At 35.5% G+C, this 283,206-nt stretch overlaps 30 protein-coding genes, 6 long non-coding RNA genes, 3 other non-coding genes and 7 pseudogenes across 84 annotated transcripts in view; 21 read left to right on the top strand and 25 right to left on the bottom strand.

Moving 5' to 3' along the window:
• LOC140840966 (S-adenosylmethionine decarboxylase proenzyme-like) overlaps positions 1-1,269 on the top strand; it is a 2,766-nt gene extending 1,497 nt beyond the window's left edge. The window contains exons 4-5 of one of the 4 annotated variants that reach the window (XM_073208111.1): positions 1-1,047; positions 1,081-1,269. The exon at positions 1-1,047 is cut by the window's left edge and continues 172 nt beyond it. In XM_073208111.1, coding sequence (XP_073064212.1) covers positions 3-1,047; positions 1,081-1,124 — 1,089 coding nt within the window. In that variant the 5' untranslated portion in view covers positions 1-2 and the 3' untranslated portion in view covers positions 1,125-1,269. The other 3 variants (XM_073208127.1, XM_073208120.1, XM_073208104.1) reach the window with 3 other exon arrangements.
• A 2,569-nt stretch (positions 1,270-3,838) lies between these two features.
• On the bottom strand, positions 3,839-4,800 carry LOC140814009 (uncharacterized). The gene is made up of 3 exons (XR_012114052.1): positions 4,786-4,800; positions 4,253-4,678; positions 3,839-4,120 (listed from the first exon to the last, which is right to left on the bottom strand). It is a non-coding gene; the product is annotated as an uncharacterized lncRNA (long non-coding RNA).
• Positions 4,801-6,422: 1,622 nt separating this feature from the next.
• LOC140814002 (uncharacterized) lies at positions 6,423-7,427 on the bottom strand. The gene is made up of 2 exons (XR_012114051.1): positions 6,886-7,427; positions 6,423-6,754 (listed from the first exon to the last, which is right to left on the bottom strand). It is a non-coding gene; the product is annotated as an uncharacterized lncRNA (long non-coding RNA).
• A 535-nt stretch (positions 7,428-7,962) lies between these two features.
• On the bottom strand, positions 7,963-10,082 carry LOC140840959 (uncharacterized). Its single transcript, XR_012120070.1, has 2 exons — positions 9,408-10,082; positions 7,963-9,311 (listed from the first exon to the last, which is right to left on the bottom strand). It is a non-coding gene; the product is annotated as an uncharacterized lncRNA (long non-coding RNA).
• Positions 8,760-8,840, bottom strand: LOC140815354 (small nucleolar RNA R160). Its single transcript, XR_012114353.1, has one exon. It is a non-coding gene; the product is annotated as a small nucleolar RNA R160 (small nucleolar RNA).
• Positions 9,605-9,687, bottom strand: LOC140815362 (small nucleolar RNA R160). Its single transcript, XR_012114355.1, has one exon. It is a non-coding gene; the product is annotated as a small nucleolar RNA R160 (small nucleolar RNA).
• Positions 10,083-14,460: 4,378 nt separating the features above from the next.
• Positions 14,461-18,862, top strand: LOC140840941 (transcription factor bHLH49-like; annotated as a pseudogene).
• A 154-nt stretch (positions 18,863-19,016) lies between these two features.
• LOC140840952 (uncharacterized) lies at positions 19,017-20,617 on the bottom strand. The gene is made up of 2 exons (XR_012120066.1): positions 19,509-20,617; positions 19,017-19,361 (listed from the first exon to the last, which is right to left on the bottom strand). It is a non-coding gene; the product is annotated as an uncharacterized lncRNA (long non-coding RNA).
• Positions 20,618-20,942: 325 nt separating this feature from the next.
• On the bottom strand, positions 20,943-37,095 carry LOC140840922 (DNA-directed RNA polymerase 1, mitochondrial-like). Its single transcript, XM_073208073.1, is given in 20 exon segments — positions 20,943-21,627; positions 21,764-21,867; positions 22,133-22,247; positions 22,345-22,392; positions 22,526-22,615; positions 22,869-22,943; positions 23,045-23,197; positions 23,306-23,390; positions 23,523-23,593; positions 23,979-24,029; positions 24,476-24,892; positions 24,976-25,107; positions 25,305-25,418; positions 25,604-25,721; positions 26,846-26,904; positions 27,095-27,161; positions 27,240-27,367; positions 27,448-27,657; positions 36,055-36,207; positions 36,209-37,095. Coding segments are annotated over 20 exon segments (2,928 nt in total). The 5' UTR covers positions 36,836-37,095; the 3' UTR covers positions 20,943-21,516.
• Positions 37,096-37,518: 423 nt separating this feature from the next.
• LOC140840931 (heat shock protein 90-5, chloroplastic-like) lies at positions 37,519-42,554 on the bottom strand. Its single transcript, XM_073208077.1, is given in 21 exon segments — positions 37,519-37,975; positions 38,067-38,156; positions 38,333-38,407; positions 38,409-38,439; positions 38,550-38,724; positions 38,876-38,978; positions 39,129-39,383; positions 39,470-39,547; positions 39,636-39,728; positions 39,822-39,913; positions 39,916-39,961; positions 40,040-40,144; positions 40,242-40,322; positions 40,416-40,460; positions 40,562-40,678; positions 40,777-40,920; positions 41,037-41,120; positions 41,232-41,325; positions 41,402-41,527; positions 41,678-41,751; positions 42,044-42,554. Coding segments are annotated over 21 exon segments (2,379 nt in total). The 5' UTR covers positions 42,308-42,554; the 3' UTR covers positions 37,519-37,768.
• Positions 42,555-43,297: 743 nt separating this feature from the next.
• On the bottom strand, positions 43,298-46,348 carry LOC140840896 (GDSL esterase/lipase 7-like). 4 transcript variants are annotated; one of them, XM_073208051.1, is made up of 6 exons: positions 46,207-46,348; positions 44,992-45,242; positions 44,460-44,590; positions 44,108-44,356; positions 43,646-43,898; positions 43,298-43,550 (listed from the first exon to the last, which is right to left on the bottom strand). In XM_073208051.1, exons 1-6 carry the CDS (start codon positions 46,218-46,220, stop codon positions 43,345-43,347), a joined length of 1,104 nt encoding a protein of 367 aa, XP_073064152.1. In that variant the 5' UTR covers positions 46,221-46,348; the 3' UTR covers positions 43,298-43,344. The 4 variants fall into 4 exon arrangements, with proteins under 4 accessions (XP_073064152.1, XP_073064166.1, XP_073064158.1 ...); XM_073208065.1 differs by having other exon boundaries at positions 43,299-43,550; positions 44,992-45,238; positions 46,207-46,328; XM_073208057.1 differs by lacking the exon at positions 46,207-46,348 and adding an exon at positions 45,720-45,857 and having other exon boundaries at positions 43,299-43,550.
• Positions 46,286-50,424, bottom strand: LOC140809585 (uncharacterized; annotated as a pseudogene).
• Positions 50,425-51,537: 1,113 nt separating this feature from the next.
• On the top strand, positions 51,538-51,611 carry LOC140815376 (small nucleolar RNA Z155). Its single transcript, XR_012114365.1, has one exon. It is a non-coding gene; the product is annotated as a small nucleolar RNA Z155 (small nucleolar RNA).
• Positions 51,612-57,316: 5,705 nt separating this feature from the next.
• On the top strand, positions 57,317-63,392 carry LOC140840850 (uncharacterized). Of its 18 annotated transcripts, none has more exons than XR_012120048.1 (6): positions 57,317-57,823; positions 57,955-60,345; positions 60,474-61,087; positions 61,345-61,864; positions 62,085-62,139; positions 62,225-63,392. It is a non-coding gene; the product is annotated as an uncharacterized lncRNA (long non-coding RNA). The 18 variants fall into 18 exon arrangements; XR_012120060.1 differs by lacking the exons at positions 62,085-62,139; positions 62,225-63,392 and having other exon boundaries at positions 57,318-57,823; positions 57,955-59,764; positions 59,848-59,921; positions 59,963-60,345; positions 61,345-61,956; XR_012120046.1 differs by having other exon boundaries at positions 62,085-63,392.
• LOC140840834 (S-adenosyl-L-methionine-dependent tRNA 4-demethylwyosine synthase-like) lies at positions 62,863-67,946 on the bottom strand. 2 transcript variants are annotated; one of them, XM_073208000.1, is made up of 8 exons: positions 67,025-67,946; positions 65,922-66,037; positions 65,613-65,788; positions 65,098-65,288; positions 64,907-64,993; positions 64,390-64,556; positions 64,100-64,310; positions 62,863-64,003 (listed from the first exon to the last, which is right to left on the bottom strand). In XM_073208000.1, the coding sequence occupies exons 1-8, from the start codon at positions 67,889-67,891 to the stop codon at positions 63,851-63,853; spliced, it is 1,968 nt and encodes a 655-aa protein (XP_073064101.1). In that variant the 5' UTR covers positions 67,892-67,946; the 3' UTR covers positions 62,863-63,850. The 2 variants fall into 2 exon arrangements, with proteins under 2 accessions (XP_073064101.1, XP_073064106.1); XM_073208005.1 differs by having other exon boundaries at positions 64,399-64,556; positions 67,025-67,944.
• A 151-nt stretch (positions 67,947-68,097) lies between these two features.
• LOC140840843 (uncharacterized) lies at positions 68,098-78,998 on the top strand. Its single transcript, XM_073208009.1, has 17 exons — positions 68,098-68,617; positions 69,880-70,181; positions 70,435-70,512; positions 70,637-70,851; positions 72,067-72,159; positions 73,608-73,691; positions 74,033-74,149; positions 74,605-74,710; positions 74,805-74,864; positions 75,010-75,063; positions 75,775-75,832; positions 77,088-77,164; positions 77,843-77,913; positions 78,106-78,166; positions 78,360-78,419; positions 78,538-78,600; positions 78,691-78,998. The coding sequence occupies exons 1-17, from the start codon at positions 68,467-68,469 to the stop codon at positions 78,811-78,813; spliced, it is 1,773 nt and encodes a 590-aa protein (XP_073064110.1). The 5' UTR covers positions 68,098-68,466; the 3' UTR covers positions 78,814-78,998.
• Positions 78,999-80,265: 1,267 nt separating this feature from the next.
• Positions 80,266-86,412, top strand: LOC140840823 (uncharacterized). Of its 3 annotated transcripts, none has more exons than XR_012120044.1 (4): positions 80,266-80,459; positions 80,970-82,275; positions 82,905-84,061; positions 86,143-86,412. XR_012120044.1 is itself a non-coding variant. In XM_073207992.1 (3 exons), the coding sequence occupies exons 2-3, from the start codon at positions 81,145-81,147 to the stop codon at positions 83,952-83,954; spliced, it is 2,181 nt and encodes a 726-aa protein (XP_073064093.1). In that variant the 5' UTR covers positions 80,266-80,459; positions 80,970-81,144; the 3' UTR covers positions 83,955-84,069. The 3 variants fall into 3 exon arrangements, 1 of the variants encoding a protein (XP_073064093.1); XR_012120043.1 differs by lacking the exon at positions 86,143-86,412 and adding an exon at positions 84,849-85,069; XM_073207992.1 differs by lacking the exon at positions 86,143-86,412 and having other exon boundaries at positions 82,905-84,069.
• A 3,557-nt stretch (positions 86,413-89,969) lies between these two features.
• LOC140840801 (protein RER1B-like) lies at positions 89,970-93,319 on the bottom strand. Of its 3 annotated transcripts, none has more exons than XM_073207969.1 (4): positions 93,147-93,319; positions 92,074-92,440; positions 91,073-91,253; positions 89,970-90,933 (listed from the first exon to the last, which is right to left on the bottom strand). In XM_073207969.1, the coding sequence occupies exons 2-4, from the start codon at positions 92,421-92,423 to the stop codon at positions 90,889-90,891; spliced, it is 576 nt and encodes a 191-aa protein (XP_073064070.1). In that variant the 5' UTR covers positions 92,424-92,440; positions 93,147-93,319; the 3' UTR covers positions 89,970-90,888. The 3 variants fall into 3 exon arrangements, with proteins under 3 accessions (XP_073064070.1, XP_073064077.1, XP_073064067.1); XM_073207976.1 differs by having other exon boundaries at positions 92,074-92,443; positions 93,147-93,303; XM_073207966.1 differs by having other exon boundaries at positions 92,074-92,554; positions 93,147-93,299.
• A 3,915-nt stretch (positions 93,320-97,234) lies between these two features.
• On the top strand, positions 97,235-104,161 carry LOC140840789 (uncharacterized). The gene is given in 8 exon segments (XM_073207956.1): positions 97,235-97,737; positions 99,240-99,753; positions 99,756-102,479; positions 102,565-102,654; positions 102,744-102,809; positions 102,892-102,981; positions 103,300-103,476; positions 104,001-104,161. Coding segments are annotated over 8 exon segments (4,053 nt in total). The 5' UTR covers positions 97,235-97,381; the 3' UTR covers positions 104,037-104,161.
• A 487-nt stretch (positions 104,162-104,648) lies between these two features.
• LOC140840814 (large ribosomal subunit protein bL31c-like) lies at positions 104,649-105,346 on the top strand. Its single transcript, XM_073207981.1, has 2 exons — positions 104,649-104,798; positions 104,888-105,346. Exons 1-2 carry the CDS (start codon positions 104,727-104,729, stop codon positions 105,215-105,217), a joined length of 402 nt encoding a protein of 133 aa, XP_073064082.1. The 5' UTR covers positions 104,649-104,726; the 3' UTR covers positions 105,218-105,346.
• LOC140840818 (defensin-like protein 1) lies at positions 105,282-107,374 on the bottom strand. Its single transcript, XM_073207986.1, has 3 exons — positions 107,291-107,374; positions 106,724-107,145; positions 105,282-106,585 (listed from the first exon to the last, which is right to left on the bottom strand). Exons 2-3 carry the CDS (start codon positions 106,800-106,802, stop codon positions 106,413-106,415), a joined length of 252 nt encoding a protein of 83 aa, XP_073064087.1. The 5' UTR covers positions 106,803-107,145; positions 107,291-107,374; the 3' UTR covers positions 105,282-106,412.
• Positions 107,375-107,427: 53 nt separating this feature from the next.
• Positions 107,428-112,439, bottom strand: LOC140840796 (polygalacturonate 4-alpha-galacturonosyltransferase-like). Its single transcript, XM_073207961.1, has 9 exons — positions 112,057-112,439; positions 110,832-110,866; positions 110,689-110,748; positions 110,474-110,599; positions 110,319-110,361; positions 110,158-110,204; positions 109,665-109,999; positions 109,233-109,590; positions 107,428-108,569 (listed from the first exon to the last, which is right to left on the bottom strand). Exons 1-9 carry the CDS (start codon positions 112,205-112,207, stop codon positions 107,718-107,720), a joined length of 2,007 nt encoding a protein of 668 aa, XP_073064062.1. The 5' UTR covers positions 112,208-112,439; the 3' UTR covers positions 107,428-107,717.
• Positions 112,440-114,031: 1,592 nt separating this feature from the next.
• On the bottom strand, positions 114,032-120,152 carry LOC140840779 (uncharacterized). Its single transcript, XM_073207946.1, has 13 exons — positions 119,749-120,152; positions 119,361-119,506; positions 119,154-119,270; positions 118,846-118,953; positions 118,618-118,762; positions 117,424-117,519; positions 117,241-117,354; positions 116,741-116,809; positions 116,475-116,545; positions 116,308-116,401; positions 115,058-115,186; positions 114,832-114,921; positions 114,032-114,587 (listed from the first exon to the last, which is right to left on the bottom strand). The coding sequence occupies exons 1-13, from the start codon at positions 120,109-120,111 to the stop codon at positions 114,495-114,497; spliced, it is 1,635 nt and encodes a 544-aa protein (XP_073064047.1). The 5' UTR covers positions 120,112-120,152; the 3' UTR covers positions 114,032-114,494.
• Positions 120,153-120,980: 828 nt separating this feature from the next.
• On the bottom strand, positions 120,981-124,543 carry LOC140840775 (probable ubiquitin-conjugating enzyme E2 18). Its single transcript, XM_073207940.1, has 6 exons — positions 124,423-124,543; positions 124,147-124,250; positions 123,926-124,028; positions 123,565-123,628; positions 121,582-121,670; positions 120,981-121,474 (listed from the first exon to the last, which is right to left on the bottom strand). The coding sequence occupies exons 1-6, from the start codon at positions 124,450-124,452 to the stop codon at positions 121,379-121,381; spliced, it is 486 nt and encodes a 161-aa protein (XP_073064041.1). The 5' UTR covers positions 124,453-124,543; the 3' UTR covers positions 120,981-121,378.
• Positions 124,544-126,175: 1,632 nt separating this feature from the next.
• LOC140813991 (cytokinin dehydrogenase 5-like) lies at positions 126,176-130,476 on the bottom strand. The gene is given in 6 exon segments (XM_073172837.1): positions 126,176-126,688; positions 126,800-127,062; positions 128,239-128,514; positions 128,995-129,051; positions 129,053-129,123; positions 129,601-130,476. Coding segments are annotated over 6 exon segments (1,569 nt in total). The 5' UTR covers positions 130,169-130,476; the 3' UTR covers positions 126,176-126,354.
• A 1,918-nt stretch (positions 130,477-132,394) lies between these two features.
• On the bottom strand, positions 132,395-134,161 carry LOC140840770 (thioredoxin H-type 1-like; annotated as a pseudogene).
• Positions 134,162-135,418: 1,257 nt separating this feature from the next.
• On the bottom strand, positions 135,419-138,064 carry LOC140840764 (cysteine proteinase COT44-like; annotated as a pseudogene).
• Positions 138,065-138,747: 683 nt separating this feature from the next.
• LOC140840755 (coatomer subunit alpha-1-like) lies at positions 138,748-144,160 on the bottom strand. The gene is made up of 3 exons (XM_073207926.1): positions 143,745-144,160; positions 142,418-142,912; positions 138,748-142,033 (listed from the first exon to the last, which is right to left on the bottom strand). Exons 1-3 carry the CDS (start codon positions 143,950-143,952, stop codon positions 139,086-139,088), a joined length of 3,651 nt encoding a protein of 1,216 aa, XP_073064027.1. The 5' UTR covers positions 143,953-144,160; the 3' UTR covers positions 138,748-139,085.
• Positions 144,161-146,204: 2,044 nt separating this feature from the next.
• Positions 146,205-149,040, top strand: LOC140840743 (uncharacterized). Its single transcript, XM_073207914.1, has 4 exons — positions 146,205-146,764; positions 147,226-147,612; positions 148,025-148,600; positions 148,762-149,040. The coding sequence occupies exons 1-4, from the start codon at positions 146,306-146,308 to the stop codon at positions 148,891-148,893; spliced, it is 1,554 nt and encodes a 517-aa protein (XP_073064015.1). The 5' UTR covers positions 146,205-146,305; the 3' UTR covers positions 148,894-149,040.
• Positions 149,041-149,784: 744 nt separating this feature from the next.
• Positions 149,785-151,582, bottom strand: LOC140840750 (V-type proton ATPase 16 kDa proteolipid subunit). The gene is made up of 3 exons (XM_073207921.1): positions 151,428-151,582; positions 151,054-151,339; positions 149,785-150,195 (listed from the first exon to the last, which is right to left on the bottom strand). Exons 1-3 carry the CDS (start codon positions 151,504-151,506, stop codon positions 150,063-150,065), a joined length of 498 nt encoding a protein of 165 aa, XP_073064022.1. The 5' UTR covers positions 151,507-151,582; the 3' UTR covers positions 149,785-150,062.
• Positions 151,583-154,999: 3,417 nt separating this feature from the next.
• On the top strand, positions 155,000-158,439 carry LOC140840739 (bZIP transcription factor 29-like; annotated as a pseudogene).
• A 1,082-nt stretch (positions 158,440-159,521) lies between these two features.
• Positions 159,522-161,100, top strand: LOC140840733 (probable methyltransferase At1g29790). Its single transcript, XM_073207905.1, has one exon. The coding sequence runs from the start codon at positions 159,668-159,670 to the stop codon at positions 160,907-160,909; it is 1,242 nt and encodes a 413-aa protein (XP_073064006.1). The 5' UTR covers positions 159,522-159,667; the 3' UTR covers positions 160,910-161,100.
• Positions 161,101-168,946: 7,846 nt separating this feature from the next.
• Positions 168,947-175,985, top strand: LOC140840718 (filament-like plant protein 4). Of its 3 annotated transcripts, none has more exons than XM_073207901.1 (6): positions 168,947-169,189; positions 171,016-171,147; positions 171,346-171,571; positions 171,653-174,071; positions 174,820-174,865; positions 175,371-175,985. In XM_073207901.1, exons 2-6 carry the CDS (start codon positions 171,022-171,024, stop codon positions 175,806-175,808), a joined length of 3,255 nt encoding a protein of 1,084 aa, XP_073064002.1. In that variant the 5' UTR covers positions 168,947-169,189; positions 171,016-171,021; the 3' UTR covers positions 175,809-175,985. The 3 variants fall into 3 exon arrangements, with proteins under 3 accessions (XP_073064002.1, XP_073063999.1, XP_073063994.1); XM_073207898.1 differs by lacking the exon at positions 168,947-169,189 and adding an exon at positions 169,368-169,560 and having other exon boundaries at positions 174,823-174,865; XM_073207893.1 differs by lacking the exon at positions 168,947-169,189 and adding an exon at positions 169,370-169,560.
• A 2,939-nt stretch (positions 175,986-178,924) lies between these two features.
• On the bottom strand, positions 178,925-183,613 carry LOC140840710 (endoglucanase 10-like; annotated as a pseudogene).
• A 1,995-nt stretch (positions 183,614-185,608) lies between these two features.
• On the bottom strand, positions 185,609-189,219 carry LOC140840702 (RNA-binding protein 2-like). Its single transcript, XM_073207879.1, has 6 exons — positions 188,981-189,219; positions 187,091-187,218; positions 186,733-187,012; positions 186,563-186,624; positions 186,334-186,415; positions 185,609-185,907 (listed from the first exon to the last, which is right to left on the bottom strand). The coding sequence occupies exons 1-6, from the start codon at positions 189,060-189,062 to the stop codon at positions 185,804-185,806; spliced, it is 738 nt and encodes a 245-aa protein (XP_073063980.1). The 5' UTR covers positions 189,063-189,219; the 3' UTR covers positions 185,609-185,803.
• A 404-nt stretch (positions 189,220-189,623) lies between these two features.
• On the top strand, positions 189,624-191,340 carry LOC140840697 (protein MITOFERRINLIKE 1, chloroplastic). Its single transcript, XM_073207872.1, has one exon. The coding sequence runs from the start codon at positions 189,735-189,737 to the stop codon at positions 190,965-190,967; it is 1,233 nt and encodes a 410-aa protein (XP_073063973.1). The 5' UTR covers positions 189,624-189,734; the 3' UTR covers positions 190,968-191,340.
• Positions 191,341-199,329: 7,989 nt separating this feature from the next.
• LOC140840673 (cellulose synthase A catalytic subunit 2 [UDP-forming]-like) lies at positions 199,330-206,305 on the top strand. Of its 2 annotated transcripts, none has more exons than XM_073207846.1 (14): positions 199,330-199,862; positions 200,332-200,527; positions 200,608-200,831; positions 200,988-201,090; positions 201,186-201,366; positions 202,052-202,318; positions 202,410-202,755; positions 202,972-203,109; positions 203,210-203,335; positions 203,433-203,645; positions 203,728-204,001; positions 204,219-204,418; positions 204,496-204,846; positions 205,268-206,305. In XM_073207846.1, exons 1-14 carry the CDS (start codon positions 199,782-199,784, stop codon positions 205,847-205,849), a joined length of 3,282 nt encoding a protein of 1,093 aa, XP_073063947.1. In that variant the 5' UTR covers positions 199,330-199,781; the 3' UTR covers positions 205,850-206,305. The 2 variants fall into 2 exon arrangements, with proteins under 2 accessions (XP_073063947.1, XP_073063953.1); XM_073207852.1 differs by having other exon boundaries at positions 199,332-199,862; positions 204,222-204,418.
• Positions 206,306-206,946: 641 nt separating this feature from the next.
• Positions 206,947-212,458, bottom strand: LOC140840685 (protein S-acyltransferase 8-like). 2 transcript variants are annotated; one of them, XM_073207860.1, is made up of 5 exons: positions 212,091-212,458; positions 210,728-210,913; positions 208,871-209,176; positions 208,501-208,734; positions 206,947-207,754 (listed from the first exon to the last, which is right to left on the bottom strand). In XM_073207860.1, exons 1-5 carry the CDS (start codon positions 212,127-212,129, stop codon positions 207,278-207,280), a joined length of 1,242 nt encoding a protein of 413 aa, XP_073063961.1. In that variant the 5' UTR covers positions 212,130-212,458; the 3' UTR covers positions 206,947-207,277. The 2 variants fall into 2 exon arrangements, with proteins under 2 accessions (XP_073063961.1, XP_073063966.1); XM_073207865.1 differs by lacking the exon at positions 210,728-210,913.
• Positions 212,459-220,099: 7,641 nt separating this feature from the next.
• On the top strand, positions 220,100-227,861 carry LOC140840661 (uncharacterized; annotated as a pseudogene).
• A 1,447-nt stretch (positions 227,862-229,308) lies between these two features.
• On the top strand, positions 229,309-232,322 carry LOC140813982 (lysine histidine transporter-like 8). The gene is made up of 5 exons (XM_073172825.1): positions 229,309-229,761; positions 229,860-229,996; positions 230,846-231,276; positions 231,538-231,669; positions 231,805-232,322. Exons 1-5 carry the CDS (start codon positions 229,400-229,402, stop codon positions 232,291-232,293), a joined length of 1,551 nt encoding a protein of 516 aa, XP_073028926.1. The 5' UTR covers positions 229,309-229,399; the 3' UTR covers positions 232,294-232,322.
• A 1,170-nt stretch (positions 232,323-233,492) lies between these two features.
• Positions 233,493-238,935, top strand: LOC140840565 (pentatricopeptide repeat-containing protein At1g20230). 14 transcript variants are annotated; one of them, XM_073207820.1, is made up of 8 exons: positions 233,493-233,956; positions 234,303-234,446; positions 234,544-234,746; positions 234,859-237,337; positions 237,713-237,773; positions 237,847-237,907; positions 238,038-238,142; positions 238,254-238,935. In XM_073207820.1, exons 1-4 carry the CDS (start codon positions 233,645-233,647, stop codon positions 237,323-237,325), a joined length of 3,126 nt encoding a protein of 1,041 aa, XP_073063921.1. In that variant the 5' UTR covers positions 233,493-233,644; the 3' UTR covers positions 237,326-237,337; positions 237,713-237,773; positions 237,847-237,907; positions 238,038-238,142; positions 238,254-238,935. The 14 variants fall into 14 exon arrangements, with proteins under 14 accessions (XP_073063921.1, XP_073063914.1, XP_073063894.1 ...); XM_073207813.1 differs by having other exon boundaries at positions 237,710-237,773; XM_073207793.1 differs by having other exon boundaries at positions 237,565-237,773.
• A 617-nt stretch (positions 238,936-239,552) lies between these two features.
• Positions 239,553-240,440, top strand: LOC140840654 (uncharacterized). Its single transcript, XR_012120042.1, has 4 exons — positions 239,553-239,572; positions 239,729-239,802; positions 239,876-239,936; positions 240,364-240,440. It is a non-coding gene; the product is annotated as an uncharacterized lncRNA (long non-coding RNA).
• Positions 240,441-241,309: 869 nt separating this feature from the next.
• LOC140840555 (uncharacterized) lies at positions 241,310-243,166 on the top strand. The gene is made up of 2 exons (XM_073207735.1): positions 241,310-242,589; positions 242,683-243,166. The coding sequence occupies exons 1-2, from the start codon at positions 241,400-241,402 to the stop codon at positions 243,008-243,010; spliced, it is 1,518 nt and encodes a 505-aa protein (XP_073063836.1). The 5' UTR covers positions 241,310-241,399; the 3' UTR covers positions 243,011-243,166.
• A 10,024-nt stretch (positions 243,167-253,190) lies between these two features.
• Positions 253,191-255,037, top strand: LOC140840545 (pumilio homolog 9-like). The gene is made up of 5 exons (XM_073207725.1): positions 253,191-253,688; positions 253,784-253,952; positions 254,027-254,192; positions 254,277-254,535; positions 254,627-255,037. The coding sequence occupies exons 1-4, from the start codon at positions 253,555-253,557 to the stop codon at positions 254,297-254,299; spliced, it is 492 nt and encodes a 163-aa protein (XP_073063826.1). The 5' UTR covers positions 253,191-253,554; the 3' UTR covers positions 254,300-254,535; positions 254,627-255,037.
• Positions 255,038-257,790: 2,753 nt separating this feature from the next.
• On the top strand, positions 257,791-259,604 carry LOC140840523 (pumilio homolog 12-like). The gene is made up of 4 exons (XM_073207706.1): positions 257,791-258,271; positions 258,341-258,509; positions 258,586-259,070; positions 259,161-259,604. The coding sequence occupies exons 1-3, from the start codon at positions 257,919-257,921 to the stop codon at positions 258,832-258,834; spliced, it is 771 nt and encodes a 256-aa protein (XP_073063807.1). The 5' UTR covers positions 257,791-257,918; the 3' UTR covers positions 258,835-259,070; positions 259,161-259,604.
• Positions 259,605-259,710: 106 nt separating this feature from the next.
• LOC140840533 (putative pumilio homolog 7, chloroplastic) lies at positions 259,711-260,542 on the bottom strand. The gene is made up of 3 exons (XM_073207717.1): positions 260,351-260,542; positions 260,024-260,282; positions 259,711-259,933 (listed from the first exon to the last, which is right to left on the bottom strand). Exons 1-3 carry the CDS (start codon positions 260,482-260,484, stop codon positions 259,757-259,759), a joined length of 570 nt encoding a protein of 189 aa, XP_073063818.1. The 5' UTR covers positions 260,485-260,542; the 3' UTR covers positions 259,711-259,756.
• Between the last annotated feature and the right edge of the window lie 22,664 nt (positions 260,543-283,206).

The raw sequence follows: 283,206 nt of genomic DNA, 5'->3' as shown, positions 1-283,206 counted from the left end.
AAATGGCTTTGCCAGTATCTGGTATAGGTTTCGAAGGCTTTGAAAAGAGGCTTGAAATCTCCTTTTTCGAGCCATATATCTTTACCGACCCCAGAGGAAAGGGTCTTCGTTGCCTTTCCAAAACACAGTTGGATGAGATTTTAGAACCTGCTGAATGCACCATAGTTGCTTCACTGTCGAATGAATATGTTGACTCATATGTCCTCTCTGAGTCAAGCCTCTTCGTCTATCCTTACAAAATTATCATTAAAACTTGTGGAACAACGAAATTGCTTCTGTCCATTTCACCCATACTGAAGTTAGCCAAGACCCTTTCTCTTAAAGTTCAAACTGTAAGATACACCCGTGGAAGCTTCATTTTCCCTGGGGCTCAGTCATACCCTCATCATAATTTCTCTGAAGAAGTTGTTGTTCTAGATAGCTTTTTTGGAAATCTTGGTCTGGATGGAAGCAAGGCATTTGTTATGGGTGCCTCTGACGAACGTCAGAAATGGCATGTTTATTCTGCAAGTGCAAGCTCTGTGGAATCTTCGAACCCTGTCTACACACTAGAGATGTGTATGACTGGCTTGGACAGGGAAATGGCATCTGTTTTCTACAAAAATGATTCAAGCTTCGGAACCCTGATGACCAAGAAATCTGGCATAAGAAAAATTATTCCAGAATCAGACATATGTGATTTTGAGTTCAACCCGTGTGGATATTCCATGAATTCAATTGAAGGAGGTGCACTATCTACCATCCATGTTACCCCAGAAGATGGGTTTAGTTATGCAAGCTTTGAGACTGCTGGGTACGATTTTAAGGTGGTCAATCTACGCCTAATGATCGAGAGGGTTTTGTCGTGTTTCCAACCATTGGAGTTTTCCATTGCTTTGCATGCTGATTTTGGTTCTAAGCTATCTCATCAAATTTACATACTGGATATGAAAGCTTACTCCAACACCGAGAAAACCCATGAAGAACTAGGAATGGGTGGATCAATTATTTACCAGAAGTTTGTTAGGACTGCATCCTGTGGATCTCCTAGGTCTATTCTGAAAAGTCGTGGAAAAGAGGAAGAAGAAGAAGAAGAAGAAGAAGAAGAAGAAGAAGAAGAAGAAGAAGAAGAAGAAAAGGAGTAACGTTTACTGTTTATTTTTATCTGCTTTAAATAAAAGATTGCTCTGCCTGTATCCGCTTTGGCTTTTGGTGGATCTACCTTTTGTTGACTGAATTCTGGACTTTACATCGGCAGCAATATGATTATGTTGGTTTGTTTGTTTAATTACATTACCCAATCTGATTTATATGTCTTCTATATTGAAAGATGTTTGAAGACAATAAGTTTTAAGTCGATAGAAATCTAGTTCAGAAATTTACTATGCTTCGTCGATAGATGCTAAATACGTAAACCTGAAAAAGGACCAAATTTATACGTTTAAGCATAAGTATATTTTTCACCAATACAAAATGAATAGAATAAAGGATTTATAAACCTGCAAATCTTCCTAACTTCTTCATTTGTGTAAGTTCCACTATTTGTCCCCATTTTCACCATCGATTCAGAGAACTGCTCGAAGAATGCTATCGGGTTTTCAGCATATTTTGCCACAATCTTCTTGGTTTGAATGTCTGAAATACTAGAATATAGTTCTTCCTCTGAATTTAGCAGCCCCTCTCCCCCTACCAAGATTTGAAAGTAAGAATTGTCGAATACATAATGGAGAGTAGCCCTTCATCTGCTGTGGGATATTTGTCTCAGAAAGTATATATCCTGCGGTTTTTGAATCGATCAACCCACAGGAACATCCCAATACGGTCCACCAACCTACAATATGTTCACAAACAAAAATTTAAAACTGTACAAGTAAGATAAATAAACCTATGATCTCCAAATATTTAAATGAAATTCTCTTTTAATTTATGTGTAATACCAAAACAACAGCATCCCTTGCAGCAATTGTGAGAATGTCAGCACAAGAAACGACTCCAGGGCACTCAGATTCAAGCCGGTTCTTGATCCTGTCAATAATTCTGAATCCTTTCAAAGCATGCACATTGTTTGGAGCTCTTTTTTCTCCTTGAAGTGTGATTGTGTCATCCAGCAGAACTGATCCATCGCATCCCTGTAATGTAAAATCTCGCCGAAAAGGACGTCATGTTTTCATAAAATATGAATGGAGTTGATCAAGAATTGTGATTGATCTTGAGATTTAATTACCTGAACGAAGCAATCATGAAAATGTAATCTCAAAATCAAAGCTACATTACGTGGATCAGAGAGCACCGCACATTCCATTTCTTTCCTAACTATTTCGAGCACTGTTGGGAATGTAGTTTTATCTAAATTTAGCGTATAGAGATGTGATTATTTGTTTGCAACTTCTAACATGTTCATAGGATTTTTTTCATTATTTAGGGAGTGTTTCTTTTATTAAAAAAAATGATTTTTTGATTACATGTTTTTCCCCACAAATTACAAAGACTACCTAAATATGTCCAACGATTTGATGTTTTAATCAAGTTAGGCTACGTTTGGTTGGAAGGATAGAGTAACTAATGATTAGTACGTAAATGATAAAGAAAATGATTGTGATAGGATTGTAATATATGGTGTAAAATAATATTATGTTTGGTAAGATTTTTAAGTGTAGGATAATTTTTAATTTTTTGATCAAAAGACGAATTTGCCCTTCCCATTCGCGACGGCGACAGTGGGAAATGGTCTGCCGGAAAAGGTCGGCGGGTGAGATGGCCTGAAACGATTGCCGGAAAATCGGCGACGGTTGATCAACAACCGTCGTTAATAGCGACGGTTTTTGAGAAACCGTCATCGATCTTGTTTAGATCGGCGACAGTTTCTGCAAAACCGTCGCTCTTAGCGACGGTTTTTGAGACAACCGTCGCGATTTGCGACGGATTTTTACAAACCGTCGGTAAACGGTTGGCCGGTGCTCGGCCGCGGTCGACGGTCCTTCGGTGGTCGGCCGGCGGCGGTCGTGGCGGTAAGTGGTGGTGAGTTTGAATTTAGGAGAAGGGTAAAATTAGAAAAGTAGGAGGTATTAAGAGTGGGATAAGTTATCACACCTAAATTATCAGTATTATTTGTCTAACAAATTGTAGCTACAGTGCGGGCTTTTAAATATTATCACGGGCCCATGTACATGATAAAAAACCAACCAAACGTTGGATTAGCCCATGATTGTGAACTTATCATGGGCTAATCCAGCGTACCAAACGTAGCCTTATTGGATGGAGAAATCATCAAATTAATCATCTCTTTTAATTGAAGAGATCATTTCAACTAATAAAATGGATTTTTAATACTTTAATAAGTAATATTGTTATCGTTATTATATTAATCGATTATTAATTATTAAAATTTGTATTAATATGATTCAACAAAGAGTAGGTCTCATGTGAGACCGTCTCACGGATCACAATCTGTGAGACGGGTCAATCCTACCCATATTCACAATAAAAAGTAATACTCTTAGCATAAAAAGTAATACTTTTTCATGGATTATCCAAATAAAGATCCGTCTCACAAAATACGACCCGTGAGACTGTCTCACACAAGTTTTTGCCTTCAACAAATTACATGTTATTTTATCTTAAAAAATTGTCATTAAAAATATATATTCTTAAATCGTCATTAACAAATTAATTACTACCCAATCCATAACTATATGCAATTCAGGACTGATAAATCTTTCAATTAAGTCCTTCAAGGCTTGAGATAGTAAATACTTGGAATCGTTATTCTTAGAAGAAAACAAAAAACATGAAATTCAAATATTAATGACTTTAAATAAGAAAAATTACTTTAACCTCAAATTATTTATTTAACATGGTATATATAGTATGCCAATAGTCACTGACACACTACTTTAAAACCACCCAAGATATATAAAACATTGAAATTTAGACTTGCTAGCAACTCCTTGTGCCATGCCATGGCTTCAGCCGGCGGGCTTCTGGCCAACTGGGATGACTCCTTTCCCACCGCAACCGCGGACGCATATCCCAGATATGCACTCGCAAAATTGACAATGGTACTTTTGACAAATCGGTAAGCAATCTTCAGTCACTGAACAATGTGGAAGCTGCACTGACCCGCCGACTTTCAGCATAGGACCTGCCAATATTGTATGTTTGAATAAATTATATCTTGAAAAGAAACAGAGACTTTAATTTTTTTTTTTTAAAAAAAAGCAAAAGACAAAAATTTGAAGGCAAAATGTTTAAACTTTTTAAAAAACTAATATACCTGATATCATAGCCATGGAAGCTAACGCCAATATGAAAAGAACTTTGTTGATAGCCATTGAAGCAGAGTTAGTGCTGGTGGAATGGAGATGTCGAGTTTAATATATATATAATGATAGAATGATCAAGTACAGAGTTTTATTTAAATGCTTGTCATTTATGGAAGAGTGGTTTAAGGTTACCAAACTTGCTGGTTTATTTCCAAATATGTTAAGATACTTATGGATTCATAGACCATTTTTGCAAAATTCACTACTTTCAACAAATAATCAAATCAGATTAGTGCAAACTTTTAAACTGGAAGAGTAGTTAACGTACCATTCATACTAGCCAGTCAATCCATCCGGATGTTTGTCTCAGTAAGTGCATATCCTGCGGTTTTTGAGTCGTATCTACCCACAGGAACATCCCAATATGGTCCACCAACCTACAATATGTTCGCAAACAAAAATTTAAAACTGTACCAAGTAAGATAAATAAACCTATGATCTTCAAATATTTAAATGAAATTCTCTTTTAATTTATGTGTAATACCAAAACAACAGCATCCCTTGCAGCAATTGTGAGAATGTCAGCACAAAAAACGACTCCAGGCACTCAGATTCAAGCCGGTTCTTGATCCTGTCAATAATTCTGAATCCTTTCAAAGCATGCATATTGTTTGGAGCTCTTTTTTCTCCTTGAAGTGTGATTGTGTCATCCAGCAAAACTGATCCATCACATCCCTGTAATGTAAAATCTCACCGAATAGGACGTCATGTTTTCATAAAATATGAATGGAGTTGATCAAGAATTGTAATTGATCTTGATATTTAATTACCTGAACGAGGCAACCATGAAAATGTAATCTCAAAATCAAGGCTGCATTACGTGGATCATGTCGGCAAAGTAGGTGGACCAATAAAAGAAAGGAAAATAAAAACGTGGGAAGAAAAGTATGATGCGTGGTTGGCTCTGCAATTTCATTGCAATTTCGTGAAAAGTTTGAATACAGGTCTTTAACGCGTATTCACACAGTCAAGAGGCTCTATAAATAGAGCTCCCCTCTTCATTCTGAAATCATCTCTTCTTCGAGTTTTCTCTCATCTTATAAGAATTTGAGTGCTTAGTTCTATAATATTTGTGAGGTGTTTTGTTTTCATATATTAAGAGATTGTGTGTTCTCTTTAGAAACACAGTGAGTGAGTTGTACACCACAATATATTATAGTGGAATTCTTTTCATCTTGCATGTGGGTTTTACCCTAATAATTTTTAAGGGTTTTCCACGTAAATCTCGATGTCCAATTTATTTTTTATTTTCGGGTTTTATTATCTCAAATTCCGCACGTGTGATCAACAGATCAGAGAGCACCGCACATTCCGTTTCTTTCCTAACTATTTCGAGCACTGTTGGGAATGTAGTTTTGTAGAAATCTAATGTTAAAGTGGGCTCCCTAGCTAGCAAACCTGAAGACGAAATTCCAAGAATTAATGCTAAAAGAAGAAGCCCTTTTGAGTTAAGTAAAAGTTCCATGTTTTTGGTGGGTTTTTTAGTAGTTCCAAAAGGGGGATTAATTGTGAGAAATGGTGAAAGTGTGGTTTAAATAAGTGAACTTTGTAGGTTGTTTTATCTAAATTTAGCTCTAAATTTAGCGTATAGAGATGTGATTATTTGTTTGCAACTTCTAAACATGTTCATAGGATTTTTTTTCATTATTTAGGGAGTGTTTCTTTTATTTAAAAAAGATTTTTGATTTTTTTTCCCCACAAATTACAAAGACTACCTAAAAGCATATACTTTTAATCCAACAATTTCAACTAATAAAATGGTTTTTTACTACTTTAACAAGTATTATTGTTATCGTTATTATAATTAATTGATTATTAATTATTAAAATTTGTAATAAGATGATTCAACAAATTACATGTTTTTTATCTTAAAAATTGTCAAATTATTCATATACGGGAAGCTTTTATGCATCGTTGTCCTTTATTAAAAAAAAAATTATTCTTAAATCGTCATTAACAAATTAATTACTACCCGATCCATAACTATATGCAATTCAGGACTGATAAATCTTCCAATTAAGTCCTTCAAGGCTTGAGATAAAAAATATTTGGAAACCATTATTCTTAGAAGAAAACAAAAAAAACATGAAATTCAAATATTAATGACTTTAAATAAGAAAAATTACTTTAACCTCAAATTATATATTTAATATTAAAATTTAACATGGTATATATAGTAAGCCAATAGTTACTGACACACTATTTTAAAACCAGCCAAGATATATAAAAACATTCAAATTTAGACTTGCTAGCATCTCCTTGTGCCATGCCATGGCTTCAGCCGGCGGGCTTCTGGCCAACTGGGATGACTCCTTTCCCACCGCAACCTCGGAAGCATATCCCAGATAAGCACGCGCAAAATTGACAATGATACTTTTGACAAATCGGTAAGCAATCTTCATTCACTAAACAATGTGGAAGCTGCACTGACCCGCCTACTTTCAGCATAGGACCTGCCAATATTGTATGTTTGAATAAATTATATCTTGAAAAGAAACAGATACTTTAAATTTAAAAAAAAAAAAAAACCAAATGACAAAAATTTGAAGGCAAAATGTTTAAACTTTTTAAAAAAATAATATACCTGATATCATAGCTATGGAAGCTAACGCCAATATGAAAAGAACTTTGTTGATAGCCATTGAAGCAGAGTTGGTGCTGGTGGAATGGAGATGTCGAGTTTAATATATAAAGATAGAATGATCAAATAAAAGAGAATTTTATTAAATGCTTGTCATTTATGGAATAGTGGTTTAAGGTTACCAAACTTGCTGGTTTATTTCCAAATATATTGAGATACTCAATGACCATTTTTGCAAATAAAATTCATTACTTTCAACAAATAATCAAATTAGAATAGTGCAAACTTTTAAACTGGAAGAGTAGTTAACGTACCCATTCATACTAGCCAGTCAATAATCCATCCGGATATTTGGCCATTTATTTTTCTTTAACTAAATTATCAACTTCTAAAAATAAATTTAGACTGTATTTTGTTCACCCAAACAGATTTTTAGACTTTCTTAATTATTTATCATGACTAAATGTCATAAGTACTATATACCCTAAGTATTTTATAAATTTAAAATTTTAGATAATGATAAAAAAAATATGTTTCGTTAATTTTAAAAATTGGTAATGTGAAACATATAGTGATAGACCTGTTGTAGATTATTACAATATGCTATTGTGGCCTTTTTTTATAAAATGAAATATGAAAACTTTCATTCTTTTAATTAAACATAAAAATTTTTGTGAAACAATCTTACAAATCAATTTTGTGCTACAGATATTTTATTTTAATCATCTATATGAAAAAATATTATTTTTAGAATATATCTCTTGTAATAATGAAAAAATATGACCAAATCACATCTCCCCACGGAAGAATTCAATATACTATGTTGTTAGACTCGAAACTCGCTGAAAATTTTGATGGAACAATCCATCCTTTATTTAATATCAAACTTATCCTTATTTTATTTAACATTCACTAATTAAAAAGATATATTTGAATCTTGTTATATAAATCTTATAAAAATTTAAATGACAATATCATCTCATTCAAAATATTTAAAATTATTAAAAAGGGAAAATAATATGAAATTAATCTATATGACTTTTTACACAATAATTTTTTTTTTTGCATGCATCCTCGTACTAGTATATCCATAATCAATCTTTTGCAATACAAAATGAAAGGTACGAAAAATAAATGGACGAGGTAAGATGCACTCTCTATTCTCAAAAACCAGCAGGGCTTAACCGTCCTCCATTAGGACTTCCTGCACAGCTTCTCAGCCCAACGCCATACTTCAAATTGAATCCAAAAACAATCCCGCGGTAAACAATACATCCTAAAGACACATGATCTAAAGCACGTGAATCAAGATTTGGTTCAAACAAATGTTCAAGAAACAAATTAAGATGATGTAATCTACATAATTCCAAGATTCTAGGCCACTCGGTCAAAATATCACAACTGGCAGTCGCTGAAGAATATGTCAATACCACACCATGGCCGTATAATCTAGGCCGAAGGTTATGCCAGACTCTGTATCATGGCGTTCAAACTTTCTAAGCAAACTTCATATTGATGTTTTAGTGTGAAGAACTCAACCAAATTACTTAAGAAGCATATCGGCATGCCAACTAGCAAGATATGAAGAAATGGGGGAGGTAGAAGGCGATCAACTAATCTGATGCACACTAACTGACAGACATACCAAACAAAATACAAAGAAAAAAATACACTACACTGTGAGTGTTGAAGAAGATGAAACACAACTGAATTGAAGTCAGCTGTGTGGCAGTTTTGAAATAAGTATCAGTTTCAAATGAATATGAGTTGTGTATTAGCATAAAAATAGCATATACTAGAGAACACAATTTTCCGAGGGTTCAGTTTCGTGTCTACTATTCCAAAGAGCCCCCACAACTGATGAGACCAGCGTGCAAAGCAATCAGAGAACTTTGAAGACCATTTATGAATCTAATTCAACAGATCAAATTCAGATTGAAATAGATCGTCATTTTGCTTTGCTCTTTGGCCAGTTTCCCTCAAGTAAAAATATAGTAAGGATTCACAAGTCATAACCAGAAAAAAAAATGCATCTTGCAGGCTACCAGACAAAACATTCCAGCATTAGCATATGCATAAGAAATCATATATCTTATTTAAAAAAGATGGAGCCTGATTGAATTTGCAGGCTACTAGCCTGATTTCACTTTTGGTTATCCATGTCATGTCCAAATAGAATTCAATGCAATTCAAAAATGGACAAAGGCATGAATGCTTCAAATGCAAGCAAGGATCGTACCTATCACTGCCACAAATTCAATCAAGGATCACAATTTAACACGCATCTGGAAATAGCTAAAAATTGCATCTAATTAGGAACACTTACCAGAAATTAACATCAGATCTTTGACAATAGTAAAAATATATAAACTTGATCCCATTTGCAACTTAGTTTCCAAGCAGATCACAGCTTCGGCAGATCGCTTAGCCTCGTTTAGCTCGTTGGAAACAAAACCCTTTTCCTTAGGAGCCAATGTTCGAGCACCAGGCGCTACGGCGCTTCAAGAATTGTGACAAGGTTTAACCGGTCACCATATTTCGGTGAGAAGCCCACATTTTTTTAAAAGATACATATATGTATTTCCGTGAGAAGCCCACATTTTAAAAAATACATATATGTAATTCCAATTTTTTGAAACAAAAATGGATACCATAAAATACATCAAACCGAACAATGAGTCTGTCAGAAAACAATTCGGATATACGACGAATTAAGAGCCAGATCAATCAGAGAACTTTGAAGACCAGTATCAGATTTACAAATTCCACATTGGAATTCAGATAACTGATTCTCATCATTTTGATCTGCCCTTCAACAACCCATAATTCCAATGAAGCTTCGTTTTACGGATCTCTTTTGACAAAACAAAGCTGAATTAACATTCAAATAAGAACCCAACCCTATATTTTCCCAAAAGATCGAGTCTTTAGCACCGTATATACCTTTATCTCCAATTTTCTTCGCAACCAATAACTCATAATTGCGCAGGGCTAATTGGTGCAGAAAAAGTTTAACAAATGGAACAATAACACCAAATATTTCGCGAGGAATCTATACGATTGAGACGAAAAATAAATCATTACAACTAATTTGAAAAATGATGAATCTTGAGGTTCTGCTAGGGTTTCTGGGGGAGGCAGGTGATGCTTTATACTACGGGTGGGTACGAGCGAGGTTCAGATTCAGCGGCGAGCCCTAAAAAGCGTTTTGGGCCTCGCGATCCACGTTTCTCATAGATCGGGCTGATACTTTTTTAGCCCAACTCTAATTATGTGTTACGTGCAAAGGCCTATTCTATAATTTTTATATACTTTATGAAATTAAATTCCGATAAACATAAATAATTGAAAAATTATTACTTTAGTGGTTCAAATTGTCTTTAAGGCCCAAAAACCATTGAGTCCAAATTTTCGGCCACCCATTCTTCCACTATGCGCTGCCACCACTTGCTGGAATTACAAAACTCAGGCGAATTAATCTCGACCTAATTTTCGTATAGATTTCTATACAATCTACATGATGAACAAAGAATCTGATCGTGAACCTAATTCAAGATATTGAAGAATGTGGTTGATTTCAGTAGATCGTACGTACGGATTTACAAAAAGACCAACTTTGTCCATCCTGTAATGATTTGGTGTCCATCGTTTTTAAACACAAAGAGAAATTAAATCTAAATATCATATGAATAGTATAAATCATACGACGACCAATGGAGTTTTGATTGTCAGAACAAATAAATTTTAAACTTTCGTCGCACATTCGATACAAGAAAACAGTACATCAACATAAATAAATATAAAGGAGAATCAATCATACATTAGGTAGCCAAATCACAAGAGTGATTAACCATTTATATTCATATTGGGATAATTTGGCAGATCCTTCCATCTCGATTTTCTTACCGAATAAGCTAAAACACGAGCTTCCATCTCAAGTTTATTACCGAATAAGCTAAACAATGACAGTCCTTTTCCAACATTTAATGACTTCATTTTATAGCTGTAAAAAACAAATCATCAAATATATACTATAAGATGTATAAATTGTCATAAATAATTGTTCCATCCCAAATGAGTATTTTTATTGAATTTTACAAAATTAAAAAATTTTGCAGTTTTAAATATTTTTTTCTAGTAAATTAGGCTAAAAATTTTAAAATATTGTTTTGATTAAAAAAAAATTATTTTATTATGAGTTGTTATTGTTATTCCAATAAAAAAAATTGGTCAATAGATTTTGGTCCATTTGACCACCAAACTTATATTCGCATGCGATAAAAAAATAGTTAAACTTTTTAGTCATTGTATGGATTTAACTTAAAGGGAAGTTGGTGAAAAATTCTCAATCAAAATATTTTTTTGGGTTTACTTTCTATCTACAAAATTGTGGTACTATGTCATGTGGAAATGTGGTACACTTTATGTGGAAATGTGATATTAAAAAAGTACTCAGAAACTGAACAAAAAAAAAATCGACGATTGAAGACTGAAAACCAATTTGCAGTTTAATTTATAAAGCAAATCAGAGAAGATTCTATGACTTAATTAGTTGGGATTTCAAGTTCCGAGGTTAACAAATTATGACACAGAGGAAAAATGGAAAGAGAAACGGACAGTCCATTAACAGCTTGACAAGCTTTAATTTAATTAATTAATTTAGATAATTAATACGTAACGATAAACTTTGAGAGAAATAATTTACTCTTTATTTAACTATTTATTAGTACTATACCCGCGTAAAAGAAAAGGAATTTGTATTGTTTGAAGCCCGGAATCAACCAGAAAGCTAGGAATAGAGAACACAGATTATTGCATTATTTCGAAAGTTTACTCGGAGTTCATTTGAATTAAAAAGCTAGAGGATAAAAAAGTTTATTTTCTTTTGTTGAAAAAAATGTACGTTTTTGGATGCTTTAATTAGTGCTTTAAAAATTACATAATTAAGTTAAATAAGTGTTTTCTAAAATCCCAAATGTATAGCTTTTCAAGTGCTTATCTGTTAATTAAAACCTAAAAACACCAAAAAAAAAAAACAAAATTAAGAAAATACTTTAATATGTTTATCCAAACACAAAAATTATCAAAACTTTTACTTAAAAAACAGTTTTGAAACTCCAATTCGAAAAAACACTTTTTGAAGCAAAATAGTTTTTATTTCAAGTGGACTCTCAATACATATTGGAGGATAGTATGACAAGACAAAAACTTGTGTAAGATGATCTCACGAGTCGTATTTTGTGAGACGGATCTCTTATTTATGTCATTCATGAAAAAATATTACTTTTAATGTTAAGAGTATTTCTTTTTATTATGAATATCGATAGGATTGACCCGTCTCACAGATAAATATTCGTGAGATCGTCTCACAAGAGACCTATTCTTATTTGGAAGAATAAAAACCATAAATCCAACTAATTAATTGAAGAATTTATATGGAAAGCCATAAATGTGACATCGGTCCCATTTTTCTTTCAATGTTTCCCACATAATAATTGCACCTTAATTATGAGTCGATTTTTGTAATTGAATTTTCTACAATCTCTACTATTTTTAAAAAAGTTGTACAAATAATTTATTTAATTTTAATAATAATAAAAAAAAAACACATAAAAACTCAACCACCTAATTCCTTCGATAAGTCCACATCTTATGAAGCAAAATTACCTAATTGAAGTCTGCCTATAAATTGGGAGGTTTCATTTAATTTGGAATAAGGTAAATGCAGTACCAAAATAGGGTAAATTTAGTACAATTGGACATTTCTATTTTCCTCAACAAGTTGGAACATTTCACTCTTTCTTTTTATTATTTATAAATGGTTAATAATTGCCAATCATGGGAGAACCCCCAAATCGAATCATGGACTATTTTTAATTCGATACAAATGAATCAGAGGGAATATATTAAATTTTAAATGTAGTCGATCATATGGAAATTAATATTTTTAAAATGTATGAATAATCACAATATATATATATAATTAATTAGGCAAAAAACTTGTGTGAGACGATCTCACGGGTCGTATTTGTGAGACGAATGTCTTATTTGGGTTATCTATGAAAAAATATTATTTTTTATGCTTAGAATATTACTTTTTATTGTGAATATGAATAGGAATAATCCGTCTCACAGATTAAGATTCGTAAGATCTCATATGAGACTCACTCAGTCTTAATTTATGAATCAACCATATGAAAGCAACAAGCTAGCTCTGTTTTCAAGGGCAAAGGGAAGAGATAATAATATTGTAAAGTGAATGTTAAATAAGAAAAAGAGAGAGGGGTTGTCAGAGTGAGATTATCATATTATTATCTCTAAAATTTAAAAACTTATCCAAAGTAAACCAACAAAAGTAAAGTTAATCACAGTAGGTTAGTTAAAACATGAAAGATTACACTGTTTTACAACATGTACCGCAATAATACCTTCTACTAGTTAGAATAAGACAAAAACTTGTGTGAGACGGTCTCACAGGTCGTATTTGTGAGACAGATCTATTATTTGGGTAACCCATGAAAAAGTATTACTTTTTATGCTAAGTGTATTACTTTTTATTGTGAATATGAGTAGGGTTGACCCGTCTCACAGATTATGATCCGTGAGACGGTCTCACATGAGACTCACTCTTAGAATAATCAAGGCTATTAAATATGTATATATATATATAATATTAAATATTATTACTTGTTATGGTAAATATTAGCATAATTACTATAAGATCGTCTTACAAATGATATACAATTAATTATAAATTTGAGAAGTGAATAGTTTATATATTTTTATTTATAAGCGGAAAAAAAATTGAGGGAATATATATATATATATATATATATATATATATATATATATATATATATATATATATATAGATAAATTAAATCTTAAGAGGACCGACATCAGCCAAACTGACCGGCCGACCTTGCTCCCCATTGCTTCTGACTCTCATAACTTGCTCAGAACTTGGTTTGTTGGACTTACTCGGAAATCCAATTTCAAGGGACTTTTGGAAAAAGTTATATTATTTGTATTTCGAGAATCAAATCTGAACGTTTTAAAAAGTTTTAAACAAATTTTTGTGTTATTCATTTTTTATATTTTTTTTTCCAGATAATGTGTAGTGTGGACCAGATAAATTTTCGACTCAGTGCAGGAATCTGTAAACCATGAGTGAACAGTACTAAGTGAGCCACAAACTTGATCCAAAAAATATTATTTAGAAAAATTAAACTCGTGATCATTTGTTAATGTAATCTGAACATAGTTTTTTGGCCGGAGAGAAGAACATAGATGTTATACTCACATAATGGAATCATATCAACTTGGACATTAATTCGAATTCGAATTTCGAATCAGTTCAATCTTAACACTCTCGTTACAAGATTTGATCTTCCTTTCAAGACGAAAACAAAATATGTGATGTAACACATTTTTTTTAAAAAAATTAAGAATTAAAATATTTAAATTCATTTTCACTGTTCACCGGAAGATAATTCAATTTCTTTTTGAAATGGGGGTGATTACTGGTTAATCATCAAGAACTCTCTTTTTTATGCAAAGGCGTGGGTAATGGGTATAAATGCAGCATCTTTCTTTTTAAGCTTTCCTTTTCACATTCTTTAAATACCCATTTTTCTCTTTCATCTTCATTTACTGGCTACGATTCTTGATCTTGTTCCCCAGCCCCCTCCACTCTTTCTCGCTCTTTATTTATTGTTTTGTTGAATGAATGCTCGCTGTCACTCTGTATTATTACATAACAGCCTGAGCCTTAAACAGTGATACGGTCAAAAATTCAACAGAAAGAAAAGGTCTTTCTTTCTTGGTGGAAAAGAAGGGTCTTCAAATAATTATAGAAGTGTTAAAAAGGACGACATGCAATCTTAAAATGGTATCTTGCATCCTATTTTTTTTTACCTTTTACCACTTTTAGTTCTGTGCTTCGTGGTACTCGCTTACTGGGTTGCCTTTTTCTGCATGAATGAATGAGTGTGGTGCTGGTATTTATGATGCTGAAACCAATGCGTCCGCTGCTTCAATTGACTGGTTTCTGAACACTTTCTTGATCTCTTTATTGAACTGAGTTGTTTTTCAGCTAGTCACGAGTCACAAAATTGTGGAGGCGGCATTAATTTTTCCCTCTTTTTAGATGTTTTCTGAAGACTAGTTTGAGTGTTGAATTGAACACTTGAAACATATTCAGGAAAAATAATCGAGCAATGCTCTCTCAATCTTACTCTCTGCTTATCTTTATATTCCTTTCTTTAACCATTTTGATTCTAATTAGAGCTGTACATTCTAATCCAGGAAGCTGATTATTATTATTGATTTTTCTGGGAACTTTCTTCTTAGTGTTCTAGCCTATTTTTCGCTTTTTTCCAGGTAATATTTTGAGTCAGTAGGTCTAAGAAGAGGTGTAATTGGTACTATCTCGGAGTATTTTGAATTTTTGTGCGGAGGAAATGGATTCGGTTACCAACATTGAGTCGGAGGAGACTGAAAATCCTGGAAACTATCTTGCATGGCAAGTGAACGGAAACAATCTAACAAATACATCTGTTGAAATAATTCCAATGAACAATTCCATGGTTGATTCTTTTTGTCCGCGGAATTGGGATCAGCAAGCGAATAGTGGAACTTTGAGTAATCTTGATTCCGTAAGAGCTAATCTTGGTTGGAACACAAATCAAATCCTTAGAAGGGGTGTCTTTCTACCTGCAGTTCCGGGGATGATTCATCAGAGTTTGCCTCACTTTCCAGCCGATTCAGCTTTTATCGAACGAGCAGTGAGGTGTTCGAGCTTCAATGGAGGGAATTTTGGCGAAATGACAAATTCCTTTTACCATTCTCGATCCTCTGAATCCGTATTCTCGTACTTTTGCTTCAATGCAAGGGCCGCATGAGAATTTTCGAGGTAATGGATATGAAATGAACATGGCTGAAGCTTCTAAAGAGACTTCATTTCCTATCGAGCGTGGCACGGAAGAGAACCCACTCCAGAATGAGAAAATTTGTGGAAATTATCTTCGGTCTCAAGACGAAGTGAAAAATGCAGTTGATGCATCACATAATGAGTTTGATGTGTCTGAATTTAATAACGGTGATCCGCTAGAGAAGTTTGAAGGTGCAGCCGTGGAGTCTTCTGGTCAGGGGCTTGGCTCCAAGAAAAGGAAGAGAATTGCTCAGGTAGAATTAACATGTTTATTCTGCCATTTATTGGATAGAAATACATAGCTTTCATTATGTTAGTACTTCCACACAGATTAAATTCATCCCTTTCTTAATTTGTTGACTTAATTTGTCTTTGTGTTCCAGAATGAAAAAAAGGAAGCCCCACACCCATGTATTGAAACAGAAAAGGAGCATGCTAAAAGTAAACCAAAGGGCGATCAATACCCAGCTTCGAGCAGTAAACCTGCTGGCAAACATGGTAAGCAGGGATCCCAAGGATCTGATATGCCTAAAGAAGAATATATACACGTTAGAGCAAGAAGAGGTCAGGCCACAAACAGCCACAGTCTTGCTGAAAGGGTAACGGCTTTACAAAGTTCATCTGTCGTACTGTGTTACAAATGAACTGAATCGAGGGAAATGCTACAAATAGTTTTGTATTAAGTTGGAGATGAAAGTTTTTTAGCCACCTTAAATCTTAGTTAGATGTTTGAAAACCGAACCTTTTAGGGTATTGACTTTTGAGTTTGATTTTGAGCTCGATTCATTTGGTTCAAATATAACTACGAATCTTTTTATTCAGCAGTCGTTCAAATTATGGGGCTCGAGTTCCACAAGTTCGAGTTTGACCCAAGTTCAATAATTTCAACTTCAAATCAAATACCTCTAGTTGTAATGAATGGCGTTTGTTTTTCTGAGAACTATGCTGATTTAGTGAGCGAAATATCATTTGGTTTTGACATTAGATATACTGTTTTCCGATGTAGGTGAGGAGGGAAAAGATCAGTGAAAGGATGAAGTACCTTCAGGATCTCGTTCCTGGTTGCAGCAAGGTTAGTAGTGTTGATTAAGTCTTCTTGCCATTTTGATATTTTGTGTATTCAATACCTATATGTCTTCCCTGGCAGGTTACAGGAAAAGCTGTTATGCTGGATGAGATCATCAATTATGTGCAATCGCTGCAGCGACAGGTTGAGGTATGTGATGATTACTCTCAAATTCTTCTTCTTACGTAATTATTGTATAATTCCATTCATGAGTTGCATTATCGTGGAGAGTTTCAATGATAGAGCTTTAGCAAAATGACACTCTTAGACACATTTTTTTGACTATCAAGAAAATATAAGCGAACTTTTCCCTAAAAAACGATTTGGTTCTCATTGTGGAATCAGTATGTTCAATATTCACTGAAAATGCTAAGATTAATGACTGTAGTTACACCTCTTTCAACCCGAAAACTCGAGTTCGTGGAGACCCTGACAATAATTGTAAAATTTTGTGCACATCCCCACACTTGTAAAGCCACAGATCACGAAATATATGTCCAGAATTAATGGCAGATGTACACATGTACCATGACCAGTTTATCAACAATGACCTGGAAATAAGCACTCAATACCAACTTAGTGGAATGTAATAGTGATCACACCTCGGGATTATATACTTGTCATCTCCTGGCACCAATACCATTTCAGTTGCCACTTATCAAGAAGTCCAGGAGGTGGTTCACCAATAGTTCTATACTTTTTTTTGAGAACTGATAGTTCGACACTTTTGACAGTAAATTCTTGTTGCATATCAATTTGAAAGTTTAAAGATCATTAATGGTAGTGTGTTCATGTTTCTTTTCAGTTCCTGTCCATGAAGCTTGCAACAGTTAATCCACGGCTCAACTTCAACATTGAAGCATTCCTAGCTAAAGATGTAAGCACATGCCTCTCGTATCCCACCCCACTTTGAAATTGAACTTCCAATTTCCTTTGAATCTAATACAAGTAATAATCAATAACAGATACTTCGACCTAGACTGCAATCTTCATTGGCTTTTCCTCCAGATATGAACGTGGCTTTTCCTCCTCTACATCCATCACAACCCCCACTAATTCAATCAGGCATTCCTGGTTTAGGAAACTCTTCAGATGCCTTTCGAAGAGTAATTAATCTCCGATCGACTGCCATTGGTGAAGAATTCAAAGAACCTTCATCACAAGTAAAGCTCTAATTGATTATTATCTCAAGTAGTGTAATACAGGCGGAAGAATTAGCATATTGCCTTCCAAAATAAGCTTTTTTTGAGGGAATATAGAAGGGATTTATTTTTTGATATTCTGGTGTCATCATCGGCAGGTTCCCAATGCCTGGGCAGATGAGCTTCACAATGTTGTTCAAATGGGCTTCACCTCAAGTCCAACTAATGATGAACAAGATTTAAGTGGTATTTTGCGCATCCTCAAATCTGGCTTCATTTATAGATTAAGATGTTAATCTCACTTCAGTTTCTTTGTTGCACCATCAGATTCTCCACCACTCAGTGCACATGAAAGCTGAAACCTGATTGATTTTCAGTATTTTGGTTGCGTGCCTCCATTACCCCTTGTCGAATGTGAATAGCTGAGCAAATTCTTGTATTCCTTCTATTAGATTTGGGATCACCCATTCCCTATCCCCGACCTATACCTTCGGCACTAAATGAAGTATTCTTTCTTTTTTAAATCAAACATTGTACTCCATGTAGAAAGCAGTGGAAGGCTGAGAGTTCTTCTCCAAGTCCCCTGTTGTTCTTCTATGCCTGATGCTGCTACTTACAGGAGTTGACTTTTCTCTGTCATCATGTAGTTATTTTGGTTATTGATTGTAGTGATGATGTTTTTATTTGATACTCTGTGGGGGTCCTGAGGAGTTCAAATTCTTGTAATTTCCTTACAGGGGAAAGGCTGAGTTACCTGTACTTTCGAATTTCTAGGGTGCAACTAGGTATTTTGTTTCAGCCTTGAAATGCATTGGAGAATACAATACGCTTTGCCAGCAATTATTTTGCATTTGTCATGCTTTGTGAAAATGATCACTTCCAGATGTTTGAGAATCCCACTGTATTTGTTTTCAGAACATTTTCAAAAATTTCTATGAATCAAAGTAAAATTCTACTATAAAAATGTGCAATCGGTAATTGGCTTTTTATCGGATAAATAACAGCAACACAATGTGATTACATATCTGTTTTCTGTGACTCAAGTTCTTGAACAATATGAATCGGGAGCACCCATGAAAAAATTCATGAACGACATGAAAACAAGTTTCAGTGTCAACCCATTAAAAATTCATTAACAACAAAACTTTCATCCATCACAAGAATGCATTAAAACAAGTTTCAGAAACTGGTGGTTACCTATAAAGTTCTTGAAGGTGAAATTCAAACCATGGATTGACACTTAAGCTCAATCCAAACTTTCTCTTTTTTGACAATTGAGGATTCATTCTTCTACACCTTTTATTGATTGTGATGCCACAGGCCGGCTAACCAGTGGGTTCTGCGTAGAAATGAAGCCAGTTATTCGGGTCAAAGACTAGTGCTAAAAGCCTGAAACATCAAGGCAGAAATCCTTGTAGAAGCTTGTTTGATTTAATGGTCGTGTCATGTTGTTTGTTTATATCTCTTACTCATAAACACCTCCTACCTGGATACGAGTGCAGATCTCTATAACTCCAGCCACTGGCGCCAAGTCGCCAAAGTCTCTCTCAATGAACTGATGAGCAATGCCATGCTTTTCTCTCTCAAATATGAAGAGTCCGCCCTTGATCTCCCCTTCACCTTTAAAGTTTTGACCTATTCCAATAGTTTTTGCTCGCTTGAATTAGCAATGGCTCTCGGATTGAGCAAGGAATCAGAGATGAACTTGTCTTTGAGAAGCTTCCCTCCACCTACAGCCTTGAAAAACTCGTCCCCTATCAATGAGCACAAGGCCACCCCAGTATCTAGGCCAGAAATCTTTTACCTGAATCATTTATCTCTATAATTTAGAACACCCATAAATCATCAGTGAAAGGTGGTTAATTATGTCAGGCAATCGAAAAATGTACTCAGTTTCCATGTGCTCACGAAGAACAGCATACAGTTGGACCACAAGAGCATCAAATACTGGTTTCTTGGAATACAGCTGATGGGCTTCAGCTCTACACATAATGCACCTGGTTTTCAAAACATGTGTCAAGACCATGCTCAGGAATATGTGTATTCTAGTGATCTTCGACCCTGTGAATGCTATTAATTACGAAGAATGGAGCTGTCAATGCAGTACATCTATCAAAACATTAAACATACCCAGGCTGCCGGATACAGAGAAGAATAGCTGGTTTCTCACGCCACATTTCAGAAGCCTTCATTGGAGGTGTCTTCGTTTTGATCAAACGCTCCAATCCATTAGTATATTCGAGAGTAAACCTCTGAACTGAGACATTCTCAAAACTCGAATAGGGAGCCACATTTCAACAATCGGGGGAGGTGACACACAACCGCAAGCTCTAGGTTCTTCAGGCACTGCTGCTACAATTCCCTTGAACATCTATCCATCGTCATTCTTGAAACTTGCCATAGATTGTTCTAATGCAGAATCATTGACTTCATCGCTATTTTTTCTCATATTCGATATTTTTCCAGAGCCGACTGTAGAAATCGTGTTTCTTCTTCTTGGTGGAAGGTTATATGATGGTGGCAAAGGATCCGCAGCACACGCACTGGTTCGGTCTGTGAAACGAGCCTCATTGGGTTGCCCTAGACCTAGTCTGATCCAGGAGCGAATGTGGAGTTGCATATGAACTAAATTAGAAATGATTTTCGACAGGCTTTTGCTTGTTTAAAGTTTGTGAACATGTCCAAAATACTCTTTTTTAGCATGAAATTTTATTATGTAAAAATATTTTAATAAAACTTCTAAAAATCAAGTTAAATTTTTTTTTTAACGCAAGTGTTTATACAAATAAATTGATCATACGAACGCGCAAACCAGTATCAATCACACTGACCGGGAAAGCCGAAAAACTTCCATGCTACAGAAAGACGAATAATCCACAAAAGAACAAAAAGTAAAAACATTGAATGTAGCAGACAATCGGAAACCAATCTTTTTTCCCCTCACTTGAAGCGGTTCCTCGGAATCTATCTTTTATTAATACAATGCCTTGAAAAAAAAATAGCGGCAAAAGAAAAAATGAAGAACCAAGTATATTCTACATTGAATCATACAACAAACATCAGACCACAGCTACTGGTTCGAAATAGTATTGAAATACAAAAATAAAAAATTGCACCTTCCCATTGACTCCAAAATTCAAACAATCACAGGTATATTTGTCCAACTTTGGTCGACAATTCTCGCATATAGAACAGTGCTTCCATTTCACCATCTTTTAGCCACCGTATATTTGTATGAGAAACCTTTTGATTGGTGCTAACACATTAATCCAGGTAGCTTGAACAATCATGTGTTCTTGGAACCTTTGTGACATGAGATTTGGCTATCCTACAAGTCTTTGGAGGAAAATGAGGTGGCTCGATTTCCAGTTCTTTTCGAGCTAAATATGTACAAAAGCAGGAGAGCCAGTCCTGGCCGCAGTTCTACCCAGATGATGATCGATTGAGGCTCTTCATATGGTGAGGCGGTAGTCTAAGCAGCAACTTATTAATTCCTAGTTGAAAAAATAGGTCGACTCCAGGACTTCCCTGAGGTCAAAATCTCCCCGTTCGGGTAAAGGAGGGAAGTTTAAATTTGGAAAAGAACGTTGAAAATCCTGCAACAACTGAAAAGAAAGAACGGACTTCATATAAGCTAGGGGTGGTCTCAAAATAAATCTTTGAACAATAACGTGAAGGCCACTGACAAGAGACAACTGATGATACGAATTACATAGATAGGACAATGGAAAAAAGGCTTACATTTTCCAAAATTGGTGCCTCGTAGAGTTCAACGAACTTCTCCCTGAGAATCTCGCTAATTTTATCCACATCACATGCATGCGTCCAGTATGAATCATGCACTCCTGGGATCAAATCAGGGTCAAAGTTATTGACATTCTTGTAATCAGAGACAGAGCCAAAGGGCCACCCTCGATTTTTTAATTTTATAGAGTAGGGTGCTACATCTAATTATTTTGCTTCACTTTCCTCCTCATAAAATTTTCACTTGCCCCCCTAAAATTTTTGATACATTTTTTGCCCCCAACTCCGTCCCTGCTTGTTATTGCACAGAGAAACAAACACCGCCAGAAATTAGATAATACGGTAATGGGAAATATTTTCAAGAACCTGCGAAGTTTAAGCCCGCTTCTGAACAGGCAATGGCAGTCATCATCATATGGGAACCGTCAAGAGAGTGCACGAAATTTGGAGGGAAAGCTGTTCTCTGTCGCTTAGTCAACACCTTTGATAATCATGAAAAATATAGCATGCAAATCAGAACGCTTTTACACTAGCACATGTTTCTCGATTGGAAACAACAGGGAACATGTGGAACCTACCGAGTCGGTTTCACGTTGCAATGTAAGAACCTGAAGAGAAGTCTTAATCTGCACAATATAAGAAGAAATTTTTGATGACGAATATGAGAAAAACATGTGTTTTCGGCATGATCACGTTACATTTAGTTGCTGATGGTGTTGAAATAAGAGCTGCAACAAATAAAAATGTATGTGAACCTACCAGGTGCTTTCCTAATTTGCGGTAAGGCTGCACAACAGGGAGCCCAAGTGGTGTTGTCCAACGCACTGGTTCATTCTCCATCGCTATAATCTGAAAAATCAGATGAGGCAAGACATGAAACACAATTTTTTTAATCAGTAATAAAGATGAGTCTTTATTATGTAGGAAAAAGTAATCAATAGTAGTTGAGACTATTGTCTAGTGCTTTACTAAGCCTTTTTTCCGAGTACACATGTCAAAATAATCATATCATTTCTTGAATATAAAATATCTCAGGGTGTAGCTTAATGTGAAAATGTTTTTACTAAATAAAATGAATGCTTTAAAAAAACATCAAATGAACCTTGGCACAGTCTCCCAGCCAACTCATTATGCTTCGTGCCGCCTCAAACATTTCTCCTAAGGCGGTCAAAGTTGTCTGAAAATTCAAAGGATGTCAGAACATAGCTGGCTGTGCCATATTGAAGACCAGTGTCATAATCGCTATTTTATTTGTAAATCTTAGCAGTATTGACTGACTTTTGCAGCATAGCAAGCTGCCGCAAATAATTCTGTATCATCCTCAATAGCACCTCGCTCCTTTAACCTCCTCTTGATTTGTTCACGTGCACCAATATAAGTGACGCCATATACTGATGTCATTACTGTTTGCTTGACTAACTTTCTATCCACCTGTAACGTATATATTTTATTTAAAAGCATATGATAACAGATATATCATGACTAAAAGACTACAGGAACAAAAGCATAGAACAAGAACTTGATAAAGCAACATGGAACCTGGTTGATTAACAGACTTGCACGCTTAACGTTTGGATCAGTTGCAGGGTCTTTTGCTGCATCCCTCTTCATAATATCAAGTACTCTACAATTTTTTTTATTAGAAAGAAATTCATCAATATCCTTTTCAATGGTGCATTGCCGGGTAAGATAGATAGGTGACATGGGGTTATATTATCATAGAGAGAAAATGAATAATATTGATACTACTCCTCACCTGGCAGCAATTCCAGAGTAAACGTCGGCAGGCTTACCTCCGGCAACAAGATTGACAGCTGCTGCTCCCAACTGAACATAGATAATATTGTGCAACATAATTATGAAACAACTGTTATTGTTATCCTTTCAAATGTAATCCACTAATCCTAACAGCACCTATCAAACTTAGGATAAAAAATGATGGTTCCAATTTCCAAATCCAAGGGATAGAATCATAATCCCTAAAATAAAATCAAGTTCAATGAATCCAGAGGCCTAAAACAAATTTGTTGAAAGCAAGCTGTCCTGCTATTTAGATCTGTCAGCTTCATACCATCTATTTATATGTTGGCGATCGCCCATAAATATAGGGGTGATGGGGAATAGGCAAGGAGTGCCACCAATTATATATAAGATCAGCAGCCGCAATATACACTGAAACAATGAAGGATAAATATGTGATGAGGTACATCACCTTGTCTCTTCCAAGGGCAGCATAATGTTGCAAACCATTACATGAACCATCCTTGAGAAAAATTAGAAACAAAGTATCAACAATCAGTTCAATTATTAATTAACATTTATAACACAAACAAGCATACTAAAATAAATATCTTGATAATAATGATGCTCAAATTTTCCAATAAATGGCCTAAAATAAAATTTCCGAGCAGAATTGTGGTACAACACCAAGCTATTAAGAATAAAGTGAACTAAATTCTTCAGCGAGATAGTAGATATAGTTGAAATTAAATAAACTGCTCAAAGCACATGAGGAATATGTATCATATTGCTTGCATTTCCACTCATAAAGTTTGACTTCGCTCCTCACAACCAAAACCTCACATGAGTAAAGGAACATAAATAATGGGTAGAAAAAAAAAATTAAACAAGCCAGGCTATAGGATACACCCTTGCTCAACACATTTATGGCACGGGTAAGATGATCAAATCTTTAATTCAAATCGTTACCTGGTGGACAGGCATATGAGATACAGTAGTCTCAGGGTATGGACTTCTTAATGCTTCAGATATGTTCATGCATGTAGCTAAACATTGAAAAGGATCCTCCGCGCCTAACCACCAGCGCTTCCCTTCAAGAGGCCGGTCTGCAGAATCAAAAATATCCTCCATATGGTTTTCGGCAAAAGATATTCGGCCATCATAAGATAATTTGTCGACTCCACCTCCATATAAATTAGCTAAATGTACTTTTAACCAGCGTATCCCCGACTTTCCAAGTGGGCGTCCTTCTGCAAATTCTAAAATTCCTCGGCATAAATCAGAGCCGAGATGATTCAGGTATGGATGCATGGGATATGCACGCCCTCGGAAATCTAAATTGTGAGGATAGTAAAATCCATCTTCGTCCTTCATTTTTCTAGCCACCTGTTCTATCAAATGACAAAATTAGTTTATACTCCATTAAAACATTTCAAAAGCCAATGGAAATGTAAAAGGAAGCTTCTTACAGCAAGTTTAAGTTCTATGTCACATCTCTGTGAATGCTTTTCTCTGTTCTCTTTTTTCACAGCTTTAACTTTCCACTTCCACTTCTTCATCGCTGCCTCATTTTCTGCATCTGGTTCCTCTGGCAAAGGAACCTGAATGGACGTTAATTTGTAGTGAAATAAAAGAAATTAAGCATGAGAAATTTATTGTTGTTGACCTTGTGATATGTTTAAAGATGATACTAGAACAAGTGATATGTTTAAAGACGATAACATGAACAAAATGAAAGAAGATCCAAAAAAGACATGAAAGATTGGAGTCAATGAGAGTTATATTTAAGGTTACTCACATCTTCACGGTCAACCAAGTCAGCAAGCCGGCCTCCATTAGCCCAGATTCTGTCAATAACACTTAGTATTCTTTTATTCACCTTCCATTTGGTAGAGCCAAGTGTATTAAGCGCCTATGTAAGCAACAAAAAATTAGTAAAAACAACATGGTGGCAGAAGACAGCAACACATAAATATAAATTCAATATAATCGAAAATTATGTAGCAAAACAGGTAAGCTGATCTTCCAAACAGATTTTTTTAAAAAAAAATCATAGTAGTAGCAAAATATTGAATTGGGAAGCCAAGTGTACCAAACCTGGAAAATAGGCTCTAACTGCTGTTTTGGAGTTCGTTTAATAACATCACGTTGTTGTTTTGCTCCATGGGTGCGCATGATATATGACGGCAGAAACAAATAAGCTCCTCTCTCATACCTATCAATATTTTACCGACTTAATCAACCTAGATGTAGTAAGGTCCAAACAAAGACAATTATGCTAATATTAGAAGCAGATGGTTTCTGGCTTTCTGCAATACAGAGCCCTACAGCAGATTAATAAAAAAAACATGCAAGTAGCATCTTTAATGAAAACCATCCAGGATTCACAGCACATATTACTCCTAAATGAAAATTGTGACATGAAAATGCAGTTAAAATGTTATAACGAGATTATTAAAGAGATGTTCTAGGTAAATGAAGTTATAGCTCAAGTCACAACATAAAATTTAGACCGGTTATGGCCCCAAAGAGTGGAAGGCAGAAAGAATCTAGATAAATACATTCATGTACAATGAGCTATAACACATTCATATTTTTATTCTACAAGAATATAGCTAGGTATTGCCACAAAGCAAACATCCGCTGATGTTAAATTTGCAATTTTATACTTATAAAGAGTGGAAGGCGGAAAGAATCTAGATAAATAGTATCTATATTCATGTACATTGGGTTATAACAAGTTCATATTTTTATTCTACAAGAATATAGCTAGGTATTGCCACAAGCAAACTCTGCTGATGTTAAATCGGTAATTTATATTATATTTGCAAAGAAGTGCATATTTTTTCTTGCCTGGTTTTTGTTTATCATCCTTGATACAAGGGGACAAAAGATCATACCCCAGAACACAAAAGTCGGTACATAAGAGCTGCATTCCCGCGAGTTTAACGACATATACAAAAAAAAGAAAAGAAAAGAAAAGGGCATAAACAAGTTTATAAAGTCGTTTAATTTTTTTAAAAAAAATCAAGTAGCATGCAAAATACTATTGAAGGTATTGAGAATATATATTTAAAGCTAAAATAAAAGATGAGCTAAACCAAGATAACGACTTATTGATTATATTGTCTATCATCTCCATTAGAGGGCCTACTCAATGCTCTAGTCTACTTGCTTTAATTTATAAACTCCGACTCTCGGAGTCGGTCTTTTTCTGTGATCTTGACATCCCCAATCTTTCATGGAAAAAACAAACACAAAAAAAAGGGAGAAACACTTTTATGTATAATTCTAAATAAAAAAATAAAAACTAATGAAAAAAATGAAAGAATATCACACCCCGTCCAATTCAATGGAGGAACCAGCATCGGCATATATGGAATCACCATGTGCCTCGCCTGCATAAAATAAATGAAAACTAGATAATTATGTGGCTATCAAAATTATAAGTGTGTGATCTATAAATTCATAAAAAGAGAACGAGAGAAATATGGGTTCCTCTGGAAAAAGTTCCGAGTTGTAACAAATTCAAAGCAGATTATATTGGAAGAAATATAAAATATGGAAGGAGTCAATAGTTGTAATTACAGTTTTCTCCAGGCCTTTGCGAACTAGCGGGTCACACTCAATCACCCCATATCTCCTAAGTCCTTTCCTATAAAGCATAACCAGTTAGTGTCATTCAAAGTGGGCAATTTGTACCTCCTGAGCGAGAACAAATTCTTTTACTCACAGTGTTTCTACAGATCTGAGAGTGTGCACAAATGCAGGTCGAATGTCAGGAGGTCCATCTCCAAATTGATCAACCGGAGGTTGAACGTAGGCTGTGTCCATCAATATCTGAATCAAACGGCAGCCAACCTGTAAAATAAATCATTACTGCATGACCAATTCAACTTCCAAGCAACATGTAGAAGTCGACCTGTTGGTATCTCAGCTACCTTTACATGATTATCCTGGCCCCAGGGCTTAAAATCATCTTGTTGCTTCACAATTTTTCTAACTTGCTGCAGTCTCTGTTTCTTCATCAACATTGTAACCTTTTTTCTAAGTTTCACTTGTTCATTTACCGCATTATCAGGCTCTTCACCAGAAATTCTATTTAGTGCATTTTTTCTCTTGGAACTCTCTAAAAACCTTTGTATCCTGGCCTGATCAACAAAAAATAGTGATTATTGAACACTTAAACATAAGCATAGAGGATAAAAAAAATATTCTTCCATTTTCATATATAAAGTAGAATTTGATGATAGATAATCCGGCTTAAGCATAATCAGGGCTAAATGATTTTTTTTAAAAAAACTAACACATATGATAACGTATACTTGATATTTTTTTTTGATAAAAAACTATTGTATTAGAATAATATGACTGAGTTACAATAAAATGAGGATAAGAAATCCTCAATGAGCTAACTGCTCTACAGACTTAACCTAATACAAATGAGCTTGACACTAATGATATTGCAATACAAACTTCCAATCTCGAACCAAATCACTTATACATAGATGACTAAATTCTCTCAATCTGGTTGTCCATATTGCCATCCTGAATTTTACTTTATCCCAAACCTGGTCTGTCGTTTCGTGATGATCTTCAAAAATTCTCCTGTTCCTCTCGAGCCATAATGACCAAAATACGCAGTGAACAATCATAGCCCAGAAATCATTAAGTGAAGATGGTAATGGACAATCATAATCATCCTGTAACAGGTCTCTAGCAAAGTTAGGAAATGCCCATTGAATTCCCATTTCCCTCTGAACTTTTATCCAAATGCAGCGAGCAAATGGGCAGTGCAGCAGTAAATGGTCCTGGTTTTCTTCATCTTGCCGACATAAACAGCACCATTGAGGCAGTAGAGTGCAACTCCCCCATCTTTTCTGCACGTTGTCACAAGAAGGCAACTTCCCCAGAGCAACGATCCACGAGAAAATCTTGATCTTTTGTGGGACATTAACTTTCCAAATGGTTTTGAAGCAATCGAATGTTTGAAAAGCAGAATCTGGGAAGAAAGAGTTATAGAAAGATTTGACAGAGAACAACCCCGAGGAATCCCCCAACCATACCCTACGATCCCCCAGACCCAACCGCAACGTGACTCCATCTAAGACACCTAACAAACTTGTGAACTCTTGTAACTCTTCATCATTAAAATCTCTCCTAAACCTCACATCCCAAGTATAAGAAGACACAACCCCAGTATTTGCGATTTGAATATAATGGCTGATAGGCTTATTAATTGAGGTACAAATACGAAACAATGATGGAAATCTCAGTTTGAATGACTCCCCTCCCTCCCAAACATCCTCCCAAAATCTAATGATATTACCCTGATTAGGCAATACTCTAATAAGTTGATGAAAAGCCCGGTAAGACCTAGAAATGAATTTCCAAGGACTCTTGAACGTTGTTCTCTCCGCCAATCCCAGGTCCCACCCGTTATCCTGTAATCCGTATTTGCTTCTGATCACATTTTTCCACAACGACTCCTCCTCTAGCGAACTTCTCCACCACCATTTTCCAAGAAGAGCCTTATTTCTAAGATCGATATTCCCCAAACCCAATCCTCCCTTTTCTTTTGGTTTGCACACTTGCTTCCAACCTATCACATGACAATGTGAATCTCCTTCATCACCATCCCACAGGAAGTTCCTCATCAACCTTTCCATATGTGCCGCAACTTGTTTCGGGACTTTAAAGAGGGACATAAAATAAAATGGCATGGCGCAAAGAACCGAGTGTATCAAAATAAGGCGACCACCTCTGGATAGAAAAGCTTTTTTCCAGCTTACTAATTTCTTAGCCATCTTCGAAGTCACGGGCTCCCAAAATTCCAACTTGTTCGGATTTCCCCCCAACGGCAGACCTAAATACTTAATGGGCCATGAACCCTGCATCCCTCCGAATGATGCAGCCACTTCCGCCACCTCTTCATCCACAAAATTCAGACCAAGCACGACACTCTTACCCATGTTTATTTTCAGCCCTGATTTCATAGAAAAAGTTTTGAGTATGTTTATTATCTTCGTCACATCATTATCCGAATCCAAAAAGAACAGAGTATTGTCTGCCAACTGTAAATGAGTAATTTCCAGCTTATCCTTTCCAATATGGAAGCCTTTAACCTCTTTATCCTCCCTAGCCTTATCCACCATCCTTCCCAACACATCGGCCACAATATTGAATAGAAAAGGTGATAATGGATCGCCTTGTCTAAGCCCTTTTTCCCCTCTGATTTTCCCACACGTTCTCCTATTCACAAATATTGAGAAGGAGACATTAGAGATACATCCTCTAATCCACCTCCTCCACCTCACACCAAATCCCTTTTGTAGTAGAGCATAGTCCAAGAATTGCCAATCTACATTATCATACGCTTTTTCTAAATCAACTTTTAGCACCCAACCCCTCTTTTTCTTTTTACGGTATTCATCCACCATTTCGTTCGCAATGAGACAACAATCGAGTATCTGCCTTCCTTTGATAAAAGCACACTAATTTTCCGCAATGGTGTTAGCCACAACCTTTTTCAATCTGTGAACCAAAACCTTTGCCAAAATTTTGTACAAACTTGTAACCAAGCTTATAGGTCGGAAGTCCTTAATCTTCGTAGCATCATTTTTCTTAGGAATGAGACATATATAAGTCTCATTTGTGATTCCATTCACCACCCCCGTTTCAAAGAACTCCGCAAACACCTTTAACACATCCAATCTCACCGTGTCCCAATTTTTCTGGAAAAATTCCAAAGTGAATCCATCTGGCCCTGGTGCTTTTGATCCATCGCAACTGAACAATGCCTCTTTAATCTCATTCTCCTCAAAACTAATTTCCAACTCATCAGCTTCTACTCTCGTAATCGGTTTCCAATCCAGACCCTCAATACCCAACTCCAAGTCACTTGCCAACCCCCCTTCCCCTTCATCCTTCTTGAACAATTTCTTATAAAAGCTTACAATTTCATTCACAATCTGTTTTTCATCTGTAAGAATGCTGCCATCTTCCACTTCCACTCTCTCAATCAGTGCTCTGCTCCTTCTGTTATTCAACACTGCATGGAAGAACTTCGTATTTTGGTCTCCTTGTTGTAACCATTTAGTTCTTGCTTTTTGGTTATTAATCTGAAAACTTGTAAATGATGCCTTTTCCAGCTCACATTTAACCAGCCTCCTCTCATCATTCAACTCCTCTGACCAATTTCCAGCTGCCTCAAGCCCATCCAGTTGATCAATCTTGTAGGTCAACTCTTTGCTTTTTACCCGGGCATCTCCAAACACTGTCATATTCCATTCGGAGACTTCTTTTTTCAACAATTTCAGCTTTTGCATGAATTTATATCCTTCCCACCCCTGAACGCCCTCTTTGTTCCACCACAGCTTAACTAATTGTGTGAATTGTCGATGCGACAGCCATGCATTTTCGAATCTGAAAGGTGCTGGACCCCATCGACGATTAGATGTGTCTAGCAAGATCGGGCAATGATCCGAGGTGAGTCTTGGGAGCACCGTGTGTCTGAGATTAGGAAATATTTGCCTCCAACCTTTGGAAAATAGAAATCTGTCCAACCTACTACAAATTGGTGTAGATCTGAAGTTGGACCATGTGAATTTGGCATTGAGCAGCGGTGGGTCAACAAGCTCCAACTCCTCTAACAAAGAATCGAAACATGACATGCTTGTGGTCACTGAATTGCTATTCAATTTTTCTCCCAAATTCCGCACCACATTGAAGTCACCTCCGAGACACCAAAGATCTCCACAAATTACTCTCAACCCCGCTAATTCATCCCAAAACATTTCTCGTAACCTCGGCTTTACAGGCCCATATATGGCGGAAAACCACCATCTTATTTCATCAGCCTTCGAAATCTCAATTGAAACCGAGAATTCCCCAATCAGGTTGTTGTGGACCGACACTAATCTAGGATCCCACATAACAAGAATACCTCCCGACCTACCTGCCGAAGGCAAGCAAACCCAGTCAACAAATCTTGATCTCCAAACACTGCCCACGAATTTATTGTCTATTTTTTCACGTTTTGTCTCCACAAGAATCACAATATCCGGCCTTTCCTTTTGAATTACTGATCGAACAAGTTGTCTTCTCCTCAACGCCCCCCCTCCTCTAATATTCCAAGAGAAAATCTTCATCTAAAACCTTTCGGACCCCTCGAAGTGGTTCCTCTTTCATAACTTATTCCGCATTGAAGTCTGATCAACTCTCTCTTCAATCGACTTTTCTGTGGTTTTTCTGTATCACCACCTTTTTCAGTTAAACCCACCCCTTCATTTTGTGCTACTGAACCTTCAATGTCCTCCCCCACTTTCGGCGCTGATAATTCTTTGATGTTACAGGGCTTTTCAACAACTTTTCCTACCCCACTCCCTACAAAACCTCTATCCTCACCCAAGACACTGAAAGGGGATGACAAAATGGAATTTAACGAAACATAATGATATGGAAGTGATGAATGCTTACCATGCAGTACCTGTCCCACAAAAGATCTTTCAATGTCTCGTAAACCATCGTCTGCGTTGTTATTTGAACCATCTGGATTTTTGTGCAACGCGTCCAGTCCTGCAACGAAATCTTCCACCTATACTTCATTAGGAATGCACCTCGTAGACTTTGGAGTTGAGAACAAGTCATCCAAATCTGCCGCAGCGTCTTCGAAAGAATCATTTTTGTCAGAACTGGTATACCCAACACTTTTTGCGTCGCTGGAGTCATGCTCCTCTTCTAACAAGTCGTCTTGAGAGTCTTCAAATTCCATGTCCTCAAATTCACCCCTGTACTCTCCGTCGTCTTTGTTGCACAAATCCGTACTATGAATTTTCTGAGTCAGGCTGTCCGGAACAACCTGTGATACAATACCGTCAAATTCAATTGAAGTTCTTTTACGGCGGTATGTCTTCCAGAACTGATCCGGTGTGGTGTTAAGCAATTGAGCTCCGGGCCGTTTGTCCACATCCACAGAATGTTATTTGTTTGTGGATCCAATAGAGGATGTTATAAACTTTGTTACATCTTTAGGATCAACATTCCTTAGTATTTTCTACACCTTTCCTTCGCACTTCCGATCAGCTGTAACGGATTCTGTTACTTGCTTACTTCCTGTGCCTTTCGAGAACAATTGCCCCTGAGTTTCATGTAAGCTGCCTTTCCCACTCTTTGGACCGAAAATTTGACTTGATTCCGCACCGTTCATGACTTGCAACTGTGGTTCCCTCATAATTGATTTTCCTTTGTATTGATTCGTTTCTCCATCTTCATTCCTTGCAAGAGTGTTGTAGATGTTATTATTACCCCAACCCGCCAATATCTTTTTTCCATTCACCACTACTTGAGCATATGTCTGCTTTTCATACTCTTCATAACCCTTTGAGTCAAAAGTTTCGACCCTAATTCTGATCTCTGTAGGTCCACCTACCAAAGGAATGACCATCCTAGTCGGAATAAAACCACCTTCATTTCCCTTCACCTTGATCATCGCTGCTCCGATCATTCGGAAATGTAATGTATCCGGGCTAATGGCCAACAGTCCCCCACAACGCTCCCCAATAATTTTAAACGTATTTGGCGACCATAGGTCCCAAGGTAAACCTCTTATCCAAATCCAGCTATTGCAACAATTCTCCACCGAGTCCAATGTATTAATATCTTTGGACCACTGATTAAATTCCAACTGCACTCTTGATTCGAAGTACCCTCTCTTCAAATTGATAAAGTACATGTACTCTTCCGCATTAAATGGCCACCATAACGCTTTATTGGCTTGAAAAAGGATATAGCTTAATGTTTCTGGTCGTAGCCTTCCGGAGAACCTCTTCAACAAGACTCCACTTAGATGTTACTTTGTCTCTGGTAATGATGATGGCTTCGTTCCAATTCTTGTGACCTCGCTGCTCTCTACTTTCGTCCACATCTGCCCTAAGATCTACCTTGCAATCCCTGTCCCCCAAACCCATCTTTTGATAATTATTGCAGGTGTTGTTTTGATATTTATCTGGAACGGGTAATTGCCGAGTAAACACCCTCTGAAAGTCTCCCATAAGCAGCTTATCCATGGCCTTCGACACTCTAATCCACCCACTTGCATTAACGCCACTTGGTACAATAGTGGTGAGCTTTTTCCCTTGCTTGTTGAACTTAGACAGTTCAATGAATCTCCCGCGCTTGTTTTCAAAACGCTGGATTATGAAAACCGCATTCCTTCCTCTGAGGCGGCGAAAGGACGAACCTGCTTGCTTGGAGTAAATATACTCACCGAAAACAGAGTTAATCCACCGTGCCTCTTCGCGCTGAAAATCCAGCATATAGCAAGCATTCCTTGTTTTTTCTGACCACCAAATGGATCTACCGTCCGAGCTCAATCTCAAGGTAAATAATTTAAAATCGATCCTAATCGTCTCGTCCCCGATATGAGACCGTAATGTGACAAGTCCATCCCTGAAATTTCTGCCGATGTTAAACATAATCGCGACCCGAGGTTGACGGGTCGATTTTTAAAATGAAAACGCCTGTCTGACGATAGATCGGCGGACGGCCGGAGAAGACTACCGGAAATTATGGCAATACATCGGAAAAAGAAGGGCGACGAGCGGAGATCGGTGAAGGACCTGGAACGAGATTGCAACAGCTAAAGGGGGAAGAGAGCATTTTCAAATTTTTCTGTGTGTTTCTGATAACGTATACTTGATATACGAAGCATAGTTATAAAGACGAGCGCCAGGCGCAGCCAAGCGCACCGTTGAACCCAGGCGCAACACTTTAAACAGGAGGCGTGCGCCTGTGCGCTTGAGGCATATATACATATACGATAAAAAATAAATCAAGCCCAATAACAAACTCAATCCCTATTTAATGTTTAAAAAAGCCCTGCAAGCTCCACACATACGTTCATCTCCCTTGCGGGATCGCTGAAATTTTTTATGCGCGTCTCTCTCTCAAATTCTTTCTGGCTCTGCGTGTCTCTCTCCTGTCTCAAACTTTTTCTGGTCTGCGAGGCCTCGCTCAAATTCTGTCTGCGGCTTGCAACGGCTCTCCGCATCTCTCTTTGTCTCGAATTCTGGTATGTGCATCTCTGTCTCTCTACGTCTGCAATATTCATCTCCCTCTCTGCTATCGAAAATTAAGGTAAATTTCTAGCCTCATGACGTGATTAACATATTGAGAAAGTGTATGTCATCAAAAATCATAACTTCAGCCACCAATATCAACTTTCATTGTTTCCTGGATGATTGGATTCTTTAATATAATGTAATTCAGCAATATATTTTTATATTTTATACTTCGTGTTTAGCAATTTATAGCAAAATTATAGAATATAGCATATATTTGGCGATTAAAATGTCAAATTCTGAATCACAAGCCCTTCAAAAAGATCCAACATGGAATGCAACATTAGAAGACCCAGAAAATATCAATAAAGTGAAGTACAATTTTTGTGAGAAAACAATTAATGGTGGGATTTATCAACATAAGTAATATCTTCTTGAAGGCAATAGGAACACGAAAAATTGCTCAAAATGTCCAGAGCATGTGAAATAAGTAATCAGCTCTTATATGGCAAGAAAGTAAGAACTGAAAAATCAAATGGATGTGATCTCTCACTTTGATGAAGTTGGAGAACAACAAGAATATTTGGAAGTTGAAGATGTACCGACAAAAAGGAACCGACCTAAATCAGCTTCATTTGGTCAGCGTTCTAATCTTGCACCTGATTTTCTTGGGAGAAACTAAAACAAGCTGATCCAATAGATTTATACCTCCGACAAGATGTTGATGAGACTGTAACGCAAGGAAAGAAAAAAGATGCAAAGGCAATGAAGTTGTATGATGAAAATAAGAAGAAACTGAGGGAGAAAGCGGTGCAAAGATTCGCTAGATGGATGTATGATGAAGGTATTCCATTTAATGTCGTAAATTATGATAGTTTTCGACCATTTATTGAAACTGTTGACAATTTGGTTGTGGAATGAAGCTTTTTACTTATCATGAAGTTAGAATTATATGCTTAAAAAATGAGTTAGAACATTCAAAATTGATATTGAAATAATACATGGATGACCATGTTAAATATGGATGCGCTTTTATAGCAGAGGAATGGACCAATAAGAAAATAGGACATTGATTATTTTTTTGGTAAATGATCCAAGAGTGACTGTGTTTATAGAATCTGTAGATGGGTCTAGCTATTATCACACAAGTGCGAAACTGTTTGATTTGTTCGACAAATATCTGCAACAAATTGAGGCAAAGAATGTGGTTCAAATTGTTACTGATGGTGCAAACGCAAATGTTTTTGCTAGATCCCTGCCATACTTTTTAAGGCACACGACCGACTATTTTTTGTATGCTTCAGTTTCGATGAACAAAGCCAAAATCCATACACAAGTTAAAACAATTAAAACAGAAAACAAGTATTATCAGTGCTTGATAATCAACAAATAAGAAGCAGTTGTTAAAAAATTGAATCATTCAAATTTCATGAGAACAAAAGTAAAGTTAAATATTAAACCATTTTCTGCGTGACTTCGCCAACCAACCTCATGTTCAATGGCTTCGCCAATATGACATGCAGCTTGCACTACTCTGGCACTGCCATTCCCTCCTCCAGTCATCAACAATGCCATCAACTTATGCATTGTAATAACTGCCATCATTCCTGCCGGCAAGTGATCAAAATAAGGCGCATACGCACCATCGACTCTTCCCATTCTTGCACAAATCCTGCTCAGCAGCAATGGCATCCCTCAATGGCTCAAACCACCCTAAAAACAATGACTTGATGTAGGGCAAATTAGGCGCCAATTTTTGCTCACACATGTCCACTAAAAGCTCTTGGTATTCTTTAGCCGCCTCTTTCCATGCTTCAGTCTCCATCTTTATTTGCCTCCGCCTAAGAGCATTATACCTACCTACTCCCATTCCGCCCACCATTTTTGGATGTTTTTGATGTGATCGCTTCACGTCGATTTCTATGTTCATCTCTTCTATTAATTCTTGGACTTCGTCAACATCTTCTTCAGAAGTGGATGCTAAAGCCTCGGCAGCACTGCCATAACCCCTAGCGTTTCTACAAAATCTAAACATTTCGCTCGAGATAGCAAGTTTTGGGAAGCCTGATTCAGGCTTTCGCCAGAAAATCAATTCTTGAGAGACGCCCAATTCACGGTTCCAAATATTTGACACAAGGGGTATTGGATTTGCAAGAAAAAAACAATCTTGGGGAGATATCACACCACAAACAGTTTTTAAAGAAGAATGGGATTCAGATAAAATCGAAAACTTTCTTAAGTAAGATCGTTTCGATAAATTTCTCCACATGTTGAGTGAAAATTGAATAAACTAACAAACATTGACGAGGAAATTCAAATAATTAATGGGTAAAAGAAATACTGAAACATGAAAAGGAAGATGAATTTGGCTATCTATCAATGGCATTAAAGAAGAAGAACAAAAAAAATGGTACTGAGAGAGAGGAGAGGAACACGAATCAGACAGGGGAGGTGGCCGCCATAAACCCTGCTAAAAACCTATGTTGGGTCTTCTTATTTTTATTTTCTTTTTTTGATTTTATTTGGTTTGATTTGAGTCTCTCCTTCCTTTTTTTTCCCTTTGTTTTTTAACCAATTTTTCTTTTTTAAAAAAAAAAATGTGGAAGCACAAACGTGCTTGTTTGGTCCTGACTTGGGGACTGGTCTACCCCGATGGCAACCCTAATTCCTAGCCTACGTCCCTACCTACGAGCCCGAGCAATAATAAATCATTACATGATACTTTCTCCCAAATACATAGTTTTGTTGGTTTTCATACCAATTAAAAAATTATTGAATTTTCCGCTGTGGGGAGAAGGATAAAATAGCCAAAAAGAACAAGAAATTGCTAAAACAAGTAACTAATTTACTAACTGGAATTGGGAAACCTGGTAGACAAATGCTTTATTTTCTTAAACTAACAGTATTTTCATATAAAATACATTCAAAATTTAAATTGTTAGCAAACAAAACTAAATTCAAAAACCTCAAAACTCCTCTGATATTGCAAAATCCCTAATTTGGTCATAAGTTTGGAATAATACATCAACTATAGTCATACTTTTCATTAAAAAAATGTATCACCAATTCACCATTGGTCCATTACAAATTTCCTTTTCCCTTGACATATTATGCTTCCAATCTCCTGCTCAAAACTCTATTCATCTATAGCACTCGTAAGAGAGAAAAATGTACGACAGGCATGAATTAAAAGCTAATTTAATCAATCATTCCAAGGATCATTCTCAGTCCTAACTTCAGACGGCTCGACCACTTCTGTCTCAACAGCACCAGACGAGCCCGCATCAGCCCCTAAGATGTCATCTTCAATGCCCTCAGCACTATCATCCTCCTGTCGACCCCACCTTCCTCCGAGTGCCATGGCCATCATCTCGTAAATCTTGTTTCCAAGCTCAGCCGGACTATCAGGCTGCCATATCGACAAAAGTACTTTTTAAAAAACCCATGTCTCTGAATCGCCACCAGAAGATAAAGAGTGCCAAAAGATCTCAAGTACTTACTGTGAATCCACTGGAAATAAGTGCCGTATCATATAGGAGCTCTATGGCCCTTTTTGCATCGCTGCTGTCAGGTGCATTCTTGCACGCAGCCTGAAGATCAAGGAAATAATAAATTGGGTATAATAGTAATCTAGAGCTACATGTAGAAAGACTAACATCAATATAGTCAACTTCTATGCTCTTCTAATTTTTACTTCAACTGAAAGGGATTAACACATGAATGCCAAAAGGATTAAACGATGGTGAATAAAAGCCAGTAATCATACGTTGAGATCTTTGATGATAGGGTGATCAGGATTGATTTCCAATATTCTTCTTCCCCTCATGAATTCCAGGCTCGAAGGTGTCTCCAAGTGTCTGAGCTCGCATCAATCTATTTCAAGAACATTAAATTAAACAAAGAATGAAATTTAATATTACAGAAACAAGAAAAAAGGTCCAATTTTTTGATAGAACAATCGTTTTTGTTGCTATATCACATGCCTTTCCATATTTGCTGACCACCCAAACTTGCCGGAGACAAGCACACATGGTGATGAGCTTAAGCGCTTTGAGACTTGCACTTTAGCCACTGTTTCGCCTAGCTGTTGTTTTATCCAGTCACACAGAAGATTATACTCCTGCTTGGTTTCTCTTTGTTCCACCTCATTTTCATCACCTGTCATTAATAAAACTACACAGCTCAAAAGCACAAAACATGGTCCTTCCAGCATGTACCAAATAAACAAGAAAGACAATTTCCAAGACCACACAACTGTCTTTTATTTATTCTTAATTTTTTTTTTTTATGATTTAAAACTCATTCTAACCGAGCTCTAGATCTTCCTTGCTAATGTCAACAAATTTCTTTTCCTTGAATGTCTGTAGATTCTGGATCGCAACCTCGTCAATCGGCTCAATTAGATAAAGCACCTGCCAATCAAGTGCCACATAATATACCATCAAACATGAAATACTCATTAGGAAAAAGTAAATGAATATACACGTCATCAAAATATAAAGACTCACTGCCATTATCAAGAACTAGACTATGATAGCTGTTGCCCAAGTTGAAGTGCATACCTCAATGCCTTTCTGGACCAATTTTTCAACAAAAGGTGCAGTCTTGGCACTTTTTAAACTGTCTGTTGCCAAGTAATAGATGGCTTTCTGGTTTTCACTCATGTTCTCCACATAATCATCCAAGCTTATTAGCTCTTCCTCACTCTTGGAAGAGAAAAATCTCAATAATGGTGTCAAACGTTTGTGATTACCCGAGTCTTCAATGCATCCCAACTTCATAAACTTACCAAAATTCTCCCAGAATTTCTTATAATCCTAAGATCAGCGAACCAACCACAATGTCAAAAATGTTATCAACATGATGAGGAAAAGTATTTATAACCAGAAAGTCAGAAACCAACCTCTTTGTTATCACTTTCAGAAAGATCCTGAATCATGTCAAACGTTTTCCTCACCAGCCTCTTTCTCATTATTCTTACCTAAATAATTGAATAACAAGAATCAACATTAAAAAACATTTTGCAAACTTGATATGGAGAGGATGAGTAAAAGAAATTAATCACTTACGATTCTGCTCTCCTGAAGGATCTCTCTTGAAACATTGAGAGGAAGGTCATCAGAGTCCACCACACCCTTCACGAAACTCAGGTATCTTGGAAACTGCAATTTGTCAAATCAACCATTAAAAAAATTAAGTAAGAACACACTAGTAACATGAAAATATGTAATTATTTCAAGGCCGAAATCTCTTACCAGTTCACCATCAAAATCATCTGAAATGAATACACGTTTAACATACAGACGGATATTTTTGGTCTTGGGATTGATAACATCTTCGTTATTAGAGGTGCCATTCCAGGAATATATAGAACACTCCTAAATTCCACCTCACCCTGCAGAGATTGTGGAGTCTAAAGAAAAGAAAATTGCAAAAGAACTTTACCATCCCATTCAATAAAATATAGGGGTACCTCTGTAGTGAAATGGGTATGAACAAGCGGATCCAAAAATTCATTAAATGTCTTCTTGTAAAATTCTTGATACTGATCCTTTTCAACCTCTTTTGGGTTGCGCATCTACGTTGTAAACAAATTGAGTTACATAAAGCATAGGTTTTATAGCTGCTAAGTGTGAGCCATATCATGCATCATTAGAAATAACAGCTCAACTCACCCATATAGGTTTTGTTTCATTTGCTAATTCCCAGTCCCAATATTTTTCAGTTATAGTCTTTTTGGTCCGCTTTTTTTCTCCCTGAGTGAAGTAAAAGAGAAGGAAAATGTGAAAAATTCATTTACTCAAAATAGAGAAGTTACATGTTAAAAGTTGCTTCTAAAAGGTCATTACCTCTGTTTTTTCATCTCCTTCTTTAGGCTCTTCCTCCTCATCCACCTGCAAAATATAAAACCCTTGATCAGTGTACAATTCTTGAGCTTAAAATCCACAACCATGCCAATGCAACAAACAGAGAATACCAGACGCCAAAATCCTACCTCAACAGTCCTTGACTTTTCTTGCCATGTATAGATAGGGAATGAAACGAATTGTGAGTAATTCTTCACCAAATTCTGGATCTTGGTTGCCTCTGAATATTCATACTTATCATCTTCCTGAGAGGAAAGAATAGCTACTGTTGGTTATTATAAAAAGGAGTACAGTGTGATAATATGCTTGAAGAAAAGTTTGGCATAAAATACAAGGATCATACCCTCAAGTAAAGTGTGATTTGGGTCCCTCGGGACAGGGATTTCGTGGGATCAGTTTCCTCTCTAATTACATAGGAGCTGCTATCAGCCACAGCTTCCCAAATATATTGCTTATCAGATCTGGGGCTTTTTGTTGTCACAACGACCTGGAAAAAAGGAAAGAAAAAGGCAATTAATGACACAGAATGTCATGGACATATGAATGAAGAGTAACATATAGTATATAAGTGTTGATTATTATTAGATGATATAGACAGAACACCTTTTCAGCAACCAAAAATGCAGAATAGAATCCAACTCCAAACTGGCCAATCAAGCTCGTATCTGCACCGACTTCCTTATTTTCCTATGCGGGATAAATTCAAATATTAAATTTCAAGCAAATGACCATGATACTAAGTAGTTTGTGTAGGTAAAGTAAAAGATAGATAGAGATGTATCTAATGAGATTAATTACCTTTAAAGCCTTCAAGAATCTAGACGTGCCACTCTGAGCAATAGTTCCAAGACACTCTATGAGCTCCTCTTTGGTCATTCCAATACCGGTATCCCTACAAGAAGGAAACAACTCACTAAGAAACTTATTCCATTTAAATGACTGACCATGTAGCAACAAACAGCACATACGTTATGGTAATAGTTCCATTATCTGGATCAGTTTTGATACGAATCTCAAGCTCGCCAGCATCACCAAGCAAAGAAGGCTCTGTGACGCTTAAAAACCTCAACTTATCAAGTGCATCACTTGCATTACTGTGGACACAATTGAAGTTGGTCAAACAAGGCCCTGGTACAAACCCTCTCTTACACAAATAAAAAACCTCCTCGATGTAGGACAAGAATAATGGTGTGCAAAAAAACAGCGAGCAAAAAGACATTGGCATGGCATCGACATATTCTCACCTTACAAGCTCTCGAAGAAACACTTCCTTGTGGCTGTACAGACTGTGAACAATCAAATCCAGCAGTCTACTCACCTAGGGTAATTCCAATAGCAAGAAAATGGTAAATCTCAATAAAATACAACTTTAAGCCTACTGAAAAACCACACCTAATTATCCAGTTAAATATAAATAAATAATTATCTACAAATCAATAAAAAGATTCGTTCTTTACCTCTCCTCCACTAACTCTAAAGTATTCAAAAATTACCATTAATTATTGTTCCTACTCTGGAAATATTTTGAATTAAAGGTAAATCTTAAAATACTCATATCCCCAGAGGACGTCATGAAACTCAAAGAAAACAAACGAAAAGCACAAACCGACCTCAGCCTGGTATTCATGGGTCTCTCCAGTGCTCTCCGGTGCCTCCTTTTCAGCCACAGCAGCCTCACATCTCACCACCACTCCACTATGTTTCCTCACCGGTTTCCATTCTAACCCACGTCTTGAAAAGCTGGGCCTTAATCCACTCTGGGGGAAAAAAGCACTTCTCAATCCACAATTGCTTTTACGACTACCCTTCAAAGAAAAAGACGGCAGTGCAGCCACCGGAGGAGATGTCACACTCCTGCTCAACACAGGCGCCATAGTTTCAGTTTATATAATATATAATAACAAATAACTAAAGCCCAGGAAAGAAAACTGGTATCTGTATGTAAATGAAGCCTTTTTGCTGCGCTTTCCAAATGAATGAATCAATAGGTTGCGACCGTGATATAAAAACCCATGCGAGCTAGGGTTTAAGGCTAAGGCAGGAAGGTTCTGGAATTGGAAAACCAAAACCAAGATCTATGAGTGTAGGTTTGGAGTTTGGACGCTTGTGTATTGAGAAATGTAAGGCATAAATCCTGCCATTTCAGCATCAACGTATCCGATTATATTAGTACGCAAATGTTTTTTTTTTTTTTTGTAACGGTCGCAAAAGTCGTGAAAGTGTAAATTCTAGTTGAATTGAATTATAATCTCATAAAAAAAAAAGTTGAATTGTAATTTGAAATCATATTTTATGAATTAATTTTTAAAATTCTCTTACGTAAATATTTCCGTACACATTGCATTCCTCTTTTTATATAATATATATAATATAATTATTTATAAATATTTCCAAACACAATACATTTCTTATATATATATATAGGTATATATTTTGAGAATATATTATCATACCATACTCACAAATTTTTTTTATTTTTGAATAATAATATCACACTCACTATTATTATATTTTAATCTCATGTATGCTTATGCATCACGTATATCTAATAATTCGAAAGCTTAAATATAATATTTTGACCTGCATAATGATCAATACAAGACGAACATTGTCACGTGGATGAAATTCAGAAAACATAGCATTTCAAAGTTCTTATATTCCAGAAAGCCACAACCGAAGTTCTTCAAATTTTTCATACCATAAACAAATAAATTGGAGTAAGCACACGATCAATTCTTCAATATTGAGATAATAAATAAATCCACGATCAATTCTTCAATATTGAGAAATAAATAAATCCAATATCATTAATTTTAATATATAATCTATTTGCTTATTGATTCCCTCATATTCTTGAACAAGAAAAATATAACATATATTGCTCAAATATAAAGTCCGTTTCAATATGCGATCATATCTGGAGGAGTTTATATACATTCATAGGATAGCAAACTTTAAAATTATTAAAACATTCATTTGTGATAATCTTGTTTACTGCCTGACTTGGGTGAAACCTATCCCAGAAATAGTGTGAATCCCTATTCTTGCAAGGAATTGTGCGTCTCAAACAGTTGAATCTCTCGTCCTGACAGCAGCCCCTTCTTGTTTCAGTTAATCCTGTATTTTCATCAGATAGTTAAGCATCATAAAAATTTAAAAAATCCCATCAAATTACAAGAGTATACAACAAAAAAGTAATGAAATGGCATTACCATAACGATATGGATCATCGAGGATGTCCCGAGTTAAGTTATATACATTCGCAGTCATGAAATATGATCTCCTGAGAATAAAAGTCAAATGGCCCAGCTGATATTCCATCTGCTTATTGAAAAGTGTAACCATGTTGTTTACGTTCTCTGCACATTTGGCTTTTGACTTGAACTTTTCTACAAGCTCAGGGTAGCAGCCGATCCGGGATATTTGGAACACCACAAATTTTCTGGCACCAAGATTGTACAGATCCTACAAGATTTTTTATTTACAATTTATCATCAAACAATGGAGCATGCACCTGTTTTTTCACGGTGCACCAAACAACAAAATTACCGCTGACTGACTATTCCAAATTCATCTAGGCCTAAAAGGGAGACTGAGGAGCTCAAGATATAAACGAAGTACAGTACATAAAAATATACTTTTGAATCTCAATGAAGTTGGATGATTGACATTACCTTCAGATTTTTTCCAAGTTTTTTCGCAAGAAAATCTGCATATTCATCAGGTTTGTATAATAGACTGGTGTTGTAGCGATCAGGCTGCAAATAATTACCAAGGTAGTCATTGGTGCCAATATGAACGAGAAATACAGATTTCGCCAGGTAGTCATGCAGTGCTGCAGTATTTCTGAACTGGGCTCGCGTGTATTTGTCGGTGCTTTCCTGGAATAGTTTCACCTGTGAACTCATGTCCAAATTCTTACCCTGCATTATTAATTAATTTTAAAAATGAATTTTAAACAAATATAATTTGGGCAAGAACATATACTATATAATCATTGAATTAAGTGTGCACGCTATCTCTTACAAGATAGCTGCCTGTTTCAGGGAGAATTCCTGCGGAACTAGATGCATAATTGTAGCCACTAGTGGATTTGAGTCTGTCAATATGTTTAGTGCTGACGTATGGAAGTGCCAAGGGCAAATTAAGCATCTTATCTGTCAACGGAAACAATCAATTTATACATGCATTATTTTAAACAAGTAATCTCGAAGCAATGAGATGGGTGAGACATTGTCACATCACATGGGTCAGAAATTTGGAATGTAAAGTAACAATGTTAACAAAAATTCTATCTAGGACATTTTTAAAAAGGGGCGATTTGAAAAGGATGCACAGGCTTTGTGTGTTATCAATAAAGGAGGTCATGAGAGGACATTCTCTTCAAATGTAAGCCCCTGTCCCGGATTGTTTCTGGAATATTTTGGTGATCTGCAGGTAATTTGCTCACATTTTCTTGAAGCTAGATTTCAACATTAGTTTCTTTTTTTACTAGAATGGTAATTAGCAAATGATGAATAAGAAAACTTTCTGTTATTTCAAAACTTTGGCAACTCACCAAATAAATCCGCAATTGTATATCCATTTGTGAACCTTCCAGTGGCTGCTTGTCCCGGAAAATCTATTCCATTAGGTGGATAATTAGCAACAGCCCTGGTCTTTAAATTGTTGTTATTACCACCATCAACAATTGAATCTCCAAATATAAAGAGGGCCGGCGTCAATGGTTTTTGAGCTGCTCTCGTGGAAACAAACAGACATGGAAATGTACAGAGAACAATAAAATGTACAAGTCTCCTATCCATCTGTCTAGAAGACAAACAAAAAAGGAAAGAGAATCAGTTATTGTACTGACATTGGAATCAAAAGAACAGAAGACATATTCGTTATTTACTTGTACCGCTGAAATCAACAGGTATGGATGGATATTGACCGAAATATCTTTACCACCCAGACAATTAAGAGTAAATTCAAGCTTTTATGTCACATTAATGATGGCATTAAGTTACATAAATTGTTTAACGTTAGTTATTGTGAACGCTCCGCTCCATCACCCAAGACTTTGCTTTGCTCAACCAACGAAATTGGAAGGCATAAAAAGTCATTAACTTCGAGATTTAAAAGAAAAAGAAATAGCATATCAAAATAAAAGAAAATATTTGAGAAAATAATTGGTTAACTGATATAAGAAAATAAAAAAAAAATTAAAAAGAATCCCAGATTGAATTGCATAAAGGTGGAATGAATCATTCATACTCAACACCAATCCATGGGCCTGATTCATACTTTTTGTATCAAACGGTAGCGCAGGCAAGTCCAGGACCAGAGTAGCAAAGTGCCTATAAATGAATCCGCAAATTTTTAAACTTCTTCAAAACACTCCACCATCTTAATGGTATCAACATCAACGCATCCCAACTTTTTGGAGTTCTCCTCATCTGTTTTGTAAACTTGACATTAACCTAAATTAAATTGGCATGCCTTTCATCAGTTCTGTTTTCTACATGAAAAGAAGTAACCCGACCTTATTGTTATAACTTCATTGTGCAGACTGCAGAATACAAAACGACTTATTTAAATCATATATGATAAGTTAACTACGACAAAACATGCATATGAATGGCTAGATCAAACATCAGAAATGTGGAAAGCAAGTGGACTAAAAATTCACTGGTGTTCAGAAACAAATTTGAATGCAGAGAAAATGTTGCCATTCTATATCCTATTTCCTCCGTGGTTGAGCACAAGTGATACAAACCTAAATGATCCATACCTAATTATCTGCATTTTTCATCGGGAAGGGTGATTGATGATGATGATGACAACCACAGTAGGACGATATTTCAAATGATTCAACTCAGATAGAAGCCACATTTGATTGTCACAGCATAAAACTGAAACACAGATGCAAAATCACCAATTTGGTCAAAAGAATGGATCATGACCGCACAAATTTGTTGATCAAGACCAAGACCACCAGCTAACATCATTCGAACAAATTCCATAGCGTTCTTTACTAAATATCTTTTGCACAATCTATTGATCACAGCACTATAATCTCGGACCGAAATTTCAAACCCAGTTTTCAACCATTTGGTGGAATAGTAGCATAGCCTTTCGAGCATCTCCTTTGGCGCAATTTGCTTTTATAAGAGTGGTGTACGCAACTTTTGATAATCTGAAATTTTGGTCTTGGAGAGAAGAAAAGACTCTTTCAGCATCACACAAATTTCCATAGACACACAAACCGTTGATAATAATGTTATATGTGATATGATTTGGCTGAATGCCATTCTTAATCATATCATCATGTAAATGAAAAGCTCTTTCAAACTCTCGAGCTTTAAATAAATATTGAATCAAAGCATTATAAGAAGCTTGATCTGGAGAAAGGCCCTTGGCAAACATACCCTTGAAAACCTTGACAGCATCTTCCACCTTCCCTTGCCTACACAGCCCTTTCATAACTACAGGTGTAAGTTACTTGATTTGGCTCCACAGCATTTGCAGCCATTTCCTCAAGTAGTTTGAATGCAGCTTCTATATTACCCACATCACAAAAAGCGTTCATGATGGTAGTATATGTAATAACATTTGGCACCAAATCATGCCACTTTATGCTATTTAAGAATTGTCTGGCATCAACTAATTTTCCAGTCTTGCAGAATCCATTTATTAGGGAATTGAATGTGACTATGGATGGTTCAATCCCTCTCTCCAACAATTTTTGGTACAATAGTACAGCTTCTCCTACATTACCAAGATTTGCATATGTATCAACCATGATATTGTACAAGACAATATCCTGCATCAATTCTCTATCCTGTCAATGTATCAAAATAACTTCGTGCTTCAAATATTAATCCCTTCTTGCACAGTCCCAACAAAATAGATCGGTGCAGAAAACCATTTGAAGCGATTTCCTCAGTGCACATGTTATTAAAAAGTTGAACAGCTTGCTTAACTTCTCCCAGTTTACAAAGTCCATGAATAATCGCAGAATACATGAAAATATCTGGTTTCACACCAAAACTTGCCATCTCATAAAGCAATGCCAGAGCTTCAGCTATTCGTACCACTTTTACACAAACAGCTAAGTAGCACACGGTATGAGATACGATTTAACTGAAAACCCTTAGATATCATCGCCTCTCGAAGTCTGATTCCGGCTTCAACATTCCCTGTCTGGCAATGCCAACATAATAGTATTGTATCGGTCAGAAAATCAGGGTTTTGACCCTAAACGCAGCATTCTCTTTGTAATCTTCCAATCCCCATCCATCATACCAAGTAGATGAAACCCTTTGGCTATAATGTTATAAGTCACTTGATCAGGTTCCAATCCATGGTTCTCCATGTCATTTGTAAAGTCTAATGCTTCCTCCACTGAACCCGCAACACAGAGTCCATGAATGAGAATATTATAACTATATGCATCAGGAAGCAGTCCATTCTTGCACATTTTGCAGAATAATGATTTTGCAATATCCACGAACCCCAATCTACAGAAGCCTGACATAAGAGTATTATACGAAGCAAGACAAGGCTCCCCCTCTTTCCCTTCAAGATTGCATAGAAATGCAATTGCTTCATGAATCAAGCATTGCCTGCATAGCCCATCAAGGAAAATAGAATTTGTATACTCAGTTGGACCGCTCCCACTGGCCTTGATTTCATCATAAACATCCCAGATGATATCTGTGTGCCTCAAGTTGTGCAATAAACTATGGTATGTCATAATTGATGGTTGAATATCTAGGTCCTTCATCTTCCTGACGACGACAAGGGAATCAATGACCATATCAGATCTGGAATATGCAAGGGCCAACATATCCCAGACCAGATTGTTTGAATCCCAACACCTGAAACTTTTAAAAAGCAGCTCACAAAGTGGGGTTGCAGATTCAGAACCTGAAGAAAGCATAATGAATCAGGCAACAGAAAACATTAGCAATGAGTATGTTCTCCGATTCGTGTTGAACCAAATTTGATACCCAACAGCAAAAAATAATATATCATATAGGAGAAGACGATACATAGATACAACTGTTCTTTGATCTAATAATATAAAATTTCACTGAAAACAAAAACAATAATGTAATTTACTCATTCACTTCATCTCGATTGAATAAATCCAAACAAATGTCTAACAGGCAAAATTGGATGCGACAGGATGAAATTGCTTACCCCCATCCAAGCATTGAAATGATATGCACTCGAAAACTTGTTTCCAGGCTCCAGCCATTTTTATTCATTTAAGAAACAAAGTATACAGCCACAAAACTGTATACAAACCAAATTTTCTGATCCAGATTTATTTAAAATTCACGTTCAAAGATTTTCTTGTATTCTCACTCTAACAACCTCTTAACTGTAAGCATACGGAAGGGAAAATACTTGAACATCTTTCTAAAACCAAAATATTCCAAGCTTCATGCTTCTTGTTGTTACATCTCTAATTTTTAAACCATCGGTCCATCATATCAATCAAACCCATGACACAGACTCTATACAGGAACCCCGAGCCAGAACTAACAGAATGAGAGCAAATTTAAATCCAATCAAACACTCGATTTTTCCAGTAAATATCACAACCTTTGACATACACAAAAGATAATCACATTGAAAATAAGAAAATCCAAAATTCTTCTAGACAAAAGTCTCCAATTAACCATGATAATAATGTTTCCCAAACATCAGATAAATCACATTAAAACTTTAAGATGATTTGATGAAAAATGTTTCCTGGATTCAGAAATCATAGTTGTCAAAGAAAACGGAGTCCGAAAGTTAAAATATTGAGTTTCATATACTTACCGAAATATTACGTTTCGAACTGAATTTTAAATTTTAATTAAAAATAATCTAAACTCATGAGAACTCTAACTCAAATCAAACGCCAACCGGAAGTTCATAATCAATAATCACACGGAATACCACACATGTATCAAAAACTCTCGAGGTGCGTCAAGTACATAAAACTCTAAAGCATCTTTTCAGCAAAGAAAATGACCCGGTGCGCATTACCTTCATCTTGAACCACCCGCAGTAAATGGCAGCGAAGTCCACGCAGCCGCTTTTTTTCCGCCAAAAGGTGCGCGACAACAAAACGCGAGCTTCGTGAGTGCTTAACCCCGAGCTCATTTTGGAGGAAAAAGAAAAACCCAATCGCATTTTCTGAGTTCTGGAAACTAGCATTTCTGCACAATGGTGTCTATTTCAGAAGGCTCAGCTTAAGAACTTCGTTCTTGAAGAAAATGTTGTGCCTGAAGGAGTTGAGAAAGAATTTACCACGGTATTGAGAGTGAGATTGAAATTGAGTGAGGACTCGCCATATGACGTCGTTCTCCGGGAACTCCGCCAAGTCAGCAACGGCGGAGATAGTTGAAGAGGGGATATGGGAGAAGATACTCCGGGGAAGTAGACGATGTCGAATGGCGGGTGATCGGAACATCGAACATCGTGGTACTCAACGGGTGTGAGGGGTTTGGGACGTAGGGTTTAAGCTTCGTGACCATTTTCCTCTTCTTTGACCCCTTGTCCAAGGTCGTAACTTGGATATAATAGTAATTTAATTCACTTATTTTTCACCTACAATGTTTTTAAAAAATGGAAAATATATGTCTACGTGCACAAGGATATGGAGAATGGATGTAATCCTATCAAATAAATTATTATTATTTTGTTTGAATGATTTAGCAATCAATCGTGCTTTATATTTATCTGTATATTCATATTTTTTATATTTTCGTTGAATTCACTTGTATCTTAAAATTTTATATCCCGAAAACAGATCAACCAACTATCAACTATCGAGTTTAATTATACGTACTGGAATTTATCTCATTGTTGATAGCTTATTTCAGAGAATGAACTTCTGGACTGATTACAACTTCTTGAAAAAATTTTGATTCATTATCTAAAATGTATGTTAGAAAATCAAGATAAAAAGACTTCACTCTTACCTTTTTACAATGCCTTGGTTCTTCATTGCCTTAAGGGGGACCAATTGTAGCTTTATATGTATGTTTGAATTACTTGTTTTCTTTATTTACAAAAAAACAAAAACAAAAAAATTAAATAATACATTATTCTTCGATTATATTCTCATTCATATATTTATTTCAATAATTTCTGACTTGCGCACTAGAAAGCGATATTCACTACTATGATATGCTGATCAAATGAAAATTTAGTCATTTGTTTTAAGTCTGATTTCGATTTCTTTTGGTTTAAATACTTTTACTTCAGTCAAATACCCCAAACTATGAGGTATTTGTAAGATAGTTTACGAAATTTCCATAGTTCATATGCAACTTCATCTTTTCTTTTGTGTAGTGTCTTATTAAGAATGCGGTTTGGAGAAACTTCATCTTTCCATTATTTCCATTTTTACTTTTTACTTAATTTTTTCATGTTTTTAAAAATTATATTATAATTATTTCCTTTTTTGTTTTCGATACGAGCTGATGAGCTGTATTTTTTGAATTCCAAATACACGATTTTTTACATATTCTTTCATTACTTCCTCACAATCTGGTCCAGATTAGCCTTGGAGGTTGAATTAAGGAAAAAAGGTTTCAATTTCTTTTATGTTGAAGGAGTCTAATATAATATATCTGAAGATACACGATTCAACTCAATCTGAGTTGAATTTTAGTGCATTTCAGTTTCTTAGATCACTGTGTAAATTCGAGCAATATTCAGTTTCTTTTATTCTGCAGTGATGAACTTTTCCAATTATGTCTGGACATATGAAACTTGTTCATGATTGTTTATCCGAGTTCTGAGCAAGCATCCAGTTCTACGTGATTCGAAACACCAAGATTTTCTGAGGAAATATTTTCCTATTCATGTTTTTTTTATGGTTTTGTCTGATTTTCTTGATATCTTTCATTTGGGCATTCCACCTATGACGTTTAAAAACTACCTACTTTCTGGGGTGATTTTCCCTCTCACTATAGAAACCAACGGATCCTTCTGAGCCTGTTTTTTCACTCAGACTTAATCGATGCACTAATGTAATTTTTCCATGATGGTTTGCTTTGTTAAATCTTTGAAGTTTTCTATCTTCAATTTTGTTTATTTGTCGAACTTCCTGAGTCATTGATGTGAGGATAGCCGATTCGGATGTAACGTGACGAGCTAGAAAAACAGACTACAATTATCTGATCAATGATTCTGGTTTTATGAACAACAAAATTCATTTTCAGTCTTTTGGTTTTGTTTCCTTTCTTCTACCGCGAAGCTCCCCATGATGGTACTATATAAATTTTGTTTCAGCCTTATCTGAACAGTCAACTGTTGAATTTTTTTTCGATTTTGAGGGAGTTTAGCGTAAATGACTCTCTCACGTACATTGTTATAAGAATTATTTCACATTTATAGATTATGCTTTTGAATTATATAATATATATATATATATATATATATATATATATATATATATATATATATATACAGTTTTGTTATCCTGCACACCCACCGTGCACACCTCCGTGAGCACCTATGAGGTGTCACTCACCCATTGGATGCGCAATTTTTCTATATTCCATCACATCCAATAGGTGAGTGACACCTCATAGGTGCTCACGGAGGTGTGCACGGTGGGTGTGCAGGATAACAAAACTGTATATCAGTTTTGTTATCCTGCACACCCACCGTGCACACCTCCGTGAGCACCTATGAGGTGTCACTCACCCATTGGATGCGCAATTTTTCTATATTCCATCACATCCAATAGGTGAGTGACACCTCATAGGTGCTCACGGAGGTGTGCACGGTGGGTGTGCAGGATAACAAAACTGTATATCAGTTTTGTTATCCTGCACACCCACCGTGCACACCTCCGTGAGCACCTATGAGGTGTCACTCACCCATTGGATGCGCAATTTTTCTATATTCCATCACATCCAATGGGTGAGTGACACCTCATAGGTGCTCACGGAGGTGTGCACGGTGGGTGTGCAGGATAACAAAACTGTATAATTGCGCATCCAATGGGTGAGTGACACCTCATAGGTGCTCACGGAGGTGTGCACGGTGGGTGTGCAGGATAACAAAACTGTATATCAGTTTTGTTATCCTGCACACCCACCGTGCACACCTCCGTGAGCACCTATGAGGTGTCACTCACCCATTGGATGCGCAATTTTTCTATATTCCATCACATCCAATAGGTGAGTGACACCTCATAGGTGCTCACGGAGGTGTGCACGGTGGGTGTGCAGGATAACAAAACTGTATATCAGTTTTGTTATCCTGCACACCCACCGTGCACACCTCCGTGAGCACCTATGAGGTGTCACTCACCCATTGGATGCGCAATTTTTCTATATTCCATCACATCCAATAGGTGAGTGACACCTCATAGGTGCTCACGGAGGTGTGCACGGTGGGTGTGCAAGATAACAAAACTGTATATCAGTTTTGTTATCCTGCACACCCACCGTGCACACCTCCGTGAGCACCTATGAGGTGTCACTCACCCATTGGATGCGCAATTTTTCTATATTCCATCACATCCAATAGGTGAGTGACACCTCATAGGTGCTCACGGAGGTGTGCACGGTGGGTGTGCAGGATAACAAAACTGTATATCAGTTTTGTTATCCTGCACACTCACCGTGCACACCTCCGTGAGCACCTATGAGGTGTTATTTCACGTACAATTGATATCCAACTTTATCCGAGTTTATTAGATTTCTTTTTTGATGATATGAATTCGAACATTAAGTTGTGTATTTTAGGTGGGCAAAAACTTGTGTGAGACGATCTCACGGGTCAAATTCTGTGAGACGGATCTTTATTTGGGTAATACATGAAATAATATTGCTTTTTATGCTAAGAGTACTACTTTTTGTGGTGAATATGGGTAGGGTTGACCCGTCTCACAGATTGATATCCATGAGACGGTCTCACATAAGACCTACTCTTTTAGGTGATCCTGAAATATGGCAAATATCAATTTTTTTCAATATGCAGTTTTAATCTATATGAAGTGAATGGAATTTAAATACTATCTTTATGTCATTGTAACCGTGTTTTTAATCACTAGACCATTTATATGCGTTGCAAAAAATATTGTAAAGTAATTAAATATTTTATGTAAATATCATATATATAAATTTAAATTTTATGGCAAACACTTACATAAATGTTTTGCAAGAGTTTTGATATCGTCAATATCCAATACGGGTGGTGCTACATGAATAATATTAAATTTAAGAGTAGAAAAAAAATTATTTTATAATTTATCTTCATATGAAGCAAACCAACAAGTATTTTTGAGATATTAAAATTTTATTTGTTTACAAAAAAATGATTGGATTTGGTTTTTTTAGAGGGAAATCGAAATTTTATAATATTATTAAAGTAATTGTTACGGATAATCTTCTCTAAAAGAAAATTAAATAGGTACAGGTAAATATTATTAATTTATTTTTAGTGTAAATAACAATCTAAATATTTGATTATCTTCTAAATTCATAGATAAAAATAAACTTTTTCTTGCAAATGTATTGTGAGTCTCGAATCCTAATTTTTTTTTGGAATTATATCGGGTTTTTAATATTTTACATCTGATTAATACTATATCTATGTATTTTATTATATATTAGCGATTTTTGGTGCGATGCATGCATTTTTATTAATTTTTTTTTTTGTAAAATTTAATAATATTGTAATTTTTTTTATTAAGTAGAAATGAGTAAAAAAAAGGCTAATAGAAATGAGTAGAAATATTTGTGTCATAAGGCATAGACAATTATTTATGTTATAACATTCATTATCTCATCAAAAAACGAGTGTATCATGTACATATTATATTAACACTTCTAATTTCAACATTTATTTTAACAATAACACATTATTTGTGAGTCTTATTGTAATGCCCGGGAATTTAATCCTGTTAATATGTAATTATTGATTTATAATTTGATATGATTACGAAAGGATTAATCGGGACATGAAATACAAGTACGTGTGAAAAGTGTGTGTTTATGTGCGAAGGATTCACGCACATGCGCGAGTCAATGCGCGCACATGCGCGCAGCGTCCAGAGGAGTTGGCGCACATGCGCCGAGTAAGTCGCGCACATGCGCGCAGCGGCCAGAGGAGTTGGCGCACATGCGCCGAGGAATTCGCGCACATGCGCGAGCCTGCCGAGGAGTGATGGGCGATGACCAGTAGGTCTCGCGCATATGCGCCGGTAGTGTCGCGCATATGCGCGAGACATGCAGAAGGGCAAATCGCCACTTGGCTTTGCGCATGTTCGTGTATATATATATATATATATATATATATATATATATATAGAGCAATGAAAAAGGGGAGCAAAAATCGAAAAGTTCAGAGGAAATATTGCTTCGTGATTTTAGAAATTGATTTGCGATCAATTTGTCCGTTAGATTTTAAATCCGAGTACAGCACCGTGTTCCTATCAACACAGGCTACAACTTGACGTAAGTTTCGCTATGTTTTGACATGTTTTGAAATTAAACTATTGTCAGAATTGAATAGGATTCATATATGATATTCTTGTCATGTTAGACATCATAGAATCGAAGTCAGATTAAAGAACTGACTGGTTATGTAATTGTTATGATTTTCGGAGTCGATGTGACTGAGAATTCATATAAGATATGTATTGTTATTGAGATTATGACTGGTATCGATATTGATTATGAGTTCTGATATTATATCTGTGATGTTCGGACTGACGGGGTTATTGAGACAGTGTTGTTATGCCGTCGAAACATCAGTTGATTGAAATTGATCAGAGTCGGTATTGATTTAGATTGTATTGATATACCGTATGTCGATTGACATTGATCAGATTGTATTGTGATTTGATATTGATCAGAACAGGTATTGAATTGAATTGTGTATTGATATTATACCTATTCAACTGTTATTACCAGATTGGGAATGGACCGAGATAGAGTCGGGACTTCTTCTTCTTCTTCTTCGTCAGACCGAGAAGATAAAGGTATAAATTAATGTTGAGTTGGGATTGCACAACTCGAGGGAGGTTTGACTCGAGTTTCCCTAAATCACATACTTTACCTTATTGCATTGATATTTGCATTAAGTTGATTGATGTACTTGTTCTCTTGATATTAGATGACAGGTATTAGACGAGTTATCTTGTGACAGAAATGCCGGATAGTGGTGGTATCGCCACGACACATTGCACGATGTCTCAAGATAGGATATTGGCGATAGAGCTACAGTCCTTGACGGTTAGGTCAGGACACTGGATGTTTGGTTATATCGAGTAATGGAATCTATTACGGAATTCGATATAGGAACACCATATTTGGTTATATCGAGTAAAGGGTATTGGAATTCTTCTATTACGGAATTCGATATAGGAATACCAGGGCACTGGTTATATCGAGTAATAGAGATTATGGTTCCATCCTTTACGGAATTCGATATAGGAATACCGCATCTGGAAACCGGGATCCCTAGACTAGGATTGAGTCTAGTCTAAAACGTAGAGTCACTAGCCTGAGTGACAGCTAGATTGAATGGTATTGAGTAATACTGATTTATGTGCCTGATATTGGTATATGCTTAGAATAGGAATTATTCTTGATATTGAATTATGTTCCTGATATTGGTACATGTTTAGAATAGGAATTATTCTTGATATTGATTTATGTTCCTGATATTGGTACATGCTTAGAATAGGATTTATTCTAGATATTGAATTATGTTCCTGATTAGGGTACATGTTTAGAATATGATTTATGCTTGTTATTGATTTATATCATGATGTTGATATAGGATATGAATTTGGTTATATGCTCTTATATGATTACATGATTGCATGTATACATGATTTATATTGGGATATTTATATCTCACCGGAGTTATCCGGCTGTTGTCTTGTTTGTATGTGTGCATGGCAACAGGTGGGTTAGAAGCGGGGTCAGGACAAGAATGAGGCTGGACTAGATAGCGTGGAGATTCGGACTCAGAAGCAACTTAGGATTCAGCACTGACATGTAGTTGAACCTAGTTGGATTATTGTAGATCATACAATAATTGTATGTTATGTTTAATATGTAATTTGAATTTAATTACATTATGTTTCCGCTTTGCATTATAAAAGAAAAATTTTTAGACCCTGTTTATACTAATTGATAATTAGTCCCAATAACGATTGAGGAATGAATTAGCGTCCGGGTCCCCACACTTATCGTCCAATCATTCAATTTCTCATATTTTTGGATAATTCATGAAATTTCTTTTGAAATTTTTGAATAATTCACTACATTTCTAAAAATAAACACAATTATTTTCTCCATTTCGAAAAAAAAAGATTTAAAAAATTAATATTAAAAATTAAATTGAGATGATGAAATATGAGAGAGAAGATTATTGGAGTTATTTATGACATATAATGATATGTCTGAATAATTGAAATAATTTGTGAAAACCAGTGAATATATGCATATGAAAAACTGTTTTTTAAAATTAAAATAGCTGTTAAGTCGTCGTCGTCTATTTTTTTTTTAAATAATTTCAAACTTTCAAAATTTTTAGAATAAAATATGATAATTTTAGATTTAAACAGTCGGATAATTTTTTTATAAAAATGGAAAACATTTTTTTTTAAATAAAAAAGGGACATGTTAGCTTTAGCTTTAGCGTTCAAACATATTAACGCCAAGTTTTTGATGTCTCTTTGTGGGTGGATTAATATTAATAATATTATTAATATTATTAATAATAGTTGCGTAATATTAGAAACTTCGAGAACCACGGGGGCAGATTATTATTATTATTATTTTTAAAATAGTTGCGTAGTATACGCGTCGCGTATTTTCCCCGCGATCCTGTAACCGTCATATAAACCTTATCTATCATCGAGAGCCGTCCGATCATTTCTCCCAGTCAAACTCTACCTCCTTCGGCCATATCCTACCGTTAAACATACTTATTATAAGCCGTTGTGTTACTTCCCCCCCTCAATAAATAAATAATCTCGGGTCTCCTCCATTTGGCAAACCTCGGGGTATTCGTCTTGTTTGTTCTCTCTTCTTAGATCGATCTACTCTTTTTTTTTTTATTCCGCATTCAAATTCACCATCTACGTTTTGGTTTGGATTGTGAAAGGTTTGTGTGCTGCTGATATTCGACGGTTTAATTTAATGGTCCGTTTGGTTTTTCGCTTTTACAAGCGGTAGAATATTTTCCGCGGCGTTGCGACGATGAGTTTGGTTGGATTTTTTGCTTTTATCTATAAGTTTTGATTCCAAGTATTCGATATTTGATATCACGTGTTTTATTTGTTCAGTTATCGATGGCGGATGGGTTTATATACTACTCGATCGGATAGATGTAGTCGTTCATTCGTATCCGTCGACCGCATTACTTCGGTTAACTTCTTTTCTCAATTAAATTTCTTGTTTGGATGTTTCATTTTCTCGCCGTTTCTTTAATTCGTTTTCTTCTTTACTTTATTTTCTCTCTTGATACAAACGTGTATGTTGTTATTGTATTCTTGCAGATCGAGAAGCTGTGTTTCTACGATGGATGATGTTGAATGTCGATGACGATAATTCTTTAGATTCTGCTGCAAGAAACTACAGAACGGAGGGCACGACATTACAATGGTTAAGAGTGTGTTCTTAACCAAGAGAGTGCATGTTTGTTTATGTTATTGCATCATTTGCGTCTTGGTGAGGATAGATGGCTTGTGAGGAATAGTTTTTTCTTTATTTTTTTAAATGTAAATTATGTAATAGAGGGTCTGTAGCTGTCCTTTGACCTTGTCATGATGGGTGCGCTCGCATGGCAGGTCGCCACTCAATAAAATCACTCATTTTTGTTTTGAGGGAAGATGGTACGGGGATTGGCCCGGCTCTTCCCTCAGGTGCTCTCGCTCTCGCTCTCTCCTCTTTGGTGTATGGTATTGCGATTTGTCATCATGTTCACGGTCGGTATAATCTGCTCGGTTGTCAATAGGTGGGTGGTGGTTTTTTAATTATCAAGCCATTTGAAAACAAGGAAAAATATTGGGAAGTCGTGGGCACGAACTTGAAAGGATCAATCGTTTATCATGCATCAATGGGCACGAACGTGAAAGGATCAATCGTGTATCATGCATCAATGCATCAACGGCTCATAAGGTACATGTTAAAACTCCCAGTTGATTGAATTTATTGATCGTCCATGTGTGTTCTTTTTTTTATTTGCAAAAGAAATCTTAGTACATAGATCTATTCGGGTATTTTGAGAAGAAAGGATCGATTGATTACCTTCTGGAGGATGACTTATACACGAGGTACATTGTCATTATTTATTTCAATTACATTAATTTCCAAAGCTGCAACTTACAGCCGCATTGCAGTAACGATTTGTGAAAGACATAATTAAACTTCAATACAGCCACCTAGATTTGTGAAGGAAATGATCAGCAACACTCGCTGTTACTATAACTTGTTTTTATTTGCTTCCAAATAATCGTGGGCAAAAGGCAAGGAGAGCTAGGCCAAGCAATTGCACTTTGGGGATGTGGAGGTTTAAATTTTTCATTCACAGTAGATTGTAGAATGTATTTTACGGTAAAGATTTGGATAATCTTCCTAATAGCCTTGTCCAGGAAACAAGTATGAGTGGTGAATTTAATGGAACGTGGCAATGGTATGCACCCAAATATTATTGTGATTTCCTTCACATTGCTTACCATCTTAAAAGTGTGGAATTTTTCGGTGCAGTTTGTCGAGATTGTCTCTATTAGCTGCAAATGGACCAAAATGAATGCGGAGAACGTAATTTGGACTGCTAATTTGTGACACTGGTACTTCAGTGGTGAATATTCAATTCCAGAACCCTGAAGCACATTTAAATTTCATCAAGAAGTCTTTTCCAATCATTGGTGGAGTTCTTTAAAATCCGTTTCGCTCTTCTGATAATTTTTCTTGAATCAATGCTATTCTTATTCATGTATGATGTGCTTGGATTTTATTATCTTCAGTGGTATATATTCAATTCCAGAACCCTGAAGCACATTTATATTTCTTAAAGAAGTCTTTTCCAATCATTGGTGGAGTTTTTTAAAATCCTTTTCGCTCTTCTGATAATTTTTCTTGAATCAATGTTATTCTTATTATTAAATGAGGGCCAGAATTTTAAAATATTGAAATGATCAATCATTTATCGGCTCATGAGGTATTAAAAATTCCAGTTCTTTGAATGTATTGATCGTCCATGTGTATAATTTATTTAATTTGCACATGAAATCTGAGTAACAGGGATATATATTCAGATATTATGAAAAGGATCGATTACCTTAAAGAGCATGGTTTGCTCACGAGGTACATTATTATTAATTATTTTAATTTGATTAATTTCCAAAACAAGCTTAACATCATCTCAATTACAATGTGTCAAATATCAGATTAAATTTCAAGACCGTCAGTTACGATTTGGGAAGGAAATGATCAGATGTATACTTACTGTGATTATCCATGTGTCTTTATTGCTGGTTCACTACCAAATAATTGTGGGAGAAGCCAGGAGGAGAGCAAGGTTTGAAGCAGTTGCATTTCGGGATGGCGAAGTTTGCCTTTACGTTTGACTGCAGTGTGAATTTATTTCCGTCATGCTAACTTTACTCTCTTGAGGCGCAATTTCTGAACACATCAGATTTCTTGCACTCATTTTGCAATTGAAAACGATGAATACATAACAAGTGAAAAGTTGTGTTTACTGTCAAGTTAGTACTTGGCCTACCGGAAGTCAGATTTCTAGGATTGTAAATAAATAAATTATTGCATCCCTGGCCTCAAATATTCTCAAGGAAGTGTGGTATGTGTCCCTGCCAGTGTTGTTGTAATTGTTGAATGTGATGTGAACGGGATCCGTCGTCGTTGCTGAAGAATGAACAGTTGGTACGGTATGTCTTTGCTGTTCTTATTGGAATAAAATTTTTGTTTGTGCTTTGTGGTGTTTTACTCTGTGACATTAATATATTTGATTTGTTTTGTGATTTGATTAGGTTGATAGTTTTTTTTTACGATGCAGGCATCTGCAATGGTGAAAGTTTGTGTATTGGACAACTTGATTTGGTCGAATGTTTTTATGTTGGACTTGCATTAGCAGTAGATGGACAACGTGAATGCAGAGAAGTGAATTTTGGACTTCCAGCACCCTGAAGCACATTGATATTTTATCATGAAGTCTTTTCCAACCATTGGTGAAGGTTTTTTGAAACTGCAGATGGACCAAAATGAATGCGGAGAAGGCAATTTCAGACAACTAATGTTTTGAGTGCTACGCTCTCGAGCTTGGTTATTCTTGCATGATGTACTTGGATTTTTTTTTATCTTCTTCAGTGGTAAATATTCAATTCCAGAACCCTTGAGCACATTTATGTTTCATCAAGAAGTCTTTTCCCATCATTGGTGGAGTTTTTTAAAAAAAATTTCGCTCTTGAGATAATTTTTCTTGAATCAATGCTATTTTTGTTATTAAACGAGGGTAAGGATTTTAAAAGTCTTGAAAAGATCAATTGTTTATCAAGCATCAACTGCTCATGAGGTGTTAAAAATTCCATTTCTTTTAATGTTTTGATCGTCCATGGGTAGTATTTATTTAATTTGCAGATGTTATAGTACGGAGCATGGTTTACTTACGAGGTACATTATTATTAATTATTTCGATTTGATTAATTTCTAAAACAAACTGGAATATAATTGCTTGATAGCTGAACGTGTATTATTACAGTGATTTTTCGTCGTACTAACTTTATTGTCTTGAGGTGCAATTTCTGAACACTCCTATTGGAAGACAGATTCCTAGGATTGTAATAAATAAATGAATTATTGCATCCTTGACCTCAAATAACTTCAAGGCTGTGTCTTTTGATGGTCGAGCTTTTCTGTTTCGTTGTCAGAGCTGTGGTGGTGATCTCAAGTGCTCGAGCTGTCAATCTGCTGTTGTCAAGGATGTGTGGTATGTGTCCCTGCTAATGTTGCTGCAATTTCTGAATGTGATGCGAGTTTCTTCAGAAAAACGGAAGCTTCCAATCCGTTGTTGTCGCGGTAGAATGAAGAGTTTGTACAGTATATCTTTGCTGTTCTTAGCGGCAAATTTTTGTTTTTGCTTTCCAGACGCTCGAGTTTCTGTGGTATTTTACTATGTGACATTAATATATATGATTTGTTTTTGTGATTTGATTAGTTCGATAGTTTTTTTTACAATGTAGGCATCTGCAATGGCCAAAGTTTGTATATTGAAGTTATGAGTCATGCAGCCTATGGCCGGCAAACTTGATTTGGTCGAATGTTTATTTGTTGAGCCTGTGTGCAGTAGATGGACAACATGAAGAGAGAAGTAAATTTTGGACAACTATTTTTCGAGTTCTATGCTATTCTGTTGCATGATCTGCTTGGATTTTATTTTCATCTTCAGTGGTAAATATTAAATTCCAGCTCCCTGAAGCAAATTTATCTTTTATCATGAACTCATTTTATTATTATTATTATTATTATTATTATTATTATTATTTCATTCATGGAAGAGCGCTCAACTGCTTGCTGGCATTTGACACCTGGATTCTTTTCATTATTACGAATTTCTGTTAAAAATATTTTTTTAGAGGCAACGACTTTGTTGTATTTCTTGTAATGATAGGAATCGTTAACGGGAAACTTCGTTTTGTGAGGGGAAAAAAAGTGCTAGTGCTAAGGTAATACTGATTAATGGAATTATATAAACCGGACGAAGTCTTAATTGTTGATGAATGATTTTGCTCCTTTTCCGTTTTTGTGCAGCTTTGTGTCCTCTCCAGAAGAGTTTGTTAATGTCTGTAGTCTATATGCTCGTGAATGCTAAATTGGAACTGGAGTCGAGGCTGTGTGCATGGCTTGTGATGTTTGTTATAGGACTTTTTATTTTTGTCTTAAAAAAATTGAAAGGGTAAAGAATCATTCAAACTTAAAATTCAAATTCTCTGTCAAACTATTAATTTACTTTTTGAGGTAAGATAGAAAAATTCGAACACGAGGTTAAACTATAATATTAGAAAGCCTCCCATAATTCCATCTATGTACTTTCTGAATTCTACGGGTGAATTGTATTATCCGAAGTCAGCCAGACAGCCTTAGCCACCCACTACTTTTGTGTCGCTCATATTTTCATCACTATTATCGCTCCCTCCCCCACCCCCCTAATTTTTTATATCTACTGTCAAGAAGTTCGTAGCATTGCTCATGGTCTCCCCACGCTTCTCTTTCCCTTTTATGCTTAGTGATTATGCATATATATTAAACTGAATTTTGGATAAGCCTCAGTTATATCATATATATAAACTCACTTGAGATTGCGATTTACACCCTTGATCAACAGAGAGCTTGGATTTGCTCGACCATAATTTCGTTATTGGAGTGGGGAAGAATTTGTTTCTTGTTTGTGTTTGTTTGTTTAAAGTTTTTAATTAATTTATACTGTGAAGAATGATTTTGTGATTTATGGGAAAGAAGAAGGCTGTGAAGAAGATAAAAGAGGCAGCGATGTCAATAACAGAAGCGGAACCACAGACTACTCCAAGAAAAAGAGGGAGGCCCCGTAAAATTCCAGAAAAAAACGAGGGGATTAAACATGAAGAAAAACCAATACAAATTCAAGAGGTTGGAGGCTGTATTGATTCCAAGAATCCCAAAAACGTCGTAGAAAAAGTGGAAGAAGATGAAGGGTCATCATCAAAATTGAAGAGCGAGCTGCAGCAGGAAGAGGAGCCGCCATTGAAGAAGAGCAGAGCCAAGAAAAAAAGTAAGCCTAAAAGAGCAGCTGAATACTCTTTTTGCAGCTGATCTGCTTTTAATTTTTTTGGTGGTAAATTAAAATTATTGCATAACCTTGGCGATAACAATCACTGACAGTTCAACTCGAGTTTGTTTAATGTTCTCTGCTCAAGTATTCAAGTGGTTGCTTGTTCTTGTCCATCTTATCCTCGGAACGTCTCCATTTTTTTTAAGATGGAGCTTTCAATATATTTTTTGAAGCCAGTATTTTTTTAATTTTTTGAATTGGAATCCAGCATTGCTATTCACTTGGCATTTAAAGTTTCCTTTGACGAACATTTTATGTCCCCGACAATACATGACATGAGTATGCGCGTGGGTGATCTTTTCTGTGATGCGGGGTATGTGTTTATGACATCTCAAAAAAAATGTGATATATCATATGAAATCATGAGTATGATTGGTACAATCATGGGACTCTTGACTCGCACGTGGACTAAACATAAATTACCGTCCCTCGCTTACTTTTCGTTCCAAGAATTTTCACCCCACGACGACAAAACTAATATAGCCGATGTTGGGGATGGGGGGCTGTTACAGAATACAAAATTGTTGGCCATTTGAGCCTTTCAATATGCAAAGTCAAGACCCTCGTATCTACGCTAACTTCTCAGCAGCGGATCTGTGACGCCGCTCTTTCTTAAATCGCGATTGGTCTGGATCGAAACCACCTTCTTCAGCTCCATAGACTGCCCACCTTGGTGTACGGGACATGTAATCTTCACTGGTAAAAGGTTCTCCAGAAGCCACCTTCAGTTAAAGATGACAAATCTCACTAAATCAATGAACAAATACCAACGATAGAAGCCCTTTTCAAGCATACAGAAAAACAAGCCCATTACAAACCAGGTTGTGGAACTTGTCATAATCGATCCATGTGAACCATTCGCCGTCAACCTTGAATTTGCTCACTTTGCCCAAAAGAACACAACATGAATTCTCGTGCTCACAAGAAACTTCGTATGCACCATTGCTTTTTTGGGCCAATGCTTCCGAAAACTTTTTCACATCAGAATGCCAAGGAACATTCGCCATTGTTAATTTTGAAGTTGCGGACCTGTGATAAGAGTTACCAAAATCTTGCAAACAAAAAATCTTTAATTAAGTTTTGGACGAGACACAAGAATAGAAAGAACGCAATATACGATCCACAATATGTCACGCCTTTGATCTCAATGAAATCAGGATTTCCAAGATCAAAAAGGCTAGAATAGGCATCTACATCCTCAGTGTTCCATCCTTTGACGAGTTTCAGGCGGTAGACAGTTCGCTGTTTCTTCTCTCTGAGAGCTTTCAGGGAATGCTGACATTAATTTACCACATCTTATTCAGATTCGTCTAGATGGAAAGAAAGACTAAAGAGGGAAGCCGCTCATTCACTAATTTCACAGAATAAGGGATCCCATTAGTTCGTTGGGCACATCTAGACAAAATGCTTGAAGAAACTCCATTAGTTCATTTTTAATTGGTTTCAACCCATGCTATTTAGGGCCACCTTATGACTTGTTTGGGTTAAGAATTGGTAGTCAAATAAGGTGTCGATTTTACGTTTTTGAAAGATTGGTTGCAGAGGTGTCTTGTCCTTCGGTAGTACATTTAATTTCAATTACCGAATTTGTTTCTTAAAAAAAACACAAGAAAAAAGATACTCACTATAAATCGCTCCCAGAAGTCACCAAAAAGTGGTCTATCAATGGCCTTCAAGCTATCCTTCGTTGCAGCATCTACACTAACATACAACTGCAATAGTAACTCATTAAACATGGCATTCCAAAATCTAGTGCTCCTCAAAAAAAAAAAAGCTAGCTACGTACTGATCACCAACACAAATACATCTTGCTTACCTGTGTGATAGATTTTAACATCTCAATCCTTTCAGGAAACTGTGCATTTGTTACCAGAAAAGTTGATATTCGCCGACGGTGAAGCTCGTCAACAAGTGCATTAATCTCAGGATACATGATTGGTTCACCAACAAGTGATAATGCACAGTGTCTTGGTGAAAGACCTTCAGACAAACGATCTGATTTAACCCCTATGGACATAGATGACTGTGGTCAATTTTCAGTAGACAGCTAGCTAAAAGCCTCACACCCTCTATGAAATCTTGATAACATAACTCGGTGTCTAGCAAGACAAAGAAAGTACTCGATGCAACAGGATCTAGTGAACAACTGAAACCTTTAAATTGGCGAACAACATGATGGGCATAAATATACTTATCTAATATGAAATTCTACAGCCATATGTATATATAACTCAATGTCTAGTAAGACAGAAAGTATTAGATGCAAAAGTTCATAACACAATATTGTTTTTACGAGAAAGAGATAGAATACAAGGTCTCATGATAACCTACCTGGAACCCCTTCCATTTGTCGTATCATTTTTGTATGAAGATCAATAGCAGTGTCAACAATTACCAATGGATCATCCATCTTCCATCGCCAGCTTTTCCCTACAGGATTCGTGTGATGTCTCCAACAAAAAACGCATTTGTTTGCACAAGCCAAACTTGGTGTTGCTTCCATGCACCTAGAAAGATGCAAATATCACTGTTACTATCTCGATACATATTAATCAGTTGTAAAGCTTAACTCAGCATGAATAACCATGGCTAAAAAACAAACAAGTAGAATATACCATAGACGGTTACAATTTTCCACACCTGTGACTCTCGATTCCATAAAGTGAATGCTTATAGCAACCTCCACGCCCTCTAAGTTGAGACTTGGTCCATCTACAAAGTTTAACTCCACTATGAGAGCCAATTATTTTATAACCCTGCATGCAGTGTCTCTCACTTGGTAAAAATAAACATGAAAAATTATTTAATAAAAACTGAAAAATAATAAAAAACAATGGATAATGATTAAACAGTCAAGTGAAAATACTAGAACAATATTAGCAAACTAGGCTGCCTTAGTTCTAAGATAACATGTAGTCCACTCTGGAGAAAGCCCCAGGAGTCCTTCAGGCTCAATTGATTATTGCAGGAGCCATTGCGTGCACATTCAAGTTATTGGTATAGGTTGGAATATAACTGTTTAATTCTCAAAGCATACGAGACATACTTTCAGCGTTTGCGTTAACTTGAATATCAGTCTAAAACTAACTTTAGGCTTGCAAAAATTACATGATATGAACAGATTCTAAGCAACATCAAATACTTTTATGAACTTCACCTATAAATTTTAAAGTAATCTATGGTGATTATATGTGCGTGATAATTGAGATGCAGCTCTAGTTTTATAACAAAGAAAATCAGGTTCTCCAAGCAATGTATAAATTCAACATAGCATGTCAATTCTATACTATAAAACACTAAGCAATACAAAATTTGTGGTTTTGATGATAATACTTAATTATTGACTATCAAAACTTGAACCCTCCAGGTAAAGTCTTAGCCTGTAGTTAAGCATAACAATAACTGAATAAGTAAATACTTCATCAAGATAATTATAGGCAACATGTAAGGCATTATTGTCACTGCATCTAACAGATCAACAGAACGTGCTTCAATGAAATTCACAACGGATATTGGCAGATTTGTTTAATATTTATAATGAGCCTCATAATACCAAAAACACAAACTATTTGATCCAACAAAGAGGAAAATTCCAGGGTATATATTTATCTATCTATCTATCAATTTTGCCTCGATAGTAGAGTTGGAGCATAATTCAACACAAAAATACCAATATTTTTCAATTATGTTACACCAAACTAAAGATTTCAATTATTGACATCATTATTTTTTGAAAGGACTACCTGCTTCTGCAAACTCGCCCTTATCACCGGAGTCACCATTTCTTTCTCCCCATTCACAACTTCTCCGTTCACTTTTCCATTAGCAGTTGTTCCCATCATTGACTTCCTTGGAGGCCCTTTACCAGCAATATCCTCTAGATCAACAACACCTGATTCAGGATCGTCTTCTTGTTCACTATCACTAAACTCGACTTCACCTTCAATCTGGCTGCCAACTTCGCCATTTTCAAAATGCCCTCGATTCTCCCCTATTAAACCCTTCAAAACGCCAACACCCCTACCACTCCAACCATCAAACATCTCGTCCAAATCGTCCCCGTCCCTATCTCCCTCCCGTAACTCAGCAATTTCAGTCGCCCCAAGCTTCCTTAGTTTTTCTGAAACTCCCCTTGCCACATCATTATATGTCGCCGCATAACTCCTACTCCCCACCCCAAAAACCGCATACTTGCAGTCCTTCAGCGCAAGGGCTCCAACCCGAAAATCATCAGCACTCTCGGTCAACCAATTTACCAAAAAGCTCCCATTTTGAGGAGGCCCACCATTTTCCCAAGTCGAAGCAACGATTACAACCAAGGATTCTTTACACAAATCTTCAGGCTCGTAGTCTTTAGGATCAACAAAATCAAAAGGAATATCGTTGAGGGTCAAAAGCACGTGGAGGCGCCGCGCAAGTGTTTTTGACGTGTTGGTTTGTGAGAGGAAAAAGAGTTTACCTCTTTTGGAGGAACTGGAGCTAGAGCTTTGGATGAAGGGTTCTTTGAGTAGGCGCGTGAGAAGTCGGCGGTGGCGGGATTTGTAGATGAAATAGAGGGTGGCGGAGGTGGAGAGAAGCGTCAGCAGAGCAAGGCGTGTTGGAGGGGACATGGTGGGAATTAGCCGCAAAGATGTTGGGGCCCCAATATATAATAATAATAAAAATATCAATAATTTGTATATTAATTATATAATTTCTTGTGCTTTAATAGAGTAAATAATTGGTAAAAATAGAATCTTTTTAGGAGGATAATATAAAATTCTTTTTTTTTTTTGCGGGCAGGAATTTATCCAGCATGCTAAAATACGCACTGCGTCTTCCTCACTCTTTTCTTTTGCCCCCTTGCAGTATTCCGTTACCCATCTTATTATAATAACCAACTAATTCTCCGGAAAAAGGAAAACCATTTGCTCACATTCTTTGAAATTGGAAGGTATCCGATTCATTCGCCTTGTTTGGACGCACAAATTCGAAAATTGGAGGATGATGATATTGACAAGTAAAAATAATGTATTCGAAGGAATAAATTAAACGCACTCACGCTCGAGTGGTTGCTGACTTGCTGCTGGAATCTGTTGTGTCGGAACCTCCATCGAGCATTGGATTCCGGTTTCGATTTACATCAGCAGCTGCAGCCGGAAACCGCTCCTTTTTTGTCTTTTGAAAATGGCTATTTAATGTGGAGATGCGTGTTCTGAATGGTCTCTCGCTTTCATTTTGCTTCTCTATCTGTTCCTCGCCATCCTTTCCATTTTTCGAGCCCATTTCGTTGCCTTGTTTCTCTTCTTCGATTTCTGATCGCTTCCGGGGTGGAAGGAAGGTTAATTGCTGTACAGGTTTGTTATTGTTACCTTTGTTCATCGTCAACATTCATGCTTTTCTATTTCGCCTTTTCTGTTCTTTTTTGTCTTTCTTTCGTTTCACTTTTCCGGTCTCTTTTCCATTTTTGGTTCTCTTTTTGTTTAAATTTTTCCATGGCTGATAGTAGGAGGGTTCTCTAATCTCAAATGGACCGAGTAAAGTTGCTTTCTTTTTGGAGGGTGGGGGAATTTAACTTTGCATGTCAGCTGTGATGGAGCCAAAATTGTACTTTTATGGTAGATAGCTTTCGGTGAAGAATTTTTTTCTTGATATGGTAGCAGAATTAGAGTAGTAGGACCAAACACGAATTTTCAAATAAATATGTATTGAAATACCTCTGGATGCACTTGCTTGTCAGCTTCCTTGAGCTTCTACATGCATGTGATTCTCAAGGCAATTCTTTGGCCCTATAACTTCTTGCCCGCCCCCACTTCCCCTGGATATTGTGAACTTTCAAGTATTCCTTAGTCCTGGTCATAAATCCATACTTCCGACAAGCTCAACTTCAACATGCATATTGTGAACTTTCCATATCTGATTCTCCTGGATATATTACATATGGTGTTGGGAAACATTGCATGACGTGGACCTTAGTAATTTTGTGGAAGTTGCCTCTGACTCAAACTCAGCAGAAGTTGGCTTTGACTGAGCTGCCGATTATTTGCTTTATTGCATCCCTGATTGAAACTATCAATATTGATATGTTGTATCTGTATGGGACTTTTCATATCATTCTGAGTTGTGCTTCTTTATTAATAAATAAATGTTTTATTGTTGTGATATGACTAGTTGATATATCCGTAAAAAATTGTGCTTTTATAGATGTCATCATGCGAATTGGAATTTCTTCTTTGTTGTATTTACACTTCTAGACTGATTTTCCATTACCAAGGTATTTTTGTTGTATATTACGTGATAGATACGTAGATAATGATGAAAAGTATGTTGTTTAAAATTTTAGAGGAGTCCCTTGCACATGATATCGGATGTGATGATTCCAGAACCAGTTAAAATGGAATTAATTTGTGATTAGTCTTTGCCAATGAAATAAATTAGAGAATAGATCTGTCTTCAAGAATTGCAGTACAAAGTTGCAGTAGTAAAGGGAAATTATCACAGAAATTGAAATGTTCCACTTTTTTTTGGATACCGAAGGAGATTTTGGGAACATAAATGGATTACAGAGACGCAGCATTATTTAGACTGTATAATTATTCATTGTCGATTTTTTTAACAGAAACAAGTGATAAACAACTTCGTAGCAGTCAAAAAATGGACGGCAAAACGTTGCATTTTGAGAAGAGTGGTTGCTGTGTGGGTGATAAATATCCCTGTGTGTGGTCATCTCCTGAAGGAGGAAAAAATATCGATATAGGAAAGCAGATCTTTTGCAGCAGATCTTTAAATATGAGAAATATAGTCGCTGTTGGGTTTGACATGGATTACACTCTGGCGCAGTACAAATCAGAGACGTTTGAATCACTTGCATATGAAGGCACGGTCAAGAAACTGGTTAATGATCTAGGGTACCCAATAGAGGTTTGTCAGTTTTTTCTATTGTTCATATACCATATCCAGTGGAGTGTATTGAAAAACGAAAGCATTTCAGTTGTGCATTAGTGAATAGTCTCGTATATGAACTTGAGGTGGAAGCAACTTTATGAGTACCAACAAAAGTAAAATGACTTAGCATCATGGTTTATGATAATGATGTTACTAGCTGCTACTTGTGCTATATTTCAATCGCCTTTTGTTTCCAAATCTAGATCTTAACTTGAATAGGCTTATGTAGTTGCTGGAATGGTCGTTTGACTGGACATACATGGTCAGAGGATTGGTTCTAGATAAAAAGAGAGGCAACATATTAAAGGTTTGTGTTGCATAATGTGACCAATACATTTTCAGAAATTAAATTAAATAACATTTTTAGCGTTTTGTTTTCCTGACCAGAATTTTGGTTTTTGCAAGTTTCATCTTGGTTCATGTTTCTGCAGATGGATCGACACAAGTATGTGAAAGTAGCTTATCATGGATTCAAAGAGTTGTCAAAAGAAGATAAAGTTTCCACGTATGGAAGTACATTGATACGTGATGCATTCGATGAGCCAGAATATGCTCTTATCGATACCCTTTTTTCTCTGGCTGAGGCTTACTTATTCGCGCAGCTAGTTGACTTCAAGGATGCTAACCCAGGAAAAATTTCAGCAGAGTAAGAGACTCACCACAAGTTGTATGGCTGCAGTAGCTAGTTCTTTTGCTTTCTCGATCAAACGTCTGAACTATAGTACATTATATTGCCACTTAGATCAGTATTTTCTTGGATTCATGATGTTGAAACTTCTTATGTTACAGTCAGACTCTAATTCAAAACTTCATTTATGTGTTTCAAAGAGAATGCTCATATTTCTTTTCTAGGAAAGTCATTAACTATGATAATCTATCTTAAAATGGAATTTGCTTTTCCAGAAATATGATATTTAAAAGGATAACTGAAAAGTAATGTTGCAACACCCACTTACTCAACCACATCATTTTCAAAATTAATATGTAAACACAAAGTTTTCACCTTCTAAACTATCTAACAAGAGTCTCTTAGTGCGACTTTCTTCGAATAACTTTCAATAAAAGGCCTGCATTTATATGAAAAAATGTAGTTTGTTTAGGCTCATAAGTAATATGCTTGAGAACACTCCTCTATGAACCTCACAATGTTATTTGATGTGATGTGTATTTATAGTATATGTCACAGTGCTTATGCACGATGCTTCTCTTTGAGATTGAATGTGTTATTCACACAGAACAAAATATATAAATAGTTGGTTGTAACAACGTTAGATGGGTTTATGCAATGCTAATGAATTATGTGTGCCTTCACTACTCTATATCTTAATGGTGATTATTATGAGTGACTAAATTTACTCGGTTAGAGTCTGTCAATATTTTCTCAGAAATTCGAGCTAATACAACTACATTTAAGATGCACAGTTATAAGTGGTAAAAAAATGTGCTTGATTTAATAATTAGGTAATGCCACGTGAAAGACACTGCTGCACATTTTGCCACTGAAGTGATATAAGTACTGTCTGTTGAAGGAAAAGAACGGAAAATAATTGGAGTTATATACATTTTCAAACAGCTTCATTCGTAGTGATTGGAAACATGATAAGACCATTTCTTTATTTCTTGAAGCTCACCTTTGATGAACTATATAACCAAGAGAAATCATGACATAATATAGAAGAGCTTGGCCCACCCAGAAGTAAAAAATGTTTATCCCATGCTAGGTGTTTGCACTATGAAAGGCGGTATTACTTTGAAAGAAAAACTGTAATCGTTTTTTATTTATGCTTAATATGAAGTTACATATAATTTTATGTGTTCCTTATTTACGCCAATTCATGTTTTTCATTTTTTGTTATTGCAGTTACTCTCGTATGTATAAAGATGTTCGAGCTGCAGTTGATTTGTGTCATCGTGATGGAACATTGAAGAAAATGGTTGCAATTGATCCTAAAAGGTATTTGAAAGTATTTGTGTAATCTTCTTGTGACAACATTGTGAGAACTGGGAAAATGACAGGCAAGTACCAGAGTGTTTGGTCCCCTTTGCCAGCAATATGTGTTTCTCTCAAGTCACAGGGTTTGCTTATTTCATAAGTGGATTATTTTATTTCTCGCGATAAGCTACCATTTCATTGATTCATCAACTCTGTTGCTCCACCAATAGCCAACAAGTTTTGTACGCATGGCATTACTCCTATTACAGAATTGTTGCTGAACAATTCTTATTTCTGCTCAGAACAATGGTTGAACTCAAACTAGTAACATTGCTTTATATGATGTATCAAGAGGAAGCATCATTGGGTTTAAATACATGTTGACTTCTTGACTGGCTATATTACTAATCAAGAAAATATACCTTTTTATTTTAGGGATTTTACTCTTTTGTAAATTAAAGCTTTTTAACATGTTTTAAACTTATTTTCTTTTACGGATAGCCATATACAATTAACAAATACTCTTAACAGCTGTCACATTAGATGGAGCATATTGAAATACATATCGCTCGTACTGGTTTTCCTAATAAAACAATGGGAATGTTAGCTCCTCACTTGGACTTTTAAATGTTCAGATAACCAAAATAGATAGATGCACAATTCAGCAATAAATTGAGGATAGACATTTCTTGAGGAAGCTCATGTTTCGGTTCTGTATAGAACCATCTTTTTTACTATCGTTAATGTTTCATTGCTCACCTAAGACATGTTTCAGTGCTCACCTAAGACTATTAATGCGGCACTATCTCACTGCCAAGGATGGTTAAATTACAACCTTGATATAAATACGCTGCACTGCCACTACCTTTAATATCCTTTAATATTCTTATTTCGGTGATTTCCTTGGTTATTTCATGTGAAGCGTTGAAAAGGCAACTAAATTTGGATGAATATTAAGTGAGTAAATGTCAATTATTGTTGAACTGAGTTCATACGAAATGCCATTCTAACAGTGTAAGACTTAGGTATAAGAGTCAAACCTTGTTTGTTAAATAATCTATTTACCATTTTTCTAATATTTTACTTGATAGGTTATAATTGATAGTGTCTTCTAGTTTATATGCTTGATATTGTTTTTTTCATTTGCATTCGTTTGGTGTCAAACTTCGTTCAGCCTACTATTTAATAAGTAATATTAGCTATACAACTGCATTTGGCAACGACATCTTTGTTTATTTCAATGCCAAAATGCTTTTCAATCTCCCCATTAATACTCGTACAAATTCGTCAGAAGTGTGCGACTCATTATTTATCTTTTGAATATTTTAAGTAATGAATATTGGATGATATGTTGAACTAGGCTAGACTGACATATTTAGTCCAGAGTAAGTGATCCTACCACTCTTTGCCAATTACAGTGCAAACCCTATATTTTTTACCCTGATTTTCCCATTGGGCTATTTTATCAGATACATCAATGAAGACAGCTCTATACTTCCCATGCTGAAGATGCTTCGAGAATCTGGTCGTGCTACGTTTCTGGTTACCAACAGGTATTTGTACCTGTGATCTTGCAGTATACGAAGTGATGTATTGAGATTTTGGGTTGGAGACAATTCAATGTATAGTTATACCGAAAACCGATATATTATATTTGCAATATGTGACACCAAAGTTTTAGGACAGTATTTTGTTTTCAATTTATTTTCAGTAGATGGTCTTTCTTAACTCTTTTTGCTGGTAAGTTGCTAGAGATTACATCAGATATAACATAAGCACATGTAATATTTAGCAACTTACTGACAAAATAAAATACCTACAGCAAAAAATGGAAATAAAGTTGCCTTATGTCTTTTATCTCAAATTTTATTTACTACTATTATTTTTGGTGCAGCCTTTGGGATTACACTAATATTGTAATGAACTTTCTTTGTGGCCCTGGAGCATTGGATGATGGCTCTGCTTCCAGCTTTGATTGGCTTCAGTATTTTGATGTTGTTATTACTGGAAGGTGCTTAGCATATCATTTTACATGAAAGTTTTATACTGCAATGGTTGTACTGCCTTTTCCCGCTAGTATTAACTACTATTACAATATCAGAAGAATGAAGTAGATGGGTGGGAAATCAGCTAATATTCTGTCTAGTGTGTTTCTGGCATGGTTGACTTTACTTGCCAACATAAGCAATCATTTTTCTTCAGATGGATTTCCATCATCCTTGTTCAGAAAAATTGACATGGTTATTTGAGCGGGGTTCGAAGATTGGGTGGCATTTTGGCGAAGAAAAGTAGCGATTCAGTGGTTTAATTGCATAATTTCTTTGATTTCTTGTGATTTTCTGCCTTAACAACCCCTTGGTTTTTGGATGGAACTCCATGATTGATAAATGTATAAGATTCCTCTTGATTATTAGCTGGACAGTTATTCTTATTATTATTATCACTATAATGACTCCCTTGGTACAGTGCAAAACCAAGTTTTTTCCATGATGAAAATCGTGCTAATCTTTTTGAGGTTGATCCGGAGTCAGGGATGCTTCTCAATACTGATAACGGTACACCTATGCCTCAGGTTATTTGACATCTTTGCAGCCTTGTCCAATGTTGGATGTCTCATGTTGCTCTTTTTGCCATATCATTTGACTTGCGTCTTACTGATTGATCAGGTAGATGGTTCTCTAAGGCTGCCATTGAAGAGCCTGGATAAAAGTTGTCGAGTTTTTCAGGTATGGATATGATCTACAGAAGAACAAATTGACACCATTTGGTGAAAGAGTTATATTGGTTCTGGATAGTGTTTTTTATGTTATTTGTTATATTCATTCGATTACTATTGTTATTTTGATGAATATTTCCAAATTATATTTTCAGGGAGGAAATGTAGGTCATCTGCATAAACTACTATCCATTGAGTCCAGCTCCCAGGTAACTGTTGTTCTTAATATCTCTTTCTTTCTGAGTCTTTCATGATTTTTTTTTGGTATTCGTCAAAATTTATCAGTTACTGTGGATTGGCCCAATCACCAGTTCAGTTTTACGAAAGCATACAAATGAATCAATGATGACCAAACAATCTTTTTCTAGTTCATGGGCTAAATATTACATTACTACTTAAATATGGACGCTGGTTTCTTGAGGACTTGAGGTACACTTGCCTTAGGTGAAAGGTTAAAAGATTCAACATCGCGATCCTTGTAGATTGTGCCTTTTCTGTATGATTTACGCTCATTATCTCTTAAAAATAAGGTCATACTGAGTAGAGAAGTTGTTAATACTCCCCACATTCCCTATTTTTTAAGCCACACTTCAAGAATTAAGATAGAAGATATTTTTTAAACTTTGATAGATTTGTTCCCAACTTTCCAATCATTTCCTGATTGAGAACAACTCAAGATAATAATGCTACAAAGTCACTCTTCTGATATGCTTCTTCAATAGTAAACTTGTGAAGCTTGGAAACTCTATCAAGGAATTATCTTTAAGAGAATCGTTTGCTTCCTGAATGTGATACATGTGCAGAGGGAATGATATTTTTGAATTGTGGCATGGGATTGATGTTGTTTTTTGTTATATTCACCAGCTTGCTCGATTACTGCTTTTAAAAATTTTCTACTTAAAAGGACATCTGGTTTGTAGGTACTTTACGTTGGAGATCACATCTATGGAGATATCTTGCGCAGTAAAAAAGTTTTAGGTACGCACGACACCTCTTTCAAGTTCATTACAACATATTAGTCTTTTTTTTACATTTGCTCATTCGATATGCTAGTTATGTTATTAAAAAAAATCTGCTGTGGTGGCAACTATATGTAATCTTCAAGTATAATTGTTTAAGCATATTAAATAGTGATGAGAATCTAAATAATATATGAAGAGAACCTATAACAGTAATCTACGCACTTTTTTCAAGATGTTTCTATCGAATGCTGACACAACAATAACAAAGTCAGTCTGCGGAAGTAAGATCAGCTTAACTAGGAAAATCGATCTAACAATTACACGACAATCTTGAAAAATTTCCTCAGGATTTTGGATTTGTTTGGGCGAAACTTCTTTGATGGATCGAAGATGATAAGTCTGGTTTGATAGCCAACAAAAAGTAATCTTGATAAGTTTGCATAGCTTTCAAACATTTTAGGATTCTCACAAAAGATGTTGTAGTATGCTAAAAATATGTTTAGTAATTATGATAGAACTCATTTCTATGCATGGGTAAAACTTAAATCTGAATCATTCAATCTAGACCTAAAATAATGTTTATACCGCCCATAAATTATCTAACAATAAATTATGAGAATAACAGATAAATAAATTAAGGTCCATTAACATCAATAAGGCCTTACAATAAATAATAATGTGAAACAAGCTTATAGTTAACTCTTCTAGGGCTTCAATCAAGTAGATACACCGTACATGTCAAATCTCGTTCTTAGCCCTCTAACTTTTTTAAAATTAGACCATTGAGAGCCTTTAAGATCTCATAATTGAGATTTCCACTGGGAACTAATGGTTCTCAACAATGCTCCTTAGCTTCTTGAACTTGGTCTAACAAGCCACGATTTTTTTTTGAAGTAACAAGCCACCATTTGAATGTAATTTAACGAGCTTTCAAATGGTCGAAGTTAAAGTCGGATGGTCCACTATCAAAGAGGATTTTGGATCAGGAATTCTTTGGAACCATCATTGTTGCAGTTTTTTAGACTTTATATTTTGTTGAAATTGCTGGCTACCTGTATAACTAGCTCCAAACTATGAAGAATTTCCCTACTGTTTTGTGCTCTATCAAATTAAAACTGTAGTTTTAGTACAGGGAGTTTTCCTCTCTTTTTTTAGCTAGATTAAGCTAAGAATTCGTATCTCTATCACCTTAATAAACATCTAGTGATTTTATCTGTAATCTCATTGTGTATTTATGATGTCTGATTCAAGACTCTCTCACTTTTTGATAGGTTGGAGGACGATGCTCGTTGTTCCGGAGCTTGAGAAAGAAGTTGAACTTCTCTGGACACTCAGGGATACTCGCAAGGTATAGATATTACTTCCATTTAGCTGAAGTAAATTGTAGAATGAGCTGACTGACTATACTACGAGTGAAGTGTCTTGGCATAGAAGCTTTGACTATCTCCTTAAGTTTTGAATAGCGTATTGTTCAATTACCAAGAGCTGACGCCTGACAACATCCTGTAAAATTGAGCCATTTAAATTGTAAAGAATTTTTGAATCTTGAAGGAGGACCTTCTTATGGTTTGCTGATATAGTGGCCTCCCGGAGAGTAAAGTGCCACATAGGGGAGGGAAAAGCTCAACACATTAAAATTTTCATTTTCACTTTCTTTTTGGAAGGGAAATGCTCGACACATAAAAATGTTGGATTTTCATTTTAGGCTGTTTAATGATGTAGTAGATTGGATGTTAACAATGTTATGTTCTTTACCAAGTAGATTTCTTAGGTCATGGGAATATGATTTACATATGCTCAACTCTTTTCTCTTGAGATTAATTATTAAGCCTTCCGAGGATTTTTTTTGAAGGTTTTTTCCCCCAGGTTTCAGATATGTTAATGGAAACTGCTGTGATTGATATAGCATTATTTAAGTGATGCTTAATTTTTTTATCTATCATATCTGTATGCTTCGTTTACCCCGTTTATCCGATCAAGATTATGTCCTCTGTCTATTTTTGACAATAATGATTAATTTTTGTAGCAACTTCAATTATTGAGAAATGAACGTGATCACATTGAAGACAAGATACATCATCTGAAGTGGACACTCAAGTAAATTTCGGTCCTTTGTTTATGTTTTCACTGCAAATCTGTGGCAGCCAGAACGTACATTGAGTTTTCATATGGACATTCTGGTCTTAAATACTGTCGAGGATCGCTGTCCTTTGCCAATCCCAGATAAAGAATAACTGCCAATCCTATAAACTATGTTGAAATATTTCTGATTACACTCTCAATATTAAGGTTCGATGGTGGGAATGATGTGGATGAGGAAAAGAAAATTGCCGAGCTTTACATACTGCAGGTTGGTATTCTGTCACAAGCACCTTCGCTTCAGATTTGATTTTTTTAGTCATGTATGCTATCGTCTGCTGTAAATCATGCGATCGATGAATGAACACACGTATGCATATAGTTTACTCTGGTTGGTCGATTTGTCAGCATGAGTTTCTGTATTATGTTTCCCGAGTAACTTTCAAATATTGTTTTCATGTCAGACTCAGCAAGAGCACATGCGACTTAGTCATCAACAAGCCCAACGAGAATGCCATCAAAAGGTGAGACCATTCTAGTAGGGCATGCAAACTATTCTCTTACGGATATTTATTAATTTTCTCGATTTAATATCCACAAACAAACGCAAGAAAACTAAGTATTAATTACAAATATTTCCAGTTCCATAAAGTGTGGGGACAACTGATGAAAACTGGATACCAAAACTCCCGGTTTGCACATCAGGTATGCGATTCATCGATGAGAGGATTCTAATTGATTGATGATTTCCTTCCATCGTCGGTTTTGAATAACAATAATTTTCTTTGTTTTCAGGTGGAGAGATTTGCTTGCCTTTACACTAGCCAAGTGACCAATTTGAGTCTTTACTCACCTGATAAATATTACAGACCAAATGAAGATTTCATGCCCCATGAATTTGACGTTTTGGCTTTGTGATCATTTTTAGATGTACCTACCTCTTTCTGCATTTTCACTTTTTTATAGCATTTTCATTGAAGCTGAGAGTCTGTTATTCAACTCGAAACAGCATCGGAGTTGTCTGAGGCAGGAGAATGAGAGTCTGATATTCATTCGTCGTTGATTTTGATCCGGCGACTGAATACCAAATTGAAGTTAGCTTAGGAGATTGCATTAGCAAATAAACTAAAAATCCCATTAATATAGGATCAAGACCGAAAACTATTTCATGGAAGCTAAATAAATGTTTAAATATTAATCAGTTATTTATTGTATAATTAATTATCAAAAAAAGTGCCTACTAGTGAAATGTAAAATATCAGGAAGGTTGTGCTGATGAACAGAATCGATATTAAATGACGAGAATTTGAAGGCTGAATTCGGATTAGAGTTCAAGCTCGATTCGAAAATTATAAAAAAATTGGTTTGAATTCGGCTCGGAAGATTCAAACATGTTCACGAATTCATCAAGTTATTGCTAAAAAAAATACTCATAATTTATTTTTTAAATATATAATTATATTATTAAGGTTCACGAGTACAAAATAATTTAGGCTGGAATTTAGCTAAAAAAAGTTCGAACATGTTTGAGTTCGATAAACTCGAACACAAATCAAATATTTTTCGAGCGGACTCGAAAAACTCACGAACCAACTTGATTTATTTACATGAATGATTAAAACACATCATTATAGCCTCCACAGTTACAAAATAGTGGTACATCTCTCATTTTCCGTTCAAAATCTTAATACAGTTGCAATACGTAAAAATGATCTCAAAGATGAAGGTCAAAAATTTACTTCACTGCCAAATAAATTGCCGCAGCTTACTTAAAAAGATGTGATTTTGCTCTCTAGCATCATATATTAAATCTACCCTAAAAAATAGTAATAACAATATCTTATGTAAAATGTGTCACATAAAGTATGGTAGGGGATCCGGGGAAAAAAGTGAATCTATGCAAATCGAGAATATAATTTTGATCATCATATTGTAAAATAAAGAAATATTGATAAAATTCATATTTTTTATTTTCACACGACATGACCATCTATTTTGTTCAAACAAAAATCGAGACACCCATATAAAAGAAGGGAAAAGCTTGTCTTGCATGCACAGAAACAGATGTCACAGATAATCAACATATACCTACTGATTTTTTTTTTAAACAGATAATCAAACTTGATCGAAAAATTTAAGAGAGTTTTTTTTTTTTTTTTTATCAGTTTAAAAAATATCAAGTTATGGAAATTATTGTCAACACAAAGCATGTGGTGGGGATGTGGGTGAGCCGAATTATATAGGAAATTCGGGAAATTAACTTTTAATCTTATAAAAAATAACCGATTTAATTTTTAACTACTTTTATATTGGGCCATTTTATAGGATTGGGCTTCAATAAAACATTTCCCCTCGTAAGCCCGTTGTCAACTAAAATCTTCTCGCCCTTTCAAGAGCCACAACCTTTCGTCTATTTCGGTCGAAGCGTTAATCGATTGGCTTCGGCACCTATCGCCGCGGCGTCTCCAGAATCCTACATCGAACTTGTCGCTTAAACTCTTTTTCTGGAGGTGGATGCTCGAGGATGAAAACTCCATAGATTGGTGGCTCTATATTATCTCCATGTATTTCATTAGCCTCTAGTCTTTTTTCCTAGAAAATTCGATGCTCTTTTTTTGCGTTATCATGGTATTGTTTTTTTTTTTTAATAAATACAATTCCTTCTCTTGAAATGGATGAATCATTTAGGCAGCTCCAGTGTGTGCATTGTGAGATAGCTGGGTTTAAGCTACTGGGGTTGCGGTGGGGGTTTCATAATTTTTAATTCCTTCTCACAGCGTTTCGTGAATCTATCTTAAATGAGGCTCGATATCTCCCGTAAAAGTTTCTTCTTGTTTTTATTTTTAAAAGATGAAACTAATACATAGTTTATATGCATAATTTTTTGCGTTTTTAGCATTTCGTTTTCTAGTGTTGATCTTATATTTTTAGAATCTTTCTTGCTTAGCTTACGAATGCTAACTATTTTGTGAAATTCACTGTGAAAGTATTCAAATTTCGAAGTCTAATTTTGGAATCTTGTACTCCATAAGTTAGTCTTTCTCATTTCATGTTTTGGTCTCTCTTAAATGCAGGAAATTTGACATCTTGGCCTCTCCATTTGATTTCCAAGTGGTGACAACTATTTAAGATAGGTTTTGGTGTTGTCTATTGTGGGATTTTCTATTTATTGTAATCTTCTGTTGTGGCTTGGATTGGCGCCATATACCCACATTAGTGCTTCTTTTTAAGGCAGTGATAAATATAGACATGAATTTTAGGCACTTCTTGTCTAAGCGAACAATAACTAGCATATCAAGACTCAATGGTAGAGTTTTGTCTTCGTACTATGGTGGATACAGGTCTATAGTTACTTCTGTTGTGTCCATGCCAACATTGCTCAATTCACCTGGAGTATTTGGTGTCTCATCTTCCATTCATGGCGCTCAATACCTGAAATATGATTTAAATTATGGTAGACACATTCACACGGTCCAACAAGATAATTTAAATTCATCATTTAGTTATCTGGATAGTGAGTCTGAAAATGATGCATCCATGAACGAGTTCTTGTCTAGATTTGCTTGGTCGATGCGGCAAAAGGTTAATGAAGTTTATCCTGACTGTGACAAGGAGACAATTGACGGGATGATGTTGATTATTGTTGAGAAGGTTGTATCAGAGATGGAGAAGGGTGGTCTTGAGCAAATGATTGGGGTTGCTGCATCCACACCCTCACCGGACCTTAGTGAGGATTTGTGGAGAACTGTGTGGGAGGTTAGCAATGCGGTTCTGCAAGACATGGTGAAAGAAAAGAAAAAGGAGAAGATGAAGGTTTTTCTTCAGTCAGAGGAAGTTAAGGAGATGTATAGGTTTGCTGGTGAAGTGGGTGTTCGGGGAGATATGCTGAGAGAGCTTAGGTTTAAATGGGCTCGTGAAAAGATGGAAGAAAGTGAGTTTTATCAGAGTTTGGAGCGCCTTCGGGAAGAGCATTCTCAAATAGAATCCCATGAAGAAAATCATTTGGGTAAAGAAAATATTGATAGAGAGGAAGGGATCGGATATGCTGATGATGTGGCTGAAGATAAAACAAAAACCGTCACTCTTCCCAAAAGGCATGGAAAGATAAAGTACATGATTTATGGACTTGATTTATCTGACCAAAAGTGGGTTGAGGTGGCTGATAAAGTTCATGAGAGTGGCAAAGTTATGTGGCCGCAGGATCCTAAACAGATATCTGGAAAGTGCAAATTACTTACTGATAGGATTCTTTCGCTACAAGAGGAGGAGGATCCTTCTCCTCTTTTAAGTGAATGGGTTGGCCTTCTCCAGCCTTCGAGGATTGACTGGATTAATTTTCTTGATAGATTGAAACAACAGAACCCTCGTCTGCACCTTACGGTATGCCACTTCAGTCTGGACTGGAAACATTATATTGCAGTGCTGCATGGATATGCAATTCGGCAAATATTTCTTCATATTTGAATATCTGTCTTTCAGATTCTATTTATGTTCTTTGTTCCTTTTTTTTTTGTGTACATTGATGTGATTTCAAATATCTCCGGGTCCTGTGTAGTCTAATCAGGATTCTGATTTTTCTGTTATAGTTTATTATTCACCTTCTGTTAGCGAGTTCAGTTTACTTCACTTGTAGTTGAAAATAAAATGAAGTTCTTTCTTGTGGCGTAGATGATATTTTATTTCTTCAACCTCTAATTCTATTGGAGACCGTTAATAACATACAACTTTGTAGCATGATCATTATATTTGATACAGCATGAATTAATTGAACTCAGAGAATATGTATTAGATGGCCTATCATGTCAACCCTTTAAAATATATCATTCTAGCTATTAGATCGTGCAACTTGGAATAAGATGATGTTTTTTTTTTATTGCAGTACACTGGATAAGCATGTTTTCATTCTATATATATTTTTTTCACTTATCGTCGATATTAACATGGTTAATGGTCGAATGCATTGTCTTTCTACTTTCTGATCCTTGATTAAATTTTACGGGTGTGCTTAGATTGCAGAAATTGTACTTGACGAGGAGTCCTTTCAAACTAGTATACATGATTATTCAAAGCTGGTCGATGATCTTGCTAGAGAAAATCGCTGGGAAGATGCTGAGAGAATTCTAAAGAAGATGGATAAAAATGGCATTCTTCCTGATGTTTTGACTTCAACCATTATGGTTCACATGTACAGCAAATCAGGGAATCTTGAGAGAGCCAAAGAAGCATATGAGAGCTTCAGGGCTCGTGGATTCCAACCAGATGCAAACGTCTACCATTCTATTATCATGGCCCATGTAAATGCTGGTGATCCTAAATCTGGTGATTTATTGATGAAAAAAATGGAAGCTAGTGGCATAAAATCCACAAAAGAAATATATATGGCCTTGCTTCGGTCCTTCGCCCACCAAGGTAACGTTAATGGAGCACAACATGTTGCCACCTCCATGCAGTTTGCTGGTTTCCAGCCAAGTTTGGAATCCTATACACTACTAGTTGAGGCATTTGGGCGAGCCGGTGATCCGGAGCAGGCTAGAAATAGTTTTGATCACATGATGAAACTTGGGCACAGGCCGGATGACAGATGCACGGCTAGTATGATAGCAGCCTATGCAAAGAATAATCTATTGGATAAAGCCTTGAATCTTCTATTGGAACTTGAGAATGGTGGCTTTGAGCCTGGGGTTTCTACTTATACAGTTCTGATTGATTGGTTGGGCAAAATGCAGCTTATTGATGAAGCTGAACAGATACTGGATAAAATTATTGAGTTGGGAGAGGCTCCACCATTTGAAGTCCATATAAGCCTTTGTGACATGTACTCCAGAGCTGGGTCCCAGAAGAAGGCTCTTCAAACCTTGGGAGTTGTGGAGTCAAAGAAGGATCAATTGGGGCACGAGGAATTTGAGAGGATTATTAGTTCATTGTGTGCTGGTGGTTTTATCCAAGATGCTCAAAGGATGCGTGGATTTATGGAAGCTCGGGGATTTATTCCATCAGAAAAGCTAAAGATGAATTTGGTGAGAAAGGAAACTTTCGGCAGGAGACAAACGATCAGATAGGTCACTACCATTTTAAAAACCAAGTTGCAGAAGAAAAGCATAATGATGATTATGGATGCTGATGCTGATGCTTCTCCAGTTTTGTTGCGCTCGATCTAGTCCCTCTTGTAAGTTTTACCATCTCCTTGTCTGTTCGAAATCACACTCTCTCTCGCTTTTTTCTTTTTCTGTTTTGTGGAAAGCTCTTTAAATTTGCTACCTATATTCAAGTTGGCAAGTCTCATATTTGTTGTTATAGAATTACGAGTGCCGACTTTATCCATTATCTAAGTTACACATAAGATGTTTTGGCATGCTTTTTTTTTTGCAGTCTATTTCTCGAGCTTGATGTCGAAGGCACACTTGCCTTCTAATGTAAATTTTAAAAATGACGCACATTGTTTACTTTCATCCTGTCATACTCTTTATGTTGTCATTTTTGGACACTCTACGTTCATTTGCATTTGCTTAAGCTTAATCCATGGTGTTCCTTGAGAATATTCAACATCCTTTGTGTAATTTAATCATAGCAACATGATATTAAAAAATATATAAAAATGATGGAAGTTCAGGTGGTATAGCGCAATACTCACCTCTTGATCTTCCGGGTCATAGTGCTGCACACTTTATGGCTTTGATGATGCATATCGAGCTCGATATTTGACCCATAATTTGATTCTACTGATTTTTTTTGGATCCGTTCCCTTCAATTACATTCATTTTATTTAAAGTCTATCTCATTTGTCATCCATCCATATGTTACATTTGAACCATGTGGATGTGGTTACTCTCACATCATGCTTTATGGTGACATTTGACTTGCCATGTGTACAATTAGTGCTGTAGTAGTTAATATTCGGTTACTATTTCACATGCTGATCTCCATAGCTCGCTATGCGCTTGTTTATCTTTCAGGGGAATGTGAGGGATCAAGTTTTGGGGATAACGAAGGTGGGTAGTATGGGGCAGTATTTTTTGAGGAGATGTGGTTGGTTAAACAGTACAATACATGTTAAATGCTTTGGAAGTAGTAGGTTTCAGGTAGTGTATTCATGCTTTTTACCTCCAGGTTTGATTTTGTTTATTTGAATTCATAGGTGTTCAATGATTAACATGTTCTTAACTTATTATGAACTTGTGCGAATGTGGAATCTCTTATTTTTCTAACACTAAATTTGGCACGAAAAATATTTCTGTTAATTAAATCATAAGTTTCTTTTCAAGGACCTTCAAACAGGTCAATCTTACATATGCTTTCCTTGAACAAGTCGACTAGGCATATCATGGTTTGCCCAAATTCTGGTTACCCTTTTACTTTTTCGTTGGGTTATGTCTATCATTCGCCTTTCACATGTTTCTCATGGTGTTCCAGTCTACAGTTCAAAGATTAAAAAAAATCACAACAATAAATTATAAAGTTCATATGTAAGTAACTATGAAAAATTTACAAATATAGAGTCATACTCTATAAATCTATGAGATTTTGTAAAAGTGGAAATATATAAGATTTGCAAAAGTAAGTAGAAATCTATCTACTTTTAGGCAAAAACTTGTGTGAGACGGTCTCACGGGTATTATTTGTGAGACGGATCTATTATTTGGGTCACCCATGAAAAAGTATCACTTTTTATGCAAAGAGTATTACTTTTTATTGTGAATATGGGTAGGGTTGATCCGTCTCACAGATTATAATCCGTGAGACGGTCTTACATGAGACTCACTCCTAATTTTATACAAGTTTGTTATTTTAAAAAAATTAACAAATTTTTAAAACGAATATATCCCTCTATATTATAAGTTTTTTTTTTAAAAAAAAAAAACTTATCGTGTAGAGTATACCCCCAATATATATATATATATATATATATATATATATATATATATATATATATATATATATATATATATATATAAACCCAAAAACTGTATAAATTTGTAAATTAAAACTTATAGGATTCACCGTTCGACTTGGATATTAATTTTTGTTCCCTAAACTCTCCTAGTTTACATGATAAATAAATTATTCCTCGTATTTTACTTTTGATTTTGATTTGTTTCACATTTATGATAATCTTTAATTTTTATTTAGTTATATCGAATCTACACGTTCATTATGGATAAGAATATAATTGATTTTTAAGTCAAGTTGATAAATGAAATTTTTAGAAAAAAGCGGGCATTTGATATTTAGGGACTTTTATTGAAAGAGTCGTGAAGAATCTTTTGGGATCATGCAAGTAGATAATTAAACATGAAATGAAGCACAATTTCAACCCAAAATATTCAGACTGACGCTGTCCATTTGGAGAGGTAGCCTTGGACGAGAAATTCCTCGGAGAAGCCCAAATACTTGGACAAGCAAGGCTGGTTCCTCGGATTGGCTAAGAAGCAGGAAAAGGAACAAAAGGAATGCATGTCGTACAATATCATTTGTTGGAATATAAGGTATCTCATTTCCTTCGTCACATTTCGATCCATTTCCAAAACATACATTCAAAACCACCCATCTTCTCTCTTTATCTGGTCATTGAACATTTATGGCTGCTCGAAGATCATTTCCATTCCGGTTTTGGACATCAAAACAACGACGTATAACACCACGCCCAGCAGCATCACCACCACAATCCGTTCCTACTCGTATCCCTTCACCTAAAATTGAAGCTCCAACCGACAGCCAACCAGCCACGGTCGCCACCAGCACAACCGCTGCCTCCTTCAAGACTCCACCTGCATCTGAACCTGAGAACCAAGAGCCGGGTCCATCAACCATCACCAACGAACCTGTGACACCACCTTCGAGAGAAGTGCAAACGGCTATACAATCCACGAACGATTCAACCCCCACTAACCTTGTTGACGAACCTCAAACATCATCTATATCTCGTTCAACTTCTCAATCCCGAGCCTTGTCTCAACCAGCATCACCCTCTCGTCGGACATCTCAATCAAGATCACCTCCCCAACCTTTGTTTCCGTCTCGTATATCCCCTAAAACACGTTCATCTCCACCCCCTAAAGCCTCTCAAACTTCCCCGACTCCCAAAAAGAAATCGATACCTCGTTCCCCGTCACACTTGACCTCTCGCTCTCCAAAGCTGGCATCCTCTCCATCCATCAAGAGAGTTCAGCCTAATTCCCAATCAAAAAGATCCAGTCCAATTCTAACGTCTCTTCCTTCGTTCCAAACGAGGAAGAACTGAAACCTGCAGCGTCTCAACACGAGCCCATAGAACTACAGCCGGCAGATATTAAAAATGACAACGTACATAACTCCAGTGGTCTAAGCACGAACGAAACAAATATCACACACAACGAGATGGAAGTCGTGCCTCCTATTTTATCGGATGTAGATATTACGACAACCCCTGCACAGCACCGGAAGCCATCTCAGCCATCCCAAAAGCTGGATACTCCTAATCTAAATGATGAACGCGAGCCCATCTCAGAATCGAGTGTCAATCCAGAAGAATCTAAAGAAGTGAAGGTAGTAGTACTAGAGCAAGTAAAGAAAACGGAAAATATGGAAGAGACAGAGAAGGAAATTAATGGTTTTCTGACTCCAAAATCTGGCTCGGAATCCCACACAACAAAGAATCTCGATACCGGGGGTGATTCCGATCCAATGCATGTGGAAAAACAAGAGATGAGACAAGGCACGACTCTCGGAAACGATAAACAATCTGATCAACCAAGAGGAGAAAATGTGCCACTGTACCAAGAAATAAGAGAGGACCTTTCAACCTTTGTCAGTAAAAGGGCCATTGGAGATCCGAAAAGCGGCTTTCATGACAAACCAGTAAGTGTAATTACCCTTGCTGGAGAAAACCGTGGTGCATCAATGCATTTGGGGTCAGATTCTTCAAGGACAGAAGGACCAATCCACATTCACAGAAGCTACAAGATCGAGCCTAACGAAAGTCCTGATACAACCACCGATTTGGAGAGCCATTCCAAGCATGCTAACAAAATGGAGAATCCAAGTAACACTAGAAGATCAGCCAGCTGAAACTTATGTGAACAACAATGCACAGAGCATCAATAACTCTCTGGTGTTCAACTGTTCCATTAGTGAACGAAATCCCGGAGTTCATATGGTGTTAGCCAATGTACCAAATGAATACATCGAGTCAAGAGACAAAACAAAGGTCCGCAACATACAAAAGGCAGAATTCAGCAAAACAACTGCAGATAAAGTTATGCACAAGCCCAGGATCAGAAGGAGATGTCTCCAAGGTCTTTTCTTAGAACCGAGCGACTCAGAAACAGAAGATATGGAGCAGCCTAGGCGTCATGGTTGCCGGGTTGGATGCAAAACAAGGGGCAAAGATGATGAGATCGATGTTCGATGAACAAGAAATGTGTTACCAAATGTGAGTCCACTTCTTTAGTCTTTGGAAAAATGGTGATAAGGACGTGATGATCCTTATTATGATTGTGCATGCAACCAAAAAAACATGTATATTGTGTATATAACATCCATTTTACAATGATCGGATAAAGCATCTGCTGCATCTTTACCTAATAAAATGCATTTTATGGAGAAAATGAACGAATATATTAGTCATTTGACACCTTAAACAACTAGCTACTTCTACAATATTATAATGATTTTTAGAATGAATTTTATGTATTTGTTTCAATAATACTATGTGGGATTTCCGTTAATCAACAGTAGCTTATAATCCTAATTCTCCAAAATCCTAGAATAAGAACGATAATGAGGTCCACATATATATTCAGACATGAACCTCACAACCTCAAATATATCAAGACCGTTGAATCTAACATATGCGTGTGTCTCTTTATTCCGGGTCGAAATTTTCCCCTCTATCCTCGTTAATTAACCTTTGAGTCAACTGATCTTGCGGTAAAACTTTTAAATTGAGAATCAAAATTGGAGGTTGCAACCGGGAGACATTTTTGTTTTTACCATATCATGAACCGGGCTGAGTAATATGGCTCGATCTTATATAAAGCGAAATACATTTATTTATTCAAAAAACTAAGAAAGTGAGAAAAAATTTGAAAATCAAACCCTCTGAATCCCTACATTTAACATATTTAATGAATTTGATATTTGACTATAATTTTGATGGATTAATCAGCATTAATTTTAAAAATATCAAGTGTTAGCAAATTACAAAATTAAAGAAGTGCGTAGAATGTCAAATGTTTTAAATTTATCGTTATTTCTCAATTAATTGACCAAAACAGTAATCTTATCGCAGTTAATACGAAGCTATAGAAAGAAGGTCATTTGAAAGGCTGAAATTTCTCAAGATAACTTCGCTTATTTTCCTTCTGTATGTATATAGATAGAGACCCACTTTAGCCGCCTTCCTTAAGGTAGTAATTTTCATTGAAATAAAAGATTTTCAATATAAAAATAACTCTTGCTATGTCAAAACAAGGAAACAGATAGTCCTCCTATAAACCACATATGATTTCTCTCAGTTTCATATTCACAATCATAGCTGTTTCCAATTTCTATTCTGAGAAGAATATGAATTTCATCGAAATGACACTTGATACTCGGGTATAGCTAGCCCTTTTATGGATCTTTCTCCAACGACGATATGATCATGACGAAGTAAAATTTCCAGGATCACCAAGAGCCACTTTCCACAGCAGGTGCTGCCATGCTGGTGCTGGTGCTGGTGCTGGTGCTGGTGATACTCTGATTTTCCCAAGTGCCCTTCTAGGCAGTAAAGTCTTCATCGCTTGCCTTCTTTCACCTGCAGGATTCAACTTCTTGTAAACATGTAGATTGATGAATGAAAGAGCATATAAATATAGAACCAACAACATAAATCAATAAAGCCCATACAAACTGAATTCCATACCATCAAATCCGGCGCTGAGTTCAGCAGAAGTCGAGAGGCGTATAAGCATAGGAGTGACAATGGTGAGAAATGCCCAGAATGATAAGATCAAGACATAGGTTCTTCCATTCATTTGTCAACTGAAATATTTGGCGAAATTGAAGTACCAAATAGAGGATTTTATTATACAATAAATGGAAGTTAGAGAGACATTATCTTGCGTAGCTGGACGAGATTGAGAACCAATTATCATATTGCGTCAAACATTTCTAAATCACAATCATCAATTGATTAGCAGTATAATATGTGTATCGTCCATTCTCAAGCAAGTCAAGTAATATTTTACAATGCAAATTTGAAATGAGGGAGGTCGGTACTTGGAAGTTGTTACACCAATACCGTGTGAAGTATGATACATGAACTCATAAGATATATAATCTTGGTTTAATGAGCTGGTAAATTGTACAAAAGAAAACTTGAACAGCACGGTGAGCATGATACAAGAACTCATAAGATATATAATCTTGGTCCACGGTTTAAAAGTTCACCCATGGAGAATTGATGAGAAGATAAGTAACAGTAAGGAGCAATGTTCTTAAAAACTTAATTAAACTTTGCTTAATCGCATTTAAATTTGAAGCTTCCCTCAAACTCATTTCGGAAATTGGGAATAGTTTAACAAAAGAGCAATATTACAAACCCGCCAACTCATAACCAACTACTTTCAAGGGCATTATTGTAAAAAAAATCACAAATTCAAACATCATATAAAACTCGATACAAAATCAGAATACACACTATTAATGGACAATCTTCGCAAGGCAGGAACATTACAAATGCTTGCATTCTCTACGGCTTAGGCTTTAGAAAACGTGATATACGACGATAATAAATCTGGTTTGAACAATATCTAAAGACAGAGCATTGTAGGGACAAGAACTTATTGTTTCACTTTTAAAGACTAAATGCACAAAACAAAGTATTGTAGTGAAAAAACTTGTCATTTTACTTTTGACTATCATAAATAAAACAACATCTTCAAGATGCAGTACATCGTATATTTCTTCTGTGAGCTACATAGTTTACAAGATTCATTTCCAACAGGAAGGAATTAGCTTTCGACCTCAGCCTTTTCATGAGCTACTGGTACTTCCATCAAACTTCGTGCTAGCATACCTCTGCCAAATGTGTGCATGAAGAAAAGGAGGTCGTTATTTTCTGTTTTCAAGAGAACGAAGTAAAAGAGCAAAAAAGATACAAAAGAAAACAACAGGAAATTTTCAAGAATTTTTCAGGTGAAACAACAGTCGTCATCACCTGCTTCCCAATATTGAAAGGAAGATATCTGTGCTTGATCATGTGTGTAATTAGCCGCTTCGTGGTCAGGAAAAATAAGAAAACCCAGTAAAGAAACAAAATGGGCCAGAAAACAGGTACGTCGAATGCAGAGAAGAAGGTCATGAAAAAGGCCACACAAAACGCTTTTGTAATTGCGTACCTGAAATATGTAGATATAATAAAATGAAAGAGTAAATAATAGCTTCATAAGCCAAAAAAACAAAACAGTGGCACACGCGAAATTAGCACAAAGCTGAAATAAAATTAACCCACAAGTGACTATACAACTACGACAAGATATAGTTTTTCGCTATCTTCCTTGACACTGCTGGTGTAGATATTCTATAACTAAGAAAATCAAAGGTGCATCAAAGACAGTTTTCCTTTTCCTCATATTCTTTAGAGCCGCATTTTGTTCATTCTATGTGACCAAAAAGCTATTCATTCAACAAACATATAGTTTAAAATTTCAGCCGTTAACTAAGGCACCAAAATAAAAGTACAAGTCCAGTCAAGCCAAACATTAAGTATATGATGAAGCACTGTTATCGAACTTCTTGACTTGGCAGTATGCAATTTGCATGCAATGAAATATCAAAACCTCCTCCCCAGCACACAAATTTCAGTTTTACACAAATAAACTTTCTCAGTTAGATAAATCACAGCTTGCTATAATAAATCCAGTAGAATCGTACTCTAGATACTGAAAGATGGTACCAATTAAGAAAACTGCAAGGGAAAAAATAACTTGCTCATTAAATTCTCCTCAGAAATTGATAAGTGATCTGCATACTTGTATTTAGACTGTCAACTGAGCCATAAAGAATATGCAACACTTGAAACAAATAAAAAAATATTATCCTGAAGGGATTAACCCTATGCGTGTTTCTTTTTTTTTTTTTTGATAGAAAACTAATAGTTCAAACCCTATGCGTGTTTCTAAACATGCAACTACGAGAAATGGTCCATAATTATCTCACCAAAATTTGAATTCAGACAGTCGGCGGATGAAAGGCCTGAATTCAATAGAGTCCTTAGTTGGCGACGACGCTCCATCTAAAGCTTCTATTTCCGGATCAACTTTAGGAGACAGAAACCCGATCAATAAATTTAAGATGTAGATTCCTATACCATATGAGATGATATAAAAGCCCCGCACATAATAAACACGTAAGACATAGATTGCTGCAGCAGCAAGTGTTCCCAGCCACCTATAACCCATATGAGGAGCTGATCTATCCAAGTAATACTGAAATGCCTTTGAAAAATCATTCTTCCATTTTGCTAGTGGTGACATTTGAGACTCACCATCACCTCCAGTTGCCTCCATAATAATCAGGTCGTAGCCTGCTAGTAAATCCACAATAACATTTATTGTTGACATCTACTGCCCCGGGATCGTTAAACTGATGTAACAATTGGAACTTGAAATGCTGTCTCCACAAACATATCATCTTTGCACTAATAAATAAGTAAAAAATTATGTTCATTAAACATTTCGGGGTTCACAAGATGAGAAAATTCTTCGATTTGTACAGGACCGAAATCTAAATTAACATACATACAAAGAAACACTAAAGCACCATTCTTATGCGATAGTGGAGTGGGATAAGCAAAGCATTCATTCCTAAAAAACAAAGTCCAATAATTTTAGCAAAATTTAACAAACTATCTGTCTAGATTCCCGACCAGAATAAACTTAATCCCAATTGATTAAATCACTTCAAAGACTCCAATACCTAGCTATGCCCCTAAAACTAACTTGATCAACTTTAACACGCGGCTTACTGACAAATAAATTTTTTATCTCACTTTCCACCAGGCAATCGACTCCCTAAATTCCCATCATCAATTTGAATATCCAAACCAGTACCAAGAGGAAAGATAAACCCTAACCTACAGTCTTCCAAATTAACTAATTGGCACTAAAAATCATAAGTTAGTTTCAGTATGAAAAACAATATGCAATTAGCTAGTGAGGTGACAACATGTGACACATCAGGCAAAAATAAACAACAAGATACAGAGAAAATAATTCGAAACAACAACGGACCTTAAAACTTGGAGTTTCCAAATGAACAACCAAGAAACATGAGACGATCGTTGATTTTCTGCGACTTTAAGGTACATTCCTTTCTTGTTTGTAAATTGTAATACGGGAACCACTTTCCCAACCTCATTCCGGATTTGCCTCAAAACAATTTCACTTTAACCCTCGAAATTCTCTTTTTTCTCCAAATACGCCCCCACAATAGGTAAAACTACCTGTCAAATTTATCGATATACACAATAAAAAATAAGATATCATTTATCTGTCATAAAAAGTAAGAGTAGGTCTCATGTGAGACCGTCTCACGAATACTAATCTGTGAAACGGGTCAACCCACAATAAAAAGTAATACTATTAGCATAAAAAATTATATTTTTTCATGGATGACCCAAATAATAGATCCGTCTCACACATTCGACCCGTGAAACCGTCTCACACAAGTTTTTGCCAAAAAATAATACTCTTAGCATAAAAAATACTACCGTGAGATCGTCTCACACAAGTCTTTGACTTATAAATAAATTAGCTCGAAAAAATTATTAATAATGAGATATTTAAATTTTGTTAGAATGCTGAATAAGATTTTTTTTGAATTACATCTCTATAAAGACTCTACATTTCAAATGTTAAATATTTTTTAACCTTTTAGTATACAAAAATGTTCTCCTTATCGAACCGAACGAATGATGTATCAGCTCATTTCACTGCCATTTGATTCGATTCATATGACGATGATTGAATAAATATACATTTCATTTATTATTCAAATAGTTTATTAAGTATTATTGATTCGATTTATAAGACATGATTAAATAAATATATATTTCATTTATTATATTATAATAATTTATTAATCATTTTATTTTATTTGTTATTGTGTAGATGCAAATGATTTATAAATAATCATTTATCCTCTGGGGACATGGAAGTTTAATCAACGACCCTTTATCACAATTCTAGGTACAAAAATTGTGGTTGTATTATGGGCTCCAAATGGAATTTGTAAGCCCAAATTATTTTTGGGCCCAATCTGGTTCAGATTCGCTGACATTTAGTTAATTGTTTTCATGGGTAAGAGCATTGAATTGAACCAACTTCTTTTTTTTAAGGTATTTTCTTTTTTTAAAAAAAAATCAGAGACTTCGTATTATATAATAATTCTTTTTTAAATCTAAAATACTCTTTCACCGTAATATATATATATATATATATATATATATATATATATATATATATATATATATATATATATATATATTATATTTATTGAGTATAAATATAAAACTGTAGTATACATAATAAAATCATGTTTCATATTAAACTATTAACATGTATACACCCCACCGCAAGCAGACAATCGACAATTAATGAGAGGGTTGGTGTACTGAATTATTTGACCATAAATTATATAAAACATGATACGATTGTAATTCATATTTCACGTGTCGAAATAAATAAATTAAAAGTTTCATACAAGTTCGAGGAAATATTAGAATTAAAACACATTCATTGCACGAGTTGTTGTTTACTTAGATGAGATATCTCTACGTATGTTAATGAGGTTTAAAACACAATACTCCAAAACCGCGTACACAATTATCTATATTCAATCTCATATATGGGTTGGATTCGCGGAAAAAATAACAGACCTCGTATATAAGAATAAATGTCGATTATTTGATACACAACGAGTGTAGTATTTCCACGTTAGTGATCATATTAATATTAGTTAGTTCCAAGAAGTGAATTGTACATTACGAGATGGAATAAATTGGTGGACATTATAATTTATAAGCCAACTAGGCTAGCTGTACATTAATCAACTGAACCTGGTATGGTATGGGACATTGATGTGCCAATAATGCCATGAATAAAGACACTTTCTTTATTAAAGAAAAGGCTGGATGTCACTTCTTTTTTTTCTCTTTTTTTTTCCTTTTTTTTTTTAAAAAAAAATTATGTCCTTGTGTTTCAATATATCCATATCACAAACCTTTTTTGTAACTGTTTAGAATTACCTTTATATATGTTGGTTTTATTTTTTTCTCAACATAACATTCTATGCATAGACACTTTTGGGTTCATGTTTAAACAAATATTCATTTATTAACTTGATAAATACTTAAAAATTAATGTTTTTCCAATAAAAAACATTCATACGTGGCAGAAAAAAAAAACCCGCTCTGATACCTCTTGAAATGAAACAGACATAGAGAGCTATGAGGCCAGGACCGCTAGGTGAAATCTATGGAGCAGTTTTCTCTTCAGAAAATGCAAGATTATGATATAATAAGTTGACATGTAATATTCACTTTCTGATTGAGGGTTGATACCCATAATCACTACTTCACTAGTTAGATTGAGAGTAACTTGCCTTAGTTTTTTTATCCCGCTTATATCAATGAAAACATTAACTACTGTTTGGATAAATGAGACGCATAAATCACACTTTTTTCCCGATTTGTGATGTGATTGGTCATACTAAATCTAATTACAATTCATAATATTATGTTTGCTTCTTACTTCATTCTATTTTTGGGGATACGATGTAGTTTTGAGTCTTTTTTAAATTCGAATCGAATTGTCATATCTGATCAGTTTGTGGGAGGTTTTTTTTTTTGAATGATCAGGTATAATGCAAAATATTATGACATATATTTAAATTTATTGAAGAACAATAACAATAAATTTTTTTCAAATATAAAATATAATTCAAATTGTATAGAAATAAAACTCGATAAAACAATAATTAAAAACAAAATATTTATAGTAGAAACATAAATACTCTAACAAAATACAAGATTAATTTCAAAAGAGTGAGTCTCATGTGAGACCGTCTCACGGATCATAATCTGTGAGACGGGTCAAAATACCCATATTCACAATAAAAAATAGTACTCTTAGCATAAAAAGTAATACTCTTTTATGGGTGACCCAAATAAGAGATCCGTCTCACAAATAATACCCGTGAGACCGTCTCATATAAGTTTTTGCCTTTCAAAAATGTGTAAGAAGAAGATGGTTTTTTTTTTTTTTAGTACGAGGAAGAATTTGTGTCTAGATTTGAGATAAATTGGATGACATTTTCTTTGATTGATTTAGTTGTTTATATATTATCACGACTCTAAGTCAAATACTATGATAAACTGTTTAAGCAGGACGATTTGATTTGATTTGATTCTTAGAAGAAGAAAAATAAAAACTTTGTTATCTGTAACCAATAAATTTTTTCCGTCTTCTCTGACTTTGATGCTCTATTTAAAACAATAACAATAAATAATCACATATATACAAAACTAATTAATATTATACCACAAATGCAAGATTGAACATCATTTAATGTAATGGTATTTTTAGGTGAAACAAATTTGAATTTCAAGTTGTCTGTCCTACTCGTACTGATTTGGGACCCATAAAAATTATTATTATTATTATTATTATTATTATTATTATTATTATTATTCCATTTTAAAGCAATATGCCCTATCTATGTGGACCGTGGTCCCTTTCAAATTACAACACAACTTGTTATTTTCCTGTTTTTATTTTATTTTTAAGAAAAAAGTAAAAAGATATAATAATATATTGTTTTTTCGGGATATGTGAATAGTTATATTAAAATATTAATTTTAATTATTTCAAAATATGTGAAACTAGATTCGGAAAATAAAATAGTAGTGATTTTTCTTTCTAAAGAAGATAAAGTAATTTTTGAAAACGTAAAAAAAAGATGCATATCTTTCTTACAAGATTGCTGTGATTTAGGAAAATATTATATTTATATATTATTATTTTTATAATATACAACTTTTGATACACTACATATTCATAATATATATTTATATAAGCATCGATAAAATAACACTCACAAATCGACTATGATATTGAATATATGAATTTCATCGTAAATATACATAATAATTATACATCATATAAAAACTATATATCATACTAACTAAAAATTTGAAAAAAATAAATAAATAGTAAATCAAGTTATTAATGTCACAAAGTAGTGGTTTTCACGTGGCAGTCTATGATTGGGTAAAGATACCTACACTTTGCTACACTGAATTGGACCCACACACAGTTCATGAATGTTTTTCCTTTGCAGCAAACAAAAAGCTCGCAGAAGCGAGAACGAAGAAGAAAGTGAAGAACAGTGGGCATTTGAAGGATAAACGAAAAACCCCATCCTCGCCGACGGGAAATCGGAGCTTTTTCAACACCTCTTCGTTCCAATGGAGTCCCTCTCCAGGCCTCCTCACAGAAGAAAGCACAGCTCCTCCAACACGGCCGCCTTTGCGTCTTTCTCCATGAAAAACCCATACGACGACGTAGTGTTCTCCGGGGGTGGTACCAAGGCGAGGCTTCTTGGAGCTCAAGAGTACTCTGAGATTTTCACCGGTTCGTCTTCGTCGATTCCCATACTTGATCTTCCGGGTCTGGATGAAAGGGTCGTGTCGGGAGAATCTCGCAGTTCGAAGCTGGATTACTCCAACATTTTCGGAGGTTTGAGGGACGATGACGTGGCTCTTCCATATGAGGAGTTGTTTAATGGCGTGAAAAATCCCAAGCGCCCTGATGATGAACCAGGGTAAAATTTCCATTTTTCTAATTGTTCGATTTTGTACGAAGTTTTGGAACTGAAATTTTGTCTGAAATAAGGTTAGCATTTCACTTTTATTGTTCTAATACTAATATATTTTTGATCGTTTTGTTCAAAGGATACGATAGGTGATACATATCTCTAATTTTATCCGTGTTCAGGTTCTACTTTCCATGCTGTTGTTTGGTTTAGGAACTATCACATACTTTGAGAATCTCTCTCAAGCTTATTCCCTGTTTGACTAGAAACTATTAGTCTGTTAACACTAATGTTATTAAGGAAATTTCTTTGTGCTTGACTTTTTACCAGTCTATGCTGGCTTGTTGATGTTGGCTTCTGTTTGTGCGGATGCAAATTTAAATCTTTTTCAAAGCATTATTCATTTTTGTCTTTTTCTAAGCATGATTATCATGAAGGAACCACAATTTGAAGTTTATACATGCCTGTGGTTATTTGTCGTATGCGAGTTATGTTGAACGAGGCACTTTAATTCCTATCGGTGGGAAAAACTTAGTTCAAATTTCTCAAAAAGTTGTTCTGTTTCCTGAAGTGAAGTTTTTTAGTTGATAGATTCCAAATCTAGTAAAAGCATATATATAGTTGATAATGCTCGTTCAATAACATGTGGAGGCTATTCATTGAGTGCATTTCCTTCTCTTTAGGCAGTCGTTATATTGATGCCGTCATTTAACTGTTGGCTATGGTAAGGAAGGTAGGCAAAATGACTATTTATAGCATAGATTATATACATTCATTACATTTGGAGTTTTCTTATATATGAAGTGCCACAGGATAGCCTTTGTTAAATGGTTATTCAATGCAGCTAGTCTTGATTTTGATGTAATAACCTCTTTTGTCCATTCTCATTATGGAAAACTCGTAATAATGAAAAATAATACCGAACACTTGAGTCCTGCACGTGGCTTGTGTCCTGAAAGTTACATGTTAATAGTTCTTGCTTTGCATTCCCAATTATTTTGTGTATAAACTATGAAGTGGATTAAGTTCTTGGAGTTGTCTTTGTCTTATAAGAATCCGCTTCATTTAGCACCAATCTTATCCTTGGTGCGTGTCGAAGTTACTTGAATGCTGGCAAATTTGGCCTCAATTGATTTTAAGATAAATAAAAACAACATTTCCGGTTTTCTCGAGGATTTTTTTCAATTTGAGTTTATTTCAATTACTAAAATTCTCTAGTGTTTGTGCTCATTTGTAATTTTGGCAACTATATTACTTAAAAAAATCGCTAGGGTGAGAAGCAAGAGTCCGGATGAAGGAAAGGAGTCAGTTTTGGACTGATTCTTTCATAAATCTAAATCATGCTCATGTTGTGTCTTTCATACACAAAACACATGCGCATTTTGTTATTGTTTATGTTTTTTGTTTTATTAATTTTTCTTCTTCTATTATGTATACATGCTATTGACCTGATGATTGGTGTAATTTGTTTGGGGGGCCATTCCTATGTCCTTTACTGTATTTGGCTACAGTATTCTAGCAAATGCGAGGTTGCCTGTGCAAGAACCAGAGTCTCTACATTCTTCAGGAAAGGCCAAAAGGTCCTCTGGGGAGTCAGCTGATCAATCTGTTGATGGAGTGAAGCAGCAGTTTAACTTGTCTTTCAATAAGACAAATAAAATAAGTAACGATGTATCAAAGGGAAAAACTCACAGACCCCAACTCCACACTGTTCCTGGATTTGCATATTTTATCGATGGAATCCAACAGACGCAAAGGAAGGAAAATGATAGGCGTGTCCCTTTGCTGAAACGTGAAGTTAGTCGCACCTGGAGTTTCAGTTCTGATGTTAAAGCAATTAAAGGTAGAGGTGGATCTAGTTCAGATAACTCCCACACACTAGATAAGTCATGTATTGTACCTCCACCTTCAAGCCAGCCATGTAATATGAGAGAACTAAATGATTCAGAGGGATCAAGGATATCTAGTTTTCGAACCAAAGAAGATGCTTCTGGAAAGATAGGGACTGACTCTTTACCACTTTGATTGAGGAGGAAATAGATGAGAGTTCAGTTGCTGGTGTATCTGCAGCTGCCTTGAAGAAAGCCATTGAGCAGGCTCAAGAAAGTATTAGAATTGCCAAAATGATAATGGAAAGGAAAAAGGAAAGTATTCCAGATGGTTCTAAACCAAGTCCTAAGGTTCACTCGAAAGTTGAGGATAACGAAGAAAATAGGAAGGACATTGAGACGAAGAATTCTAAAGAGAAGAATGCTGCGAAAACTCATGAAAGATTAGATCCCATATTCCATGCATTCAAAGACCTAAATGGGAAAATTGATGCATTCCTTGGCCAGAGTGAGAAAATAAATGATCCTAGGAAGGCCGAGATGGAAAAGGTTAGAGTTAATATTGAAGCCGCTAAAGAGGGCAGTGGAGCATTCAATGGGGTGAGTAATATATTTGCTACGTCCTTCAGTCAAAATGAGGCACTTTGTGATGCGGAAAAGGATGTAATGGAAGAGCTTGGGTACAATGTTGACGCAGTTGAAGCACATGAAGGGGCGAGAAATTCTCCTGGATTAGAGGCTGAAGCTGACAGTAGGACCACAAACTCGGAATATGGTCAGGTGGTAGAAAATATTAACGTAGTTATGTTTAGGCATGACCTTACATCTTATCTTGAGGAGATGGGAACTGGCAAGGAAATATTGGAACAAAAAGATATGTCTGTTCATTACACTGAGGGACCTGAAAAGGCTGCCGAACTAGCAAAAAGTGTCATTAGTACTTCCCAAAGGACACAAAAGCTGGATAATATTGACGAGGCTTCAGAACAGGCAGAGCTAGATGTTGATCTGTCAAAAGAATCTGAAATTATTTCTGAAATGGTGGAAAGGTCTCTGGATAATAAGATTCAATGGAACAAGAAGATAATTGAAGAACGCGAGGAGATGGTTAATGCAGAGCACTTGAAGTTACCTGATTTGAAGTTTGATAATTTGATAAATGATCTGCCAAATATGGATGAGAAAGAAGCAATGGAACAAGAAGAGATAAAGAAGAAATCTTTTGAAAGTAAAGAGCATCTGAATGATGAAGCCTTGGCGGAACCAATCAACAAGAGGGAGCCTGAAGCCTTCCCTGAAATAGAAGAGGTTGTAGAGAAGCTAAATACAGTTCGTGAATCAGAAATAATTGAAGAGACACAAACCAATTTACATGGTGAAGGGGGGAAAAGGTTACGAGGTGCACTTGAACAAAATGAAATCGACGAGAGCCAGATGGAGACTTTTGAAGATGAAGTGGCTGAGGCCAAGCAATTGGAGGGAATTAATTATGCTGGATTTCAGAAGATTGAATCTTCTTGGGGAACCAAAGAAACAAATATTCTCGGAGGAGCAGAGACAGGTGAAGAAAATCAGGATAAACCTGTGTTTCAGGAGGCTGCTTGTGAAATAGATATTGAAGCAGTTGATTCAAAAAGTACTGAATCTAGCACCAGCTTTAGTGAGATTCACAATATTAATCCTTGCACCATCTCCAGCGAAACTCCGGAACCATGTGATATCGACCTCGATAACATAGTTGAAGAGAACAGTAGCGTAGCTGGAGTTGCTGAAATATCAATTGAGACAAAAAAGAAGGCGAAACAACCATTATACCTGGAGGACAATGATATCCTCCAGATGGACAGCTTACATCGAAGTGCCTCTGAAGACAATTTTACCAGTAGCAATCTGCACTATGCCTTTGAAGATCTTTCTTTAGATTGCAAAAATGAAAGTTTTGTTACAAGGAACACCGATAATGAAGAAAAACTGTCTATGGACAAGGATATATCCGAAACTACTGATGGTATTCACAATACTGCTCAAGAAGCTGTTGATAAATTCAACGTGCAAAATTCACCTGAGGTCAATTATTCTGATTGTAGAACAGCAGAATGTGACCTCACTGATGTGAGAATGGTTTCAGAACAAACTTCAGAGAGTGTCGGACGATCTGAATCAACATCCAGTCTTGAAAATATGGATGGCCTTTCTGTTGACGAATCTGAAATATGTGCAGAAAACACAAAGAGTGAAACCTCAGATGAGGAAGAAGTTAAGGATGATCTTAAAATTGCTTCTGAGAAAATAACTCATGTTCAAAGTGAAGGGGTATACTCGGAGGAACAATGCGAAGCGGAAAACTTTAATTTACATGTTGAAACTGAAGAGACAGAGAAATCTACGGAAGATGAAAAAACAATAGAAACAGATGAAATTCTGGAGAAGATTAATGAGAACAGTGAAACCTCTGACGTGGAACATAATTGTGCCAAAGAAAATGTGATGAATTTCGATAAAGAAGATCAGCAACAAAGAATTGAAGCCATCAAGAAGGGAAGAGCTCGGGAAAAAGATAGAATAGCTGCAGAAAGAGCCATGCGCGAAGCTCGTGAGAGGGCATTTGCTGAAGCACAAGTAAGGGCAGAAAGGGCTGCTGTGGAGAGAGCAGCAGCTGAAGCTCGACAAAGGTTCATGGCAGAGGCGCAGGAGAAGCTGGAGAAGGCATCCACAGCGACAAAACTACCATCTGATAAGGCCTCCACAGAAGCCAAACTTCGGTCAGAACGCGCTGCAGTAGAAAGAGCCACTGCAGAGGCCCGTGAACGTGCTCTAGAGAAAGCAATGTCCTTGAAAACTTCCACAGAAGGAAGAGAGCATACTGACAAATCTACCGAGAAATCAAGAAATAATGGACTGAAGCATAGCTTTTCCTCCTCAGTGAGTATCTTTATCTTTGTATTGGTTGCCAAATAAAACCTTTAGCTAGTGTACCAGAAGAATAATTGTTTCAATTTTCCTACAGGACCTGGAGAAAGTTGATGGAACTAGTAATGAATCAGCAAAGAGAAGCAAAGCAAGATTAGAGAGGCATCAGAGGATAATGGAGAGAGCGGTATGAATCTTACTAGTTATGTTGGATTTGGGAATATTATCACAAGAACTAAACATGTTTTATTATATTTTATGCCGAAATTTTTCTAGGCCAAAGCCCTTGCCGAGAAGAACATGCGTGATCTTCTTGCCCAGAAAGAACAGGCAGAGAGAAATGTAACATATCTTCTTATATATTTGTTGTGGTGATGCAGAATAGATTTCTAGTTGTCCTGTTAATATCTTTATTTTACTGCAGAGATTAGCAGAATCTCTTGATGCGGATATTAAGAGATGGGTCTCAGGAAAGGAGGGAAACCTGCGTGCACTGCTTTCCACCCTGCAATACGTATGTGCAAACCACCTGTGCACCCCTGCCCTTTTTATCCCAAATGATTGTTAGTGATATAGTGGAATTTTAGACTTCAAGAAGTATGTAACATGCTCAAATGCAATGCCATAGAGTCTGCGTAATCGTTTTCATTCATTTGCTACTATCCAAATTGTTCGCTATTTAAAGGACTGAAGATGAAAGTTATACAGCATGGAAACATCCTGAGAAGGATGATTCCTGAACCACGTTATTCTTTTGTGATTTATCGTTGCTCTTTACAAAGCACAGATCTTGTTTCCAACCTAATTAGCTATTTTATGTATTCATCTGCAGATCCTTGGGGCAAACAGTGGTTGGCAACCTATCTCCCTGACGGAGATCATAACAACTCCTGCTGTAAAGAAAGCTTACAGGAAGGCAACTCTGTATGTACATCCTGACAAACTGCAGCAACGAGGAGCTAGCATTCAGCAAAAGTACATATGTGAAAAGGTTTTTGATCTTCTCAAGGTACATTGATTGTTACCCTTGAAATTATTAGGCTTGCAACTGTTGTAGGCTTCTGCCATCATCAATACTGGTGTGCAGTTCTTGCTAACATTACTGGGGTTTTATTGGCATGATAGTGACGAGAACATCATGTATATAGTCATAACTTAATGGCATGGTGCTAGGTTGTGGAGTACGAAGTAAATAAGATTTAGCGACAGCTGCTCTTGGCTGTTGGCACAAAGTATATATTGATTTGATCAAGGAACGATTCTTTTTTAAATGGAAGTTGGTCTGGTTCAGTGATTGAGCTACGTCGTATGTACAATTTGGTATCACGTTCTGTAGGCTTTCATTAGAAGTTCAAGTATCGGAAATGGGAAAAAAAGCCATTAGCAACGCAAGCGAAATCTAAATGACTGGTCATTGATGGCATGAAGTTATCAGTCTCCTTTTCCTGTATCTATTATTTGTTGCATTTCATGTTTCTTGTTTCGTGACACACTTAACTCACATATGCCTTGTTTGTTGTGTATCAACCTCAGGCTGCGTGGAGCAGGTTCAACTCAGAGGAGAGGTGAATGAAGACGCAGTAGCGATCCTCGGAACTTGTAGCCTTGTATTAATTTTACATTTATTCATTTGATTTGATTGATCTCTGTAGCACGAAACAGAAGAAAATAGTGATGGTTTCTTTTGGTGAATAGCCTGGTGTTCTTGTTCGTGCATGGATTTTATAATAGGGTCGCTCATACTTGGTCAGTTGAGCATGTTGATTTTTCACAACCCAATAAGCGAATAAGATGAGCTACATACTACAGTAGATGAGTGGTTGTCTGTCAAAAACATTTATGAAATGAAAATAATTTGGAAGGCGATTCTAGAAATAAAATGAAAATTTTTTACTACATAGAAATTGATTTTTTACTTGGTGTAAAACCTTTAGTGTAGGGTCGAATTAACCGTATCACATGTGTTTAACAAAAGCTTATAAGCTCTACAATTTACACTGCCTCTAGTTTCTACTTTTGTTTTGTATTTTTTTTACCAAAGACTCTACTTTCTACTTTCTACTTCTACTTTCTACATGCATAAGTGAAGCGTAAAGTCCAAGTGGTTAAAGATGAGCCCTTGGTTACATAAACTGATCCATTTGGAACTGGATTCAGCCTGGAGATTTTAAGACCACTAGAATATAATATAATAATGGCCATGGATTAATCTTTTCTTTTTAATGACCGTCTCTCTATAGCCATCGAAGAGACGAGAACATGGCTCTTTACCTGTCCAACACTTTCCTCAGTAAAAACCTCTCCCCTTCTCTACTTTCCCTCAACGACAAAGTAGAATCCGAAAAACCCATCTTGTAAATAATCTTCCCTTTTTCTGTATTTTTCGGAAGTTTCTTAATTTTTTTGGCTGATTTGTGCAGGTAAAACGAGTTGTGGGCAGAGATGACATGCGGTGTAGCTGCAGGAAGAAGGATATACACCCGCAATTCCATGAAGATTCGAAGGTGTACTGTAATGGTGAACTCGTGATGACTACCGGTGGAACCAAGAAAGAATACGTGGTTGATGTGTGGTCTGGGAACCACCCCTTTTATCTAGGAAGCCGAGCGCAGCTTCTTGTTGATGCTGATCAGGTTGAAAAATTCCGCAAGAAATTTAGTGGGCTGTCGCAGATTATGGAGATTCCTGTGCTCAAGGGAGAGATTATTCTTCCTCCTAAGAAGAAGTCTGGAAAAGGAAAAAAGAAGTAGCCCCCATAGTTTAGTTTGCTTTTGCGGTTGAATTTATCAAGTTTTTGTTTTGGATATGAAATGCGATAATCTGGCGAATTGTTACAATGAATTGTTTGATTTTAATGAAATGTGAAAGGGTTTGGGTTTTTTGAATGTGTCATTGGTCTTTGCTTGATTCTTGATTCGGTGGAATGGGTCTAAAAATAGAAATTTTGCTTCTTGGAGTGAGCTTATGGATGTGGACTGATCTAGGCTAAAGTTTATTGGATGTAGAGTTTCTTTCTGGTTCGTTCTTAAGCTGATTTATGGCCATTGGAGTTATTCGGCTGTAGTATAAAATCTAACGAGTTGCTTCGACTATTTGTCGTGCAGTGATATTGTGAAGAAGTTGAAATGTGCAGGATTTGGATGCTGTGATCTCTCAATTCTTGAAAATCGATAACATCATCTACTCTTAACTTTTGTAAATTTTTTTTTTCTCACTTTTTCCAGATGCATCAAGTTTATCCAACAAATGTCAAATCATGTTTCCATTGTCCTAAGTTATATTTTCTTAAGCGAACTGATGTCGTTCTTCAGTTGGTAAGTGTGAGATTTTCCAAACACAAGATGTTATTCGTAAATCTTGGCAACATGGAGACAGAAGGAACCGTTGCTTGCGGTGAGGCTTCAAGAAGAGGACTTCCCGTTGCACGGCCAGCCAGCTTGTCTTGAAACTCTTGCTGGCAGTCAAGATAATTTTTTGCAATTGAATTTGATCTTATAGGACCATTCTCAATCTTGTGAAGATCTCCATCGATACTTCTTATGAAGAATTGTGGTGTTCTGCAACTCTTTCTGAAATTATCGTGGGAACCATTTGGAAAAACTAGTACGATGGGTACAAACCTACCACCCTTCAAAGGATGTGGGAGTTTTCTCACAAATTATTATTTCACAGTAATGGGATTCAATCATTTCATATCAACATGAAGCTACCGATTAAAAGAGACCATCCCTTTTGTCGAATGGAACTTTAAATAGGGATGTCTTAGAACTCCTGGTAATCATGGTGTGAAATCTTTCATGTCGAATCTCGATTCTAAAAGAAAATAACTCCAGGATTATACATGTAAGTACAGAGGATGAAGCACCCTTCTTTGTCTGTAGACATTTATTTCATCATAGCATACAAGTACATACATGTCGCTCGTTGTTAAGTCAGTAGCATGGCTTAACAGTTAAAATAGCAGAAGCATGCAAATCCTGGGAACTGTGCGTGACAAGCGCCATGAAGTGCATGCTCCCAATTCCTGCACTGCCTATTACAGTTGTTGGAGCTCCCGCAGAATCCCGACCATGTTTTGCTACGCCTTTCGCAAGTTCTTGAATCCACCACTGCCGATTCTGCATCAAAAGAGAAACAAGGTAACTGGTAGAGAAGAGAGGTAAGATTTGTAGTTCGCTGAAAATAGCCACAAATATATAATTAAATTCAGCAAATATAGGTCTCTCCTCTATGCTTCTGAAAAACACAGTGCTTACCATTCAGGAGTATGACGAATAAGAGAAGGAAAAAGACGACTGCGACAGTGGAACGTCGACGGAGAAGTGATGCAGCCATTTCTTGTTTCTTTTGAAGCTCAAGAAAGAGCAGGGCTTGTGGTGCATGAAGAAGTGGTTTAGAACCTCAAATATAGAGTGAATTTATGCGACCAAAGAAACATGAAAATTGTTTCCTTATCACAAATATTGATGATAAACGCCAATTCCCATCGCGAATTTCGATGTGTTTGGGATGGATAAATTCAAACCACGTTCGTCATAAAATTTTGGCACTATGTACTCTAGTTCAACAATTTCCAGCAATTTTGTTTTAGATGTGTGCCGGATTACGTCGAGCCCAACAATTCGTGTATGTATATTTGATTAGCTCTTCACATTGTGGATTACGGAAACATACTCTTCTCTTTCAACGTACTAATTTGGTATATCTAATATTTATTGTCCAATTTAATAAAGTATTTCTTGTAAAATCTCATAATATATACGGTTTATGCCATAATAATAATAATAAGATCCATTTTGATTGTATCAATTATCATATACAACGTACGTATCATATATCCATACGAGCTATTCATATTAATGCAACAATAACACGATAATATATACTGGCATGTGTTACCAAAGTATTCACCTAAATATTCCTAGTAACATTAATTGTTGCAGAAGATTTGAAACTGGAATATAAGTAAAGGGATGCTGCTGTAGAAGAAAAAATCAAACTATTTATATCTACTATTTGAATAGATTTCTGTTCAAATATAACAAGTAGTTGACTCCAACAAACAAAACTTTCAGACATTAGAAAGAAGTCATCACAGGTGAACCATAGTGGAGCATTATAGCCCATCTTCTTCGAGGAATCATCTCAGACCAATGAAACGGCAACGAGAATTCGCATTTTAGATCATATATCGTCCTTCGCTCAGCTAGTATAATTGCACAACCACAATTTAGAAAACATTTTTCCATATCATTCACTTAGTTTGCAACCGCGTATGTAAGGATGGTCGAGTTTTATATACCTTGTCCAATATGATTTATATCTAGTCATCGCCAATTCTAGCCACGGTTTCATGTTCCCGTTATAATGTACAACAGCTGCATTCTCGATATCTGACCGGTCAATGCTTGGATTGTAACCTAAACCGAGCACATGCCAAGACTTTTCAAGTGGATGTGTAAGCCCATAAAAAGTAATCAGACCGGGAGGCAGCGTCCCAAGCTTCCATAGTAACCTATCTTCGTTCAAGTTCTGCCATTTGTGGTATATACCCGTTATATCCTTCCTCTTCCACTCTTTGAGATCGAAAACGTTCATTCCATAAGCCCACCCACAAGAGTTTGGATCGAAGTGTTTAGAGATGAGAGGGTTTGAAAAGTTCAGATATTTATCGAACCGGTGAAAGCTCTCACCACAGGTTTCCACTGCACCATTCACTTTGCCCTGGAGATCTACATCCCATAATCTAGTCAAGTCTTTCCGAACAACAATATCATCATCGAGAAAAAGGATTTTATCCAACTTGGGGTAAATCTGTGGGAGATAAAACCTGAGGTGGTTAAGCATAGAAAGATACTTTGGGTTTCTGTACTTTAGGTTAGAACCTCCAGCAGAGTGAGCTGCCTTGAAGTAGAATTCTTTCATACCAGCAGATTCCAATTGACGTAGAACAGGACAATAGGATGAGTTGAGCCACTTGAATTCATCGACATTTTCAACGTGTATGGTAGCTTTACTAGGAGGGTTCAGAAGAAACCACATACTCATTGCTCCAAAGTTCAGCTTATCAGAAACAACATGAAAAACATGTTTTGCAGGATCCTGAAACTCATACAAGCACCAGGAGGCAGCGTTCAGCAATCGAAATCATGGTTATGAATGCGCATAAGCAGACACATATATAAAGGTACGAGTGTGTATGCCTCTATGAATATATGATGGTAGTACAAATATCTCAGCAGTAGGGAAAGAAGTTTAACGTCATCGGGAGGAGGGATAAAACTATAATTTTATTTATGTGTATAATATAATAATATATAAAAGAATATATAAGTTCATAAGGGACAAGCAAGCCCCTTTTCCTCTGCTACCAACTGATACAAATTGATATTTGTAGGTATATGTCCGTATAATAAGTCATATTCCAGGGATAAAAAGTATGAACTATGACATGGACACCTTGTGTCCATGGTGAATATATCACATCACAGCATCATAAAGAGAGTAAATTTGACATAGAAAAATATATAAAATCATAAATCTGGCAAATGAACAACAGAAGTTGGAGATATATCCGAGAAGAGATACGTCGGAGTAGAAAAATGGTAGTATCATAGAATCAATGAAGTAAATGATTACATATTTAGAACTTATCCACATCAATTATTCAGTTGAGAAAGAAGGTATGAAACAAGAAAGTGTAACATTGAATCGTGTTACCATGATTGAATTAAAGGAAAACAGCAGGAGAAAGAAGGTCCACACCTTAGCATTCATAATGGTGGAGTTCACAACTACTGAAGCAGCAAGAACATTATCCGAAAAGAGGGCATAGTGGTAGAGATTTGGATCTTCCAGATTTTCACTTCGGGGGAACTTCCTTTTCTCTGGTGGAAGGAGGTGGTAATCTATTGTCAGGCGCAACGATAAACAGTGAAGTCCATTTGGAATTGTCTTAGCAGCAAGCTGGCTAAGGAAGTCGCTTTGCCTCTTAAGACTGTGGACTTGCTCATCTGCAGAATGGAGCATGGCTCTTAGCTTCCCAGTTACTAACTTGCAGTCATACAATTGCTCCCTAGCTTTGGACAACACTTGGCCCATTGCTTTCATTTTTTCAAGTGCACTGTAAAATGAATTGTACAAGCGCAAAAGATTAAACTAAGGATACACATAGATTAACGACACACCATCCTTTACCTTTGCTGCAGATCAGTATCAGTAGTTGCCTCTCCTAAGGAACGTTGGCTTTCCTTAAGTCGGGCCTGTAGCTCATGTGCCAAGTCAAGCTTGTCTTTCATCCTTGCAAGACTTACATAAACTGTTGCCATTATCATTTGATCCCGCATCAAGCGTACAACTGAATCAGAATTTTCATTTTCATATTCTTTCCTCCATACACTATATTTTCCTAACACTGCCGAATCAACCGACTTAGATCGTTCAATTGCTGCATTTTCAAGCTTTACAGTCACTTCATAATCTTGATTCAACAAATCAGCAGCTCGTTTTTCACGCCTTTTTTCTCTCAATTGCTGCAGTGTGAAGATATGGAAAATAAAACAAAATAACACAAGCAAAGTCACAGAATATTGTAGAAGGACACAGATTAATTCGTAACCAGAAAAAGATTTTCATTAGAACAAGCAGAAGTAAAAGTAATATTGTTATATTATATAATCTTGCTGCTTACTCTTCTGGCCAGTATAGCAGCAGTCTCGAAAACCCTAGAATTATTAGCTGCACAAAACAAATTAACTTTCTAACTATTTCATACAGCATATCAATAAAACAACTAATGCATCAATAGAATTTCTGGAAAGATATTACTATTTGCAGAAAATTCCTGCTTACCTCCAGACTTTTGCTGTTGTATTTCTGAAGCTACTTCAATGGACTTAAAATCACACAAATTAACCCAAAAGAAAGAGTGACTTAGCATTTTCATAAAATACAAGATGTGTACAGCAACAGAAGGTAAAGCAATTAGAGCCATATAATCATCCTACCTCTACAGAAGTGGAATAATTCTGTCTCGTAATTTCTTGCCATGATGTAGACAAATTGTTCTTTCTAAAGAAATCCACACTTAAAGGCCCCAAATCATCTGTGCTAGCTTTAATGACATCAATTACCTACATGTTCAAATTATTGTAGGTTACAGATAACAATACCTGAAAAAGCACATTTCTTAACATTTCAGAAGGTGTAGTTAAAAACTTGCCTCTTTTGACAATAATGACTTAAGATGTTGCAATGCCAGTCTCACTCTCCAGTTTAGTTCCTGTAGCAAGAAGCACTTTCCATTAATCTAGAGAATACATTTAACACTACAATTCAATTGAAGCATAAGCCAAAGAGGGACACCTGTCCATGAGAACCGATAGAAAAATCATTTTGATCTGCAAAACATAGACAAATCAGTTTCATCCAACTGTAAAACAGGAAGAATAAATTCAAATCAATTAGCCTGCCATAAAGGGCGTAGAAGCATCAACAGACACAAAGCGGTCGGATACATCAAAATAAATTCAACTGACTCATAGCACCTAAACTGGGGTGGAGATCAAATCAATTAGCCCGCAAGTGTTGTTTAAAAGGCCTTTTCTACCAGGACAATGAAATCACATAAGACTTTGCCAATACCATATATTCAGTAAACTGAACGTTTAGCAGCCCATAAGGTGAAGCCAGGTCTTACTTTTTAGATGTGGAGAAAAATAAGAATTAAAAACCCTAGGGTGTAAATTAAAACCCTGATTTTGTTTCTTTTCTGAAAATTTTTATCTTCACAAGCTTTTTGTTAAATAATTATATTTTATTAGATTATTATCTCAGAGTCTTGATATTATTTTTTTAATGATTAAAATTTAAAAGAAAATTTAAATTCAACACGGTAATCTTAACCAGGATCATAGGGAAGCGGAGTTTTGTTCCAGCTCAACCTTCTATTAGACTACAAGCGACAGCTTTACAAAGTGTACCATCCTAGATTGGTCTAATCAGTCACATGAACAGTAAACTGAACAAAGCTAATCAGTCACATGAACAGTAAACTGAACAAAGCAATGTCGCCTCTCAACCCTGTCTTTTCCAGACGCTAACAAACAGAATCTACCCCAGCAACTTTTTAAAATTTTCCTCCCCAAATTCAACTCACAAAAGAGCAAGATGGCCCAACTTTTCACTCCGAGGTTAGCTAGAATATCGATAAGACTGTTCACCAGGAATTTTTCTAAATAGCACATCTAAGGGGGATTCATTCCGTACTTATTTATCACTCGTTCCTGAACCAAAGTCCGGTTTCTTGAATGCATTTACGCAGTAAAACTTATTGTAAAAAGATCAAGAAAAGCTTGATCACTGATTCACTATCCGTATTTTTCTCTACCCATTTTCAGTAACTAATTCACGTAGAAGTTCAATTCTTGAGGAAGAAACAAGACTAACAAACAAAATTTCACGTGACTTTCATCAAATTACATAATCTTAGACTAATTATTGCTGATCCCCACCCAAACCCGCACACCTTAAAACCCATTTAAAATAAAACCACAATAGCGAAAGAATGGTTCTTCAAACGAAAACTGACCAGTCGAGGAGGCGGTAAAGAGGCCACGGCCTACGACAAGAACAGAGAAAACGAGGAGTAAGATGAAAATAACGAAAGCAACGGGGCAGCGAGATCCAGTACTCCTACTCCTTTGGATTCCCTCACCAAATAACCCCCTCTTAGTAGCCATGCCCTGTCATAAACCTTCAAGATTCAACCATAGCGCACATTCAGAAACTTGGAAGCAATGCACTAGGAAAATGGTAATGCCAACAAAAATTTGTGTGCTACAGAGAAAATTCGGATGATTGATCAGGCTTGTTGAAGGATTTGTTAATTATTGCGTGTGAATAGATTGACAAGGATCGATAAAGTTTTAACAACTCGAAAATTTCCAAGCGGCCCTCCGATTGTTGTATATTTCGTTTCTTAGTAATGACTAATGTGATGACTTGTAAATTGATTTTTATTTTTTTCCATTTCCATATACAAATATAATTGTTACAATTCTCAAATTTAAAAATTATTTATGTTTTATTATCAATACTTCTATACTATATTATTAAGTTTGAGACACTTATAATAACTAATTTTTAGTGTCATTGTCTGTTTTAATAATTATATATATATATATATATATATTAAGTATTTAAATTTTAATACAAGTTACATGTAGTTCAGCAGATAGAGTCTTTATTTTCTAATCATCAAATTGTAGATTCAAGTCCTACTTAGATCTTTTTTTTTCTATTTATTTTTTTAGTTTATATATCAAACTTGGAACACTATTTCTTATAATTACACTTTAATCATCATTTAAATATAAACCAAATAAATTATAAAAATATTGTATAAATACACAACGTGTGCATCGGTACACTTAGTGGTCACTAAAAGTGATAGCTTTTTTTGTTTAAATGTTGTTAAATCAGAAATTATGATCGAAGTTAATTAACTTGTAATAACTATATTTTATAGTAGGCAAAAACTTGTGTGAGACGGTCTCACGGGTCATATTTGTGAGACGGATCTCTTATTTGGGTCACTCATGAAAAAGTATTACTTTTTATGCTAAGAGTATTACTTTTTATTGTGAATATGGGTAGGGTGACCCGTCTCACGGATTATGACCCGTGAGACGGTCTCACATGAGACTCACTCTTTATAGTATCGTCGGTTTTAAGCTAAATGTTTTTCAAATAATAATGATCATATAGAAGAACGTGAAAATAAAAAGAGTGAGTCTCCTCATGTGAGACCGTCTCACAGATCCTAAGTTGTGAGACGGGTCAACCTTACCAATATTCACAATAAAAAGTAATACTCTTAGCATAAAAAGTAATATTTTTTCATGGATGACCCAAATAAAGATCCGTCTCACAAAATACGACCCGTGAGACCGTCTCACACAAGTTTTTGCCAAATAAAAAATAAAAAAATTGCTTCTATATTGTAGATAAACTCGATTTTTTTTAAAATATTAATTATTTGGTTTTTTAACTCTCGGGATAAAGGAAAAGAAAGCGAATTGATAGCTGTTTTAAAAAGTTGTGGATAGTAATGCCGCATATCCATCATCAAATCCAAACGGGGCTCTTGAAATATTTTCTATACGTAAGATTTCATTTTCCATGCAAATTATAAAATTGTTCTTTAATAAAGGTGGGCCAATATTTAGGAGCAAAAATCTTGTGTGAGACGATCTCACGAGTCGTATTTTGTGAGACGGATCTCTTATTTAGGTCCTCCATAGAAAATATTACTTTTTATGCTAAGAATATTAATTTTTATTGTAAATATCGGTAGAGTTGACGCGTCTCACAAATAAAGATTCGTGAAACCGTCTCACAAAAAGACCTACTCATATTTAAGTATATCAAGAGAACAATATGATGACAGCCCCACCATCGTTCCCAACTTTAACGATTAATAAATCGTATGCTACTTATATTAATTTATAATTATTTATAACTTTATTCATTTATTTACACTACAAATGCTTTGTTCAACAGGATTAACCTATTTCTAGTCGTTTTAGTTCACATAACATACATTTAAAATTATCAGTTTACAAGAAGCAAATAGAGGAAGAACACAGTTGTTGGATTTCATGTCGATTTTGAAAGGCACGAGCTTGAACGTAAGATGTACAAGCAAACTTGAGATATATTAGCCCAACCCCAATTGGTTTCAAAGTAATCTTCCAGAAGATTTCAAAACCATATTTACTTTTATAATCAGTGCTGCTACATACAGAGACATTGGTCAAATCTCAAAGAGGAAAGATGGAACTGTGACATTCATTTAAGCTCCAACGTCTAGACCTGGCTTAGAAATCAGGTCGACAAAAGATAATTTTCAGGCTATAATTGCCCTACTTGTTACTGTAGCCTATAAGCATCAACGTTAACAAGAGCAGCAGCAATTGTGTTGATTTCCTGAGAAACTAGAACCTTTCTGAGTAACTGCTGAGACAACTATGAAACACAAGTTTGTCTCATTGGTGTGAGAAGCCTTGCAAACCGGAGTGGAACACGAGCTCTAACTAAAGCTCCATTCTCGACATATTCCTGTCAAATGATAGCACCAAAGATATACGGTCAGAAAATATTCATGAAATGCTTACAAGATCTTCATTGCAGTAGCAGAATTTTTAATCAGATTGAAAATTACAAGATAGTGTTATTCTCTTATAATGGTGTCTTACGATTCAGTTGTTGCATTAATAAGACAGAATTTCGTTATACAAAAAGTTGACCCTCTATCCTAAATACAGCAATAGATGGTGCATGAAAAAAGAGAGAGAACACTTACAGTTTTCTCAACCATTCCAACTTGGTGTATGGTGCTTAATAGTTCTCCTTTGTCAAAAGGAATTAGAGCTTCCACCCACACCATCATATCCTATCGCATAAAAGTTAGCTGAGTTAAGTACATTGAATTTACATCTACAAACCTGCATTGTCAAAATGAAGATGTGGGAAAAAGTAATATTAGTGGTGTGGTGCGTTGTAACTCGTAAGTTATAGACATCAAGAACCTTTAATTTTTCTTGAACTGCATTACAGAAGTCATCCAACCCTTCACCGGTTAAAGCAGACATGCATACAACATCTACATTTATCTTGGCGTCAGACTTGATTTTGTCAGGGTCCTTTGCGTTATCAACCTGAAAAATAAGAATTAAATAGAGATGAAAGGGATATCATCCATTTCGTTTTAGTCCATGGACCTAGTATAAAAAATCTAGCACCTCAATCACCGTCAACAAACTTGTCTAGCATTGTATTATCATACCTTGTATAAGCCTGCTAAATTGTGAAAAAACCCAATTACTAGCCACATGACACTCACATGTGGCTCATCTGAGCTAGCTAACACAGACAGATTGTGCGACACATATTTGAGTAAGCTATCACTCCAAGATGATATATAGTACAGTGAAGTCAGTAGAGAATTTGGGAAGAGGATGTACTTGTAAATGTGGAAAATATACTAGATTGGGAAATTTGAATTGAAGTTGTCAAGCCATCTATAAGTGCTTAGTCAAAGCAAGAATTCAGTGTGAAACGGTCTAGCTTCCTCCACTTGTTGGAAAGGTACATCTCATTTAGAGATTCATTAATGAAATTGATTGAGATCCTATTTCTAGTCTACTTAAATTTTATTTATCACGATTTTCTGGATTAATTTTTATATTTTAACAATAATGATACTTCTTACTATATAGGCTAAGATATCAGCTGACCAACAACCAATTAAAAAATGGAAACCTATAAGATAAAGAATACACCAAATGACCCCCGGGTAGTTTTAAGCAAGAGGTATCAACTCGCTCTAGCACCATGTTAATAATAAAGAAAAAACTATATAATCATCCCGCATCCACAAACAAACTCATCACAGGGCTATAACACATTTAATATTTTCTCTTGATTTTAAAAACATAATCACCCCAGTATTATAGGCGAGAAAAAATCTTAAGAGATAAAGGACCAAATCTATTCACTAAATCATTAATAAAACTGAAATAAATTATTTACACGATATATGATTATTTTAACCATCATTTTGATGAATCAAAATAGATTTTATAACAGTCTTCACTGCTTATCTTGAGTCACTTTCAGATGATCACATGATGCGATTATGAGCGATTTGCCATTTTTCAGGTATTGAGTTTGCCAAGAGGATTTCGTAGGTAGACGAAAGAAAAACTAGAAATAGACCACGAGGGATTATGTGAACAACGAATTATCATTCTTAAGGATATAAAATGGCTTCAAGTACCTTGTTCCAAACGATTAACTTTGGTATAGACGATGCTTCAAGCTCTGAGAGAACTTTGTCCACAGCCTCGATCTGAAGCTCTGCCAGTGGATGGCTGATCCAAAGAGGGTGACATGATTAAAAGCTGAACATTGCAATATCACAGCCCCCTCTTAAATTGATCGTACCTAATATCTACTACATGCACCAGAAGTGATGACTCGGATATTTCTTCCAATGTTGCCCTAAACGCAGCTACCTGGGAGAAGAAAGACCAATATAATGAGAAAGGAACAGATTCTAAATTCATCAGATAAAACAATTGAATTGTTTCAATAAAAGTGCCAACCACACAGGAACAGCTATTATTCACAATTCAGAAAACATAATAGCACACATATCCTCTGACTACTGAAAAACAACCATGATATATCTAGAGTGCGAAAAGTCATACCAGTGTTGTTGGTAATTTTTGAATGAAGCCCACTGTATCAGTTAGAAGAAACTCCGTCCCGTTCTTCATCTAGACAAAAGATTATAAACACCCACGTTTAGGTATGCGGAAAAAGAAAGTGATAAAACAAAACTGCATTGACAAGAGAATTTTGTTACTAATTTAGACCACTAATAACATTCTTGGTGGACCTTGAAAATTTTAATTCTAACCTTGAAGCTACATTCTAAAAGAATGTTACTCTGCTTAGAATACTAACTGTGGAATCCATAAAAGAACATTTCTAATCATTAATGCCCAAAAGAAGCATTTGAGTTGATGAAAATATGTGCAATATGAAGGAATTTTTTTATCAGTTTATCACTAGTAATGTCAACCGCTTAGACCTTCCAAAACCCTTGAAATATTGATCAATTTTCGATAAAAGAAAACTGGCATGTTGTGAGGTGAAACTATCATCAGACAGTTGAAGAAAGTTTTTTCAGGAGCAATTTACTCACATGTACCCTTCTTGTAGTAGGATCAAGAGTTGCAAATAACTTGTCCTCAGCAAGAACATTTGCTCCAGTCAATTGATTTAAAAGTGTACTCTTTCCAGCATTTGTATACCCAACCTAATTATGGACAGATATCAGGTCTTGATATTATCCCCAAGCGAATACAAGTAAATGGTAATTTCCTACCAAAGAAACAACTGGAACAGGTACAGCAACACGTCTGTCCCTGTACTGCTTGCGGTGTTTACGGACAGATTCTATCTCTTTCTTGAGAGCACCTATCTGAAACAAGAAGAAGAATTGCACATTACACTTATACAGGACACACATTCAAGAAAGTTGAATACAGGAAATTTAAAGAAAAGGCAACAAGCAAATCAAAGTGCCTCACGGAGACAGACCAGCAGGGGATAAGTCATCAATTACAATTATTACAGGTTAGAACAATATGATTATAGACGGATATCCATGAAAAAATCAACAGCATGTAATAGTGGTTTTTGAGATCCAGAGTTTCAGACCGCTCAGAAACCTGTAATATTGACTGGGATGCAGGCAACTGTCTGCACATCCAGATTACATTTGACCATGTAACTCTAAAGCTCATTCACAAACTCCAGTCCAGTCCCATTTCCTTGCTTTTAACAACATAAAAGAGAATGTAAAATTATACTTTACTTTCCAGAATCTCTAATACCGCGCTTCACCCTTTTTTCCATATCTCATTTCTTTCTTCCATTTTTCTACAATTTTAACATCATCTTCTTTTATTTTCTCTATCTCAGTTTAATTACTTTATTTTCTCTCTTTCCTTTTTAATTATTAACAAATAAAGTGGATTCTTACCGCCACTTTCATACATGATACAACCAAAATCATAACACCACCACTGTGGTGCCACCTCATCCATAAGGCGACCAGTTATTTCTTCTTTTTTCTTTGAGTATCTTTGCTTTTACGAAAAAAATGGGTTGTCAAACGTTCGAGCCTTTTGGACTCAGCTTAGCCCAGAAATTATCATGAGCAACAATCGGGGAAGTTGAATTGTCCAATCCAGGACAGCATTTAAGCACTTGATAACTTCTCATAAATACAAAGGTAACAAAATTAAACAATTCCACGACAAGATGCAAAAATATCATAGTTTAGAAAACATAATCCTTGAATATAAATTACATTATAACATAAGGATTTGATGTCCTTGGATGACAGTACACAATAATGTAATAATATTGATTTGATTTATGCCTCACATCAATAAATTTAGAACAAAGTCTTTCTGCGATTAGTAAACAAAAAGCTGACAAAAAAATGTAACATAAATTTCGCCCTTGGATGAAATGTGAAATTTAGCAATAGTAGGAAAAGCAAACAGCACACCTGGTCACGTAAGATACGTTTATCAACTTCAATTTGTTTTTCACCCATACCCTTCACTTGGCCACCAGATTGACGCTCAAGGTGGGTCCACATTCTCGTCAGCCGGGGTAATTGATATTCCATCTGAGCCAATGAAACCTGCAAGCAAAAAAATTTATAGTCCGCATGAAGAAAAGATATACTTCAATACTATGTGCCTGAAGGCTGAAGCAAAGCGTACTTGCAAATGAAGCTTCACGTGTAGCCGCCCGCTGATTGAAAATATCGAGGATGAGAGCAGTGCGATCACACACTCTGACATCTCCCCCAAAGGCCTTTTCAAGATTTCGCAATTGCCTGTGTTCAAAATTTAAAAATATTATAAATGGGAGGGAGGAGAAAAAAATAAGCAATTTAACTTGAAACCCCCTGCATACAGATAAGGAGAAGCGAGGCAAAAACACACGGGCATTGACTGATAAAACACAATAAACAGGCACTTATATGGTCAGGAATTACATAGAATAACATATCCGGAAGTCTGGCAGAAAACTAACCCTGGCGAAAGTTCATCATCAAAAATCACAGTCTCCACATCAATTGCATGAATCGCACTCTTGATTTCTGCCACCTTTCCTGATCCTATGTATGTCCTCGAATTTGGCGTAGCTAGTCTGCATCAAAGTAAAACAATTGCGCCTCAGATAAGGGCATATCTTGATAATTTATCGTAAAATAACAAAACTTGCAAAACTACTACGTACTTTTGATAAGTAGAACCAACAACAGTTAATCCAGCTGTGTCAGCTAGCTGCTCTAATTCACTAATTGAGTCCTCAATGCCAAATGAGCCACCGGTGTCTTCACCTTTCCTTGCCACACCGACAATATAAGTCCTCTCTTCAAACACCTATGTTCGAACCCACCTATTAGTTTACAGAATGACGGGAAGAATATCCATGTTTGTTGTTTGAAATTCTGATTCTTTCCAGCCTTTTGGATGGACAAACTGAATCGTAATTATTGACACAGAATGAATAACTCAAAAGCATATAACCTCGTAAAAAAGAATGAATCAAAAACAAAAAGCAAAAATAGCTTCTTAAAAATAATAAATAAATAAGTAAGCTCAAGAATAGTTAGAAGACGAACCTCTCGTCCGTTTCGTAACTTGAACCTGCTATTGACATCTAAGTCTGCACTTTTCTTCAACCGAATTTCATGAGTAGCCTCATGAGCATCTTCCGCGTGAGTTCCAGGAACCCCATTGACAACTTCATGTACCTCATCCTCTGTTTGAACCTCGAACGAAACGTTCCGGTCCGAAACGCTGTCGTCTGGGTAGACAACTCCGACTCCATCCGCATGAAGAGCCTTAACGAGAAAACGTGAGCTGAGATTTCCGCAGGAAGCTTCGAATCTTAAACACTGGAGGGGTTTGATCTTGGGGTTTGGAGGCCATGGATGGTGATTTGGAAAGGAATGTTTGGAGATGGAGTAGCTGGATAAGCTCATGGTAAATCAATTATCACAAATTTGCGGAAACGAAAGAAACACACATAACTTTAATAAAAGGAATCATTCACCCTGACGGCACGGTCTGAAACCCGATAATCCGCCCGGTTCGATTAAAATTTTTCTTACACCAAAAATAATAATATAAATTTTCTGAAACCAATATTTATTTATTGAGTAGGTGAGACGATCTCACGAATCTTTAAATATAAGACGGGTCAATCTCACCGATATTCATAAAAAAAATAATACTAATAACATAAAAAATAATATTTTTTCATGGATTGCACAAATAAAATATCTGTCAAACAAAATACGACCCGTGAGATCGTCTCGTACAAATTTTTGTCTTTTTTTATCATAAAATATGAATGGAATTAATCCATTTAACATAATCAATCTCATCTCAAGAGAAAAAACTACAGAGCGAGTCTCTTGTGAGACCGTCTCATGGATATTAACCTGTGAGACAGATCAATCCTACCCATATCACAATAAAAAGTAATACTCTTAACATAAAAAGTAATACATTTTTCATGGATAACCCAAATAAGATATATGTCTCACAAATACGACCCACGAGACCGTCTTACACAAATTTTTACCAAAACTACACATTTTGTTATCATTAAAAACTGGAATTGAAAGTGTTGAAGAGATATTTTCAGTTGATTCGACGTAAGATCTGGCAGGGGTACCATCTTTAGTTTTATTACAAAAAGGCCACGTATTTTCTAATTCAATCTAATTAGTCTTATCTTGTTGGAGTTGGACTGAGTCCACATACTAGATTTGATTCCAATAAAATGAAATTAAAAATCTTCTTTTGCCAAAGAAGGAAATTTATGTAAAAAATAAATGCTTCAGGCTTGAACAAGTACAGTGATACATTAAAAAAACTCTAATTACACAAAAGTGCCAACGACTAAATTTCAGATGACTGAAGGAAATATCACACAGATGTGACGGAAGTTAGAGATCGTATGAATCGAGCTAACCTTGCCTAATCTTGGTTATTGGCTTCATACATTCTCCAAAAAGCTATTGACACTACATAAATACACAACATTCGGCCAATAACATCTAAATGTTATTTATGCCTCCATAGAGTTGAGTGTTCAGAACAAATATTCAATTTTTTTTTCTTTTCCAATGGATATATTTTTTTCTTTTCCCTTGGTATTCTCGGAAAGGGAAGAAACACAATAACTTCCAGCAATAACACGAGGGGAAGGGGGTGTTACAGGTTTTCCCAATTTCGTTTATATTAGACTTTGTCGTCGTGGAACCACCATCTCGTCTCCTTGGGAGATCTTCCATTCTTACAGTTCTTCACGTAGCGATCATTATCAGCTGGATGTTGCTGCAGCATAAAAACCGAACTCAAGTGATCAATTATCTGGGTTGACATAGAAGAAGCCACGGAAGTTCGTGGGAGTAAAACACTCTAACAAGCAAAATTGGATATACCTTCACCGTAGAGCTTGATAGCATAGAGAGAATGCTGATGCAAATTGAACTAACAGTCATTGCCGGGGACCACGAATCATATAAAATATCTGTGTGGATAAATAACACAAAAAAGAAAGAAAGTTCAAATTTCCAAACTGAACAAACAAACAAGCGCTTCTGCGGTTTCCATGAGAATTGAGTTTTGCAAAGAGATCCAAAACATAGATGATATGGCTACAATACTTAAAAAGTTACTCACAGTAGTCATTGCTTTGATTTCAAGAAACAGACTAGATAAAATAACAACATACTCAATCTAGAGAACAAGAGAAATAAGATAAACAACGTAATACTAATCTATCCGTAACTCATTTCTCATTTATCCACAACTTCCTGGTAACATTAGGCAGTCTGCATATCTCGAGTATCAGACTGGTAGCTACAATACGCATGTTGTATTGTAGACAATGGATGGGAATTCCAAATACTAACTCAAATCCCCTAGATACTGGAATTCAGCATGCACAAATGTTCAGCCTCAGTTAGATGCAATATATCATGTCTCAGTCGACCATCTCTCCCAAGATGCGAAAACGCCGAAAAGGCAAGAAGCTTCGATAAAGTTCAAAAGATCGAAGGAAAGAACGAAAAATCCAGGTACTTAATAGCTCAAATTTCGACGCAACACTCACAGAGAGTAAAATCTAGTAATCAAGGATAACTTGGTAAAGTAGGTCGTCAATCATACCCAAGAAGTCTTTTTCTTCGTGCCATCTCCTAATGACTACTGAGTGAATATTCCAAATTAGTACAAAAGGATTGTCATTGACCAGCATTGTATCAAGTAGAAAGGTCTTAATCCATTCTGGATTTAGCAACATTAGTTTGAATGACAAGTACAGAAGAAAATGGGAAGCATATTGACTCACCCTCCACATAACATCATGACGGTGATCAAGTAACACGTGCCGGAGCACAATTCAAATGATCCATCGAGAATATATGGAGGTCCGATGATCATTTAAAGATAAGAGCAAGTGAAGTGTGAGACACTAAAAGGCTCAATGGACGATGATTAAGCCAACAATTGCAGCGGCCCATGGGTTGTGATAAATCATAAACAAGCTGAAGTATCAGTTGAAATAAAGCCTGGACTCAGTTCTATATTAGCATATAGGCCAAGTTGCCCAAAAATGGGCCTAAATATTACATTTAGTATTTGAAATGTTTTTCTTTCCTTTATTTCATTTAGGCTCAAAAGCTTTTTGTTTCAAACCCATTTTTATCAGTTTGTTCGGCTTCATATAAAGAAAAAGTTAAAACACGTGGCTGATGAAGCAGATATCATATAATGTTCAAGCTTGATATTTATTGAGAAATTTCTTTCGATCCCGGTCTTTGGAGAACTTTGCGAGCTTATCAAAGTTATTCTTCCAGCTCACAAAGTTATTGTCACAGTTTCCAAATCAACTTATAACTCTCTTAATTTCCATAAGCATTGTACTAATGCTTCTTCTTGACCTTCCATGTGTGTTTCTTGTTGAGAGTCGGTTCAAGGTTTTGTTCTTGTTGAATCTAACCCAGGTTTAGCTTTATTGTGGTTTGATACAACACATAGATCATCGTTGCAAACTTGCAATAGTCTCTTTGGATTCGAATGCCCTTTCCACTTGTTCCTTGAATTTTCAAGGGCACATTATTATTGAGCCACTGAAAACGAGAGTATAGCAAAAAAACAAGCTTTACTATCACTACCAAACTTTTTTCACCTCTTTTCTCTTTACAAGCTTTATTAAAGGCATTATAATGACTTCAAAACTAAACTGAGTAATGTTTCGCCATCATCATTCAAAATGAATAGCTGATTACGAAGTCCAGAAAACCAAAACAAATTGGCAGGTATACTAGGTACAAAACAAATATGCAAAAATATTTGTTAAGTAAAAAGGCAAAGAAACAAACAAATGACATCTAGGATTCTAGGAGTGCGCGGAAACAAACCTAAGCATATGTGACCATTGCTGTAAATGTGGGGATGAAGAGGAGCAGGGGGGACAAAAATAACCTGCCCAAAAATGAAGATAATTACAAAAAAATCAACCAAACTAAACGACCCATAAACAATAATCAAACAAATGAATTCAACAGTACCGTATGAAAATAGTTAACAAGTCATATTATCCAAGCCATGCATTTAGTCGAGAAGATATAAATCAACCAAACTTATACTTTCGAAAAAATACAAAAATGGTAACTGCCCTGCTTCCAATAAGTCGGTCCCATGACTTCACGTGGTTAAATCCTTAAAATTATGTTCAAGCAGTCAGAAATGAAAGAACGATCAAATCTTTAAACAAAATACCTGCGGAGCCTCCATCGGATAATGCTCCGGAAAATCAACCTGAAGCTGGTAGGTTTCTCCAGAGTACAACGTTCCCGGAGCACCGTTGACTTCAATCACCCAGCTAATCACACCAAGAACCACTGAATCGTTACCGCTAATTCCTAACTTCCAAATCAATTCCCAAAAAAACGTAAAGGAAAAACAGAAAACAATTCAATCAGCTCAGAAAAGGGGTAAACCTTTGAAGATTATCAGTAACTTTGTGCTCGAAACCCGCAGGCGGATTCACCTGCCACTCCACCAACTCTTTCTGCAACCGATTACATGCGATCTTGCTCAACGCCTTCATTACCCATAATATTCCGACAAAACAAAAATCAAAGAAACCGATCAAATTTCTCCCAAAACAAACAAGATTCCACAAGGGCTACACGTGCACAAATACGAAAAAAAACACAGACGCACACACACACATCAACAAATCAATATATACTATCCAGAATTAAAAAGGGGACCTTGCGTGAAGAAGCGGATGAAGAGTTCATGGCGTATTGGGAATTGTTTAGAGAGAGAATTTCCTTTCTGAGCCGAAACGATGCGTAGCGGTAGCGCTTAATTTCCAAGGATTCTTGTGTGTTAAGTTTATGAGAATAAAATTAAATAAATAAAGAAGTTTTTTTTATATATTTTATTTAAATAAGTTTCTAATTAAGTAGCAGTACTCCCAAAAAAGGATAATTGTGTTTGGTCAAAAGAAAGAAACAGATCCTACGGCGGTGGTTGATTAGGTCCACACGTGTTGCGGTAATGATTGACGCCACGTGGCTCGTTTATTCACGTGACTGGACTCATTGGTGTGTTCATTTTTTTTATTTTTTATTTTTGTAAAATCAGATTTTAAATCATAAAATAAGATTTGAATTTTCTAAAATTTGTCGAAAATTGTAAACTATGAATAGTTTAATGTATTGATTTTTTTAAAAAAAATATTATTCGAGATTATTAGTATATACACCTTAAAAGTTGGTACAACTACAAGTAGAGTATTTTATCCTTGATTTTAAAAAATACACTCGGATGCACTTAATTTAAATTGAAAATAGATTTTTCGCTTCTCGGTGTAAGATCGGTTCATCCATGTTCTCTCCGCCTAAAAGCCCGCTCATTATCCATGCAACATCATAACACCGACGATCACCCCCCACTTTCTTCGACCTCGAGTCTCACAAGATGCTCTCTTATAAAGCATGAAATCACAATTAAAATGAGAGGGCGCTAATTCTCTCCAAATTAGTGGTCCTTTGGTGAACATATGAACAATAAAGCCCAACAAAAAAGTTTTCAAATGGGTCACTTGCCTGCTTCATTTACAGGCCTGCAATCTGTGGTATATATAGTACCGTTAAAATCCAGTTTTAGCTTATATTGCAGTACGTCTCGAGCATTTCGACGGCGAAGTATTTTTGGTTGGAAGGACAAAGAATAAATAATGTTTAATATAACGATGATAAATTATTGAAACGAATCTAATTATAATTTGTCTTATAAAACAAGATTGTGTTAATTTTGGATGAATTTGATATTAATTTGAACAACTCATTTTAAAAAAAAACTAAAATATCATATAGTTTTAAAATCTAGTCTGAGTTACTGTGGCTATACCCAATCATAGTTTTCAGCTGTAAACATTGTATTATGTGCTTTCTCTGTTGGAATGCCGGTCTAATACTTAGTTGATTAGTAGAAGATCATAAAACATATATGTTGAATTATCATTAAAAAAAACATCTTTTTTCCGGTTATGTCATTATAAAGAGTGTTGGATTGAAAAATACGTTAAGCTTTTGGGATTTATACCTCATGGACATTAGGTCTAAACCACATTTGGGACCCTTGACCCATCTCCAACCAAAGTGGAAGACTCAACACGTGCTCATGTATTCTCCTTATAAATACCAGGTTCAGATGTCTAACTCGAGGATTCAATATATTGTTTTTTTAGCAGCACCCTTAACTGATCATCGTCTATATCCTCAGTCTCTGACTTGCATCGGGAGACTACGCCGAGACACTTTTCTGGCCCCCTTTAACGGTCTTATTCGTAAATTCACGCTCAGGACAATTTCGAAATGTGTCTGAACTAATGACGTTTGCTGGAATCAGATCCCAAATTCTCCTTTATTATTATTGAAGATTTGGATTTAAAGACATAGTTGATACTTGGTATTTTAACTATCAGAATCTGTAGGCATGGTATTTTCCATAGCTTTAAAAGTGGCTTATCTATTTCCAAAACAATCATACATTACTTCACAAAATCCCGAGAAAAGGAACAAAAAAATTGCAATACCCCTTATCGAATAAAATACTTGCCTTTTTCACCTTTACATACAACAAAATTTGTGATCTATTTCTCATACGATCACGTATACCCACCCCTTCCATGATTACAATGAAGCTATGTCGAGATCAAAGGAAGGCTTAAATATCCCTTGTCCATTGGCTAATATATTCCTTGGATCAAATTTCATTTTTCTTTCGCTAAATAATTCCCATTTATCTCCAAAATGATGCATCCACTCTTGTTGCGTGGTGTAATGAGGAAGATATTGTTTCACTTCGATACCTTTGTCTTTGCAGAATCTTAGGATTTGCTTATTCTGATTTTCCAAGAATTTCAGAGTTTGTGTTTCATCACCATTATCTAATGCTGATCTGAGAAATGCCACGAGATAAAACACATTTTCATTTGGTGTTACCGCAGAATTCTTCTCGTCCCATCTGCAAATGTCAAGATTATGATTTGAGAATCCATTCAAGCATTCAAAATGCATGAATATATACAGAGAGAGAGAGAGAGAGAGAGGGTGGGGGGTGGGGGTGCGTGCTTACTTGTTCTTATTCATGGGGTATATTAGGATTGGCCCACTAGTCTTATTCCCCAAAATGCCTTTGAACACGCCTTTATCGAAGTCTGTAATTCTTGATTTAGGGACAAACAGATTAAGCCATGGGTGTGGCACATCCCATAGATTCTTGGCTCGGAGTTTCAACTCGGCCTTGTGAACCCGGTCCAAGAAATCAACGTAAGGAAGATCGGTCGTAAACTCCGTGGCTGGTATATAATTTAGTTTCTTTAGCAATGCCTCCACTTCCTGAAATGACATGAACAACCTCGAGCTATTCAGTCGAATCATCTTAAGGAATCCGACCGGGAAGTTTTGACAAGAACGACTAAGTTTATACTTGGATGTATGGTTTCAACTTTCTTGTTCATTCGGATCGACGAGATCTTAAATATTTTCTCAAATCAAATCTATCGAAAAAGTGTAATTTACTATAAATTGAACTTATTTACTACCAGAATTGAAGGAACAACAAGTATGCCGATGTAAACTAAAAAGTAGAGTTAAAAGTGTATGTTTCCTATTAAGATGCAAGTATATATTCTTTGATAACATAAAATCATGGTCGCAATAAACTAATGAATCCAACATGTCATGCATGTTCATTTCGTCTTTTAATGGCTTTTGCTTTCAGAAAGTAATCAATAATAAAACTTTAAAAATTATAAAAGAGATTACACAATCTAATGAACATATATCTTATAGGCCGTAGACTATATGTAATACTAGTGCTACATTTATAAAATATTCGAGTTCCCTATTGTTATAGTTAAATACAGATTAACATAAAGAGGATATAATCTTTGTAGGATCCCCCTTTTGCTATCAATATCTCAAATGGGCTTCTGCTAATCGACACGATATTGCTTATTTTATGACAACTTTCCCCGCTTTTCCGGATAATTCAGACAATTTTACGTCGTGGGTGCATCCTGAATGATTCTCACAATTATATGTGACAAAGATATACTAAAATAATTTAAATATCAATCATTAAGGAAAATTTATGCCTTTTAACTTTTAGATATGGGTATCTCACTCGATACTACTACACAGGGTGAGGCTATCAACTCCAGGTGCAGCACAGTAGTTGAATCAGTGAGCTCCACATGTACTCCACCGAGTGCGTTACGTTACATCCGCTGGAGCATAGACTCATCCCAGTGTACATACTTTTAATTATTTATCTATTCCAGGATAATTAAAGGTTTCTTGCCATGGCCTAACTGGTCAACAATTGATGTAATTAAAAATATTAGCATAAACTGGTCCACGACACGTAAACGGTTAAGATAGTTGTTTTTTTAAGGCAAAAATAAAATCTTATAATCACTTTCGGAACCAAAAAAAAAAAAGATAAAAAAATCTCGACTCGGACATATAAGTTATCTGCTTGCTAAGTAAATTAGGTGTTAGTTAATTTACCTTGTCTATAGCTTGAGCATTGGATTGATGGTAATTCTTGGCTATTTCCAGGCAGTACAAGACACCAGCATCGGCGTGGAGAGATGAAATCTTAACAGGGTTGCGTGGGGAGAAGAACGAAGACCGCCAGTTGTTTATTAGCCCTTCGTCGACTATAACGAAACCTTCTACGTAGTCAAATTTCAGTGTCGCGGGTTGTGTATGCAAGGATATAAGGGACTCCTGGTCTTCCGCGAAGGCCGAAAAATTGGAGTACAGTACTCTGATCCACCTCACCTGATCATTGAACGAACACAAATATCTTTATTGATACATAGGATGCTAGAATCGTTAATAGATGGTTCATGGCGATTTTGCCTGCCTTAATTAGTGGTGAAAAAAGACACAGTCCAGCTCGTTGTTTATTCTTGCCAGACCGAATTATGAATTCCGTACTAGATCGGGAGAAGTGTGTCGCCATTGATCCACATTCATATATATAATTGGACGTCAAATTTGGAATAATTATAAACTTTACATGTAACAATTCCATGCAGACAAAAGAGGACACGTAAACAACAGTGACAACCAATTTGAATTAAATTAAAGGAGGAAGGCGTCCAAAAGTTGGTTTCAAAATGGACCCAATTTCTCGCCCCTAATGTCATGAAATTTGTTGGGTCACTGTCATTACATAGTACAAGGTAAATTAAACAGAAAGATTTTTTATTTTTATTTTTGGGTAAGAAAAAAGACTGAAGAAAGAGACATGCATACCTTTTGAGGGGCCCTTTCAAGTGCAATTCTAGCCCTGGTAATGATCCCAAATTGCCCCTAGCCCACCAAGAACAGCATGGTACAGTTCCCAGTTTTGATCCTCTGAACATGTCACCACTTCACCCTTGCCTGTTTGACATATTCAAACTCATTTTAAATTTGTTTGAGTTACCATTTTCAAAACGCAAGTTTTGTCTTCCAAAATCTATTAGTAGTTTATGAATAAGTCAAACAGACATTACACGTGAATTAATTTATTTTCAGGCAAAAATTAACAATCTCAAGTGGTGCCAAAACACAAGTTGTTATTAATAAATTGTAAAATATCACACATATATCCAGTTTTTGCAATCTCGTATAGTGATTCATCCCAATATCTTAATCACTAAAAGTCAGAATTTTCCTATATAAATTGTTTCTATATATTATTGAAGACCTAGCGAGAAAGTCACAAAAAATAGTTCTTTATATTTCCCTCATGCATAGTCTTTATAATTAGTTCAAACGCTTTACAAACAAACTCACATGGAAAAGATTTAGGGAATAATTAAGATAATTAATATGCATAAATATAATATAGGATTTAAGTATTTATCCGTTCAAAACCTGTGACGACTTCAAGCTCATGCACATTACTAATCTGAGGTCCATGATTGAAAGCTTGTCCACTGATACCCGCATTAGAGATAGTACCTCCGACTGAAAGGTACAAGTAATCCGTCCACGATTTCGGAGCCAGGCCATGCTCCAAGGTGGATTGCAGAACATCTATCCATAACTCCCCACCCCACACGTCCACGTACATCAATTTTTCCGAAACCCTGACCGGCCTGCCAGAGCCACTCATCTGTATGACGACGCCGTTCCTGGTCATGGCCTGCCCATTTATGGAGTGCCCGTGCCCTCTAGCAGAGACGCTGAACCCGAGAGCCGATTCGTATGATGACCTTACGAGCCGAGCAACGTCCCGAGCGGAAGCCGGGTGCAGAACAGCCATTGGCTCTGTGCCGCGCAAGCCACCGAAGTCACGGGAAGCTGAGACGACGTCGGACGGGTCCACGCTGAGGTGGCCTTCCAGATCACCGAAACGGAGTATCTCCGTGGGGTAGACGGCCAAGCCGACGGTGACAATCAAGCGGCAGATTGCAAACGTTAGAAGAAACTTGGTAACCATTTGCGGAGCTAGGGAGGATAAGAATTAAATGGTGGAGACAGCGGGCCGGGGATATGGAGAAGAAGAAGTAGTAGTAGCTGGATGTTGTTATGGGGACAAAAGATGTTGTTGGGAAATCGTGGAGCTAACGTAATTCGGGATTGCACTTTAAAGATTTTGTGCACAACATGAACAGATTTTATCGTTTCCTTTCTCTGCTTTTTTCGCTGCTCACGTTATGGGACAAGTCTGTGCGTGTGATTTTGTGTGTAGCAGTGCGTGTTCTTTCAGGTTAGATGAGGTTTGTGTGTGTGTCAGTGTGTGATTTTGTGTGTGTGTTTATAATGAAGCATCCATGTGAAGTTTAAGAGTTTAAATAAATAACCCACATAATATAATAATAATTTTTTATTTATTTAAATAATCAGATCGAGGAATTAGGTGCTGACGGTTGAGTGAGTTAGATATCGTCCAACAAACAATATTTATTCTTAAATGTAATGACCCATGATGTTTGTTGTTCTATGTATTGGATGTAATTTTAATATATCCTAACTAATTAAGACATAAATACTTGCTGAGATCAGAGCTAAGATCACCGGTTGCGATTGCGGGTTCCAAAATTATATATATATATATATATAAAATAGTAGCATTTTCTCGATCGATCGAATATAATGGTAAGTAAAATAAAATTTGAGAGCGGATTGTGTCTGGAAAACGAGATACAAAGAAATGAGAAATCACGTGTGAGGGAATGAGGCTGACACGTGTGGGAGGAGAAGGGTCCACAGTGGGATACGAAGATCTCCCAGCAATGGAGAATTCACGTGGGATGGCGCAGAGACAAGACGACGACGTAACAATGGATTTTCTGGATTCACCCCTCTCGCTTTGGAACTAATTAATACACAGATTCATCGTCTCTCAACAGATTCTGCAATAATTTGTCGTCCTGATCGTGGAACGATATTGATACATCATATCTTCAATTCAAATATGTATCTTGATTTTATCACTACTAGCTAGTCATCCACCACGATGATTAATTCAACGTTAAATTAATATTTCAAAAAAGGAATAGTTTTAGTCAAAAACTTATGTGAGACGATCTCACAGATCGTATTTTGTGATACGAATCTTTTATTTTGGGTCTTCCATGAAAAAATATTACATTTTATTGTGAATGGAAGACTAGTTCTATTTCCATGTATTTGTTAATATTCGACTTGTGTAGAAGAGAATATAATATAGCAAAACTTCCAAAATCTGAAGTCATCATTGAGAAAAATCCGTGGCTTGGAAAATAGAGACGTCGAGATTTCCTAGTTCGACACTGAACTAACGTCGTTTTGCTGATTTTAATTTGGATTCCAAGTCAAAACCGGACCCAAATTTAATTATATTAATCCGTGATTTCTTACCTTGAATAATATATAATCTTTGGCCCGAAGACAAGCAATTAATTGCTATACATTTGTGGAACCTACGTCGGTCCATGGATTAAACAAAGCAATAGCAATGTGGTCTGAAATTGAATAAATGATGGCTTTAAAATAGTATATCGATTTTGTATCCAATTGCTCATATTTAAGACACATGAATAATTATTGATGTCGATAACGTTAATATGACAAAACATGAGTTACTTTAAGGTCAATCGACAGAGAAACTTGTGAAATATAATGTCAAACAAGGGTGACGTACAACTTGCAAAGAATAATGTTAAATGGGTTGGACAAGAAAAGGATAGACTCGATATTTAGCTTTTGACCCCATCAAAATAAGATAATTACACCCAGAGTCTCGTTTGGGAAACAGCTCACACAAACATTCCCAACTCTAAATCGAACCTTACAACTATCAGAGCCTTGCAGGTAAATAATCGAGTCATTTAGAATTTAAATAAATTATAAATTTCAAGCTATCCCATTTTGTTTGGAAAGTTCCGGTACGGAAGATTTCATTCTCAAGCAAAAACGTGTGAGACGATCTCACCATTTTCGTGGACGATTCTCTTGATCACCTATGAAAAATTACTTTTTATGCTAATGAATATGACTTTTTGCTAATATGGGTAGAACACTGTCTCACAAAATCATGATCCATGGACGTCTCACATGAGACCTTTTTCTCATACGTTTGCATGCAGAATAAAAAACGTTAAGGCTATTTATCCAAGAATACATACACGGAATTACTGGTATCAGAAAACCTTGAGATTATTCCCACAATAACAAGAACATCCACAAGTGAAAAAAAAACATGCATCCATAGTACAAGTTTTGAGAGTTTATCAGAAACATCATGATAATTGCAAGCCCCGATCTTAGCGTTCATCGGAAACAGCATGATTATTGTAAGTGCGAATATAACAATAATAATTTAACATCAAAACGGCGCGACGGTACCATGGAAGCTAACTTTTGCTTCCAATTCTTCCTTACGTGCACCGACAACCCTGTCCACTTCCTGTCCGTCTTTAAGGACACAAAAGAAGGCATCGCCTCAACTTTGAATTCCTTAGCAACAGCCTGCAATGTGATGTCAACGTTATTTCAAGCATGCCAGAATCTTTAATGGATCGTTAATTTGAAATCTGGGGATAATGTCAGAATGAACAAAAATACGGCAAATTGTGTATACCTCAAGTTCATCGACATCAACCTTCAAGAAAATGACATTGGTAAGTTTCTTGGCAATCTCAGCAAAAAGAGGGGAAATGAATCGACATGGCCCACACCAAGCAGCTGTGAAGTCTATCACCACCTGTCCCATTACATTTTAACTTGCAAGGTTAACATTCAAATATGTATAGTCAAACTTTCGCCACCATAGTTTGAAGGAAAATTTTAATTATTTCTATATGAGAACCATAAGGTCTCTCCAACAAAAAAGACAGACTAAAGCAGCAATTTCTGAACCCACAAGATAGAACGACAAGAATATGTTGGGTTTCATCAAATTTCGTAGAATTCATTTCATGTTGAAGAGAAGTTCATCAAGATTTTTTTAGGTGTGTTTCATGGAGCATTAATAAGCTACATAAACATTTATCATGTACACATGAGTAGCAAGAATACATTTTTTGCAATTTTGACATATTGAATCAAACATTGGACTATCCACTCAAAGGGTAAAGTATATTGGGTCAACCAGGCAACCAATTCTTCATTTAGTCCAAATAGAGACACTTTACTTTCATTGGATGATTTTCAAATGCAAGAATTACAGTCCTACAGCCAACAACTTAAGTGATTTTCAGTCAAAGTCCATGTTCAAGGTTGGAATCAGCGGGGCCAGGGAGTATATGCTAGCATTCAGAATGAAATTTCTTTTTTGTAAATATTCCAAAAAGAAAAAAACTTTAACCCGCCCCAAATTTATTATGTCAACATCACTCGCCCGAATTTCTGGATCTGCAACGGTCCATGCTGATTAAGGATTAGAAACCATTTCAAAAACAAAGATATCGTTTTCATTTATTGAACCAGTTCCAGAAAAGAGAGAAACAACTAAGGATCCACCACAACAATCAACATAAAGATTCCAACCAATTACGCAAAACATAAGTTTAATCAAACCCTAGAAATCTACTAACAAAAGAAAAAAGCATAACACCACCGACAAACACAAGAGTAAAAAAGGCAAACAAAATAAAAGAATAATACTATGTTGAAACAAAAACCCGTGAACAACAAACCCCACATAATTTAATCGTACCCAAAACAACAAAAAAGGAAAAAACCACAGATTTCCCAATAGAATACCAATTTCTTGGACTCAACACCCTTCTGAAAATGGCCCTTCCACTCATCGACGGTGTGACAGCCGAAAACCTGCCCCTCTTCCGCAGCCATCTCTTATATTTCTCGTTGCGAAATGAAGATCACTATTGTCGGTGTTTTACAAGAAACTGACTCGGAACATGCGTTTTGTTTGAAGCTGGGGCCTGGGAATAATATAGAGGTGTTAATTAGGGTCGGCTTTGTCAACTCGAATCTACCCGAATTCGAACCCATTTAATATATATATATATATAAACGAAATGACTATTTAGAAAATATAAATGTTTTACAAAATATATATTATACGATAAAAATTATAATAAAAAATTTGCAACAGGTCATAATAACTTTAATAAATTTTTCCAAAAATATATATTCGACCAAATATCTTCATTTATGAATAAATTCATAAATTTAAGTCAACTTGTAGAAAATTTAAAGCAAAGTTAATACAAAAAATAAATAATTGTTAAAAATATCAATATTTTATAAAATAAATATAATATAATGAATTTATGATATCAACATGCAATGAAAAAATCGAACATACAATATAAAAAATACCAATATTTCTTAATTCTATATAAAAAAAAATTAAAAATCGGGTTACGGCCAACTGGAACTATCCAACCCAACTAATTTTTCGGATTTGATTTCTAGTCCAACCCAATTTGAGTTAAACCCAAAGACCTTCGACCTTAATCTCATTTTTTACGGGTTGACTTGAGTCAGATTTTGAGTTTTTTTTTTTTTTTTTTTTACAATTTTGGAATAATCTACATCTTTATGAATATAAAAAGACAAAATATAGCCAAAATTAATATGATTTTAAAAAATATTTATTGATGTTAATATATTCACCTATTATATTAAACATTTAAAACAAATAAAAATAAATATATGATTAAATGTGTAGTCTTTTCAATTTATTTTTTAAAAAATGAAATTTGAATATGATATTCCTTGAAAATATAAATTGTATTTAAATATATGCATTTGCTATATCATTTCATTTAATTTCAGTTATGATTTTGAGTTTTACATTATTTTTTATATATTTAGTTCTCACTACTCTCTGTCATATTACATAAAATATATATTATTTTTAAATAGTACGGCTTTCAACTTTATAAAAGAGTGGTGTCATGAATTTTTAACATATTAATTTTTTGTAAATTGTTATTATTATATATCTTAATAGAAATTTAATGTAAATATTTTTTTAACATATCTTAAAATAATTTTAAAAAATTTAATCAAAAGTTATTCATCTAATATATGCAAAAATTTTGAATTTTTGAAAAAAAAATTATTTATTGTTTAAACTTTTGATGAATAAAATAATATATCTGTTCGTTTCATCAATTTTTGTAATTAATTCGTTGAATAAAGATAATTGCATGATTTAACCATAAAAATTTATAAGGATAATATGATAATGTAGCCGTTGATCATGATGCTAATTTCCATCGAACACTGAAACCTTTAATAAGCAGAAAAGAATAAAATTTTATCCAAATGAAACCAAGGTTATCGTATTCAACCATATATAAGAATTATTCAGTACAACTCCTATGTTCCAATGCTCAAGAAAGAACACAAACGCCCAACTTTAAGAAGAGCTTTTGGCCTTTGCAATTTGCTTGATTGATGTGGAATTGGCAGTCCTCTGCAACCATGAAAATGCATTCAAGGGTCGATCAATACGTCGAGTCGAGTAACATTAAAATACTGCCACAAAATTTGATTCTAGTAGCTATAGCAATACTCGAATTTGTTCAAGTACTCGATTGTCAGGGTTAAGCCAAGAAGTAATGGATGAAGTAGAACAAAAATCTAACCTTCAGACAAAGGTTCCGTTCCGTGTCACAAACTGGATACTCTTGGGGACAACAGTGAAGATTGTCCTTGCAGCAGACAGCAGATTCTGCTCCACAGCATTTCCAGTACAAGCATATTCCAAAAAACCTCTGTGAACAACAACACGTTTCACCTCTCGAACAGGAAGTGAAAATACTACATTTGTTAGGACCGGGGGAAGGGCTAGGAGGAGGATTTGGGATCGTTTTTACAGGATAGGACGCGAGCGTGTTGATTCCACACACGCCTTGTGAATTCCCACTGTTTCTTAGCATATGCATGTAGCCATCTATTCCCCAGTATTTTCCCCAAGAATTCTTTATTATCCAGTAATCTTTTCCATCTTTAGAATCATATCCCACTATTAGCACAGCATGATCTAACGAAGTCGAGCTAGGGGCCTGTAAATATTCCCTGCAGGTACAATAGTTAACATTCTAACAGAGATCGATACTATACAAAATATAAGATTTGTCGAAAATGGCTCTCTGTACGAACGCTCGAGTACAACTGGAATCCCGTCTCACTGCCACATATACCGACACTGACAGGTTGAGTGGCAACAGCCTGTAGTAGCTGCTTCTCATCTTCAGAGGGTACATCAACATAACTATCTATGGTAACAGCACGTTGTTTCAGCTGCAATGTACATTGGTAAGAAATTTTATAGAAAGCAGTCAGAACAAAGTCGGTTGGAACAAGAAAACAGATAATAACAAGGCACTTTGAGAGGCCTGCAACTCCAAGAAAAATACGGACGAAAAGAGAAAAACTGAATAATACCTTTTCCTAGGGCTAATACCAGTGTTTATGATTTTCCGGTTATTGAAATCCATAAGGTTGTGCTTGAATCAAATCAAACATATTTCAAATTCCTTTCTTTGTTGTGAAAGACAAAATCCACCATATATCGAGTTAAACAATTTGAACGGTAATTGCAGTGGATTCCAAAGCAAGTCCATCAATCCAAGTGCAATTTAAAAGACAGAAATACAAGTTAAAACAGCATATTAGCAGGGTTACCTTATTGTTGTTACACGTTTTGTCACGACCTTGAAAAGGGTAATCCTCTTTGGTATCATATCCCTTTGTTTTTAATGACGAATTCATATGCATAGTCCATGAGTCCTCCTCCACAGCCGGTATTATAAGATTTATCACAGTCAATAAGCTCTTGTTCGGACAGACTGACTAAAGATCCTGCCACAATCTTATTAATGCCTTCAATGGCACCAGTGGCTGAGAATGACCAGCAAGCACCTTCAAAAAATGAAGGCAGTGAGTGATACTTCGGTCGAAATCAAATGTGATACTTCAAGAAAAAAAGTTACTTAAATGAATCAGGCCTATCGCTAAGGAAAAATTTAACTAATTCATCGGCATGAAATTGATCAAATCGACACTCCTCAGCATCCCCATAGTGCCAAAATATTATCACATCGCAAATAACATCACATCAACGCGGTATACCCAAATTCAACGAAAATGTTGCACTCCCAGCTAATATATTGAATCTGTCCTTTAAACTAGGATCCTAATTCCTAACCAAGAGTTAAAAAGACAAAATCATGTGAACAAATTTGTTATTTTACTGAAAGAAAACTTAACAGATGGAAAAAAGAATGAATAACCCCTCTCCAAATCAAACCACTCAACCATATCATCCTCTATGCATATGAAACAGAGACCCATAGCTTCCAAGAATCAGTTAAGTAAATTGACGTAGACAAAAAAAATGGCAATAAACTTACCACAACTTCCCTGATCCTTTACCCCAGTGACAGCCCCTTTGCTCCTCCAATCTAAGGAAGAAGGAATCTCAGATTCTTTCAAAAGATTATCCCCATCAAGTCGAGGATTACCGAATCACTCGCAGAACGTGAGAGCCCCATATACTTGGCCTTAAATTCATGGTTAGTGAGATCAGCAAAGGCATTGAGAGCTAGTGTGTAGGAGGCATTAGCCATTGTATTGTGACGAGTAACATATTCATGGTTTTATTCAAACACTTGGAGCCTGTGCTGCTTTTCTTGATCCGAAGTGTAATTCTTTCCATACTGTTGGCACCAGGAAGTAAAAAGATCGGGAATTGATGAAGATTTGCACATGAGCAATTGAGAAATCAGGAAGAGAAGATGGATTAACGGCCATAACCATCTCGCATCGGACATAGATACCTAGTTGGGGGAGCTTTGATCCTCCTCTCCAATAAAATACGAAACATGGGCTTTGTCTATTGGGCAAATCGCTCGTGGCGTTTCCACGTTAACGGTTGGAGCAGCCAGTTAAACTACTTCATGCTAATATAATATATTATATTATTAAAGGAAAAAATTAAAAAAATTCATAAAAATAAATAAAAAATTCCTTCTGAAATATGTTAGAATTCATATGAAATTTCAATTGATTTATAGAACCCCGAGATATATAAGTGGTTTTAAATTTTTATATATAATTAAAATAATCATTTTTGTAAAATTACACGAATACGAAATAATTGATATAAAATCCATGGTTCAATTGTATAAACCCGGATCTGGGCAGACCGATTGAATGAGATGTTTAGTACTATGCTCCTGGAATGAACATTTTTATCTATAAAATTTAGTTATAAATAATGATGCGATGCGCCAAGACACTCTAGGGGCCGACCGATTGAATGAGATGTTTGGTTTTATATTTAAGGTAAAACTCTTATCTTCGTTGTACAAAAATAATAATGACGTGATGCCATCGTCAATTAATGGACACAGATAGTTAATGGGACCTCAATCTATTTAGAAATCTGATAACTAATGCTACAACTACATCAATTGGAAATCTAATCTAGGTTGAATTTGACCACAATGAACTGTGATACCCAAGAACATCAGTGCATATGGAAGAAAAGTGAGTTGATAGTTTTATCTAATAAATTTGACTCACGAGTATCAAGCATATTCAGAAGGATGATTGAGTAAACAAAATGTCTATTATATCTGCAAAAATAACATTAATGCACACCGCAAAAGAACTGGTGTGTGCCTTGCATAGCCATAACACAGCATAACAATGTTCAAAATAAAAAATTATTGCGTAACTTTATTACAATGAAAACTGTAACCAAGAAAAGGAGCGAAAGGGTGGGATATTGATCAACATGATTACAAATGAAAAAAATATAGAACCGATATATAATGGAATCCAAAATTACTACCTCTTTGCGTGTCCTGATGGCACCTGCGAATTGACATACCAGTTTTGTTTCTCCAATGGTTAACATAAAAAAACAAGAAAGACATAATATGAAATCATCTGGTCTGTGATGGAGAACAGCGCAAGCCAGATGCATCAGATCCAACCACAGAAATGTCACAAACAGTACAAAGCTGCCCTTGCTGAGATGGAACAAAGTGTGCACTGCAGTAAGGACATGTTACATCTCTCTGCCCTCTGTATATCGGGACGTGAGTGGCCCCACACACTACAAAAGGATTTCTAAAATCGTAGTTCAATTGTGCAGCATCTTTCATATTCTTCTCAGCAGCCTGTAAAACCTGTCGAGCTGTTCTGGCTTGGTTTTCGTTGCTTGGGTTGGTTTCTAGGAGTCGCCTAGCAAAGTTAGCGGCAGTGCTCAGATTTTGCGCTTTGTAGCAAACTGTCATGGCATTCATTAGTGCAAGTCGAGTGTGTGGAGGTTGGAGGTTGCAATGGGTGAAATAGGCTGCAAGCTCTTGCTGACGAATTGGATTGTCCTTCAATTCCCTTCTCTTAAGCTCCATCTTCAAACCCAAAACATACTCTTTTACAATGATAATCAACTCTTTGACTTCATCAACCTCTCTCCGGGTTTCGACCACAATCAGTGGAATTGTGTGAAGAATAGCTAGGAAATGTCGAAGGGCTTCTGAAAACTTTCCAGCAGTCGTGGCCTTATAACCGGCCTTGAGTTGTTCATCTAACTGAGAAAAATTAAACACGAGAGCGGGGGGACCCCGCACATTGGGACTTGTTGACTCACTCCAACCCCTTTCCACTGCAACTGAGACCACTGGGGCTGATGTGAACGCACGCAAGTACGTATGGCTGCCCATGTAAAGATCAATGAATAGCGACTTCAAAGGTGAGAAATTTCGTAATCCTAACTGACGGCTCAATAGCCGCATTGCTGTGTCGAAATCCCCACAAGCAGCATGTTCAGCAGCAAGTGATGATCTTTGGACCCAAATCTGACTCACGGGCATGCCAGGGGCAGGGGCAACAAATACCGAGGAACGTGAATTTGAAGTTGTCTTTGGTGTGTCAGCATCAGGAGGCAGATCCAAGTCCTCGAGATCCCATCCTCCCTCTTCATTCTCCCCATGTTCATCCTCATCCTCCAACACACTAATGTCTCCATTCTGTATCTTGTCCACCTCATCAATATCCAAACCCTCACCCCAATCAGCATCTGCAGCATCTTCATAATCATCGTTACCACCTCTGACTGTATCATCAAGACCACCCTCGAAAATTCCTCTACTAACCATTAACAAAGGCCAATCTCCTGCGCATAACACCGGATTCGGAGGTATCAATAGAGCAGGTTTCCTCACCTTGGGCAAATGAGGAATATTAACCCCATGTTCTACAGCTATTCGCTCTGCAATATCATCAAGCCCATGCACAGTGGCTGTAATATACGCAAGAGGCAGATGGCCTGTATTCTCCAGAATCTTAACACGCTCCCTAATATCTCCAAGATACAGCGCATCATGAAATTGACCCATCACATCATTCTTGACCTCGGCAATTCTCATCATTTTGGATAATTTTTCCAGATTACCGGTTATCAGATAATGAAAAGATAGTCTCTCAAAATTTTTCGTCTTCTGGTATGCATATTCAACAATCCCAGTATTTCCCTGACGAAGTGCCTCCACTCCTAGTCGGTACCAGTGATCTTTTTCATCAATCTTTTTTGCAGATTCAAGGGCTTTCTCAATATTACCGCATTCAAGGGCTAAGTTGAAGCGAGTCCTTTCATCCTTCACAAAATAAAGAGCTACCTGTGGGAAGCCCTTTTGCTGCAGATAAGCAATCATTGCCTGTCCACATAGTTCTGAGTTTTTTATCATGCTCATCACTTGGTCAAATTTCTTTCCTAGCAAGGATAGTTTGAAGACATACTCTGTTGAATCAATAATGATGGGACGGTTTTTCCCCTCTCGATCCAAGCAAAATATAGAGTTCCCATAAATTTTCGTAATATATACTGGGACATCCATTGTCTTAATAATTCCACTGTCCCCATTTGGAAGGCAATACTTAATATGCGTCAATGTTGTATAGATGAAGACTCCATTATCATCCCATGCTCCACTCTTGACACGAATGGTCTCGTGAAGAGTGCAGCAGTGTACAAGTTTTTTATCAGCAATAACAATAGAGTGTTTGCTCAATAAAGCAACAGAAGCCATATCCGGAGACCAAACCACATACCTAACGAAAGGAGTTTGAAGATCCCCAAGAACATTCCTTTGTTGGAGATCAAATAGGACAACCCTGTCCTCTGCCCTGCAGAGTAGATTTCCAGTGCCAGCATAGAATATAGCATCAGTTGCAATTGGAAGAATACTCTTTTTCACTATTTCATTTTCCAGGTTCTTAACCAAGACTTGATTGCTGCTCTTGTCAAGCACAGCGAACCTATTTCGAGCCACAAATACCGCTGACCCCCCAGCACCTTTCTTTGCCTCCTGAACTGTGTCTCCTCTACCGTAGCTGTCTTTTGGAATAACATAGAGCTCATATGATCCCCCATCCACATCTGAGCAAATCAAAACAGCATTCTCAGTAGGACTGTAAGAAAGAGCTCGATGCCCTTGATTTAAACCATGAGAACCAGGTCGGCGAATTGTTATCAGTTGAGCATCTGTCTGGGTTGAATACTCAAATACACGGAGAAATCGGTCCTTGACAAAGAAGACTGAATCACCACTAACAGAAAAGGCAGGACGCTCTCTATCCAACTTAAAAACAATCATGCCGCTATCATGACCAGCAGCCAAGAGATTTATCTCAGGATGGACTGATAGGATCCAGAATCGGTCAAGCTCCCTACGAAATGTATGCAATCCAGTTCTTTTTGTTGCATCCCAAACTCTGATACTCCTGTCTTCAGAATTTGAAACAATGATGTCCTGTCTTGCATGAAACAAAGCACAGGATACATTATTCACATGGCCTCTTAATGTGTCCACCTCCCAAGCCTTCGTATCTGAGACCAAATAAATAACATATCAGACACTCAGTTCTGAAACTAAAACATTTACGAAACTAGAAAAGTAAACTATGATCATGAGAGGTTTAAAGAGTAAAAAGAATCTGACAGAAGGAAATTCACGAGAGGCCTGTTAAAGAAATATCTAGTGAAAGCTAGCTACAATATCCTGGTTCATTTGACAAGGAAAAAGAATCTTGTGCTCCTTATTTAGAGAAACGGCATTAACACATAGCATCACCTAGTCCCGACAAATATCTCAAACTGTTCGATACACATAATGTCAAGCACAAAAAGAATATTTACACTAACATAAGGCATCGGCATGAATCGTTCTAACGGGTAACTCTAGAATACTTATCAAAGATCAGTGGGCCTTACCGTTCATGCGCCAGATTTTAACTTGTCGGTCATCTGCTCCAGAAACAATAAGAGGAAGAGTGGGATGAAATGAAGCCCAGTTAACCCCTCGATCGTGGCCTTCCAAGACATACTTCACAACAGCATCAACCCCACCAAAGAAGTCTGCATTCATTTGAGACAATCGCAATATATCATCGGCAGGAGATACTGTTTTCTTCCTCAAGGCACCAATATCCCAAACACGAACAGTCTGGTCCAATGATGCTGAAACAACCAAGTCTTCTTTTGGGTGGAAAGATGCACACATCACATAATGATTGTGCCCAGTCAACACAGAAATGCAAGCCCGGGACTGCCAATTCCATATTCTAATTGTCTGATCATCGCTTGCACTGACAATCCAAGGACACTCGTGATGAAACTGAACCGTCCGGATATAATCAAGATGACCGAGAAGAGTAAATAGGCACCTATGCAATTTGTAATTCCACACCTTGATTTTGTAATCGTCACCTACAAAAAACAGACGATGATGGATTTTCGACCATTAAACTCTCCACCAACTTATACACTGTATAATTTATTCCAAGGTAATTAAATTTTTTCCTAGCATCGATTACAGCATTAAGGTGATACTTTTATCTAGAATCTCCTGCTCCATATGCACCAACATCCTTTGCCATAGAATTAACTAAGCTCCATCAACATTTCCCAGCAATCAGAAAACAGAAAAAAAATAACCTGGTATCAAATTCCAGATCTCATTTTACAGATCACTGGCAAATAATTTACAGCCAATTACAGTCCCATGAAGCTGTTGATAGAGTCCCTGACTAATCAAACATTACCAGAGAAGTTATAGGCTTCGATAATTACAAAAGCCAACACCATAAACTGAGATATGTAAAGCACAAATCGCAATTGTTCCACAATACAATTGTCTATGTCTAGATCAATTTTCAATCACAAAGTTAATGTGAGGAAATTGCAGTTCGTACAGAAAGCGTTAAATAAATAAAACTCAAGTTATAACATGATGAGTATCTCAGATATGAGAGGAAAAAAAATTACAGAACAAGCGACTTGTAATCACCAAATTCAACAAAAAAAATGCCAAAATCAAACATCCACCACACCCCACAAATCCAAATTGGAAAAACTAGTTATCTAGCCAACCGCCCAAGTATCACAATCTCAGTACCAAAAGTCTAACATAAAACATCAGATCCAGCCGCTAGCAAAGCGTCAGCACTCCAAAATAAACAATTGATCGCATGAAATCTATGATAAATCGTAATGTAAACAGAAATTGAACAGAAAATTAATAAAATATAAAGAAATAGACCTCCGGATACAAAAAGAGGCTGTGACTTATGAAAATGAACACCACGAACGGGTCCTTCATGCTCGTCAAACCTGTCAATGAGAGTGCCCATGCGATGATCCCAGAGCTGGATCACGCCGCTGTGGAGACTCGCCAAGATCCATGGCCTCTTGCTGTGGAAACTCAAGCCTTTCACTCTATTACTCTTCGTCTCGAACTTCGTCAACATTTTACTATCTACTCCACGAAATAGCTGACAGGGAATAAACAATGAGATCCGAACACAATCAGGAGACGAAAACCCCTAATTCAGGCTCACGATCCGAACATGATTGGATCCGTGAAAAATTAGATTCTCAAATCAAAGTGCCGGTGGGTGTGGGATAAGAAAGGTGCTGTAGGTTAGGGAAGACCGTGCGTGAGTGTGATTGGGTGTAGATACGCACAATCAAGTCCCCTTATTTTCGAAAATCTCAAACTTGGCACCAAGATTTTGAATATATAGCAAATAACGAGATGGAAGATATGTTCTTGCAATTTTCGCTCCAGAGTGCTCCCAAATTTTCAAGCAAATAAAAAATTGATAATCATATCAGTAAATTATGAAAAACAGATAAATTACAATATTTACTATTATTTATGTCACGACGATAAATTTATGAAGTACGATGGTGTCTTATGATATGTTATGTCAAGATTTCAAATATGTATTTATATTTGTTATATATCGAACGACTCTACTTGCCGAGTATTTCACAAAATACTCATTATTTTCATTCATCCCGAGATAAGGACGAACAACAAGTTGAAGAGATGAACAACAATACTTTTGGGAATGACGACGAATCTCTATTCAATGAATAACGGTATTTTATTTTCGTTTGTGTGGCCTTCGACCGATAATATTATATTTTAAATTATAATATCTTGACCAATGTGTTAATAATATTGTAATTCATAAAAAAAACTAATTATTAATATAACGATGATTTCATTGATAATATATTTTATACATGATCATTCTCCCGATATTGCACGGGATGGGAAAAATCCATAAAATTCAAGTCGAGGTATTTTCGGGCATGGAAATGAGACGATATCGAGGATGAATCGTGATTTTGGGAGATTTTGTGCAAGAAGCGTGGTTTCAATAATTCGTTTGGATCGAGATAGTTGAGAAAATCAATCCAATTTAATTGTTTTTGATACCATGATATTAAGCATTACTCATTTGTGACAGGGTCTTTTGGCCTAGTAGTATCATCTTATATATAATCAAAAGATTCAGATTCACGCCTTCCCATACATGCAATAATTGCAAAATAAGTTCTTGTTTTTGATTTGTCATGTTATTTGTTTATCTACTGGAGATATCCAATGTAGTGTAACGCAAACTTTTTACCTTTTTTTGAACGAAAGTAATTTTTATTTTAAAAAAAGAAGATAAAATAACGAAGTTGGAGACCAACGATAAAACTCTTTTTGAGATATTAAAAAACAAAATACATGAAAAATTTATACCAATATATTTGATATAATTTTTTTTATTTTACACGAAACATAGTTTTATTTTATTTAATAGTAGATGTTAAAAAACCTTACTTTAGATTTATGGCAAAAATTTGTGTGAAACGGTCGGTCGTATTTGTGAGATGGATCTCTTATTTGGGTTATCCATGAAAAAATATTATTTTTTATGCTAAGAGTATTACTTTTTATTGTGAATATGAGTAGGATTGACCCGTCTCACATATTAAGATCCGTGAGACGGTCTCACATGAGACCCACTCTAGATTTATATATAAATATTTTTATATTAGGAGTAATAGATTATCTAAAAATTTTAAAATATAGATAAATATATTATAAATTTTAAAAAATATAGATAAAAATAAAATTGATTTTTGTTAAAAAATAATTGGTATTATTGTAGTTTATTATTGACTTAATCAAATTAATTAAAAATCAGTTATTAAGTAGGGTAGATTGTTAATTAAATAATAATAATGATAAAAACTCGTATGAGACAGTGTCATTGACCAATTCTTTCGTCAAAATATCATAATGTTTTATGCTCCTATATATTTTTTGCCATGTCATTGAGACACATCAACATATTTCACCTTTCGATAATAATTTTATCCAAGTAGTTTCTTATATTGTATGATATTAATAATAAAAATAACTAGTTTTTTTTTAAATACATAGTTATCTAATATAATTTCAAAAATATATCGTTAGAAAATAAACATGCAAGACATCAAAAAAACGAAACCAAATCGGGCATATTGCAAAGAGACCGGACTTTATACCATCTTATAAAACATGGACTCTTGTCCAACAAATCTTCTGCTGTACGTACTACTAGCTTAATGGGCTGGGCTGGACAATTTAATTGGACTCGGATCCAATTATAGAGAGAATTTTAAACACGAAGGCCCAAGCTCCAGCTCCAGCTCCAGCTCCAGGGTTTAAGCGTTATCTAGTTCTTCCCCATCTTCCTTTCTCCGCACACAAAACGCTAATTTCGTTCTGTGTTCTTCCATTTCGAGCGCAAGGAAGTTGAGTAAGCTAAGCAATAGATGGGCAATAAAAAGAAATTCATCGACAAGAAGAAGTCCGCGACATTCCAGCTCTTGTCCAGAGATACATCTGACCCGAATTACACTTCAGATCCCTCCGGTGACCGGGTCTTCGTGCGGGTAGACAATAATGGCTACGCACTCGACTCTTTCACTGGTGACGGAGAGCCGAAGGACGATATATCTCTCAGGAATCCTAATTTGATTTTTGCCGATGCACCGGAAGATAGTGGTGGCGATTACGAGGATGGGAATTATGATTCATGGGGATCTAGTAATCACAAGGATCAAAATGCGGCGTTACCTGATCACGTGCGAAAGGAGATTATGGAGCTGGGGTTTCCGGATGATGGGTACGATTATCTGCTTCACTTGCGGGAGATCAAGAATAAGGGCGGTGGTTCGATGTATTATGATAATCCCAAGGCTAGCTTCACGCAGCTCCCGCGAGATGTAAAGGTAAATGGACTAAATATTTTTTTGATTTTATTTACTATCGACCTTCAGATTGTTGAACTCTTTCTTTCTGTCTTTTTTAGCAATGTGTTGTGTTCAGTTTGATCTTATTTTTATTTTTATGATCCTATGAATTGTGAATATATATCGTCCCATTTTTTTGGTAAAGAGTATACCCTATCTATATTTCTTCCAACCGGAAAACGATTATCTCGAAAGCGGCTGGTTGTTTATAATGTGAGTTTCACAAGTACTACGTGTAGAACTTGGTGAAAAGATGAGATGAAAAAACTTTCGGTAATTCCATATGGAGTTGTATCTGTTCAGTGTTAAAAAATCTTATCGTAATTATAATCAGTTGATTATTGTTTCTGTATGACTTCAAAAATTACAAGATTTTTATTTTTCTTGATTACAGCATGTACACAATATTTATTTCTTCATTTACTTGTATCACTTGATAGGCATACGACTCTTCGCGGGTTGAAGTCCACAAGATAAATGATGTTTCCATAGAGAAATCAATCATCTATAGTGTTGCGGCTAAGACAGTCGGTGTGAGGTTACAGAAAGTCTTAGATGCTGACGTGGCAGCCATGCTTGATGACAGTGATTCGTCCAAGTTCGAATCTGATGTGGAGGACCTGGAAGAGGATTTCGTTGTCAGAGCGAATCTCTTAGAAGGAGCATTTGATGACGATATTGATGCGAAGTTGAACCCCGCGGGGGAATCAATGGCTGGTCACACTCAAAGTGGTAATTTTGTTGGGCCAGAAAATGTGGATGCTAATTCAGGATTAGTCGATGAGAAGCCAAGAGTTCGACGTCCTTTAGACGAGCAGTTTGACTTGGTGAGTGTTGTTTATCATTTCCTTAAAGTATGTGTATCACTTTTGTGAAATTCAATAAAATGGAACTTGGGATTTTATTCTCAATTAGCTTAGGAACTATTTTCAAGTGAATACGTTGAACCAAGAGACAAAAAACTAGTTAGGTTACTATATTTTATCCATAGTCAGAAAAAGATATATCAAAGTGACTATTTTTAATGCATTTAAGGCGCTAAGGCACATACCTCATGTCAAGGCACGCCTTCCCACCTGAAGTCGTTGTGACATGCCTTGCGCATTGGCAAAAGGTTAAGGGGCCACACATCTCTGCATTCTATAGATTCTAGAAAGCAACTGAAGTTGACTCCTTTACTGATAGTAAACTTCTGTTGTCTTACTTTTTAAAACTATCATGCTGACGGTATTCATACAGCTTGAACTTCAGGAATATGCCTCTGATAATGAAAAACATAGCGATTACTTGGATGAGGAAGAAGAGTGTCAGGAATCCCTAGCGGAAAAACTCAATCTTGCTTTCAAGGACCATCCTTCTGACCTCTTGCATAATGGCAAGGGAACAGATGATGTTGAATCACCAGAATTAACTGCAGATGTGATTCGCAGGTGCAAGGAATATGCTGTTGAGTATGAAGGAGAAAATGCATATGATGAGGAAACATTTGTTGAAAGTAGCGAGTCAGAAGTGTGGGATTGTGAAAGTATCGTGTCTACTTATTCAACTCTTGACAATCATCCTGGTAAAATTGGAGCTCCAGAGGCAAGGAGGAAGAAGAAGCTAGCTGAGACCATATTTGGTGTCTCTGCCGCACCCACCCAAGTCATTGCTTTGAAAGGAAAAGAAAAGATTCCTATGGATTTTTTACCTCATAGTAGGAAAAATGTCGAACATAAATCAAATGATGAGAAAGATGCTAATTCTAGGAGAGCTGCACTTCAGAAGAGCAAACCGCTCAGTCAAGAATCAAAGGAGGAAAAGAAAGAAAGGAAGGTAGTATAAAATTGTGAAGTTTACATTAATTTTGTAAATTTTCCTGCGTTTTCTGTGACTTGACTAATCTATCTATTCTTGATGATTTCACCCGTTTTCACGATTTCTGCATAGGCTTTCTTAGTTTAGTTGGTTGTCAAATCTTATCAGTTCTTTTGCAGGATGCTGTGAAATTAGAACGACGCGAGGCACGGCAGAGGAAAAAAGAAATGAAAGTCCTTTACAAATCGGAAGCCCAGAATGCTCAAAAAGTCGCAGCTTTCACTGGTCCCTCATCTATTCATCTAATGTGAACACAGCACGCTTGTTCCTGTTTTCTTGTTTTGTTTCCCTCTTGGGTCTTTGTTAGCTGTTTCGAACCTCTACTTCTTGGAGTGTTTGAGCTGCATAACGGATAGGGTTGATGGAGAGACAGAAGAGAGGGTTTAGCAAGCAAACTGGTAACCCTTTAATTAGTGGAAGAAAGACCAAACGCATCGCATCACAATTTTCCATTGTCGGAGGAACTCGAATATTTATGTATTTTGTCATTGTCATGTATGCATTAATTTCAAGTATATATTAAATTATAATATAATTTAACAGTATGTGTCATGCTTTAAATAAGTTATCATTGTCATGTATGTATTTTACAGTATTGTGTCATGCTTTAAATAAGTTCGACCACGGATTACTACTGCATTTTGGACTGTGTAAGGTCTTCGTGATGAAACGAATTGTACTCAAGCCAACAATCAATATATTTCTCAGCTTTCGCAACTCGTTCCTAGGAGAGGAGCGCTTCCTTTTCAGGTATGCCCGTCGATTTTTGTTTTTTTAACCTATGCACTCGATGGGCTCCAACCCCAATTTGAGTGAATTTCGGTAGGTCATGGATCGAAATATTGCCTTGCGACTGGTATGAACACCATGCTGCATGCTAAGGGGTTACTACTAATCAGCTTTTAAAATAACTAATGCGTTACGCTTATCCAAAAATGAGATGCCGTGAAGTCGCAGTCTAAAATACTACGATCCAGTATTCCAAAATGTTAAAATTGCCTGTCCAGCTTTATCCACGAGTAAATTAATTTTTTATAAAGTGGAAATTCATATTATATGTAAAAACTATAACCGAGGACAGAGTGACCGAGTCATATATATTATAACAGAGACAATTTAGCAAAAAAAAAAAATGACACGCGTTTTGTAGCATGAAATCGAAAACAATATCACAGACAATGGTTTTACACAAATCAAATCTGGTTGTTCCAAGTAAATATACCATAAAATACAAAGGGGATTTATTCAGGGAAAATTATGTCTCATCTGCAACCTATCGACACACATCAACAGATTGTTCAGACAAAGAAATTCTCATCTCCCAAGCACATCACAAAAGATTGAGCCACGAAAAGATCCACAACTAAACTACCACGACAGGAGGGCAAACAGATTTATGATTCATACATGGTGCGGAGGCTTATTCTGCTCTCGACTGACCAGCACGGGAAGAGAGGATGATGCCCACAATGAGGCCATAAAGAGCCAAGGCTTCAGCAAAAATGAGTATCAGAATCATTCCAACAAAGAGCTTTGGTTGTTGGGCATTGGCTCTGTCACATATAATAGGGTGATAATGATTATTATCGCATTCTATGAATAGTTAAACAAGCAATCCAAAATAATGAAACCAATAATATAGAAAGATGTTTGATGAAAAGCAGATAAAAGGATAAATCAATATGGATAGAATCTCTCATCATGACAGAAACCGAACTGTGAGATCAAAATTATTACAGAGCCAAGATCCACCGGCTCGCATCACCATAAACCTTAAGATTCAAGAAAAATAAGTGAAACTCAGGAATTATCCAAAACATTCACTCAAAATTGTCGACATCAAGATTCATTTCTTTCACACCCATCATTTTTCTGTCCCTCACACATCCTACTGCTGCTCCTTGCGTTAGAATAAATTCACTCATGATACATGATCTAGTACCTTATTCGGTACACTGGAGGAAGTCCTTGAAAGTACTCAAGGTTTATAATGAAAAACAATTTATGCATAATTAGATACAGAAAAAACACATTAACGATTTTAAGGAAGAGTGGAAGGGAATATTCTATCAAACATAGATCAAATAACAGATGGAAATCAATAACAAATCCACCATCTTTTGTCAATGTTAATAAGTAACAAAGCCGTTGATTCCAGAGAGTCAATATTTCAATTTACCATTAAAAAGTCATTACTAAACAATTGTCAAAGCCAATTACTAAACCCCAACTCTGCATCCAAGGTCTTTTCAAATGTCAAAATTTCAATAACAAAATCAAGCTAACTCACAACTACACGTTTACACCGGATCATCATCAATAAATTAGTCCAACTCTAATGAACTAAACATGGCACAGATCTTTAATTACATTAGAAAAAACTGATATTTTAATTGGGGAAAAAAGTTCACCTAACACCAGCATCTCCGACGATTCCGATGGCCATACCGGCAGCAAGCCCAGCGAGACCACAAGAGAGACCAGAAGAAAGGTGCGCATATCCATCAAACAAGTAGTAAGACTTGGCCTTAGGGTTAATTCCAGTGCTAATGATCACCGCAATAATCAATCCATAAATACCCAAAACACCAGCCATAACCACCGGAACGATAGACTTCATCACCAGCTCCGGCCTCATGACACCCATCGACGCCACGCCGACGCCGCTCTTCGCCGTACCATACGCAGCTCCCATACCTAAAAATAATTAGGAAAAAAAGGATTTATTAAAGTTGGGTGATATTATCCTTAGATCTGGAGAGAGTGGAGGATCAATAAAGCTTACAGGAGAATACGAGTGCAGCGGCGGCGCCGAGGAAGCCAAAAAATGGCGCCGTTTCATCTCCGCTAAAGGTGGAAGACATTTTCGCGAAGTGTTATCCTTGTTTGCGCGACAGAGACTTCAGACTAGAAGTAGACTCGTCGGGTAAGAGAGAGTTGGGCTTGGGCCAACCAAGTCCAGAGTACCGTTTTTCGATGGGTTTGGATGACTTATACGTTTGGGCTTTGTTTTACGAGTAATGTTTCGTCTGCAACCCAATCTGAACAACAATTCTTAGAACAGAAAAAATTCAAGACAAAAAATTTCATTTATCAATATTTCATAATAAATTCAATGAAAAATCTCACGATATAATAACAAAAGCTCACGATTTAATTGTTGTAAATATCATTGTGAGATATTTTGGTTGTACCTTTAGCATTATTTTTGTTTTATCGACCCAATTTTCAATTCCAACTAAAACACGTATTAATTATTTTTTAACAACTAAACCTAGAATGCTAGAACCACCAATCTCTTCTACAAGCATATCATTTTGGAAAAATAAATTCTCACACTATCTCATCTGTTTATCCAAACAGAAAATTATCACAATTTTACTTAAAAAAGAAAAACTCCATAATTTTCTATCCAAACTCACTCAGATGTTAATCGATTATTGCAAAAACATTGTATTTTCAAGCTTGAGTTTAAATTTATCAGAATTTAAATAGTGTAATCAAAATATTGGATTTGAATTCAGGTTTAATTCTCAAGTCACATCGTTTAGACTTCAAGTTTATGTACACTCAAAATTTATTTAAGTTTGTTTCAAGCTCCAAATTTTAAAAAGAATTGATTGCAGAAATATTCAACTATTTCTAATTTATAATTTTATCATAGAACTGACACCTCATCAGTGCTCACATAGGTGTGCACGGTAGGTATGGATCATATCAAAACTTGACATATATATATATATATATATACACACACGTACCAGAGTGCATTTAAAACAGTGCATTTGATCATAAAGCAATACAACAGAATCATCCATCCCACAAATGGCGAAGTCTCTCAGTGCTATCATTATTGTTTGCTCAATATTTGGGATGTTTTTTCTACAAAAAGTACTCCGTTTGCATGGAAAAGTAATGAAACTGATTTTCTTGCGATGCTAGCCTTCAAAGCTGCGGTTTTTGATCCACTCGGTGCTCTGAACTCGTGCAACGACATGCGAGATTACTGCCGATGGAAGGCTTTCAAATCTTCAATTCCTCATTGCTTCAGATAACCTAATTCAAGATGATATCAGTTTCATTCCATCATTCACAAATTGCACAAACCTAAGAGGTTTTGGAGTTGGAGAAAACATGTTGCGTGGTTCCTTGCCGGATTCGATGGCTAATCTTTCTAGTCAAATTGAGGAACTAGAGATTTTCCGGGGGTGTGGGGCTTTCAAATCTGCAAGGGTTTACTTAGCTTGGAAGGAAACGGATTTACGAGTGAGAAACTGTATCCATGATATTGGGAAACTTGGCTTTGTTATAAAATCACTTGCGCTTGGAAGGTAACAACTTGTCCGGAAGCACACCACATAGTTTGGGTAATTGCACGAGATTGCTAGCCGTAAGTGTGGTTCACAAGGCCTGAGTCAATTTTTTGTGTTTTATTTTTTGAAATGAGTCCAACTACATAAATTCGAAAAAGATGTCAAATAATCGACAAATAAAGTATAAAAGTTTAACACATGAATTGACACAAGATAAAATATAAATACATTGGATAAACATTTTCATTTTACGCCTACAAAATTTTTAAAAATTTAATTAATGAGTTTTGTAGCTTTATTGTTTGGACTCTGCATAATTTTAGTAAGTCCACAAAGAACACAATCATCATAGTTAATCATGTTTTTAATTGATCAATGTCCAATTTTTTTTAAAATGTCAATTACACATACTATTTAAGTACAGACCTCAACAACATGAGACTTCTAATTTTTTTTGGGCCCCTATGAGGACCGGGCCCTGAAGCGATGGCCTCTCTCGCCTCACAAGAGGTACGGCCCTATTGCTATCCTTAGATCTTGTAAATAACCATCTCGATGGCTCCATACCTCTATAGATTATGAGTCAAAATGCTTACTCTTTTTGTTGAAGGTTCGAGTAATTGTTTTATAGCAGGATGCAATGCATTAAAAGGAATTAATAAGACAGAAAAACCTTTTGAAACTAGTAAGCATTTGTGATAGGATCGACTTTCAGAGGAATGAATTTAAAGCCTTGATTTATGAGTTCATGGCCGGTGGGAGTCTGGAAACATTGTTGCATTGTAACAGAGAGCAGACACGATGCAGAATTCAGGAGCTTTAACTTGGTCAACAAGTTTGTTGGCAGTGCATTGTCAAATCACATAGCAGGAAATTGTATTGGCGAAGAATTTCAGATGAAGGAGGACGAGTGCGCGGCCTCTTTGTTGCACATCATCATCGGCTGATTCACCCTACCGTTGTTGTTCCTGCGATGAGTGATATTACTGTAAAGAAGGAATTTTCAAGACATAAAATTCATAGTTTGGTGGAGTCATTCAATTGTTAACGCCAGGGTCTGTTTCACTCGTAGACAAGCAAACAAGATTGCCCACAGTCTTGCTAGGGAATCTTGCTTTTATGCTCGTCCTTCTGTCTGGAACTCCCCTCCAGATTTTATTTTAGAAGCCTTGAATGAAGATTGTAATTTGACTTATTCCTAATAATATATTTTCTCTTCAAAAAAAAAAAATACCATATATTTTTTAAAAATATAGAATCCAATTATTTTCCATTTGATCTTATGTAAAATTTGAGAAATTATGATTTTCCTGAGTAATAAATTTTCTTTCTTTCTTTGTTTGTCAATTAAGGAAAATAATTATTCATTTGTACCGATAATCCTATAAGATTATAGTGCTAAATATTTTGACCAAATGTTGGATATATTGAATCTCATCCCGAATCTGATAAAAGATTGATGAAATATTTGATATTCTGCCTGCTATTTTTATGTTTCAATTTATGTTATTATTTTATTACAATCCGTTGATTCGATAGATTTTTTTCATTACAATACAAAATCTTGTTATTATTTTATTCACAATCCTTATTCGTGTATTTTTAAATATATTGCATGTTATTAATTTATTGATAATTTATCTTATCTTTTTATTTGTTTATGTTATTTATCAATCTACTAATTATTTGTCTTATATCAATCAAATTATCAAATTTAAATTACAATATTATCTTTAGTAAATAAAATTATTAATATTTTATTAATAATAATAAAACAAAACATAATTTATCATCTTATCTCAAATTTAACTAACCAAATTAAATAAAATATTTATTTATTATATAAGATTATTTAACTCCACCTTATTGGTATGTCTGAACTGCAAATATACACATGTTTTTGAATTTATGAATTTGTAATAAAGTGGGCCCATGACTAATGCGGCAAAATCGAATTGGCATTTATTGTCCCAAATGCAAATGAAATTGAAATGCAATTGCGGTCAGGATTGAATAGATTGGTTTTATTTTTTTTGGGGGATTAAAATGGATTGGGGTTTTTTGGTATCGAAAGAATTTCATAGCCTGCAATTGACTGAGATAGCGATAAAGGAAAAAACTTTTCACATTCCATTCTTCCACATTCGTCTATTTAACAATTATATATATATATATATATTCCGTCAATTTTTATGCAATACAAAGTTTTTGTCTTCTTTCGCACAATCCCGTTTGCAGTAGTTTTCAACGATATCACCGCCATTCTCAGCGGGAAATTCGCTCAAAAGTCCATATATATTTTAATAAATATAAATATATATTTTTATCAATTAAGGGTTTTCGTGATTGAAGGAGCTACCTGAAAGGGGTGTTGCCACTTGTTTTGTTAACAGGTGCAACCATTTTGTCAATGCGTGTTTGATTTTATGTTATTTCTTGATTTTTGAATGCTGGTACCTGTTTGTCATTGTGTTTTTTCGTTTTAGGGTTTTTTTGTTCACGATGTTCAAGTACGAAATGAACTGAATTTGGTGTCTGGAGATTTGAATTGGACTCACTGCGAAGTTCGCATTTGGGGTTCTTGGATGAAAGGATTCGTCATAGCTGAAGGAATTCGGTGATTGCGATTTTGAGGGTCGTTTGTTGTATTGTATGGTTTTCTTGAGGTGACTTAGCTAGGGAAGTTGTGCTATTTACGTATTTGACTCTCCGATCTGTTTGTTGGCGTAAAGTTCGAACCTTTGATATAAAGGGTCCAAGTTTTGATTTTGTGAATCCTCTGAGTTTGGATTTTGATGGCTCAGCCCACTTTGAAACAATTCGTGAATCAGGCTTTCAATGTAGGGGGCTCTCATTCGAGGTCTCAATCTCAACCTTTATTTTTTGCAAACAATTCTTTGCCTCCTTTGAGTCCCTTCCCTCCTAGCGAGTCTTCCCTGGCGTCATCGAACTCAAACACGAAAGATGTGTCCATGGAGGAAACGGACGTTAGTTCTAGGGGGCCATCTATGGCTCCGTCCTTTCGTAGGGAAAATTTGTTTCGAGGCACTGATAGCCTTCCTCCTCGTAGAGGGCATCGCCGTTCAAATAGTGATGTTCCATTGGAATTCTCAGCTATGATTCAGTCTTCTCCTCAGTTGCTTCCGATAAGTGGCCAAGGAATGTTTGGAAGGACGGCAAGTATGAGAGAGAATTTCGGAAATGACAAGCCCATTGGGCTGAAGAGACAAGATATGGATGTCCTAGGTCATGGAAAGATCAGTGTCGATGGAATAGGTGACAGAAGATCAGAGGGAGAGGTTGTGGACGACTTGTTTAATTCTTTGATGAATTTGGATTCACGTGAATGCTATGAATGCCTCTGGTGTCGAGTATAAAGATAAGGAATGCATCGAAAGTGGGACAAAGTCAAGTGGTGGTTACAGCAGCAATACTGAGTTAGAAATTGTCTCAAAGCATGGAACAAATTTGAGGGAGGGGGTCAAAAGGAGTGCTGCTGGATATATTGCACCACCAGCTCGTCACCACAGAAGTCTTTCAATGGATAGTACCATTGTAAATTTTCAATTTGGCGACGAATCACCTAAGTTACAGTCTTCCTTGTCCAATCGGGTGGATCATATCTCACCCAGATATTCGGTGAGCGACAAGTCAGTTAAGCTAAACATTGAATTTGGACATGGTGAATTTAATGAAGTTGAGCTGAAAAAGATTGTGGCGGATGAGAGGCTTTCAGAAATTGCAATATTAGATCCTAAACGGGCAAAGAGGTTTGGTTTAAACAATTTTACTTAGCTGCTGCTGATGTCAAGATTTTTTACGTTGTTTTTTTTCAGGATATTGGCTAATCGGCACTCAGCTGCTCGTTCCAAGGAGCGTAAGCTGCGCTACATATCTGAATTGGAACACAAGGTGCAAACTCTGCAATCAGAAGCCACCACACTGTCAGCTCAATTTACTATTCTACAGGTGTGTAGTCAGCGATTGGCCAGTTATCCTGCAGTTTTTGCCATGAACTCAAATGATGTGGTAACACAAGTCATGTTTCATCTGCAGAAAGACTATGGGGAGCTAACCAATCAGAACAATGAATTGAAGTTTCGTCTTAAAGCTATGGAGCAACAGGCACAACTCAGAGATGGTATTCATATTTAATCCATTACTATAAATTTGTATTTAAATTTATTGATTTCGCTTGGTAATGCACTGATTCTCATTTCTCACTCAGATAGTATGCACTCGAACCATATAAAGATGATGAGAAACATATCCCTGTAGATTTTAGACTGTATTGTCTGATGATAAATTGTAGTGCACGACATTGGCACAGTATTTTGTCAGGGTCTTTATATTTAAAAAACTTCTTGAAGGAATTTCCCAAAGTAATACTGACTTGAGTTTTGATATTTTGCCATTGTTACTATCTACAGTTTTTTGACAGATTACTGATTTGTTTCTCCTTGCATATTTCCTCTACTTGTACTCACAGATCACAATTTAATTGTGTTTCTGAAGCCTGTTCAGCAAAGCCGCCGCAGTAGTAATTTCCAATTATTTACATGCAAACCTTTAGGATCCAACATGCCTTTTCCATTCATATGCTTTGTTTGTAGACGCTGAAATTTTGATCTTGTCAACTTGAATTTTACCATGGTGACATTCTTGCATTTGTAAAGGTATCTTGAACGGCATTAGGAATATGAAACAACTACTGTGCTAAATGGTGGTGGTGCATTATATGGATTCTGCAGCTTGTAATTATTTGATATGGTTCTCACCTTACAACCAGCGAGGATTGGATTGTGCAAAAAATTTCAAGAAATCAAACCACTATGCTTGCTGCTTTTGTGTATTTAGCTACGGCAACAAAGTTGGATTTTTGTTCAGAATAATTTTCTGTATAGAATATCAATTACATTGTTATTTTTTATGACGTGTGTTTTTTTGCTGTAGTTGGATAAAAGAATTATCGTGCTAATTTTTTATGTGTCAGCTTTACATGAAGCATTGACCGCCGAAGTTCAACGACTAAAGCTTGCAAAGATGGAGCTTAGAGAAGATGGAAGAACATATAATGGCATCGGACAGCAAGCCCCTGTAAAGCACCAGATGTGGCAACTCCAACAACCTCCACCAAATCAGCAGCCTAATCAAATCCAACGATTATCAGTCCCGGCATCAACGACCTCTACAACTACTTCAACTGCTCCTGCCTCCGCATAAGGGTACAAACGGCGAGATTCGAATCTATCAACTTTTCCTGTTTTTGTGGCTTGGTTTAGAGCTGTGTTTAGGCCAATATGTCCGCAATGTCCGTCATATGTAGTCAATATTTATTTTTGTTGTAGCTGTCCAATAGATTATAATTGTTTGTCCATTTGATTGTATGTTGATGTATAAAGGAGGTATACTACAGTTTGACATGACTTTGGAGCTAAGATATCTATATGTTCTTTAGAAATTCATGGATGGTTACTCTTTGGACACGGGTCTTTTGCCTCCCTGTAACAATTGGTGATATCCTAAATTATTGTCTCTGGATTATTTATCTTCTGGCTTAATTTCATCTAAATCCTTTAACCAGACCTCATGTCCACATAGTACTACAAGTCCGTTCAAAATATAGTGCTCTATAACTTTTCAATCATACAAATCTGTAGCATAATTTGAAAAGTACAATGATAATCTTATTCTTTCAAAACAAAATCCATTGTATAGTTTCTTTTTTCAAAAGTATTTTCCAATTTCTTTTTTCAAAACTTTCAAAATTAAATAATATATCCCTTGGACACCATGAAATTGTGGTTACTTCCTAAAAAACGTGAAGCGCTAGATTATCCAATTTTAAATCGTTTGGGAAATTTTCCATTGTCTCACAACAATAACAATAGATTGTATGCTTTGTAGTAGAGTTTCAACAATTCATCCTACAACATCACTAGAATGATAAATTTATGTTTAAAAAAACGAAAAAATTATTATTTTTTATGTTAAGAATATTATTTTTTATTGTGAATATTGATAGAGTTGAACCGTTTTACAAATAAAAATTTATGAAATCATCTTACAAAAGACTTGTTCGGAAAGAATTTCTGCCCATATATTATTACCAACAATTGGATCGTGCCTCGTGGACTTATGGTGGGCCCCATCTGCCTATTAATTCTATCTTTTAAGAAAAGAACACGTTGGGGGAAAAATGCACTTTTTACAAATGTATAGATAAATAAATAAAATTCGAACCGGTCGGGCTGATTTATTCCGAGTTTCTTCTGCTGTTTTTAATCTATTCGTAGCTCATCGTTTTCGGGGGAGAACAAAATTATATAATTTAAAAGTACTTTGACTTTTGGCCGAATCTTAGCCGTCGATTTTTACATCTTCTTGGATTGAAGTTCACGAGATCGAAACTATTTCTCGGATTATTTCACCCCAATTTGAAGCTGATCCCACAACCCAACTAGATCTCCATACACGTGTACGGTTCAAAAATCCCTAATCCAACCGACAAAAACACCATGTTTAGAGTTTTCATTTCACTAAACGTACCTTATTAATGTCCTAATCAAAATAAGTTTTCTTCAGCTTGCTCGGCTCGCTGCTAGCTCTCTGATGTGGAATCTTGAATATATCACTGTTTATGCTTTCACTTCCACACTTCTTCCTGCCATCTTTTACTATCTGAAGATTAGGACTGATTAGGCTACAAAAAATGGGTTCTGTTTCTCTGAAAATCGGAGATGGAACAGCGAGATTCAAGAGGGCATCTGTATGTTCCTCAGCAGTGAATTTGATGATGTTTTTTTCAGTAATAACCACAAATCTTTTTGCTTTTTATGCTTTCACGTACCATCCTACTACAGTGAACCAGAATCCAAAGAACATGGCTGTGATCTCAGAAAAAGTGAGTTTAATTCTGAGAGAGATTGAATCTTCGCAGAAGAAGCTTGCCCAGATGGAGAAAGAAATACTTGGGTATGAAAGCCTCGACCTTTCGAGACCCAATATTGCAAATGAGCTCAAGGAGTTCTTAAACCCCCATCAACTGCCTTTAGGGAAAGATTCCAGAACTGGAATCACTGAGATGGTGGCATCTGTGGGGCATTCTTGTGAGAAATCTGTGGATTTGCTGTCCCAATTTATGAGTTACAAAATTAACGGGCTCTGTCCTGATGATTGGAGCCTTGGTCAGAAGTTGATTCTTCAAGGATGTGAGCCTTTGCCGAGGAGGAGGTGCTTTGCGAAGACAATTCCTAAGGTTGGTTTACAGCCCTCTCCTGTGTCACTTTGGAAAAATGTTAGTGAAAAGGCATTGAGTTGGAGTGGTCTAGGATGTAAGAATTTTGCTTGTTTGAACAGTAAGAAATTGAATCGGGATTGTGCTGGTTGTTTTGATATTCTTAATGGCTATGAGAATCAAAGATATGTTAAGGCACGAAGCAAGTATGATTTCCTTATTGATGATGTGTTGGCTATGGGAAATGGTGGGATTAGGATTGGATTTGATATTGGTGGCGGCTCGGGGACTTTTGGTGCTAGAATGGCCGAGAGAAATGTGACTATAGTGACTGCCACCCTGAATATAGATGCTCCGTTTAATGAATTCATTGCCTTTCGGGGACTTTTCCCTTTGTATTTGAGCTTGGATAGCAGGTTTCCATTTTATGACAATGTGTTTGATTTGGTTCACGCGGCTAATGGATTGGATATCGGGGGTAAACCTGAGAAATTAGAGTTCTTGATGTTTGACACTGATCGTGTACTGAGGGCTGGTGGATTGTTTTGGTTGGATAATTTCTACTGTTCCATCAATGACAAGAAACAGGATCTAACTCGGTTGATTGAAAGATTCGGGTACAAGAAGTTAAAGTGGATTGTGGGAGAGAAAGTTAATGGTCAAGGGAAATCAGAAGTATACTTGTCTGCTGTTCTACAGAAACCAGTAAGAATATAGATGCTGTTCTACAGAGACCAGTAAGAATATGGCTAAAAGCTTCTCCTGGAAAATTCTTCATGTTTCATACTAAAAAGATTCATTGAATTATATTACTTTACACGCAGATTCCTTTTTAGTGCAAAATAAGTGGTATTGTCTGTTATTTCTTCTATGTAATGGTAATTGCAACCAAAGTTCTTTCTTTCTTTCTTTCTTTCTTTCTTTCTTTCTTTCTTTCCTATATGCATTGAGGTTTATATATTTTCCTTTTATAAATTTTTTATCAGTCTTCTTCTTCTTCTTTCTTTCTTTCTTTCTTTCTTATATGCATTGAGGTTTATATATTTTCCTTGTATAAATTTTTTATCAGTTATTAGTCAATAGACAGTTAAATATCAGGGCCATCATTTTGTAATTCAACACTCAACAGTTACCTAATTGAATCGTATCTTGAGTGAGTTCATATCCAGATAAGAATTTTAACAGTATATTTAAGTTCGAGTTCGAATGATACTCTTTGGCTATTCCCAGTTATGAGGACAAACTGAACTTGATCTCTGCTATCTCGAGTGAATTCAATAGTTATTAGCAGTAGCACCAAGACAGCTGCATCACAAGTTGTCTATGTTTTATTTCATTAGTCTATTCAGTTGTTCCCCCCTGCATATCCGCATTGGATCCATCCCCGAATGTGCCATGTGGGCATTTCTCCAGTTTCTTTTTTATTCCAGAATTTGTTTCTACTGCATTTGGGCAAGTGTCTTCAGATTTGTTTGATCATGTGTATGTAGATGCTTCTTCTAGTAGACCTGAGATGTGCTTTCAAGATTTTCTACGCTTTCTGTGTCATTATATATACGTTTCTTCGATTGGATGGACTGACCTTGAATTCATCAGACATGAACTCCCCATCGAATACAATAGGTGAATAGTACTGGATTTTGTTTCGTTTAGTTTTTGGCAAATTCGTGGCGTTTCCGTTCTCCGTCACTTCCTTTCAAGATCCTCGTTGCGTCTGGATAGAATGATTGTCGATTTATCGCAATGCGAACGCAACATCGAGGAATCCACTCAAGAAGATGCAGGTGATTTTGTTACTCAATTGCTGTTTGGATTAAAAAGCAAGTGTTTTTATATTTTTGCGAGTGTTTGGATGACTTTATAGTGTTTTAAAAGCTTGAACAAGTTATTTTTTTGAAAGCCTAAATTTATAGTATTTGAAGTGCTTTTTCATTACAATAAAAACCTAGAAACATATAAAATAAAATTAAGAAAGTGTTTTTTATTTTTTATCCGAACATAAATTTATCATCTTAGTTCGATCTTGGGTAATGTTTTAAGAAATAACTTAATTAAATGAAATCTGACTCGGGTCGAACCGTTTATATGTATAGTGTAGATTCAAATTTAAGGCCCAATTTGGTTTCTCAAAATAGTTGTTTGACAATTTAAGCTTAGTCCAAAATAAAGCCTTTTTCTATTATTTAAGTTTTAACCGAAATATAAAAAGATTGGAGTAGGTCTCACGAGTCTTTATCTGTGAGCCGGGTCAATCTTACCGATATTCACAATTAAAAATAATACTCTTAGTAAAAAGTAATAATTTTTCATGGATGACTCAAATAAAGATCTTTCTCACAAAATACGATATGTGATACGGTCTATCACAAGTTTTTGTCAAAAGATCGAGCGTCCCTTTTTTTTTTTAGTTTACTTTTGACAAAGGCTTCACATGGGAAGCCTAAGCATGTGATTGATTTAAAGCGGAGCACATGCCATTTTTCTGATCTTTTAGAAAATGAAAGTCAGCTCGACAAAGGAAAAATCCACTATTTTAGAATTCATGAGTTCGCTTAAAATTTTCACCTACCACAGAATTTATTTTTTCTTTTTTTATATATAAAAAAATAGAGGAGTTGTTATATATAGTAGGTGTTTGCTATAAACTTCATATTAAAAAAAAATTGTATGAATTAGTGTTGTATTTAATAATGTTCTAATTTCAAATATCATCAATTAATTTATTATTAAAAAATCAGAATAATAATTTTTCATTGTTTTTCAAGATTTTAAAAATTCATTTGAGGACATATTAGGTGTTTTAGAGTAAAGAAATAAATAAGAATTGTATTTTAAAAAATATGGAGTATAAATAACACTTTCTTAAATATTTGCATTAATCGTATTATTTCACTAATTTTGGTTACGATCATGGGTTTTGTGTTACTTTTATATATTTAGTTCTTCATATTCTCTAAAATATTGATAAATTATAAAATTTTATATAATAATACGTTTTTTCAATTTTTTAGTGAAGAATATCATAATGAATTTTTGAAATATTGAATGTCAATTTATCGATATCATTATTATTTATTTATAACTCTAGTAAAAGAATTAAAAATTTTAATCGAAATAATCATCTAATAAATTATTTGTTTATTTTTTGAAAAAAATTATTTATTCTTTAAAGTTTTTATAAACAAATGACGTATAATTTTTAAATGTCTTTTTATATTTTTTATTGGTAACAATTTCACTCAATCAATATATGGAATGCAACCGTAAATAATTCAATTTGATAGTATAATTATTATCCTCATTTGAATATTTTATCAAATGATATAAAAAATATATTCATTATATCAATAATTTTAAGTAATTATTTAAATGCTCATATTTAGTAATTTTAAAAGATTTGTGCATGGTATGTGTGATATATTAGTTAGCCTAATGACTGAGTTTGAGCTTAAACTCTTAAACTCGAGGGGAGCCAAGCATCGTTTTTTTTCCCTTTTAATATATAGGCAAAATTATTATTATTATTATTATTATTATTATTATTATTATTTTTATTTTATGTTTGTTTCTTTGCGAATTTGATCTTAAATGTTATTACATTTCAGCACTATTCATATATCTTTCAATTTTTGATAATTTTAGTTATTTTGCATCACAAGTGTTGGTATGGAACAACACGTCAGCATTGTATTCTATGCATATAACCTCCACGTCCAAAAATTGACCAATGTATCAAATAGATGGACGTCACCTCAGTCAGTCCTCACGTAAAAACCAATAATGAGTGTTTAACGTATCAAAACTTTTTATATATATCACAAGCAACATCATCCAACGCAATATATTCAGCATTAAAGTAGAGCTAATCTACAAAAAGGAAAATATGACAAAACGGCATTCAGAATGCCTACAGTCAACATATTTTATGTAAAACACTGAAGTTGATTGATGCACCAATTCAACATGTAATCTGTATTATTTTATAAAACTAAGTATAATATATATCTTCAGTCTTCTCAATAATGATATAATTAACTTTAGATTAGTTGTCTAACTAACAATTAACTTAGGGGTGGTTTAATTTTTAGATGTGAATGCCTTTAGCCGGTGACTGATCTCCTTATTTAAATTTATCGTCGTTAAATTAATTAGATGCTAATTAATAAATAAAGTTAACAAATGGTAATGAGAATTACATATTTCGTCCAAACTTCAAACCTATAATTTTGAGTTTTCCTTGTATTCATTGCGATCATTGAGCCTACAATTTCCAACATTTTTTTGTTATTTTTCAAATTATAGTTTTTTTTTAAAAAAAATATATAAAGATTGAATCGGACCTAATGGTTAACCGGGTCCGAACCTGAACCGTAACCGTCTATGATTTCATTCCCCTACCCTAACCCGATTGACTCGATTCGGATCTGGACCTGACCCGGCCATGACTAGGTCTACAACCGACAAACCTGCCTAATTAGCGATCAGATCCATAGTACAATTCAATTTAACACGTGTAGATTTAGCTGGTCCCGTTGCAATAACTGCGCCTGATTTCATCGAGAAATGCACTTCGAATTCAAAACCTTGTCTCCAACCTAAGATTATCATCACATACGATTTTTGATTCATTCCCATGTTTTAAAGATAGAATGAAGATTACAAACACCAACAGTGTATGTACAAACAAAAGAATCGAACTGCCCATTTTTTTAAAACTTTTAAATTGTTGACCATCGAAAAAAGTGGAGAATCGTTTTTAAAAATAATAATTTATGTAGCGTAAAAGCGAGAATATATAATCAATAGGCATGGCTCCACTAATTAAATTTGGGTCTTATATTGGTCTGAAACCCACCGAACCACATTAGCTCCTACAACAAACTGCACCACACAAATGCTGTCGCTCGCATTTGGTGAATGGGACCGACTAACAAATGTTGAAATCGTGACTGCAAATGTAAATAAAAATGTTCCAATGCCTTTTTACGTACCAAAAAAAAAATTGAAATTTAACCTTTACTATAAAATTTACTTATTTTCGTAATTCAGTTGATCGGACAGCCTTCGCTGCTATCCTAGGAATCCTATGATTTATATGAACAGTACCTATGCGTACCGTCGACTCTTTAGCTCATTTTTCAAACTTTGTCACGGGGACTATTGCATGCATTGGGATTGATGACAGATATGATTTGAAATAATAATTTCGAGGAATTATATATATATATATATATATGTATGTATGCAACGTGTGTATTGGAACGGCTGGATATAGTAAAAAATACGATACTGATAGTATCCACGTACAATAGATGTTCAATTACTTCTATAAAATAACGCATAAAAGGAAGGCATCGAAACAGATATCATATTTTACAAAGATACAAATGCCTGCCTACATTTCATTCTAAAGGAATTCATGTGAGTCTAGCTAAGGCTATATGGGGATGGAGATTTGGTAGATTTTGGAGAAAGGTGGATCTATATATACCTCCATATTGTAATTGACACTGATATTTGGTTGTAATTGTTTTCTATATTTTAATATTTGATAACCAACACATGATCTTACACATATACTTAGTTAACATATTGATTATGTCATAAATTACATTAAAAATGTTTAAATCAGATTATCATATATTTCGATTATTCGTACATAATGTCAGTCTTTATTAATTAAAATATAAAAAATACCTATAATATGATGGAATATATATCAACTCGTTGATACATACATACATGTGTGTGTGTGTGTGTGTATATTAAAAGAGAACTGGTTGGAAAGCAGTAAGTAAGAACCTAATTCCAGGGTAGATGCCAACTCAAATGTTGTGCAAGTATAGTTGATATTGTTTGGCCCAACGCACATGTCTGTTGCTTGTCCCACCATTCTAGGGATACCATGTTGTAAGAAAATATGTTGTAAACCTCCCATCTGTTTATTGTCGTAGGGACAAACACCCACCCTCCCCCCCCTCTTTATTCCCCGCTTTCACATATATATATATATATACATATTTATATATATATATATATATATGTATATATATTGTATTTGAGTAAGTTTGTTCTTGTAATCGGTATATTTATATAAGATGATTATTTCATTGTAAAATAAAACAAATATTGATGAATTTATATTTTTTGTTTTTAAATAAGATGATGAGCCGATTATCTTGTACAAAACAAAAACCTGAGGTAGATATCTCGATATAACATAAACTGTTTTTAATAATAAAGTTTATTATTTAATGTATTTTCCCTCTCAAACTTAACTATTTTTTAATTCTCACACTCGGTATTATTGGAGCAATAAACTTTTCACCCTTTCAAGTGCATAAAGAAAATGTACGATTATAATATTTTGGTATGAAATTACGTAACTGTATAATTTGTCTAAAATAAGTTTTCTTATTATATTTTTTTGACTATTAAATTGTAGTCAAATATTTCTTTTGCCAAAAATTCAGGATCGATACTAAATCTCATCCACTCGAACTCGTTGTAATAAATTTAAAACTCTAGCTAAAGCTTGTTATATTTCCTTAATAAATTGATTGATTAGGTATGACTTTGTTATTAGGTATTTAATAAGTATATAGCCAGCTACTTGAAACCAGAAAACCAGCAAAAATAATATTTTTAATAATATAATAAATTGTCAAACAATTCGCCTTAAAAAAGGAAAGATAAATAAATTCAAATTTCAGATTTTGGAATTTCTGTCAACTAATAATTAAAAGCTCTCAAACTAGCATATCATAACCCTACTTGTTCTATCATTTTTAGCATTTCATAATTCCAATAATTTATTAATTGTTATTATTATATTAAAAGGAAGATCATGTGATCTAATGGCGGGCCTAAATCAGTACTTATGAAAGGCAATATTCTTGGCTTTTATTGTAATAATGCACAAGTCTACAAATATTATAATCTATAATTCGAGCTTACCATTGAATTCAAACTTAATATAAAACCATAAAAATAAATATTTAACTATAAATTTTAAAGAAAAAAATAAACTTTACTTAAAAATACAAAAATATTCAATTAAATTAAACAAGAAAAAAAAGTGTTTTTAAAAATATATTTGTCTTATTTATATATGTTTCATTATTCAGTTCAAAATTTTGGCATATTCATGATTTAAAAATTATATTTTACTGTTTTTTTTTGTATATATATATATAAATATATATTAAAGTGGAAACAATTATGAGACCAACTGTTTATTGTAAAACTTTTTAGAAAATCGAATTTAGACAAAAAGTTGGGATATTATTCAAAATTAGGAGAATTAGGGATCAGATAGAGCGGCGGCACATGGCAGCAAAAGTGCAGCAGACGCGCCACCATCAAATCATGAGCTGGACTGACGGTGGTCCAAACAACCACCATCAATATCTAAGAAATACAGCTCACATCATCTTTTCACTCTTTTTATTTATCTTTCTCCAAGGGCGTTTTCGTACTTTCGTGCCACCACAGTATATTTTGAATTTTTATAAATAAAAACACATTTAAAAATATTATTTTATTGTATATTTATAAACGAAAATTATCTGACAATTAATCTGGAATGAAGAAGTCCATTTCTATTTGATGAGGTTCAATTTCTATTTGAAGTGGTACTTCGTGGATAATTTTATGTCTCTATATTTGTAAAATTTGTTGATCAGATTTATATTTAAGGTGAAAAATAATATTTTTATCACATAAATTAATTTTTTTTATAAGTTACATCGAATAAAAGATATATCTCACAAAACTGACTCGTGAGATGAGCTCATATTATTTTATGTTCATATTCTATGCTGAAAAAAAACAATCGTCTTTGAAATAATACACTTTAGGCATAGCTTGGTATACATGATAGGATAAACATGTGATATATAATATAAGGATAAGTTAAGGATAAATAAGATGTAGGATATTATATTTAATGTTTGGTATAATTTTAATAAGAGTGATTAAATTTATATATTAGATTGTAATGACAAAATTAACCTTATTATAATAAATTTTATAATTTTAAATTTGTTGTTTGAGTTCATATTTCTTATATGTTAATGCGCCGACAGTGTTTGCATGATTTATTTATTTTTACCTAATTTTATATATTATATAATATGATAATTGATGTCATAATTTTGTGAGTCAAGTCAAATATAAATATTTAAGGTTAATCGAATGATACTAATAATTTTATTGAGATTTATACAAATCATTTATATAATTATCTCGAGTTCATTAATATATTTATCATATGTTATAATATATAAAAATAAATAAAAATATTTATATAATTTTAATTTCTACCTACAAGTAAAATGAGAGAACAATTATTGATTAAGATTTTTATATATTGAGGACAATTAAGTCATTTGTGGTGTTTCTATCATCAGATTAAAATTATCACATATCATAAAAGTGATATTTTATCCCTATATAAAATTATTTATCACGAGCTTTCTAAAAAGATACCAAAAGATAAAAGAAGATTATTTATCAATCTCTCTTGTCTCATGTACCAAACTATACTTTAATAATAGAGATTTCTAATTAAAATTTCTTTAATCACTTGCCTTTTATTTTATATTTAATTAAAAATAAATATCACCAAAATCACTTTCTTTTATATAATTAAGTTAATAGAATTTTTCCAAAATATTTATTTTAATAGTTTGAATTAAAGTTTGAAATTTTAATCAATTAATTAATTTCCTAGAAGTGATGCTCATTTAGAAAGTTGATTACATTGGAGCCTTTCAACTTCTTTGCCTTTTTAAACGACAGCTAACACTGTGGAGCGTTCCACACTTCCACCACCTCCTCCTCCCCACCACCACCGCTCTGCCGGCCTCACCGCCACCGCCACCTTCTCCGTCATTTATATTTCTGAAGCACTCGAACCACGCGGAGAACGAGCTACATTCCTGAACAAAAGATCTTAACTTTTTATAAATAAATCCCCGTTTTACTGCATTGCTGGTAAGTGTGATATCAGTATGCGAGCAGAGTTTGATTGATCTTCGATTAAATTCGATTTTACTCCTTTAGCCCTTCTGTTATTGCATTGCGTCGTCGATGGCTGTGATCGAAATCTTTAACTGACCATTTGTTTCTGTTTTGGTGTGTGTTTTTTAAATTGTTCAATTTGCTTTGTTTTCCGTGTTTTGGAAAGCCGTTCTTTTGTTCATTTTGAAATCTATATCGCTTTCTTGCTTCACAAACTTTAGAGCATTTCTCCTTTTTTCCGAATTCTCTGTCGGTGTCGCTTTTTCACTCTTTAACTGGCACTTTGCTTCCGGGTGTGTTGCATGAGCATATCTACTTTTTTCCTTGCTGTTTTCGGAGCTGCGGTAATGTTTCAGAGGACTTGTGAGCACTTGTTGATTTGTCGTAGAATGACGTGGTCTCTTTCGATAACTATCAACGGTTCTTATCGCGAGTGTTCGATTATTTGGTGTAAATTTTAGCTTATTTCATACTCCACTTTTTTCCCGACCTTAATAGTTCTATCAGAGACTAGAAGTGGATTCAGAATTTTTTGAAGGGATCCAATAGTTACACACAAAATTTGTTTTTCCCCCCTTTTCAGGAGTGCTACTGCTCGCTCCGCACACATTGTTCTAGGGTGCTCATTTTTTTGTTTGTTCGTCTCAATCATTCTTTTAGTTTTTCCCATGAAATTTATAATCATTACATATAATTAAGGTTTGGATCATCAAAAAATTGAAGCCTTACTTCTTATGCTCTCATCAAAGCATGTTGAAGATACCTTGATGACGTACAATGTCTGAATTTATTTTTCAATTTCATTGATAGGATTGATATTGTAATGGTTTGTTTGCTTGATGAGGAATGCAATACGAGAATGAATTTTGGTATTAAGAGAGGGAAACTTTCTGGTGCATATTTCCCATTCATATTTGTTAAATTATGCAAATGTCTTAGTCAAGGTGTATTTTGTTTTTCTTTCATTTTCTTGATCCTCGTGGGCATAAATTTAAATTATGCAAGTTGATCGCATGATTTAAAATTTTTGAACATCTGATTGGAACTTGTATTTGTTTATCTGGCCCCCAATTATGCTCGTGCTATGATAATAATGACCTGGATTTTTTTATGACTTTTGAGTCCTGGATTCTCAATTGCTGTGATCCATTGTATTATAAAGTTATTTCTGGATCTTTTCTCCATTGATCTGGATGTTTGAAGAGCTGAAAATTTGTTAAATTTATTTGCATCGTGCACCTAATCCTTACTCGTTCTAACTGGAATGTACTTCATTATCATGTGAGCTTAGGCGCTTACAGATTTTCCTTCTACATATAGTAGTAGTTCTCGGAAGTTCTGGTATGTATAATGACTTAGCCCACTATATCTTGCTGGTTATTAGGTATATGTTGAATAATTTGCATCTTCTACCCCCGTTACTTGTTAGTCAACTACATAGGTAAACAATTCAAGTCTATGAAAGTGTCCCAATTTTAATTTTCCAGTTGCCTATTGAGTGAATACTTCTGTTAACGGATATATTGACTTGGAAAATCAAAACATTTTGCACAAATTCTATTTCCATGGCCACTGTATGGTCGAGAAGGCATACTTGAATAAATTATAATTGCACCAAGTTACTTGAAGATATTTTCATGCTTTGATTTTGAAATTAAAATTGCTGATTGGCTTTCTAGATATCTGACTCTGGCAGTGTGTTTGTGATGTTACATATAATGCATGGCATATCTGGTCTTTTTGCTTAAATATTTTCACTTTATAAGCCTACAAATTTATTTATGGCCCTGTGTCCACAGCTTGCAATGGATAAAAGGAGTTGGCTATGGAAGAAAAAGTCATCTGATAAGCAGGGTGTTGAGAAAGTAGCTGCTACTGCATTAGACGCTTCTAATGCTGCTTCAGAGACCAGCGAAACTCAAGTTGGCAAGGTATGACGTGATATGCGATCTATGCATTAGACACCTTTAGCTTCCTTTTTCATTTTATTTTTAACGTTTGTCACATTTTTCCCGCCCAGTTCGATGAGCACGGGATCACTTTACATTTCCGCACAAATTTTTGCTCTGTCTGTCATCAAGAATGAATATTTAGCTGATTTCTTTTATCTTGTTTCCTATTTTTTACAGTCTAAGCAGGAAAACAAGAAACCGAAGTATGTTCAAATATCAATGGAATCATATACACATATAACTGGATTGGAGAATCAATTGAAGTCCTATGAGGATCAAGTCAAGACTTTAGAAGATGAAGTAACTGAACTGAATGAAAAGTTATCCGAAGCCAATTCAGAAATTACCAATAAAGAGATCCTGGTGAAACAACATGCAAAAGTCGCTGAAGAAGCTGTTTCAGGTTTTTAATTTATAATTTTCTTGTCATTTCTTCATGAACATAGAATGTGGTTAAACTTAAGTTTATTTAATATTTTGACAGGTTGGGAAAAGGCGGAGGCTGAAGCTGCAGCATTAAAAACTCATCTCGAATCTGTCACACTGCTAAAGCTTACTGCCGAAGATCGGGCATCTCATTTAGATGGTGCTCTGAAGGAATGCATGAGGCAAATGCGAAATTTGAAGGAGGAACATGATCAAAAGCTGCATGAAGTTGTCATTAACAAAACAAAGCTATTCGATAAGATGAAGCTCGAGTTTGAAACAAAAATATCCAATTTAGACCAAGAAATACTCAGGTCTGCTGCTGAAAATGCTGCGCTCTCTAGATCTTTGCAAGAACGCTCGAACATGCTGATCGAGGTGAACGAGGAGAAGTTACAAGCTGAGGCAGAGATACAACTTTTGAAGAGCAAAATTGAGGCCTGGGAAAAAGAAGTGAATTCACATAAGTATGAGCTTCACATTGCTAGGAAAGAGGTGGAAATCCGCAATGAGGAAAAGAATATGAGTGTGCGGTCTGCTGAAGTAGCAAACAAGCAGCATCTTGAGGGAGTTAAGAAAATTGCCAAGCTTGAAGCAGAGTGTCAACGATTACGCGGTCTTGTTCGGAAGAGATTGCCGGGTCCAGCTGCGCTAGCACAAATGAAACTAGAAGTTGAGAACATGGGCCAGGATTGTGGAGAGTCTCGTCTGAAGAGGTATCCTGTGAGATCTCCAACTCCACTCTTGTCCCAAATGCCTGACTTTGGACTCGGCAACACACAAAGGTATCAAAAAGACAATGAGTTACTGACAGAACGATTATTAGCAATGGAGGAAGAAATGAAAATGTTGACAGAAGCGCTGGCAAAGCGCAACAGTGAATTGCAAGCTTCTAGGAGTTTATTTGCTCAGACCGCTAGCAAGCTTCAAAGTTTAGAAACACAACTACAAGTTGATGGTGAACAGAGAATTTCTACGAGATCAGATGCTTTGGTTCCAATAGAAGGTTTCTGTAGTCAAAGCATTGGTAATCCACCAAGTTTTACCTCTATTTCAGAAGATGGAAATGATGATGGCGCAAGTTGTGCAGGTTCGTGGGCTACTGGAGTTATGTCTGAGCTCTCTAATTTGAAGAAGTCTGAAAACACAAATCCGTTGGATCTCATGGATGACTTTCTGGAGATGGAGAAATTAGCATATCTATCCAATGGAACAGTTCCAAGTAAGGGTATATCAGGTAATATAGGCAATGAGAGATCTGCAATTGTAAAGCAGGAAGAATCACTTGAAATCACCATGATGACTGACCCCCTGGAGTCTGAGGAGGTTTGTGGTTCGGAAGCTGGAGTGTCTTCTAAAGATGATGTAACTGTTGCAAGTCCACAGCTGCAGGCAGATACACTTATCTTCAAGAAGCTCCAATCAAAAATATCTTCGATTCTTGAGTCAATGTCTGCAGAAAAAGACATTGGCAAAGTTATGGAGGACATTAGACACGCTATGCAGGATATGCATGATTCTCTACAATATCTGTTGACGAATTCTGCCGTGGAGATTGATCAATCTGACCCAGTGAGTGAGGATGCCAAGATAACAGCAACCAAGGCTATTCCTACGTCTGGAGATGTTACCCCGTTCACAGAAACTGAAGAAATCATTAACCAAGAACTGGAAATTGCCATTTCTCAGATTCAGGACTTTTTCATGATTCTTGGTAGAGAGGCCAAGGCAATCCTGGGAACAATTTCTCTTGATGGAGATGGACTGAATAAAAAAGTTGACTCGTTCTCTGCCAAATATAATGAATCTATTAAAAGCGGGATTAATCTGAATGATTTTGTTCTTGACATCTCTTATGTATTAAGCAAAGCAAGTGAGCTGCAATTCAATGTTATGGGATTGAAAAGTTCTGAAATGGAAACCTGCTCATTTGATTGTATAGACAAGATTGCACTTCCTGAGAACAAAAATTTCGTTGATTTATCAGGAGACAGCTATCCGAACGGCTGTGCCCACTTTTCTGATTCCGCATCTGATCCTGATGTCCCTCATGATGGGAATCTTGTTCCGACCTCTGACTCAACAAATCCGTCGTGGAAATGCTCACTGGAGGAGTTTGAACGGTTGAAATTGGACAAGGAGAATCTTGCAAATGATCTGGCTAGATGTACCGAAAACTTCGAAGTCAACAAGTCTCAGTTACTGGAAACACAGCAGCATCTTTCTGAGGTTCATTCACAACTAACAATTGCTCAAAAGACCAACAGCTTACTCGAGACACAGCTCAAATGCATGGCAGAGTCGTACAAATCACTTGAAACACGGGCAGAGGGATTAGAGATTAAGGTAAATCACCTTCGGCGGGATATAGAAAGTTTAGAAAATGAGCTACAAGAGGAGAGAAAAAGTCATCACGATGCACTTGCCAGATGCACTGATCTACAAGAGCAGCTGCATACGTTTCAAAGATTGCAAAGGTACTAATATATTTCCCGCTCTTGCACTTCTGCATTGATTTGGTTTCGAAACTGATTGAAGCAGATGGTTGTGTCCTCAATTTAAAGGGATTCATTAATTGTGTTAATATGAATTTGTTTTACCTGTCCTATTGAGTGAAAAGATCATTTTAAGCTGTCCATATCCTACTTTTAATCGTATAAAAGCTACCACTTACATATAAAAATGGTCTTTATTTGCCTATAAGCTCTAGAGAATATGCCTGCGACTTCCAGTGCAAGCCTCTTTATTTTCCTTGGTTAGCCTTCATTTATATATGTAATAAATCTATAGATTATAGATCAATTGCTTTTTGATATTTTAGTTCCATAATTTTTGTTGTTGTCCAATTCTAAATTAATTCCTTCGGGCTTTCATAAAGAACAATCGACTTAAGATTCTATAAAAAGAGAAATAGGAAATAATAAAGTAAATTAAAGAGTATAAAGAAACAAGAAAAATTGCCGAACCTTAAATTTTGACTTTCATGTTTAGGTCAGTGATAACATGCTTTGGCCCATTGGCTTTTTCATTGCAGCTTCTTAAGCGATTTGTGAAATCTACACATGCTCTTTCTGAGTTATCTGATACAACTTTAAGGATACAAACCATTGTACCGATGTATTTTCCAGTATTGGCTGGCTGATTTTGCTATTTAGTATGAGTTAAAATTGTGATGATTTTTATCTCACATACTTGACTGTGCTTACCTTGATATTTCCTTGCCAGTAGTGATTGCGGTGCAGCAGCTGATACTGATGACAAGATTAGCCAGGTGAGCGTGCAAAACCATCTTGCTTTCTATATATATCTGAGTGGACACTTGGTCATTTGTAGATTTTGAAATGCATGCCTTTCAAGTTTGTTTAAACCAAGTGCTTCCGTAGCATATGTCTATCGTGGGCCAAAGTTTATGCCCTGCTATGCCTTTTTGTCACCATTTAACACCTATGACCTCAATTATTATGGGTTTGAATCCTCGGAAGTGAGTTTGTAGAGAAAAATTCTCTTTGGGTACATGTCATAGTTTCAAAAGATAATATTCAGGAGCCACAACAAAAAATTGGCAGGGGACAATTTTTTTCACACGCAATATTTGAATAAAGTATTACAACTTTGCAAATAAACCATATGACTATGCATAGTTGTTTTAGTTTTTCTCGGTTGATGGAATGCCTGGCCTGCTTGTCCCGCTTTGAAGTCTGTTCCAATTATTAGGCGTGTATCATCCATGTGGTTAAGCTTTGGAGAAAACTAAAAACACTTTTCTTCTATATCAGGAGAAGGGGTTGGCAGCTGCAGCCGAAAAGCTGGCTGAGTGTCAAGAAACCATATTTCTTCTCGGCAAGCAATTAAAAGCTATGCGTCCCCAAACGGAGTTTCTCAGTTTCCCAAACAACGAAAGGACTGAGAAAGCCGACCACCCCATTGAAAATGAACCAACTGTAAGTAGCATGAATATTCAAGATGTGGATTCATCCTTAATGGACACCATCCCTTGTCTCAATTTTCATGGAGCAGGATCCGAATCCCCCTTGGACATGTTCAACACTCCATTTAGTCCATCAGATTCTGAAGCACACAATCCACCGCAGTCACCAGTTTCTAAATATTCAAAACACCATCCCACAAGTTCAGGCTCGTCTACTCCCACTCCCGAGAAACAAGCTCGCGGGTTTAGCCGATTCTTTTCAGCGAAAGGGAAGAATGGTCAGTAGTGACCGACTGTTCGCCAGCATAATAAACAGTTTACCTTTCTGTAAATATTGAAGAACCTTCCGAACTTTTCTTTCTTTTGTGTAATTTGGCGTTAGAATTTTAAATTCTCTATATAGTTTGTGTGGATAGTATACTTAGTTGGTGTATTTATTTCAAGTTGACAGGATCGTCCGTCACTTGTCTGCTGCAGTCTTCATTTGACAAATTTTCAATAATTGCTTGTTTATGCTAATCGAAAACTGTGTATACACCTCCCATCATCAAACTTCAAAGAACAAATAGTGGAATTCATGTTATATGGAATGAGTTATATTCCATGTGATGTCGATATTTGGATCACATAATTGATCCCACGTTAAATCTCTCCCTGATACATTAAATTCTTGGTTTGAAAATTTTGGTAGCTGAATAGAAAATGCATTTGATCCATCGACACATTATTTGGAATGCAAAAATAGTTGGTGTATCGTTTTCTAAAGAGCTTTGCTTGGCATTAAAAATGCTACGTAGATGAAAAGCAAAGAACGTGAATTGTTCAATCATTTACAATGGACATGGCGACATGAAAAGACGTAGCTAAACTAGAATTTGAAACTTTTGATTAGAAACGTTTGATTACAAAAATTGAAACCCAGCACCAAAAAAAGTTCACATGATATTTTATAAATATGAACTATATAATATAATATTCGATGGAAAAAAATACGTATGATCGAGCTGATCAGAGAGTAAGCCGGTTAATTAGCTAAAGTATAGAGATACTAATTACAAAATTTTGATTTGTAAAATGATTATTTAAAAGTTATATATTTTTCTGAAGCACACTGATCTGAATTAAAATTGTTTGGTTGGTCGGGACCAATTTATGACAACTTATTAGACCTTGTAGACAAAGCGTTGCAATACACCAACAAAATATCTTTTTATTCTAACATGATTAATCCCACTTGATGGAGACAAATTACTATATGTTGTATATGTGTATGTGAGATAAAAGAGAGAAAATCGTTTTAAAATGAAAATATATATTTTCAAATTTAAAAAAAAATGTAAAAAGAAAGGAATTTGAATATATATATTTTTAATTTGGAAAAAAACCATTTGGTTATTGTTTGTTGGTTTAATAATAATTGAATATCATTAATTAACCCCCCCCCCCCCCCCCCCCACACACATTATATATATATATATATATATATATATATATATATATATATATATATATATATATATATATATATATATATATATATATATATATATATATAATGTGTGTGTGGGGGACTTTCATAAAATTCCACACAACATATATGATAAATTATAATCTTTGTAGAGCTAGGCCTTGGAACTCGTCTAGCTAATAAAAGTTCCACCTCCGAGTTTGAGTTGCATGGTGGCCGGCTGCTTCTACCTGAGGATTGATATTTGACTATTTGAGCTTCAAAAAGCTCTGCCGCACAAGGAATAGTGAGCCCCATTTGATGATATTCGAACCCGAACTCTTCCTCGGCACGCTGCAGAAGGCTCTGGAACTGAGGCTTATCCAAGAAAGATATTGGGATTATGTATCTGCTCCTGTTCTCTCCTACGTACACAGCAAAATGCCCCTTGGGCACATCCGATGGGAACCCTTCATGGTCTCGTTTCTTTCCCAAACTCGAGCACGGCTTCATAATCTGCCTGATTATCACTGCCTTTTGGGACTGCATATTGTTCGATTTTTTTATTGGCATTTTGCATGTATATGGGATGATGATCAAGATCACTATTTTGGGCTTTTTTTCATCAAAAAACAAAAAAAGAGTTGGAAATAATGATGCTGTGTGATTTGTGCATGAGTGCCAGTATTTATGTTATATGCTACACTCACTACATACATACATATATATATATATATATGTATTAAAAATGACTATTTTTGAAAACAAAACACGGACGAAGGGCAAAACAAGTGCGAAATAATTTTCTTCAATCCGGGAATATTATCATTCTTACATCCGTGATAAATTCATCTCGAAATTTTATAAATTTTGAATATATATATTTTAAAAAATATCGAGTCTGAAATCTGAAGTTATTTTACTAGAGTGAGGTAGGAAGATTTTTTATTTTTGAGTAAATTAGGAAGATTTAACATCAAGGTAAAACTAAGTTTTCTCCGGGGAAAAATGGCATGTGCCCGTGGGGTGAGATATATGAGTTGTAGGGAACTAAAGCCATTGAAATTACCTAATATTGTTGGGCTTCATCGAGGCACTAGGGTCCCTCTATTTCCGTTAAGTTTATTCCACCCTCTCTATTATTATTATTTTATTATCATTAATTTTATACAAATTTTGTGTTTTGTCGATTAAAATACATTTGAATGTTTAATTTAGCAACACTTAATTGGCAAAAATTTGTGTGAGACGGTCTCACGGGTCGTATTTATGAGACGTATATCTTATTTGGGTTATCCATGAAAAAATATTACTTTTTATGCTAAAAGTATTACTTTTTATTGTGAATATGAGTAGGGTTGACCCGTCTCACAGATTAAGATCCGTGAGACGGTCTCACGTGAGACCCACTCCACTTAATTAATGGTAATCTTCGTGGTACGAACACGCCCATTAGCTACACAAAACACCAAGATATGTGAAATACATATTAAGACATACAAGTGATTAACATCTCCTTCTCCAATTATTTTCCGTGCATTATCCCAAGAATTTACCTAATGCATGTTAAAACTACGGTTTAATGGATTGAAATTGGACCGGAAAGATTTGAAATTAATGGGAATTAATTCGAACAAGACGAAAAGAATTCGTAGCTACTTGTTTTTAGTTGAATTTTAGTTTTTCCTTTTTTAAAAAATTAACTTTTATATGAAACGAAATCCAACGGCCAAACAAACCTTAGTGGGCCTTATGGCAAATGAATCAATCCGTTGTACATATAAATTTCTATTAATGATAGTTTTTACTAATAATCAAGGAGTGTTTGCAACCGTTAAAAAATTGTGAATCCAAATTATTTTTAGATCCCAAAAATATAAATTTTTTATTGATAAATAAGTTGATCAAAAACGATGATCTTAAAAAGAAAATATGGTTTCTGAAATTCAAACAAATGATCAAACTCTGTTTCCACTAACAACAAACAATGTCCACATAGAACAAAATCTTAGATATTTTACATCAAATACAACTCAAGAAATATAAAATGTTCACACCATTCTTTTGCAGCATAGCTACACATCCATCAACACAATTACACAGCACCTCTAGTACATACAATTCAGCACGCTGCTGCTACTATGTCGTTTGTGTTTCATCGTGTAGCTCAAATGATAATGGTAAATGTAGGACGAGACGGCTTTATCAGGATCTTTTTCTCAGGTAAAAGATTGTACCACAGATGACGTAGTTACTAAGCTGGAAAGGAGACCAACAATGACTGCGCTGTTATAAGTGCTTGGTTCGGTTTGCATTGAGTTGTTTCTTGAATCGATGAACGACTCATTAAAGAAAGGACCACCAACAAGCCCTCCCATTGCAATATTGGGATTTGGTTCATCTGATTCAAGCCACTTGAAACCATCTTTGCAACCAGTTGTTGCATCAGTTGGAATGGAGGCACCTCTATGATGGACATATTGTGGATACTTATCCCCATAGCCCACAAGATAACTCATCTTCATAGGATTGCTACCCAATATATAATCAGCCTAAGAAGAAGGCATAAGATTCATTACAACACAAAATCTAGATGTGGAACAAGATGATGAATCTGATCAAACCAAACAAATTGACCAAACTGAATAAGTTTGGTACGTTGGTTATTTCTATGTGTCGTTTATTAAAATTTAAAGAGATTGATTAGTTGTTTGCCAATTATTTTTTTTCAGAATTCAAACACACTTACGTAAAAGGAAAATATAGTTTTACATAAGTTTCGATCTGATTATTTTAGTTATTTAAATTGAGTTAGTTTTACTTTTTGCCAAAATTCAGTCTGATTAGTATGAATTTAATAATTTTTTGGTCAGGTCGTTTCATCCTTGAATAAGTTCGGCTTTTGAAAAATTAATGGAGAAACATTTGATCCTTAGTAGAACATTGTATGACAGAATTTATACCTGTGAGATTGCAAACTTTCGGAGGTCCGAGGGTCTAAAATAATGTCCATCACAAGAAATCTTTGCCGTTTGAGATGTAAGCATGTAATCACTATAAATAACGGCCAAAAATGCCGACGCCACTGGATGCTGCAAAGCATTCCATGGGCTTATCCAAACTAAACCGCCTGCACTTCATCCCGTTGACATAAGCACAAGTTTTACAGTAGTTGCACTAGATGATCTAATTGACGTTAATGTGAGAGATATTCAAAGTATTGGAAAGACCCCATGCAGATTATGGCTCAAATCCCAAATGAACTATTCTGTTCACTTCTTGAAATCGGGTAAGAAAAACTGAAACCCAAAACTTGTGTGTGCTCAAGACCAGCAACATGAAAATATACCACCAACAGATGATGATGAAGATAAACTATGGGTCAAAGAAGGATAAAATGATGATCAGTTAAAGAATCCAAGTCAACAAAAGCATCAGACAGAAAATTACTCTGAGTTCTGCTGGATGTGGCTGTTGGAGATTTTGGCAAAAGACCACAAATGACTGCCTCTGCTGATTGCCTATACTTCTGAAGAACGTTGGAATTTGAGACGTCTTTTGAACGAAAGAAGTTAACCCTTGATAACAAAACCTGTGACAATAGCACTCAGTTACATTTGCATTTATGAACTATACCCTCGGTAAAATACAAGCTGTATTTCTTCTTAATTCTTGAAAAATAGAAACTTATGAGTTGCAAACATCTTAGTTTGGAAGCTTATGACATCATAGTTTGTAAAGTTTGCCAGACATTTTAATGCGCAGTATGATCTGTGTAACATCTAACAAAACATTTTGGGATGATGAAAAGCTTAGCCATACACCATTGAGGCTCAATCTAAATGGAACACAATGAGCGATATTATATTTCCATTGCCTCTGATTCCTAAGCACTATAATTCCAAGCCTTTGCGAGAGCCAAATACAATGGATCGATTTGATGCTGGTATAGGCTTTTTCTGAAAAATATTTTTTGCAAAATGTGATGTATGTTTGATTCAGTTTTCGGAAAAATATTGTTACTTAAAATATTATCTAATATAGAAATTTATTGAGTTCCTGATAGAACATAATAAGATTTATAATTTTTAGTAATATGCATATTATTTTAAAAAATTTAAAGTGTAGCATATTCTGTCAAAATTAAAGCATAACGTAACATTAGAATATTTTGGTTGAGAGTGGAGAAGAGTTGATTTAAAATTATTGATTATGCAGAGGGATTTGAAATGAGTGAAAACATGTGTTTGGGTAAAGAAATAAAATAAGAATAATATGTTTGGTTTTATTTTTGGCAATGGGAAATGCAGTACAGAAAATGAAACCTACCCAACGTGTCTCAGAGGTGAAAGAACAGATTTACCAGAATGGAGACTTCGATTACCTGAGTTCCAGCCAGTTTATTATCCCAGCTAAACCATGTTGGACTTCCCCAATTTGCATAGTCGTCACCATTTTTCCCAGTCACATACTCGAAATATGATTTATCACCAGTTGCGTGATATAGCCAACTAGCTGCCCATAATAGCTCATCTCCATAGCCAGTAGAATTATAGTAGATTTGAGTTTCGGGAATGCTGATGGAATATGACCCTCTATATTTGTCAGCAAATGTAAACAATTGTTCAGCATGTTTCAGAAGCACGCTTGAGTACACCGAATCTGTGGTCTTAAATACCAGAGATGCTGATGCAAGAGCTGCAGCAGTTTCAGCAGCAACCTCGGTTCCTGGGGCAGAAATATTCACCTGAGCAAGCGGCCTTTCCTCTGTCATGTCTTCAGGTTTAACCCAACAACCATGGTCTACTTTAGGACTACCCACCTGCCGAAATTTCAATATTATTCTATATTCTTGTCCGACACCAAGACGGTCAAAATATCATACTTCGGAGACAGTTTAAGACACTTGTAAGTCGAAAAAAATTGGACACCCCATGCATGAGAAAATAGACGGGGAAACACCAAACAGTAAGATGGGAATTCCATGTTTGTTATCATTCTGGTGAAACGAATTTTTTTTCAATCTTCATGTTAGTTATTCCAAACACATAAATTGCATTTCAACCTCACAATACAGTCTCTTAGTTTTCTTGGCTAAAGAATGTAAATTTTTTTGCTATTAAACGTACTCCTCAAACCTCCAAAACAAATGAAAACAACGGATGCTTTTTAAAAATGCACTGGCACCTCCAAAAGTAGCACACGAGGAATTGACCAGAAGCTCATTTCACGAAAGTAACACCTCCAAATCATCCGGCATGTGCATAATTTGGTCTAAATGATCATCTAGGAAGGTCAGCTCTCAAAAAGCAAAAAGATTAGACCAACCTGAACATATAAGACGTTATCCGTAGGATGACAATTAATGAGGTAATCTGTAACCCACTTGAGTGAATCTTGAGCTGATTCCAATTGATTCACCACCTTCATTTGGTCACCATACTCAAGGATAGTCCATGATATTACCGTGGCAGTGAAAGCCATTGGAAATCCGAACTTCATATGATCCCCTGCATCAAACATCCCTTTTGAAAGATCCAATTTTGCTTCACTCCCATCTTTCAAAGCCGAATCTCCCCTCCAAGATATCTGATTATTCACCAATTTCCCAGCTGCAGCATTAATTGGGGAGTGTTCCGGCGTCAATAAAACGTTATCTTGCATAATTGGGGAAAGAAAAACAGATTAGTGAGTGTGATCTCGGTCCAATTCATCTACCAAGTAAAAAATAATACCATCATAGACACATTGAGTCAGTTACACACGAGGTTAAGCTTTCTGTAGAATTTTACAGTTTAACCAAAGCCAATAACTCAGACATCGATATTTTCTCCACCTTTCAACGTAGAAGTTGTAAATCCAACAAGTCATAAACAGACTCGCAAATTCAGCATGAGCATCAAATTGATCTGAATCGCTAAAAAGTTTTAAAAAAAACAAGAATCAAATGATAATTAACTAAATAATGAGGAGTTTTAACGTTCCCATTATAAAACTTTAAAAAGGAAAAAGGAACTCTATAAACAGATCAAATTCTATATTTCATTTACAGCAAAGGAGCAGAGAGATAGATCAAAGAAAGGGTACAATGTACACTTTTGTATGTCAAAAACTGCATAGCAACTTTGAGAGCATCAGCGTATTTCTGTGTAATGGCGCCTGGAGGCCCCGGAACTGGTTCAGCCTCCGGCTCCTTCGACTTGTGCACTTTGTGCTTCAAAGTCAAGAAAAGTGCAAATGCAATCGCTGCCAAAACTATTAACACCAGAAACCAACCGCACCACCCTCTTGATTGCCTTTTCTCCTCCATTTATTTCCAGAATGGAGACGGAAAAAAACTCAACTTTCTGCTCGAAAAACCAACAACTTGAATCCTTTCTAATGCCCGGATCTAAACCTGCAGGGATAGTATGTTCTCAAGGGCCGAATCGACAATGTGGGTAGAACTTGAAGATGACGGCAGGAAGATGAAGAACTTTGGAAGGTTTTGGGGAAGTGTGCTGGTGAAATGTAGCGAAAGATTCGGACTTGCAACGGGATATTGCGCTGAAAACAGAGCACCGACAAGATTCTTGCTTCTTCGCCCTCCAAATCTTTCTTGACAAAGGTGCGGCCTTGAAGAACGTGAAATGACGATAGTACCTTGTAAGTTGGATTTGATGACTTCACTTCGGTTGATTAGACGTCTTTTTCCCAATTATTAAATGTTAATTACGCCATAAACTATTTTCCTTACATAAAAAATAATAATAATAATAATAATAATAATAATTGAATGAAAGGAGAGATTAATTATCGACTTGATCAAATAAATCTATGGGTGTGTGTATACACACATATAAAAAGGCATGTATTATATATTTATATGTACATCAATCAATATATTATATGAAAGACATGTTCTATCTTATCAAAATAAAGAGTAAGTCTCATGTGAGATCGTCTCTCGGATCTTAATCTGTGAGATAAGTCAATCCTACCCATATTTACAATAAAAAGTAATACTCTTAGCATAAAAAATAATATTTTTTTCATAAATTACCCAAATAAGAGATCAGTCTCACAAATACGACCCGTGAGTATTTCACACAAGTTTTTGCCCCAAAATAAAATCATACATAAATGAATATTAAAATATCTAAATCAACAGTTTTAGGTTCCAATTCCAATAAATTTAAAGGAATGCCTAATATAAATATGTTTTGCTGTCAAAAGACGACAAATTCGTATGAGAAAATATTAACTGTGATAATATAATATAATCTAACTAAATAGATTCAATATTTTAAGTCTTCTTTGAGTGAAGTGGACTCCAATTTTTTGTGATATAATTGTCTCTTAAATTGAATGAACCAAATGAAGAATGACCAGAAATACTCAAAATAGAAACTAAAAGACTGAACAAGGAAAGAAGAAGGAGATATGAATTCTTATATGTATCCCTTCCATCTTCAAAAGTTACAACACATATATGTATATTACCTCTAAACAGTAATTAACAAATTTTAAAAGTATATGATTTATTAACTTGCTACTTGGGAACGTAAACCTCTATTCAACGTGGGGCTTCACCAATCCTCGTAATTCGATAGTTTTCATTTCTCGAACGTTTGACTTGCTCTGTTTCTTTTTCATGTGCTTCTGAAGATTTCTCAATTTTTTCAGAGTTTCACTCCACTTTTTTAAAACTTCTTGGAACAGAGTATTGTTAATCGATTTATTCAATAATTCGATCACGCCATAAAGAGTCATTTGATCATTCATTAGTAAACTTGATAAAGTCCAAAAAAAAACTTAATTTGTGATGTAATCTTACTCTTTTGATTGATGCATTAAAGATGGTAGGGACGAATTGATTGGATTTTATGAATTAATCTTAAATCTGAATAAATTCTTATCATTTCCATTTTATGTATTTCTGGGAAATTATTTTGGTAAGTACATTCTCTGTGTAAATATCTGTATTTTGTTTTGCTATTTATTGATTTCTTTGCCCGAACATGCCTATCGCAACTTGTATCATATCTTTATTTGAACTTAAAATGCATCTGGAGGAAAGCTTCTGGCAATTGTCTGATCCTCTATTTGTTATTTGCCTGGTGGCTCTGATTGACAACTGGTTGAAGAGTTTGAAGGTTACCTTGTATTATCAGTTGAAGGTGGTTAAAACATGCCTGTCGGTTAATTAAGGTGGAACTGCATTCATCTTTCCACCACTTTAGCTAAATTTAGTTTCAAATTTTGGAAGACAAATATATATGTAAACAGGTTTCATTCTGTACCCTGAAACAGATTTGCATGATATCAATAAATGAAAATGGTGCCGAGCGGATGTTTAAACGAAGATAATATGTTTTGAAGTTATATTATAATTTATATTTTTTTAAAAAAAATAGAGACGTGAAAATTTCTCTTCAAATAGTTACCAACTGTTATGCCTAGAAGTTGTGACAAGATTGTCATTTCCTCGTAAATTTTGCAGATTCACCATTCTTATCCCTCGTAAATTTACCAATTTAAATTAATTTAAATGTAATGTTATATTTAGCAACATACCTTTTTAACATACCAACACAATTATTCTAGGGACTCCTATTCAAGTAGATGACAATACGTGTTTATGATAATTATCAGCTTAAAATAAGGGTGGATTTTCACTATATCAGAAATCATACAACATGATATAATGCCACCAGCTAATGAAAAATACTCAGCCACATGCCATTTCTAAATTGCAAGATTCAAAGTTATAGAATTGTATCGAGTCTATCTTCCATCTGAATAATTTTCATGTCTTTACAGAACATGCTGTAGAAGGAGAAGTTATTAGTTGCTCATCGCCTACCGCGAGATCCAGGGGCAGACCTCCGACCTGGAGACTTTGAGAACTGCAGACGCAAGTAAGGAGAATCTGGATCTTCTTCATCCATCTTATAACCTGCATAAACAATCAAAGACACCAATATTTACCTAGAGCGTGAAAACTATAACGTGTACCTATGATTAAAAGAATGGCACACCTTTCCAGCGTATACACTTGTAGTAAATATAATAGTTGTAAACAATTTAAATTTGCGATAGCTGCTCCATTTTCACTAACTATCCAATTTTCATCAAACGATGAGCATCTTCATTTGGACACGTCAGGGGGACACAAGTACATTTCAAATAACTTTCAACTTGGCAAATATTCACTTTCAATCTTTTCAAACAGTCACAAATACTCGCTTTCCATTTTTTCAACCCAAAACAAACAAAGAGGTCAGAAGCTGTTGGAAAAAAGATTTAAAGAACACCTGAAAATCGTGCACAATTGATATTTTAAAAAATAAAAGGCATTTTACTTAAAATAAAAGGCAATCACCTTGCAACGCACTCAAAGCAGTTGCTGCACAAGCCGCGTCTACGAAATCAACAAAGCAAAGAATAAGAGGATCTCCACCTCGCTGCATAAATAAATCTTTAATCAAAACCTCATTCATTTGTCTGCCAACGTCAACCTGACGTTTATGTGAAAGAATAAAGATGGCCTAGAAGAAATTTTAAGTTTTAATGAGCGAAAAGAGATCTTGGAAAATTTGGTGCCTACTTACGTGTTTTGATTCCTTTCTTACTAGCCTTACTTCTTTGTACCCTACAAAAGGGCGAAAAATATCTAGGGAAGTTAAAGAATGAAGAACGGGTAGGAGAATGTACAATAATCAAAGCATGCATACGTAGAAAAAAAAAAGACAAGATAATTAAGACCACATTAAAAGGATACGAGCCACTTCCCGCCGTGTACTGTTAGGAGGTAGCCCCTCAGTGTACAATGTACCAGAAGCATCTGGAGGTAGTGGTATAATTTCCCGGGGTACGGTAATTCTATTTATTGGAGGTGGACCAAAACCAGTGCCTCTATCATTTGGTGCTAGTTCAGGACCCACGTCTTCCAGATGCTTTATTGCGAGATGATCTTGTAGATGGAAAGCAGGCAAAACTCTACCAGCAGCATTTCCTAGCCCCATTTGGCTATACTGACTTCCTTCCTCAGAATGTAATTGCTGGAAAACCAATCATTTAAACTCGCTAGCGTGCGCATACACACAAAAAAAAATAAAAAAATTAGAAGGTAATATTACCGAACTACGAAGATAATTGTCATATGCCGATCCTATTGATTGTGTGTCCTTTATTGGTCTAGATCCATCTAGATCATGATTCTGGCAAAGAACTTCAGAAGCAAAGTTCACCCCAATTGGTGGAAGATCTGCATTCGTAAGAAAAACAATATTTAACTTCGACGACAGAACTACATGCAGTCATTAGTTTTCTATTTAAAACATTATAGAATCATCTTCATATGTGTCTTCACATAAGCCAATGTCGTTTGCCATGGTTCCTGTATGTTGTCGCACACTTTTTCTCATAATTACAAATTTTTAAAATCTGGATAGAGTTCTGTGCTTGTGATTTCTCTAAACCAGATAAAAAGCAGAAACAGAATTGGCAAATTGATCAAATGAACTATTTGGTCCAACGGTCAAGAGCAAAACTCTTGATCCAAAGGTCAGTGTCAAAGTCTGGTCAAACTTCCAAATCATAAATCTTAATTCAAGACAAACATTTAAGCTGTGATTTAGAGAAAATAGAGAGAAAACTAGGTTTCAGAAGTCCCTGAGGAGTCAATAATAATGATGTTAAATTAATCATGTTGAAAAGAACACAACTAGGATCCATATGGTTTGGATCAAAAGCCACAAGGGCATGACAGATTAAATATCCAGCCTTATCAATGGATTTTGTAGAGTTTTTGTAATCCTAAAGCAGATCCTACAGTTCGTTGATTTAAAATCTCACCCACGAGGCGTGTGATTATATCAGGAAGGGAACAGTACATTTTGCTAATTAGTAAAATTGCTATTCACACCCATCAATTTATACTCATCTTCCACAATGATAAACTCCAGTGCCCAGGCACACAAGTGGCTCTTAGGATTTAACTCACCAACACTCTTAACACCGGGATAAAAAAATTAGAAAAAAAAATACGAGTAGCACTTTCTAATGTCACTTTAGTTTATATACATATGAAAAGGATCAGATTTTACAAAAAAATTACCACAAAAATTTATGAACTGATAATTTGCTATACTTTAGGCAAACTAGATACAACGTAAAGGGCGTCCACACTCAAAGAGGTAAAAAACTGGGATGTTACACTTATATTATACCCAGCCAGAAGTTGCCTAACTACATATTCTTCTCATCGATACAAAAATTGGCATTCATAAATCAAAGCAATATCATAAGGACAAAGATTAGATTCCTCAAAAACTAGTCACAGATGAAATTTTGTCATTGTCAATGCTTCTGTCCTGCTAAATGAAACTTGTTTCGATGCCCATGGTGTAGAAAAAAATATGCGCAAACTGAATAAAGGCACAATGCAACACCAGATCCCTAGAAGCCATACTAAATGAGTTCCAAGGGCACTGATTACAATTCTTTTACATATATTCTATCTGTTCCTTCTTGAAAAGGCTGCCCATGCTCTCAGGTATTCTAATACTTGGGGAAATAAAGAGCAGCAGAAAAATTACTCACAAATATCATGCATTGTATAGTAAAAGAGTGCAACCGCCTTTAATCGCACACATAAACCAAATAAACGTCGAAATCAAGTACCAATGTAATTTTAAGAAGTCTGACTTCAAAACCCACGTTTGATTCAAAAGAAAACATGCGCCTAAGTTTAATTTTTAGTTCATATAAACCATTAAACAAATGTTTAGTGACAACAAGCTAAATTTTCAATCTTTATAAGTTAATAGCACCGAAGAATTCAGGTTAACAAGATAAAATCAATCAAAATATAATGCAGTAAGGCAATTGCCTTTAACCAATTCGCGTGAACCTAAAACATTCACATCAATTAAAAGCTACGGCCCGTTCTCATCTGTAAATAGAATCAAATCCCTCAAAATAGAAAAAGCGACAAAAAAAATTAGGGCAAATTAGTGGTTAATTACCAAAATCAGTGCGATTTCGCTTCAGCGAGGTGGCCGATTGATACGGCGGCGGTTGCTGATTGCTCCAATAGTCATCACCCATAAGTACAGCAAAACTGCAAAAATAATCTCGCAAGAGCACTGTAGGGGTCGGATTGACGGTGGCTTTTGATCTTATTCTTGCTTTGTTTTGGGGGGAGGTATGTGACACATTCACATCCTAAAGCTGATGGGAACTGCCTATTTTATACTCGCATTTTTAGAAACTAAACAAAATTAAAAATTATTTAATCAATAATATATTTTACTTTTTGATATTTAAGAGTAGGTTTCTTGTACGGATATTTACAATAAAAAGTAATATTCTTAGCATAAAAAGTAATACTTTTTCATAGATGACCTAAATAAAAGATTCGTCTCACAAAATACGACCCGTGAAACTGTCTAACATAAATTTTTACCATATTTTCTTATCATTTTTATCACAGTAAATGTACTCATTCGATAAATAAAAATAAAATATGTGACATTAATTCTCATATTTGAGAGGATTTTATCACTGAAAATGCACTCATCCAATAGAAAAAAAGATTTTTTTTTATATTCTTTAACAATATATAAATTTTAAAATAATTATATCCAGCAATCTGATAGCGTAGGTATGGTACGCGTTTCCAGAATTACTAAGAGATATTCGGGCTTCGGATATTTGCAGAACCCACCGAACCTGATTTAAAACTGAATATCCTAACCTGCGCTGCCCAACCCTCAATCGATGGAAGCTCCGACCAGCAAGTCTCTGGCCCTCCTCTCTGCAAACTCGCTCACTCCCACTTCCATCCATGAATTCAATTCCTTCTTTAACCATCTCAACACCCTCATTTCCTCCCCAAACCCTCGTCCTAAAACCAGGCGAAACCCTGAATTTTCAACAATTCCCGATGTAAGTTTGAAGTTTTCATCCACCACCGTTTCGATTCAGAGCAATATCAAGAATCCAGAAAAACCCATGTCTGGGAATTGGTTGAAGCCCGCCTTGAGAGGCTCTCCCGCGGTCCATGCTTTGTTCAAGAATCTCTCTGTTCTCGAGAGGGCAGTCATTGGTGCTGCAGCTGGTGGAATTGCCGGTGCTTTTACGTATGTGTGTCTTCATCCACTTGATACGATTAAAACTAAGTTGCAGACGAAAGGGGCGTCCGAGATTTACAAGGGGGCGTTTGATGTCATAGTCAAGACTTTTCAGAATAGAGGGATTCTTGGGTTTTATAGCGGCGTGTCTGCTGTGATTGTGGGGTCTACCTTTTCTTCTGCGGTTTATTTTGGGACGTGCGAGTTTGGTAAGTCCTTTCTTTCGAGGATCGGGGAATATCCGGCGGTGTTGATTCCTCCAACTGCTGGTGCGATGGGGAACATCATGTCTTCAGCAATAATGGTGCCGAAGGAATTGATCACTCAAAGGATGCAGGCTGGCGCAAAGGGTAGGTCTTGGGAGGTTTTGTTACGTATTTTGGAGAAAGATGGGATCTTGGGCTTATATGCGGGGTATAGTGCTACATTGCTTAGGAATTTACCTGCTGGCGTTTTGAGTTATTCTTCGTTCGAGTATTTGAAAGCTGCGGTGTTGAGGGAGACAGGAAAAGCTTTTTTGGAGCCTTTTCAGAGTGTGATCTGCGGAGCATTGGCAGGGGCGATTTCTGCATCTTTGACAACCCCATTGGATGTGGTGAAAACTAGGCTGATGACTCAAGGTCATGGAGAGTCTATGAATAGGATTGCTGCCGCAAGTTACAGTGGGGTCACAGCTATGGTTAAGCGGATATTGAAGGAAGAAGGGTGGGTTGGCTTTACACGTGGGATGGGACCTCGAGTGTTTTACAGTGCATGCTTTTCGGCTATAGGGTACTTTGCATTTGAGACGGCCCGTCTTACAATCATGGACAAGTATTTGAAGCGAAAGGAAGTTGAAGCAGTGGAGACTCTTGCTTCCCCCATGAACCAAAGTGGATGAAAATGGTGGAGAAATTTTCTTCGTATGATCACTTGTTTGCAGGTTCGACTCTTTTGTTGTTGACTCGATAGAGGGATGAAAACTAAGTTGCAAAACTGAAGGATCAGTGTGGTTAATATCCTTTTCATCGTCCATTTGCTCGACATTCCCTTAATGCCAGCCAATGGGTGGCTGATGCTCCATTTTTGTAGCTGAGAATCACTTGAATACATATTTGCCTTCCATAGTTGGTGCTGTTTTATTGAAAAATATGATATGGCTTCATTTTGTACTGTTCGGAGTTGGTTTTTAGGTTCATGTGTTAAAATGGAAGTCAAAAAACTCTTTTTCCATAGTTTAATGAAGAGAATGGGTGTCAGCTTTTTTGTATCCATTAGCTGTGTTTATGATAGTAACTTGGTTATGGATTAAATATCAAAAGTGGGTATCAAATGTTTATCAAAATATCTGTCTCTTTCGAAAAATCAAAATGAGCAGGGATCGGCTTCTTGATGTGAATCTTAGCACAAGCATAATCAAATTTCAGGTTAAGAAACGTAAAATATTGCTTTTTAAACTGAAAAGAAAGAACCACTTTTTTAAAACACACCCTAGAGTCTGAATGCTGGAACTTATATTTCTTTTGTGAATATTTAATTTTATGCCTCGAACCAGCGCCGGGAAACCCAATTTGGGTTAGCAGTTGCTGGATCAAGAAATATGGTGAAATTGGGTCGACCCAACTGAGAAACGATCCAATTTTTGAACATTGTTGGGTCGATGTTTTGTTTGGCCTTTTCTTGGATGCACGATATATTTTGGCATAAGGCTTCATGTCTTCTTTGTGCTAGAGAAATATCATTTGTTAATATATTTTTTTTTAAGAAAAAAGAGAGAGAGAGAGAGAGAGAGAAACACCGCCAAATTATAAGGTAGATCTCTATTTATTTAACACGATAATTAAAATGTCAATTGGGCATGTATGTTATTTAAATTAATGAAATTCAATCTTAAAGCAATAAAAAAATTAGATCGATGATGATTTTGATTAGACGTTTTATTGGGCCTGTGGAGAGGCCCATTTGTCTTTGTAGTGATGCACGATGACAAGATTACAACTATTCAGAGAGGAGGAAAACGTCAAATATACAACTGATCATGCAATTATCATTGTATCTTTTTTCAGAAAAATAAAATTAATATTTTTTTATTGTGCCTTAAAATAAATTATTGAGGATTGAAATTCGATTTTAATATAACTTTCTAGGTGGTTCTGGTTCCGATTTCGGTTTCGATTTCGGTTCTTTACTGATCTGTTGAGATTCGGTTCTAAGGTGAACCGTAGGTAAGAAAGCCTATATTATCTATATCTCACTTTTGGAAAATCCAAATTTCATGTAATAATTCAAATTCTAATACCTCTAAAACTAGGCCCGCACAATGTAGGATTTTCTTCGTTGTTCGATGATCCGAGTACTGGTGACAGCTAAATCAACGACATTGTCAAACGTAACTAAACTTGAATATTTTTGTCTGAACCCAAATTGCATTTAAAAGAATTCTTGTGAATTTTTATGAAATTTTTAAAAATAAAAGACTTTCATATTCTGACAATTTAATTACATTATTGACTGCTCTTACCTTCCTACCGTAAAATTTAGGAATCAAGTTGTTACAATTATTTATCTAATTTATTATTATTAAATGAAACAAGTGGCAACCCTGAAAATAACCAAACAAATTAAATTTTGGGTACAAATTGTCTGGAAATTCTCTCATTATATATAGAAATTGGTATTATAAATACTCATCGTGAACACTTATGTGATTACAACTGAGACCACGTTCGATAAAATTATACATTCAATACGAGACATTATCTCATCGATCGTCTCATATGTGTTCATAAGATCTGGTTTAAACCTAGTAATGCTTTTGTCGGTGGGAAAATTAAATAATTTAAATAAAATAAGGATAATAAAGAAGAACGTGGTGGTCATGATTTTTGGTCATTATTTTTTTAAAATCTGTCGGCAGGATCCTATTTTCGACCCGACTCTATAAAATTAAACGGCCGGGTCACACATTTCGAGCGGCTCATTTAATTAATTTTTAAGCTGAATTTGAGATAATTATGTGTTTAATTTTGTTTTTTCGGTAATATTTCTTTTATTGAGATTTGTACTAATTGTGTTTAATTAATAAAATATATTATAAAGTTATTTCGGGTAACACATTACTAATTATTTTTATTATGTTTTATGTTCATCACTTTATTTATTAATTACTATACTGGTAATGACTTTATTTGTAATTAAATCTGACTTTACTTTTTTTTAAAAAAAATAAACCGCATGTAAGAACGATCGAGGTTATTATCTGTCCAGATTTATTTATAATTTTGCAATTGAATTAATTTAATTCTGTCAGTAAATTAATCTCATATTTCCCCTAAATGTAGAAAAATAAGCCTTTTCATTTATTTTTTTCTTTTTTTAGGAACTCATTTTTTTACTAGCCCTTAAATACTTCTGTTTTTTAGGTTTCTTGAACATAAAACTTTCTATTTTTAAGATTGATACTTAATTTATAAACATTATCCAGGATAAAAAGGACATTCAATTGTATTTTATGTTTTTAGAATCCTTTTTAAAATTTCTTGAAAAATAAATAGTTTTTTTGTATTTATTTCGTATATACTTAATATTGGACACTTATGTTCATGCTATATTATATTATCCGGATTTGTGAAGCGAGATAAGTTTCAAATACAATTAAGTTCGTTCTACTATCAATGGTAAACTAATGTAAAATACAAAGATTCTAAAAAGATTTGAAAATGCGAAGCACATAAAAATATATAGAGTTTACGTAGTAAAAACTTTCAGACAAAAAATTGTGTGAAACGGTCTCACGAGTCACGTTTTGTGATACGATCTTTTATTTGAGTTATCCATGAAAAATATTACTTTTTATACTAAGAATATTACTTTTTAATGTGAATATCGGTAAGATTGATCTGTCTCACATATAAAGATTCGTGAGACTGTCTCACAAAAAACCTACTCAAACTCTTATATGTAATACAAAAAATATTATTTTTATACTAACATCTCATCCGACAATCGAATACAAAACACCCATGAAAAATTTATTGTGAAATATAGATACTAAATAATTTTCTTGCGAAAATAATGATTCGACGAAAAAAAATAATGGAACCAGCTTCTTCACAATTTTGGGTGACAGCTAATGAAACAGACGGGACCAACTTCGCTCAGTCAGTGTTTTCACTTAGCTGTAATGAGGTCCACGCTGTTCGACACGTGGCTTATCTTCCGCCGTCGATGGAGGAGTGTGTTTGCTGTCGGCGGAGATGACGCACTGCGCAAAGCGCGTACAAAATATACCTTTTTTTTTAATCGTTGGGCCTAATGGGCCCGCCTGGACTTTACTTCTTTTTTGGAGGATGGTGTCTCCTTCCACCGACGAAAACAGGGGAAGAGCGCGTGACCTTCAACCGCCCTCGTCATTCTTCCCATGTATGTTTCATTCTTTGTTCGATTTAGGATTTTTTGAGTACTAATTTTGAGCCTTTTTTAGTTCTTGAAAATAAGATAAAATGGGATTAAAGAAAGAAGGATATGAAATGATAATTATATGATATCACACAAATTCTTATAAAACTGTTATAAGAGTCAATTTTGTGAGATTAATTTTCAACTCGACCCAATTCATGAAAAAATATTTTTTCATACCAAATATATTATTTTCTTGATAAATAAGGACCAAATCAACTAATTTCACAAATATAAATAAACATGACCGTCTGAAACTTAGTCATATGAGATATAATTATAAATTTTTTTGTCTTTAGAAGTATTATTGGTAATATATTATTGGCAAAAACTTGTGTGAGACGGTCTCACTGGTCGTATTTTGTGAGACGGATCTTTATTTGGATAATCCATAAAAAGTATTACTTTTTATGCTAAGAGTATTACTTTTTATTGTGAATATGGGCAGGGTTGACCCGTCTCACAACGGTCTCACATGAGACCTACTCTATATTATTTTATAACACGATAATATATACATATATATCAGCAACCGGTGAAAAGTGGTACATGATTGAATTTACGTATGAGACAAATTTTTTTTTAAAAAAAATTGAAATATTCCGAAAAAACATAAACAAAAAGTTATACGTGTAAGTTTGTTTCGAGTATATATAAAATCTTTAATGTTTGACTCACTGATTGTAAACAAATGATATTCGAAAAGCAATAGCAACTCCACGAGAAAGATGAAGGAGTGAGTACAAGTGTACAACATCAGAGTACAACGCAATTACAAGAGTAGTTAAATAGAAAAACTATACTTTAACTACCCACGTTCGGCATTAATTACTACCATCTTATGGATTAATGTTGTTGAATACTTATTTTAATCAACTCTTCCTTGCTTCGAGATCAAACTCTCCTAACGTCATAATTACACTATCATTATAAATAAATTGTACCAAACATTATATATATTTATATATATTTCATGTAACATCACATCGATTGTTTCCTCGCACATCATTTCAGATCTTGAAAAACATGTATTTAATGTTTTTGAAATGTCCACACGAATATTTTAAAACGCTCATGAAATGTTCATCAACATGTAACAACATATCAAAATTATATCAAATATGTTCTAATTTACATTAAACAGACTATATCAAATAAGTGCATATGATTTTTTATTATTATCATTATTAATATTTTTATTATTTCCGTGTATATATAATAATATAAATATGAAAAGTGGTTACGACATGTTTTCGATGTCGTCTTCTACCAACCATTTCGAGAATCATCATTTACCAACTTTGATATATATATATATATATATATATATATATAATTCTGGGTGGATTTAAAATGAAAAGATAATTAAAAAAAACATGATCGAACTAATTGTTTATTTTAAAAATAGACTAAGACTATTAAACTTTTCTTTCCATTTTTTGAACAGAACAAATTTATTTCTATTATTTCCATTATCGAAGCTCGACCATGCAATGACCAAATTATTTTCTGGAAGAACTGGTAATTTTAATTATTTGATTTGATTATATTTATATTCTATTCTATTTTTAATTACAATCAACGTAGTAACAGCCCGATACATTTGGTAACAATAAATTAACAGAGCGGCAGAGGAAGAAACATCGAAAAGGGACCACTCGCTTTGTTTAGTTAGAGAATTGTCGCACTTTCTACACGAATAAATAAAGAGAATAGAAAAATAAAAAAAAAAGTGTTTTATATTAATTAAAGAATAAATAAACAGAAGCAGAAAATTAAATTATTATTATTATTATTATTATTATTATTATTATTATTACGTGTATTGAGTTGGTGAGTTAGTTACTTATATATAAAAAATTGGATGTTAAATTCAAAGTCTCATCCCAAACTTTAAAACATTAATGTCAGGACAACTAATTAAATCATGGCATTATATAATGACATTAAAAAGTCTGGACATGTGTCCGAGCATTCCTGGACACATGCGCGACCTTTAAATGCGTGTATTAATTATTTTAATGGAAATATTTTCCTCGTAATTTCGCAGCTTCGAATTCTGAAAATATAACAAGTTTACATATAATTCAACTCAAATATATAAAGTTCGAAACATTTTTTCAATAAATATTAATAAATATAGATTTTTTCATTTAGAAATCATGTTCCACTCACTTATTGGTTATACGATTTGGATACGCTTCATCTCATCCAATACGTGGATGTCATAATATTGATAGATACGATGGATGAACAAAATATCAAAAATATATATAATATATTAAATCGAAACTTATTTATAGTATATAATGAAATAATGATATCGACAGGGGGTTTGTAATCATGCATGAACAAGTGAGTCATTGAACCCATGCCAAAATATATATTTATTTAAGAAAATATTTAATTATTCAAATAATTCACAAAAATTATTTGAAATATATATATATATCCAATAAAACTTAATAAATTAAAATGCAAATCAATGTCAGTTTAGATTAAATAACAATTATTTCATTTTAGTGCAATTTATTTTGAAATAATTAAAATTTGAATTGGTTTTCTTGTTTCTGATTAATGGCAATATTTGCATGCATGCATGCTACTTACTGATAATATTATATTTCTCAGCAAATATTTAACTTATTAAAATCAGGGGTTTGTGATATAAATACTAATTAAGCCTCACATCATCATTTTATGATTGTCGAAAATTTATAATTTCATCCATCGGATGTCGCTATAATCCGAAGAGCCCGAATTGTATTTATTAAAAAATATTATACATCAAATAGACACAAATATGTACATGAAAGCGCCAAAAAAGAGATTAAAAGACACAAATATGTACACGAATATTTATCTGTGAGACGAATTAACCCTATCGATATTCACAATAAAAAAATAATACTCTTAGCATAAAAAGTAATAATTTTTCACGGATGACCCAAATAAGAGACCCGTCTCATAAAATAAGACCTATGAGACCGTCTCACACAAATTTTTACCATATGATATATGTAGAAGGTTGGAATTTCCATAAAGTTTATGTGTGAGAACCGTAGAATTGCATGCAGTTAGAGAAAGGTCGAAAAAAGTTATCAGCATGGTGTGATAAAAAGTTATAATTGAAACTGATGCTATACAAATGATCAGTCATAGAAGAATGAGCTACTTTCTCTCCCGATAAACCAATAGCTAATCAAATACAAATCCTTTGTTACAAAATCTAGGATGTGAAGATCCAACATTGCAAAAATAATGATAACTAAGTGACGAATGAGTTAACTCGACATAGTTCTCGGAACCGTAGACATTTTGTTTATTCGTGTGATTATGTTGTTTATCGACAAAGTTGTTGTTCATTATTTATTGAATATATAATAAAAATGATTTTAATAAATAAAAAAAACAGGTGAACATAAATGTGAAACCAAGACAGATTTTTCCATAAATGTTTCGGCTGTTTAAAGTTTACATTAAACCACCTCAATTGAAAGGCAAAAGCAACGGAAAATAATCTGATTCTTCTCGCCAAAATACCAATTTATTTGGTTCCACGAAGTCGAGTGACCGATAAATTTTACACCCAAAGGCGAATTAAAATTACAGTATGTTTTATTTATTTAAAAAATATGAATTTCGTGTATTACATATTCCGACTATATATATATATATATTAAAAATATTCCTACTCTATATTTGTGTATACACCATGTGGTACATTTTAAAAAAATTATATATTAACAACTGTCTGTACTCTACGTTTGGGTCCACTGCCAAATACCGCAGTTGAGATAAATATGTAAAATAAATGCAAACGAGAATCGTTTACTTGATTTATTATTTTATAAATTTATTCATCTTAGGTCAATAATTTTTTTATTCATAATGATTTTGAAAAATATTAATAAATTACTGATCTTTTCCGCTTACTGATCTTTTCCGCTTACATGTGAATAGAGATGATACTGGTTGATTATTAGTGATTGTTTTTTTTTGTTTTTATTATCGGTAACTATGGTATTTAATTCAGTATCAAATGACTGATATTAAAATTTAAGTGGGTTTTTTGTGAGACGGTCTCACGAATTTTTATCTATGAGACGAGTCAACCCTACTGATATTCACAATAAAAAATAATACTCTTAGCATAAAAATAATATTTTTCCATGAATGACCCAAATAAGATATTCGTCTCACAAAATACGACATATAAGATAGTTTCACACAAGTTTTTGTCTTAACAATCAATCCCATGTTATTTGTTGGTTCATATTTTTTTATATTGATTAGTCAATTTAGTGATGTATTTTTTCATTTCTTCTTGTTATATATACACGTGTTCACATAATTTAATTCGAATAAAGTAATATTTTTAAAAAAATTAAGAGGAAAAAAAACATATGAGTTTTGAGATAAAATCGAAAAAAGTTGAAGAAAAATAAGAGAAAAATGAAAGAAATATGATTATTAATTATTGACAAGTTCACATTATCAAAATTAATTAAAAATCTCATTTATAATATATATTTTGAATAAACCCCATTTATAAATTTTTGTAAATTGTAATAAAAGTTGAATAATTTTTGAAACTCCATTTATAAACACCCCTCTTTCCCCTTGTAAATTGTAATAAAAGTTTTTACATTGTACCTATGTTTCATAAAACCCAGTTCCTTGAATATTACCGTGTTGAATCTTCAACGCCTTTTTTTTCCCTGAAATTACATGTTGAAACAAACAAATTTACGTACAATTTTTGTCTTCGTCAATCGGGTCTTCAAACCCCGTGGTAACTGATTTTGTGATCTACGCACCACAGCTTCCCCAGCTCACCACTGCACAAAAGTTAGAGAGAGTAGGAAAGAGAGAGGGTATTTAGAGGGACCCTTTTCATAAACAGGGGGTTACCCTCAAGAAAAGAATCGAAAGGAAGACTACACAACTACTCCCAAAAACTAAAGAAGTCATTGTGATTAAAAAAACCAGTTTTCATCTCCAAATGTGATATTATTTTGTTTTCTTTAATGTCTGTTAGCGTATCATTTTCAGTTGATTGTTTAATGTGAAGGGGCTGTGTGTTTAAGAGGAGAGGAAAAATCAGAGGCCCTTTGCATTTATTTCTTTCTTTCTTCGAAGAGGTGCAAATGGGGTTGTTTGATTTTCATTTTTACTTGTAATCTTTCGTGTTTGTGTTTGAGTGGAGAGGGAGAGAGAGGAGGCTCAGGTTTTTTAGGCGTTCTTTCCTTTCGGGATGGATACTAAAGGCAGGCTTGTTGCTGGTTCACACAACAGGAATGAATTTGTGGTCATCAATGCCGATGATGTTGGAAGAGTGAGTGTTTGAAAAGATTTCTTTATCATGTTGTTTCGTGGGTTCATCTCTCAAATGGATTGTACTCGGTGCCACTGTTTTTATGATAAATGTGGTTAATTTTTAAGGTTCTATGCGATTTGGTATTTTTAAATTTTTTTTTTTTATAGCGTCCGTTGCATTCTGTTCTGGATGCTCAGATTTACCATCTTCTTAATACAATCCTGTTTGTACAATTTGCCCTTCTGCGTCAAACCACGATTTCTGCGTCATGTGAATGACTTTTCCTGAATTAGCTTCTTTTGCCTCCTTTTTAACTTTTCTAGATTTCAGAGCCGGTCAAAATTCTAGCTCAGTTGCATTCTTTAATAATTTTACATTTTCCTGCATTTGCACTATTCTTTTCTTCAAAATCAGTCTCACTGATTGTAGAAATCTCGTGTTCTCTTGATTTGATAGCTCGTTCACACTTCAAAGATTCAATTTTCAGGTGACTTCTGTAAAAGAGTTGAGCGGTCAAAATTGCCAGATTTGTGGGGATGAGATTGAATTCACCGTAGATGGGGAGCCCTTCGTTGCCTGCAATGAATGTGCATTCCCTGTTTGTAGATCTTGCTATGAATACGAAAGAAGGGAGGGCAATCAAGCTTGTCCTCAGTGCAAAATCAGATACAAACGCATTAAAGGTAACTAGTGCCTGGAATTTTCTCAACTTTTTGTCTGCTTTTGGTAATGCTTTAAATTACCGGCCTACCTAACTTTTCAGGGAGTCCTAGAGTTGATGGAGACGAAGACGAAGATGAATTTGATGATTTGGAGAACGAGTTTGACTATATCAGCGATGAAAGGAGAGCCCCTTTGCACTTTTCTGAAGCTGGCCACTTTGCTCGCCATAATATTGGCCGGAGTGCTTCTGGGATCACCATTCCGTCGGAAGTGGACCATTCAAATCTTAACTCAGATATCCCTCTTCTCACGTATGGTCAAGAGGTTGGTTGGGTGTCCATTTTTCCTTCATCTGTTTGTTTCTCGAGTATAAATTTGGGTTTGATTCGAAAATTTCTCAAACCCGGAATCTTGATGTTTCTTGTAAATGTACAAGTGTTTTGATTTGAAAGTTCACTGAATTCTCGTGTCTTTTTGAAGGATGATACGATTTCTGCCGACAAGCATGCTCTTATTATCCCACCATTTATGAGCCGTGGAAAGCGAATACATCCGGATCCGTTCACTGATTCCTCCATGACTTGTAAGTTACCCTAGAATTTGGTTTAAAATATTTAATATTTTTCTTTAACAATCTTTTTTCTGGGTTACAATGTTATTTGCCTACTGACATTTCAGTGCCACCACGGCCGATGGATCCGAAGAAAGACTTAGCCGTATACGGATATGGTACCATTGCCTGGAAAGATAGAATGGAGGAATGGAAGAGAAAGCAAAATGGAAAGCTTCAAGTGGTTAAGCATCAAGGAGATGAAGGTGGTGTTGATGGAGATGAGCTGGATGATCCTGATTTACCCAAGTAGGTCCACTCGCTTCGGTTTTCATTTATGTTCGGTATAGAAGCGTCGGTGGTTTGGCTTGTATTGTGATTTTTCAATTGATTCAAGTTTTTAATAAAACATTAACGAGTGGTTGGCTTGTTGCTGTAGTAACTACTCTTTTTTTCGTGGTTGGAATTTAATAACAAGGTTTAATTCAAGAAACTATCGTTGGTGTGCACAGTTTCAAATTTTTTCCCCTCTTTCCTGCCTTGGCAACCTATGAATAACAAGGCCAATATTTTGAACTCAAAGTTCTATTACATCCTCCATTGACAGAAAATGGATAAAGTCTTAGGTTGCATTTGGATCGATGAATTTGAAATTCACGAATTTCGATTACAGTGTTATTGGAAAAATGAAATAATGGATGAAATCTTAAATTTACATCTTACTTATTTACATATTAGTTACACAAAATACAATGAATTTCAAATGCTTCCTTTTTTGAGTGAACTTGAAATTGGAATCTATGAATTTGAAATCCATCGTTCCAGCAATATTAATGGATGAAAGTTTTGAAGTTATAATAATGTTGGAAACAAACTCTTTAGAAGGTTGGAACTCGGGATAACGGTTGAAGTGCTTACCTGGAAGAGGATTTTGAATGTGTTTGTCATCCTTGATATCTCTCTTTTTAAAACATCATTATGATATGATTTTCAGGATGGATGAAGGCAGGCAGCCACTTTCCAGGAAGTTACCGATTTCTTCAAGCAAGATTAGCCCTTACCGAATAATCATTGTAATACGGTTGGCGATTCTTGGGTTGTTCTTCCATTATAGAATTCTTCACCCTGTGAATGATGCCTATGGATTATGGTTAACATCCATTATTTGTGAGATATGGTTCGCTGTATCGTGGATATTTGACCAGCTTCCAAAATGGTACCCCATTGAGCGAGAAACCTACCTGGATAGGCTCTCGTTGAGGTATATATCTATCTTTTTCCTCCATCCACTATCTGGTCCATTTCAGTTTGTTTTTATTTATAAATTCACGTGGATTGAAAACTTTGATTAGGTACGAGAAAGAAGGAAAGCCCTCAGAGCTAGCTCCTGTGGACATATACGTGAGTACGGTCGATCCAATGAAAGAGCCGCCACTTATTACGGCAAACACAGTTCTTTCTATACTTGCTGTGGATTATCCAATTGACAAGGTTGCATGCTATGTCTCGGACGATGGTGCTGCAATGCTTACTTTTGAAGCTCTTTCTGAAACATCTGAGTTTGCCCGAAAATGGGTTCCATTCTGCAAGAAATATAGCATAGAGCCTCGGGCTCCTGAATGGTATTTTGTTCAAAAGGTCGACTATTTGAAAGACAAGGTCGAGCCAACATTTGTGAGAGAACGCCGTGCAATGAAGGTGTCCTACTTTTTCACTGTAGCTGTTTGAGAATTTTCTGTTTTTTCTTTTAATATGCATATTTTCTTTGTGAAATGTAGAAGAAGATGCTTGTATTCCATTCAGTAAAAATACCCAGTTTTGGTTTTATTACTCGAGTACCAAGAAATTGAGTAAGTTCTGTTTTGGTGCAACTTTAATGGCTGCAACTTGTCTGCTGTGACTGCTTTGATACAGAGAGAATATGAAGAGTTCAAAGTTCGAATAAATGGATTGGTTGCCACAGCGCAGAAGGTTCCTGAGGATGGTTGGACCATGCAGGACGGAACTCCATGGCCGGGAAATAATGTTCGAGACCATCCAGGAATGATACAGGTATGATTAAAAATTCATGCTCGATGTTGTCCTACATATTTGATGAAGAGACACCAACATACTATTTACTGATAAATGCTGTTTTTTTTTTTCATTTTAGGTATTCCTTGGTCAAAATGGTGTGCGAGATATTGAAGGGAATGAGTTGCCTCGTCTTATATATGTTTCTCGTGAAAAGAGGCCGGGTTTTGAGCATCACAAAAAAGCCGGTGCTATGAATTCTTTGGTAATTCAATCTTGTTATTTCTCTCTTGAGATTAGTTTTTAACATATTGAGCTCTCTTATTCATTCTCTTTGTTTTTCCCTTTTATTGTGATTCCAGATAAGGGTGTCGGCTGTCATCTCCAATGCACCTTACCTACTCAATGTTGACTGTGATCACTATATAAATAACAGCAAAGCTCTTAGGGAAGCTATGTGTTTCATGATGGATCCTCAGTCTGGAAAGAAAATATGTTACGTGCAATTTCCTCAAAGATTTGATGGAATTGATAAGCATGATCGATATTCAAATCGTAATGTTGTCTTCTTCGATGTATGTTGACTCCTTTTGTGAATATTGGATCAATCCTTTCATAAGTTTTATCTTCAGGAAGCTAATGTTCTCATGATTTCAGATAAATATGAAAGGACTTGATGGGATACAAGGTCCAATATATGTTGGAACTGGATGTGTCTTCAGGAGGCAAGCACTTTATGGATACGATGCCCCCAAGAAGGCTAAGCCCCCTGGTAAGACATGCAATTGTTGGCCAAAATGGTTTTGCTGTTGTTTTGGATCAAGAAAGATGAACAAGAAAAAGACGTCAAAAGATAAGAAGAAAAATACCAAGGTTAGGGAAGCTTCGACACAGATTCATGCTCTAGAAAATATCGAGGAAGGAATCGAAGGTGAGTGGATATATCAGGTTGCGATAATTGCTCTCGTTGTTCTATGTGTCTGCATTGATCAAAACTTGGTGTTGGGGTTGCCGTATAATTTAATTAATTTGAGTTGCACTATTAACTTTAGTTACAGGACAGAGCTCGATCCTATAAAAATGTCAAAAGAGTCATCAATACCCTTTTTCAAGAATCTGATGAATGATTTTATTTCCCCTTTCTTTAGCAGGAGTTGACAGCGAAAAATCAGCCCTCATGCCCCAAATAAAGTTCGAAAAAAAATTTGGACAGTCGCCGGTGTTCATTGCTTCAACACTTCTAGAAGATGGTGGCGTTCCTGCCGGAGCAAGTTCTGCATCGCTCTTAAAGGAAGCTATTCATGTCATTAGTTGTGGTTATGAAGATAAAACTGAATGGGGAAGAGATGTATGTTTTCTCTGCAAATACAATTTTCTTCACGACATTTTCTTGATTTATATGTTCTCACACCTCTATTCTTCCAGATTGGATGGATTTATGGTTCTGTTACTGAAGATATCTTAACCGGTTTTAAGATGCATTGTCATGGCTGGAGATCTGTTTATTGCATACCCAAAAGGCCAGCGTTTAAAGGGTCGGCCCCGATCAATCTTTCTGATCGTTTGCACCAAGTTCTTCGATGGGCCTTGGGATCAGTTGAAATTTTCTTGAGCAGGCATTGCCCGATTTGGTATGGGTATGGGTGTGGTCTGAAGCCACTAGAGAGATTTTCGTACATAAACTCGATCATCTATCCATTGACTTCTATTCCCTTGATTGCTTATTGTACCTTGCCAGCAGTCTGTCTCCTTACAGGAAAATTCATTGTCCCTGAGGTAAGCTTTGTTCCAGAATTGAGCTAGTCCCTAAACTTTGCATGCTATTTTAAATTTTTTTCCTGCTCATTATGGATGCAATGCGGGATTAATACTAAAAATGAAGGCAAGCATGCAACACAAACATAATTTACGTGGTTCGGTCTTAACTACCTTGTATCCACAGCACAATGCCTAGAGGGCTAGAATTCTATTAGATCTTTTTTAGTAGTTTGCGATAATCATCTCCTTATATGAGTGAAAGTATTGGATATATGTGGTAAAAAGTGGATAAATCATATTAAAGATGAATCATAATCTTAATATTATCAATTAAATTTGGTAATATGTTCTTTGATTTCTAAAAATAGTACACCCAAGCAGTAACTTCCTTATTACCTTTAATGGCACTGTTGCTGATATGTTTCTTGTTAATCTACAGATAAGCAATTATGCCAGTATACTTTTCATGGCTCTCTTTATATCAATCGCTGCAACGAGTATCTTAGAAATTCAGTGGGGACGTGTTGGGATAGATGACATGTGGAGAAACGAGCAATTTTGGGTAATTGGAGGCGTCTCAGCTCACTTCTTTGCTCTGATCCAAGGTCTCCTTAAGGTCTTGGCTGGTGTGAACACAAATTTCACTGTTACTTCCAAAGCTGCAGATGATGGAGAATTTTCTGATCTTTATCTTTTCAAATGGACCTCATTGTTGATCCCTCCGTTGACGCTAATGATCATCAACATCATTGGAGTTATAGTTGGCATATCGGATGCCATAAGCAATGGGTATGAATCATGGGGTCCTTTATTTGGCCGTTTGTTTTTCGCAATTTGGGTCATTCTCCATTTATACCCTTTCCTCAAAGGTTTCATGGGAAGACAAAACAGGATTCCCACCATTATTGTGGTGTGGTCTATTCTTCTTGCTTCTATATTCTCATTGTTGTGGGTACGAATCAACCCGTTTTTGTCAAGAGACGGTATAATACTTGAAGTCTGCGGGTTGAATTGTGATTAAAGATGTCAAACATACCAGCCTTTATGAGTTTATATGCAGAAAGTTTTCATGGTAACCGCAGAAATCCGAAGAATTTCGAGGGAAAGATCCCAATCTTTGATGGACATGGAGTGGCAAGATTTTATTGGAAGAAGGTATGGGGCAATCTGTGTGTAGATAAAAAAGATTGGGATGCACACATTTATATTTGTTTTCATCAATTCTTTGGATAAATTATGTTCTGTGATTCTAAAAGAAAATAAAGTTAAGTTTTTTTTTTTCATAAATTATATTTGCCTTCTTGCGAACGGTACTCATACAATAGCTTTTTTCTTCTTGTTTTAGACTCGAGGGCTTGTTTTGTATCTCTCTGTAAACTTGGATCTTTGATTCTGGCCTTTATTTTGTGCAGTAATACCAATTGTAGATGTACCCACTGTTTTTTGTAATAAAAAAAGGCTTGTACAATTTTCTCTTTGAATTTGAATCCTAGAGATTAGTATATTACTTAATATTAACCTTGTACTCAGAAAATTAGACAGAAGTTTAATGTTGTGCTTGGACAGATGGACTTGAGATGAATTTCAAATTTGTTGGCTTGTTTAGATGAACAAAATTGAAGTGAATTTCAAATCAATATTTATGCAATTTGAATAGAAGATCCCCAATTTAACCATCAATTTTTCAATATTTTATTTGTTAAAGGAGATTCCATAAATGTCTCTAGAGGATTTGGACAATATTTGCTAGAGAAAACTGTAAAATGTCCCTCCTAGTCCTAGGTCCAACGCTGCCGGGCGCCGGCATATCGTGCGAAAATATCACCACACCAATCATAGTTGGAACATTCAAGTAATTAATTATTATTTGTATTGTCTTTAAAAGTTTAGAGACTGTAACACAAAAAATCGTATTATAATAATCTTCAAATCAAAATAGAAATGAAAAGTTAAGTGGATAGCCTTTTTTGCATCTGTATTAATTTCTCTCTTTTGCAAACCGTGATATTTTTTATGCTCTCGAGAACACACACTGATTATTGGTTATGAGTCCTCGCAAAAATCATACATAATGGAGGGTTTTAAATAAGAAAATATAGCATACAACAAGAAACAAAATAAATTAAAAAATCATCAATAATTGACCTCCGAGGTTAATTACACAAAGAATACCAATTCAAGAGAACACGATCACACAATAAATCAATAATAAGCATGTTACGAGATACAGGAAAAGATAGAAAAAAGCTATTTCCCCTCAAGCTACATAAATAATAAAAATATTTGATTGAGATCAGAGGACCAAAAGTATCCTCAATATGCTTGCCTAAGATTGAATAGCTAACACAAGGCACATTTAATCCAAAGTCCAAAAGCGACACCAGAATCAAGCATCTAGGAATGTTACCTGTTCCGAAATGTGAATCTCATTAACTGTCTTTATATATGCTCATTGATATGCTTCTTTTGGAGTAGCATATGTCCCTTCCGATCCAATCTCCCAGCTTCCACTTCGTCTTCCCCAACTTGAGTGTCTCACATCTGATTGCATGATGGGGACTTGCCTATCAGATCCAAAAACAGAATCGCGTTCAGAGGAATTATGATGGGGAACATCACTTCCTCTGCTACGAATATCTGCTTCAATATCTTCAATGTTGTGACGCTGCGAGATCTTCAAAAGATCTCCACCGATATCTAGATCATCTTCCACTTTCATGCGTCGGTCCTCACCAGCATCAACAGGTTCAGCATCCCGGGTGGTAGGCAGAGGAGGCCTTTGTGGTTCCTCTTGTACAAATGCTAGGAAGTTGTTTTTTGAAGGTTTTACCTTCGTACAAAATACTTCCAAAAAGTTATTCAAACAACCGCGATCATAAACATTGATTCTGTTATCAGCTCTATAGCGGAAATTTTCGTAGGTTGTCTGCAGAAACATATCAACAAAGAGAATTTGAATTAAGTGCAATCGGGTGAAAGAACTATATCATGGAAATATCACAGATGATACAATAATGATTCACAACAGTCAAGACCACCAGAGAGTTACAGTAATTTAATAGGGAAAAAGTCAGATAAGGAAGAAAGTTTCATTTTACATCAATTTAATTCCATTGCTCTATCTCAATGCAGTGTTATCCTTAACAAACTTTTGACTGAACTTTGGAATGTGACTACTATATCAAGGGCGTTAATAGCCTCCTTCGGCTTTACTCTCCCCAAGCAATCCAAATCACCACCCTCATGCTTCCCTTCTTTTTCCCTAAAAACAGATTACCACATATACATTTTATCTTCCTTTAAAATAAACGCAAACATATTCCCTTCTTCCCAACCCACTCAATCATTTATTTTTTCAAGTATAGTGAAGGATTCCAGAACAAGGGAACAACCATGCACCGATGTTCTAGTAGTATGTGCCTAAAAGGCCAGAAAATGAAAAGATATCCACTTATCTTATTACCATGGTTTCCATGATTGGCTGTCTACTGTCCAGGTATCAAATTCTGATAAGCAAATAGCACAAATTTTTCAGAGCACAAACTACATTAGCTCTTTCTACAGTTGCTTGAATAATCAAAACCAAAATCTAACCACCAACCAAACAACAGGCAACAAGAAAAAAAAAAGAGTTAAATAAAAAGGACAAATAGATAAAACTATATATCCAACCTGATTCGTGCCTATTAGATAAAGGTGAAACCCGGTAAGTCCACCAACAAACCACAAGGAAATAAAACAATATGACATCAGAACTACAGACGCTGGAGATTCTTTCATTGCTTTCCAAACAGTCCCATGATAATCATCCATCAGAACCTTGATGTACAAAGCAGACATCGCAAACACGTAGATACAAAGAAGGGCAGCAGAAGAGACAAAACAAAAGAAAAACCGGTAGTTCCGCTGCACATTGAAGAATTGAAGAACCAGTTAGGGCAATAAAGTAAAAATACAGTAAAAAAAATAAAGACGTAACACATCTATAAAGGAAAAGCAGGGAGAATCCAAATGTTAACAGTCTCAAGATGAATTCTCATACCAATCCTATGCACTGGCCCACCCAAGGGCAGTGGTGATCAAAACGCTCCACACAATTGTTGCAAATGGAGCAATGTGAGCAACGAGGAGGACGATAGAGCATGCAAGTATCACAATATTTAACTCTGACAGGAAGTCCATTAACCATCACTTCTTTAGTTCGAGGAAACTGGAGGCTTGGTGTCTGCCGCCCACCAATCTCCACTGATGCTGAATTGTCATAACAAAATTCTTCTTCAGGTGGATGTGAGTTACGCGGCACGATACCTGGATCCCGAGCTGAAGTGAGGAGAAGAAGCACCAACACCTGTCAAAATTAGTTAAAATCTCATTATAAACCAATAAAAACTTGGATTAACATAAACCTTGCATCAAGAAAAATGCCATCATATCTTGATGCCATTATACAGAGAAGGGTGAAAAGATCAGTGAATAAAGGTAAGAGGAGCGCATAATGGAATAAAGAGGATGGATAACACGAATATAAAAAATCTAAGGGTACTGAAATCAATGCATAAAATATAGCTGGAGCCAATTTGCAATTCACACGCAATTACAACATAACAACAAGCATTTTGTCCAGTAAATCGCTCAATAATCACGGTTGAGCAAGCTTAGTTGGCATTTAATTTAAGCTAGTAATAGATGCACATGATTTGCGTATGTGAAATAGTGGATATATATTATAATCTTGTAAAAATTAAAAAGACAGATGAATTTTATTAAAAAATTGGACTATAAAGTAATAAAAGAATTGTTAAATAACAAATAAAATATTGGGACAAAAAAAATTACAATGCAAATTAAAGCAGGAAATTGCAAAGGAGTTTTTTTGTGTATATATATTCAGACGATCAAATGAAGAGAAGAGAGTGTAGATTGATTTTATAACAAGCTTCACCACGAGATCAAAAAGGGTCCCTTTCTTTTGTATGTGTGTGTGTGTGTTATGACAGCAAATTAAATGTAATTTCAAATAAGGAGAATTTTTCATGCCAATGAGTAATGGAGTAAGTACTTGGGAAAAATGGTATGACGTACATGAGAAGATGCAGCCGCAATATCTTTGGTGAGAAAGTAAATTAGCATGTCTCTATTGGGATATTGGGAATTCAAATAATTTCACACATTGACATACCATAGGGGCCCAAAAAGTTACTGTGATGGTCATTGCTTACTATATCGCACCGCTAGCCTGGTGGGACATGACGAGATGGTGAAAGGATATGGATGTGTAACATAAGCAATGTTCTAAATTGCGGCCTAGGTAGCGGCCGACCGCACCGAAAAAGTGCTAGTCGACCAGCCTAGGCAATCTTAGGTTGATAGTCTGGGTAAGAACGATTTGTATCTGTTAGAAGGAATTTCCAAGATTTCGACATGCTTCAAGAGAATAGCAAAGATTCTAGGAATGATGAGACTGGAGGAGATCCGAATGATTGGAGCCCTAGTAACTAATTTTTTTAAAATTTCCCTTTTTTTTTCTCACACCTAGCAACGCCTATGCTTTGAACCTTGAACATGAGATATGAAAAATAGATGATGTGTGTGGGTTGATTGTTGATTGAATGATACATGCTGATGTTATGTCCACTACAAACAGTACTTATAGCATACATGACCCTCACCACCAGCCTTCTTTGGCATCAACCATGCATGCACTATAGGAAGTTTAGGAAATATGGCCAGAAGAAAAATACGAGGATCGCCCAGTCAAATGTCCACACATCCTTGCCGCTTAGAACAACTTTGATTGCAATCATACAAAAGGCAGGGAAAAGCGCACACCAGCCAAAAATTCAAAGCATGCCATGTTAGTTCAAAAAGCATCTAAGAGTAAAAGAGTTTTCGCACTAACATGAATTGTGAAGACAATAGTGACAATCATAATAGCATATCCTGCATTATACGAGGAAAACTCGTGGCGAAGATGCCTTGCAACAAAAACACAAAAGACAGCGACTGGGCCGATTATTAACAATAGGGTGACGAGCAATGACCTCGCATCAGGGCCAAATATCAATCTCCCACCAAGGAAAAAGATCTGAAAGAGGTGGATGGGGAAGATGTTATTCAATTTATAAAATCCAAAGCAGTAACAAATTATTTATGAGAAGTTATTACATTTATGGTATTTAGTTTCCACAATTTAACCCATTTGACTGTTTAATAAAGAAAAAATATCTAACCACAGTGGATACAAGTTCTCACTTCATACCCTTAGTTTTAATGTTCTGTAACTCCATAGATGCACAAGTGCAGGCATACACCAGACACACACATGGCCAATTTTTAGCTCTTATTCCCTGTGCAAAGGACACTTCACTTTATTTTATCATGTTGGTGGCAAACTTAAGTCTGTACCATACAACGAGTGTAAGGATGTGTAGTACTTCATGATTCGAAATGCATGTGAGCCCCACATGTAGGCTATAACTACATTATTGGCTGCAGTAAGGAAACCATATGCATACCAACTTACCCTAAACCATTCTAAGATCACAGTCTCCAATATCAATATAAAATGAAATATCCCTCGAAGAAATTGCTTCTAGCCCAAAGATGATAGTAGTTGAGAACATAGGATCATTCATTGTAGAATCCAATTTCAGATAGCCTTCAGTCCAAGACATGTTTATCCATTGCTCTGTTGAATCATTTCTTGTATATTTGATAATGAAGAAACTTATAATTCAAGCCCTCACGCTATTTTAAGAAGTTAAGAAGATAGGGTTTTTGTTAAATGTAACAGATGCATTAATCTCTGTTGCCTCACAAGTTCCACTTGATTCTTTTTCTGGATACAAATTTAGACGACAATGTGAAAGAGACAGCATCCATCATCATGATACATATTAATCATCTATGATACCTCAATAAAGCAAGAGTTAGCTGTAAAAGCCCGAGCATCAGAGATAAAGTTCACACCCTTTAATTTCAACTAAAGTTATCCGAATTATCATGATAAGCACTCTATAAAGTTCACTACTTCCTAACAGTACTGGACAAGATCAATTTCCCCTTGAACAAAAAAAAGGCACAAAAATGAACTTGAAATATTTATTTTTGATGATAATAACACTGATAAAAGGGAAAAACAGTGACAGTATAAGCCAGAGTAAAAGCATAACTCAAATCCCAGAAAAGAAGAACCCAGAAATTTTGAAGTATCAACAAACAGTAAAGTACACAAAAAACAAACGCAGAAACAAAAATCTCACATTATTCCCCTTCCAAACTTCGTAAATGCGCTTAGCCATTCAGTATAAACAGCAGCGATGAAGAGAGAATAAAAAGAGCTAAAGCTACGCCGCCCTGATCTGTCCTAAGCTGGAAAGGAGTCAAAGATTTGGAACTTGCAGTGATTGTCCATCTCCTTTTTCGAGACGTTCAACCACGACCAAAAGCAATTGCGCAAGTGAGCAATTTTCAGTTATAGAATTGAGCTGAATTTCGAAAAAACGTGACTTTCGGCAGATTTATGAAATAAAAGTGGGGGCTTGATAATCTTCTTGGCTTTCTGTGATCTGATGATGAGAGTGGGAGAGCGGGTTTGGAATTTTGGAAATCAGGGTTTATTTTTGAAGGGTGGGAATGTTTGGAGAAAAAGTGTTTTTTTTTTAAAAAAAAAAATTTGTTACATATTTGTGTAATTTTTTATAATTAATTTGATTTATATTTAAATAAAAAATCTTTTTAATTTTTTATTATTTATATTATTTATTTAAAAACTGGGAAAAGCGATCACAAACATTAATTTATCTTAAAATTAGGTCATCCATGAAAAAATATTATTTTTATAGTAAAAATATTACTTTTTATTGTGAATATCGGTAGGTTTGACCTGTCTCCCAAATAAAAGTTAATGAGACCGTCTCTTAAAAGACTTACTCAATGATAATAACAATTTCATCTTCTGCCTGCTTGTCTTCATATATTATCATAGAATACGTTAAGCCATAATCTGGATCCATTTTATGAATTTATATTTCTTATATCTTCATTTTTTAGGCTAATAATGTCATTTTGGTATATATCGGTATAAAAAAATGATAAATAATAATAAAAATTTAAAATAATAGTGTTTCGATTCTTAGTAAAAAGCCATTATACGCATGGTTAAATAGAATAACTAGTACTACTTGATTATTGAACTTAATTTAACAAAATATTTGTTATCAGTCTTATATTATTACTATTAATTAATAATAAAAAACATCATATATTACATTTAGAGTATTTCTCAATATATAATTTGATCAAATGTTATATTTTGAAACATTAACATATATGTCAACTTTCATAAAAATATGAGTGATTAATATCCGGAAAAACATTTTTGATATAATATAGACTGATCCTGATAAACAATGTCATTTCTTAACGTAAGATGCATATTGCCGAGACAGTCGAATTCCTCCATTGTTCTTCCAAACTTATTTTAAACTCATAATCTTCTTATCACAACGACCTATTTTCCCTTCGCTAGGGGGTCTATTTTAAGGTTTAAAAAGTAAAATGTGCTATATCACACACACCACGGGCGTAAATTACTCATATCGGTACAATGGCAAAATATAACTGGTGCCTGGTTGTCTCTGGTGATGCACAACTTCACCATCATTACATTTTTCTAAACTAACAATTAAATAATATTTTAGCGTGACGTTGTAAAACAATATTAAAAACTAACCTCCACTCTCGAATTTTAAGATATGGTTACATTATTTCATATTGTTTTTTTAAAAGCACAGGCTTCAAAAGCTGAAGATTAAGACAGGCTTGCTGTAATGATTCGAACAATAAAAGGAGAAGGAAATTTAACGTGCAAATCAATTCTTTGAAATTAAAAGTTGAACCAAAATATACAAAGAGGTTAAAGGAGTACACTGTTTGATACAAAAAAGATTGTAGCACAAGAAACAAAAGAAAAAGCAACCCAAAAGTAAAAAACAATGTATGATCTTTACATTAAGTGACACTCACGGGTCACGATGATCGAGAAATAGAAAGGATTTTAACTTGATCCACAATGTCTGAGCCTTGTAGCGTACACTGTTAACATTCCAACAGCACAGGTGATCCTTGGTACAGCCACCAACACCTGTGGCAGCAAGTGAATGATCTATTGGTTTCTTCAAACTACTCTTAGGACAAATAATCTTTCTAACGCTGCAATCACCACCATCACCATCATCAGAGCATTGCAGATCTTTGCTCTCACAAAAAACAGCAGGCCCCGGCAAGACTTCTTGGTTTTGCACAGGTCCAACTTTCAGATACTTGAAGAAGAAGAAAAACGTGAATTTGATGAATTGTATTCTTCTTCATTTACACTGTAGATAGTTTAGATTTATACAAAAAACCACTTATCAATGGTTGCCATGTGTCCTTTTCTATCGTAACAAACCTAACAGAATTTAACACTAGAAACTTCTATGCGTAACCCTACGTAGCTAATGGACTGAGTACTCCTTCACTTGACATGGGCCAATCATTCTTTGATCTTTGGGCTTGTTGACATGGGCTTTATTATTTGGTTGCTTAACTTCCTCCCTCAAGCTCAACAGGGGGTTGGTACCAACTTTGAGCTTGGACCGTAATCTGAGAAACGAAACAGCGGATAATGGTTTTGTAAGGATGTCTGCCACTTGATCGAAGGCTGGAACATGACGAACACACAGAGATTTGGACAACACTTTTTCCCGAACAAAATGTATATCAAGTTCAATATGTTTGGTGCGCGCATGAAGAACTGGGTTGGCGCTTAAGGCAATGGTGCTGAGATTATCACACCAGAGGACAGGAGTAGCAGGCGATAAAACATGAAGTTCAGACAGCAATGACTGAATCCAAAGAAGTTCAGAAGTGGCATTAGCAAGGCTGCGATATTCCGCCTCAGTGCTTGACCGAGAAACCACTGCTTGCTTTTTTGAACTCCAGGAGATAGGAGTGCTTCCAAGAAACCAACAAAATCCAGAAGTTGATCTCCGATCATCAATATCACTTCCCCAATCAGCGTTACAGTAGCCAACGAGATTCAGACTGAACGAAGGTTTGATATGAATACCTAAGTCAAGAGTGCCTATGAGATATCTCAGAATGCGTTTGACAGCTCTCCAATGGGTGTATAAAGGCCGTTGCATAAATTGACACACTTTGTTGACACTAAAGGCAATGTCCGGTCTTGTGATGGTGAGATACTGCAAAGCTCCAACTATGCTTCAATATAAGGTTACATCCTCAAAAGGATCACCTTCATTGACAGACAACTTCAGACTCGAAACCATGGGAGTGGGTAAAGATTTGGCTTTGTCCATTTTGGTTCTGGCAAGAAGATCTCGTGCATACTTTGTTTGGTTGAGAAATATAGAGCAATCGGCAGTAGCATTCTTGAGAACTTCAATTCCTAGAAAGAAGGACAAGTCCCCAAAATCTTCGAGAGAGAATTGATTATGTAACTGTGTGATCAAGCTCTGGATTTGAGAATTGCAACTCCCTGTAATTAACATGTCATCAACATAAACAAGGACATATGTAACAGAGCTTGAGCTAAATTGAACAAAAAGAGAGGCATCAGCCCTAGATTCAGAAAACCCCAGTAGTTTAAGAGCATTCTTCAATTTTTCGAACCAAGCGCGAGGAGCCTGTTTGAGGCCATAAATCGCTTTGTTCAGCCTGCAGACGAGCTTTGAATTAGCATTGGGAGACTGAAATCCAGGGGGTTGATGCATATATACCACTTCATGAAGTTGTCCATGCAAAAAAGCATTATTAACATCAATTTGTCTAACACTCCAGCCCTTAGATATAGCAATTGTAAGTACAACTCTAATTGTTGTGGGCTTAACAACCGGGCTAAACGTCTCATTATAGTCCAATCCCGGAGTTTGTGAATATCCTTTTGCTACAAGACGAGCTTTGTGTCGAGCAATGGTGCCATCGGGATTAGTTTTGAGTTTAAAAACCCATTTGCATCCAATGATAGGTGCATTGGCCGGAGGAACAACTAGGGACCATGTATTATTAAGCTGCAATGCTTGAAACTCACTGTCCATAGCTTGACACCATTCTTTAGAACCCTGAGCCTCCTGAAAATTCAAGGGTTCCCGAGGTAATGAGAAATCTGCTAGCATTGCTTTTGGTTTGAAAATCCCAGCCTTGGAGCGAGTAGTCATCGGATGCAGATTCATGGAAGCAGGAACAGGAAATGTGTGATCCTCAGGAGAAGAACAAGGTGAGGTATGACTTGGAATAGAGGTGGGAATGGGAGGGGGTGCAGGAGGATTTGATGGTTGTGGTTCAGGAAAAGTAGCAGATTGTGGTAAGTAAAGGGAGACATATTCAGAAGCTGATTCTGTAACCTCGTGACATTTAGACTTGTCACTGTAGGGGAATATGTGCTCATTAAATGTAACATTGCGCGAGATATAAACACGACCCTCTTGACTTAGACAAACATACCCTTTATGAGTGTTAGTGTAACCAAGAAATGTACAGGGTGTAGACCTGAACTGAAGTTTATGGTTGTTATAAGGTCTTAGACACGGGAAACAAAGGCACCCAAAGACCCTAAGAGAGGCAAAGTCAGGGGTTTGATTATATAGGAGTGTAAGAGGGATACGACCTTGAGTACCTGTAGTGGGAAGTCGATTTATGAGATGTACAGCAGTGAGAAAAGCATCTTCCCAGAATTTGAGAGGCATGGAAGCATGATCAAGTAAAGAAAGTCCTATTTCAACGATGTGACGATGTTTGCGTTCGACCACACCATTTTGTTGAGAGGTATGTGGGCAAGAGAACCGATGAACCACCCCTTGATCATGCAGAAAATGGGTGAGCGATCGAAACTCGCTGCCAGAATCTGTTTGAAGAACTTTAATATTTTTCTTAAACTGAACCTCAACATATTTCTTAAACTGAATGAAACATTGATAAACCTCGGATTTTAATTTGAGAAGATAAATCTAAGTGTATCTGCTGTATGCATCAACAAAGCTTAGGTAATATTTAAAGCCATTACGAGATGTGGTGTGGGCTGGACCCCAGACATCAGCATATATAAGTTCAAAAGGTTCAGAGTATTGAGTTAAAGAGGAAGTAAATGGTAGTTGATGACTTTCCCCAAGTGCACAGGCAGAGCAAAAACTCATATATTCATTTCTTGGAATCAGAATATTACAAGAGGACAAAATATGCTTAATAGTAGGTAAACTTGGATGACCTAGTCTAAAATGCCATTGATCTAATAGATGAGAAGATCCTTTGGCAGATGTCTGGTGTGGATCATTGTTGGTAGAGGATAAAGTAGAGTTGAGACACTGTGCTGGAAGTACTGGAGGGAGAAGCTTTCCCAGACTGAATTTGTACAAACCATCATGCAAATTCCCTTTGAGAAGAACTTCCTGCGACACTAGATCCTTCACAAGACAAAAATGTGGGTGAAATTCAAAGAACACTTGATTATCTTGCGCGAATTTGCTGACACTAAGGAGATTTCAGGTGATTTGTGGTACACGAAGGAGATTGGATAATAGGAATGAACGAGGGGGAGAGGATGAAAGAAGCTTAGAGTGTCCAAGATGAGAGATGCACAAACCTGTTCCATTTCCCATTTGAACCTTACCACTTCCTGAATATTATGAGCCAAGGGAGAGATTGCCAAGTTCATTGGTAACATGGTGAGAAGCCCCTGAGTCCGGAAACCACCAATCTTCAGTGGGATGTTCAGGAGCTATACCTGTGGTGGTAAAAGCTGCTGCTGGAAACCGTGAGGTAGAGCCATTATCTCTTTGCTGATATGGTGGACTAGGAGCTACTCTTCTTGGAACATAATCTTTATCGAAACGATAATAGCATATTTCTGCTACATGACCAGTTGTCCCACAGATTTGGCACACTGGTTTCCCATGATTGGGTTGCCAATATCTTCTTCCACCTCTTGTATTCCTGCCACGTGCTCTCCCTCGTTGATATGCACCTCGAAAGGGCTGAGGCTGGTACTGAGAGTTCTCTGTTTTCCTTTGAGGTGCAAGCGTCGAGACATTAACAGCAGGGGCTGTGTTGTTGCTGTAGAGATTATAAGCCTCAATGCGCACTTCATGTGCAAGTAACAATGCACTGACATCAGACAGATTAAGATTATCAGATCTAGAGGTGATGTGTACTACCACTGAGTCATATTCTATGCCCACTCCTCCAAGAACATAGAGAATTTGATCTTCTTCCTGAACCGGATGACCACATGCAGCAAGTATATCCATGTAATTTTTCATTTTGCTAAGATAGTCTTTCATGCTCATACCTCCTTTCTTGAGAGTTTGTAGTTGGAGTTTATAATGCATTACTTTTGCTTTGGATCTTGAAGCAAAGAGACGTGTGACTCGCATCCATAGCTGAGAAGAGGTTTCACATCCAATCATTTGGCCCTGAACACCTTCTGCCATGGAAGCTAACAGAAAGGAGAAGAGAAGTTGGTCTTGGCGACACCATGTAATATATATAGGATTGATTGTTTCTTCTCCTATGGCTGAAGGCGTAAGACGTGAAGGAACCGGAGGATCCTCAAGGAGAAATATTTCAAGTCCCATGCCCCTGATGCTAGCAAGAATTTGCAGATTCCATAGTAAATAATTATCATCATTTAGCTTAACGGAGGTTATTTGATTAGCTGGATTTATGAGGAGAAGGTTAGGATTGGTGGGAACACCATTAATGGCTGTGGAGGACTCTGAATTGGCTTCCGCCATTTCAGGCTCTGATACCAACTTGAAGAAGAAGAAAAACGTGAATTTGATGAATTGTATTCTTCTTCATTTACATTGTAGATAGTTTAGATTTATACAAAAAACCACTTATCAATGGTTGCCATGTGTCCTTTTCTATCGTAACAAACCTAACAGAATTTAACACTAGAAACTTCTATGCGTAACCCTACGTAGCTAATGGACTGAGTACTCCTTCACTTGACATGGGCCAATCATTCTTTGATCTTTGGGCTTGTTGACATGAGCTTTATTATTTGGTTGCTTAACTCAGATGACATGGGCTCTCAAGTCTGGAAGATGGGCGACCAAAGCACACAAAGAATGTGCACCCACAGACAAGCCCGTTCTTTCCCGAAGCCAGCTGGATATCAGGATCAACCTCTTTATCCACCAACTGGAACTGATTCCACGGTGACACTCTCATGGGTCTTTCTAATATTCTTCGAACCTTAAGCAGTATGATCAAAATCGTACTGTACCTAGAAGCTAAAGAGGAGAAATTTTTTTCCTACTACTACAGTCAATAGCAACACCTATTCTCGTTTGATAACCACCCAACTGCTTGCATTATTTCAGTCTAATTTGCATCTAAAAATGCATAATTCTCCTGCTACATCCAATCGAATAATCAAATTACACATGAGTTAAGATATATACAAAATATGAACTCTAATTCCGAAAAATTGTTCAATAAAAAGATCAACATTCTGTTTAAGTTGGTTCCTCTGGGAAGTAATTAATGGGGGTGATCCTCTCTTAATTTCCGGCATAGTTCTTGAAGAAGTGTTTGTCAAGGAAACTGACGAAAACTTGTGTGAGACGATTTCACAAATTAAGATCCGTGAGATGGTCTCATGTGACATTCACTCTAGAAAACAAGTAACAATGCATTGAATAAAACAATTAGTTAAATATATATTCTGGTACATCTTTTTTTTCTGGATAAAACAAGTTTTTTTATTACTAGTTAACTGATAATATTATCAGTCTTATGTACATAATTGAACCATGATATTCAATGAAAATGGCGTCCGAACTAAGGAAATATGTACGAATAGTAAATGTTGCTTCGAATAAAATTATATATATTTATTTATAATTACTATTTAAAATTTAATTTGTTAAAATAATTTTACAGAATTTATTGATTAAATTACGTTGCAAATATTTTAATCCAATCATAATCAATTAAACAATAAAAAATAATATTGTATATAAGATATTCAATAGATACAGATATGCATAAAAAATGTCGTCTTTTTTTATTAGAAAAAGCTATATTTATTGGTGTAAACGACATTTTCCCAATTTTTTGTTATGCTTTCAGTTTTTTTCTTGGGGCCTCCACCTCCGGGTAATGGTACCTAGCCCAGTAATATTTGGGGCTAGACCATATGGAAGAATTTTGGGCTGAGGCCCATGATACGATATACATACCGATTTTCCCACGGTTGTAGGAAATCTAAATCACAGTCATGTGAAGAAAGACGACGGAGACGCCAAACTGTAATTCGTCTGGCGACATGGGAGGCTCTAGGGTTCAATTGAACAAACATCATAAAACCCGATTTGCTTCCAAGTCTTCCCGCAATGTTCACAAAGTTTCTGCAAAAGGTGAAGTTCTTGATTTTCGAATTGTTTTACCTATCTCTTCTCGGAACAGATAGGCTCAATTTCAATGTATTTTTTCGCTGTCAGATAAAATCAAGAAGCCAAAACCCGAACTCAATGTTTTCACAGGAGCGAAAGCTGTACGACTTCAGCGCCACAAGATGGTATCGTTAAATTTTATGCAGATTATTTTCTCCTATTCACTTGATTTTCTACGTCTATAGGTGTAAGTGCACTGGGTTTATATCTCGAATAACTGGTACATCGAGTCGGGTAGCATTCATTTTTGAAATTTACTGCATCGTTCAACTGAATTCTAGTTAACAAACATGACTGCAGGTAAGGGAACAGAAGAGGGTGGCGGTATTGAAAGAGAAGAGGGCATTGTCAGGACAAATGTGTCCTCCTCGTGTTGTTGTATGCACTTTTTTCCCTTGCTCCTTTAAGCAACTAACATAAAGACTTAATAATAATTAAAAAAACTAACATAAAGACGCCAATAAAGTTTCTGCTTAGCTTTTTTTCTCAAATTACATTGTGACAACATGTATGTGTCTTAGGTGCTATTTGGCCTTTTAGCCTCAGCGAACTTGAACTCACTTGAAGAAGACATCCTAGCTCTGTTGTCTGGGGAGAGAAATGGAGTAAATTTTCCTGCTGTTGCATCATCTGATTACAAGATGAGAGCCACGGTATGTTCACAATATGGTCTATATCCGCAAACATTTTGTGTGTAACTGTGTATCTCAATGATGGATTTTATAGACTGCTCACTTTCTTCTATAATGTTAATGTGTATGGTAGCTTAGAATTTTACCTTTTCATGGTTTTTTTTTGTGCCAGAAATATGTAATTTTGTGGGCATGTTTCAGTTTTCGAATATGAGTTTGGTCTTTAACTGAAAGTCGTGAGCTTCAGTGAGGTTAAGGCCGAAACTTGGAATATTTACGCACATCAAATTCACTAAGGATAGAATATTTGTTAACGCAGTTCCAATTTAAGTTTAGGAGCTTGTTGTTTGCTGATAGTTATTACCACTGCCTGTTCGCTCATAGTAAATACGTGAATCATGATGGCATATGAGAATAACAAACAATTTCCTTGGTAATGTTTTTTGAAAATCTATAATGTTAATGTGTAAGTTGACGGGTATTAACTTCATGTGTCTGCGTTAGGTTTTGAAAGCACCCCATGGTGATTTATTAGCATGCATGGAAATGGCCAAGGTTATTTCTGGTTCATTTTTAAATTTGCAGATCTAATACTTGTTACTATTGAATTATCCTTACTTTTTAGGCTGACACATTTTTTTGAGATTGCTGATTTGATTGTGTTTGTAGCATCCCCAAATGGATTTTCTGAAGAGAGTGACTCCAATTGTTTTGTTGATTCATTTGGATCTCAGTGTCTCTCGGTATTCAGAACACTTGGTCTCCCAAGCACCGTGGTGCTAATTCGGGTATATGATTTTTTCTATTGCCATCTCTGTATGCCCCTCCCCTTGTTCTGTTAGTTATAGAATATTGGAAGGAAATCATGGGTTAAAATCTCAGAGGTGTCTGTAGGATCTTCCTGATGACTTGAAAGGAAAAAATGAGATGAAGAAGATGTGCATGTCAGAGATTGCTTCTGAGTTTCCAGAAGATTGCAAGTTTTATCCCGCAGATAAAAAGGATGAGTTGCATTAGGTAAATTGTTAATTGATTACCCTTCTGCGTCATAATGTCATTATCAAACTGGCAACTAAAGCTGTCCTACAATCCTCACTTTTTATTGGCTCCTGAGACTTGTTCTCTTTACTTCTTTTGTGGTTATAGGTCCTTTCACTTTTCAAGGAACAAAGGCTTAAGGTGCCTCATTGGCGAAACCAAAGGCCTTACCTTATGGCTCAAAAGGTACAATATGACAGATTTTTAGGCAGTCTGTAAAAATTGCATTTGCTCTTAGTTGATTGAATTGCTTGTATCATAGTTTTCCCCTTTGAGTTGCTAATCTTCCTTCATTTAATTTATTTTGCACTCGAATAGATTTTGACTAAATCCCCCCGAGCCCCCTGCTACTGACGCTACAAATGAGTTTGAGATGCATGGACGTGGTGAAGCCGACTTTACTTTTCTCTGTTAACATCGATATTACTGTTTTTAACTTTTATATTTAATTTAGATCAGATTAAATAAATGAATTTACTTTTACTTTTTAATTGTGTCGGGTGAACATCATTTCCTGTCACGAGTAATTCTAGACAAAATGTAAGGTAGTGTTCATGTCAAATGGTTAAACTAAATGTGATGCGCTATGTGGAGCTTTTTTTTTTTTTGTAGCAATTTGCGAGAATTCTATTTAAAAGTGATAGACTTCTACAAGGGAAGGGTACTAGGCCAATCTCCTCCCCGAGTAATCAAATTACATAAAGCAAAGGCAACAATAAAATTAAACTTTAACTTAGAACCTGAGGATGAGCTTCCTTGTTTTTTAGCTTGACTTCAAGTGACCATATTAGAATTGTCACAACCACCTCGACTATTCACATATCTTGGAAGATTATCTGTAAAGCCTGCTTTACTCATCTTTGAAGTGGATATTAAATAATTTAAATCTTCCAAATCTTCATGACTCAGTCTCAAAATTCTGTGACTCTACAATTAAGGACGGGAACATCATTGGTGGCATATCACGATATAGGGTGATGGCCATTTGCATGCACTGGAGAGGAGTTATGCACAAGATTGCCAAGTTATAAGGACACCCATACTTTGTCTTTGACTAAATTGATATATTGCATGTGAATTGGCTTCTAACTTGTAGGAAGAAACTATATGCTACTTAACTCAGAGTCAAGGAATCTCGATTTTCTTGTATTCAAATCTTCAATATTGTCTCAGGTTGACTTTGTGGCTGACGGTTGCAGTTCAGAACATTGTACCCTTGTCCTTACGGGCTATCTTCGTGCTTGTCGTCTCTCAGTAAATCAGCTGGTGACATCCTCAGCCTCTGTAGTTGATTTACTTCTATTATATCTGTTAGTGTCTGAGTTTTTCTGGATCAGGTACACGTAACTGGTGCAGGGGATTTTCAGTTGCACAAAATTGAACTTCTCAAGGATCCGTGTACTCTGAATGTACAAAAAGTAGGGGACTTCATGGACTCAGAGGGTATAAATGATGCACAAGTATGTCATTAGTTGTTTAAACTTTAATGCAGACACATGCTTTGGATGAAGTATTGATTATCGAATGTCGAATCATCTATATGATGTTACTACTTGCAGTTGATGTAACTGACCTTCTATGGACCAATGGATGTATTATGTCCAATCAATGGCCATAGTTACACAACACATGATTTAATGATTATGGAATATGTTTATCTTTCGGCTCCATTTCTCTTATGACCACCACTTATCAGAACCTTATTTTTTCTACGCTACCCAGTGAAAAATGAAAGCTAACGACATATGACCAATCTTTTGGACCGACGAATTAATATGTGACTGTCAACATGTCTGGTGGTTATTTATGTGATTTATTTATCTATTTTATCTTATGGAGGATTTGGATGGTCCTTGAAGGAGTAATCCTGGCTAATATACTCTATTTACTTGAGTTTCAGACCCGCTCCTTTTGAATTTAGCATAGTAAAGAAAAATATAGGATATACCTACTCTTATGGATTTTCAACGTGAACTGGCTGCCTAGAAACTTAGCGAACAATTTTGTAGGGTAACATGCTACTGTTATGGGATCTTTAGTCGCGCTTTAAGATAAAATGTCTTGATTAGAACTTGAGTCTTTTCAGAGGTGGAGAGTGTTTTATCTTCATTCTTCATCTGATGTTGAGCTCTTGTCCTCTCTTCAGTTGTATTCATTTTGTTATTTTTCTCGCATATGGCAGGTTGTAAGGTGCCTTAACCCTGATCCTATGAAGCAATATTCTTTGGTCATTGAAAATATCCCAGACGTATTGACAGGAGAACAGGTTGACATATTGTGATTGGTGCTCCATATATTTTCAGCTTCTGGATAATTGATTCTGTTCTTGTATATCTATTACTTCTATTTGGGCATCAGAAACCTTGGCTTTTATTTCATGGAATGCTGTCCTCAATCAAATTATATGTTGATTTCTTACTTGTGCATCTTGTGTTACAGCTGTTTGCTATGTCGGCAGTTATCTTGTGCACTTGGAAAACGTGTTCATTAAATTTTCTTCTGATACATATCTCTTTCCTTCATCTTTATATCATCTCTACTGAGTATCTGTTGATATTTTCTAAATTCAGACGTGGCCAACAGAGGCAGAAATGGCTGAAGCTGACAAGTATGAAGAGGAGATGAGGGTGAAAAAGAAAAGGCTTCCTAAGGGCACGTCTGAGTATCAGGTGTGGCCATGTTTGTTCCCTTGTTTAAAATTTGTAAGCTTTTCTTATATGTTAAATTTCGTTGATGGAGATTGGCAGCACACCACCTATGCAATGTAATTAAAGGCTTCTACTGTTGTAAAAAAAATTGCAGGCTGCATGGATTATAGATGATTCTGACAATGATTATCCGGACAGTGATGAAGATGGAGGTAATGGTATGGTGGTGGAAGGTGGAGAGGCCTGCTCTTCTGATCAGAAAGTAGAGAATGGTTTTGAGTTAGACGAGGATCAGGCTTCACTGAATTTGAGAGATTCTGATGAAGAAACTGACTTAGATTCTTCAATGATGGTAAATATGTGATCTTATCTGCCGTGCCGTCAATCAATGTCAATAACCTGTACAAGTACTCTAAGCAGGAGGCATATACCAAATGCATTACAATGAAGTTTGGCATGAATTCCATGTCTTCTTTAACTGTAATAACAAGTTCCTATGAGAGCACTCTTTGGAATAGGCTGCCGATCGGTGATTTTTGTGTCTTTTTTTATTCATGTCAAATAGTCCACTTTGTCTATTGATGAATAGTTCAATAGTCTCAATTGATAATTTTAAATGGAAAACTTTAGTTTTCTCACTTGAGTAAGGCCGTATTCTTCAACAAAAGCAATTTGAAGCTCATTCTTTTAATGCCTGCTATACAACGGTTTGCCTTTTTTTCCCTCTGAATGTGTAAATGAGGTTATTTCGTTCTTCGGGATGGTGAGAATTTAACAAAAGAGCATATTGAGGCTGAAATTCGAAAAATCAAAGAAGCACATGCTGAAGATGAAGGTACCTTTCAGTATTTTATTTGTTTTCCGACTGCCGACATGTAGCTAATTTTTTACTTTTTAGTCAGTATTCAGCTACATGAATTTACAAGCTATGATAATATATAATCTAAGGTTGTTTGGCTGAATTTATTGAATTTTCCCAGAAGATACCTTGCGCAGTTTGATGATTGAATAATACGTCTTGATATACCAAAAATCTTTGAGCATGACTTTCATTTAGTTTGTTGCAATTGTATTTGAATTTTGTTTTTCTTCTCTAGTTCCTGTTTACTGAAACCCAAAACCCATCTAATTCTCATTTGGTTGCTAATTGGATCTATATTGTTACAATACAGAGTTTCCTGATGAAGTGGATACTCCATTAGATGTCCCAGCTCGAAAAAGATTTTCCAAGTACAGAGGTGTCAAATCTTTCAGAACCTCTTCGTGGGACCCCAAAGTATGTTCAGTTAAGTTAATCGCACTGTCCTGGATCTTTGTTGGTAATATCTCTTGGGACTTTTATAACTTTGTAGGAATCTCTGCCACCTGAGTATTCCAGAATTTTTGCATTTGATAACTTTTCAAGAACGCAAAAGCACGCACTTGCAAAAAGTCTTGGTATGGAGCAAGACACAACTGACTCTGTACCAGTTGGCTCGTATATAAGAGTTTATATCAAGGAAGTTTCAGTAAATGTTGGATCTACGTTATGCAAATTGGTGAAGACCATGCCAATAATATGTTCTGGTCTTCTGCAGCATGAATCTAAAATCTCTGTGCTCCATTTCAGGTGCTCCTTTTCTTTAATTTGATTATTGTTGCAACAATTATTTTATAAATGCCATTTTTTTGACAATATTTTATTATATTGGATTCTAGCATTCGGAAGCATGACACATATACTGCTCCTATTAAAGCAAAAGAAGAACTCATGTTTCATGTCGGCTTCCGCAAGTTTATATCACGGTAATATATGTTGGTTAAGTTGCTTTAGAAGAAACAAATATATGTATCTATTGTCTCATCTACAAATCATTAACTCGTTCTTACTTTGGTATTGCAGACCTATTTTTTCCACGGACAGTATCAATGCTAACAAGCACAAAATGGAGAGGTTTCTTCATGCAGGGCGGTTTTCCATCGCTTCAATTTATGCTCCGATTTCTTTTTCATCTCTTCCCTTGATAGCCTTCAAGAGCCAGGGAGAAGATGCCATTCCAACCGTTGCTGCTGTTGGTTCATTGAGAGGTGTAGACCCTGACAGGATTGTTCTGAAGAAATTATTTTAACTGGGTATGTATGATAAATATCGGCCTTGTAGTGTTTGCTTTAAACAAATGTGAAAATTCTTAGCTTGATATTTTGATACTTAGGAAACTTGTTCATAATGCACCTCGTAATCAGTTTGCGTTGATTTGAAATTGATAATGTGGTTTTGCATTTCAATTTATTCTTCAAAATTGGATAAATAATACAGAAGGATGCATCTTATGCAGTTATCCACAACGAGTATCGAAATCAAAAGCAACTGTGAGATATATGTTTCATAACCCTGAGGATGTGAGATGGTTCAAGGTTAGGAAATCTGTAAAATTTAATTTACCAGTGAAGTTTAAAGTTATTTGGAATTTATTTGTGTAGTGGTTTCTTTTCTCAATGCAGCCTGCTGAAGTTTGGACAAAATGTGGTCGTCGTGGGCGCATCAAGGAACCTGTAGGCACACATGGTATTTTCCTCACCTTGATGAAATTTGTGAGGTGCATGCAAATTTTTTTAACCGTTGAATGAATTTTCTGATTGATTGCAGAGGCCTGCTTTTTCAATCATACGATGGAATTTTCTTGCTTTTTTTCTTGTACAAAATGAAGGTGTGCCTTTGTGGCGCACACTTTCCTTTTTTTTTTCCCCTCTCTCTCTCTCTCTACTCTAGACGTTTTCACATCCCAAATTAGTGTTGCCAAATAACCTCAATGTTTTTTTTTAATCCTTTCTCACCTGCGCATAACGAAGATACATACAATCCAAATTTGATCAGTTCTCTTTTCTTTGTTAATTCGACCTCTGCAAAGATTGAGAGCGGCGAAACATGTTCCAGTTGGTTGGACTGATGATATGACCTTTTCCACCTTTTGTTTTCTCCTTCAGGTGCGATGAAATGCATATTAAATGGGGTTCTTCAACAGCATGACACCGTGTGCATGAGCTTGTTTAAGCGAACGTATCCAAAGTGGCCCCAACAATGGTTCCCGCTACAAGGTGCTTGAAACCGGCAAATTATTGTCAACTGGGAATGAAGCTCTGGTTCCGATTCGATCACATTATGTGTGCTCACTACCTTTTGACAGATCTCACAAGGGAAGCAAAATTTTTGGTTGTACACTAAGAATCGATACGCTTGATTTTTTCATTTATTAGAGGTGTCCGCTTTCAATATTTTATACTTCGTTTACAGTATCTACCAATTATTGTTGGAAAATGAAAAATCCTCGTGGGCCCAACTTATATTCATAATCTAATTGTAATTACCACGTAGGGTAGTTACGCTGCTAAATTTGTTTGAAACTTCTTTGGTAGATAACTAAAACGCAAGAAGTAGAGGGACTAAATTTAGTCAATCATCCTAATCATGTACGTACTTTTGGCGAGTAGCTACTTAAGATCAAATATCCCTTCTCCAAATAAACCAAGAATATGTTTCCGTGAGATTGTCGATCATCGTAATCATTTACCAACTGGTTAGTTAAGATCAGAGTATGATTTTTTATTTTTTTAAATAAACTAAGAGTTCATTTTTTGTGAGAGGGATTCACAGATTTATATTAATGAGATGGATCATGGATGGACCCGATCTATGTATAGTGTACAAAAATACATTTAACATAAAAATAATATATTTTTGTATGGGTCGGAGCAAGTAAAAAATACGTCTAAAAATTTGATCAGTGAAACGGTCTTATAAGAAATTTTGTGATAAACTAATTATTAATTTTTAATACATTATAATAGCCAATTAATTTTTTATGATTTACTTTTATTTACTTACTGATTATATCATTTCTACTCAACACCCCTAAATTATCTAATTAGTTTTGGATGCTATGGCATGCTTGTTTGATAGAAATAATGTTTTATTCCTTCTTTATGGAGAACCATTTGTATATCATTATTAATTTCAAAAGTGGTGCCGGTCGGAATTATTCGTCCACCAAATCTATTTTTTGGTCAACACTTCATACATAAATAGTCAAAACAAACAACATTTTGGAGCATCAAAAGTCAAATAAAATTAAGTTTCCTGTGCCCCAATTTTTCTAACCATCCACAATACGAGGTTAGTCAACACTATATTAAGAGTATTTTTTTTTTATTTTAATATCATTCATTACATGAATCCATCATATTTTTATGAAAATTAATATATATTAATTAATATTTGGATACATCATAAAAAAATACTCGAAATGTAACATAAAATAATTCCACCAAACATCGCCTATTGGCTAATAACATGGCATGGCAAGTGGCGACATCAAAGTTAGCATATAGAATACCATGCCGAATGTAATATACATTATTCGTATATTTTGTCAATTCAAATATTAATTTAGTCCCTCTATAATTTGTCAAATTTCATTTTAGTCCATCGATAATGATAAAAAAGATTGTACACACACGCATCGCGTGTGCAGAGTAACTAGTATATGTGATATGAATGAGTAACAAAGAGACAAAGAACTATACTTGAAATTTTCTCAACAACAAAAAAAATCAAGAATTTCTCACTTTCTCACTATAGGTAATATGGATTGACGTTTTGTGCATCTAATTTCCAACGTATCCAACGCCTAAGGCTCGAGGCGATCGAATGATCGTTTTCAGCAGAAAATCCCTTGCTTCAACCTCAGCCTTCATACCTCTTATAAAATCATCCATTTATCAGTCATCTTCACATACACAAAATACAGAGAGAGAATCGATGGCGGAGTTGATCGAAGAAGGCTCGACGACAGCTCCGCCAACGGGTAGCACCGAAATATCTGCCCCTTCCATGCAAACACAGTACAACTCACCTTCACTATCTCGGAAGCCGCTGCTCTCGCTAATCGTACACCCGAATTCGGCCCCTCAACCCCGTTTTCGAACTCCCAATTTCATTTCTCCGCTGGGAAGCCCCTTGCGAAGGGCGATCAAGCTGACGAGGCTTGATCCTCACGATGCTTGGCTTCCCATCACGGAGTCTAGGAATGGGAATGCGTTCTATGCCGCTTTTCACACACTCTGTGCTGGTATTGGGATCCAAGCCCTTGTGCTTCCTGTTGCCTTCACCATTCTTGGTTGGTAAGTGATGGATATATCGGAGTTTGCTGCATTAATTCTCTTTTTCTTGCCTAGGCGCGCATTTGGAGTTCAAATAATAGGCCAGTATGATTTTGCAGGAGTTGGGGGATCATAAGTCTGACCGTGGCATTTGCATGGCAACTTTACACCTTCTGGGTGCTCACAAATCTGCATGAATCCGCAGAAAATGGAATACGTTACAGCAGATTTCTTCAACTCTTCAATGCTACTTTTGGTACAGTACTCAAAGACATAAATCTTTCTACCATTATGTGTTCACAAAATTCTAATATAATTTAAATTAAAAAGTCAAAATTTTATTATTTACCTTGAAAATAAAAACAAATGCAAAAATTATTAGAAAATAGCATATAATTACTAGAAATCTACTTTAATTCAGTTACATGCAGATCGAAGAACTCGATCTTGTAAATCTCCAATTAATATGAAGTCATTTTCTGGTACTAACTGAATCGTAAGGAAAAATTAATTCTCGCAAAAACCATATGAACCAAATTGAATTTTCCCAAAGACCAAACTAATCGATATGAACCAAACTAATCGAACGAAGAAACCAACAGTCATGTGTTGTTCGTATATATAGTTGGTTTTATTCGATTTTAAAAAAATAGAAAAGTTCAATTTAATTCATATTAGAGAATATGATGATGCTAATATATATAATATTATTAAAATAGCTAATAAATAAATAAATTTATTCCAGTAACTTATCCCTGAATTTTCAATTTTAATACGTTCAATAACTTGAACGTGTTTATTTTTTATGTTATTGGTTATTTCATAATTTAGTCTAAATAACTTGTCATTATTTTTTCAAGTTTAACATTTTTCATCGTAGTGCGACATTGGACACATTAACTATGTTAAATACCACATCATTATTATTTTGGTATTGCTAGTCAACATTCTCATAAATTTTTTTTATTAAAAATATATAAATTAGTAAAATAAGACATATAAAAAAATACAAATTCCTAGAAAAAGAAAGTGTTTTCTCTTCAACTTTAGCGTCGCTTTCTAAACATCAACGATGGAACGATCATCACATGCATTAATTTCACAGGAGAGAAACTGGGAAAAATCTTCGCCCTATTCCCAATCCTATACCTATCCGGTGGCACATGCGTGGCCCTCATCGTCGTGGGCGGCTCCACCTCGAAGCTCTTCTACCAAATAGTCTGCGGAGGCCACGACTGCGCCGCCAAGCCCTTAACCACCGTGGAATGGTACGTGGTCTTCACCTCCGCCGCCGTGCTTCTGTCTCAGCTCCCGAATCTGAACTCCATCGCCGGAGTATCACTCCTCGGCGCTGTTACGGCCATAGGGTACTGCACCATGATGTGGCTCGTGTCTGTTACAAAGGGGAGATTGAAAGGTGTTTCGTATGATCACGTGAAACCGAGTACTAATACAGAAAGCTTTTTTGAGATTTTGAACGCGTTTGGGATCGTTGCCTTTGCTTTTAGGGGCCACAATGTTACTCTTGAAATTCAGGTATAATCTTAAAGCCAAATTCATAGCTCATAATGTCAACAACAAACAAGGTACTAGAGAGTTCACAGGGGCTTTAATTTTTTATTTTTAAACGTTATTGTTTTTTTTAGTTGAGAGAGATGTTCATTACAATTAGATCTCAAACATGAAATATCGTCTCAAACATAAGATCTTAACGTCAGATGAGATCAACAGAAGTTTGGTTTTTTTTCAAGTTACATAAATCTACAAGTCTAACTCAGCATTGATTTGGGCCTGCAGGCAACTATGCCTTCAAGCGAAAAGAAGCCATCTCGGGTGCCCATGTGGAGAGGGGTCCAAGCTGCATATTTCATTGTTGCGCTATGCTTGTATCCTCTTGCTATAGGAGGGTATTGGGCATATGGGGATAAGGTATATATCACGAAAAGTCATTCTAAGAATAAGGCTACGAGTAAATGTTTGATTTTATTTATTCTGGCAAGACACGGGCCAAAACTATACATAATCACAAGTTTGTTATTTGAAGACATGTTTTGCAATATTCAGATACCAGCAAACGGAGGAATGCTGTCGGCAATCTATGCCTTCCATGGCCGAGACACGTCCCAAACAATCCTTGGATTGATAAGCATATTCATCATAATCAATGCATTAAGCTCATTCCAGATATACGGCATGCCTATGTTCGATGACATGGAATCAAAATACACCAACTTCATGAAGAAGCCATGCCCTTGGTGGCTAAGGGCAGTCTTTAGGGTCATGTTTGGCTACGGATGTTTCTTCGTGGCGGTGGCGATCCCATTTCTTGGAAGTTTGGCTGGATTAATCGGTGGGATAGCTGTTCCTGTGACATTTGCCTATCCATGCCTGATGTGGATCAGGATCAAGAAGCCCAAGAAAGGAGGATTTATGTGGTGTTTGAATTGGGGATTGGGGATTTGTGGGATGGTGTTGAGTGTGTTGCTGATTGCAGCCGGGGTTTATGTTGTGATCGACACTGGGATTCAAGTTAGCTTTTTTAAGCCTCGCTAGATTCTCGACGGTACGAGGTTCAAGATTGCCAACATATAATCTTATTTGATATTTATATATAATCTTATTTGAATGTGTATTTCTTTATATTTGTTGATTTATTTATTATTTTAAAACTTATTTAACAAGAAATTAATAGTCATCAATGGTAGTCTACGAAATATCGATATATAAAATTTATTATACATGATATAGAATTGTAAAAAAAAAGTTAAAAAAATTATTAAGAGGTTAAATTAAATATCATGAGTTATATTTTACTATCAATATTATTATTTCATTTGTTTTAACATTGTTTTTATGAGTTAGTCACAGTGATTTTAAATTGATAATTATTTGTCGTTAGTATGCTTCGCTTATGTAGATTATGATGTATACATTGATAAAATCCATAATTTGGTTGATTTTTAGGTTATTATGCTTTATACGTGGTGTTTGAATATATAATTTTTTAAAAAAATTTGTTTCACTTCATTTAGTTCTATCTATTATGTTCTATACACTTTGTTATATAACATAAAATCAACTGCTTGAATTTTAATTTAAAAAACAATTTTGAAAATAAGTTATGTAAGTTCTTATAAATCCTCTAATATGATAAGAAATTAAGCTCAAACAAATAACGAAATGATTCAAATTGTTTTTTAAAAAATCAATTTTTTTTAATTTTTATAATATAATTGATATTACGTGCAACGCACGTGCATCATACTAGTTATGTCAAACGTGGTCACCCGACTACAACTCGGGAACATGACATTCGTCCTGTTCTACTTAATTTTACACGAAGGCTTATCAAGAACATGAGTTTCTTTTTATTTTTTAAATGACGATGAAGCTAATAGTTCTTTCTTATATAACATTGTTTTTTTTCTTGAAATATAATTTTAAGCTCATTAAATTTATATGATAAAAATTATTCAGTCTGAATGAACAACACCACTTTTACATAAATACACACACACGCACGCATTCAGACAAACACGTATATATATATCTGTGTGTTCGCCAGCAGTTACCTCCACTAATCACACTGTAAGTATACTGTATCTTGGCAGTGCCGGCAATTTTTTTATTTATTAACCCAATACATAAGCCTAATTTTTTTATAAAAAAAAAGAACGATAATTTATTTATTGAAAGAATTGTATGTCAATTTCTCAATCAAATTAAAATCAACAAAAAAAAGTTAAAGAAAAAAAGTCTCACAATTCCTGAGTCCGAACTAGCAAACATTTTCTATGCAATCCTAAATTAGAGATTCCATGTGTTTGCATATTGTCTATCATTGGTTCAAAGGGATTTTAATGCGTACTAATGAGAATCAAATTTTGGTAGGAAAGCCTCGAAAATGTTCTCGCTCAACGCTATGGCTTGGAACTGTGCGAAGCCCTTCCCGATACCTGTTAATTTTTCATTGGGAAGACTCATTGTCGTTGCTTGTTCTTGTACCGAAACCATTCCTGCCGGAAACCCAGGTTTTTCTGATTCTAGAGAACTACATTATTCTGACACCAGAATCGAGGAAACCCTGAATTTGGATTTTGGAAAGCTGAGACTTGACTCCTGGATCGCTTCCAGGATAAATGGCATCAGCAGAGCTAGAGTTCAGTCCAGCATACGCTCGGGGTTGGTGTCTGTTATTGGTCACGTCGTTAGCAAGGTTATTTTCTCATTCTTTTTATCTTCTTTTTTTTGTTCCAATTATTTATCGGTCTTTTCATTCAGAAGCTTGTGTTTCTTCAGTGTATTCAAAGAAAAAACAGTGCGTGTTATGTTGTTACTTTGTAATGGAAAGTCTCTATTTTCAGTGGTGTGAGTTACTGATAATTAGAGATGGAATGAAGATATTTTGTGTGCATTTTGTGGCAAGTTCAAATTTTTAGGGAATTTTGAATTTTTTTAGCCTTTCAGAGATACTGTCATGCTAGATCAGTCCTGATCTCAGTTCTCAGTTTCTTTTCTTGTTAATGGTTTGTTGGTAATGCTATTAGTTAAATTTTGTGAAGGTGTCGCATGTGGTGAGAGACGGAGATATGGTCCACTGCACTATCTCAGAGTTGCATCATTTGAGGGCTGGACCCGAAGATAGTCCATTGGACATTGTATTTGATGATGAACACGTGCTTGTTGTCAACAAGTCTGCTCATATGGTATGCCCTCAAAACTCGTTCAGTTGTCTAAGACCATCTTGGTGTTTCTATGATAATCAGTATGTAAGTAGGCAGCTTCTTATTTTTCTCCGAATAGGATCAACATTCTCTCGCCCATATAGCTGGACAATTCAAGGAACACTCCATAAACAAAGTCTACCCGAGTTTTACTAGTGGAGTGCCATCATCTAGTCCGGGGTGTGTTGATATCCCTATTGGTCGTGATGTGAATAACAGGATTCTCATGATTGCTCTTCCGGGATCTATCACCAGTGGAAATACCCGTCATGCTGTTAGTAGGTGGGATAGGATTCTCCTCACCTTTCTTCAGTTGTTATTTCAGAAGATTGTATCTTTTAATGTCTTCAAGTTAATTTATAATTGATGCACTGGTTTATTACTTTGTCTGCAGGGGGATTATAACTCCTATTATAAATTGTAAAGCTTCATTTCACAGTAACCCATTATTTTCGATCTCAGATCCCAACGACTCCCAAGAACCATTTTCTCACCAGCCAAACAATTGTTCTGATACTGAGATGAACGGAACCATGCAATTGAATTTCCAAAATCAGGGTTTTGGTTACCGGATTTCTTCTAGCATTGATGGCAGCAGTGAGGTCATAGCTCAGCCCAACATTTATTCAGTTATTGGACATCTACTAAGCCCCAATGTCCCAACATCACTGTGTCAAACACGACAGGTGCATGCTCAACTCCTCAAAACTTACCTTTTTGATAACCCTCGTTACAACACCAAGCTCCTCTCACTCTATGCCGCCTGCCAATGCATTTCTGATGCAAAAACCCTTATCCGATCTCTCATAAACCCTGATATCTTCTCGTTCACTACCTTAATTTATGCTTCCTCAAAATTCAATGATTTTAAGAATACACTCAGTTTATTTTCTCAAATGCTATCAAATGGTATTTTTCCTGATGTACATGTCTTACCGAGCGTTATCAAGGCTTGCACTGGATTATTGTCCTCCAAAATTGGGAAACAAGTTCATGGATATTCATTGTCATTTGGTCTATTCTTGGATCCTTTTATTGGATCATCGTTGGTTCACTTGTACGTGAAATGTGATGAATTAGATTGCGCCTATAAGGTGTTTCATACTATGACTGAGAGAGATGTGCAGTCTTGGAGCGCATTAGCAGCAGGGTATGCAAGGAAAGGTGACGTGATCAATGCGAAAAAGGTATTTAATGAAGTGCGAAATCTCGAGTTTGAACCTAATTCTGTGTCCTGGAATGGTATGATTGCGGGATTTAATCAGAGTGGGTGTTTCTTGGATGCTGTTTTGATGTTTCAGCAAATGCATTCACTTGGTTTTAAGTCTGATGGGACTAATATATCTAGTGTTCTACCTGCCATAGGTAACTTGGGTATTTTAGTGATGGGAATTCAGATTCATAATCATGTGATGAAGATGGGATTTGTGGTGGATAAATGTATTGTTAGTGCACTTATTAATATGTACGGAAAATGCGGATGTTCTTTGGAGATGTCTCGAGTGTTTGAAGAGATGCGTCAAGTGGATGTTGGGGCATGCAATGCCTTGATTGCTGGACTCTCTCGTCATGGTCTTGTCAGTGAGGCATTAGAGGTCTTTAAAGGCTTTCGAGGCCAGCAGATCGAACTAAATGTTGTTTCTTGGACCTCAGTGATCGCTTGTTGCTCACAGCATGGTAAAGATATCGAGGCTTTAGATCTTTTTAGAGAAATGCAGGTCACTGGGGTAAAGCCAAACTCGGTGACCATCCCTTGCATGCTTCCTGCTTGTGGTAATATTGCAGCTCTAACGTATGGAAAGGCTGCACATTGTTTCTCGCTTAAAGCTGGGATTTCAAATGATGTTTATGTAGGAAGTGCACTGATTGATATGTATGCTAATTGTGGAAGAATCCAAATAGCTCGATGCTGTTTTGACAGGATGCCATTGCATAACTTGGTCTGCTGGAATGTAATTCTGGGAGCATATGCAATGCATGGAAAGGGTAAAGAAGCTCTTGAAATTTTTGCCTGGATGCAAAGAAGTGGGCAGAAACCAGACTCTGTTAGTTTCACTAGCCTTTTATCTGCATGTAGCCAAAGTGGCCTTACAGAAGAAGGGCGTAATTACTTCGAAAACATGTCTGTGGATCACGGAATTGAAGCTAGATTGGAGCATTATGCTTGTATCATAAGTCTGCTTGGTCGTGCAGGAAAGCTTGATGAAGCTTATTCAATGATTGAGAAAATGCCGTTTGAGCCTGATGCTTGTGTCTGGGGTGCATTATTAAGTTCCTGTAGGCTTCACCATAACACGAGCTTGGGCGAGCTTGCGGCTCATAAATTATTTGAATTAGAACCAAGCAATCCTGGAAATTACATTTTGTTGTCTAATATTTATGCATCTAAAGGCAAATGGAAAAAAGTATATGAGGTAAGAGATATAATGAGAGATAAGGGGCTGAAGAAGAACCCGGGCTGCAGTTGGATAGAGGTTAAAAACAAAGTTCACATGCTTTTGGCAGGTGACAAATCACTTCCACAAATGGCTCAAATTATGGATAAGTTGAATGAATATAGCATGGAAATGAAGAAATCTGGTTACTTCCCTGATACTGACTATGTGCTACAAGATGTGGAGGATCAGGAGAAAGAACACATCTTATGTGGGCACAGTGAAAAGTTGGCTGTAGTTTTTGGAATTTTGAACACTAACAAGGGGTCACCTCTCAGAGTCACTAAAAACTTGCGCATTTGCGGAGACTGCCATGCCGTTATAAAGTTTATATCTAGATTCGAGAGGAGAGAAATTTCTGTTAGAGATACAAATCGCTATCACCACTTCCAGGATGGGGACTGCTCATGTGGGGATTATTGGTGATGGAGTTCCAGAGTAAATCTTCAAAGTTGTATTGTGATTTAAGATTGAATTTTCGAACACTTGGATTGCACAACTGCACAAGGGAATGAAAGGAAGCTTTTTTTCTGAAATTTTTGGGTTTGGAATGGGAGATTTTATTACCAAGGCCTGGATGCGAATTGGTATTCAACTAGTAAACTTTCTATAGATGATCTTTAGGATTTTTCAATGTTTTGATTTTTTTCTCATTGTGCTATTAGAAATCTTTGCTAGCTTTGCTTCAGGCATAGGCGAGGGAACACCAGTAAGGGTTCTCCATCGTTGAAGACTTCAAGTACATTAGAGCACGAAATAGGCCTTTCTAATTGTTAATGCGGTATATATTTACATTTCATTTCATTCAAGCAGAGAACACCAGCAAGGTTCTCCATCGTTGAAGTCCATTAGAGCATGAAAAATTCATACATTGGTACGGAAAATTAACAAACAGTTTTCCCTTATCATTTTAATGTGATATATATTTACATTTCATGACATTTCAGGATGAAAATTTAGTGGATAGCTGGACATTCTCAATATTTCCTACTGCGTCTATGCACACAGGTAATCTTTTCAGCGTTTAACTGATTTAGGATTGTTTAACTGATTTAGGATTGTCTTCTCCTTTTCTATGCTTCCATACCATCGTTATATTATATAAAATGCTGCTGAAGATATTTAATTGTGAGAATAGACCTGAAATGGGATCTTTGTCCGGGCTCCAGAGACAACATAATATTTGGATTTCAGATGACATAGATACACATGTGGTTGGTGAAAAAGTGATAATATTTCTAAGGTATGCTCAAAGCTCACGTAAATAAAAATATATGGGAAAAACAATCATGAATTTCCACCTTCCCAAAAAATTTTGACTTGCCATTTGTATTGATGATTGTTTCTCAAACAGGTTGGAACATACATCAAGGAATTTGTTCACGGAGACTTTGGATGGACGCATCCTAGGTACGAAAAGCAAAAAACAGAATGTCGTTGAAAGAAGTAGGGCCGAAGCAGAATTTCGGTCTGTTACACATGATTTTTGCGAAGTGTCGTGGATAAAGAGGATTTTGGAAAAGCTGAAGATTCTCATACTGACACCAATTGAAGTCTATTGTGACAATATAGCGACTCTTTCTATAGCTCATAATCCAGTTCTACATGACAAAACAAAACACGTAGAAGTGGATAAGCATTTTATCAAGGAAAAAATTGACAGTGGTGTATTGTGCATGCCTTATATACCTACTACAAGTCAAGTGGCTGATATATTTTCCCAAAGCGCAGTTTGAAAATTTGGTTGGCAAGCTTGCTATGAGTCATATATTCAAGGCAGCTCGAGGGGGATTGTTGGAAGATTTCCTAGAATATTGTATATTTGTGTACATATTTTTCTGGATTATATTAGAGAGATTTTAGGAGTTCATTTGTTACTTTCATTATTAGGAAGATTTGTTTCCGGTTTTGTTGAAAAGTAGAGTGTATGCTAATGTACAGGCACTATACGAATTATATACAATAATTATTACCCCATACTTTGTTTGTTTTTGTCAATTAATTGGCCATGTTGCTTTTTGGCGCATGGTTTTTGATTCTGTCATTCATTCCACGCTTGTCAATTTTTCTCACTCAAGGAGCTAAGCAGCAGCTTCATTAAACACCATAATCACTTTAATTCCTTGGAACCTTGGATTGACAATTCTGAGTTATATAACACTAAATATTTTTGGCGACAACTTCATTGTTTTCAGATCAATCGATGCTGATCATTGGTTTTTCATGGCTACAGGACTCCCGTCTTCATTGGTGGGAGATATCTTAAGGTGCAAATATGTATCTCTGTGACAGTCGTTAAAAGTAATCTCAGGAGTCATAAGCTTCTTCCATCTATACGGGGCCTTGGAATTTACCTTTTTAATCCTGCATTGCACTCCGTGGGCTTCAAGATGCAATCGGCCAATACTCGGATGGTCAATTGTTCATAATTCATAAATCATAGGTTGTTTCTGTGTATTTTCTACTTTGTGGCATTAGGTATCTGTTTCATGGTATTTAATTCGTGAAGAATTCTCCTAATTGACCGGTTTAACATTGTCATTCCAGATATCTTAATCATGCAAGTCACTCTTTTCTGGTGCAGCACTCAAGAGATGTCAGCCAATCTCACTGCATTATTGATGATGAGAGAAGGGGTGAACATCATGACTCTTATCATCTCTCAAAGACACGGTGAACATCATTTTTTATGTTCTTCCTCTCTCATCCAATGATTTTTTTTGTATAAATTGGAGATTAGTTAATCCCTATATATTCAAAAGCAATTATTCCTTTACACATGCAATATCATGGCTATTAAATGATAAATGGGTCCTTTTTATTATTCAGCCAATTCAGCAGAGAACATCATTATGGGTTCTCCATCGTCGAAGTCCATTAGAGCGTGAAAAAGTCATACATTGGTATTTGAAACTAACAAACAATTTTCCGGTATCATTTTAATGTGGAGTATATTTACAATTCATGACATTTCAGGATGAAAATTGAGAGGATAGCTGGACATTCTCAATATTTCCTATTGCATCTATGCATACAAGTGATCTTTTCAGTAAAATTTTCTTCGCCATTTCTATGCACAACTCGATCTTAAGGCTTCCATACCATCGTTATATTATATAAAATGCTGCTGAAGATATTTAATTGTGAGGAGTCTACATAACATAAGTACTGAAAGGAAGGAGATTGCATTTCATATTTGGATTTCAGATGACATAGATGTGGTTATATTTCCAAGTTATGCTCAATATTGCTCATGTAAATAAAAATACATGAGGAAAAAAATAATGAATTTCCACCTTCCCAAAAAATTTGACTGGCCATTGGTATTGATGCTTGTTTCTCAAACTGGCTGGAACATACATCAAGGAATTTGTTGATGGTGATCTTGGACGGACTCATCCTAGGTATGAAAAACACTTATTTTACTTACTCTAGTGTTTTACATATAGCATGTTGTATTGCAGCGTTGATTGCTTCCAGTTATAACCTATTTTCTAAGCACCGTTTGGCTCGGCTTCCATTTCGTTGCCAAATTCAGAGGCGAGCAAGTTTCTTCTCCTCTATCTTGTCCATACTTCATTATTTAAAACTAAATCTTTATATGCCGATTGTATCAGGTTGACCCTTGAAGTAGGTCTCACTGTATTCACCGCCTTCAATCTTTTCCAGCATATTTGATTTTGTTCTTCATCCCCTTGAAATTCTTGGGGTGATTATTCAAGACATTTGGCTTTTGATGTGGCCTGATGACACATTTTGCTGCACTTGTGCAGCATATATGCTACTTTGTCCAGATGCAGCATGATGGTGCTATAATAACGTCAAAATCGGCCTTTGAAGTTATAGCATTTACTCTTTAATCAAGGTGCCAAAAGATGTGGTAATTACGTCTTACTTATCTTATAACAATCAACAATAGATGTTGTTGGATCTCAATATCAGTCTCCGTAACTCACACTAAAGTAAAGTGGAATCAATTTCATTTATAGTCTCGTAACATGTTCAAATCAGATCAAGTTTTAAAATCTTTTACAGAAATTTCGAGAGTTTTTGGTGTGTAAGATGATAGATAATAAGATGACTCTCCTCCTCGAAAAAGAAAATAAAAACAAATCAAGATAGAGTATAATACTTATAATTGAAACAAACCATGGAGAAGCAAAAAGTACTATTTGGGAAAATAAGTGAAAATAATCGAGATATTTATCTTTTAAAATCTACTTTGTATCATTTTCTATTTTTTTAAAAAATAATAATTATAATCAATATAAAGGAGTTTTTTTAATTTGGAAAATTTTAAAAAATTATCCATAAAAAATATTAAATAGCATGTGATATATATACTATTATTTCATTATATTATTATCTAAATATGTGTGTATGTATATATATATGTATGTATGTATCACCTTCACCTGTACATTTGATTTGCGAATACTTGCTTACTTGTCTAGGGTTCTACATGGGTTCACAGTTACACGCCGCCATTTCCCACTACACATGAATATGGCTACAGATAATCCCTCGCCATCTCCTCTACCACAAAAAGAATTACCGAATCCCAAACGTCCAAAAATGTCATCAACCACCTCCGATGACGAAGATCATTACGAGAATACCGCCGCCGGTGAAATTCTTACGAAAAGCCCAAAGTTCAAGCGGCGGAAAATCGCGATATTTTTCGCTTACTGCGGAGTGGGCTACCAGGGAATGCAGAAGAATCCCGGCGCAAAAACCATTGAAGGCGAGCTCGAGGAAGCCCTGTACCATTCCGGAGCTGTTCCCCAAGCTGACAGGGGTCTGCACAAACGGTACGACTTTGCCAGGTCCGCCAGGACCGATAAGGGCGTTAGTGCAGTTGGTCAAGTAGTGTCTGGGCGATTCTATATCGATCCGCCCGGATTGGTTGACAGATTGAACTCGCACCTGTCCACCCAGATTCGGATTTTTGGTTACAAACGCACCACGCCTTCCTTCAGTGCTAAAAAGTTCTGCGATAAGCGGCGGTATGTTTATTTGATCCCTGTGTTTGCGCTCGATCCATCTTGTCATCGCGATAGAGAGAGTGTCCTTGCTAGCATAGGGTCTGCAAATGAGCTCGTTAAGTGTTTGGAATGTTCGGAGCGAGGGCGGAAGGTAATGGGGTTGATGGGAAACCGGAATTCAGAGTCCAAGTATGTACGTGAAGATGCTGCAGTTGGTTCAGGCAATTCGTCGAACAGTGGATGTGCTTTATCAGAACAGAATGTTGGTGCGACTTCTAGAAATGATGATAGTGATTCTGAAACGAAATTCGAAAATGGGGGCATGCTACACGGGGAGACGGAGGAAGGCAAGGTTGACCTCGAGAATGTGAATGCTAATGGCGTTACGATTTTGGATAACAAGAGTGAGTTTTGCTATGGAGAGGAGGTAAAGGAGAGGTTTAATAGAATACTCAAGAATTACGAGGGAACCCACAACTTCCATAACTTCACTTCAAGAATCAAAGCAGAGGACCCATCCGCCAAAAGATACATTATGTCGTTCACCGCAGATACCACATTAAACATTGATGGAATTGAATTCGTGAAATGCGAGGTTGTGGGGCAGAGCTTCATGCTTCATCAAATACGCAAAATGATCGGTCTTGCAGTTGTGATCATGAGGAACTTAACCCCTGTGTCGTTGTTCGAGACCGTTTTTGAACAGTGAGTGCACGATTCTTTGAAACTCTATACTTGGTTGAACTTTTCTTTGATGAATATTCTTTTGTCGTTAACTTACATTTTTAATGAGTTCAGGAAAGTTAACATAAATGTGCCCATGGCTCCTGAGGTTGGATTGTATCTGGACGAATGCTTCTTCACGTCTTACAATAAGAAATGGAAAGATAGTCACGAAGAGTTGTCGTTGAAGGGTTTTTCAGAGGAGGCCGAGGACTTCAAAATGATGTATATTTATCCATATATCGCATTAACAGAGCACAAGGATGGAGCTGTGGCCCTCTGGCTGCATTCTTTGAACTACCGCAACTTTCCTGACTTAGGTGCAGATAATTCTTCAACTTGTGGAGATGGTTCGGGAAATGACAAGGGCGCAGATTTGGAACATGTGGAAGTTTTTAGTTAACATGGTTATGTGAGTTAATTTATAGACACTCTTCTCCCATTTCCTACTCTTTTGAATGCCTAGTAATAGTCTGTGGTTGCAATTTGTTATGTTGAAATTACTTAAATTATATGAGGAACCTGCTTTTTGAATAGATTATTGAAATTCATCGGCCTCCATAGATCACCTATGATGGTGATATACACTCACACATACACACTCCTAGTCTAACCATTTTCACTTGATCATGCATCCATATCCGAGCCAACCCGAAAATTCTCAAACCGAAACCGAATGAACACGTATAACCCGATTTTGAATTTTTTAATTTTTAAAATTAAATTAAATAAAATTCAAAAAAATAATATTAATATTTTAATTTAAACACAAAATAACAAAATTTTCATATGATTTAAATTTAAAAATCTAATAGTCGAAAAATAAAGTATATTTATTAAATCAAATAAACAATTTTTTAGAAAATAAAAAATGTTCAAAATAAATATTAAATTATGAAAATTTATGATATAAATATACAATAAATATTTTTTCAGACATAGAATATATAAAAATGTAAGTAATATTTATTAATTATATTTTTTAAAAAAAATTAAAATTTTTGAGTCAACCCGAGTTAACCCGAACTGAACTCAACCCAACCCAATCCGATAATTTTTTTTTTCGGCGAACCCGAAAACCTCAAACCCAAATCTGATTTTTTTTCTGGTCATGTCTGATTTTGACACACATAGTCCACAAATTATTATTTTTTTAAAATAAGTAATCAAGTCACGCCTATTCAATTGGCGTGACTTGGTATTTTTTTTAAAAAAAAAAACAAGTCACAACTAATTAATTTATGTGGCTTGCTTGGATTAAATTTTTAACAATTCTTAAACAAATAAGAATAATAATTATAAATTTATCATAATAAATAATTTTAAATATCTTTATAAAAATAATAATAATTACAAAAACACATAATAATTATAATTGCAAAAAAATTAAATCAACATAACACATAAATTATATTTTAACATAAATAATAATTCTTTATAAATTTAATACTTAACATAAATAATTATATTAGTGTATAAGTATACATACCTTATATCGACGGTTGAATCAAAATTTACCTTCAAAAAAAATTAAAAATTAACTCAAAATTTGAGTCAGTCCAATAAACAAATTAGATAAAATTATCAATAAAGAAATATCGCATGAATTTAAAATTTAAGAAAGTCTCGTCTTGTTTTAAAAATAAAATTTACCAAGTCACGCCCAATTATATGGCGTGACTTGCTTTAAAAAAAAATACCAAGTCACGCCCAATTATATGGCATGACTTGTTTTTTTAAAAAATTATGCAAGTCATGTCATCTCATTTGGCGTGACTTGCTTTTGATGCTTTTAAAAAAAATATTATTACAAAAAAAATCACCAAATATACATACTCATTCCACACTAATAATTTATTAAATATTATCCTATTTTTTACTCAACGTTTAAATAATCATAACATTAATTATCGATTCCAATTTGATGCAACCTGAGAGAAGTATAATTCCAAAAATAGGCATGCATATCCAAAATAGCAGGGTAATGTCCTCTTAAATAAACATCCAAAACCCACGAAAAATGAGCATTATTGCAAGGAATCAGATTCTCCCATTTACTTTATTGGAGAGATATAAACTTTAAAAAAAACTTTTACATTTATATTAGGCAAAAACTTGTGTGAGACGGTCTCACGGGTCCTAGTTGTGAGACGAATCTCTTATTTGGGTCATCGATGAAGAAGTATTACTTTTTAGGCTAATAGTATTACTTTTTGTTGTGAATATGGGTAGAGTTGATCCGTCTCACAGATTAAGATCCGTGAGACGGTCTCACATGACACCAACTCTTTACATTATGCAAAGAAAAAACTTTTACTTTTAGAAAATATTTTAATAAAATTTTATATTATTATTAGACATGCACGTGTTAAATAAAATTTTAAATTAAAGTCAATCATCATTGTAAATAGGTAACATTTGCAGATGTTTTTAAAAAAGTGATTACGGATTTTTCTTTAAAAAAATTCAAATTTTCGTAAAATTTTGTCCCTCTATAAATGTAGTGACCCGTTCCAGAATCACCTACTAATCAAGAACTAAGCATGCAATTAACCTAATTAACAATAATCAGAGATAACAGCGGAAATAGTCAACAAAAAAATAGTTATACAACCCAATCGAAGTCTAGAATAACTCCAAATAAAAATACCCAATACAACCATATCGAATCAAAACAATACCGATAAACTAAACCAACCAGCTACTCAACGTCCTCCTCCTGCTCCTCCTGAGCTGTCCAACCTGAGGCCTGCCCCGTGGGAATGGGGTGTCCAAGAATAAACAAAACCGAGGACGTGAGCGATAAGAACGCCCAGTACAAAAGTATGAGTATACAGACCTATATGAAATGCACATGCTATGATCATGATACCGGGGTAGTCAAGAAACAGGAGTCACAAAAGGATCTCAACAATGCTCAGTCTAGAGGCGCCAAGTGGATAGTGCCGCGCGGTACACCTCTGGGTCACTGCATCCACTACAAGACAGACGTGGACCTAAAAATGTCCCGGACCACCGAAGCCCTCCCGACCCGTCGGCCACTGTGTACTCTCGGTGTCCATGCGTCCACAAGACAGGGCTGAGCGGCCCCAAGATATAGCTTATCTCGAAAGAGATACAGCTCAACAGTAAAAGCTATCTCGAAGGAGGTACGGCTCAACATGAAATGCAACGTGCAGTAATAAACGTGACATAATAGCATGCATCATATGACATATATCAATGCACCACATAATCATGCAACACATATAAGAATGTATACTCAACCAGGATATCTCGGATAGTACTTTCGTACCTCTATCACAGCAAGCCTAGCCTTACGCAACACCGCTAATCAGGTCTAGAACAAGCCTACGCATCAAAAGCATACTCAATCAATACTACCATGCTCGACTAGCAAAACCAGTACTCCCTAGTACTACCAAAGGTTTAGGGTTTACCTTCGTCCGTCGACAGCCCTTTGATGTCGATTGCCTCGTAACTCAGACGTCGCTACGCTACCACTCCTGGCAGCTCCTGGCTATCGCTCGACCAACAACTTAACCCTGGAACCTTCCAAATCTCTCACTAAAGACTCAATCTCAAGAAATGGCAATACCAAAATGAGGAATTCGAGCACTATTTATAGGCCATGTTCGGATCCTCCGAACAATACTTCGGAACGTCCGAACGCTACGTGTCCATTGGCTCTTGACAGCTCATGATCGGATCCTCCGATCATACACTTCGGACCGTCCGAACATGCACGTGTCCAGCTGCTCTTGACACCTCATGATCGGATCCACCGAACCTACACTTCGGAACGTCCGAACTCCCACGTGTCGATCAACTCTTGACACCTAATGATCGGATCCACCGAACTCACTTCGGACCTTCCGACCTCTTCGGTGCTTCCGAACCATCTTCGGTCCGTCCGATCATGACTCGGTCAAAATTACACATTAAACCTTCTTAATCACCAATACTCTAAATATCTATCGACCTTCATCTTATTTTTTACCCACCGAATCTTTCTATTATTTCTTACAGAAACTTCTTATTTCTCACATTACCGAAATTTATTTTATAATGTTTGATCATTCTAATAAAATTTATTTTATTCGACCATCAAATTTTTTTAAAAAAATTTCTTTCAATAATTTCTAAGAAAATTACGGACGTTACATATCATATTGTGTGTGTGATGTTTATTTAAGATGAATGTGAATCATCAATACACTCTACCAAGAATACATAAAGTTGTTTGAATAATATTGTCTTTTTCTTATAATAACTATGATTGGAGCAAGCAGCAGTGGAGCAAGTGATAGTAGGATGTATTGAAGCGGCTTGTCAATGGCAGAGATCATGGAAATTTGTACTCGATCGAATTTTCAAAAAGAGAAATGCATATAATCGAAATGAAATATTTAAAACAAGCCCTCTTACCTTAGACCTAAAATAAAACATGAAAAATTCAAAAATCATAGAATAATTATGCACCTGACCATAGTTGTCAAAGGCGCGCCTCAGGCGCTAGGCGAAGGTGCAGCGCCTTATGGACAACCAGGCGATGATGAATGGCTGGGCGAGCGCCTTTATCGCCTTGAAGCCGCTTTTCTCCAGGCGATGGGCGTTCCAGGAGTTTTGCCTCTGTGCAGCGCGTTTCGCCTCTTTGCCGCAGGCTTCTCCTTTATTTTTTAATGACCCAAAGCCCAACTAAATAAGCCCATAACTAATTTCAGCCCATAAGTAATTTATTTTTAAACAAAAGCCCAGTTTTGCATTTCGATTTGTCGATACGTATTATCCTCCCTGCCGATTGAAGCTTTTCTGCCTTATCTGCGCACACCACTCTCCCCTGCCGATTGAAGATTTCTTCTCTGCCGCAGGCTTCCTCTCTTTTGCCTTATCTGTTTTGCATTTATTTTAAAAAAATAGCCTAGTATGGCTTCTTATCGCCTCGTGGCTAGGCGATCGCCTTTTGTCGCCTAGGCGTTCGGGCGCTAGGCAGTGGCTCGTCGCCTTGACGTCGCCTAGCGCCTTGACAACTATGCACCTGACACTTCGAAAACGTAGCAGCACATCGCCCGAAAAATCAGCCGTTGTAAAAATTCTTTGTGCCTTATTGAACCGTTGGATCGGGCTCACACTTGGACATTATATTCACAAGTAAGTCAAATAAATTATGAATGGTGAGAATCAGGTTAGAAAGTTATTTTTACCTTTTCATGGACGAAAAACCGAAGATATGTTCATCCCGTCTAGAATCTAAGCAGTTTTCTTACGAAGCCTATAAATGAAAAACTAACCGTTGGATTTTGATAAAATTTGGATATGTTATTCGAAACATATGGAGGCATATTCAGAACGGCGGAGATTGGATTCTAAAATTCGAGCGAGAGAAATATATATAAATGATTAACTAAAAACATAGTCAAACAAATCCATCCCGATGCGTTCTCTCCTTATTCGAGCTATTATCTCCCGACTGATTTGGTTCTTCACCCCATATGCAGAAACCGAAATTTTTCCGTGAATTTGAAAATTTTCAAGACCAAAATGTATTCGATTTAGAACCAAGGATACCTCCTCTTCTGTTTCGGGTGGACATGTCACCATGTCCTAGAACACCGAAATTTTATAAGAATCCATATGGAAAAGAAGGAAAAGAAACTGATGATGATTTTGGGTGAATGAGAATAAACAGTGCAAGAGTTAGGGGATGGGGAAAGGCATTTATGCACGGCAATTGACATTTTAAATTTTCTGTAAATGTGTGTTTCAAGCCGAAGAAACCTCAGCTGCCAATTTATGGCTTCTTCTGAGATTTCACGTCTCTCGAGAGGCGTGATCAGAAAATTATAAATTCATTTGCTTTTGGATTTTCAACTGTATTAATTATAATCCGGCGTGACTTGCTTAGGACTTTTTCACTATCAGTAAAATTAATGTGTTAGTAAAATTAATGTGTTAGTCACACCTACCGTAAAATTCCATCGTCTTTCATAAATTTTTTATTCGGCCTTCAAATTTATTTTGTTCGGCCATCAAAATTTTTTGTTCGGCCATCAAAATTTTTTTGTCCGGCCATCAAATTCATTCTAATAAAATTTATTTTGTTCGGCAATCAAATTCATTCTAATAAAATTTATTTTGTTCGGCCATCAAATTTTTTTAAAAAAATTTCTTTCAATAATTTCTAAGAAAATTACGGACGTTACATATCATATTGTGTGTGTGATGTTTATTTAAGATGAATGTGAATCATCAATACACTCTACCAAGAATACATAAAGTTGTTTGAATGATATTGTCTTTTTATTATAGTAACTATGATTGGAGCAAGCAGCAGTGGAGCAAGTGGTAGTAGGATGCATTGAAGCGGCTTGTCAATGTCATGGAAATTTGCACTCGATCGAATTTTCAAAAAGAAAAATGCATATAATCGAAATGAAATAATTAAAACCAGCCCACTTACCTTAGACCTAAAAGAAAACATGAAAAATTCAAAAATCATGGAATAATTATGCACCTGACACTTCGAAAACGTAGCAGCACATCGCCCGAAAAATCAGCCGTTGTAAAAATTCTTTGTGCCTTATTGAACCGTTGGATCGAGCTCACACTTGGACATTTATTCACAAGTAAGTCAAATAAATTATGAATGGTGAGATTCATGTTAGAAAGTTATTTTTACCTGTTCATGGACGAAAAACCGAAGATATGTTCATCCCGTATAGAATCTAAGCAGTTTTCTTACGAAGCCTATAAATGAAAAACTAACCGTTGGATTTTGATAAAATTTGGATATGTTATTCGAAACATATGGAGGCATATTCAGAACGGTGGAGATTGGATTCTAAAATTCGAGCAAGAGAAATATATATAAATGATTAACTAAAAACATAGTCAAACAAATCCATCCCGATGCGTTCTCTTCTTATTCGAGCTATTATCTCCCGACTGATTTGGTTCTTCACCCCATATGCAGAAACCGAAATTTTCCCGTGAATTTGAAAATTTTCAAGACCAAGATGTATTCGATTTAAAACCAAGGATACCTCCTCTTCTGTTTCGGGTGGACATGTCACAATGTCCTAGAACACCGAAATTTTATAAGAATCCATATGGAAAAGAAGTAAAGGAAACTGAGGATGATTTTGGGTGAATGAGAATGAACAGTGCAAGAGTTAGGGGATGAGGAAAAGCATTTATACACGGCAATTGACATTTTAAATTTTCTGTAAATGTGTGTTTCAAGCCGAAGAAACCTCAGCTGCCAATTTATGGCTTCTTCTGAGATTTCACGTCTCTCGAGAGGTGTGATCAGAAAATTATAAATGCATTTGCTTTTGGATTTTCAACTGTATTAATTATAATCCGGTGTGACTTGTTTAGGACTTTTTCACTATCAGTAAAATTAATGTGTTAGTAAAATTAATGTGTTAGTCACACCTACCGTAAAATTCCATCGTCTTTCATAAATTTTTTATTCGGCCTTCAAATTTATTTTGTTCGGCCATCAAAATTTTTTTTGTCCGGCCATCAAATTCATTCTAATAAAATTTATTTTGTTCGGCAATCAAATTCATTCTAATAAAATTTATTTTGTTCGGCCATCAAATTTTTTTAAAAAAATTTCTTTCAATAATTTCTAAGAAAATTACGGACGTTACATATCATATTTTGTGTGTGATGTTTATTTAAGATGAATGTGAATCATCAATACACTCTACCAAGAATACATAAAGTTGTTTGAATGATATTGTCTTTTTATTATAGTAACTATGATTGGAGCAAGCAGCAGTGGAGCAAGTGGTAGTAGGATGCATTGAAGCGGCTTGTCAATGTCATGGAAATTTACACTCGATCGAATTTTCAAAAAGAAAAATGCATATAATCGAAATGAAATAATTAAAACCAGCCCACTTACCTTAGACCTAAAAGAAAACATGAAAAATTCAAAAATCATGGAATAATTATGCACCTGACACTTCGAAAACGTAGCAGCACATCGCCCGAAAAATCAGCCGTTGTAAAAATTCTTTGTGCCTTATTGAACCGTTGGATCGAGCTCACACTTGGACATTTATTCACAAGTAAGTCAAATAAATTATGAATGGTGAGATTCATGTTAGAAAGTTATTTTTACCTGTTCATGGACGAAAAACCGAAGATATGTTCATCCCGTATAGAATCTAAGCAGTTTTCTTACGAAGCCTATAAATGAAAAACTAACCGTTGGATTTTGATAAAATTTGGATATGTTATTCGAAACATATGGAGGCATATTCAGAACGGTGGAGATTGGATTCTAAAATTCGAGCAAGAGAAATATATATAAATGATTAACTAAAAACATAGTCAAACAAATCCATCCCGATGCGTTCTCTTCTTATTCGAGCTATTATCTCCCGACTGATTTGGTTCTTCACCCCATATGCAGAAACCGAAATTTTCCCGTGAATTTGAAAATTTTCAAGACCAAGATGTATTCGATTTAAAACCAAGGATACCTCCTCTTCTGTTTCGGGTGGACATGTCACAATGTCCTAGAACACCGAAATTTTATAAGAATCCATATGGAAAAGAAGTAAAGGAAACTGAGGATGATTTTGGGTGAATGAGAATGAACAGTGCAAGAGTTAGGGGATGAGGAAAAGCATTTATACACGGCAATTGACATTTTAAATTTTCTGTAAATGTGTGTTTCAAGCCGAAGAAACCTCAGCTGCCAATTTATGGCTTCTTCTGAGATTTCACGTCTCTCGAGAGGTGTGATCAGAAAATTATAAATGCATTTGCTTTTGGATTTTCAACTGTATTAATTATAATCCGGTGTGACTTGTTTAGGACTTTTTCACTATCAGTAAAATTAATGTGTTAGTAAAATTAATGTGTTAGTCACACCTACCGTAAAATTCCATCGTCTTTCATAAATTTTTTATTCGGCCATCAAATTTATTTTGTTCGGCCATCAAATTTTTTTGTTCGGCCATCAAATTTTTTTTGTCCGGCCATCAAATTTTTTTGTTCGGCCATCAAATTTTTTTTGTCCGGCCATCAAATTCATTCTAATAAAATTTATTTTGTTCGGCAATCAAATTCATTCTAATAAAATTTATTTTGTTCGGCCATCAAATTTTTTTAAAAAAATTTCTTTCAATAATTTCTAAGAAAATTACGGACGTTACATATCATATTGTGTGTGTGATGTTTATTTAAGATGAATGTGAATCATCAATACACTCTACCAAGAATACATAAAGTTGTTTGAATGATATTGTCTTTTTCTTATAGTAACTATGATTGGAGCAAGCAGCAGTGGAGCAAATGGTAGTGGAATGCATTGAAGCGGCTTGTCAATGGCAGAGATCATAGAAATTTGCACTCGATCGAATTTTCAAAAAGAAAAATGCATATAATCGAAATGAAATATTTAAAACAAGCCCACTTACCTTAGACCTAAAAGAAAACGTGAAAAATTCAAAAATTATAGAATTATTATGCACCTGACACTTCGAAAATGTAGCAGCACATCGCCCGAAAAATCAGCCGTTGTAAAAATTCTTTGTGCCTTATTGAACCGTTGGATCGGGCTCACACTTGGACATTATATTCACAAGTAAGTCAAATAAATTATGAATGGTGATGATCACGTTAGAAAGTTATTTTTACCTGTTCATTGACAGAAAACCGAAGATATGTTCATCCCGTCTAGAATCTGAGCAGTTTTCTGAACAGTGCAAGGGTTAGGGGATGGGGAAAGGCATTTATGCACGGCAATTGACATTTTAAATTTTCTGTAAATGTGTGTTTCAAGCCGAAGAAACCTCAGCTGCCAATTTATGGCTTCTTCTGAGATTACACGTCTCTCGAGAGGCGTGATCAGAAAATTATAAATGCATTTGCTTTTGGATTTTCAACTGTATTAATTATAATCTGGCGTGACTTGTTTAGGACTTTTTCACTATCAGTAAAATTAATGTGTTAGTCACACCTACCGTAAAATTCCATCGTCTTTCATAAATTTTTTATTTGGCCATCAAATTTATTTTTTTCGGCCATCAAATGTTTTTGTTCGGCCATCGAATTTTTTTTGTCCGGCCATCAAATTCATTCTAATAAAATTTTGTCCGGACATTGCCTATATAAAAAGTAAATATTATAATATCTATTATTTTCAAAAATTTAATTATAAATTTTGCTTATATGTTAAGATAATGTAATAATGGTTCTTAGGATAATGGGAAGCGAATGTGAAAAGTTTTTGAATCATCAATTTATATTATTACATCTTAATTATCGAATATCTTTTATGAGTGATAAATTATAAATTTGTATGTCCGTTAAAATTATCAATTGTAGATTCTCTAATGGATTTATGTATTATAAATTATAATATAGTAGAGATATTAAAATATATTGGTTAAATGGATTTACCCGATTTTTTTAAAACCGAAATGAATTTTCGAATTAGTCAAGTATGGTAGAATAATTTAGTTTAACCGAATTTTTTTTAACTTTGTACGTGCAAGTGCGAAAATACACCATTATATTTTCGGTTGTAGCTTTTTCCTTCTAAAAGACTTTTCCTTTTTTTATTTTTGGATAAATCAAAATTGAGATCCTTCGATATATGCTAAAATAAAAATTGAAACCCTTCACTCCGCCGCCTCTACAAGCTCGATGCAAGAAATCAGTCATATCCCACCGCCGTCCGCTGAAAACATCCCTCTCCAGATGGATGTTGATGGATTTCCTATGGATGACAATAACCCTTCCGCCGGAGATACAGAAACTTCAATAAAGGAAACTGGAAGATTTGAAGATTTGAAGGGCAAGATGTTTTCGAAAGCAATGGAAGAACAAGGTTGTCAATTGTTGCTTCAGAAACTCCAAGAAAGGAATCTGGAAGACATCCAAATGATCTTTTGAGAGGTGAAGGATCACATATGTAAGTTGATGTTTAATCGGTTTGGTAGCGATATTATTCTAAAGCTTTTCGAGGTGTGCGATGAAGAACAGAAGAACCAATTGGTTTCTTCGGTCACTGCTGATGCCCGATTGCTAATTCATGTCTGTCTCGACCCTCAGGGGTATGCTATAGAATTCTGGATTATTTTTTCTCTTTGGAATTTATTTCATTGAATGAAGGTAACAACTCTGTTTTGTGATTTTTGTTTCTTTGTAGATCCGACACCATGCAGAAATTCATAGGGTTTCCCATGGAACAAGAACAAATCTATCGTATTATGCGCTTCTTCAGTTATTTCGCCGTTCCGCTCGCGAACCACCCGATTGGTTCCCAAGTTCTTGGCCAGTGCTTCAAAATTTTCCCTGTCCCTGCTAAAGAAACACAAGTATTTATTACTGACTTTTATCCTAATTTTTTTGACTTTACGATATCTGGAAAATCACTCGTGTTTTTTCGCAGCCAATACTGGATACCATAACTGAATTTTGTTTGGAGTTGGCCGTTGACGAGAACGGGTCCAACCTCCTAAAAATCCTCCTATCAGAACACTGGAGCGGCGTACTGTCTACTGTTGGAACAATACTAGCGGACGATAAATATTTTCTTTGGCTGGCGATGAATTTGGGTATGTATACGAAGACCAACACACACGTTTTCTTTTCATTTCTTATATACAAATATTCATAAAAAATCCAAAATCCGATTTCAGGAGTTCTCTCATTCAGCATCTAATTGGATTGCTGAATCACGAACGGCTACGAGATTTAGTAGATCAAATGCAACCACTTTTAGTTCCCATGTCCTATGACAAATATGGAACCGAAGTCATCAAGAAATTGATAGGTGCATCTAGAGCAAAATATGCACCTCAAATAATCTCTGTGATGATCAACGATCCTGGTTTGTTGGATGTCATATCAGATCCTTGTTGCTACTCTCTTCTCAAATACGCTAAAAACTACGCCAAGGTACCATAACAATGCTCATCTTTATTTTGCTGTATACCTTGCTCAAATTAGACAATATTTAAGGTGAATACAACATGATACAATCTTGCAGGGAACTGATCGCAAGACTTTGGATGATCTGATTCACCGGTACTCTCAACCGCTGTAGAAGAGCTTTATTGGTACTAGTCCCATCTCAAGATAGATTTCCTCTCGCGGTTAACTGAATTTTTTTCAGAGTTTACAAGTAATCTAATGAAACTTTTGCTCCAAGACACATGAAATCGTGTGCTAAGTTTATCCATTTATGAAGGGTGTACGTTGATTGAGTTGGCTAAAGGTTGTTTGCTAAGTTGCGGTTAAAAATTATGATGTAGTGTTCAGTTGATTAGAACAGAGGTTTTGACATGTATGTTTTCATTTGTATATCGGTTGTTGGTACAAATGGTCTTTTGGATGATTTTCTAGTTGGATTTTCTTTGTTATGTTGGCCTCGTATTTTAAGCCTTGTTGCTTAAGTTTACCATGTTTATACTCTGCATCCCAAGTTTTAACTTCTGGACCACTATGGTTGAGTTTTGATGTGGGAAATGGCAAGTAGTGGACAGTGACTCTTAGTTGGTGTTGCCTAGAACTATAGAGGAGCTGTTTCACTGGAGAAAATCTTTCTTCTTCTTTAGGTGCAGGGCTGTGTTCGAGGTAGTATTCCACTTCGAGAAAATAAGAAACTTGATGAGTGGAGGGGTTAATAATGTCCTGACAGTTCGTGCCATTCTATCCCTTCAAAAATTAAATTATGTTTGCCACTTCTGAGTGTAAGTTGAAGAATTTATATATTGGAGAGCCGTAAACGGGTGGTCACAATTAAGTATTGGAAATTATGATCATATTGAAAGAAATTTATGAAAATTAGCTACAATGTTTTAAACACTAGTAATTCCAAATTAAATATAGGAATTAAATTTCATTAATTTGAATATTAAACTAATCAACGAGTTTGAGAATAATTTTCTTTTTTTCAAGTATAAAATGTTTCCCAAAAAAAAATCCTAACTATTTAGCCGACAAGAAGTGAAATCGAAATTTTGTTTCACTGATAGATACCAAAATGTCATAAAATTTTTTGAGTCGGATCTTAATCTGTGAGACGGGTCAACCCTATCAATATTCACAATAAAAAGTAATACTCTTAGCATAAAAAGTAATATTTTCTCATGGATGACCTAAATAAGATATTCGTCTTACAAATATGACCCGTGAAACTGTCTCACACAAGTTTTTGCTCATTTTTTTTTGTTACGTTGAAAATTTGTTCACGGGTGTCACACGAGATTTCTTCCATTCTACTTCTGTAAACCAACTAAAACACTAGTAAAATTCACAAGAAACTAAGTTCATAATAATAATAAAAAAAATCATATTTTAGCTCAAGACCACAAATTTTATAGCAAAAATATTCACGAAGTTATTTTTCATATTACTACAAAATTGATTATGAATTAATTCTATTCGGGCTCGGTCAACTATATTTCTACTTCCTCCTTTTGACTCAACAAAATGGGTATTACACATATTAAAAATAAATCTGATGGGTAATAGCCTAAATTAAATATTTGGGCCACTAAAGTTGAGTTTGATATCTAGTTAATCAGCACAATCTAACATTAAAGTAATCAAATAAGTTAGGCCCAATAAGATTAAAGTCCATTAAGAATAAAGCCCACATGATTATTATTAACCCACAAATTAGATAATTTTTTCAGAGGTGAGATTCTAATGATTTTTGTTGGGCATTACCGGCACTTCTAATGATGTTTGTGACGTAAGTGACAATCCTCAATATTAATTGGTTGGAGCACTGAAGTATCATATAGCTACTTAGAGTGGCTATCTACTCGGAGTTGATGACCACTCAAAAGGTGGATCACCCTATCGATATTTCATCCGAATATATTGATCCGAATATATTGAACACCTAATTTTTTTTATTTCGGGTAATATCATTTATTGGCTACATCAAAATGTTAAAATAAAATAAGTAAAATAAAGCAAAACGACACTCAATATTTCAACATTGGGTAGTAGACAGATTTTAATATGTATAATATATAGTCATGTAGAAGAGCATATGTGCCAAATTAGAACTATTTGGTTGATTAAGTAGATTCGGGGTGAAAAAAGAGCACAAATAACAAAAATCCAAGTTATTGGATGAAAATAAAAACATTAACAAATTACATTATGAAAACCAAAACAGACCGATATATATAAATAATTTGAATTTCTCCATAGGTATACGATGAACTCTTCTGCTCTGCCTTCCATGCACCTACATATGACAAACACACGTACATTAGCCTCACCTTTACATCCATTGATTACCTACTATACGTTTGGGGTCGAAAATGGAACTATTCCAACAAAAGTAATCAAAACAACCAAAGTATATGCGCGCTCTGTCCTCGCGTGTATGCGCGAGACCTACTGTCTCGGAACTTGGAGATTTCACTTGCTCGCGCATATGCGTGCCTTGTCTCACGCATATGCGCAAGGTATTCTGCCTTGCTCGCGAATATGCGCGCCTCTTCTCACGCATATGCGCGAGGTGTTCTGTCCTCGCACATGTAACATGCCTTCCTCTTGTTTTTCTCGGTCTGTTCTTTTCATAATCACATCAATTTGTCAATTAATTAATTCCGGATTAAAAGGATAAAATCTCGGACATTACATATGCAAAGTTGAACTATTATTTATCCACACCTATTTTCTTATAATATATTAATATTGTAATTTTCATGTTTTATTGGGACAATTTATAGGTTATTTAATGGAGTATGCTGTTTCAAATAATAATTCTTCTGGGATTATTCTTGCATATGGTACCATTTTCAGGTGTCCCAACAAAGAAATAGTGTTTGAAATGTCAAATTCCTTTATACTGGTGCTAGAGTTGGACTAAAAAAATGTTATTTCAATATTCATTCAATTATTTAACACACGCAACGCGTGTGCCTCGACCGCTAGTTATAAGAAATAATGAAGAATTACATGTAATTTTGATATATTAAAATTAAATAATAAATAGAAAAAAGAAAGGAAAAAAAACTCAAGTTGAAACTACAACTTAGTGTTTAGAAAACAAAAACTTTATATGCTGAGTTATACGTGACTTACATTAAAATTTTAACACTTTATTAATAAATATAATTATTAAAACCGAATATGATATCAAAAATTAGTTATCTTAAAACTCAATTTATAAGTTTTTTTTATAAAATATATAGTAAAAAAAAGGCAAAATTAAACTGAAACCCTAGGCGACTGATCTCTTTACACAATCCTCAGTTTGTGCTCTTCCCCACGAAAGAAAGCCATCGGCGTCCGCTGAAAATTTTAAATTTCCAATGTATGAGTGCGACACTTCAGCGCCTGATTCCCCCGTAAACAGGCCAATCCCTCCTCTTCCGCCGGTGCCATACTCTTTAGACGATTGGAAGGGCGAGTTGTTTTGGAAAGCAATGGATCGAATTGATCACAGTTACTTGCGTCTCATACTCCAACATAGGAAACTGGAAGACATTCAATTGATCTTTTCAGAGTTGAAAGATCAGATATGTCCGTTGATGTTCAATCGGTTTGGCACCTCTGTAATTCTGGATCTTTGTGAAGTCTGCGACGAACAACAGATGAACCAGTTGGTTTCTTCACTCACTGCTGATGCCCATTTACTCATGCTTGTCTGCCTCAACTCTCACGGGTATGTATGTATGTTAACTTTCAGCTAATTATAATATGCCGATTTCTGGATTTTCGTGTTCCTCTGCAGACATCAGGCTGTGTTGGTTCTTCTCGCGCGTCTCAGGACCCCAAAACAAAAATCTGATGTGATATACGCCTTGCAACCCCTCGTAGCTCAGCTCGTAAACCACCAGTTTGGTTCCGGCGTTATCGGTGTTATCCTCCGTATCTTCCGTAAGACTGCAAAAGAAACTCCAGTATTTGTTGCAGAATTTCATCGTTGTTTTCTTACTTTACCATATTTATGACAACCAGCTCTTGTGTTTTTCCCAGCCAATGCTTGATGCCATAGCTGATATTTTTTTCGAAATGGCCACCAATCTGCATGGATCCCTGCTTCTTAGGGAACTCCTCGATTCAAAAGTCTTTCTACTGGAAAGCAGACCGAGTATTCTGCCAAAACTAATAGCAGATGTACATCAGCTGTCTCATCATCCATACGGGTACGTACTCTCTCTCTCTCTGTGTCTCAAGTTTGCATACACAATTCAACATTTTTCCGGTTTCAGGTGTTTTGTGTAATAAGAATCGGGATGCAGGATGTGCAAAGAGATATAGTAGCTCAACTTAGAGGGGATTTCGCCCTCATGTCGATGCACAAAGATGCACGGATTGTAGTATTGGCTTTGATTATGGAATCCAAGGAAGAACTAGCACCTCAAATTTACAATGAGATGGCAAGCAGCCCTTATTTCTCCAGAGTCCTACAAGACCCTTTTGGCAAACGTGTTATCGAACGCGCTTGGACGTGCACCAAGGTACAAAAGACAATGCTCATCTTTATTTGTTTATTTGCAATCTAGCTAGCTCGAAGTTTGAGGTTAATTCAACGTCATACAATCTTGCAGAAAACCAGTCAGGAGATTCTCCCGTTCCCTGATCTCCATGAAGAGAATGTTTGGCCCAAAAAGAAAAAATCGAGGATTCATTTATGATCAGAGAGAAATATGGCTTCATTTATGCTCAAAAACCTTGTTTGTTTGTTTCTCTTATGCTTGATATTTATATTTTTTGTGTTTTAGGGCGTGGTTCTGAAGATTAAATGAACGACTTTATCAGTGATTACATTTGTCTTCTGTATTTAAAGTTTTATCCCATCCCAAGCTTGAGTTTTCTCTCTAGGTTTGAATTTTTATTTCCTTCTTACCGATTGAATTTCTGTTTGCACATATCGAGTGATCTTAAAGTGCTTTTCCATTACGAGTCTAGATGATTGATTTTTTGAAAGTGCTTTTCCATTACGAGTCTAGATGATTGATTTTTAGTTTTATATATATTTATAAAACAAAAATCAATAGGTGCAAACAGAAATTCAATCTGTATGAAGGAAATAAAAATTCAAACCAAGAGAGAAAACTCAAGCTTGGGATGAGATGAAACTTTAAATACAGAAGACAAATGTAATCACTGATAAAGCCGTTCATTTAATCTTCAGAACCACGCCCTAAAACACAAAAAATATAAATATCAAGCATAAGAGAAACACAAAAACAAACAAACAAGGTTTCTGAACATAAATGAAGCCATATTTCTCTCTGATCATACATGGATCCTCGATTTTTTCTTTTTGGGCCAAACATTCATGGAGATCAGGGAACGGGAGAATCTCGTGACTGGTTTTCTACAAGATTGTATGATGTTGAATTAACGTCAAACTTCGAGCTAGCTAGATTGCAAATAAACAAATAAAGATGAGCATTGTCTTTTGTACCTTAGTGCACGTCCAAGCGCGTTTGATAACACGTTTGCCAAAAGGGTCTTGTAGGACTCTGGAGAAATAAGGGCTGCTTGCCATCTCATTGTAAATTTGAGGTGCTAGTTCTTCCTTGGATTCCATAATCAAAGCCAATACTACAATATGTGCATCTTTGTGCATCGACATGAGGGCGAAATCCCCTCTCAGTTGAGCTACTATGTCTCTTTGCACATCCTGCATCCCGATTCTTATTACACCCTCCAGCACAACACACCTGAAACCGGAAAAATGTTGAATTGTGTATGCAAACTTGAGACACACACACACAGAGAGAGTACGTACCCGTATGGATGATGAGACAGCTGATGTACATCCGCTATTAGTTTTGGCAGAATACTCGGTCTGCTTTCCAGTAGAAAGACTTTTGAATCGAGGAGTTCCCTTAGAAGCAGGGATCCATGCAGATTGGTGGCCATTTCGAAAAAAATATCAGCTATGCCCAGAAACCTTGTTTGTTTGTTTTTGTGTTTCTCTTATGCTTGATATTTATATTTTTTGTGTTTTAGGGCGTGGTTCTGAAGATTAAATGAACGACTTTATCAGTGATTACATTTGTCTTCTGTATTTAAAGTTTCATCCCATCCCAAGCTTGAGTTTTCTCTCTTGGTTTGAATTTTTATTTACTTCATACCGATTGAATTTCTGTTTGCACCTATTGAGTGATCTTAAAGTGTTTTTCCATTACGAGTCTAGATGATTGATTTTTTGTTTTATATATATTTTGTGGGAAAAATATTGAATCAGTTATGGTAGCTGAAGAGTGGATCCAGTAAATGAGCTGAAACAAGACAAGATATCTCTCACTATTTAATTGTGTTCTAGGGATATACTGCCTCTGGTGTCATGGTGTAACATTTTGGAATTCCAAGAATGCTCTTGTCTCAATTAACATAAAACACGTGACTGATTTATAATAATAATAAAATTTAAAAGGCAACAGTTATTCTAGCTTCCCATTTACAGAATCATGTTTTCACATCGTCGTTTTTTCTAAGGTCTCTTGTTCTTTGTGCGCATCAGTTTTCCCCTCTGCGTTCAAGAGATTTCAGAGACCAATTTGAGGTATGGCCAACTTTCTCCTCCCCAATCTCATCTTCCGCATCGTCTCGATTCATTTTTCGATCCATTATTGTTCATAATACATTTGAATCTTGATATGAAGTTTGCATCAAGCTGCTGCTGTCATCGCAATCTTGACATCATTAGTCAAGGTTATGTCCTAATTACTCTTTTACCTAGTTCTTGCCATTAGTTAACCAGATACTCCAATTGTTCTTTGAAATTTCTCAGTAAAAATATGTGTTAGTTTTTTATGCTTATCTGAATCTCAGGACGTGCATATGGGATATAGATGCTTACAATCTAATAAAAAGCAAATTTCTCCTTTCCTTCAGTGACCGAGTTTCAAAATATATAAATGACATTTAGCGTTTAATTCATCATATGAATGAATCATGATTAAATATGGATATTTTACCCAATTTTTGTGTTTAGGGATCTTGTCATCAAAGTGTCACTGTTGGTCTGATGCATATATTGTTCTTGATGTGGATCACTATTCCGGATGTTTTATGTTGAATGTGTTGCCAACTAGCATGCATATATTAAAAAGAAGAAGCATTTGATTTCCGAATGAGGCGGGCTAAGCCTATGAAAACTAGCACTTCAGAAAATATCATAAGCAATAAAAAGTGAGCATAAACATTAATATTAGTCATTGTAATTAGAAAAGTACAAGATGCTGTCGATGTGAAGAAGATTCACTGGCCCATAGCAACAACCACATCGCTGGTATGAGTTTTGTGGCATTCCTCCCTTTTCTACGCTACTCTGTTAAATTGTAGTCTTGCCGTTATTGGTTTTATAAGCTCAAGGGAAAAAATTATTATGGCTAGTTAGATGTATAGATAATTATGATATGCGGTTTGTTTTTCCATGATTGAGATACATACAGAGCAAATGGCAAGGCATTCTAGATCATAGACTTCCTGCTATGGTACATTGATGGAATTTTGTGCTTTTAATCTTACTGATTTGCTGTTTTACACTTTTCTTTTGGGAAAATTGGTCTGTCTAACATGAGACATGCCCAAAATAGAAGCTTCTTCGACTATCATGGTACAAAATTTTTTTTTTGGCTGAAGGGTGGTAGACATTTTTAAAAGATATGCTACCCATATTTTGACAATTCATTACTCACATGTAATTAACTTTGAAGAAAAAACATTTTTATTTGTTTGAAAATATTTGTATTACTCAAATTTTTTTATTATTTATCTTTTCTTCTGAATAAATGCACCTACTTTCCCATTTTCTTGATTTATTACATTTTTCTAAGCTATCAATGATCAGCATTTATTTATTTTTTTAGTGGTGACTTTGTTACCTATTCTCTTTTACGTAGAGTTTGTTACTAGGGTCTAAGTGTCTTATTTTCATGGTCACATTTAATTTCCGAGACATTTATCGTTGTTTTTCCAATGGTTAGATGATACGAATAATTTTACATCTAACTACACACTTCAGCAATTTTATATAGTTTTTGAAAATCTACGACTTTCTTTGTTCGGTCGCTTTAAAACTATGAGACTATTATAGTTTGATTCCCATTCTAAAATAGAATTCTGCAAAGGCTTGTTACGTGCGATCGCCACGTGCGAGTCCATATATTTATTTTCTTGAAAGTATTCAAATAATTTTCAATCTTGTCATTTCATCATTATTTTGAACAATTTATATTATCACTCAATAGCTACAAAATATGAAATTCGTTGATTCTTCTATTCGATAGTAATTTCTTGAGGAATTTGAATATCTTTAGTGTTTGATTTTCGTGGAAGATGATTTAGTATTTCAATATCGTTAATCCGATGATTTAACACCTTTATATCGAATTAAACTTCAAAATTTGAAGAAGTACGGGATGAATGCCACGAATTGCGTCTTGAACTTCGCTGATCTTGAATTAAATAAATTTGAAAAAGAACACGATGAACGCCTTGAATCGCACATTGAACTTCTCGAATTTGATGAGTTTGAATAAATTTGAAAAATAGCACGACGAACGTCTTGAATTTCGTTGATGTTGAATTTAAATAAGAACATGATGAACATCTTCTTTGATCTTCTTCGATTTGAAGAATTTGAATAAATTTTCAAAAGAACACGTGAACGTCTTGATTGTTCCTTGAACTTCGTCGATCTTTTTGAATTTCGTGAGCTTGAGTTCAGAGAATTTATGTTTTGAATTTTTCTCCACTTCTTTGTTTATTCGTCTTTCTGTGTCTGTATTTTTTCATTGGCCTTTTGACCTTATTTATGATATGCAAATTCTTGTCATTTTCATTTGATAAGATGTCATAGTTTGATTAGCTCTTTATGATTCATTTATGATTATTTTCTCATAATCACAAAGATTTAACGAGTGTATGGGTTAATTCTAGATTTTTAATGACTTATGGAATTTAAAAGTATAGAAGTAATAATCTAGACATTTTTATACACCATAAAAAATTAGTAGTATTCAGTTTAAACTTTTGTAGAATTTTAAAAAGTCATGTAATATTCAAACTTGATTTTTAAAAATTATACAAAAGTCTATATGTATTCATTAATAGATTTTTAATGACTTCATGAAATTATATTAAATACAAGAATTAATGTCTAATGTACAACTATAAAATTTCAAAAAATATATTTGATTCAATCTAAATATTTTGGAAGAACATTTAATCGGAAAATCTCTCACTCACATACTCATTTTCATTTTTATTAAAAATAATATTAGTACAAATTCTAAATTTTTATTAGTTTCTTCTCCGTATGTGTTTTTTTTTTTTTTGCTTTGGATTTTTTTGAAATATATTTTTTTAATTGCTAATAATAGTTTAAAATCAAGTGCGAAGAGACACTGTAATTTCGGTTGTAGCCTTTGAAAGACATTTGCTTATTTTTTTTGGGGATAAACCAAAATTGAAATCCTTCAAAAAAAATTGAAACCCTTGGCTCCGCCGCCTCTACAAGCTCGATGCAAGAAAGCAGTCATATCCCACCGTCATCCGCTGAAAAAATCTGGAGATGGATGTTGATGGATTTCCAATGGATGACAATAACACTTCCGGCGGAGATACAGAAACTCCAAGAAACGAAACTGGAAAATTTGAAGATTTGAAGGGCAAGATGTTTTCGAAAGCAATGGAAGAACAAGGTTGTCAATTGTTGCTTCAGAAACTCCAAGAAAGGAAACTGGAAGACATCCAAATGATCTTTTCAGAGGTGAAGGATCACATATGTAAGTTGATGTTTAATCGGTTTGGTAGCGATGTTATTCTGAAGCTTTTCGAGGTGTGCGATAAAGAACAGAAGAACATGCATAAAAAAAACTGTATAAATAGGTAACTTTATTTTTCAAAATTAAATATCAAATTCTATTACATTTTTTGAATATATTCTCATAACATCTATATACTTGTCTACATACCAAGTTAATATTCAACATCTTCTTAGACGTTGCAAATTTCTTCACAAGTGGATTATTAATTACAGTTGCTTTATTGTTTATAACAAGCTTCATTTCACTGACACACAACATGGACAACTGATGATTAAATTTTCTATAACGTTACATGTAGCAGAAATATACCAAATCATCTGATGACTAAGGCTTTTACTTTAAAATAACAAATTATATCAATAGCTGCAGCTGACTAACCTAATTGTATTGAAGCTAACAAGAGTTGTCACAATATTTATCATAAGTTATATATAGTTCTGCTTTTTTCAGATAATATGTAAAAAGTCACTTACCTTTTTCTACTTTACCTTACATATATTTACATGATTAGTTACTTCAAAGTCGGCTTTCTTAACGCTTCTAATTTAGTTACATGTATGCGTAAGGCTAGCCTCTGTGCATACTACTATTATTTTTCAGACACTTAGGCATCGTTTGGTTCGTGTGATAAGATAAATAGATGATATATAATAAGAGTGATTATAAAATAAAAGTAAGGATAAATAATACATTATGATAAATTATATGATGTTTGACATGATTTTAACTTGCTTGATTATTTTTGTTAATTATATTATGATTAGTAAAATGTCTTCATCATATATTAATTAGTAATATATTCCTAAATGATTGAATAAAATAAATAAAATATCTAGAATTTAATTTATTAAAAAAATTATAAATGAAATTAAAATATTATATTAATTATTAAATTTTCATTAATTTTAATTTCCCAAAAAAACTAAAAAATTGATTAATATTATAGAAAATTATTAAAATTTGATAATAACATAAATATGCATATATTGTGATAATAAAAATAGTAATATTACGATTAAAAATATGATCAATAATAATTAAATTAATTATAATATTAGTCAAATTAAAAATTATATTTAAATATTATTAAATTTGTTGAATTTATAATTATTTTAAACTTTATGATATTAAAGAAAAATTTAAATTATTCATACATCATCCTTCTCCCCTAAAGGATTATATAACCATCAACAAGAGGATAATAATACATACAGTGCGGGTCGGGTGCGGGTTGAACGAGCCTATCACAATCTTAATCATGCACACAAAACACATTATAAGTGAAAGATTAAAAATCAATCACCCCTTATCATGCACATCAAACAATGCCTTATAGTATACTGACTGTGGATCATATACGTAATATTGTTTTATCTTAAGATTGTTATATGTTAAAAACAATCCTAAAATATTTCTCAAAAGTAATGACAATATAAATGGGTTAAATAAATGTTTAATTGTATAACTTAGTTTTAATTTATAAGTAACTACAAAGCTATTCGACATTAACTAACAAAATCAAATATGACATTGTAGTGAAGCTGTGGGGACCCGGACGCTAATCATAGTCATAATCGTCTTTGGGTCTAATTAATCAACAATAAAACAGGGTCTAAATTTTTTTTTTTAAAATTGCGGAACGTAGTGACAACAATCTAATATACAACTCAGTATATATAGAGTATAAGTCCTGTACCGTCTACAAATCAGTACAAACTAAGGTTCAACAACTATTATCAAGTGTCCACACCCTATATACAATCCAAGTCCGGAGCCTCCACTCTAATCACGATCTTTCCTCATCTCCTGGACCCTGAACCTGTCCCACCTGTTGTCAAGTACACATACAAACAAGACAACAGCCGGATAACTCCGGTGAGAATAAATCCCAGTATAAATCAACGAACATGCAATCATATAATCAATATAAAGCATGAACATATGACAGTAATACAAATCAAACTCAGAAATGTAAACAATATCAATCTGTCGACAATGCTCGTGACTCCACGATTCAGACTAGACTCAATCCTAGCCTAGGGATCCCGGTGTCCAGATGTGGCATTCCTATATCGACAAACAGTAATAGAAAAGACTCCAGTTCTATCCAAGTCGATATAACCAACATCCAGTGTCTAGACGCATCCGTCATAGACTATGGTCTATCGTCATATCTTGTGACATCGTGCAATGTACCCGTGGTTACCTGCCACTATCAGGTACTTCTGTCACAAGATTACTCGTCTAATGCATGCTCCTATGACTCCATAGAACAAACATTTAAATCAAATCATTAAATACAATGATAAACAAATAGTAAGTATGTGATTTAGGGAAACTCAAGTACATCCTACTTGAGTCGATGTCCCAATACACATTGACTTATACCTTTCGTTGCAGTTTCGGTCTGGAATCCAAACTCTGTCAATTCCTCAATCTGTCACTGGCAATATCAATAATATCATATCAATATACCGCTCAAATCATTACCAATCTGATCAATAATTCAAATCGACGGTACAACCGCACAATTCTGATATCCCAGTCAATACTACATCACCAGATAATAATTCTCTCAATTCATAATCAATACCCATATCATCTGATATCATATCTCAGTCAATTAATTTCAGAAAATCATAATAATTCCATAATCAGTCCGTTTCTTAATCTGACTTCGATTCTACGATGTCTAACCTGTCAAGAACACCATATATGAATCCTATTCAATTCTGACAATAATATAATTTCAAAGCATGTCAAAACGTAGTAAAACTTACGTCCAGTTGTAGCCTACGTTGCTAGGAACTCGGTACTGAAGTCAGATTTAAAATCAGACGGACGGATTTCTCAGAAAAGGCGGAAGGATTTTCGATGAACTTCCTCGAGCTTCTTTCTCAACTCTTTCTCGTTTCTACTGAAGAAACGAATGTATATATGTATATATACATCCTCAATTGCATGTTATGATACGTGTTCATTTTTCATGAATCTCGGTCGGCGCTCGGGCGGTAAGAAAATACCGCTCGAGTGCGGTACTTTCTGTCCAAGCATTCTCCGAATGCACTTTGGCGCTCGGGCGGTGCAAATCTACCGCTCGAGCGCGGTAAGTTCTGTCCACGCTCTTCCGGACTACACCTTTGGCGCTCGGGCGGTCACAAACTACCGCCCGGGCGCCACCTCCTCTGCCCGAAACATGCTCCTAATGAACATTGGCGCTCGGGCGGTCATTTCCTACCGCTCGGGCGCCAATGGTTCTGTCCAACACTTGCACCATTCATATGATTTGGCCAATCTGGTCTCGTAATAGCCCGTTTATGATTATATCAATTCATAATCAATAATCATATCAGATTACGATAATTAATTTCTCGGGCATTACATTTCTCCCCCCCTAAGATACGATTTCGTCCTCGAAATCACAACTGTCAATCGTATTAATAAGGAGTATATACAAAAACTGTTTAAGAAAATTTACATCAGTGAAATAATGCTGGGAATTCTTGTCTCATATCAGACTCAGTCTCCCAAGTAGCTTCTTCGACGCCATGACGAGTCCATTGCACTTTTACCAACGGAATCATCTTTGTTCTGAGCTGTTTTTCTTTACGATCGATAATCCGAATTGGCTTCTCGACATAACTCAATGTCTCATCCAGCTCAGTCTCGTCTGGTTGAATAACATGGGAATCATCAGGGAGATACTTCCGCAGCATTGATACATGAAAAACATCATGTATTCCAGATAATGAAGGCGGTAATGCTAGTCGATAGGCACGGTCTCCTATCTTCTCGAGAATCTCATAAGGACCGACGTATCGTGGAGACAACTTCCCTTTTTTTCCAAATCGAACAACACCCTTGAAAGGTGAAATCTTCAGGAACACTCGGTCTCCTGCCTCAAATACCAACGGTCTACGTCGAAGGTTGGCATATTTAGCTTGTCTGTCCTGGGCTGCCTTCATTTTCTTTTGAATCAATTTCACTTTTTCAGTCATATCTCTGATCATATCAGGTCCAGTCTCAGGAACTTCAGAGATATCATCCCAGTAAAGCGGCGATCGACACTTCTTTCCGTACAACGCTTCAAATGGGGCCATCTCAATACTCGTCTGGTAGCTGTTGTTGTACGAAAATTCACAAAGAGGCAATGCTTCCTGCCATCCAGTGCTAAAGTCAAGCACTACCGCTCTCAGCATATCTTCCAATGTCTGAATCGTTCGTTCTGACTGTCCATCAGTCTGTGGGTGATATGCGGTACTAAGATGCAATTTCGTACCGAGAGCTTGTTGCAAACTCTGCCAGAAGTACGAAGTAAACCGAGGATCACGGTCCGAAACAATCGACTTCGGCACTCCGTGCAGTCTCACCACTTCCTTGACATAGATATCGGCCATCTGATCATATCTATATGTCATCTTGTATGGAATAAAACATGCGGATTTGGTTAATCGATCAATCACGACCCAAATCGCATCATAACCTTGGGAGGATCTTGGTAACTGCGTCACAAAATCCATGGAAATGTAATCCCATTTCCATTCAGGAATAGACAAACTCTGTAACAATCCTCCTGGTTTCTTCCTCTCAGCTTTCACCTGTTGGCAATTCAGACACTTGGATACAAATGTAGCAATATCAGTTTTCATTTTCTTCCACCAATACTGTGTCTTTAAATCATTATACATTTTCCTGCCACCAGGATGAATGCTAAATCGACTGTTGTGCGCCTCTGTCAGTATCCGCTGTCTTAAATCCGAAATATTTGGCACCACAAGACGATTATTCACATACAAAATACCATTTTGAACCTGATATTCCGATCGATGTCCAGCCCTAACCATAGCAATCGATTTCTGTATATTCTGATCACCTTTCTGAGTCGCTTTAATTTTCACAATCAGCTCTGGTTCCGCTTGAATAGTATATAACCTCATTGGTCTTTTATCTGTCTCAAATACTAATCCAGACAAACAGCAGTCTTCTATCAAATTCGAAACACCTATCGTCGATAAGGATAGTGCACATACCTTTCGACTCAGGGCATCTGCTGCTGCATTGGACTTCCCTGGATAATATTTGATCTCACAATCAAAGTCCTTCAATAAATCCAGCCATCGTCGTTGTCTCATATTCAACTCTGATTGCGAAAACAGATATTTCAAGCTTTTATGATCGGAATAAATTTCAAATTTCTCACCATAGAGGTAATGTCGCCATATCTTCAATGCAAAAACTATGGCTGCCAATTCAAGATCATGAATTGGGTAACGAGTTTCATGGGGTTTCAGCTGTCTCGAGGCATACGCAATCACATGCCCCTGCTGCATCAAAACACACCCCAATCCTCGGTGAGATGCATCACAGTAAACAACAAATCCACCAGTACCTGACGGGATAGTCAACACCGGTGCACTGGTTAATCTCTTTTTCAATTCGAGGAAACTGGTCTCACATTCCTCAGACCAGACAAATGGAGCGTTTTTCTGAGTCAACTGCGTAATCGGTTTGGCAATGCTCGAGAAATCTTTAATAAATCTGCGATAATATCCTGCCAAACCCATAAAGCTGCGAATCTCTGGTACAGATGTAGGTCTTGGCCAAGAAATCACTGCCTCGACCTTGCTGGGATCAACAGATATCCCGTCTCCTGATATGATATGTCCCAGAAATATCACCTGTTTCAACCAGAACTCGCATTTCGACAATTTAGCATACAGTTTCTCCGACCTCAAAGTTCGCAACACAATCCTCAGATGATTAGCATGTTCACTCATATTCTTTGAATAAATCAATATATCATCAATGAATATGATAACAAAATCATCCAAATATTTCTGAAATACGCGGTTCATCAATCCCATAAACACCGCCGGTGCATTCGTCAAACCAAATGGCATGACAATAAATTCATAGTGTCCATACCTGGTTCTGAATGCAGTCTTAGAAATATCAGAGTCTCTGACTCTCAATTGATGGTATCCAGATCTCAAGTCGATCTTGGAATACACCGAAGAACCCTGCAACTGGTCAAATAAATCGTCAATACGAGGCAATGGATATTTATTCTTTACCGTTGCCTTGTTTAGTTGCCGATAGTCGATACAAAGTCTCATCGACCCATCCTTCTTCCTCACGAACAGTACTGGAGCACCCCAAGGAGATACACTCGGTCTGATATATCCCTTGGCCAGTAAATCCTCCAACTGTTCTTTCAGTTCTTTCAATTCGATCGGTGCCATCCGGTATGGAGCCCTCGAGATCGGAACTGTTCCTGGCATCAACTCGATGCTGAAGTCTATTTCTCGAATCGGAGGCAATCCAGGAATCTCATCCGGAAAGACATCAGTAAATTCACACACCACTGGCAAATCCGCCAATGATGGACTCTTCTTCAGTAAATCAACTGAATATACCAGGAATCCATCTGCTCCTTTCTGCAATAGTCGAGTCATATTTATTGCAGATATCAAAGGAATTCGAGCTCGAGAACCTTTACCATAAAATTTCCACTCCTCAGCCATCTCCGGTCTGAATCTCACTATCTTGTGGAAACAATCGACTGTAGCCCTGTACTTGGTCAATGTATCAATACCGATAATACAATCAAAATCAGATATCCCAAGCACAATACAGTCTAGCTCAATCGTATGTCCATCGTACTGCAGTATACAAGGGTTGACAGATTTCATTGATATCAAACCTGTTCCTAACGGGGAAGAAACAGAAACTACCGCAGACAATGACTCAATTGGTAATGCACGACTCAATGCAAACCTCTCAGAAATAAATGTATGTGATGCACCAGTATCAATCAATACGTACGCAGGATAACCAGAAATAAAACAGTTACCTGCTACAACGTCATCAGGTGCATCCTGTGCCTGCTCCTCAGTCAGAGCAAACACTCGGGCCTGCTGTCTCGGAGGCTGGCTCACCGTCTGGCTTCCTCCGGGCCTCTGCTGAGACTGGGTAGACGGTGCTGGCTGAAAAGAATGAACAGCAGCTGGTCGTCTACCTGCCTGAGCCGCTGATCCAGATGACTCAGCTATCTGAAATCCCTGGGCACCTCTCTGGGGACACACTCGAGCAAAGTGTCCCTGTTGCTTGCAAATACGGCAGCTGCCAAATATTCCCCGGCACTGGTCAGTGGGGTGCTTCCCTCCACAAGTATTGCAAATAGGTCCAGTATAGCTCTGGCTCTGTCGAGGACTCCCAGAACTAGAAGAACTGCTCCCTGACTTCTTGAACTGCTTTCCTCTCATCTTCAAGAAGTCCCTCTTTCCACTACTACTGCTGCCACCTTCAAATCGAGGAGGTGGTTGCTGGAATCCCGGTGCTGGAAGTATAAACGAAGCTCCTCTCTGTCTCATCAGACCGGCTTCGGCTCCTTTGGCTCTATTCAAAGCATCGGTAAAGTTGTTCGGTCTTCCCGTATTCACCAACGTAAATATTTCCGGATTCAGGCCGTTAATGAATTGATCTGCCACAGCCTCGTCATGATCCGCCACATGTGGAGCAAAGCGCAACAGTGAAGAGAACTTGGCCACGTATTCCTCGATGTTAAGTTGGCCCTGTCTCAAGTTCGCAAACTCGGCTCCTTTGTCCTTCCTGTATGACACCGGAAAGAACCTCTGATAGAATTCAGTTCTAAATATACTCCAGGTAATAATCGTACCTCGGTGTTCCAATGCCCTTTTTGTGTTGATCCACCAATTCTTGGCAATATCGTGCAATTGGTGCCCTATCAGTTTCACCCTCTTCTCATCTGTATATTCCAACGAATCAAACATCATTTCAATATCATCCAGCCAACTTTCACAATCCACTGAATTCTCGGTTCCTTTCAAAGTAGGTGGATGGAAAGACTGAAATCTTTTCAAAAGTGTCTCCATGGGTGTCGCTGTAACGTCCATGGGAGGGTTCGATGTACTACCCTGCTCCGGTACTCTTCTCGGAGGCATATCTGAAACTCAAAAGGATTATTAACCCCAAACAAGAATTTTATTTCAGTCCTCCTCCGATCATCTTACTGCTGATCCAGAATTGGCTCCAATTCATATTCAATAACACATGTTTCAAATAAATTCAGATAACCAAATAAACATGTATTATAAAGCAGTAAATCATGCTAGCAGTCAAAAGCAAGGAAAGAAAATCACATTCCACCCCGCTCACTAGCTCCTATCTCAATCTCAAGGATCTATCGCTCTGATACCACCTGTTGTGGGGACCCGGACGCTAATCATAGTCATAATCGTCTTTGGGTCTAATTAATCAACAATAAAACAGGGTCTAAATTTTTTTTTTAAAATTGCGGAACGTAGTGACAACAATCTAATATACAACTCAGTATATATAGAGTACAAGTCCTGTACCGTCTACAAATCAGTACAAACTAAGGTTCAACAACTATTATCAAGTGTCCACACCCTATATACAATCCAAGTCCGGAGCCTCCACTCTAATCACGATCTTTCCTCATCTCCTGGACCCTGAACCTGTCCCACCTATTGTCAAGTACACATACAAACAAGACAACAGCCGGATAACTCCGGTGAGAATAAATCCCAGTATAAATCAACGAACATGCAATCATATAATCAATATAAAGCATGAACATATGACAGTAATACAAATCAAACTCAGAAATGTAAACAATATCAATCTGTCGACAATGCTCGTGACTCCACGATTCAGACTAGACTCAATCCTAGCCTAGGGATCCCGGTGTCCAGATGTGGCATTCCTATATCGACAAACAGTAATAGAAAAGACTCCAGTTCTATCCAAGTCGATATAACCAACATCCAGTGTCTAGACGCATCCGTCATAGACTATGGTCTATCGTCATATCTTGTGACATCGTGCAATGTACCCGTGGTTACCTGCCACTATCAGGTACTTCTGTCACAAGATTACTCGTCTAATGCATGCTCCTATGACTCCATAGAACAAACATTTAAATCAAATCATTAAATACAATGATAAACAAATAGTAAGTATGTGATTTAGGGAAACTCAAGTACATCCTACTTGAGTCGATGTCCCAATACACATTGACTTATACCTTTCGTTGCAGTTTCGGTCTGGAATCCAAACTCTGTCAATTCCTCAATCTGTCACTGGCAATATCAATAATATCATATCAATATACCGCTCAAATCATTACCAATCTGATCAATAATTCAAATCGACGGTACAACCGCACAATTCTGATATCCCAGTCAATACTACATCACCAGATAATAATTCTCTCAATTCATAATCAATACCCATATCATCTGATATCATATCTCAGTCAATTAATTTCAAAAAATCATAATAATTCCATAATCAGTCCGTTTCTTAATCTGACTTCGATTCTACGATGTCTAACCTGTCAAGAACACCATATATGAATCCTATTCAATTCTGACAATAATATAATTTCAAAGCATGTCAAAACGTAGTAAAACTTACGTGCAGTTGTAGCCTACGTTGCTAGGAACTCGGTACTGAAGTCAGATTTAAAATCAGACGGACGGATTTCTCAGAAAAGGCGGAAGGATTTTCGATGAACTTCCTCGAGCTTCTTTCTCAACTCTTTCTCGTTTCTACTGAAGAAACGAATGTATATATGTATATATACATCCTCAATTGCATGTTATGATACGTGTTCATTTTTCATGAATCTCGGTCGGCGCTCGGGCGGTAAGAAAATACCGCTCGAGCGCGGTACTTTCTGTCCAAGCATTCTCCGAATGCACTTTGGCGCTCGGGCGGTGCAAATCTACCGCTCGAGCGCGGTAAGTTCTGTCCACGCTCTTCCGGACTACACCTTTGGCGCTCGGGCGGTCACAAACTACCGCCCGGGCGCCACCTCCTCTGCCCGAAACATGCTCCTAATGAACATTGGCGCTCGGGCGGTCATTTCCTACCGCTCGGGCGCCAGTGGTTCTGTCCAACACTTGCACCATTCATATGATTTGGCCAATCTGGTCTCGTAATAGCCCGTTTATGATTATATCAATTCATAATCAATAATCATATCAGATTACGATAATTAATTTCTCGGGCATTACAGAAGCTATCGACCCAAAAAGCTCTATTAAATATTTACATATTATTGTTGATGATATCTAAAATTTTAAGTCAATAATACTAAAAATAACAATTGTTACAATAATAAGTTTTCATAAAATAATAAGAAATGAAATTAATTGTAATATTTATTTGTATTTCTCTATAAATTGAATACTTCATTTCCTCACTTCATTCATCCCTTTTATATTTTTTATCGGTAAGTTCTCGTAAATATTTGAATTTATTTTCACTTCCTTCAAAATTTTGTTTTTGATTTTTTTTTTGTTTTGTGTTTTTGCAGGTAAATTTTTGTTCTAACGTATATTATGTATACTAATATAAATTATTTATGTTAAATATTAAATTTATAAATGAAATTATTTTTTATGTTAGACTAATTTTGTTGTGTTATTTAAATTTTTTGCAACTTTAATTAGTACGTGATTTTTTAGTTATTATTAATTTTTGTAAAGAAATTTCAAAATCATTTTTTATGATAAATTTTCATTATCATTATTATTTTTTAAATGTTTAAAAAATTTATGTTACATAATACTTTTTCAATTATTATTATTATTTTATAATAATTATATAATTGTATATTACGATAATAATAATTTTAAATTTGTTTTTTATGTATATTTTTGTTTCACATTTAATATAAAAGATTATTTTTAAAATAAAAATACAAATCACGTAGTTTTTTGTTTAAAAATAAAATATCACATTTTATAATTTGATTTTTCAAATTTTTTGAAAAAAATACACTATCCCATATAATTATGAGATACAATAAAAGTTTTTTAGCGGTTTATTGTATTAATTGTAATAATTTTATTGTAGTAATTGTAATAATAAATTTTTTAATGTACTACATATATAAAACAACTATTATGATTAAAAATATTAAAAAAAACGTATTTCTTATCTGTATCTTACAAGTTAATAATAATATAAATATAAATTAATTGTAATACTAAATTTTTTATGTACAACATATGTAAAACAACAATTATGATTAAAAGTAAAAAAACATATTTCTTATTTGTAACTTATAAGTTAATAATAATACAAAATAATAATAAATTATTATTTTATATAAGCTCATTTTCAATATTCAATCAAAAACACGTTATTTAACATGGCGTGTTAATTGATTTGATCTCACAACAAATTACTTTGAGTACATCACATGCCACCACAATTCTATTTATTAAAAAAAAACAAATTCAAGTCACGCCATCAAATTTTAATTAAATTTTAAAAAATTCAAGTCAAGATATGGGGGGAGACTTTTTGTTCTAAATACATTTTGGCGTGAGACGGTATTAATTTTTTTTTTCCGCGGTAAACAGTGAAAAAACCCCTGAAAATTCAACCTTTGTTCGAAGAATTGCTCGGGCTGCTGATCCATTTCTAATTAATTAATCTAGTGCAATGCATCTGCATTTTGCAGTGTGGATGTACTCCGAAGTTTATGCTTTTATCCATCTTGCTATACAAACGTTCGGAACTGGATTAAATCTTCCCGCCTTTACAATCTTATTATATAACTTTCTTATTTTAAATGTTGTTAAATCTGGAGTAACACGTCTTAATAAGGTGCATTCTTCGGATTTTAATTGTCACGTCTTTCAGATTCATTTCTTGATAACGATGTCATGTTGAAGAAATTATTGACATTATTTTTCAAGTGAATGATTAACTGAAAAACAAGTAAACAAATCTATTCGTAACAATTACTGAAGAACAGATACAAATACGATGGACATAAATTTAATTCGAGAAGAAAGAAAATACTTTAGCTGGCCTACATTAAAATTTTTTTAAACTGATTTGGTCTAGCTCCATTTAACAAACCAGTATAAGACCAAACATTTTCAAAAGAACACACCAAACATGATTCTGCAAGTGTACTCGGATCATTATGAGGATGTACCAAAAAATTTTATACTCACCTAATCACTTTAGATCATGAAACAAAGCAGCAAATCTTTCGTCCCGACTTATGAGCACGCAAGCTATTTTTCCTCTTTCACCAACGACGTACTTTAAACCCATTATCCTGTGCATGAAATCCATCACACCCTTATGATGAACCGCTGTTTACCAAAAAATTATTAAAATTTGAAATAAAGTTAACAAAAAAATAATTACATAAAATCACATACACGTACTTGAAAGGAACAAATCCATCCGGATGCGTTCTCTCCTTATTCGAGCTATTATCTCTCGACTGATTTCGTTCTTCACCCCGTACGCAGAAACTGAAATTTCACCTTGAATTTCAAAATTTTCAAGACCAAGACGTATTTTTTTTAAGACCAAGGATACCTCCTCTTATGTTTCGGGTGGACATGTCACCATGTCCCAAAACATCGAAATTTCATACGAATCCATAGGGAAAAGAAGGAAAGGAAACATGCGGATGAGTTTCGGTGAAGGAGAATGAACAGTGCGAGGGTTTGGGTGAGGGGATGTCAATTGACATTTATTCAAGCCGAATGAAACCTCACCTGCCAATTTACGGAGAACAGAGCTATTTACAAACCTCAGCTGCCAAATTTATGGAGAACAGATCTATTTAATTTACGCAGAACCCTATATAAACACGCATACAGAAACTAGTTTTGAGATTTCACGCCTCTCGAAGAGGCGTGATTTTTAGAAAATGATTTTTAGAAAATTTTAAATGCAAGTCACGCTGGCAGCTGAGGTTTTGGACTTTTCACCGTTGAGTGTATTGATCATAATCATATGTATCTTATAAGTTAATAATAATACAAATATAAATTAATTGTAATAGTGAATTTTTTTATGCATAACATATGTAAAACAACAATTTTGATATTCAAAATTTTTTTACATAATTTAAATTAATACTTACCTCGAAGTTTAAAATCAAAATTTTATCTGCAAAAAATAATCAAAAATAAATAATTTATCAATTTCAATCAAACTACAAAATTTAATTTGGAGTATAAGAACCTTGTATGTTGAAGTAGAAATTGATATTGAGTAGCTCCAACAATTAAATATATTCAACACTGAAAAAATGTATCACTTCAATCGGCCGAAACAATTTGAAGAACACTTCAAAAATTTTCAGACCAACGAAGAATGATGATAGCAAATGTTCTCTATACGTTCACCAATTATATAAGCAATTTTTCAATATTCGGTCAAAAACACTTCATTTAACAAGGCGTATTAATTGATTTGAACAGTGATACATCCCATCACTATGTCACTACAAATTACTTTGAGCTGCTCGTGACATCCAATCACTCTCCCCCCACCATTCTAATTAATAATTAAAAAAGTTTTAGTCACACCATCGTAATTTGTGACTGTTCGTGACATCCTATCACTCTGCCACCACAATTCTAATTATTAATAATAATACAAATATAAATTCATTGTAATACTAAAATAGTTTTGGAAAATTGTCAATTTGAACACGTAAAAGTAGTCAATTTTTATATTTTTTTTATAACTTGTCGAAGTTGAATTTTAGTTATATAATTTTGTTATTTATTGAAAACGCTAACATGATCCCGATTTTCAGAACTTTAAAATATTTTGCCACACTAAATTAAAATCGCAACTCCAATAGAAAATATAAAAAAGCAATCGAACATTGACAACAAGTTGGAATCAAGATTCTATGGTTGATTAAGTAAAAATCTATGTACGTACCATGATCTTGTTGCCCCATTTAATTAATTAATTTGTATACAATTTGATTTGGGAGGTCCTACTAGATTAGATATATGACTTTAAAAAGTAATTAACTACCCTAATATGGTATTGTTTTCACACTTTACGTATTATCCATTTGTATTCACATTTCTTATATACTGATTAAATAGCGATTATCATCAACATTCGACTTATCTCGGAAATTACAAATACAATAAAATCAGATTTTTATTATTATCATGAACCGTCTATATAATTTCGTTGTGTATAATTATATTCGCAAAAGGAAAACGAAATGATCATACGGCCTATCCTACGATGATATGATAATGCATCACATGAATTTGAACCCATGGTCGATGCATTCACTTTGATTTGTACCGAAATAGTGAGACATCAATTACTTGACAAGAAATTTCATTAAATTATTGACTGAAGTTGGTGATATCATTGATATCGATTGATTACAAAATCATATATATATATGATAATGGATCACTTGAATTTGAACCGATGGGTCGATGCATTCAATTTGATTTGTCCCGAATTAGTGAGACATCAATTACTTGACAAGAAATTTCATTAAATTATTGACTGAAGTTGGTGATACCATATATATATATATATATATATATATATCAGTTTTGATATCATGCACACCTACCGTGCACACCTTTGTGAACACCGCTGAGGTTCACTCACCCGTTGGATGCGTAATTTTCCTATATTTCATCACATCCAATGGGTGGGTGACACCTCATCGGTGCTCACAAAGATGTGCACGGTAGGTGTGCAGGATATCAAAACTATATATATATATATATATACATACACACATATATATATATATGTGATAATGCAACACATGAATTTGAACCGATGGGTCGATGCATTCAATTTGATTTGTACTGAAATAGTGAAACATCAATTACTTGACAAGAAATTTCATTAAATTATTGACTTAAGTTGGTGATACCATTGATATTGATTGATTACAAAATCACACACACACACACACACACATATATATATATATATATATATGATAATGCATCACATGAATTTGAACCGATGACTCGATGCATTCAATTTGAATGGTACCGAAATAGTGAGACATCAATTACTTGACAAGAAATTTCATTAAATTATTGACTGAAGTTGGTGATATCGATTGATTACAAAATCATATATATATATATATATATATATAATGAATCACATGAATTTTAACCGATAGGCCGATGCATTCAATTTGATTTGTACCGAAATAGTGAGACATCAATTACTTGACAAGAAATTTCATTAAATTATTGACTGAAGTTGGTGATACCATTGATATCGATTGATACAAAATCATATATATATATATATATATATATATATATATATATATATATATATATATATATATATATATATATATGATAATGCATCACATGAATTTGAACCGATGGGTCGATGCATTCAATTTGATTTGTCCCGAATTAGTGAGACATCAATTACTTGACAAGAAATTTCTTTAAATTATTGACTGAAGTTGGAGATACCATTGATATCGATGGATTACAAAATCATATATATATATATATATATATATATATATATATATATATATATATATATGATAATGCATCACATGAATTTGAACCGATGGGTCGATGCATTCAATTTGATTTGTATCGAAATAGTGAGACATCAATTACTTGACAAGAAATTTCATTAAATTTTTGACTGGAGTGGGTGATATCATTGATATCGATTGATTACAAAATCATATGTGTATATATATATATATATATATATATATATATATATATATATGATAATGCATCACATGAATTTGAACCGATGGGTCGATGCATTCAATTTGATTTGTACCGAAATAGTGAGACATCAATTACTTGACAAGAAATTTCATTAAATTATTGATTGAAGTGGGTGATACCATTGATATCGATTGATTACAAATCATATATATATATATATATATATATATATATATATATATATATATATATATATATCCAATGGGTCGATGCATTCAATTTGATTTGTACCGAAATAGTGAGACATCAATTACTTGACAAAAAATTTCATTAAATTATTGACTGAAGTTGGTGATACCATTGATATCGCGTTATTACAAATCATATATTGTCACGCCCCGAGCCCGGGCCCGCGCCTGCGTGACTGCACAATGGGCCCCTATAGCAACTATTTCGTATTCGTCCTCGCTTTTCGAAAATGATTAACCCAAGTTGCTATAGAAGTCTATTGTAAACCATTATAAACTCATTTTTAAATCTTCATTTTTAAGATGTGGGACATCACAATCACCCCTCCTTCAGAACGCGACGTCCTCGTCGCGCCCTGACCCCTCGATCCACCAGCACCGAGAATCTAGAGGTGGCTCCTACAGGTTCAAGAGGTGGCTCCCGTCATGTAGCACTTTGCCCCGCAGGTTCAAGAGGTGGCTCCCATGCACGTAGCACTTTGCCCCGCATAGCACTTATTTCTCGGTGTTCCATGCCGGTGACCGGCTCTGATACCATTCTGTCACGCCCCGAGCCCGGGCCCGCGCCTGCGTGACTGCACAATGGGCCCCTATAGCAACTATTTCGTATTCGTCCTCGCTTTTCGAAAATGATTAACCCAAGTTGCTATTGAAGTCCATTGTAAGCCATTATAAACTCATTTTTAAATCTTCATTTTTAAGATGTGGGACATCACACACACACACACACACACACACACATATATATATATATATATATATATATATATATATGATAATGCATCACATGAATTTGAACCGATGGGTCGATGCATTCAATTTGATTTGTATCGAAATAGTGAGACATCAATTACTTGACAAGAAATTTCATTAAATTATTGACTGGAGTGGGTGATACCATTGATATCGATTGATTACAAAATCATATATATATATATATATATATATATATATATATATATATATATATATATATATATATATATATATATGATAATGCATCACATGAATTTGAACCTATGGGTCGATGCATTCAATTTGATTTGTACCGAAATAGTGAGACATCAATTACTTGACAATAAATTTTATTAAATTATTGACTGAAATTGGTGATACCATTGATATCGATTGATTACAAAATCACACACACACACACACACATATATATATATATATATATATATATATTTATAATGCATCACATGAATTTGAACCGATGGGTCGATGCATTCAATTTGATTTGTACCGAAATAGTGAGACATCAGTTACTTGACAAGAAATTTCATTAAATTATTGACTGAAGTTGGTGATACCATTGATATCGATTGATTACAAAATCATATATATATATATATATATATATATATTATATATATGATAATGCATCACATGAATTTGAACCGATGAGTCGATGCATTCAATTTGATTTGTCCCGAATTAGTGAGACATCAATTACTTGACAAGAAATTTCATTAAATTATTGACTGAAGTTGGAGATACCATTGATATCGATGGATTACAAAATCATATATATATATATATATATATATATAGATAGATATATATATATATGTATATATATAAATGATAATGCATCACATGAATTTTAACCGATGGGTCGATGCATTCAATTTGATTTGTATCGAAATAGTGAGACATCAATTACTTGACAAGAAATTTCATTAAATTATTGACTGAAGTGGGTGATACCATTGATATCGATTGATTACAAAATAATATATATATATATATATATATATATACATATATACATATATATATATATATATATATATATATATATATATATATTCAATTTGATTTGTACCGAAATATTGAGACATCAATTACTTGACAAGAAATTTCATTAAATTATTGACTGAAGTGGTGATACCATTGATATCGATTGATTACAAAATCATATATATATATATATATATATATATATATATATATATATATAATGCATGACATGAATTTGAACCGATGGGTCGATGCATTCAATTTGATTTGTACCGAAATAGTGAGACATCAATTACTTGACAAGAAATTTCATTAAATTATTGACTGAAGTTGGTGATACCATTGATATCGATTGATTATATATATATATATATGCATCACATGAATTTGAACCGATGGGTCGATGCATTCAATTTGATTTGTATCGAAATAGTGAGACATCAATTACTTGACAAGAAATTTCATTAAATTATTGACTGAAGTTGGTGATACCATTGATATCGATTGATTACAAAATCATATATATATAAATATATATATATAAATATATATAAAAAAAAAAAAAACTCCGAAAATACCCCTAAAAAAGTCTATAAAAGGGGACTCACTCTCGGTATTGAGGCACCGAAACATTTTACTACTCTCTACCCATATCTCTCTTCTTCTCTTCTCTTTCTCTCTCCCTCTCTCTCTCTCTTTACCACTGATTTCCAGATCAAAATTCCTTCAACCCATTTTCCAGAAATACCGTAACCCTTTCTCAGATCCAAATCCCTTTAAACATCATCCAGAAACCTGAAACCCTTTTGATTTGTATCTTTCATTTATGTAAAGATTTGATTCCAAAGGTTAGTAATAAAATTCTGTTTTTAATTCTGGTGTTCTTTCATATATATATATATATATATATATATATATATATCCCTATAATTACATTCATGGCTGGTTAAACCGCCTACTTCTTTAAGATTCGTGGAGTTCTTTGCAAAAGTATGCTCTGTATATAGACCCCTTAAAGGTTTATATACATCAGAAACTGGAGGAACCACAGCCTTAAAGATTTTTATTATTTTCCGCAAATTACTTTCTGCATATATTCGTGGATTTCCTTTAATAGGGAACCATCGTTGTTATTTTCTGAATTACTTTCTTTACTTTCTGAATTATTTCCTGGTGTATCATTCTCTTCCTATGGTATCAGAGCCACGGGGGGTGTGTGTTTATAGAAAATAAAATCTTTAATAAAAAATTAAGTCTAGAAATTTAAGATCTCTTGAGTGT

Source organism: Primulina eburnea, chromosome 1 (assembly GCF_022965805.1).
Source record: "Primulina eburnea isolate SZY01 chromosome 1, ASM2296580v1, whole genome shotgun sequence".
Classification (NCBI taxonomy): Eukaryota; Viridiplantae; Streptophyta; class Magnoliopsida; order Lamiales; family Gesneriaceae; genus Primulina; species Primulina eburnea.
The sequence above is the reverse complement of the archived record's forward strand: the minus strand, read 5'-3'. Positions and strand labels throughout refer to the sequence as shown.

What these genes read in the sequence shown, in the direction of transcription:
- LOC140840896 (XM_073208051.1), bottom strand. An exon ending in CTGAAACAGGCAGCTATCTT is followed by an intron (nt 44,357 to 44,459) that starts GTAAGAGATAGC and finishes TTAATAATGCAG; the next exon opens with GGTAAGAATTTGGACATGAG. An exon ending in CGATGATCCATATCGTTATG is followed by an intron (nt 43,551 to 43,645) that starts GTAATGCCATTT and finishes ATGAAAATACAG; the next exon opens with GATTAACTGAAACAAGAAGG.
- LOC140840834 (XM_073208000.1), bottom strand. Translation starts at nt 67,891, where the DNA reads ATGTCCCCTCCAACACGCCTTGCTCTGCTGACGCTTCTCTCCACCTCC. An exon ending in TATTGTGGATCGTATATTGC is followed by an intron (nt 64,311 to 64,389) that starts GTTCTTTCTATT and finishes CTCTTATCACAG; the next exon opens with GTCCGCAACTTCAAAATTAA. An exon ending in ATGACAAGTTCCACAACCTG is followed by an intron (nt 64,004 to 64,099) that starts GTTTGTAATGGG and finishes CTTTAACTGAAG; the next exon opens with GTGGCTTCTGGAGAACCTTT.
- LOC140840843 (XM_073208009.1), top strand. Translation starts at nt 68,467, where the DNA reads ATGCGTGTTCTGAATGGTCTCTCGCTTTCATTTTGCTTCTCTATCTGT. An exon ending in GAAGGTTAATTGCTGTACAG is followed by an intron (nt 68,618 to 69,879) that starts GTTTGTTATTGT and finishes TTTTTTTAACAG; the next exon opens with AAACAAGTGATAAACAACTT. An exon ending in CCATTGAGTCCAGCTCCCAG is followed by an intron (nt 75,064 to 75,774) that starts GTAACTGTTGTT and finishes TCTGGTTTGTAG; the next exon opens with GTACTTTACGTTGGAGATCA.
- LOC140840823 (XM_073207992.1), top strand. Translation starts at nt 81,145, where the DNA reads ATGAATTTTAGGCACTTCTTGTCTAAGCGAACAATAACTAGCATATCA. An exon ending in ACCCTCGTCTGCACCTTACG is followed by an intron (nt 82,276 to 82,904) that starts GTATGCCACTTC and finishes GGGTGTGCTTAG; the next exon opens with ATTGCAGAAATTGTACTTGA.
- LOC140840801 (XM_073207966.1), bottom strand. Translation starts at nt 92,477, where the DNA reads ATGTCAACAATAAATGTTATTGTGGATTTACTAGCAGGCTACGACCTG. An exon ending in CTGTCTGAATTCAAATTTTG is followed by an intron (nt 91,254 to 92,073) that starts GTGAGATAATTA and finishes TACATATTTCAG; the next exon opens with GTACGCAATTACAAAAGCGT. An exon ending in CTTTCAATATTGGGAAGCAG is followed by an intron (nt 90,934 to 91,072) that starts GTGATGACGACT and finishes CACATTTGGCAG; the next exon opens with AGGTATGCTAGCACGAAGTT.
- LOC140840814 (XM_073207981.1), top strand. Translation starts at nt 104,727, where the DNA reads ATGGCTCTTTACCTGTCCAACACTTTCCTCAGTAAAAACCTCTCCCCT. An exon ending in TACTTTCCCTCAACGACAAA is followed by an intron (nt 104,799 to 104,887) that starts GTAGAATCCGAA and finishes TGATTTGTGCAG; the next exon opens with GTAAAACGAGTTGTGGGCAG.
- LOC140840818 (XM_073207986.1), bottom strand. Translation starts at nt 106,802, where the DNA reads ATGGCTGCATCACTTCTCCGTCGACGTTCCACTGTCGCAGTCGTCTTT. An exon ending in ATTCGTCATACTCCTGAATG is followed by an intron (nt 106,586 to 106,723) that starts GTAAGCACTGTG and finishes CTTTTGATGCAG; the next exon opens with AATCGGCAGTGGTGGATTCA.
- LOC140840796 (XM_073207961.1), bottom strand. Translation starts at nt 112,207, where the DNA reads ATGGCTACTAAGAGGGGGTTATTTGGTGAGGGAATCCAAAGGAGTAGG. An exon ending in AGTCATTATTGTCAAAAGAG is followed by an intron (nt 110,600 to 110,688) that starts GCAAGTTTTTAA and finishes TTGAACATGTAG; the next exon opens with GTAATTGATGTCATTAAAGC. An exon ending in GATACTGATCTGCAGCAAAG is followed by an intron (nt 109,591 to 109,664) that starts GTAAAGGATGGT and finishes TTCATTTTACAG; the next exon opens with TGCACTTGAAAAAATGAAAG.
- LOC140840779 (XM_073207946.1), bottom strand. Translation starts at nt 120,111, where the DNA reads ATGAGCTTATCCAGCTACTCCATCTCCAAACATTCCTTTCCAAATCAC. An exon ending in GTGCATGTAGTAGATATTAG is followed by an intron (nt 116,402 to 116,474) that starts GTACGATCAATT and finishes TCTTTGGATCAG; the next exon opens with CCATCCACTGGCAGAGCTTC. An exon ending in TTGGAATGGTTGAGAAAACT is followed by an intron (nt 114,588 to 114,831) that starts GTAAGTGTTCTC and finishes ATCATTTGACAG; the next exon opens with GAATATGTCGAGAATGGAGC.
- LOC140840775 (XM_073207940.1), bottom strand. Translation starts at nt 124,452, where the DNA reads ATGAACTCTTCATCCGCTTCTTCACGCAAG. An exon ending in GTTACTGATAATCTTCAAAG is followed by an intron (nt 124,029 to 124,146) that starts GTTTACCCCTTT and finishes TGGTGTGATTAG; the next exon opens with CTGGGTGATTGAAGTCAACG. An exon ending in CAATGGTCACATATGCTTAG is followed by an intron (nt 121,671 to 123,564) that starts GTTTGTTTCCGC and finishes TTATCCACACAG; the next exon opens with ATATTTTATATGATTCGTGG.
- LOC140840755 (XM_073207926.1), bottom strand. Translation starts at nt 143,952, where the DNA reads ATGTTGACGAAGTTCGAGACGAAGAGTAATAGAGTGAAAGGCTTGAGT. An exon ending in GCCTCTTTTTGTATCCGGAG is followed by an intron (nt 142,913 to 143,744) that starts GTCTATTTCTTT and finishes TGTTTTTTGTAG; the next exon opens with GTGACGATTACAAAATCAAG. An exon ending in TAAAATCTGGCGCATGAACG is followed by an intron (nt 142,034 to 142,417) that starts GTAAGGCCCACT and finishes ATTTGGTCTCAG; the next exon opens with ATACGAAGGCTTGGGAGGTG.
- LOC140840743 (XM_073207914.1), top strand. Translation starts at nt 146,306, where the DNA reads ATGGGCAATAAAAAGAAATTCATCGACAAGAAGAAGTCCGCGACATTC. An exon ending in TAGACGAGCAGTTTGACTTG is followed by an intron (nt 147,613 to 148,024) that starts GTGAGTGTTGTT and finishes GTATTCATACAG; the next exon opens with CTTGAACTTCAGGAATATGC. An exon ending in AGGAAAAGAAAGAAAGGAAG is followed by an intron (nt 148,601 to 148,761) that starts GTAGTATAAAAT and finishes GTTCTTTTGCAG; the next exon opens with GATGCTGTGAAATTAGAACG.
- LOC140840750 (XM_073207921.1), bottom strand. Translation starts at nt 151,506, where the DNA reads ATGTCTTCCACCTTTAGCGGAGATGAAACGGCGCCATTTTTTGGCTTC. An exon ending in CGCTGCACTCGTATTCTCCT is followed by an intron (nt 151,340 to 151,427) that starts GTAAGCTTTATT and finishes AATTATTTTTAG; the next exon opens with GTATGGGAGCTGCGTATGGT. An exon ending in GTCGGAGATGCTGGTGTTAG is followed by an intron (nt 150,196 to 151,053) that starts GTGAACTTTTTT and finishes TATATGTGACAG; the next exon opens with AGCCAATGCCCAACAACCAA.
- LOC140840733 (XM_073207905.1), top strand. Translation starts at nt 159,668, where the DNA reads ATGGGTTCTGTTTCTCTGAAAATCGGAGATGGAACAGCGAGATTCAAG.
- LOC140840718 (XM_073207893.1), top strand. Translation starts at nt 169,519, where the DNA reads ATGAGCATATCTACTTTTTTCCTTGCTGTTTTCGGAGCTGCG. An exon ending in GCGAAACTCAAGTTGGCAAG is followed by an intron (nt 171,148 to 171,345) that starts GTATGACGTGAT and finishes TATTTTTTACAG; the next exon opens with TCTAAGCAGGAAAACAAGAA. An exon ending in CGCTGAAGAAGCTGTTTCAG is followed by an intron (nt 171,572 to 171,652) that starts GTTTTTAATTTA and finishes ATATTTTGACAG; the next exon opens with GTTGGGAAAAGGCGGAGGCT.
- LOC140840702 (XM_073207879.1), bottom strand. Translation starts at nt 189,062, where the DNA reads ATGGGTGATGACTATTGGAGCAATCAGCAACCGCCGCCGTATCAATCG. An exon ending in TACACGGCGGGAAGTGGCTC is followed by an intron (nt 186,625 to 186,732) that starts GTATCCTTTTAA and finishes TAACTTCCCTAG; the next exon opens with ATATTTTTCGCCCTTTTGTA. An exon ending in TAAGAAAGGAATCAAAACAC is followed by an intron (nt 186,416 to 186,562) that starts GTAAGTAGGCAC and finishes TTATTTATGCAG; the next exon opens with CGAGGTGGAGATCCTCTTAT.
- LOC140840697 (XM_073207872.1), top strand. Translation starts at nt 189,735, where the DNA reads ATGGAAGCTCCGACCAGCAAGTCTCTGGCCCTCCTCTCTGCAAACTCG.
- LOC140840673 (XM_073207846.1), top strand. Translation starts at nt 199,782, where the DNA reads ATGGATACTAAAGGCAGGCTTGTTGCTGGTTCACACAACAGGAATGAA. An exon ending in CAGATACAAACGCATTAAAG is followed by an intron (nt 200,528 to 200,607) that starts GTAACTAGTGCC and finishes CTAACTTTTCAG; the next exon opens with GGAGTCCTAGAGTTGATGGA. An exon ending in AAACTGAATGGGGAAGAGAT is followed by an intron (nt 204,419 to 204,495) that starts GTATGTTTTCTC and finishes CTATTCTTCCAG; the next exon opens with ATTGGATGGATTTATGGTTC.
- LOC140840685 (XM_073207860.1), bottom strand. Translation starts at nt 212,129, where the DNA reads ATGGCTAAGCGCATTTACGAAGTTTGGAAGGGGAATAAT. An exon ending in CTATTGTCTTCACAATTCAT is followed by an intron (nt 209,177 to 210,727) that starts GTTAGTGCGAAA and finishes TAATTTTGACAG; the next exon opens with GTGTTGGTGCTTCTTCTCCT. An exon ending in ATCTAATAGGCACGAATCAG is followed by an intron (nt 207,755 to 208,500) that starts GTTGGATATATA and finishes ATGTTTCTGCAG; the next exon opens with ACAACCTACGAAAATTTCCG.
- LOC140813982 (XM_073172825.1), top strand. Translation starts at nt 229,400, where the DNA reads ATGGCGGAGTTGATCGAAGAAGGCTCGACGACAGCTCCGCCAACGGGT. An exon ending in ACTCTTCAATGCTACTTTTG is followed by an intron (nt 229,997 to 230,845) that starts GTACAGTACTCA and finishes TTAATTTCACAG; the next exon opens with GAGAGAAACTGGGAAAAATC. An exon ending in ATTGGGCATATGGGGATAAG is followed by an intron (nt 231,670 to 231,804) that starts GTATATATCACG and finishes TGCAATATTCAG; the next exon opens with ATACCAGCAAACGGAGGAAT.
- LOC140840565 (XM_073207820.1), top strand. Translation starts at nt 233,645, where the DNA reads ATGTTCTCGCTCAACGCTATGGCTTGGAACTGTGCGAAGCCCTTCCCG. An exon ending in TTGGTCACGTCGTTAGCAAG is followed by an intron (nt 233,957 to 234,302) that starts GTTATTTTCTCA and finishes AATTTTGTGAAG; the next exon opens with GTGTCGCATGTGGTGAGAGA. An exon ending in ACCCGTCATGCTGTTAGTAG is followed by an intron (nt 234,747 to 234,858) that starts GTGGGATAGGAT and finishes CTTTGTCTGCAG; the next exon opens with GGGGATTATAACTCCTATTA.
- LOC140840555 (XM_073207735.1), top strand. Translation starts at nt 241,400, where the DNA reads ATGAATATGGCTACAGATAATCCCTCGCCATCTCCTCTACCACAAAAA. An exon ending in TTCGAGACCGTTTTTGAACA is followed by an intron (nt 242,590 to 242,682) that starts GTGAGTGCACGA and finishes TAATGAGTTCAG; the next exon opens with GAAAGTTAACATAAATGTGC.
- LOC140840545 (XM_073207725.1), top strand. Translation starts at nt 253,555, where the DNA reads ATGTTTAATCGGTTTGGTAGCGATATTATTCTAAAGCTTTTCGAGGTG. An exon ending in GTCTGTCTCGACCCTCAGGG is followed by an intron (nt 253,689 to 253,783) that starts GTATGCTATAGA and finishes GTTTCTTTGTAG; the next exon opens with ATCCGACACCATGCAGAAAT. An exon ending in TTGGCTGGCGATGAATTTGG is followed by an intron (nt 254,193 to 254,276) that starts GTATGTATACGA and finishes ATCCGATTTCAG; the next exon opens with GAGTTCTCTCATTCAGCATC.
- LOC140840523 (XM_073207706.1), top strand. Translation starts at nt 257,919, where the DNA reads ATGTATGAGTGCGACACTTCAGCGCCTGATTCCCCCGTAAACAGGCCA. An exon ending in GTCTGCCTCAACTCTCACGG is followed by an intron (nt 258,272 to 258,340) that starts GTATGTATGTAT and finishes GTTCCTCTGCAG; the next exon opens with ACATCAGGCTGTGTTGGTTC. An exon ending in AGACTGCAAAAGAAACTCCA is followed by an intron (nt 258,510 to 258,585) that starts GTATTTGTTGCA and finishes TGTTTTTCCCAG; the next exon opens with CCAATGCTTGATGCCATAGC.
- LOC140840533 (XM_073207717.1), bottom strand. Translation starts at nt 260,484, where the DNA reads ATGGCCACCAATCTGCATGGATCCCTGCTTCTAAGGGAACTCCTCGAT. An exon ending in CTGTCTCATCATCCATACGG is followed by an intron (nt 260,283 to 260,350) that starts GTACGTACTCTC and finishes TTCCGGTTTCAG; the next exon opens with GTGTGTTGTGCTGGAGGGTG. An exon ending in GCGCTTGGACGTGCACTAAG is followed by an intron (nt 259,934 to 260,023) that starts GTACAAAAGACA and finishes ACAATCTTGTAG; the next exon opens with AAAACCAGTCACGAGATTCT.